The following is a 247,412-nucleotide window of genomic DNA, read 5'->3' as shown; positions in this document are numbered from 1 at the left end:
GTGAATTGGTGATGTTTCAGAGAGGGATTGAACATGGTGATACAAGGCATTTTGTGTGGATCTCATGATATGTCAGGAGCAGCACTTGAAGAAACATTTAATATAATGGAGATATCTATAGTGGTTGAGGCAAAATATGAGGGGTGGAATTGTAGTTGGGATCTACATGGATAGGTCAGAACCAGATACTGGGTCTGAGGAATTTGAGGAAGCTTTGTATACATGGGATTTCACTTGAATAGTCATTCACTTATCTAATCTTAACAATCTTAAATGCTAATCAAGTTTAGAATTAGCATAAGCAACTTAACACACCAACAATAAAAATATTGGTAACTATCTTCAGATTTTTTTGAAATCATCATCTGATTTTGAAGTCTGACCAATGTGTTCAGAATGTGATAAATACTGTAGCTGGAAATGAAATCACTTGCTTATTAGACCTATATCCGACTAAATGCTACTCAGCTGTTCCTTTATTAGATTTTACAATTTAGCACACATTATTACTCTCACCTGGCAGCTGTCTTCTACCAAAGTGCCACATTTAACTTTACACTCTACTTTAATAATGTTATTTGTTTCCTGTAATAGTTCTATTATCTAATTAGAGCAAGATCAAGTTTCAAACAACATGCTTAACCTGCAGTACATTTAGTTTGAAATGGGTGCAATTTTAATAACAATGAAATGTATAATGGAACACAAAATCTTGGATTCTCAGGAAGTCGTGACTCTAGTCTTAGTCAAAATGATGTTAAGACTCTGAATCTAGAAATCCCAGCTCCATTTCCAACAGATCCTATTCACAAGGAGGTGAGAGGAGTGAGGCACAGGGAGTAGGGTATGATTCACACATGGTGAAGCCAAAGCTCAGTGAGGCCATTTGAGCACAATGTAGAGTTCAAAGAGAACTCATTTTTACTATTACGAGGTCTATTTCCTGCAGTACTTAAGATTTTTAAAGATAAACATGAGAGTGTGTAAAAATAATGAGTAAGGTCCGTAGAACTATTAAGTTGTTGAGTTAATTAAATACCCTGCTCTTTAAATTTGATAAAACTCCAGTCTGTTGTGTCACTGAATTGAACAAAGATTTGCACATGTAATTTTATGAGCTGTTTGTTAACATGAGTGATGATTATCATTAAAATCTATTACTGTTTAACTGATTCTACAGCCAAGCACTATCAAAGCGGAGAGGACCCCGTTAATGTTCAGTTTGACAGAGACATCCAAAAGGGCTTTAAAGAAGTAGCTCTCTTTTATGTGGCCTAAGAGTTTAAGTACTTGAAGGGATTTAAAATTACTTAATGAACTTTTATCAATAATTCTGAACAAGAGTCATACCTGACTCAAAATGCTAAATCTGTTTCTCTCCAATGATGCTGCCAGACCCGTTGATTTTCTCCAGCATTCTCTGTGTTTGTAACATATTGCCAGTGGCTACAAGGTCAAGAATCACACAACACCAGGTTTTAGTCCAACAAGTTTATATGAAAACAAAAGCTTTTGGAGCCTGACTCCTTCTTCAGGTGTTAGTTTCAAATAAATCCACTGTGGGACTATAGCCTGGTGTTGTGTGATTTCTGACCTTGTCCACCCCAGTCCAACACCAGCACCTCCACATAATGGCTACAGTGCAGGAGAATCCTGGGAAAGTCAGAGTGCTTGGCATCTAAAATTATGTCACTAAAATGCTATGTCATTCACCTAACATGCCCTCCATGTCCTGGATTCTTGTTGCATTTCTTCCAAATTAGAGGGACTCCTGTAATTGATTTCCTTTGCTGCATCAGTCCATGCCTGATTATTTGGAGAGGTTGTCATCTCCCTCACAACCTTTGGACGGCATTGTGACTCAATGGTTAGCACTGTTGCATCACAGCAGCATGGATTCAACTCCTCAATTCCAACCTTGGGTGACTGTGTAGAGTTTGCATAGGTTTGCGCAGGATTCCTCTGGGTGTTCCAGTTTCCTGCCACAGTTCAAAGAAGTGCAGGCTAGGTGGATTGGCTGCACTAGATTGCCCTGTACTGTCAAGGCTATGTGGTTTAGCTATGGTAAATGTGGGGTTATGGGGCTGGAGGTTGGGATGCTATTAGGAGGGTCAGTGCAGACTTGATGGGCTGATTGGCCTCTATCTGCACTGCAGGGAATCTATTCTATGAAATTCCTCCTTGGGAGACCTCACCTCACTACATTCCTTCAGATCCCACAGCAGTACTTCCAGATGAAAGTGAGAACCCAAGGGCATCATGACATTTTCCCAAGTCTCCTCTCCATTCCTGTGGTTGGTGCAGCTTCCAATCTCTAAATGTTGCTCAGGCCTTGTAATACATGTTGTGGCACCATTTATTAGAAACCCATCCTTTGACAGAATGGATGCATTCCCCTGCCAGACCTCCCTGATATCTGGGGTGCAAATACTGTCAGTCAGTGAAAGAGTCTGAACAAAGACAGAGAATTAGTCAGCTTCCTGACTCTCAAATGCTCTCACTGCCTGGCCATGAATAAGTTAAAAATTCCATCCTGTTTTCCTGCCAGAAGACAATTTTTTCGTCTTAATTGTTTGAAGACTTTGGTATTTCGATACAGTTTATTTCTTTCATACTCCAAGAAGGATTTTGCCAGATTCTTTCGCCTACCTGGTTACCATCAGCCTAACACCAGCGGCATCAGTCGACTGACAAACTCTGCCTGCTGTTCCTAAAGTTAGAATTTAGGCTGTAAATTCAATTGATAATTAATTTGCTTTCTGCCCACCATAGCAGAATAAAATATTCCTGATAGGCAAGTTGGAAAAATAACACATGACAGGGGTTAAAACAGTCAGTTCTCAAACATAGGGATCACAATATGGCACTAACCTGCAGCATTTGAGTGGAATACAGGCAGCATTCCAGCTTTATGCTGCCAGCTAATTATTTCTGCATGCAGCCAATACACCCCACATTATTCATTAGCTCTATACATCAGGACAGGACAAACGCCATTAATATTATGTAGGGTTTAAATGTAGTCTGCACGAGTTAAAGGTGAATGCATTACGGCTGCTGCTGGTGCCAGATGTTGAAACTGAATCTGATCCTGGAAAAATAGAAAAATGCCTTTTTGCGGAAACAAGTGAGTCCTCAGGATTTCAGGAGCTGCACTAAGGGCCTTGACAGCAGGGAGGAAAAGGAATTAATAGAGTCATACAAACTGGAAAAACTCCTTTTGGCTAACTTGAGATATAAGCAATGCTAAATACACAACACCATGGTGGCATAGTGTATGTCACAGGACTAATACTCCAGAAGCCCAGACTAGCACTCGGGATAAGGATTCAAAGCTTATCATGTCAGCTCAGAAATTTGAATTTGGTAAATATCAGTAATTAAAAGCTAATCTAATGTAACCTATATTGAAGGGTTTTCGTAGCACAGTGGAAATGAGAGAAACTGAGGTACTACAGAACAAACATCCTGGATTGTTTCATGAATGTGTTGTGACTAGATCTCAAGCTCATAGAATTAAACAGTAAAAAGACGAGCCTTTGATAATGGGAAATTCAATTAACTGACATGATAAATGAAAGGACAACGATGCTGACATCTTTACCCATCTTTCTCAATAGAATTGTAGAGATAGATCCTAAATTGAGGGAACTATATCCTTCAGCCTACTCATATTGAATAGGAACCAATATCTTATTATTTAAAAGGCAAAATGATAATGAAGAAATGAAGCTCACCTCAACCATCAACTGATTATGAATTGACAATAGCCCATCAAGTGGCAGTTCTAGCTGAGTATTGTAATGAGATTTTATAAATGTTTCATAAAATTCCCAGGTATTTAAGACAGAAGACAGAATCAAGATAGATTCTTGATCGATAGGGGCATCAAGGGTTATGAGGTGAAGGCAGATAATGGGTTTGAAAAATATGTCAGCCGTGGTCAAATAGCAGAGCAGATTCAATGGGCCAAATGGCCTATTTCTGTCACATATCTTATGTCTTATGATGTCTACACTTTGCCCGTGTCTGACGTACAAAGTAGATCACATTGATACAGATCAGCCTGCTTGGAAATCGTATAGCACATCAGGATATCCTCAGTCTGCAGTAGCTGGAGTCTTTTACTCAAGATGCTAGTGAAGGCCATCCCAGTGAAGGTAAGTAATGTGATGCCCCCTACTTAATTCTCTGAGAACTGCTTCCTTCCTTGTCTCTGTATCAGTGTAATGTACTATTTCATTGCCTGTGTATTACTCTGTATGAAAGACTCTGTAGCAACGAGAGAAGCTGGTCTAGAGCTATGAGATAGTGGAACATGGTGCAATGAGGAAGGAATATTTATGGTTCCATGTATAAGTGAATGCTGCCCATATGATCCTGCCTATGATTGGACAAAGATTGCATAATTGTGGAGTAAAATAATGTACATGGACCATTCTAATTGGTAATCTCAGAGAAGTCAGCTGAGGAGTTGCCAGCACAAGGACAGCCTTTTCCTTTTGTTGGTGTTGCACTCTCCTTGGTAGGGGTAGTTGGTGGTGGATTGATGGAGTTTTTTTTTAAACAGAGGTCCCAAGGGACTTGGTACTTTGGAGATAGAATGAAGAATCAAGAAAAAAGTAACAAGCAAGGAAGTTGAAAATTATACAAGAAAACCAAATGTTATGAGAAAAGAAATGCACGTTAACATTCAAAGATAACAGAGGATGTGAATGTTTTGCACTTCTGCAAATCGGTGCCTGTTCTTTACCTTTAGTGTAAAACTTTTTATGGTCTTTCCCTTAATAAAGCTGTTCTGTGACAATGTTATGAACATAATGGATGCTCTGTAAAGGGCTCAATCCCAAAGCTTTATCTTCTCTTAGCCTTTGTTTTTGTGTCAGTTTTTGCATTGTGCATCCATTGTGAAGTAAATCTTATCTCCTGACAGAGAATAAGAACAGATGAAGGTGTGCCAATAAATGATAACAATGAATTATAATACCGAATTACTTGTGAGTATATTGAACTTTTAAGTACATATAAAAGCCAAAAGAACGACGGATGCTGTAAATCAGGAACAGAAACAGAAGTTGCTGGAAAAGCTCAGCAGGTCTGGCAGCATTTGTGAAGAAAAAAATCAAAGTTAACGTTTTGGGTATGATGGCCTAACCTCAGAATGTACATGTTGCTGTTTAATTAAAAATCCATATAAGCCAAAAGATTATTTGATTTTATTTGATTTATTATTGTCACATGTACCTAGGTACAGTGAAAGTTTTGTTTTGTGTGCAATACAGACAGGTCATACTATACAAAGTTCATTGAGTAATAGAACATAATGAAGAATACAATGTTACAGCTACAGAGAAGGTGCACAAACAGTGAGATTCACACTAAATTTGAAATTTGAGAGGTCTATTTGGAGGTCTAATGACAGTATGGAAGAAGCTGTTCTTGAACTTGGTGGTATGTGTGTTTAAGCTTTTGTACCTTCTGCCTGAAAAGAAGAGGTTGGAAGAGATTATATCTGGAGTGGGAGAGACTGTGAGTATTTGGCTGCCTTTCTGAGGGAAGTATAGATGGAGTCAATAGATGAAAGGTTGGCTTGTGTGATAGACTGGGCTGTGTTCACAACTGTCTGTAGTTTTTTTTACAGTCCTGGGCAGAGCAGTCGCCATGTTATTCAAATAGAATGCTTTCTATGGTACACCTATAAAAATTGGTAGCAGTCCTTATGGACGTATCGAATTTCCTTAGCGTCCAAGGAAGCAGAGGCATTGTTGTACTTACTTGGCAGTCACATCAACGTGGATGGGCCTGGACAGATTATTGGTGATCATCACTCCTAGGAACTTGACGCTCTCAATCATCTTCATTTTAAGGCGCCATCCACCTTACTTCCTTAAGTCAATGACCAGCTCTTTCCTTTTGCCATCAAGGACTCTATCTCTTTACTGTCTCCTGTCTCGTCATTGTTTGAGATCCAGCCTGCAATGGTGGCATCGTTAACAAACTTGGAAATGGAATTAGCATGAAATTTGGCCACACAGTTATGATCTGATTATAACGTCTAAACAGAATACCGTCTCTTGTGGGTTTTGATAACACTGCAGATATGATGAATCAAAATAGAGGCAGTGTTTTATTCTCTATAACAAAAGAAAGACAGACAAAGAGAAAAAAGATAACTGCAACCCTATTTTCTAGCTCTACAATGCTGATAGGTTGGTGTAACAGCTTGCAGTTTGAGTTCCATTTTGCTAAAGTGTGCTGTAAGGAGCACAGCTGAGAAATTCCTTTAGATAACTTTGCATGTGTAAGTAAAAAGGAATGAAGTCCATCTTTCTGGTTATTTAAAACAAGTCGTCAACAAATTGACTGTTGAAAGAAGCTGGAAAAAACTCATTTTACCGAACTGCAGAACCAAAAATCTCTGGACAAGCACTCAATGGTCAAAACTAGTGCCATGAGAATCACCCATCTTAACTGAGCCAATGGAAGCCAAAGACAGATTCATTTTTTTTGTACTTTTACTTTTGGACTTGCTTCTCATATCTAAACTATGTATATTTAGCTGCATTTTAGTACCCAATAACCCTAAATGAAGAAAGGATGGTTAAATTATGTTAAAACATAAATATATTGGGGCCAGGAAATAGCATCTACAAAGGAAGTGATCCTTTTTAAATTAATTTCGTTATGGAGTCATTTCATCCCTTCGCATGTGGAAGAACAATCTATTTTGGGTTATCCCACCCAGAATCCCTGTGGGAACTCTGTTTTCCTCTGTACTTTCATATTTCTTCAGCAACTAATTTTAGGTTTTGGTCAGTCCAAGCTTACTCTTGATTCAATATCATATTCCCATTATCAGAGACAGTCTGAATTTTGTGACATAGCTTCAGCCAATGTTTGATTATGCAGTAACTCCCAGACTTTTTTCATGATTGTTTCGGTTACTTTCAAGTCATGTCGTGTATTCTAGTTGTTAGGTTTATCTTAATACGTCAGGTTCACCCACAATGACAGATTATTCTTGCTGAATAAGTGTTAAACTAATCTTTGCTGCAGATTCCTTCATGACTATATGTTGCTGCTGTTGTGTCATAAATGATTTGTCACTTCAATATCCTCACTAGTATTTCATGGTAAACCTTTAAGAGATAGCAGTTCCCTGAGCACTGAAGCAAAATGCTGGCATTTGCATCATTCCTCCTACAGGGATGTTGATCCATACTTAGAACAGTGAAGCTTTCACACTCTGAGAGTAGCCAGTGTTGCAATCTGCACAGTAGTATGGTCTTGTCTGGTGCCCAGGCTGATGGGCATTTTACATCTTCTGACAACAAATAGAGCAGGTAGGTGGCAAGGGCCAGAAGAGGGAGCAAGATAAAAGAAGGAGCACGCTTCTAAAGACACAGAGATACCAGAGGGCATATGTACCCAATGTTAAACATAAGTTGAAGACGATCATATAAAAGCGTCAGATGAACAAGGATGGCATAATCTTTGTATATATTTAAGGCTGAAGTTCTTGGTCAGTAAGAGAATCATGTATTATGGAGAAAATGCAGGAAAGGGGCGTTGAGGAATGCTGGATCATCCATGATCCTATTGAACAGCACAGCAGGCTTGAGGGGCAAAATGGCCTACTTCTGTTCCTATCTCTTATGGTCTTATGGTTCCAGGGATGAGGAGCTTCAATTATGTGGACAGATGAGAGAAACTAGGGCTGCTGGCAGAAGAGATAATAATCAGCAGACTCTGATTTAAAGTGACTGATCAAAGAACCAAAGGCATTATCATGAGAAACATTTCATAACAGTAAGTGGTTCCAATTTGAAATATGCCACATAGTAAAGGTAGATTCAATCATGATTTTCAAAGGCAAAGTGGATGACAGCCTAAAGGGAAAAAAAGGGAAGGCTAGAGGAGTAGCACTGGATAAATTGTTCTTGCAGTGAAACAACCAATGCTCCATCAGCTGAATGCCCCTCTGTGCTGTGACCATTCAATGATTATGAACACCTTGTTGATCAGTAACCATCCTTTTGTTTCCCATAGCAATTACAATACAATTGGCACGGGTCCACCATAGAATGAATGCATTGTGGCTCAGAAATTGCAGGGTGAAACTATGTGTTCACTTGTATGTTGCAGAGTATATAATCGCACATCAGCTAGATGTCTTACACCTCAGTCACATGGCACATTTGAGATGCAACCAAAACAACAGCAAGTGGTCAACCATGAGGAAGCTTAAAATCCTGGTAAGCCCTTGGGGCTCATTCTGCCTTCTTCTCTCATGCCAGACTGATCTCTCTGCACTCAGGGACTCCTGTGCAGTCCTATCCTGGAAACCCAAAATATTGTTAAAATCACCAGCGTAAGCCTAGAAGGGGCAGGTAAATAAAAATTTCTAACTACAATTACCTCAACAACCACCAGAGATACCCTGTTGTGAGGTTGCAATATTTGATAGATTTAAGGGACGCCTCCTTAAGCACTGTGGCTCAGTGGTTACCACTGCTGCCTCACAGGGTCAGGCACCTGAGTCCAATTCCACCCTTAGGCAACTGTCTGTGTGGAATTTGCACAATCTACCAGGCTCTGTGTGAGTTTCTGCTGGGTGCTCCGGTTTGTCCCATAGTCCAAAGATATGGAGGTTAGGTAGGTTGGCCATACTAAGTTGCCTAGAGTATCCAGCAATGTGTATGCTAGGTGGATTAGCCATGGGGAATACAGGGTTATAGGGGTAGGGTAGGGGGGTGAGTCTGGCTGGAATGCTCTTCGGAGAGTCAGTGTGGATTTGTTGGGCCAAATGGCCTGTTTCCATACCGTAGAGATTCTATGGAAGTACTGTTATCAGGCATAGAACAGAACTATCTGTGGAAGTATGTACATTAGGTATGGGACAGGAAGGGATTTATAAATGTTGGAGTAAGTCACATGACCTAACAATACTTCCTGTGATGTCATCAGCTAGTCAATTACTAGCTTCTGCCTTGTATTACAGCAATAGCACATGTGGACTTACTGAAGTTGAGGTAAGTTCACTAAATTACTTCCAAAGTACATTATAGACACCAAAAAGCCCTACTCTCACTTTTCCAACAGCTTCTTCTGTTTTGCAAGGTCTCTGCTCATTCTTCCAGTTATTTTCTAGATTTTTGAGAGGAATGGCTTAGTCCACTCATGAAGCAACCAGCATGAGCAAAAGCCTTGAAGTTGGCAGAGAAGTACTTCAGTGGCCAATGAAAATAATCACATCCAAAATGAGTTGTAGCAAAATCCAGAGGAAATAAATCAATAACTAACTTATAGAATTTGACGATAGCAGGTTCCCCTCATGCCTTTGACCACCTGCTCAACAATGAGAAATTAAGAGAATGCACAGAGTGGTGTGCAGAGTTCAAAATTGTAGTCCAGCATAAAAGCAGCACTTCATTGTGCACTGGTTGTGTATGTGTGCATGCATGTTGCAAATACTATTTTGGAGCATTAGGTGGCCTCATGAAGACCATGAAGTATCTTAGGAGTCTGCATTGGGTTAAAAACTCTATTCGGCATTTGTTTTTGCAGTTTATTTGTTTTACAGTCTAACAACAACAGAAATTGGGTCCAAAGATCAGAGAATCTAAGTCTAGGTTTGGCATGAAAACATGAGTTCCAATGAAAGCAATTTGCACTTAAAATCCCACAGTCTTTTACACCAGATAAACAAATATCAGAGTAATTACGCTGAATGAAAACAATGTCATTGGGTGAAAACTCCAGGCTACAGTGCTTTGGGGATCAATTTCATTATGAACAGAATTGGTGCATGGGAGGTTAAACTGAAGCAAGGATTATAATGGTGAAATTTCATCTAACTGTTCAAAATCCATCTCCCACATAAAGATGGAAAGGCAGATGCTGGAATTGGGTGAAGCCAAATGCTACCAGAGCTGCAGGAAAGCCAGTCAAGAAGTAAGTGCTGAGGTGGGGCAGATCGAGATGACTGGGAGGTTTTTTTAACAACTGACATTGACTGGGCCAGAAGAGACCCCAAGGACTCCTTGTGTAGGCAGAAAGTCACGCATGTTCTCCCTGGTTTAAAAGGATTCCATGGGATAGTTGAATCATTTAACTTACCACAGTCTCCTGACAAAATGGCAATGTCAGACATTAGCTTCAGAAATCCTCAACTAAAATGTGACGGCATCAATATCTTGATCTGTCTTCAGCGCAATAGACTTTAAAATAGGTGAAGTTAAAAAATGCTGATACACCTGCTGAGTTTCTCTGGCAGTTTGTTTTGTTTTAGATCTGCAACATTGCCAGGAATTTTCATTCACTTTACAAAATAAGGTAAATATGGCCAAGAATGAAATGACTTTAAAAACAAAACCAGAAATTGCTGGAAAATCTCAGCAGGTCTGGCAGCATCTGTGGAGAGAAATCGGAGTTAAGGTTTTGGGTCCCGTAACCCTTCTTCATAACTGCGATTCCCAGCATCAGCAGTTCTTTCAGTTTTTTAGTTTAGTAAAATGACCTCAGACCGGAAAAATTGACTAGGATGATTTAAATTTCTCCTGCCAAACGTAAGTCAAAATCTAATCTTTTGACATTACTTTTGATATACAGTAAAAAAGCATTTTGGTGCTTAAAGTAAAATGTGTTGGTGCAGCACCCAAAATTTGATGAGTTTTTCTGTTCACCAAATCACGCCTTCTAACAATATGTAAACAGTAGAAAGATGAAACTACAGTGAATTTAAATTTCTACAACATCCACAGTTATCTTCGTCATACAGATACTGTCAGGTGCCTCTGTCAGATTTGGTACTGCTGTAGGGGAATTGACAGAATGTGGCCCAGGGCCAGGCATAGAGAGGGTCAGAAGACCAACCAGGCACGCTAGCTTGAGGGTCAGAAATCAAATACACCTTGTAAAATGTTGGCACATGTGATGAACCTGATTTGCCTCCTTCAGTGCTGTTTTGTTGTGTAACGCTGGCAAACAGGGACTAGTGCAACATTTGACCATCAGCATAGATTTGAATATACTGTAGGCAGTGTAGCTACCTGCAAATGTTAGGCTCACAATATCTGAGGTAACTGACAATATCATGCATTTCTGTCCCCTAAGTGATCTCACATAGTAAATGGGTGATGAATTTGCAAGCAGTGAGATAGAGGAGCCAAATGCCACAACAGATTAGAAAAAAGATGAAGCTGGTGTTCATGAGGGAGTGGATGAGGTGGAAATGATTATATGATGGGGCAAAGTTCATTGATGAAGCATCTGATGATGCTTAGGCCTACGTCAGTACCTCTAATCACAACCGTCTTCCATTGTGCTAGCCATGACTTCAACTAGTGGAAAACTATGCCCCCAATTGTCATTGACTCCAGTTTTTTTTTGAAGCTCCTGGATGTTTCACTTAGTCAAGTGCTGCCTTGATATGAAGGGCAGTCGCTTTCACTTTACCTCTTGGGTTCAGCTCATTTTGTTCATGTTTGGACCAAGGCTACAATAAGGTCAGGAGCTGACCGACCCCGGTAGAATCCAACCGAATGTCAGCGAGCAGTTTATTGCTAAACAAGGTGCTGTTTGCTAGCTCTATTGATAAGAACATAATATAATAACTTGGTACAGGAGTAGGCAATTCAACACCTTGAGACTGCTCCACCATTTAATAAGATCATGGCTCATCTCATCTCAGCCTAAACTCCACTTTCCTGCCCAGTCCCCATAATGCTTTAACATATTATTAATGTAAAAACTATTTATCTCCTCCTTACATTTATTCAGTATGCGCCATCCAGCACATTCTGGGGAAGTGAATTCCACAGATTCATAACACTTTGACAGAAGTAATTTCTCCCCATCTCTGTTTTAAACCTGTTATCCCTGATCCTAAGACTATGATTTCTAATTCCAGATTGCTTCCTACTGGGAAACATCCACTCTATGTATTTTGCCAATCCCCTTTACCATCTGACACACCTCAATTGGATCTCTTCTCATGATGCCAAACTCTAGTGAGTCCGGGCCCAAACTATTCAAAAACAAAAATAGAAGTTGCTGGAAAAGCTCAGCAGTTCTGGCAGCATCTGTGCAGAAAAAAAAATCAGAGTTAACATTTCTGGTCCAGTGACCCTTACTTAGAATGTTCCGGAACCAAAATGTTAACTCTGATTTTTTCTACACCAATGCTGCCAGAACTGCTGAGCTTTTCCAGAAACTTCTGTTTTTGTTCCTGATTTACAGCATCCACAGTTCTTTCAGTTTTTATTTAGCCCAAACTATTCAATCTCTCCTCATTAAAAAAAACGTCTTTTATCTCTGGAAGTAATCTAGTGAACCTTTTCCGTACTGTCTCCAATGCAATTACAGCCTTCCTCAAGTAAGGGGACCGAAACTGAATATAGTAGAGACTAGATATTATCTCATTAATGCCTTGTATACTTGCAACAACACTTCACTACCTTTATATGCCATTCCTTTAGCAATAAGTGGCAAACATCCATTTGCTCTCCTTATTACCTGTTGTACCTGCAGGTTAGTTTTAGGGGATTCATGCACAAGGACACCCAGATTCTTCTGTACTGTATCATTCTGAAGTTCTTCTCCATTTAGTTAAAGGTTGTCATTTTATTCTTCCAATCAAAATGGATAACCTCACACTTATCCACATTAAACTCCATTTGTCCAGCTTTTTTTTTTCATTCGCCATACTTCAAGGCAGTCTATTCCTTAATTGTATCAAAATGAAGACTTTTCATATTGCATATGCTTTTGTAAATTACTTTAAATCAATGACCTCTCAAACTTGATCATTTTGAGTCGGAACTTTTCCTGTCTATCTACTCTGTGCAGACCCCTCATGACTTTGAAACTTTTATCAGATCTCCTCTCCAAGGAAAACAATTTAACTTCTCCAACTCATCTTCATCACTCGAGCTTCTCGTCTTGAGAACCGTTGTGCTAAAACTTTTTGGCACTGTCTCCAATGTTTTCACATCCTTTCCAAGTGTTATGTCTCAAACTTGACATAGTTCTAAAGCTGAGATCTGACTAGACTTATGTAAGCCCAACATAGCTGCCTTGCTTTTGTGTTCTATGCCACTATTAATAAAACCTAGCTTACAGTGTACTTTATTAACCCTCCCTCCAGCTGTCCTGCCACCTTTAATGGCTTAGGCAGATAGGCACCCCGGTGCCCCTGCTCATGTACACCCTTTAGAATGATACCCTTTGTTTTATAATGTCTTTCTGTCCTTTGTATCTGTATTACCTCATATTTCTCAATACTTACCTTCAGCTACTACATATCTGCCCACTCCACCAACTAGTCAACATTGTGTTGAAATTCTACATTGTTTCCCTCACATCTTACAATGCTTCCAAACTTTGAATTGTCTGCAAACTTTGAAATTATTCCTGTACAAGGCTAATGAATTAATATATATCAGGAAAAGTCCATGGAATTCTATTACAAACCTTCTCCCAGGCTACAAAGTATTCATCAGCTGTTGTTTCATTTCTGTCCACTTAACCAATTTTGTATCCACATTACTACTGTCACTTTTATCCCTTGAACTCCAACTTTGCTCACAAATCTGATGCATGGCATTGTATCAAACACCTTTTAGAAGTCAATGTACATCAATCTAATCTACCATTTAATGAGACTATGATTCATCTCTGACCTATGCCCTACTCTTGACAAAAATTTTCATCTTTTGACTCCTTACCAACACTTATTCCTTCCCTACAAGCATTGTCTGCAGTTTTAAGCTTTGTCCATGAGATTATGATGCTAGCATTTCTTGTCCAAACTTAATATTCCTGGATAAGGTGTGATGAGCTTCCTTGTTGAACTGCTGCAGTGGACTGTTGGCTGCTCTCTCATTAGAGAAAAACGATTTGTGGTACTTTAACCTGAGGATCATCATGCCATGGGTGAGGAGGGAGGTTAAGAGGGTGGGACCTTCATGGTAACCTCACCGGTGCAGGAATTGACCTTGTGCTGTTGGCATCACTCCACATTGCAAAACACTTGTCCAGGTAACTGTAGGAGTGAAGGGATGTTTACACTTCAGATAGGAAGGAAGTTTGGGGCCCTGATTTAGAGACAGTTAAAGGAATATTTCCAAGTCAGGATGGTGAGTGCCTTGGAGGAGATCTTAAAGGTGGTGGTATTCCCATGCGTCTGCCATTGTTGTCCTTCTCGATGTAAGAATTTATGGGTTTGGATCATGCTGTCGGAACAGCCTTAGTGATATCATTACATTCAGAAATAATAGAGATTGTGACTAATTTTCTATTAGCTATAATAATGGCATTTTCTGTTAAGTTGCTACCACTATGGTTTCCATCAGTGATACTATACAATGTGCCCCTCCAGTTGCAAAACCTGTAAATTTATCCAAGTACTCCAAGACTGAAGGAACAAGTTTTTTTTATTGGACCTGTAATAAAATTAGTTTTGCCTTACTTGCTTGTTGAATACAGTATGGTAGCAAAATATCTTTTCTTACAACCTTGCAATAGCAGAATCATTAATTTGTCATTAGTAAATTCAAGGGAGCAATAAAAATAGGCAATTAAAATTTTACAATGGGCTTACTATTCAAAACTTTGGTGCTCTCGGGTATAGCTGAAAACAGCTATATGAGGAAACTTAATAACTGAATTGTCATTTATTAGTTGATAAAATTGAAATTCTGTACTACAAAACAAATTTCAAATGCTCTCGTGTGCACAAAAAGCCCTATGAGGATGGAAGTATATTTGGAAATTTAGCTGGAAGCAAGATAATCACATTTAACACTGCTATTTTCTTCCAGTAATAAGTCTGAAGCACCACATCATGCATTTTCGATGCTGATGCTTATTAATTTAAGGACCTGTGCAAGTCACTTTTATATTGAGCATTTTTAACCTGGCATTTAAGAAAGATTGCATTTATATAACATCTCTCAGTATGAATCAAATCATTTTAGAGACAAATAATTTTGAAGTAATAACGGAAAATGCTGGAAATACTCAGCAAGCCTGGCAACATTTGTGGAGAGAGACAAAGTTTTGAGTCAATTTTCTTTCATCAGATATGTTGGCTGAGTTCAAATTTGATTGACTGGGATTTCATCCATTGGTTGGAGAACAAGTGGAAGCCCTCATTCTTTCTCTATTTCCACTATTTAATGCCAGTTGGGTACTTACTAGTCAGCATTGGGCCTGGCATTCATTTAAACTCAAGTAAATCTTGTCCTCAAAGAGCTGCCAGTAGATCCATAGTATCAGTGATGTCACCAGGCATGATGCCAACCACCTGTGCTCCAAAGAGGCCTACAGAATTAATGGATGATAGATTCCTGGTTGGAGATGAATGTGGCATGATGGCATAATGGTTAGCGTTGATGACATGCACAGCCAGGGTCTTGGGTTCAGTTCCAGCCTCAGGTGATAATCTGTGTGGAGTTTTCATGTTTTCCCCATGTTTGTATGGGTTTCCTCTCACAGTTCAAAGATGTGCAGGTTAGTTGCTTAAAAATTGCCCTGTAGTGTCCAGGTTAAAAAAAAATTATATGGTATCGGATGGGGATGTTCTTTAGAAGGTCAATGCAGACTCGATGGGCCAAATTGCCTCTTTCTACACTATAGGGAATTAATGATTCTATGAAGTTTGAAGAGAAAGGGTCATCAGTGGTTGCTTGGGGATGTTCAAAGGAAAGGGCTTTGTGACCTTTATACTCGATGCTGGGTCCAATCATATGACACAAGAGTGTCTATGAATGAAAGATACAACACGCCATCTGGTAGATCTGCTGGCTGCATGCCCTGCCCCTGGGTAGCCACAAACCACCTTGACTGTTATTCAGCTTTCAAATACCTCCAGGTAAAATCTGCCTTTAGCCCTTCCAACCCTAGACTTAATTGGATGGAAGTAGAAGGCAGCAGGCTCCCTCCACTTGATCAGATGTTCCCCACCTATTGACTTGCTTTGGGGTGATTTACAGGGTGTATTAAATCCTAACTATTAATTCTTTGCTTTTCCACAAATGCTGCTAGACCTGTAGCTTCTGCTTTTGGTTTACATTTCCAGTCAGTTCAGTGAAAATTAATTGAAAAGCGCCTGAAGTTGATTTTTAAAATTTGGTTTTGCTATTTCCAAGGATTGGTCTTTCTCACTGTCTTAAAATCAGTAAATTGCATCGTAAGCTACCATTATTTACTTTTTAAAAAATAGAACATATGATACCTGAAACATATTTTGGGCCTGAATTATAGAAACCTCAAATGTTTGAAAGCCATAATAAAGACACACAACATTCAGGATGTGTATGTGTTATAAAGCGGATGTCAACCCTTCCACTCCCCACCCCACCACCTCCCACAGTTAAAACTGAAACACCCAGAGGGGGAGCCCAGCCCTATCATCTGTTGAAAGAAGTGTGACAAGTGGCATAACCTGCCTCTCACCCTCAAACTCTTATAAAAGTGAAATTAAATGTAATGAACTCCTGACAGTCTCTGTAACAATCAACAAGTAACAATTTCTTTATCTAAATCTAACAGTGAACAAGTTAACAGAACTATTAATAAATCAAACAATTCCCCCTCAACTGGATGTTGTGGTTGGTTGGCTCGCCAAGCTGGTTTGTTGTTCCGCAGACATTTCATTACCCTCCTGGGTAACATCATCAGTGCAGCCTCCGATGAAGCCATCAACAAACATATATAACTGGACTCCATATGCACTCCATTGCTAAGGAAAACCGAAAGTGAGGTAATCCAGCTCAAGGGACACCAGAGTTTAAATATCAGGTGGGAAAACACAACAACACATCATCAGAGGCTGCACTGATGATGTTACCCAGCAGGGTAATGAAACGCCTGAGGAACAACAAACCAGCTCAGCCAGCCAACCAACCACAACATCCACAACCCAAGCTACAAATCTACTCCAAAACTTAGATTCTTCCTCAACTACTAACTATGCCCAAATGAAACAAAATTCTCATGGTATGCTGTTCCAATAAATACAAATCCTATTTATATAAACCAAATTGATTAAAAAAAACTTAAACCATAGTCTATTGAAATTACTGCCAGAGTTCACCTTGCTGAATGTTCTATACCTTCTTCGGTGTTCTTCAGTTAAGAATGCCTTTCTCACTCAAAGTCTTATGTCAAGAATATTAGCTTAGAGTGTTACTGTTTTGATGGTCAAATGATGGTTTTCTGAGAGCTTAGAGAATTCTGTGAGAGTCACTGATTTTTTTTCTCCAAGTTTGCTGGTTGTTAACTCTAATAGATGATAGAGACCACTAAACTTTGCTTTGAAGGGATGTCCTCCCACTGGTTACAACACCAATACTTTATCCCCACGGGCAAATGTACAAATTTTAGATTTCTTATTTGCTTCTCACTTTGTTAGCTGTTGTGCCACCTTCAAATGTTGTCTAGATAATTCACCCACCCTGATGAATCTTTATCTCACCTCAGATATATAATCCAATCGTGAGCTCTATGACGTTGGACCTATCAATCTTTCATTAATTAAAGCCCCTTTAATTAGATGTCTGAATATTAACTCATATGGAGTAAACTGAGTCAATTCATTTGGAGCATTTCTAATAGCAAATAATATAAATGGGATACCTTTAACCCCAGTCATTTGGGTAATCCTGGCAAAAAGCACTCAACATGGTCTTTAGGGTCTGAAGACGCCTTTCCAATGCTCCCTGGGATTCAGGATGGTACGCTTTTGATTTAAAGTGTTGGATGCCTAAACTACCCATGACTGCCTTAAATAATTTGGCAGTAAAATTGGACCCTTGGTCTGATTGAATCTCCATGTGTAATCCATAACGGGTAAAGAAAACAAGCAATTCTTCCGCAATAACCAAGTGTGAAGCTGGATGAACACAGCAGGCCAAGCAGCATCTCAGGAGCACAAGATGCTGTTGGGCCTGCTGTGTTCATCCAGCTTCACACTTGGTTATCTTGGATTCTCCAGCATCTGCAGTTCCCATTATCTCTGATCACAATTCTTCCACAACATTTTTTTTACCTTGACATTCTGTAATAGAATTGTCTCCAGAAATCTGGTAAACACATCCATTATGGTGAGCAAATACAGGTTCCCCCTTTTGGTTTTAGGGAGGGGACCAGCACAATCAACCATAACCTGTGTGAGAGGTTCTTCAAATGTGGGAATTGGCATCAAAAGTGCTAGCTTTATTATTGCCTGTGGCTTTCCTAACATATATTACATATGACAGGTGCGGCAAAATTCAACCACATTTTTATGCAATCCAGACCAATAGAAATGCTTCTGATTCTTAGCCTGAGTCTTCCTCACTCCTAGATGACCCCCTGAGGTAGTTTGTGTGCTGCCTGCATTACTTTATGCCTGTAAGCTACTGGCAACACAATCTGCTGAACTTCTGCCTATTTCTTCTCTACAATAACCTGCCACGGTCTCCACTTCTGCCTTAGGAATTTATCCTTAAAGTAATAACATTCTGGAATACATTCTGATTCCTTTTCCAATAGGCTTTATGATATAAATCTTTCATTGTCTCATCTTTTTCCCGTAACTCCATTAGTCTTTCAGAACTAAATGCCTCAGCCTGATCCTCTACCTGCTTCGGTTTTCCTTTCACCATTTCATCAAAAATGGGTGTCAGCTAACTGGACCTCAACTCGTTCATCTTTCTCTTTGGCTTTGCCTTCTTGCTTTATCTTATGACTGTGCAATCTTGTCACCACTACTTCTGGAAAATTCCAGGGTACTTTTCTTTTAACTTTTCACTTCCCTGGTTTCCTTTTACCTTTTCCACTACAATGGGCATCACTCCCGCCTTTGATCCTGTTTGATCATTTCCAAGAACAAACTGTATTCCTGGAACAGACACTCTTTCAATCACTCCCACTGTCACTTCCCCAGTCTTGATCAGACTTTCCAGCCTTATCTTACACAGGGGAATGATCAATCTCTCCCCATTTAATCCACAGACTATCGCTCACTCAGGTAATATTTCAGAAGGAGTGTAAATACTTTCATCTCTTACTATTAGAGCCTGGCCAACTCCTGTATCTCTCAATATTTTAACTTCTCTACCTTCTCTCTCTGTTCTTCCTGAGTAAATCTTACCCCCAGAGGTAAAGGCTTGGAGAGATCGGGCACAATCTTACTATCCAGCCCGTGACTATCTCAACTAATTCCACTAGTTTAGCCTCTTTAACCACATCCTTTTTCCCAGTGCTTCACTTAATCCACCAGAACTGTGACTTTGACACTTATTGCAGTGAAAACACCTGAGGCTTTTCACCTCTTTCCCACCCTCTTGGGCTTTTTTTCTTCATATGTGGTAAACTGTGATCTACTTTTTGTTTTTCATTGAAGGATCTCCCACTTTCCCATTTTCTATCCCTCACGAATGAAATTGCTGTTGGAAGCTAGATTTCGAGTTATCCACTAATGCGTACTCATCCACCATCTTTGCAGCTCTTCATACTGTTTTAACTTTCTGTTCCTCAACATGAGTTCTTATCACTTCTAGAAGTGAGTTTTTGAACTCCCCCAGCAGAATAATCTCTCTACAATCCTCATATGTCTTTTCTATCTTTAATGCCGTCACCCATCTGTAAAAATTGCTATGTTTAATTCTTTCAAACTCAACATAAATCTGAATTGGTTCCTTCCTTACATTTCTGAACCATTGTCTATATGCTTCTGGTACCAATTCATAGGCACTGAAAATAGTCTATCTTACATCTTCATATTCTGTTGATACCTTCATCTGACAGCACTGCTAGCACCTCACTAGCCCTGCCTACTAACCTGGCATGAATTAATATTGCCTACACAATCTCTGGCCAGTTCATCTGGCTAGCCAATTTCTCAATGGAAATGAAAAAGGCTTCTACATAATTTTCATCAAATTTTAGTTATGCTTTGACATATTTGTATATATCCCTACAAGGTCTTTGGCTATGATAGGTTTGCTCATCATTACTCTCCTCCTCACTAAGCCTATCTTCTAACTTCATCTCCATCCTTTTAAATTGACTTTCCTGTCTCATCGTTAACTTCCGAAGTTCAAACCCCCCCTCTCTTTCTCTTTTTCATGTTCAAGGTGTTTTATCTTTTCCAATTTGAACATTCTTTCTCCTTCTTTATCTTCTAACTTCAATCATCTAACCTGAAATTTAATTTTTTCTTACTCTACTGCACACCTAAATGCTTGGTTAACTCCGTTACAATTTCAGCTTTCCTTTTACCCCTAGTTAAACCCAATTGTAGTCTGTTTGCTAAATCTAAAAGTATATCCTTACTCTGTCTTTCTAAACTTTCTTGGAAAATTTGGAAAGCATCCTCAAACCTCAGAACCTCTTCAGCAATGTTAATAGCCATTTCCCTCACTTTTGATTTAACCAACCACAAGTAACCGAATTAAATAGATTTTCCACTTCTTGCCTAAGTTTTATTTAAAGATCTAGGGTACTAGTCTCCAGGACTGTTTAAATTTGCTAGGGCCTTTCATATCCAAGATCTGTTCAAATCTATCCAAATCCATTCAGATCCCGTACACAAACTGGCCAGATTCTGTACTCGAGCCCCCAATCTGTTATAAAACAGAAGTTGACCCCACTATGATAACAAAATCCGAAATACCCAGAGAGGCTCAGCCTACCCTATATCTTGTTAAAAGAAACATGAAAAGTGGTATAACCTGCCTCTCACCCTCAAGCTGTTATAAAGGGGGGAGTTAAGTGAAATGAACTTCATCCTATAATCAACAGGTAACAATGTAGTTATCTAACTCTAACAGTGAACAAAATAACAGAAATACTAACAAACCAAACAATTCTCCCTCAAGTACTAACTATTCCCAAATAAAACAAAATTCTAATGGTATGCTGTTCCATTTGCTACAGGTCCCACTTATATAAACAAAATTAATTTAAAAAACTTAAAATTTAGTCTCTCAAAATTACAGCGAGGAGATGTCTTTCAGAATTTCTGTGCCTCTTCTGCTATTCTTCAGTCAGGAACACCTTACTATGTAAAGTCTTGTGTCAGGAATATTAGGTAAGAGTGCCACTGTACCTTTAGACAGATGATGATTTCTGAAATGTTAAAAAAATTCTGTGAGAGCCAGTGATTTTCTCTTTAGGGCCACAGGTTGTTAACTCTGACTGATGGAAATTGCTCTTACACTAATTTTCAAATACCCTCTTCTTATGTACCCTCAAAGACCTATCAATTTCTTACAATAACATTGATCCTAGCCTGTGAAATCCATCAAATTCAAATTTAATTGGTTTTTAGTCTCTAAGTGTTTGGTTTAAATTAATTGGCTGATTCAAACTGGTTGCCTCAATAACAAAACAAGACTATTACCTGGGTTGCTAACTACATAGCCTTTTGACACAATTGTTTCAACTTTGGGAATCTCTGTGCCTGCTACTGTTCGCAAACATTTTTTTAATCTCCAAGCCTAGAAAAAGCACATCATCTTTTAAAGGGACTACGCACTCTTCATCCCTATCATTTTACAAAGAAATTCTAACATCCTGCCTTCCAATCCACAAGTTCTCTACCCAACTTTGCAACAAAAGCACTCAGCGTCTGAAAGGATAAATAAAGACAGATTGCTTTTTCATGGGAGATCTTTCATCTTAGTATCTTTTGTGTTCAATTTTATAGAAGAAAATGCACAGTTTTTTTTAAACGCTTAGACAATTAAACTAGAATTACTTATTTTGAGAAACACAGAGCTCGGGTTTGATTCTCTAGTCTGTGTAAGGTAAGCTGATTTTTAGTTGGACACTCAATAGGCCACCCAAAAGAAAATGATCAAAACCTCATAAGTATATGAGAACTAGCCCAATTCACATCAATTTTCATTTTCCTGGAAATTAACACCTCAAACTGTCGGTGGAAAAATTTCCTCAATAAACCAATTTTGTGCACAGTTTTACAATTTAGAGATACATTTAATGAAATTTTAATAAACGGTTGTAAGGCAGCATGATGCCAAATTCGCTTAGTGCTCTGCTTCACAAGTTGATGATGAGAATATATTCCTTAGCTCCCCAGAGGAAATATTCTCCAGACTGTTGATTTAATAAGGTTATAATTGTAAAATTGGGAAAATTGTGAGCAAAATGAAATAATTTGCTGTTAGATAACATTTTCAAATTAAAATAATCCTAGGTACTGTGAAGATAACAGGACTGAGGGCAATGTAACAATTGTTTGATCACCAATAGCCTGTGAGTCATGATTCCACAGTTCATAAAATTACACCTCTAATGTAGGTATTGAGACTGCCAAGTTAAGCACATTGCCATTTGGATGAGCTGTCAAAACAATATTCTCCACTTTATTGATTTTCCAGGTCAAGGTGGAGTCTCCTGATAAAATGGATAATAATAAAATAACGATTTCAGCGCAGTAGACTGGTGTTCAAATCTTGAAATTGTTTATATTTATTTGGAACCTTACTAATCCAAACATATAAGATTACAAAAACAACAGTAATGCTGCACTGAAAGTATTCATAACTCATAATTTCAAACTTGCATTTGGGAAAAAAATCTCTACACCATTTTTTTCATCTCAAGAGACCTCCTTTTTGGTTTATTGGCAGAAGCCTTGATAGTTGACTGCAATTCAAATCAATAACGTGTGTCAAATGCACAACCAAACTGTAATTTAGTTAGGAAGTTTGCATAAAGATTATTGTCAGGAATTTGTTCAAGTTTGTGTACAATAGCTGGTGTATGAAACACTAGTATAACAAAGTATAAAAACAAAACCAAAACGTTTAAAAAAAATTTAAACCACAAAAGCCTTCAAGTTTTATGTGCCTTGCAACACCAGAGACTCAGGTTTGATTCCATTCTCAGGTCTTCTCTGCCATTTGATCATGGCTGATATGTTTCTCCTCCCAACCCCTCTACACTCTCTCTAAACCTTCCACACCATGTCCCCAAATAAATTACATCCCAACTTTCCTAATGCCTGGACTTGATAGCCCCACCACCCCACAATTTCATGCCCACCCATCCCTTGCCAGAGTTGATCCTTGGGATTGAGTATTTAGTTTTTCATGTTTGATCCTCTATCGTATCTGTTACCAACCCCAGACCAAACAATCCTCCACCCTGACTTGCAAACCCTGACCCCATAGTGCTTGATACTTTCTACCTCCACCCCAGACCACTGACCTGACTTTATCCAAGTCAACACAACAGCATCTGGACCTGTTCCGATGTTGGCCATTTAACTGGCACTTCCCACCCATTGTTCATCTGACCTCTATCCACTGCTGACACCTATCTGGCATTTCTAACACCGAACAGCAATCTGACACTGTACCATTAATTCTCCTGACAGATTATGGGGTGGCACGGTGGCTCAGTGGTTAGCACTGCAGCCTCGCAGTACCAGGGATCCAGATTCGATTCCAACCTCGGGTGACTTTGTGTGAAGTTTGCACATTCTCCCCTTGTCTGCGTGGGTTTCCTCCAGGTGCTCCGGTTTCCTCCCACAGTCCAAAGATGTGTAGGCTAGGTGGATTGGCCGCGCTAAATTGCCCGTGGTGTTCAGGGATGTGTACATTGGATGGGTGCTCCAAGGGTCGGTGTGCATTTGTTGGGCCAGAGGACCTATTTCCACAGTGTAGGGATCCTATGATGATCTATGATGATGAACTGTCTGTGTGGAGTTTGCACATTCTCCCCATATCTGTATGGGCTTTGTCCGGGTACTCCAATTTCCTTCCACAGTCTGAAGATGTGCAGTTTAGGTGGATTAGCTGTGCTAAATTGCCCACAGTGTCCAGGGATGTGCAGTGTAGTTAGATTAGTCATGGGAAATGCATTGTTACAGGGATATGGTTGGAGATTAGGTCTGGATGGGATACTCTTCGAAGGGTTGGTGCAGACTTGATGGGCTAAATGGTTTCTTTCCTCACTATCAGGATTCTGTGGTTCTAAATATCTTCCACACACCTAATATCTATACTCACGAATGACCCCTTGGATCAAATGAGTAAATGGCTACAGTGCCATTGTACTGCATGTACAAAATATGTCACTGTTTTCAGGGAATAGAAAATTGGGATAAAAAGATTTTTTTAACGATTTTTGGCAACTTGTTTTGCAACAAACTGGAACAAAATGAATAATCTGTTAAAATATGACATAGCTTGTCCAATAGCATGGACCTGCACTGTAGGCAAATAGGATCTTGGATTCAAATCAGTGGCTTGGTCCAGATTACTTGGCTAATACAAGTAGTTCTCCTATAACGTGATAGTTGCGTTCTTGTGTGACCTCGCACTATAGAAAGTCATGTTGTAGGGAAAGCACTGCATCTGTACAGCAGAAAGTTCGTGTTATCCAAACAAGATCCATTATTCATCAATTATGTTATAGCCAATTTGTGTTAATGAAACACGCATTATAGCAGAACTATCTGTAAGCAGCAATTAGTAAAATATGGATTTAATTTTGACCAAATAAAAACGAAAAGAACTGTAGATGCTGTGAATCAGGAACAAAAACAGAAGTTGCTGGAAAAGCTCAGCAGGTCAGGCAGCCCCTGTGAAGGGAAAAAAGAATCAGAGTTAACATTTTGGGTCTGGTAATGGATTTATTTTCTTTTTGTCGCTTGATTTGCTTTCAAAAAAAGACCATATAACAGTTGGCTGAATTTATCTGACTGGTTCTATGCTATTATAGTTGGTGATAGGCTGGAAAAGGAGGAAACAGAATATTATTTAAATGGAGAGACTGCAGAATGCTGTGGTACAGATGGATCTGAGTTCACTTGTACATTAAAGGGTTTAAATCAGTTTCAGTTAGTTAACGGAGAAATTTAGTGATAACACACATAGTGCAATTCCTACAATCTGAACCTGCCTGGGCACATCAGGTATGAGGAGTTAAGTGACTACTCCGTATCTGTCTTTACCTACAAGGCAGATGCTGCAGAGGTCAAGATGACAGTGGAGGAAACTCAATGTGTTTAAAATTGATAAGGATGTGGTGTTGAATAATTTGTCGATACTTAAAAGTTATAAAATCATAAGAAATAGGAACAGAAATAGATTTTCAGCCCCTTGACCCTGCTCCACCATTCAATAGGACCATGGCTGATCCAACATTCCTCATGTCCCTTTCTGCCCTTTCTCCAAAACTCTTGATTCCCCTACTGATCAAAAAACTATCTATCTCAGTCTTAGATGATGTGAACTGCAGATGCTGGAGAATCCAAGATAACAAAGTGTGAAGCTGGATGAACACAGCAGGCCTCTCTGATGAAGGGTCTAGGCCCGAAACGTCAGCTTTTGTGCTCTTGAGATGCTGCTTGGCCTGGTGTGTTCATCCAGCTTCACACTTTGTTATCTCAGTCTTAAATACATAGCTGTCTGTGGCAAGGAGGTCCAAAGACTCTCAACCTCTGAGAGAAGAAATTCCTCATTTCAGTCTTAATTTGGTGTCTGTCTATTCAGAGACAATACCCTCTGGTCATAGAGTCTCCCATAAGGGGAAATATCCTCTCAGTATTTATCCTGTCAAGCACCTTCAGAATCCTATATTTCAATGAGTTCACGTCTCAATCCTCCAAACTTCAATGAGTAGAGTCTCAAACTGTTCACCCTTTGCTCATAAAATAATCCCTCCATTCCAGGGATCAGCCTTGTGAACCTTTTCTGAACTGCCTTCAATGAAACAATATCTTTTCTCAAATAAGGGATCTAACTGCTCACAGTACTCCAAATGTGGTCTTACCAGCATCTCGTACAGTTGCAGTAAGATTTCACTACTTTTATATTCTAATTCCCTTGAAATAGGGGATAACAATCCATTTGCCTACCGGATTGCCTACTGCATCTATGTGTTGCTCTCTCTGTTCCATTCATGAGATACATCCAAGGATATTAAAGAAAGTGAGAGTGGAAATTGCAGAGACACTGCAAAGACATCTTTTACTCCTCCCTGGATTCATTGGTGGTGGTATAGGATGGAGACTTCAGAAAAGATTCCAAATATCATCCCAGAAATTATGGAGCAGTCAATTTCATTTGATAGTGGAGAAACTATAGAAACTATTATTCAGAATAGAATTAACAGTCACATGGAAATATGTGGATTGATTCTGAAGAGTTAGCATGGACTTATTCAGGGAAAAGAGTAACTTGAGTTTTTGAAGAGTCGACAGAAAAGATTGATGGGGGGAATGCTGCTGATGTAGGATATGTGGACTTCCAAAAAGCATTTGATACAGTTCCTCACAACAGACTTGAGGAAAGTTACACGCCATTGAATATAAAGGACAGTAACACATGGTGACAAAATTCAGTGAGAGGTAGGGAGTAGAAATTAATGAAAATTTTTTTTTGAGCTGGAAGAAAGTTTGCACTAGAGTTATTCACAAGTTGGTATTAAGATGCTTGCTTTTCCTGATACATATAAATTATTGAGATCTTAGCACATAGGGGACAATTTAAGATTGTGGAAAACACAAAACAGGTGAATTGTAAACACTGAGGTCAGTCTAGAACTTAAAAAAGACATCAATAGGTGGCAGACGAAGTTCAATACAAAGTAATGTGAGGCAAAGCACTTTGGTACAAAAAACAGAAACAGTATAAACTAAAGGATATACTTCAGGATGCACAAGAGAAGAAAAACTAGATGTTTTTGAACACATCATTAAAGATGGCAGGGCAGGTAGAGAAAGCTGTTAATACAGTATAACTTTTTCTAGTGTTAACTAATTGGGGCATAAAGTACAAGCGTAGGGAAGTTATGAAGAATTCTGTAATAAATTGGCTAGACCTCAGCTAGAGTTTACAGTTCTGGGTACTACATTTCAGGAAGGAAGAATTGGAGTGAGTGCAAAAAAAATCATTCTAGGGATGAGACACTTCTGTTATGAGAAAAGATTTGATAAATTGGGGCTGTTTTACTTGGACAGAAAACTTAAGAGGAGATTTGATAGAAACTTTCAAAATCACGAGTGGTCTGGACTCTGGATATGGAGCAACTGTTCCTGCTTGTAAAAAAGACCAAGATGTAGAGAGCACAGGTTAAGGGTGTTGTAAAAGAAGCTAGTGAGAAAAACATTATTTCACTTAATTAGTTATGGCATTGAATGCACAGTTTGAAAGTGTATGAAATCAGTTGGAAGTGAGGCATTCAAGAGGACATTAGATGATTTCTACATAATGTGCAGGGCTATTTGGTTTGATTTGATTTAGTCATGTGTACCTAAGTACAGTGAAAAGCTTTGTTTACAAGCAGTCCAGGCAGATTAGAGAAAGCAAGGACATACAGATCATAGGGTGAAAAAATTAACTCAGGCAGAGGCATACAGGTTATGTCGCACAGGGCATATACCAGGCAATATCAACATTAACTTCAAATAGTGCTAATATTGCTAGATTATTCATCAGTCTAGTAACGGCCAGGAAGGTGCTGTTCCTGAACCTGCTGGTGCATCTGTTCAAGCTTCTGTATCTTCTGCTAGATGGAAGAGGTTGTAAGAGAACATTACTGGGGTGCAATGGGTCTTTGATGATGTTCGCCACTGTTTCATGGTAATGAGCCGTGTATTTGAAGTCCATGGATAGAAGGTTGGCTTCCAAGACGGTCTGTGCTGTGGACACAACCTTCTGTAGTTTCTAATGGTGCTGGGCAGAGCAGTTGCCATGCCAGGTCAAAACGCACCTGGGCTGTGTGCTTTCAATAGTGTAAAAGACAGGAGATTGGCACTAAGTTAGAACATTTAGTGCAGACATGGTGAACCAAATTGTCTCCTTCCACACTGCAATAATTCTGTGATTTTAATTACAAGTATATTATTCAGAGGGAATGATGGGAGAGATACTCAGAGGATGGTTCCCTTGTAAGGAAGCCTAAAGCAGGGACGGAGTTTGACTATATGCACAACTTTTGACCTATAATGGAGTTGAAGCCGGAAATCAGAATTAAAAACACATCAGATTGGTCACAAGTTTATTGAATGGCAGAGAAGCCTTGATGGGTGAATGGTTTACTCCAGCTCCTATTACAAATAATTGCTATAATTTTGTTTGCCAGTTGCATTTTATATATCCAGAAAATAAACTCAATTTGTTTCTCTCTAAATAATACATGATGGCATTTGTCAGTAGATAGTAAACAACAACACAGCCAGACAGTTCTAGTAATGGATACATTTATGGTCATTACTGCTTAAACACAATACAGTTTTTAATAATTTAGTTCAGTTTACAGATGAATTGTGTAGAGGAATTACAATATGTCATATGATCCTGATTCAAAACTATTTTTAATCAACCAATGGTGGAACTTCAGGATTGTCCTGGAAGTCATCACTGTTTCTTTCTGGTAACTTCGGTTGATGGAATTTGATGGGACCTTGAGCAATTAATTTCCGCTCTGTCACTATGTTGGTCAAATCAACACACTGGTGCTTGCTTGGATCCACTTCTAACTTCTCACTGTGTTCAGCTGTTCTATAGAGTAATAAAACAAGACATTCAATAAGATTATTGCACACTTTAAAGCTCTCCACTGGTTTAATACAATTAAGTAGGTTTTGCTGCACTATTCCAAGCTCTTCCATTGGGATCATGTTACACTTTGAATGCATTATAACTGAAAATTGATTTAAAACACTTGCATTTTCAAGAAGTGTTACGTATAAAAACACCAAAACACACAAGGTACAGGGGAGTCCAAGTGGATCAGTTGACAGCACTTCTACCTCTGAACCAGAAGTCCCCTGCTGTTTTGGTGTCAATTCCCAGCCTGGATAAATGCTGAGGGTTAGTGGAAGGAAGGACGCTTGCAAAATCCAAAATATTATTGTTGATAGGCAATGATGGCTCAGTGCTTCACAGCACCAGGAGCCTGGGTTCAATTCCATCCTCAGGCGGCTGTCTGTGTGGAGTTTGCACATTCTCTCTGTGTCTGCGTGGGTTTCCTCCAGGTACTCTGGTTTCCTACCACAGTCCAAAGATGTGCAAGTTAGGTGGATTGGCCAAGCTAAATTGCCCATAGTGTTCATGGATGTGTAGGCTAGGTGGGTTATAAGGGGATGGGTCTGGGTGGGATGCTCCAAGGATCTGTGTGGACTTGTAGGGCCAAACGGCCTGTTTCCACACTGTTAGGGATTCTATGTGAATGATATGAAGGGTGATTAACCGTAATTGTGCTGATCCCATGTAACATGGGAACAGCCAAGAAAGATATATTCAGAGCTGCATAGTAGCAAAGTTTTTAGCACATTCTCTGGGCATATTTCTTTCAACCTAGTCTGTCAAGTGTACAGTGCTTCCATATTATGTACAATCAGACCTGAACTGGAGGAGGGATCAAGCGCTGTTATCCACTGACCACTTTTTTGGAGGCCTCTGAAATCTTTGGCTGAGCCTTGGAAAAAGCGAAGAACCTACAAAGACTTCACCAAGACAATGGGCTAGTATCTATCCAGGTTTAAATTTCTTCTCAATAAGATGTAGAAACCAATATCATATACTTATTATCTTAAATGGTATCAAGGTCATCAGTTAGGAACAGTGGTGTAGTATTTATCATTAACAAACTGCTGAAAAGGTCATGAAGTTGAGCGTCAATAAGTCATGGCAACCAATTACATAAAAATTCTTCCCTCTCATTACTACTTGTAAATACTAACGTGTCAACTTACCACCTGGAAGTTTCATTTTGTTAGCCTGACATAATATTGGTCGAGTCCCAGTTCTTTCAGAAACATAACCTGAGCCAAAATAGTACTGTCATACTCCAGTCATTAAAATAGAAGTGGAAGATTGATGTATCAAAAACTTGTTACTAAGCTCGATTACCAATACGTAGATTACCCTTACGCTAGATAGAGTGATTATAGGCAAATCAAGAATTGTGCTAATATATTTCATGCTATTTATGCCTAAAAATAGTTTGTTTTAACACCAAAATAAAATTGATCTGAAATTTCAAAATCTTGCAGAGCCAATTCCTCGTGATTACAGTTTAATAAGTTTCCATAGACAGTCACTAGCATCATGCAAGATATGGCAAATCTCTCATGCCTCCTGATCTCCCCAGGACATCATCTTACATTTAGTGTCATGTGGAAGTACGAACATCAGTAATTGGATTTTTTTTAAAGAAGACAACGTAAGTTTATTAATAACTTTCCAATAGATACTTCACTTGATGTCTTCAGTCAGTTAAATGCTGTGCTGAACTGGTTGTTGGTATTAAGAGTGACAACTTATAGCTGACATTTTTAAGGATCTTCCAATTTTGCGAAACCCTTAGACTAACTTTCCATGCAGTCAGTTTCTCAGTGATATTGATTATAATGTTTCTGCTGCTTTTTCACATCACAAATATTCTTTACACGAAACCCAGGAAAATCATACTGAATATTGGAGCATTAACTTTGGTATATTTTAGCTATATAGTTTAAGCAAATTAATTTAGGATTTATAATCATCTAGAAAAGAATAAATTGATTAGGGATAGTCAGCACGGTTTTGTGAGGGGAGGTCATGCCTCACAAACCTTATTAAGTTCTTTGAGAAGGTGACCAAACAGGTAGATGAGTGTAAACCGGTTGATGTGGTGTATATGGATTTCAGCAAGGCGTTCGATAAGGATCCCCACAGTAGGTTATTGTATAAAATGCGGAGGAATGGAATTGTGGGAGATATAACAGTTTGGATCGGAAACTGGCTTGCTGAAAGAAGACAGAGGGTGGTAGTTGATGGGAAGTGTTCATCCTGGAGACCAGTTACTACTGGTGTACCACAAGGGTCGGTGTTGGGTCCACTGCTGTTTGTCATTTTTATAAATGACCTGGATGAGGGTGTAGAAGGATGGGTTAGTAAATTTGCAGATGACACTAAGGTCGGTGGAGTTGTGGATAGTGATGAAGGATGCTGTAGGTTGCAGAAACATAGATAAGCTGCAGAGTTGGGCTGAGAGGTGGCAAATGGAGTTTAATGCAGACAAGTGTGAGGTAATGCACTTTGGTAGGAGTAACCGGAACACAAAGTACTGGGCTAATGGTAAGATTCTTAGTAGTGTAGATGAGCAGAGAGATCTCGGTGTCCATGTACACAGATCCTTGAAAGTTGCCACCCAGGTTGACAGGGCTGTTAAGAAGGCATACTGTGTTTTAGCTTTTATTAATAGAGGGATCGAATTCCGGAACCAAGAGGTTATGCTACAGCTGTACAATACTCTGGTGCGGCTGCACTTGGATTATTGCGTACAGTTCGGGTCACCGCATTATAAGAAGGATGTGGAAGCTTTGGAAAGGGTGCAGAGGAGATTTATTAGGATGTTGCCTGGTATGGAGGGAAGGTCTTACGAGGAAAGGCTGAGGGACTTGAGGCTGTTTTCATTAGAGAGAAGGTGGTTGAGAGGTGACTTAATTGAAACATATAAAATAATCAGAGGGTTAGATAGGGTGGATTGGGAGAGCCTTTTTCCTAGGATGGTGATGGCAAGCACGAGGGGGCATAGCTTTAAATTGAGGGGTGAAAGATATAGGACAGATGTCAGAGGTAGTTTCTTTACTCAGAGTGGTAAGGAAATGGAACGCTTTGCCTGCAACGGTAGTAGATTCGCCAACTTTAGGTACATTTAAGTTGTCATTGGATAAGCATATGGACGTACATGGAATCGTATAGGTTAGATGGGCTTCAGATCGGTATGACAGGTCGGCACAACATCGAGGGCCGAAGGGCCAGTACTGTGCTGTAATGTTCTATGTTCTAATTCATAAAAGATTAAAGCAAAATAAGAAAATTGATATTAAAGCTTCAACATTAAAAAATCTTGCAATAGTTTTCTACCATCCATTTAAAATTGGTATGTCAAGTAGTTTTTTCTACACTACCTGTTTCTATATAAAACAATCTTAGTGTCATTTGGCCTGAATATTATTCATCAAAATCGCCTCAGCAAAAGCGTATATCAGCACATTCTTCAAAATAGGCAGAACTAGTGAATATTAAAGCCTTAGAAGAAATCACTACCAGAAATAGTTCGGCTGGCTGGTTAGCATGGTATCAGTGAATTGCCGGGGTAGGCCATGGAAGCAGATAGGAGTGGAAGAAAACAATATCAACTGAGTTTGTAGTGGGAAATGCTTCAGAAGCACCAAGCAACAGTGACAGGTCACATATTTAATCCTGTCTAGAGTTCGAAATTAAAATTGACTATTAAAAAAAAGTACCATTTTTCATGGCACTTTACTTCAGGAACACTGTTTTACATGTACACTTGGTATCAGGATAATTTCATTTCAGGTGTAAATCCTAAAACAAGCAATTGGCCACTTATCAGCACATTCAAGAAGCTTGACATAGGAATAGTAGTAAGCCACTTGCCTTTACATCCTCTCCCATTATTAAATGAGATCATGGCCTATTGTCTGTAAATTATCCCAAGTTACCTTAAATTTGGCTACTTAGTACGAAGTCTCTCAGACAATCAAATACTGAAATAATGACAAACTTTATTGCATGTATCAATCAAAATAAGTCAAGTATACAAGTATACAAACTGAGCCTCACGGCCAAACCTAGCTATTATCCTATTAATGGTGAAATTTAACTATGATTCCAAACAACAGTCTGTCTCTGGATATGTCCAGTGTTTGATCATTGTGCAGTGTGCTTCTCCAATGTTCTGCTGCTGCAGAATCTCAAAGGTGAATTCTTAGAGGACTTTTTGTCTTGTGAAGTCTGCGGTGTGAGATTATTAATGATCCTTTAGAGCAGTTCATCCACAACATGGATTAGATTTTTGAAGTCATCAAGTATGTAGCTTCTCTGTTCCTTTTTACATTTGGTGTTAGCTGTTGGTTCAAAACACAGCCTACGTTGCCATTACCTCCTTAAATTCTGGGCAACTTGTATGTGGCATAAGGCAGCCAGTTATCAAGGAGTCATTAAAAATATGTTATATAACTACAACTCCTTCTTTTCCTGGGTATGGTTAATTGGCATATGCTTTTAATTTCTGTCATGTTATCTCAAGAAAATGTTTATTCCAGAAAAGGGATCTGCTGTTCAATCCTTGAACAGACAAAGTTCAGAAGGTTACACAATTGCAGGCTTATCTGCGATCTATCGCCATTAACTCGCCTTTGTTCCACACCCTTAATACTTCTGTTTAACAAGAACCTACTCATTTCAGTTTCAACTTTAATAATTGATTTAGAATCAATTATCATTTGCAAAATGAGAGCTCCAGTGTCTACCATCATTTCTACCTAAAATTTATTTCTTAAACACTGTGCAGAGAACTTATATGTGGAACCCACATCCTAAATCAACCTTTTGCCCTAGCATTTACTCTAGCATTTCTTATTTCTCTCTACTAGTATCATCAATGTCTGTTTCAGGCATTCACTAAGATCACCTTTACAGCATTCAAATTAATAAATGTGCCATTGGAATTGTTTGTGATGCTATGGAGTATTCTTAATAATATTGCTGAATTCAGCATTCAATTTCATAAATTTAGCTCCCTCATTTTTCATGATCTGATACAAAGTGGGACAAACAGTTCTTTGGCTTAGTTCAAAATACATGAATTGTAGTGCTAAGCCTTTGTGACAGGAACTGAATTGTGCCATAAACTAATAATAAATGTCCAGAATTATGTGATGATTTCCTTACTATCAATGCAAAGTTCCTTGGTGTTCCATTTAGAACTTATTATATGCAGCATAGAAACAGGCTATTTAGAGCAACAGGTCCATTCAGTTCTGAAGAAGAGTCACTGGACCTGAAACGTTAACTCTACTTCCTCTGCTCCAATGCTGTCAAACTTGCTGAATTTTTCCAGCAATTTCTGTTCTTGTTGTCTATGCCAGTGTTTGTACACTATATGAGCATCATCAAACCCTATCAACATATCCTTGTATAAAATTGTCCCTCGGGTGCTAATCTATCTTAACCTTGAATGCATCTATGTTTGCCACTTCATTTATCCTTTATTCAAGTGAATATCATCCTAGTCATTCTGAGTAAGGATCCTGAGTTCCCTCTTCAATTTGTTCACGGTAACATACAAAAGTAGCATTTAGCTTTGATACTTCTCCAGCATTTGACAGAATTATAGTTTGGTAATGGGCTCAGCTTCTCTTCCTCTGCAAAAACCTTCCTGGTCTATGAAATATCTAATTCAGCCTTGAATAAATTTAATGATCTAACTTCCATTTCTTTCCAGGAAAAAGAATTCCAGATTGTTTACCTTTTGAGGGAAAAATAATTGTTCTCAACCAGTCTCAAAAAAGGACACCTTCACCCTAGTTCTATTTTCCCTGATAAGAAGAAAGAACTGCCCAAAATCTAACCGATAAAGTCTGTCAGGATCTTGTATGTCTTAATAAGAAACTTCTCTGAGACGGTAGTGAATCTGTGGAATTCTTTATTGTAGAGAGCAGTCAAAGCTGGGTCATCATTCAAATTCATAACAGAGAGACAGATTTTTAATCAGTAAGGAAATCAAGGAGTATGGAAAGAAAAGACAGGAAAGTGCAATTGATTATCAGATCAGCCATGATCTCACTGGATAATGGAGTGGACTCAATGGACCTACTTCTACTCCAACAGCTTATTGTTTGATGGTCTAAGATCATTTATCATTCTTCTAAGCTCAAATAGATATTGGCCCAAACTAATTAACTTATCTTTATCGAATATGCCCTCATCCCAGGAAGGAGTTGGGTGAGCATTCTGTGAACTGCTTCCAATAGTATTATATTCTTTTTCAAATAAGGAGGCTAAATCTGTACAAAGTACTTCAGAGGTGGTCTCATCAGGGCTCTGTACAGCTGCAATAAACTTAACTAAATTTATACTCAATCACCTTGCAATAAACAACAACTTCCATTTGCTGTACCTGCATTAATGTTGAGAGTTTTGTACCAGGATATTCAGATCCTTCTATATTGTAGAGTTGTGTAATCACTCTCCATTTATGAAAGATGAAGGGGTCCAATGGGGAGATAGAGGTTGCATTAGTATAAATTGTAGTAGTGGATTGGAAATTCTGGTGCAATGATACAAGAATTGCTGGGGAGTTGAAATTTCACTAGGGAAATTACCCAGCCTATGGAACCCTCCGATCAAGTCTTGCCTATGAAAGGATTACAACAGACAAGCATAATAGTTGGCTAAGAAAAGTTATAGAATTAACACCTGTTCTAATCCATGGGTAGCAATGAAACAGAACCTGCATCTCAGCAATAATTTATTTGTCCACCTCAACAACAACTCTCCTGACTCAACCCTGCCTGACCTGATATCCACCACACCAACACTGGTGGACCTGACATTCCTGTCTAATCTGACACCTCATCCACAAACCCAATCCAATACCTGTCCCATTGAACAATCCTAACTTACCTCACCTTGCCTGACTCACCTGGTGTTGCACCCCTATATGACAATACATATATGAGCAGAAATTGGGTTACCTAGCCCACCAAATCTGCTCTGCCTTTCAATCATGCTGATAAGTTTCTCAACCCCATTCTCTTGCCTACTGCCCATAATGCTTGATCCTATTAATAATCAAAAACCTCTCTCTGTCTTAAAGACACTCAGTGACTTGGCCTTTAGTAGCAATGACACAGATTCACCATTCTCTGAAGAAATTCTTCCTCATTTCAGTTCTAAAGGGTCATCCCTTTACTCTGAGACCATGCCCTTGTATCTTCTGGTCTCTTCTGGTGTGGAAACATCTTCTCCACATCCACTATATGCTCCTCTCAATATGCTGTAATTTTCAGTGAGAACCCCCTCATCCTCCTGAACTGTGTTAAAGTCTCCATATGACAAGCCCTTCATTCCCAGGGTCATTCTTGTGAGCGTCACTGGACCCCTCTAATGGCAGTACATCCTTCCATAGAAAGGGGGCCCAAAACTGCTCACAATATTCCAAATGCAGTCTGACCAACACATTATGCAGCCTCACAGTACATCCCCGTTCTTATATTCTAGTCCTCTCATATTGAAGCAAACATTGCATTTGCTTTCCTATCTGCCAACTAAACCTGCACGTTAACCTTAAGAGAATGTTAACTAGGACCATATAGATCCATGTCCACTGCTTTACCCTCATCAATCCTCTTTGTTACTTCTTCAAAACTTCCATCACGTTTGTGAGACATGATTTCCCATGCACAAAACCATGTTGACTATCTCTAATATGTCCTTGTCTTTCAAAGTACATGTAAATCCTGTCCCTCAGGATTCCCTCCAACAACTTGCCCACCACTGTTGTCAGGCTCACTAGTCTATAGTTCCCTGGATTTTCCTTGCCACCTTTCTTAAATAGTGGCACCATATTAGCCGGTCTCCAATCTTCCAACACCTCACCTGTGGCTATCAATGCTACAAATATCTCAGCAAGGGGCTCAGCAATCACTTCCCTAGCTTCCCACAGAGTTCTAGGGCATATCTGATTAGGTCCTGGTGATTTATGTGTTTTAAGACATCCAGCACTATATTTGGATTTTTTTTTTGTAATAAACTTCTGTTTTATTGTTAAAACAAACTCTGCAGTCTTGTGTGCTTATGTTTCAGTGACAGATTACTGTGCTATGTTAAATTTTAAAAAGAAATCCATCAAGTCAGATTTCAATCTGGGATCTGACTTGTCTAATAGTATCTGCAGCAGGATTATAACACTGATCATTGGTCTCAATGCCTCCAACTCCATATCCATTGATGTAATTTATCTCCAAAAGCCTATCAATTCATGACTTGAAAATGCTCAAATGTTCAAGAATCTGCCATGGGATCTGTCCAACCGTTCTTCTCTCTCTTTGGGCTCCATCTCCACCTTTCTTTTACTCTTTACACCCTTTCCCCCAACCCTATCCTTTGTATTAAAAAACACAATGTTTTCCTAGCAACCATTAGTCTGAAGAAGAGTCACTCAACCCAAAACATTAACTCTGCTTTCTCTCCACAGATGCTGCTGGACATCCTAAGTTTTTGCAGCAATCTTTGCTTTTTATTGTTGATAAGACCTTTACTGACTCTACAGTTGTTAAAGTCTTTGATTTGATCAAAGTATGACTGAAATAAAGTAACTTCCTGTATTACCTTCTCCGATAAAAAAGCAAAGTATGTGTGAAATCTGATAAAAATACTTCCATTAGGTCATCCACTTGAGTCGTTACGTTGTTTTTCTCTCTTCACAGATGGTGCTTCAGAGGATAAAGATTTTCAGCATTTTCTGCTTTTATTTGTTTTCCAATATACATTTGTCTGTTCTGATAATAGCTTTTTTCATTTACGGTTGACATTAGCATCTATTTCAGTTTTACTAAAATAATAAGTTGATGCATTTCTTTCTCTGATTTGGCTTCTCTTTTACCATCAAGCTGCTTTTTTACATAACTTTAGGAACACTTAGGAACATATATGGCTTCCCTTTGCTCAAGGACATTAAAGATGCACGTGGGGGAGAGGGAATGAGCAAAGAATGCACTCTAATAATTACAAATGAAAATGAAATAGTCTGCAGGAGTTAAGGAAAATTTCACTTTTGTAAAAGATGGTGCTTTGAGAATGAAAAGTATCTAATCAACAAAAAAATTGAGAAGGATGCTCGTAATATATAGGACATTACAAAAATACTATACAACTTTAACAGCTGTACCAGCAAATATGTCTCTTAACTCTCAAGTGTTATTTATTATTTGGATGACATAGTTTTCATGTTGCACTAACTTTCCTTAAAATATCCTCAAACTGCAATGCAGTAAATCAAGAAATAAAACTGAATTCTACGTCAGAAGTAGGAAAATTGGCAATATATTAATTATATTTTTAAACAAGTATTAATATTGAAATAAAACTTTCCATATTGATATTAATATTCTAGCCAAATTAGGAGATAGAAGATGATTGCCACAGACTGTAGTTTCCTAAAATATTTTATAGATGGCAGAGTCAGTAGCCTTTAATAGATTACTGATTGATGTCAGTAATTGTAGATACAGTATAATTTTGCTGGTAGAAGCAAAATAAAAGTGAAAGTATATTTCTTATTCATGCAATTTTATTAAAAAACTAATTCAGTTGAAATGCTGAGCAATATAAATGAACTGTAAAATGAATATTAACAGTTCCAGTAACTGATTACTGCCTGTGCTATACCTGGAAATGTTAAGCTTGATTCTATTAATTTTTGTATTAGACAATGTCTCACAATGCACCCATAAATGATAACCTATTTTTCAACAAAACTAACTTACTTCTCTATTACACTCACATGGAGGAATCTCAAATTGATAGCCAAGAATATTGAATTGTGAAACACAGGTCAGAAGGTTTGATACTGAAACTATACTTGTAATTAGTCCTTTGTAAATGGGGGTCTTCACTGCTGTGAATCCTGCAATGACCATCATGACAACAACAGCCTGCTCCTTATATATATAGGTCATCATACACTACCAATTGAAAATATGTAATTGACTCCTTCCTGTATTTCTAGAGTAATGCACACTTTTGCAATTGCCTTCTCCAATTTCTTCTTGTTTCTATATTCTTGAAAGTTTCACTCCATTCATTACAAATCTTGCATGGCATTCCTTTCTTCACCCCAACTTCGCATATATGCCATGAAGCTAGCTAAGTAACAATATTTTTATGCTTGACATTTATTTTCAAATCAACTCCTCCTAAAGTGTCTTAATGGTCTTAACTCTGAAAGGATGTTTCTCCTTGCAGGATAAACTTTGTCTCTGAGTTCTAGTCTAAGAATAAGAGGTCCACTCTTAAGATGGAGATGAGGGCAAAATGTTTGTCTCAGATGGTTATTAGCCTGAGGTGAAGGTAACCAAATTTATTCAAGGCTGAGTTTGATAGATTTTAGATGTATGATCAAGTTAAGGGCTATGAGGACAGGGGAGCCAGACAGAGAAATAAAGTTGAGCTCACAACTACAGAATTTGCCTAAATATAATGGAACATTGAGATATGTTTCTATGATGTCACTACTGCCAGAAACTCCATTTTCCTACAGATCAAGGATACAGCAACATGGAAGCTCACAGCAGAAATTACTACTGAGCTGGATTAATGGCTTAGGCTGCTGTCTCCCAGATTGGCAGCACTTTTCCACAAAACTTTATACCTCTCATCCCACAATTATTCAGGCAGTTGGGTGTGTTCTTGTTGATCAGCAGTGAGCATCTGACTGTGCATCCTACAATACGACTGGTTAAAATATCTGCATAATAATACCTTGAAGTAACAGCAAACACAGTAATCCAAATAATAGTAGAAATGATTGAAAAGCTTGGAATTTATTCTGGCAGATTCATTTCACAGAGATGGTCCTTAATAAAAACTAATCAAAGTTATAGAGGTGTGAAGAAGAAATCAGGTAGTTGTGTTCACTGGTGAAATGGTTGTAATGAATGAAGTGGTTTTTTACTTGTACAAAGAAGTTACAAAGAATGGAGCACTAAGGAACGGATGCTAATCTCAGTTATTTATGAGTTTCCATGTTAATCCAGGGGGAAAGACCAGAGCTATGTGTGGTCTTGCACCAGTTTGACAGGAATGATATGGACCCTGTGGGCAAGAGCAGGGGAGGGTTGCTGGGAAAGGTGTAACACAGCTTACAAAGCAAAACAATTTGATGGCATTGTAGGACAACTGTTTTGATGATGTTATCCAGAAGAGAGGGTGTACAAACTTAGAAAAAAATACAACAAATAGGGTCAGGAGGAGAAAAAGTTTAAAAGCAAAATTAATGACTCTTTTTACTTATCAAGACAAGAGAACAATAGAGAACAAAGAACAATACTGCACAGGAACAGCCCCTTCAGCTTCCAAGCCTGCGCCAACACAATTTACCCTTCTAAGCTAAAACTGTCTTCACTTACAGGAAAAATATCCCTCTATTCCCTTCCTGTTCATATATTAATTCAGGTGCTTCTTGAATGCTGCTATTGTGTCTGCTTCCACCATCTCCTCTGGCAGTAGGGTCCAGGCACTCACCATACTTGGTGTGAAAATTTGCGTCACACATGCCTTTTAAACTTTCCCCACCTGGACCTGTGGCCTCCAGTAACTGCCCCTTCTACCCTGGGAAAAAGCCTCATACTCTCCACTCTATCCATGCCAGTCACAATCTTATAAACTTCTATCAGGTTTCCCCTCAACCTCCTGCGATTTAGTGCAAACTAACCCAGTGTATCCAACCTTTCTTCATAGCTAAAATCCCCCAATGCAGGCAATATCCTGGTAAATATTTTTGTACTCTCTCCAAAGCATCCACATTCTTCTGGTAGTGTGCTGACCAGAACTGTAGCAATATTCCAAGGTAGGCCTAATTAAAGTTCTATAAAGCTGCAATGTAATATGTTTATCATTATACTCAATGCCCCTTTCAATGAAGGCAAGAATGCCACAGGCCTTTTGTACTACCTTATCTATCTGTGGACCTGCACATGTAGATCACACTGCATATCAATATTCATGAGTGTTCTGCCATTCACTGTATCATTTCCACCTGTACTTGACCTTCCAAAATGCACTACCTCACATTTACCTGGATTAAACTCCATCTGCCATTTTCCTGCCCAGGCCTCCAACAGATCTATATCCAGCTGTATCCTCTGACAATCCTCCTCACTATCCGCAACTGCACCAAACTTTGTATTGTCTGCGAAGTTACGAATTAGACCAACCTCATTTTCCTACAAATTATTTATGTAGACCATGAACAGCAGAGGTCCTAGGGCTGATCCCTGTGGAACACCACTAGTCACAACCCTCCATTCCGAAAAGCATCCTTCCACTGCTACACTCTGTCTTTATGACTAAGCCAGTTCTGTATCCAGAGATTAATGGGAATGATCTTATTTCCTGACTGCACGTCCTAAATTTAACCAGGTTCATTCTGGTAATATTAGCCACCATATTTGTTCTACAATAGCATGCAAGTTTAGCTGTTCCATTGAGATGAAGGAGGGAGAAACCTTTTTAAAAAAAGTGATGGTGTTATCAACAATTTAGTTTATGTATATAGAGTGGCTGCTAAAAATGTTTTAAATAGAACAATAGAATCAAGATTGTGTTTGCTACTGTGGAGGTTTTACAACTATAGTTTCAAATTGCCAGCTGCCTCGCTTTTGGCTATCCATCATCACAATTTTTAAGCAGTTTGACACCCTTGTCCGCAGATCAAATATTATGCTCTCCCACAACTGCCCAAACGGCTTACATCTTTGTTTCCTCAAGTCCAAAAAATGAAGAGTTGACCATATTTAGTATTCAACTGGGATATTTTAGCATGACTAGTTGGATGAGCAAGTATCATAGGCTCATCTTTCTCTCCTATAATCAGCTAATACTCCAGGATCATCCTGGAGAACAAATTCTTTTCTTTATTTTAACATCACCACCACTCTCCTCAAATCTCTCTAGAATGCTTCTTACGACAGTGTCAGGAGCTTATGGATTTCTTTCTTACTTGGATTTAAATGTCACATTCAGTAGCCTCTTCCCTCTCTCCTCATAATGAAATTTCTCAGCTAAAATGCTCAGCATATTCTATTATTTTCCATCTATTCTCATGCACTGAGTTCATATCATCTTGAAGATTCACTCTTCAAAATCTTTCTAAGTGAACTACTGCTTCACTACTTGCTGGTATCAGAAGTGGTTTCTCCTCCTTGAGTCCTGTTGTCCCCATTTCCAGAAGCTCTATGGGTCTCTTTTTGTGAGGAAAAAAATTCTGGAGCCTCTTCTGTACTTGAAAACTATTATCCTGTCTGCTGCTAATATACAAGCATTTGTCATCTTCATACATGTGTTACGACTATTAAAGGAGGAGTGAGCCAATAATCAAGACCCACAAACTGTACCAAAAGTGTAGACAATTTATTTAATGTTTCTAATTGTTACTGTTATCTAGAATAAAACAGACTTTTACCAGGTTTGTTCAGTAAACTCAAAATGACTCTTGTTTAAGATTAAGTTGTTCTGAAGAAATGTGACAAAATGTATTATTATGCTGCTATCCAGACTTAAACCAATATCCCTTTAATTTAAAACACTCATTCCTATACAGTAGCAATGTCACTGGGCTGGTAATCCAGAATCCCAAGCTTGTTTGCAAAGGACATAGGTTTGAATCCAACCAAGGCAGGTGGGGAAATGTGAACCAAAAACAAAACTACAAGCTAGCCTACTGGTGATCATGTAAATACTACCAGTTGTTCTTAAAAAAATCATCTGGTTCACTGATATCCTTTAGGGAAGGCAATCTGCATGTGGTCTGGTCTATAAGGAACTCCAGATTCACCACAATATGTGGTTAATTCTTAACTACTGCCTGGGCAATTAGGGATTGAGATTAAAAGATGGCCTAGCCAGTGTCATCCACACTTCATGAATGAATAAAAATGTGAAAAACCACAGTTCTGTTGAGAGATTATAGGATTGAAAAATAAGCAGAAAATGCACACCACTCCCGTAGTTCAAGTTCAAATGAAGATAGAATAGGTTGTCTTCTCACAGTTCCTTTGATTTTCTGTTGATAAAATCAGATTGCTATCAGTTGCAGAATGACGCAAAACCTTCACACCAGATATCAGATTCAGATGGGAAAGGGGTTGGAAATCCTGATAATTTTATCAAGTATTTCAAACTACTTCACCAAGAAAGTAAGAACATTTTAACCTGGTTTGCTTTAAGACTTATTCTCTGACAGAGGGCGAGACACACAACACTGCCTTTCCTATAAATCCTTCCCAACAGCCACTGCTCTAGTTGCATAGTGAAGAAACAATTTACTTCAGAAGTAGTAGACAAGCAACCTTTAGAACAGATCCAAGGGTTTTCTACACTTGTTTGTTCTGTATTTAAGCAGTCAAATCCATCTGCTATCTTTACTTAAAAGATTTGGAGGATTAACACCTTCTCTTTGACCTTTAACTTTTTGTTAGCAAGAAATCACTTGATAAATCCCTCTTCAAATGTATGATGTCCGAACAGTTTCACATTCCAGTTTCTCAAAGTAGTTGTATATGCATTTCGAACATTTGATTATTCTATTGGTCTTTTGATCGGCATCACATCATCCATCCTGCATAATCTTCCACTCATTTAAAACTATGGTGCATCTACATAATCCAGTAAGTAGTCCAGGTCAAGTTCCCACTTTAACCTATTCCTGAATTCTTCAACCATCTGACTTCAGTATCTTATGAATCCCTCCTCACTTTGTCCCACAGTTTACCCAAGACACTGTGTGCAAGTTATTACTGAAAAAGAAGAAACATTTAGTTCGATATTACACATTAAATACCTTGTTATGTGGGTATGTGACTTTGGGCAGGTTGAAGATTGAGTGCTAGATGTGCTCTGTGGTTTTGGCTTAACCACTGCTTGCACCTAAATAAAATATTTCAGATTAAAAATTGTGATTAAATATAACTATAAAAATGCACAAAAAGCAAAAACTACAAGCTATTAAAATCAAAGTCAAACTGACAATATTTGAGGAAAAGAAACAAAAAACAGCTGGGAAAATAAGACTGTGAAGCAGAATTATTTTGCTTAAAGTAAATTCTATTGAAGATGAAACTGGACAGTTAAATATTACATTACTGTCCCAATGTTTAGCTTCATTCACTCCAATATAGCTGAACATGTCCTATTACAAGAGGCAAAAATATTTTCCTGTTGTGTCCAGTTTCATCCACATTATGTATTTTTGGGTTAGAAATTTGTTCTAACAAACATTTAGCTTGATATTACACAATAAATACCTTGTTACATGGGTATGTGACTTTGGGCAGGTTGCAGATTGAGTTCTAGATGTAGCCTAACAAAGCTATAATTTTAAAATATTAATTCTTACTGTTATGCTTTACATATCTGTGGAGCTCCTCACATTCAGAGAGACTTCAGAAAGGCATTACAAGATGAGAGAAAATATTGAAACTAAGAAGATGGAAAATTATTACAGGCAAAGTAATATCTCCATGGAGGTTTTGGAAGCAAGCAGAGAGATTGAGGGTTTTGGGATGGACCTCCAAGAGGCCAGGGTATAGGATAACTTTTCCCCCTGAATTATGGATTCCTGCACCATTTCTAATTGCTTCCAGTGCTCCACCTTTGCCAGTCAGATAGTCTATCGCTCATTCACTGCTGCTTAGTCTGCAGATATTGAGAAAATACTAACCTAACCCTATGTCACACAGTCTGGCTGGATACACTTAACACTAGGCTGAAATCTACTTGTTGTGAGAAAAAGGTTTCAGTATATCTTCATTATTGCTTAAATATGTCCCAAAATAATTCTGTAGCAAAATGGAAACTAATTATTTTTCACTATTCACATTTTTTGGGTAAGGGGTAGAAGATGGTTCTAAGGATTCATTATCATCTTTCATATCATTATCATCCATTAACAGAACTAACAATTCATTCACAAAGGGGAACAAACAACTAAATTTATACTGCACCTTTAAAATAACAAACCATCTCAAGACTCTTTACAGAAGTGCATTAAAGAAACATTTGACACTTAACCATATATGGAGATATTAAGGCAGTTGTCCAAAAGCTTGGTCAGAGAGAGATTGGTCATAAAAGCAAAAAGTGAAGAAGTTGAGAAGCAGTGAGATTTAAGGAGAGCTCAGGATCTGGGCAGCTGAAGACGTAGCAGCCAATGTTGGAGCAGTTAAGATTGGGGACATTCAAGGAGGACAGATTTAGAAGAATGCACAAGTCTCAAGATTGTGGGGCTGGAGGGGATTGCAGTGAAAGTAAGGGGTGGATGTAAAGTAAGGATGAGAATTTTTAAATCATGCATGGCTTGGGAAGGAGCCAATGGGAATCATTGAGCACAGAGGTAATAGATGATGAACAGGACATGGTTCAAGAAAGGACATCAACAAAATTTTGGATAACATCAAGTCTCCGGAATGTGGCATGTTGGAGCCTAGCCAGGAGTACACTAGAATAGTAAAGTCTGGAGGGACCAAAAGAATGAATGAAGGTTTAGCAGCAGATGAACTGAGGTAGTAGCAGAGACAGGCAATAGTATACAGGTCAAAAATAGGCAGTATTGGTAACTGTGCAGGTATATAGTGTGAATTATGACAGCAAATATGAGATTGAGAGTTGCAAGCAATCTGAATCAGCCTCACAAGAATGGAGTCAGTAGGTAGCGATTGGAGTTCATGTAGGTGCCAAAGACAATAGCTTCAATCTTTGTAATACCTGGATAAGTACAGTTCCAACAAACTCAAGAAACTTGATACCACCCAGGACAAAGCAGCCCGCATGATTGGGACCTCAACCACAAACATCTACATTACCCCCATCACTGATGCTCAGTAGCAGCAGTGCGCACTATCTACTAGATGAACTGCAGAGATTCATCAAAGATCTTAAGACAGCATCCTCTAAACCCACAACCACTAGAATCTAGTAGGACAAGGACAGCAGATAAATGAGAACACCATCACCTGCAAGTTCCATAAGCCACTCACTATCTTGACTTGGTAATGTGTCGATGTTCCTTCAATGTCATTGAGTCAAAATCTATGAACTTCCCCCAAGAGAATACAGCGACTACTTACAACAGATTGTAGCAGTTCAAGAAGGCAGCTAACTACAACCTTCTCAAGGGCAACTAAAGGCACGCAATAAATGCTGGCTAGTGATTCCAATGTCTTGTGAGTGAATAAAAAGAATTATATTAGAGCAAACCTCTGCCCATCAAATGCTAGATGTTGTGTTGCGGCAGGCATACATCTGTTATTGCCCCAATAAAGATATGCAAATGAGACTAAATTATCAACATATTTTCAACACATCACAATTTGGTCATTTAAAGTTAACATAAAAGTGAAGTTACCAGAGATAAAATGCCATCGAACCTACATGCCTGTACCTTGGGCATGGTGACAAGCAGATGTCCTGTGGTTTGGGATCTTTTGGCAGAACTGCTGTCAGGTTTCACTTCTTCTGGAAGCACCAGTTGAAACACCTAAAATTAACATTTGAAAACAATGTAATAGAACGTAGAACGTAGAACGTAGAACAATACAGCACAGAACAGACCTTTCGGCCCTCGATGTTGCGCCGACCTGTGAACTAATCTAAGACCCTCGCCCTACACTATCCCACCATTATCCATATGCTTATCCAAGGACTGTTTAAATGCCCCTAAAGTGGCTGAGTCACCTACACTGGCAGGCAGGGCGTTAAAGTCGGTGGAGTGGTGGACAGTGTGGAAGAATGTTCCAGGTTGCAGGGAGACTTGGATAAACTGCAGAATTGGGCTGGAAGGTGGCAAATGGAGTTTAATATGGATTAAATGTGAGGTATACCACGTCAATTATTTGCTGTCATTGTTTCCATTGAAATAAATTACAAACTAAGTTGCTTCATTAGACAATATGATTTGTTCCCAAACAAAGCTAATTAATAAGTACAGAATTGAATACGGATGCCAATACTTACTTTTTAAACAGTATCAATTATTTTCCTTTGGTGGAAAAGTAGAGATGATTTCCCATCACAGAGACAAACTACAAAGTGATATAATTTGATCTAACAAGAATCTTTGTGCATCAGTGTTACTGGATTACAATACCTGAACTAATACTCCGAGACAGGCATCCAAATCCCACCAAGACAGCCAGAGGAGTTTAAATTTGATTAAAATAAATCAGGAATTTTAAGAAGTGTTTGTCTTAATAATGATAATTATGGAACTACCGGATTGTCATAAAAGCCCATGTAGTCTCATATTCACTAATGTCTTACTTAGTCTAGTTAACATATGACTCCAGACCCACAACAATATGGTTAGTTCATCAATATCATGTGAAGTGGTCTAACAACTCAAAGAACTGCATCAATCTACTGCGAAACGCAGATGAAATTAAACAGATGAACCAGCATTGACATAAGCATCTGATATAATAAAGTTGCATGCTGACCAACTCACCTTCCAAAGTGATAATGGGAACTGCAGATGCTGGAGAATCCAAGATAATGAAATGTGAGGCTGGATGAACACAGCAGGCCCAGCAGCATCTCAGGAGCACAAAAGCTGACGTTTCGGGCCTAGACCCTTCATCAGAGAGGGGGATGGGGTGAGGGTTCTGGAATAAATAGGGAGAGAGGGGGAGGCAGACCGAAGATGGAGAGAAAAGAAGATAGGTGGAGAGGAGAGTATGGGTGGGGAGGTAGGGAGGGGATAGGTCAGTCCAGGGAAGACGGGCAGATCAAGGAGGTGGGATGAGGTTAGTAGGTCGGAGATGGAGGTGCGGCTTGAGGTGGGAGGAAGGGATGGGTGAGAGGAAGAACAGGTTAGGGAGGCAGAGACAGGTTGGACTGGTTTTGGGATGCAGTGGGTGGAGGGGAAGAGCTGGGATGTTGTGTGGTGCAGTGGGGGGAGGGGGCGAACTGGGCTGGTTTTGGGATGCGGTGGGGGAAGGGGAGATTTTGAAGCTGGTGAAGTCCACATTGATACCATTGGGCTGCAGGGTTCCCAAGCGGAATATGAGTTGCTGTTCCTGCAACCTTCGGGTGGCATCATGATGGCACTGCAGGAGGCCCATGATGGACATGTCATCTAAAGAATGGGAGGGGGAGTGGAAATGGTTTGCGACTGGGACGTGCAGTTGCTTACTGTGAACCGAGCGGAGGTGTTCTGCAAAGCGGTCCCCAAGCCTCCGCTCGGTTTCCCCAATGTAGAGGGAGCCACATCGGGTACAGTGGATGCAGTATACCACATTGGCAGATGTGCAGGTGAACCTCTGCTTAATGTGGAAAGTCATCTTGGGGCCGGGGATAGGAGTGAGGGAGGAGGTGTGGGGGCAAGTGTAGCATTTCCTGCGGTTGCAGGGGAAGGTGCCGGGTGTGGTGGGGTTGGAGGGCAGTGTGGAGCGAACAAGGGAGTCACGGAGAGAGAGGTCTCTCTGGAAAGCAGACAAGGGTGGGGATGGAAAAATGTCTTGGGTGGTGGAGTCGGATTGTAGGTGTCGGAGAATGATGCGTTGTATCCGGAGGTTGGTGGGGTGGTGTGTGAGAACGAGGGGGATCCTCTTTGGGCGGTTGTGGCGGGGGCGGGGTGTGAGGGATGTGTTGCGGGAAATGTGGGAGACGAGGTCAAGGGCATTCTCGCCCACTGCGGGGGGAAAAGTTGCAGTCCTTGAAGAACTTGGACATCTGGGATGTGCGGGAGTGGAATGCCTCGTCGTGGGAGCAGATGCGGCGGAGGCGGAGGAATTGGGAATAGGGGATGGAATTTTTGCAGGAGGGTGGGTGGGAGGAGGTGTATTCTAGGTAGCTGTGGGAGTCGGTGGGCTTGAAATGGACATCAGTTACAAGCTAGTTGCCTGAGATGGAGACTGAGAGATCCAGGAAGGTGAGGGATGTGCTGGAGATGGCCCAGGTGAACTGAAGGTTGGGGTGGAAGGTGTTGGTGAAGTGGATGAACTGTTCGAGCTCCTCTGGGGAGCAGGAGGCGGCGCCGATACAGTCATCAATGTGACGGAGGAAGAGGTGGGGTTTGGGGCCTGTGTAGGTGCGGAAGAGGGACTGTTCCACGTAACCTACAAAGAGGCAGGCATAGCTGGGGCCCATGCGGGTGCCCATGGCCACCCACTTAGTCTGTAGGAAGTGGGAGGAATCGAAAGAGAAGTTGTTGAGGGTGAGTCATCACCATTAAAATTTAGGGACTTGTAACAAAAAAAAGGGAGCTGGCCTCAAGATTATTCGAGCAACAGCTTGACAAAGACATACTCATGGAATGATATCTTTTTGATAGATTCATTAGAATATTGTATAATTATTGCACTACTGTCAGGTCAGAATGGTCCTGCGAGTTCTAATTATGGATTCTGGACCCCATACAGTCTCTTGGCATTAGCACAGAAAGAAAACCTCTTGCTGTGAGCACATACCAATCCCTCACCATTTCAACTTATTAATCAACGCTCCTTCATATTGAACACCACCTGAAAGAAGCACTGATAATCACGACTTAGAGCACATAACTTATTTTAGGAGTGGGATTTCCCAGAAGGGAAAAACAGTAAAAAAAGTAATATTTGGAAATGAATTTAACTAGGCATACTGGAAGTCCACTTTGAAGCAAACAAGCTGAGTTGGATCAGTATGTGTCATTTGCAAATTTTACTGGTTTTTACTTTTGGACCATCAATCAAAAGGCAATACCATTACTGGCCTCACAGGTTGATCCTGAAGGATGTGTGTCAAGGGCAATTAGGGATAAATAAAATCTGGTCTTGCCAGCGATACTCACACCTATGAGCACATTTTAAAAATCTGTCAATCTGACCACATGGCAGATGTAAGACAGCTAAAATGGCTTGACCTAATTCTCACCAAGCTACCTACAGCAAATGCATTTATATTATACAGCACAAATAGGGACAAAGCTTCATCTTTACATTGAGGACACTCGCCATTGTGTTGCATGACATTTAGACTGTGCAAAAATAAGATTTATTCATAGTACATTGAGCAGCTCAAAACTGAGCATCCACGACATGCTGTGGATTATTGGTTTTAGCAGACTGTATTCAACCACATTCTATACCCTCATTGGCCAACATATCAAAAATGTGGAATTATGGAAGGGGTGTTGGGTGTCTTGAAAATCACTGAGATGGATAAGTTCCTAGGACCTGATAGCACCTATCTCAGGATACTGAGGGAGGGATGTGAGGAGATTGCTGGAGCCTTGACAGAAATCTTTAATCCTCTTTAATCCAAAGGCAAGGTTGCAGATGAATGGAGAATAGCCAGTGTGGCTCCTTCGTTCAAGAGGGGCAATAGGAATAATCCAGGAAATTATAGGTCAGTGAGTCTTATATCAGTGATAAAGAAATTATTTGCAAACTTTCTTAGGGACAGGATTTACTTGCATTTGGAAAAGAATGGATTTATTAGGGATAGTCAGTACAGCTTTGTGTGGGTAAGGTCTTGTCTTACAAATTTAATTTGAGTTTTTTGAGGAAGTGAAGATGATGATGATGAGCGTGAGCACTGGGTGTTGTCTGTCTAATGCTGCTGAATGCCTACACCATTTGAACTGCAGGATTTCAAGAAGGCAGCTCACCACCTTCAAGAGCAATTAGGGATGGGAATTTCTCACGAATAGATTAAAATAAACTTAAGCTTGTTCATTGTCTATTAAGACACAGAAATTAGTACAAATGTCACCACCTTGAGGATCTCGATGACAAAGTTTGATGACTCATGCAATTGACCAAGGTCAGTATATTCACTGTTCAAACACATATCCTCCCAAATGAATCATTAGCCTCAGACATTGCCCACATATTTAGCACTGCTACAAATCTCACCCACATCTCTTACATTACCAGTTATTTAACCATGCTAACCATATCACTCCAAATGACTGTAACATTTTAATCAACATCCTTTCCCCTCTCTGGCAGGACAGGGTATGATGTAAGCATTGGCAGTACCACTTAATCAACAGGACAGGAATAAAAGTACTGTCTTAGCACTCTATAAATATGTCTAATGCACGTTCTCACATTCCACTTCCTTCTCAGATGGTATAAATTGCACGTCTCATTTACCAGCGTCCTGCGAAGCACAACACATGATTAGAACATAGAACATAGAACAGTACAGCACAGAACAGGCCCTTCAGCCCACAATGTTGTGCCGACCATTGATCCTCATGTATGCACCCTCAAATTTCTGTGACCATATGCATGTCCAGCAGTCTCTTAAATGACCCCAATGACCTTGCTTCCACAACTGCTGCTGGCAACGCATTCCATGCTCTCACAACTCTCTGTGTAAAGAGCCCGCCTCTGACATCCCCTCTATACTTTCCTCCAAACAGCTTAAAACTATGACCCCTCGTGCTAGCCATTTCTGCCCTGGGAAAGAGTCTCTGGCTATCAACTCTATCTATGCCTCTCATTATCTTGTATACCTCAATTAGGTCCCCTCTCCTCCTCCTTTTCTCCAATGAAAAGAGACCGAGCTCAGTCAACCTCTCTTCATAAGATAAGCCCTCCAGTCCAGGCAGCATCCTGGTAAACCTCCTCTGAACCCTCTCCAAAGCATCCACATCTTTCCTATAATAGGGCGACCAGAACTGGACGCAGTATTCCAAGTGCAGTCTAACCAAAGTTTTATAGAGCTGCAACAAGATCTCATGACTCTTAAACTCAATCCCCCTGTTAATGAAAGCTAAAACACCATATGCTTTCTTAACAACCCTCTCCACTTGGGTGGCCATTTTAAGGGATCTATGTATCTGCACACCAAGATCCCTCTGTTCCTCCACACTGCCAAGAATCCTATCCTTAATCCTGTACTCAGCTTTCAAATTCGACCTTCCAAAATGCATCACCTCACATTTATCCAGGTTGAACTCCATCTGCCACCTCTCAGCCCATCTCTGCATCCTGTCAATGTCCCGCTGCAGCCTACAACAGCCCTCTCTCCTGTCAACGACACCTCCGACCTTTGTGTCGTCTGCAGACTTGCTGACCTATCCTTCAATCCCCTCATCCAAGTCATTAATAAAAATTACAAACAGTAGAGGCCCAAGGACAGAGCCCTGTGGAACCCCACTCACCACTGACTTCCAGGCAGAATATTTTCCTTCTACTACCACTCACTGTCTTCTGTTGGGCAGCCAATTCTGTATCCAGGCAGCTAAGTTCCCCTGTATCCCATTCCTCCTGACCTTCTGAATGAGCCTACCATGGGGAACCTTATCAAATGCCTGACTGAAGTCCATATACACCACATCCACAGCTCGACCCTCATCAACTTTTCTAGTCACATCCTCAAAAAACTCAATAAGGTTTTGAGGCATGACCTACCCCTCACAAAGCCGTGTTGACTGTATTTGATCAAGCCATGCTCTTCCAGATGGTCATAAATCCTATCCCTCAGAATCCTTTCGAACACCATGCAGACGACAGACGTGAGACTTACTGGTCTGTAATTGCCGGGGATTTCCCTATTTCCTTTCTTGAAGAGAGGAATTACATTTGCCTCTCTCCAGTCCTCAGGTACAACTCCAGTGGAGAGCGAGGATGCAAAGATCTTCGCAACTGGCGAAGCAATTGCATTTCTCGCTTCCCAAAGCAGCCGAGGACAAATCTGGTCCGGGCCTGGCGACTTGTCAATCTTAATGTTTGACAAAATTTTCAGCACATCACCTTCCTCTATCTCTATCCATTCCAGCATGCAAACCTACTCTTCAAAGGTTTCATTCACTACAAAGTTCATTTCTTTCGTAAAGACAGAAGCAAAAAACTCATTTAGGGCTTCCCCTACCTCCTCAGACTCCACACACAAGTTCCCTATGCTATCCCTGATCAGCCCTACTCTTTCTTTGACCATTCTCTTATTCCTCACATAAGTGTAAAATGCCTTTGTGTTTTCCCTAATTCGTTCTGCCAAGCCTTTCTCGTGCCCCCTCCTGGCTCTCCTCAGACCATTTTTGAGCTCCTTCCATGCCTGCGTGTAATCCTCTCTCGCTGAACTTGACCCTCGCTTCCTCCACCTTATGTAAGCTACCTTCTTCCTTTTCACAAGAAGCTCCACTGCTCTCGTCATCCAAGGTTCCTTTATCTTACCCCTTCTTGCCTGTCTCAGAGGGACATATTTATTCATCACTCGCAACAACTGTTCCTTAAACAGTCTCCACATGTCTATAGTTCCCTTACCATGGAACAATTGCTCCCAGTCCATGCTTCCTAACTCATGTCTAATCGCGTCATAGTTTCCTCTTCCCCAATTAAATATCCTCCCATTTTCCCTAATCCTCTCCTTCTCCATAGCTATGTAGAATGTGAGGCAGTTATGGTCACTATCACCAAAATGCTCTCCCACCACAAGATCTGATACCTGCCCCGGCTCGTTTCCGAGCACCAAGTCTAGAATGGCCTCTCCCCTCGTCGGCCTGTCAACGTACTGCGTTAGGAAACCCTCCTGAACACACCTTACAAAAACAGCTCCATTCAAATCTTCTGCTCGAAGGAGGTTCCAATCAATATTAGGAAAGTTAAAGTCACCCATTACAACAACCCTACTGCGTCCACACTTTTCCAAAATCTGTCGACCTGTGCTTTCTTCAATCTCCCTGCTGCTACTGGGGGGCCTGTAGTAAACTCCTAACGAGGTGACTACTCTCTTGCTGTTCCTAATTTCCACCCATACTGACTCAGTAGACAGATCTTCCTCAACAATGGAAGCTTCTGTAGCTGTGATACCCTCTCCGATTAGTAGTGCTACACCCCCTCCTCTTTTTCCCCCCTCCCTATTCTTTTTAAATGCTCTAAGCCCTGGAACATCCAGCAACCATTCCTTCCCATGAGAAACCCATGTCTCTGTTATGGCCACAACATCATAGCACCAGGTACTGATCATGCTCTAAGTTCATCACTTTTATTCCTGATACTCCTTGCATTAAAGCAAACACACTTTAACCGATCCCTTGGTTCCTTCCCACTAGCTGGTCTACCTCTTGCTACTGCCTCACCTGCATCAACTCTCACCTCCGGTATACAGCTCAGGTTCCCACCCCCCTGCCACACTAGTTTAAACCCTCTCAAACTACTCGAGCAAACATTCCACCCAGGACATTGGTCCCCTTCCAGTTCAGATACAACCCGTCCTTCTTGTACAGGTCCCACCTTCCCCAGAAGGCATCCCAATTATCTACATATCTGAAGCCCTCCCTCCTACACCAGCTGCGTAGCCACGTGTTAAGCTGTGCCCGCTCCCTGTTCCTCGCCTCGCTATCTCGTGGCACCGGTAGTAAACCAGAGAACACTACTCTGTTCGTCCTGCTCTGCAGCTTCCATCCTAACTCCCTGAAATCACTTTTTATATCCTCAATCCTATTTCTGGCTATATCATTAGTGCCAATATGTAACACGATTTCTGGCTGTTCGCCCTCCCCTTTTAGAACCTTATACACCCGATCGGAGACGTCCCGGACCCTGGCACCAGGGAGGCAACATACCTTCCGGGAATCCCGATCCTGACCACAAAATCTCCTGTCAATTCCCCTAACTATCGAGTCCCCTACCACAAGTACTTTTCTATTCTGCCCCCTTCCCTTCTTTGCCACAGTGTCAGGCTCAGTGCCAGAGAACTGACTAGTATGGCTTTCCTCTGGTAGGTCATCACCCCCAGCAGTATCCAAAACGGTATACTTATTGCTGAGGGGAATGCCCACAGGGGATCTCTGCACTGTCTGTCTGTCCCCTTTCCTCCCCCTAACTGTAACCCATCTATCCTTGTCCTGGGCCTTAGGAGTGACCAACTCCCGGTATCTCCTCTCAATTACCCCCTTTGCCTCCTGAATGATCCGTAGTTCATCCAGCTCCAGCTCCATTTCCCTAACACGGTTTTCAAGGAGCTGTAGTTGGGTGCACTTCCCGCAGATGTAGCCAGCGGAGACGTGTGCCACGTCTCCCAACTGCCACATTCTGCAGGAGGAGCAAGCAACTGCCCTAGCATCCATACCCGACTTATCTGAACACCTGCTCAGTACTAAAGTAGAAAGCTTACTTCAAGTAATAATAACAAATTAATAACAAACTTATATTCAACAGAGAAAGTTTAGAATGAACCTTACCTTATTAACTAGGTTAGAGGAGGAGGGCGGGTGGGAGACACTACAGTTGTAGAGTCTCTGGTTTAGCCGCCTTGTTGATATATATGGTCACTGCTTTTCTTCCCGGCTGCCCCTCTGGTCCTCGTCACTTAATTAGATCAGATTAGATTACCTAGAGTGTGGAAACAGGCCGTTCGGCCCAACAAGTCCACATTGCCCTTTTGCAGCATCCCCCCATAACCCACACACCCCTGAACATTATGGGCAATTTAGCATGGCCAATCCACATAGCCTGCACATCTTTGGACTGTGGGGAGGAAACCAGAACACCTGGAGGAAACCCACAGACATGGGGAGAATGTGCAAACTCCGCACAGACAGTCACCCAAGGCTGGAACTGAACCCGGGTCCCAGGCACTGTGAGGCTGCAGTGCTAACCCCTGAGCCACCGTGCCACCCCAAATCATGCTGTATTATGTTGCAAGGCTGCAGGACCCGATGATGGTACCAGAATTTCCACACAGGCTTCCAGTGGCTGCACGACCAAGATCATATAGAGGACAACCAAGTAACTTAGAAATGGTGAAAGGCTAATCCAAATAACCATTAGAAGCTGGAAATGAGATACTAATGGCAGCACCAAATGACTGCATGGTAGGTGTTGACACAGCATATTTAAATTGCTGCCAGCTTGGAATTCCTGGCTGCCTAGTTTGAAAGACTGCTGTGCTGACTAATCTGATGACTGCTCTTATGCTTAACTGTCTCAGTGACCCCTTAATATCTGAGAGTAGCCTACATGCAAGCAACTGATCAGGGATTGCAGCAACCATGGCAGAAGGAAGACCCCAGTAGCCCCACAGTGATACTTCCCTGTAGGTAGTCTTATAGGCTACAAGACAAAGTGAGTCACTTACAAAGGTACTGGAAGAAACTGGCCCACCTGACAAAGTAAGCCTGGATGGAAACTAAAGAGGAGATCACTAACTGTGGACTCAATCTCCAAACCTAGATGCAGTTTTGTAAATGCATCAAAACTCTGCCAAGTGAGATCTTCATATCACAGTGATGGTGGCATGGTGGCACAGTGGCTAGCACTGCTGTTTTACAGCTCCAGGGACCCAAGTTCTATTCCAGCCGTGAGTGACAGTCTGTGTGGCAGCCTGCATTCTCCATATGTCTGTATAGGTTTCCTCCTGACGTCCAAAGATGTGCAAATTAGGTGGATTGGCCATGCTAAATTGCCCTTCAGTGTCCAGGGATGTGCAGGCTGGGTTGATTAGCCATGATAAAGTTCGGGTTACAGGGGTGGGGTGGGTCTGAATGGGATGCTCTTTGGAGGGTCGGTGTAGACTCGATGGGCTGAATTGCCTCTTTTTGCACTGTAGGGCCTCTGTGATTCACTTTCTTCTCTAAAGCTTACATGTGGCATTGAATGAAGATGCCTGACAAGGTGTGACCACTAATCTGTACACATTAGGAACCACTATATCTCATTGGAAGCATAACTGAATTTCAATGCAAGGCAACCTGCACAAGTGACAAGAGAGTTGCATTACGGAGAAGGCATTTCATTATAGACCAATCAGCTGCGACTAGTATTGGTGTTCATCGAAGATGATTGCAATTTTTTTTAAGCACGTTTTGCACGTCTCCAGGCGCTGAAGCTTTCCATAGGTAGCAAGACCAGGACAACATCCGGGGCTGAGCTGATAAATGGCAACTAACATTCACATCACATAAATGCTAAGTAATGGTCTAAGAAGAGAGAACCTGACCATGTCACCTTGATTCAATAACATTACCATTGCTGAATTCCCCACTATCAACATCCTGGGAGTTAGCATTGACCAGAAACTGAACTGGACCAGCCACAGAAATACTGTAGCCATAATAGCAAGTCAGAGTTTAACATTTCTACGGTGAATAACCCACCACCTGGCTCTACAAAGATGATCCACATTCTGAAAAAAGCTCAAGTAGGAATGGTATAGAATACTACACACTGGCCTGGATGAGTACAGCTCCTACAGCACTTGAAAAGCTTGATACTATCCAGGACAAACAGTCTGCATGATTGACACCTCGACTAACCCCTTAACTTCACACCCTGCTACTACTGTTACAGCAGTGTGTGCCACTTACAAGATGCAGTGCAACAATTACCCAGGCTCCTTAGACAGCACCTTCAAACCTTCAACCTTTATCACCTAGTAGAATAAGAGTGCTAGATACGTGGGTACATCACAGCTTGCAAATTTCCTTGCAAGACACATCCTGACTTTGAAGTATATTAGCATTCCTTTACTGTCATTGGGTCAAAATTCTGGAAGTCCCTAACTCCCTCTCCAGCAGGGCACATGGATCATAGTGGTTCAAGGCAGAGCACCACCATCTTGCCAAGGGCAATTAGAGATGGGCAATAAATAGAGATGGCAGAATTCCAGCTCAACAAAATACTAACATTAAAAAAAGCACATCAGACTGTAATATTAGAAATTCCACACATCTGTGAGAAGAACATTCTGTGTGTATTATTTGAAGCATGCATATTGTGGTTGGTTCGCTCGCCAAGCTGGTTTGTTGTTCCTCAGGCGTTTCATTACCCTGCTGGATAACATCATCAGTGCAGCCTCTGATGAAGTGCTGTTGTATTTTCCCATCTAGTTTTTAAACTCTGGTGACTGTTGAGCTGGGTTACCTCACTTCTGGTTGTCCTTCACAGTGAAGTGTATATAGGGTCTAGCTCTATGTGTTTGTTGATGGCCTTCTTAGTGGAGAACCAGGCGTCTAGGAATTCCTGTGCTTGTCTCTGCTTGGCCTGTCCCAGGATCCTGGCGTTGTCCCAAACAAACTGGTGGTATTCTTTATTCATGTGGATGGAGATGAGTGAGTATCGGTCGTGTCTTTTTGTTGCTAGTTGATGTTTGTGTACTCTGGTGACTCATTTTCTTCCTGTCTGTTCAATGTACTGTTTGTTTCAGTTATTGCAGGGAATCTTGTATATGATGTTGGAAATGAAGAAAATGAGTCACCAGAGTACACGAACATCAACTAGCAACAAAAAGGCATAGCCAATACTCACTCATGTCCACCTACATGAATAAGGAAAACCACCAGTTTGATTGGGACAACACCAGGATCCTGGGACAGGCCAAGCAGAGACAAGCACGGGAATTCCTAGTTCTCCACTAAGAAGGCCATCAACAACACATAGAGCTAGACTCTATATATACATTACAGTGAAGGAAAACCAGAAGTGAGGTAACCCAGCACAAAGGACACCAGAGTTTAGATACCTGGTGAGAAAACACAACAGCACTTCATCAGACGCTACGCTGATGATGTTACACAACGAACCTGCTCGGCCAGCCAACCAACCACAACCCGAGCTACAAATCTACTGAAAAGCCTTAAAGCATGCATATTTTTATTTCAGCTTTACTGATTATGTAACGGTGCAAAGTGGGGAAATGTAACCAGAACTATCCACTTAAACAAGAAGATGAAACAGACTGATTTATGGAGTCTTTGGATCTCAAGGCTTTTATATTTCAGATGTATAATTGTAGTATTGATTCCATTTTGTCTGTATGTGAGAAATGTACATATTGCATACTGACCTTTCCTTTCACCATTACACAGACATATGTAGGTTGAACATCGATATCAAGTAGAGATGTGTCCATATGTCTGCAAGTTAATTTTTTAAAAATTGATCAATACTAGCAATTCAATAAAGTGTGAATCCCACTTTTGCAAATAGTTCACGTAAGAGGATTACCTTGGCGATCAGCTAATTGAATGATATGCATTATACTGGTTTTGGAAAGAAAAAGGTAAATATTTCTAATACACAAGTAAAACAAAGCATTTCTTTTGAAGAGAGTACTAACCTCTAGCTTTGTATTACTGTATGTTTTGAAGTTTGCTGAGAACCTGTTTTATGACACTTGTGAGCAGATAATAGAACAATGTTGTCAATGCCACCTGTTGACATTAACCTTGCTGTTTTCATATATTCTAAAATATTTTCCCAATATTGTGTAACAGAGGAGAAAAAACATAGGGCATTAAAAAACTATTTTCTTTTGTCATTGTCTCTTCACCAGACTTCAAAATATTGCAAATGGGAAAAAAACGCTATCTGACTGAAGGTCAAATATCATCCAATTGGTTAATGATTATACAAGTTTTCCAATTGGTGTAGGAAAGCAGGGCATCACAAGTAGGGACACGTTTGCCAATAAATGGCTGATTGTGATGGCAAGTCATGTAATGAAGCCTTCATGAATATATTTAAATCACAGTTGACAACTCTACTCAGTACACTGAATAGAGAAGGCACTGAGGTGAACGGGGAGCAAAATTGTCAAGAACGTGCATTGATATGCTTTTAGTTGTGATACCTTACTTGCATCCACAACTAAGCAAAATAGTGAAAATAAAACTGATAATTCCCCCCAATTAACCTGTGACCCATTTTAAGCATTTATGAATTGTTGTTTGACTACTGATAGAGTGGCACTTGTGGAAACCGATAACAACCTTAAAGTATGGATGTTAAAAGAAAGTGGCAGGCTAGTGCCTGTGGTGCATTTAGGTGGTAGCTTATGCTTTCAGGATGTGAAACAAATCAGTGATGACTTTCTTTTTCCTTCCTCAATTCCATGCGGATATCTCTCTGTTCCTATATATATTTTGGAGTGGCTAAATACCAGTGCAGCCTCACCAGGCTGGCAATCATGTGTTACCCCTCCTCTTCTTTCTCCAAAAGCAAAATTATTTGACAGTGAGAGCCACCCTGCCCTGTCTGAAAATATGAGAATGTGGGATGGTTCAAATGAACAAATAGTGTTTTATTACGATGACAAATATTGTTTTTTGGCACTTGAAATTTTCCCATCTCTTCACCACAGCACCTAGCAGTTTCGAATGTTAGCTTTCTATTGTCATGAATTTGACATGATTCACTACAAACAAGACAGAAGGAATTAGGCGGAGGCAGATGACCTCATGTCAGTACCACCTTTTGGCAGTGTAAAGGGAACAGGCATCAAATAGTTAGAGATCCAAGTAATAGATACCCATTCCTTTCTGTACTTCCAACACTTCATTAACACCCCAATACCAGGCATTTACAATCAGGAAATATCAGCCACTACCACAAAACAATGTAAAATTAGCATTCTAAAAATGGCCCCACAAAATTCAACTTTAGATGGTTAGGTTCTGACATTGTGAGTTAGATGTATAGTTGTATGTTGCAAGGATAACCTGTATACAGCAAGATCCAAGATGAGCTGATTATTTTCTTCATCATCGGTCAATTTGAAATCAATCCTGTAAAGAAAAAGAAAAATTTCAACCTTTAATTTCTTAGCATACCACTTCTTTCAACTCTTGAGAAAGATTTAATGGTTGAGGCAGGCCATGGTTCACTGAGCCAAACTTATACTTCTGATTATAGTAATACTCCAGACTTGCAGTTAAAAGATGCTATCCGCATCACTGATGAAGCGAAAATTAGAAAGTAACTTCCAGTGACCACACGTGTAGTTAAGTGCAGAATCAAGTAATTACTATTTAAGTTGACCTGCTCTTCTGAAGCTTCAGTAACTCATTCAGACAGCTGATATTTAAATACATGGGCTGGAAGGTCAGTCTTTTTCCCCGTTGATGGTAAGAAAAGGCCACCCTACCAGATCCAGGTAGTTTAGGGAGAGATAACAGTATGGGTCAGCGCTGTCTTGACTATGAAAAGGAAAAGCTAGCAGTACTGCAAGAAGGTTAATGATTTGCTGCATGCCACAATGCAGAGTGGGACTACTTATCTCTTCTGTGTCACACTCGCAAAATCATCACTCCATCAGACTCTGCCACTACACTTGCTTCTCACCAAGGATGATGGATTACAATCTTCAACATTCCAAGCACTTTGTCAACTCAAGAGCTCACACCCAACTCATCCTCTATAAGCTGTCTGACCCCAGCTGTACAAGGCGGAGTAGGAAGAGAGGGAAAACAACAGTGGTAGAAGATTCAATTGTGAGCAGTTCAGGTGTTTCGATGATCACAGACATGACTCCAGGATGGTGTGTTCCTCCTTGAGGCCAGGGATCAGGAAACATTACTGAACAGCTGCAGGGTATTCTGAAGCAGGAGAGCAAATAATCAGAGACCGTGGCTCATTTTGGACCCAATGACACAGGTAGAAAGAGAGACAAGATGCTATAACACAAATTTAGGGAGATAGATAGCAGATTAAAAAGCAGGACCTCAAAGATTGTAATCCCTGGATTACTCCCAGTGCCACAAACTAGTGCATATCGGAATTGGCAGGTAGAACAGTTGATTGTGTGGAGTTGGAGCAGGAGGGAGGACTTTGGATTCCTGGATTGCTGGTCCTTTTCTGAGGAAGGTTAGACTTGGGGACACAATCTGGTGAGCCTATGACTGACAAATCTCTATAGCTGGTGGATGAAATGCTTAAATTCTCTAGCATTCAAGAACTCCAGGCAACTCCAGCTACTCAGCCTCATGCAAAGAATGCAAATATTCTCTATTCTCACCATAAGTGATACTCTAAACCTGCAAAGACAGGCATGGCAGTGTCAGATAAAAATGCGAGGCACTCACTAGGGCAGATTCAAAAATGGAAACAGCATTTTCACTACTGAAGTGGCTCTGGATTGTGAGTGCTTCTCTGTATTCAAGGAAGAAGTGGTGGATGCCTTGGGGGCTTAAGTCCAGTAGTGGCTGTAGGATGCACACTCAGAATTGCACCCTTTCACTTTTGCCATAGGTACACAGCATTTGTGGCAAGGTGACAGAGGGTCAAGGAACTTTCCACCAGGAGCCCCTTCCTTTCAGGGAGACAGAGTGGTACCAAAATGCATTTACAGGGAGGAGAAGTGATATACAGACACCTTAGAAACTTCTTCCCAGGCTAGTTCAAAGATGCTCTGCCCTTCTACTTCTTCCACTTCCCGTGACCTCAGAACTGCAGCAGGGGGAAAATTAAGCCTGGATCAGGCCCGGAGACTGAGCAGCATGGGCACTACAAACACCTGAAAACACACTGTAAACACCAGTACAACTGCCTAAGTCTTCCAAGCCAACAGGATTAGCCACACAGAAGATTCCCACACATCAGCTACAGAAGGCAGGCATGTACCTGGAAGTACCTGGATGGACTGGATAAGGAAAACCTACTGAGCTACATAGGTGGCAGTGGTGCTACTTCAGTATAAATAGGTCACCACCTTTGTCACTATATTTTCACTTGCATTGTTATAATATCTGCTGTAATATTACTGTCATCATACAACCCTGTGTAAGTCACACCCATCTCAGAGATGAGGAGCCTCCTCATATATCTCAAGATTGAAAGAAGTTGTATTTGCTAAGCACTGCTCATTTCTCAGAAGAAATCAAGTCTTTGACTGCTGATAGTTTGATTTGCCAGGTATCCCTGAACACTAATTTAGAGAAGGCATTTCACCTTAATTTGCAAAACACTGAGCTGAAAGGCAACATACAGAGAAAATGGGAAGACCACAGCTGTACATACACATCCCTCTTCAGCACTTACATTCATTTCATGAAAGACCGATGATTTCATATATCTCAGTAGGGAAATGTTGTTCTTATATCTGAGCTTCTCAAGGCGGCCCACTGACGGTTGTGAGAAGTGAAATCTACAATTTAAATTGTGCAGTTCCCAGCCAATTGCCAGCAGGGTTTTATCAAGGCTTCCGATGAAAGTTCATCTTAATTAAGAATCAGCTGAAACTGGATTATCATTATGTGAATCAGACAGGGTTCTGTCTTGGGAGCATAGGCAACTAACCAGCTTAACAGAGAAGAATATTAGACACAACAAAAACAGTTGAAAAGTGACTAAAAGTTAATAAAAGAAGAAAAGCTAAATGAGAGGAAGCTAGTTAAAAAAAAAATCACTGATTGTAAGGGTTTCTATACTTAGTTAGTTAACAAAGTGGTTTTTCGTTCCTTTGAAGGTGAGATTAGAGGATTAATAACGAAATACACAGAAGTGGCAGATGAATTGAACAGGTATTTTCCATCAGTCTTTACTATAGAGGGTACAAGTAATAATACAGCAATAAACCAGAAATAGGAAATGGAAGGGAAAACTCAGGAAAATCATCATTAAGAAGTGGCACTGATTAAACTGTTGGGTCTGTGGGCTAACAGGAATCCAGACCCTGATGAAATTCTACGGTCTTAAAAGAAGTGGCCACACCACAACACTATGGGTGACTTACTTGTATGCGGTTGGTGAGGAGCAGTAGGAATGTTAGAACAGCAATGGTGGTGGGAAATTCAATAGCTATGAGAATGCACAAGCATTTCTGCAGATTCAATTGCATGATGGCCTATTACCTTCCTGATGCCAGTCAAGAATATCACTGAGAGTCTGCAGAACTATCTGAGGGGAGGGGATGACTAACAAGACATTGTAATCCATGTCATTGCCAGTGACATAACTGAAAGTGAGGTTAAGTTCTTAAGGTAAATTTGAGAAAATTAGAGAAGACATTAGTATACAATAGGTAGTAGTCTCTGGGACATTCTGAGTGCAATGCATTATTGGGTACAGGTAAATTAGTGGATGGTATGGATGAATGTGGAGCTGAAGAAATGGTGCAAGATAGAGGCTGTTAGACTTGTTAGGCATTGGGACCTACTTTGGGGAGAGATGGGACCTATCCTGTTCAACATGGCCAGGACAAATATTGTTACAAGGAACTTCACTGTTTTGTTGGTAGGATTTAAAATAACTTGGTAGAGGAACTACAACATACAGTCAGAAGAAAAAGAAGCAAGGCTCAAAGCAGATGGCAGCAGATTAACGAGTTAGTGTGGAAGCCAGAAGAAACAAAGATCATAAATAAACAACAAAGGAAATTCATAGACCTGAAAAGGTATAGATTTCAGAGACAGGAGCCTAATGAATAAACTGTGTGGGCTGATGGTACAGAAAGGTTCCTAGGAGTATGTTAACGAAGCTATTACTAAAACATAGGTTAAAGGGGAGAAATAGCCACTTTGTATTCCTTATTACTGAGGTTTTTGATGAGTAGAGAAGGGGATAAAAAGTATGTGGGTAGTATAGTATTATATAGCTGCAAATCCAGTTGTGGCCACTGCTCCCAATGGCTCTGCTCAAACTGAATATCTGCCAGTTCTCCCATCAGCCAGCAGCTCTTGGGAATAGGCTCTCACTTTTCTTCCACACAGAAGCTCTTCATGCCCATGCTGAAAAATGTGGCCAGAGTTGTGCAAACAGATAAACCAAGATTGCCTTGACTGGCTTAATGTCAGGCCCTCAGTGTGCCATGTCTTAATTTAGCCATGCATTAAAATTGGAATGTTAAGCAAATAAAGGAGTAGGAAAACAGATGGAATTAGTAGAGGTAGTAGGAACTGCAGATGCTGGAAAATCTGAGATAACAAGCTGTAGAGCTGGATGAACACAGCAGGCTAAGCAGCATCATAGGAGCAGGATTTCTGAAGAAGGGTCTAGGCCCGAAACATCATTTTCCTGCTCCTGTGATGCTGCTTGGCCTGCTTTGTTCATTCAGCTCTACACTTTGTTATCTCAGGTGGAATTAGTAAATGAATATGTGGCAACTTTTGTAATTGACAAATTAAATCAATGGGTTAAATCAAACTCTGTAGGCATTGCCATTTTCAGAGACTGTAAGCAAAAATGTCCAAAGCAACAATAGTGTGGAAATAATCAGACAAGCGAAACTCTCACTGAAGCCCTGACTAGTGAGGTGCCACACAATATGCGTTGGGGTATGACCATTACTTGTAGTCACTTGGAGATCACACTTCAAATACTTCCATTGCCTTATCGTTCTCTGCTCTAAGAAGAGCAACGCTGGCTTTTTCTGTTAATCCACATAACTGTAACCCCTCATTCCTGGAACAACACTAGTAAATCTCCTTTTTAAAGCTTTCACATCTTTCCTAAAGCATACTATCCAGAACTGCCATTCTATTCCGACCGAGGCCAAACTTGTATTTTACAAGTTTAACTGCCTGGATTTTATATTCATACCTCAATTTATAAAGCACATAAATCTCATTTGCTTAATGAATTGCTGTGTTAACTTGATCCAGCAACTTCAGAAATTCATGGACACTACCTGGTCTGTCTTGCATTGCGTTTAATATTGTGCCATATTCTGTATACTGTTTCTCTTCATTTTCCCACTTAAAAAAAAATTCTTGAGGTCTATTAACACTATTGTGTTGACTGTATTTCCAAATACTGTCACTGGCAAATTTCAAAATAGTGCCTTAAATTGTGCCCACAATTCTAAATGATTAACATATACCAAAACAGCAAGCTTAATTATGGTGCCTTGAAGAGCTTCACTGTAAAACTCCCTCCAATCCAAAAACAGCCTTTCATCACAAGTGTTTTCTATCTCTCTTCTGCACCTATGTTGCTACGGTTCCTTTTATTCCATGAGCTTTAATTCTGAGAACCAGTTGTTTATCTCTCATACATCACTATATTGTGAAGAATTGCTAAAAACTCTTGAACCAACAAAGATAAGACAATTATTAGATATTAAAAAAAACTTTGGCTTTTAAAATCTGAAACTTTCCTAGCACAAAGTAAGAGGAGAATGTTTCCATTCACAATGCTATCTACCATGGGAGATCAATGCATGTCTGCCTAAGAGTGCAAACAAACCGATACGTGGTCAATTCCTGGAATGGCGGGACTATCATATGTTGAAAGATTGGAGCGACTGGGCTTGTATACACTTGAGTTTAGGAGAATGAGAGGGGATCTGATTGAGACGTATAAGATTATTAAGGGATTGGACAATCTGGAGGCAGGAAGTATGTTCCCGTTGATGGGGGGAGTCCAGAACCAGAGGACACAGTTTAAAAATAAGGGGTAGGCCATTTAGAACAGAGTTGAGGAGAAACTTCTTCACCCAGAGAGTGGTGGATATATGGAATGCTCTGCCCCAGAAGACAGTGGAGGCCAACTCTCTGGATACTTTCAAGAAAGAGATAGATAGAGCTCTTAAAGATAGTGGTATCAAGGGTTATGGGGATAAGGCAGGAACAGGATACTGATTGTGGATGATTAGCCATGATCATAATGAATGGTGGTGCTGGCTCGAAGGGCTGAATGGCCTACTCCTGCACCTACTGTCTATTGATTACCCTCTTGAGGCTCCAAGGTATTTTCCCAGCAGGTTAAAACGTAAGTTGAATTACAACAAAAGATTTGTAGAATGATTTTCTGATGTATACATGATTTTAAAATTGCTTTTAATTATGCCAGATATAAACTCTGTATTGTGACAGGAAAATAATCAAATTACATACTTAGGTTCATTAACATTCAGGACTCGTCCCTCAGAGGTGATGAGTATTCGCTGTGGCTTTGGTTTACCTTGATTTCTGCAATGAAAATTATAAATTCAAAGGAAGTATTTACATATCAAGCAGAAGTTCAAAATTTATTTTTAAAATCCCAGAACGTAGGTTTTAGTCACTGATTTCTTTTCCTCTTTTTGGCAAATGTGCACTATTACACAGGAACCGATAGTCTGTACCTCTTGAAAATATTAATTCCTTTCCAGGAAAAATACACAACAAGTGTTGGTAAACAATTTAGTAAATTTTATCAATACTCAAATGATTATACAAATGCACTTCCAAAAAAGATATTTCGGCAGGAATTAACAACATTAAGCCTGAGGTTTGTGACTTGCTCGCCAAACTGGCTTGTTCTCATTCAGACATTTCGTCACCATGAGTCTCTGATGAAGCGGTGTTATTCTATTCCGCTTGCATTTTATACTGTCTGTTCCATTACTGTAAGTAGTGTCATTTCTGGTTTTGATCTGTATGGGTTTGTACATGGGGTCCAATTTGTTGTGTTTGGTGATTGCATTGTGGGTGGAGAGCCATGCCTCTAGGAATTCCCATGTGTGTCTGTATTTGGCTTGGGCTACTGTGGTTACCTTGTCCCAGTTAAACTGATGGCCTTCATTGTCTGAATGTACCAATATTAAGGAGAATTTGTCGTGCCATTTTGCTAGTTGATGTTCATATACTCTGATGGCTAGATTCCTTTCTGTCTGTCTGATATAATGTTTATGGCAGTCGTTGCATGGTATTTTGTAAACCATGTTGGTTCAGCAGGTTGTGGGAATGGGATCTTTAATCCTTGTAAGTGTTTGTCGTAGAGTGACTGCGGACTTGTGGGCCACTGTGATTCCTAGTGGTCTTATGAGTCTTGTTATCAGTTCCAATATGTTCTTGATGTATGGCAGTGTAGCCAGTGTGTTAGGGCATACAGTGTCCTCCTGTTGTTGTCTGTTTAGCAGGCATCTGCGGATGAAGTGGCAGAGATATCTGGTCATAGCAAAGATTTTGTATAGGTGCACTTCCTCTTTCCTTCGTAGTTCCGGGGTGTTGCACTGCGTTCTGGCCAAGAATAAGAACATCATGATCCTACCAGCAGACAAAGGGCGCATGACTGCCATGAACAAACAAGACCATGTTAAGAAAGTGCAGGCATTGCCTGCAGATACAACCACTTACCAACAGGTAGCGATAGGTCTTGAGTTTATCTCCTGCTTTTCTCTCTGATGTATTCAGGTTGTCCCCTTTGTTCTTTCTGTGTAGTGTGGGGATTATAGTTTGTCGGATGGCTTGTTGTGATTAGTCCGTGAGTCTGTTGTCTTTTAATGTAGCCTCCAGAGTGGCCATGAAGTCTGTTCTGTTCGCACCTTTCTGGTTAGTTCTGTCCACATAATGGGACAGCTTTCTCAGTTTCTAAGAGTTGTCTGCTGGATAGATTTCTTAGCCACGTGTCTGGTTTGTTTCTGACCTTGTCTTTACTTGTTGTCTTTATGAACAGGTGGCAATAGACCCAACACTGCAGCTAGGTAATACGATTACCCAGACACTGAAGATCCTAAAGGAAGCAGGGCATATAACCAAGATGGGCTACATGAGAATGAAAACAGAAGGTACAAACACCCCTCACTTCTTTGGACTTCCTAAAGTACATTAACCAGACAACCCCGTCAGACTCAGTGCTTCCCTACAAGGCACACCTTCACACAAAATAGCCAAGGACCACCACAGAGATTGAAACACCTAGTTGTTGGATCACCCCATTCCATCCACTCAACCCAAGATATCCTCAATACCCTCAACAACACAAAAAAATCAGCGACAACGGGATTATGATATCCTTTAATGTCGCAGCTTTATTAACATCAATTGACATCCCACTAGCCAAAGAAACAGTGGCCACATTACTAGATGAAGCAGCAACACCTGCAGGTCAATCAGCAATGACAACATATTTAAACTACTAGACCTCTGTCTCACCACACACTTCGTCTTCAATGGTCAAGTATACAAACAGATCAACGATACACCAATAGGGTCACACATCTCGGGACTCATTGCAGAAGCAGTCATGAAAAGACAAGAACACACCACCCTGCCCTACATGCAATCTAAATTGTGGATCCAGTATGTAGACAACACATTTGTCATTATTAAACCAACAAATTAGAAGAGACCCACCACTTCATCAACAGCGTATTTGCAGGGATTAAATTCACAAGGGAAGAAGAACACTACAATCAACTTTCGTTTCTGGATGTTAAAGTTGAGTGTATGAACAACGGGGAGTTACAAATTTCAGTTTACAGAAAAGCAACCCATACTGATCAAATCCTCAACTTCCAGAGCAGCCACCCCAACGTCCACGAACAAAGCTGCATTAGGTCACTATTTAAAAAGGCCAGGACACACTGCAACTCTCCGAAACTACGCAGGAAAGAGGAAGAGCGCCCATACAAAATCTTTGCTATAAATGGATATCCCTGCAACTTCATCCGCTGATGCCTACAAAATGGACAACAACAGGACGACACAGTACAGTCTAACACACTGGCCACACTGCCATATATCAAGACCATATTGGAACTGACAACAAGACTCATAAGGCCACTATGAATCACAGTGGCCCACAAGTCCAAAGCCACTCTACAACAGACACTTACAAGGATTAATGACCCCATTCCCACAACATGCAGAACCATTGTGGTTTACAAAATACCATGCAACGACTGCCACAAACATTACATCGGACAGACAGGAAGGAATCTAGCCATCAGAGTACACAAACATTAACTAGCAGCAAAACGACATGATGAAAAGTCCTTAATATTGGTACATGCAGACAATGAAAGCCACCAGTTTAACTGGGATAAAGTAACAATAGTAGCTCACGCCAAACAAAGTCATGCATGAGCATTCCTGGAGGCATGGTTCTCCACCCATAATGTAATCAACAAAAACATAGAATTGGACACCATATACAAACCCATACAGACCAAAACAAGAAATGACAATACTCACCATAATGGACCGGACAGTATAAATTCCAAGCAGAGAAGAATAACAGCACTTCATCGGAGCTCCACTCATGTTGTCACCTAGCATAGTGACGAAATGCCTGAACGAAAGCAAGCCAGCTTGGCAAGCAAGACAACAACCTCACCCACAACCCAAGCTACAGGTCTTTGCCAAAACTTTAAACATAAGGCTTGGCTGATTGTTTTTCTTAAACATCCAAGAATGAGACCAATAATAATTTCTACATTATCAACTAATGTTACATTGATCACATGTCACAACATGGGAAATAACTGACTTGGAGGTTCACTACTCTATCGTCCCCAAGCGGAGGCTTGGGGACCGCTTTGCAGAACACCTCCGCTCAGTCCGCAACAAACAACTGCACCTCCCAGTCGCAAACCATTTCCACTCCCCCTCCCATTCTTTAGATGACATGTCCATCATGGGCCTCCTGCAGTGCCACAATGATGCCACCCGAAGGTTGCAGGAACAGCAACTCACATTCCGCCTGGGAACCCTGCAGCCTAATGGTATCAATGTGGACTTCACCAGTTTCAAAATCTCCCCTTCCCCCACCGCATCCCTAAGCGAGCCCAGTTCGTCCCCTCCCCCCACTGCACCACACAACCAGCCCAGATCTTCCCCTCCACCCACTGCATCCCAAAACCAATCCAACCTGTCACTGCCTCCCTAACCTGTTCTTCCTCTCACCCATCCCTTCCTCCCACCCCAAGCCGCACCCCCATCTACCTACTAACCTCATCCCACCTCCTTGACCTGTCCGTCTTCCCTGGACTGACCTATCCCCTCCCTACCTCCCCACCCATACTCTCTCCACCTATCTTCTTTTCTCTCCATCTTCGGTCCGCCTCCCCCTCTCTCCCTATTTATGCCAGAACCCTCACCCCATCCCCTCTCTGATGAAGGGTCTAGGCCCGAAACGTCAGCTTTTGTGCTCCTGAGATGCTGCTTGGCCTGCTGTGTTCATCCAGCCTCACATTTTATTATCTTACATTTTCATCCAAGTTGTTTATTTGATTTGATTTGATTTGATTGTCACGTGTGCCAAAATACAATGAAAAGCTTTGTTTATGAGCAGTACAGGCAGATCACAGCAAGCAAAGGATTACAGGTCACAAAAGACTTAGAAGCATTCAGGTTACATTGCTCCGTTCAACAATCTGAAAACGGCTGGAAAGAAGCTGTTCCTGATCCTGTTTATGGGTGTGCTCAGGCTTCTGTATCTTCTGCCTGACGGAAGAGGTTGTAGGGGGTTATTACCAGGGTGCAATGAGTCTTTGATGATGTTGACTGCCTTTCTGTAGCAGCAAGCTATGTAAATAGAGTCTACGGATGGAAGGTTGGCTTCCCTGATGGTCTGGGCTGTGTACACCACCTTCTATAGTTTCTTACAGTCCAGGGCAGAGCAGTTGCCTTACCAAGCCGTTATGCACCCGGTCAGTATGCTATCAGTGCTGCATCTGTAAAAGTTGGTGAAATACATCAATGCAGATGAAGTAGACAGGATCACGAGCATCAGGTTTCTGGGAGTGACGATTTCAAACTGTCCCGATTCTCCCACAAACATACGACGGTCATGAAGGCAAAACAATATCTCTTCTTCCTCAGAAGGCTAAGAAAATTCAGCATATCCATTGGAATCCTCAACAATGTTTAGAGTGCTTTCAATGGTGCATCTGCCTGGATGTATCACGGTTTGGTGCAACAACTGCTCTGACCAAGACAGTAAGAAAGTACGGAAAGTTGTGATCACAGCCCACACCATCACAGAAGCAAATTTCCTATCCATGGATTCTACTTACACTTCTCATTGCCTCAGAAAGGCAGCCATCATCGAAGACCCTTTCCACCCCAGTTACTCTCTTCCAACCTCTTCTGTCAGGCAGAAGATACAGAAGCTTAAACTCATGTAACAACAGGTTCAAGAGCAGCTTCATCCCCGCAGTTATTAATCTGCTGAAGGAACTTCTCTAATTTCAAATCTAATGTGTTTTTGTGCACCTTCTGCACAGAAATAACCTTGTATGCCTTGCTCTGTCTAAACCCCCTATGATTCATTTGACCTTATTCATTATGATCTGTCTATATTACACGCAAAATAAAACTTTTCACTGTACTTAGGCACATATGCTAACAATAAATCAAATTAACCTCCAAATCCTTCTCCTGGGTGAATACCGATGCAAAGTACTCATTTGAACCTTACCCACATCCTCTGTCTCCAAGCACAAGTTTTCTCCTTTATCTTTGAGTAGTCCTGCCTTCACCCTAATTATCATCTTGTTTTTAATGCATGCGTAGAACGCCTTGAAATTCTCTTTAACCCTACTTGCAAAGGTCATTTCATAGCCCCTTCTTGCTCTCCTAATTCCCTGCTTGGGTTCTTTCCTGCTTTCTTTATATTCCTCAAGGGCCCTGTCTGATTTTAGCTTCCTAAACCTTACATGTGCTTCTTTTCTCTTTTTGACTAAATTCACAAGCTCCCTCATTTTCCAAAGGTCCCTTACCCTGCTATTCTTGTCCTTCTTTCTTTCTGGAACATGCTGGTCCCGAACTTTGATCAGTAGATCTTCAAACAATTCCACATGTGAAATGTGGACTTGCCCAATAGCAGATCCTCCAAATTAAGTCTAGGTCCTGCCTAATGGTGATGTAATTTGCCCTCTCCTAATTTAGTACTTTCCCACAAGGTTATAACTTATCCTTATTCATAGTGAGCTATGATCAAATTGTGATCACTCTTTCTAAAATACTCTCCCACTGAAAGGTCAGTCACCTGGCCAGGCTCATTAACCAATACAAGGTCCACTATGGCCCAACATCTCATTTGACTATCCACATACCATTTCAAGATAATTGTAACACTTAACAGAAAATTAAAAATTGGCTTCACAATCTAATTTTCTGACCTTTACATCGTCCCTGTTCCCTAGTGAGCTGACTTTATTCCAGTTAATGAAAGACAATTGCGCTCTAACCTTTCAGATCAGGTAGACATATGGAAATTATAAAATACATTTTAGTTATTTTTGAGATAGCAGACTTCACAAAAAAAAATTATCTAACCTATTTCTAGAATCTTGGACAAAGCACCATAAATCAGAGAATTAAATATCCATTTGAAATACAAATATGTTTATTAATTATATAGTTACCCATCCTTGTCTTTCAATTTCCGCATCTTCTCAATGTGTCTGTGGACCTCCAATCTAGATTCTGGAGTGTACTCTGTACGTTCCTCCCAAAATTTCTTGTTCATTTCAGCTTCATCTTCTGTATTCTTTTTTCCTTTATTCCCTTCCTCAGTAGTGTTATTTTTCTTATTCTCCGTTTTCTGCCCAGGGTCAGGTCTAACCAAAAGGAAAATGGGAGACAATGAAACAACACGAAAAGTGACTTCAAAAATAAGAAGAGTTGAAACCATCAATTTATATATTGTCTTGTTGATAAAATATAGACACTTGACAATAGTCTAATAATCTGGCATTTGAACAGAAAACATACTGGTGATAAAGGTCAACCAGAAATTTAAAGCACTGTTGATTGGCAGGAGTCATGGATTGGTTTTGAAAATCATTTTCTTATTTGGAGGAAAAGAATCTCATGTGGATGGGTATTACAGAGATGGGAAGAGGGAGGGAGTGGATTGCTTGCTCATCCCGCACCCTGACTCCCCCATCATTCTGGGGATTGCTATTAACCTGAAACTTACCGTGCCTCACTGTGACAACAAGAGCTGGTCAGAGGCTGCAAATTTTGCCGGAAGTAACTCATGTAATTACTTCTCCATGGCTGTCAACAGTAAGTAGGCACACATCCAAAACAAAATAGTCCTCTTAACACCCCATCCACTATATTAAAGAGTCATTCCATCCACCAGCAGCACATTGTTGTCAGCACTGTGCACCATCTACAAGATGCACTGCAGCAACTCACTAACACTGCTACCAAAGTACCTTCTAAACTCAGGACATCCATCACTTAGAAACAAAGGACAAAACCTTATAGGGGTATGAACAAAGTGGGCTATGACAATAAATCTGGGAGAATCATACGAAAAGTTGGACAAGACCTTTCTTGATGACAGGAGTAATGGATTTACAGGATTCGAGGCAAAAGTCTTGCTTGGCTATGTATTAATGAGGGTTATCGCTTGTTGTCAGCCTCATTAACTGCAAATCTTTCTTAATTAATATCAATTTCCAATCCTACCACTCACCATATGGAAAACAGATGTCAGCAATTCCTGATATGAAATTCAGAGCAGGGATCTGGCAACTTCATTTCTCTGCCTGCTCATTTGCACTGTAATCTTGGAAACCTGGCAACAACACTACAAGGCACGCTCCAAGACACTATATCCAAGGATGCTAGCATACACTATCAGCAGTCTCTCATGATCCTCATGGCACTTTTCTGCTCAACAGGATGCCTCTCACTTTAAAGCTGCATTTCAGGGTGTACCCAGCAACAAGCATCGCAATGTTGCTAAAGTGGTAAATGTATGGCTCAAAGTTTAGTGTGGGAGAAACAGGTTCAAATTCGTGGGACACTGGCATCAATACTGGGGAAGGAGGGAGCTGTTCTGATGGGAAAGACTCTACCCTGAATCATGCTAAGGCCAGAGTCCTGGTGAATTACATAACTAGGGCTATGGATAAGGCTTTAAACTAAATAGTGAGGGGGGTAGGTTCAGTTGCATGAAAAAATATGGAAAAAGTTAAACAGGAGGGCTCAGCTGAACTTGAAGTTTCCAGAAGAAGTAATTGGACAGAGTGCATGGAAAAGATCAGGAATCTAAGTTCAAACAAAGACAACAGGATAAAGCAGTCAGGGAGGGTCCCAGATGACCGGAAAATAGCAAATATGACATATTGTTTAAGGAGGAAAGAAGGCAGAGACAGGAAACTATAGGTTGGTTAGCCTGACCTCAGTTTTAAGTAATATTTTAAAGTCTAACGTTCAGGAAGAAATTGCAGCGCACTTAGAAGTGCGCAGTAAAATAGGGTGGAGTCAGCACAGCTTTGTCAATTGGCAGAGATGGTCATGCCTGACATATCTTTTAGAATTCTTTGAAGAGATAACAAGCAAGTTCAACAAAGGATTGGCAGTGAACATGATCTACTTGGATTTCAAATTTGCCTTTGGCAAGATGCTGCACAGGAAGCTGCTAATAAGAGCGCGTGGTGTTAAGGACAAAATACTGGCATGGATAGAGGGTTGACTGACTGGCAGAAAGCAGAAATTAGAGATAAAGGGGTGGGGTTAGTGTTGGGACAAAACTGTTCACATTGTACAATAACAATCTGGACAAAGGAATTGAGGACATTGTGTTATCTACAAACTTAACAGCAAAGATAGGTGGAGGGATAGGTGGTATTAAGAATGTGGGGAGGCTGCAGAAGGACTTGGGACATGCTAGGCAAGTGAGCAACAAAGCGGCCGATGGAAGTACAATGTGAGAAACTGTGGTTACCACTTTGGTAGGAAGAATAGAGGTGTATATTATTTTCTAAATGGGGAAAGGCACAAAGGGACCTGGATTAACATGTGAGCTCAGTTGACAGCAGTTATGAAGGCAAATGCAACTGGACTTCATTTCAAGAGGGCAGGAATACCAGAGCAGGGATGTACTGGTCCAACCACATTTAGAATATTGTAAGCAGTTTTGTGCCCCGAAAGAAGAATACAGTGGCATTGAAGGGGGTCCAGAAGAGTTTACAAGAATAATTCCAGAGATAAAGGGCTTGACATATGGGCACGCTGGGTCTGTACGCAATGGAGTTTAGAAGGATGAGGTGGGAACCTGATTGGAACTTACAGAATACTGAGAGGCCTGGATGTATACAAGATGTTTAGACTTGTAAGAGAGATTAGGAGCTGAAGACATAGCCCCAGAATGAAGGGATGACCCTTCAGAACTGTAATTAACAGGAATTTCTTCAGCCAGAGGGTGGTTAATCTGTGGAACTCATTGCCCCAAAGACACGAGGCCAAGTCATTGAGTGTATTTAAAGAGATAGATAGGTCCTTGTTTAGTTGAGGGGATCAAGAGTTATGGGGAAAAAGCACGAGAATGGGATTGAGAAACGTATCAGCCACAATTGAGTGTCGGAACAGATTTGATGGGTCGAATGGCTTAATTTTGCTCCTATATCTTTCGGTCTGCTGCAAGCACACTTTGTGCACGGGAACAGGCAACCATCTCAGAAATCAGAATACGCTGCATTTCAAAACTGTTCCAACTTGCTCTATTTGTGCTTATTCACCTCGAGCTTATCTGGATGCTCAAATATCCCTGCCTTTTCCATACATTGCTTTTTAACACTTGGCTACCTAGCTCAAGCTCACATTATTTCAATCTTGCTCTGTTCCTGTATTTGAGTACTCGTGGCAATAAAATGTAAATCTATTTTATTGCCTCTTTGCTAGATGATTCTATGATACCGTATTAGTATTATACTTTCGATTAAACAAAAACAAAACACACCTCTTTCATAAAATTGCTGTCACAGTAGTGTTTCATACATATGATCCTATTGTTATCAGTACAGGACCAAAGTAAGAACTTTTCTTTCCCCAACTTACTTGTTATTCTCTTTATCTTCTAGGTTCTTCTGCACTGTTTCTTTCTTCTTGGTACGTTTCAGGATATAAACCTCCTGTTGCTCCACAACTCGTTGTCGTACTATCGGATAATCCTGCAGTGCCTGAATCTGTTCGGAACGAATGATTTCTTTTCCATCTAACCACTATAGGCCAAGTAGAAACAAGAGCAAAATGATCATAGACCACAATTTGAATTAAGATTCATGCTTCTATAATATATTAGATCAACAGGATTCAAATTATGTCAAATAAAAATAACACTATTTTCTATATGGTAAAGTAGCTCTCTCTATTTGCTAAAAAACCTGAAAGAAACAGCAGATGCTATAAGCCAGACACAAAAACAGAAGTTTCTAGAAAAGCTCAGCAGGTCTGGCAGCATCTGTGAACAGGAATCAGAAACGTTTTGGGTCTGGTGACCCTTCCTCAGAAGTGCCTCTGACTCAGAATCACCTAACATGGATTCCAGTTGAAGTTTCAGCCTTCCATGTCTGGCAGTTCTGAGGAAATGTCACCAGACACAAAATGTTAACTCTGATTTCTCATCACAGATGCAGCCAAACCTGCTGAGCTTTTCCAGACCCTTCTGGTTTTTTTGTCTTTCTTTGATGCTTGATATCCACAGACAAAAGGATATTTGAAACAAAAACAGAATTGCTGGAGAAACTCAGCTGGTCTGGCAGCATCTGTGGAGAGAGAAGTTGAGTTAACATTTGATTTACTGTGACAGCAATTTTATGAAAGAGGTGTGTTTTGTTTTTGTTTAATCGAAAGTATAATACTAATACGGTATCATAAAGGCCCTTATTCAGAAATGATATCATCGAGGAAAGAGTGGTATTTATCGTGACGTTAGGGGGTGGGGAGTATAACCCAGGAAGGAAGACAAGAAATGAAGAAAAGCTGGCTATCGGATAATGGAGAGTATGAGGGGTGAAAATGGTTTAGTTTGGTTGACAAAAAATCAGACCTGGGCTTTAGGGGTGGGTAAAAGACACGGAAGGATGAAACTTCAACTGGAATCCATGTGCGGTGATTCTGCATCAGAGGAATTCACTAGTGAATGAGATATGGCTGAGGAAATACGAGTTTTGGCAGATGCCTTGTCAAACACCAGGAGCAAAAATGAAAGTAAGTTTGGATGGTGAAGCAAAAGAAAGATAGGAATGAAAATCTTGTCTGAGGCAAGAGGAGAACTTCAAGGTGGTCATACCTGGAAAAGATGTAAAGTTAAATGCAAAAATATAATAAAGAAACGTGGATGCTGGAGATCTGAAACAAAAACAGTTTATTGGTTACATGGCGGGGTGAGGAGTATCACTTTGGACACTAACTCTATCACATAACAATGCCTGATCTCCATTATATGCCAAGCAATAGTCTGATACACATTCAGTTCTTTGTTCAGAGCAAGCAGATAGAAGCTTGAGGCGAGGGGTGTACTGACATAATTAAAAATAAAATCACCAGTTTTTTAAAAAAAGGAGTTACATATGCTCTCTAATGGGATCTTCCTCTCAGATCAACCATTTTGCTAAACAGATCTTTCAAGGGCCTAGGATGAAATCCAGGCAGTTGTCAACATATAACTCCAACAAATGACCAAGCAGCATCTCAGGAGCACAAAAGCTGACATTTCGGGCCTAGACCCTTCATCAGAGAGGGGGCTGGGGTGAGGGTTCTGAAATAAATAGGGAGAGAGGGGGAGGTGGACCGAAGATGGATAGAGGAGAAGATAGGTGGAGAGCAGAGTATAGGTGGGGAGGGGATATGTCAGTCCGGGGAGAACGGACAGGTCAAGGAGACAGGATGAGGTTGGCAGGTGGGAAATGGAGATGCGGCTTGAGGTGGGAGGAGGGGATAGGTGAGAGGAAGAACAGGTTAGGGAGGATGGTCGAGTTGGGCTGGTTTTGTGATGCAGTGGTGGGGGGGGACGAGCTGGGCTGGTTTTGGGATGCAGTGGGGGAGGGGGAGATTTTGAAGCTTGTGAAGTCCACATGGGAACCCTGCAGCCCAATGGTATCAATGTGGACTTCACAAGCTTCAAAATCTCCCCCTCCCCCACTGCATCCCAAAACCAGCCCAGCTCGTCCCCGCAGGAGAGTTCTTTTTTTAAAACTTGAAGATCTAGTGGGATTGTCTGATATACACTTCAGCCAGACAAGACTAGATGTAGCATTGTCCCAGGCCCTAAACGATGTGGGCTAAGGCATGAAATTTGCAAAAATCAAATGAGATGCCCAGTGAGACCCTTTGCAATGTTAAGACTAAAAGGCTGCATTTTCCAACCGAGTGCATGATTTGAAGATGAGTTTCTCATTGGCAATTGGCAAGAGATGTGTTATCATTCATTACCACCCTCATTATTACTGAATTTCACCTCATTAATATGCAGTTTCCATTCTCTCACCCGGTGGATAGAAAACAGACACTAAGGATCCCTTTCATGGAAGTCGGAATAGGTACAAAGCCAGTTCACCATTTGTTCCAACATCTCAGGGCCCAGTCTGCTGATAGTGATCACACGAGCCCAAATCCACAGATGTTGGCATCTGACATGCACCACTCTCTCTGCATCATCATGAACATCTCTAATCCATTTACAGTACACTTCTGTACTTTAAAACTGCACTGTGGAGCACACTGGAACCTCTTCTTGTAAATGCTGCTGCAATGACACTTTGAAAGCATGGACTAGCACCCAGAACTGTATGGATCAGGCTGCATCTCAGAGCTTCCTTAACTTCCTGTCCCTCTGGCATCCTTTACCTGCTACTCTAGTTCCATTTTAACAGGCACAATTTACCACTCACTGAATATCCACCAAAAGGGAAATTGTGAGCTTAGTCAAAAAAAGGAATGTATGCGAGGTTCAGGAAACAGACGATAGGTAGAGCTCTTAAGAAAGCAAGAAAAAACATAAGCAAGGAGTTAGGAGACCAAAAAGGGGGCATGGAATGTCCTTGGCAAACAGGATTAAGGAAAATCTTAAGGTGTTTTATACGTACATATAGAGTAAGATGGTAGCTAGGGAAAGGGTAGGTCCACTCAAGGACAAAGGAAAGGATTTATGCATGGAGTTGGAGGAAGTGGCTGAGGTCTTTAATGAATACTTTGCATCAAGTTTGGTAAGTCTAGAGAGGGGTAGGTTGACATCTTAGGACATGTCAATATAAAAAAGCTGTTGGGAGTTTTGAAAAGCATTTAGGTCGATAAATTTCCAGGACCTGATGTGATCTATCACAGAATACTGAGGGAAATAAGCGACCTTGTATGCAATCTTGGTATCCTCTATGGTCACGGGAGAGGACCCAGCAAACTGGAGAATAGCCAATGTTGCTCCTTTGCTCAAGAAGGGCAACTGGTATAGTCCAGAAAATTACAGGCTGGTGAACCTTACATCGGCATGGAATTTATCAAAGACACTTAGGGCCTGGATTTACTCACATTTGGAAAAATATGGATTTATTAGTGATAGGTAGCATGGCTTTGTGCAGGGCAGTTTGTGTCTCACAAACTTGATTGAGACTTCTTTTGAGAAATTGACAAAGATGATTGATGAAGGTGGGCAGTGGATGTCATCTACACAGGCTTTAGCAAGGCCTTTGACAAGGTCCCTCGTGGCAAAGTGACACAGAAAGCAAAGTCACATGGGATCCATGGTGAACAGGTAAGATGGATCCAGAGCTGGCTTAGTCACAGAAGACAGTGCAAGGAAGTTTTTCTGACTGGAGATCCATGACCAGTGGAGTTCCATAGGGATCAGTGCCGGGACTCCGGCTGTTTGTCACATGTATAAATGATTCGGAGGAGAATGTAGGTGGTCTGATTAATAATGCGGATGATACAAAGATCAGGGGAGTGTGGATAGTGAAGAGAATTGCCAGAGGATATAGCAGGATATAGATAGGTTGGACACTTTGGTGAAGAAATTATGGATGAAATTTAATCTAGACAAATGTGAATTGACGTATTTTGTAAGATTTAATACAGGTTGCAAGCATACAGTAAAAGGCAGAACTCCTTAGTAACATTAACATACAGAGGGATCTTGGTGTACAAGTCCATAGTTCTCTGAAAATGAAGAAGTGGTCAGGAAGATATATGGCATACTTGCCTTCATTGATTGGGGCACAGAGTATAAAAATTGGCAAACCATGTTGCAGGTCTGTAGAACTTTAACTAGGCCACACTTGGAATATTGCAAATAATTCGAGTCACCTCACCACCAGAAGGATATGGAGGTTTTGATGAGAGTTCAGAAAACCTTTACCAGGATGTTGCCAGGTTTGTCGGGTATTAGCAATGAGGAGAGATTGAGCAAACTTGGTTTGTTTTCCATTTAATGTCTGATGTTGAGGGGTGACGACTGAAGTTGACAAAAATATGAAAGGCATGGAAAGAATGGATTGTTCGAGTCTTTTTCCCAGGGTTAAAATGTCAGTTATATGGGACAAAGGTTTAAGGTTAAAAGGGAGAAGTATAAAGAAGATTTGAGAGGCAGGGCTTTTTTTTCTATACATAGTTTGTTAAGTACCTGGAATGCACTGCAGGAGGTGATGGTGGAGGCAGAGCTAGATACAACAGCAATGTTTAAGAGGTAGCTTGATAGATATGGTTTGGCAGGAAAGAGTCAGCAAAAAAATTTTAAGTTTGGAAAGGGATCACGTAACCAACAGTGTTCCACAGGGATCAGCGCTGGGGCCTCTTTTGTTTGTCATCTACATAAATGATTTTGATGAGAATATTGCAGACATGGTTAATAGGTTTGTGGGCAATACCCTAAATTGGTGGCATACTAGATAGTGAACAAAGTTCTTAAGATTAGAAGGGGATCTTGATCAAATGGGTCAATGGGCTGAAAAATGGTAGATGGAGTTCAATCTGGATAAATATGAGGTATTGCATTTTGATACAACAAACAAGAGTAAGGCCTATACAATTAATGGTAGGTCCTTAGATAGTATGGTGGAACAGAGGAACACAAGGGTGTCAGTATATAATTTTTTGAAGTTTACATCACATATAGACAGAGTGGTTAAAAAGAGAGGTGGCATGCTTGCCTTCATTGTTCAGTCTTTTGGGTATAGCTGTTGGGAAGTCATGTTGAGGTTGTACAGGAGATTGGTGAGGCCTCTTCTGAAATACTGTGTCCAGTTCTGGTCACCCAGTTATAGGAAGGATGTTATTAAGCTGGAGACGGTTCAGAAGAGATTTACCAGGATGTTGTCTGGTATGGAAGGTTTGAGTTATAAAGAAAGACTGGATAGGTTGGGACTTTTCCACTCGAGCTTAGGAGGTTGACAGGTGGCCTGATAGAATTTTATGAAATAATGAGAGGTATATTAGTTGTCTTTTCCCTAGGATGGGGGATTTCAAGACTAGGGGACACATTTTTAAGATGAGAGGAGAAAGATTTAAAAAAAGACATGAGGCAATTTTTTTTACACAGAGGGTGGCTTGCATGTGAAATGGCCCTTCAGCCCACTAAGCTTGTGCTGACACATAGAGTCATAGGGTCATACAGCAAAGAAAAAGACCCTTCGGTCCAGCCAGTTCATGCCAAACATAATTCCAAACTAAAGTAGTCCCACCTGCCTGTTCCTGGCCCATATCCCTCCAAACCTTTCCTATTCAGGTACTTCTCCAAATGTCTTTTAAACACTGTAATTGTACTGGCATCCACCATTTCCTCAGGAAATTCATTTCATATCCCATCCTAGGGAAAAGACAACTACCATTAACCCTATCTATACCTCAACAGCATGATCCTCTCAGCAAGGATATCGGATCAATTCTAATTCAGATACACCCTATTCAGCTTGTACTGGACAACTACTCCAGAAGGTGTCTCATTGATCCAGAAATCTGAAGATCTCCCTCCCACACTATCCCATTAGCCACGTGTTCATCTGACCTCTTTTCCTATTCCTATATGCATCCTACTCAGTAGCACAAGGCACTGGAAGTAATCCAGATTGTAACCTTAGTTGTCTTGCTCTTTTAATCTCCTACCTAATTTTCTAAATTCCTGTTGCAGAACCCTCATTTTCACCCATGTTGTGGTATTGACATGTACCACAACCACTGCTGTTCAATCTCCCACGTCAGAATGCCCTGCAACTGCTGAGACATCCCTGACCCTGGCATCAGGGAGGCAACATACATTCAAGAGTGTTATTTTCTGCACAGAAATATCTCTCAATTCCCCTTATAATCAAGTCTCTTATCACTAAAGCTCTTCCAGTCTTTTTTCTCCCCTGCGTTTGCAGCAGAGCCAACTATCGTGCCTCAAACTTGGTTGTTGCCACTTTACCCCTGCGAAGCCATATCTCCAACAGTATCAACACTGTATTTGAGACTGGATGGCCAAAGGGGTCTCCTGTGCCTTATGCCCATATTTACTAATCTTCCTCATGGTCATCCAACATTTTTCTCTCTGTGTAGCCCTTACTTGTAGTGTGACCAGTTACTAAACATGCTATCCACAATGTCTTCAGCATTGTGGATTATCCAGTGAGTTCATCTGCAGCTGCATGCAGTCAATTAGAAGTTGCAGCTGATCACACCCCCTGCAGACGTGGTTCACATGGACATTGGAAGTGTCCCTGATTTCCCATATATTGCAAGAGGAGAATTCCACATGACTGAGCTTCCCTCCCATCATGATCCTTACCAACTCAGTAAGCTAGGAACAAATTACTCAATCTTATTCACTTCTCACTAAATTAGATTTCTCGCTCTCTCTCTCTCTCTCTCTCAAGAAACCACACATAAAGGACTTCACACTCTGTCCTAAAGCCAGTTCCTAAGCAGCCAATACCTTTGCCCTTCATCACTCTTTGAACCCTGATGTCACCTCAGGAGCTCTGCCTCTGGCTTCAGTAAAAGTTCACTCCATTATGCTCTCCTCATGCTGCTGGTCAACTAGGCTTGACCTGGGCCTTGACCCTCAGGCTTTCACCCGGAAGTTCTACTGGTACCATTTGTCCCAGGTTCACTTCGCTCCTCTCCTGCTGCTGGTTCAAATTTTGTCATGCAGTTATAGACAGCATGTCCACCACCACTGCAGAGAAATGGTCAGCTTCCCTAGAAGTCAGGTTCTTGACCTTCTAGGACTGGTGAACTGATGCCTCACTCTCACTAGTTCTGATGCTGACACCTCAGTGGGAATGTTAGCATCAGAAAGTGTGGGGGAACCTTCTGGTGAGCACCTTAACTGCAGTAACTCCGCAGCCCACCAAGGAAGAAAATCGCCAGGCAATCAGGGGCTTTATCTGAATTCAAAGGGAGGAATAGGACTGGCAGTCAGGCATGTGGAACACAATGGCCCGCACCTGAGCTGTGCAGTGACTCATGCTAGCATCTAGCCACCTCCATGGAGACTTTGGCTGCAGCCAAAGAAGGCCAAATCTAGCACTCTCAGAGTTTGCTGGAGACACACATACACCCACATTCCATCACCCAACCACAGGCCCTCAGCGCCAAAATGACAGTAACAAGGCAACTGGGATCCTGGTGCACAATCTAGGCACCACTTCCTCATGAGGAGATAGGGTAGTGAGGCAGGCAGCTGGAGGAGCTATAACAGTATTTCATTTTCTACTTGGGAACCCTGCAACCTTCTGGACTCAATATGAAATTCAATAATTTTAGGGCCTGAGCACCTTCTCCTTTGCCCTATCCCAATCACAACACAATAGGCCTTGTCATCACATGTTATGGCAAATGACCCATTGTCAGCTACCAACAGCCTCCATTAGCAGCTTTTCATTCTCAGGTTAATCTTTACACACCACTTTGACTGCCCAACTGTGTTTTTCTCTTTCTGGGCTCCATCTCCACTATTGTTTACTCCTCAACCCTCCCCCCACCCCTTCTCAGGCAGATACATCTACCTTTTCCTAGCTATAATCAGTTCTGAACATGGGTCACTGGACCCAAAACACTAACTCTGATTTCTCTCCATAGATGCTGGCAGACCTGCTGAGTTTTCTCAGCAATTTCTGAATTTATTAGCTCAATGATGAGAGTTTATTTGACTTGCAGTGTATTCCTTTGACAGGTTCAAAGTTGTTCTCTCTCCTTTCAAGCCTCTTCCTTTTCCCTTAGGCACATTTGCAGCCTTTCTTTCCTCCTGATCCTCTCTTGCATGTTCCGACTCCCCTAAACCCCTCCTATGGCCTCCTTCTCCCCCACAAACGCTCTTAGACCATAAGAAACACAAAAATGAGTAGGTCATGCAGCTACTTGAGCTTGCTCATGGCTGATCCAACAGTCTTCACATCCACTTTCCTGCCCTTTCCCCCTATCCCTTGATTGCTCCACTGATCATGAATTTATCTCAGCCTTAAATATACACAAGGTTTCTGACCTCATAGCTTTGTGGAAAAGAGGCCCAAAGTCTCTCAACCCTCTGAGAGAAGAAATTCCTCCTAATCTCAGTCTTAAATTAATACCTCTTTATTGAGGCCACGCCCACTGATCCTAGACTCTCCCATCAAGGAAACATTCTCTCAGCATTTCGGATTCTAAAGGGGCTTGACAGGGTATGTTTCAATGAGACCACCTCTCATTCTTTTAAACTCCCATCAGTATGCAAAATTTTTCTCTGCTCCAACCACTTCCAACACTCTTGCAGTCTCCTTCTTTGACCAACTTCAGTGGAGATTCTTGCTCCACCAGCTCCCTCCTCCTCTAAACATGCATCCAACCACCGCCAGTCCAATCAAAAGTCACTACTTCAGTCCAAAGACGCTGTTTCAGCAAATGGCATGGCCTCAGCCTAAAACATATCAAAAGACTTGGCCAGGGGTGAGGCTCAGCAAAAATTACAGCTACTGCAAAATGATAATGCTGTAAACTGGTTCACCACCATCTCTGTTCCAACTTCTCACTAACTTGATTGAGTCATTCTGAAGAAATGACAAAGAAGATTGAAGAAGGCAGAGCAGTAGACATTGTCTACATGACTTCTGCGAAGAGTTAACAAGGTTCCACATGGTAGACTGATTAGCATGGTTAGAACACGTGGAATCGAGGGAGAGCTAGCCTTCAGGATACAAAATTGACTGGAAGGCAGGAGACAGAGGGTAATGGTGGAGGTTATTTTTTGGATTGGAGACCCGTAACCAGTCGAGGGCCAAAAGGATCACTGCCAGGTTCACTGCTTTTTGTCATTTATATAAATGATTTGGTTATGAAAATAGGAGGATTAGAAAGTTTGTAGATGACACCAAAATTGGTGGGGTAGTGGACAGTGAAGAAAGTTATCTCAGAGTAAAACAGAGCCTTGGTTAGATGGGTTGACGGGCCTAGGATAATTTAGATTAATTAATTTAGATAAATGTGAGGTGTTGGATTTTGGTAAGGCAAATCAGGGCAAGATACTTAATACTTGACAGTAGGGTCCTGGGGAGTGTCACCTAACAAAAAGACCAGGGGTACAGGTTCATAGTTCCTTGAAGGGAGAGTCACAGGTAGACAAGGTAGTGAAGAAAGAGTTTGGTATGCTTGCCTGTTTTGATCAGTGCATTGAGTAACGGTGTTGGGATGTCATGTTGCAGCTTTATAGGATATTGGTTTGGCCACTTTTGGAATACTGCATTCAGTTCTGGTCTCCCAACTATCAGAAAGATGCTGTTGAACTTGAAAGGATTCAGAAAAGATTTACAAGATGTTGCCGGGGTTGGAGAGTTTGAGGTATGGAGTGAAGCTGAATAGGCTGGGGCTATTCTTCCTGAGTGAGGCTGGGGAGGTGACCTTATAGAGATTTATAAAATCAAGGATATGGATAGGGTCAATAGCAAAGGTCTTTTTCCCAGGGGTAGGTTAGTCCAAAACTAAAGGGCATAGGTTTAATGTAAGAAGGAAAACATATACAAGGGACATAATGGGCAACTAGTTTCACACAAAGAGTGGAGTGTGTATGGATTGAGCTGCCAGAGAAAGTGATGGAGACTGGTACAATTACAACATTTAAAAGGCATCTGAATGGGTACATAAATATGAAGGGTTTAGAGGGATATGGGCCAAATGCTGGCATGGGGACAATACTGATTGATGACATCTGATTGGCATGGACAAGGAGATCTGTTCCCTACTGTACAGATCTATGACTATAACTGCTTGCTGCTCCACTAATCCCAGGCTGCTTCTTTTCAGTATTTGTTGATGATAGGCTCAGTGAACCTATCAGCAGCATATCAAGCAAGAAAACCAGCCTGTGATTGAAGGAACAACTCCACACTGATTCTGAGATAACAAGGTGTAGAGCTGGATGAACACAGCACGCCAAGCAGCATCAGAAGAGCAGGAAGGCTGATGTTTCGGGCCTAGACCCTTCTTCAGAAAAGGGGAGGGGAAGGGGGTTCTGAAATAAATAGGGAGGGGGAGGCGGATACAAGATGGATAGAGGAGAAAATGGGTGGAGTCTGTCTCCCCTCCACCCATCTTCTCCTCTATCCATCTTCTATCCGCCTCCCCCTCTCGCCCTATTTATTTCAGAACCCCCTTCCCCTCCTCCTTTTCTGAAGAAGGGTCTAGGCCCAAAACGTCAGCCTTCCTGCTCTTCTGATGCTACTTGGCCTGCTGTGTTCATCCAGCTCTACACTTTGTTATCTCAGATTCTCCAGCATCTGCAGTTCTTATTATCTCTCCACACTGATTCTGTCATTTTTATTTTCAGCGGTGACTTTCCTCTACTTTATCACTCCAGTGACAACTTTCCCAGATGTTTTGGGGCTTTTGAGAGGGAAAAAGCCCTGCCACGCCCTCTGTATTTTGAGTGCTGACCTCCAGCCACTTTCAGTCCTGAAACACACAAAATAATCTTGATCCTTTGCACAGATCATAAGTAGCAATCAAATTGTTACACACAAAAACTTAAAACACAAAAATGTCTTGTCAGAAAGACAATGACCTTCTAACCTTCAGCTGTGGTAGAGTAGCAATCACAAACTTCCTGTAACCAGCAAAATCACAGCAGGGGTTTCCAACCAGATAAAGCTCCTGTAGATGAACATTATGTTTGAGTGACTCCACACTAGTTAGTTCCCCAACAAAGTTAACTGTTAGGTCAAGTTTCTGCAGAAACTCACAACCTGTCAAGGAAAATGAAATAATATCACATTTGCAGAATATAACAGGTTTTCAGTTTTATAAAATTGAAGCTTGATATAAATATTAAAAGAATATATATTTGAAGTATTGACAAAGATCTGTAGCTCATGTTATGGATGAGGTTGTTGACTTGCTTGCCGAGCTGACTTGTTTTTGACTTCATCCATGGATGCCTACATAACAGACAACAACAGGACACATTATGAGCCAACACACTTACCACACTTCCCTACATTAGGAACATATTGAAACTGACAAGACGCCGATGACCTCTGGGAATCATGGTGGCTCACATGCCCACAGCCACTCTACGACAAACACTTACAAGGATTAAAGACACCATTCCCACAACATGCAGAACCAACATGGTTTACAAAATACCATGCAATGACTGTCACAAATATTACATCAGACAGACAGGAAGGAAACTAGCCATTGGAATACACGAACATCAGCTAGCAGCAAAAATGGCACGATGCACTTTCTTTAATAACTGTACGTTTAGACAATGAAGGCCATCAATTTAACTGGAACAAAGTTACCATAGTAACCCAAGCCAAACACTGACACACATGGGAATTCCTAGAGGCATGGTTCTCCACCCATACTTCAAACAACAAACGTTTAGAATTGGACCCCAAACAGATCAAAACCGGAAATGACAGTGCTCACCACAACAGGCCGGATAGTATACATTCCAAGTGAAGTAGAATAACATCGCTTCATCGGAGGCTCCACTGATGATGTCACCCAGCACGGTGACGAACTGTCTGAACAAAAACGAGCCAGCTCGGCAAGCAAGTAACACACACACTGAAAGTAAAATGCACTATGGGATCAAAATCCAAGAACTACCTCCCGAACAGCACTTTATGTACACCTGCCCTGTATAAATGTAAGCAGTTCAATAAAGTGGCTCCTCAAAACTTCAAGGACAATCAAGGAAATCCCATTAACGAATAAAAAACATTGATTCTTTTTATATACATTCATGATCTGAACCACAATATGCAGGGAGTTGTTCCAAATTTTGAAAATTACATGTAATTTGAAAACACAATGGTGAGGATAGTGAAAGACTTCACATGAGGACAAAGATTAATGGAGTAGGCAGACCCATGACAGATGGAAATTAAAACAGAAAAACAAGAGGTGATTCAACTAAGTAGAACAACAAGAAGGAAAATTTTAATACTAAATTGTACAACTTTAAAGGGGATTCACTAGAATGTGGGAACACCATCATCTGCAAGACCCCCTCCAACCCATTCATCCTGACTTGGAAATATATCACCATTCCTTCACTACTGCTGAGTCAAAATCTTGGAATTCCCTCCCTAATGGCGGTATGGGTTTACCCATAGCACATGGAGTGCAGTGACTCAAGAAAGCAGCTCACCAGCACCTTCTCAACTGCAAGTGAGAATGTACAATAAATACTGGCTGGCCAAAGTCCACATCCTATGCATGAATTTAAAAAATTGAAATTGCATTGATACTGATATTCAATTATACATGCACACACAGTTGTTGCTTTAATCAGCACTTCTTATGTGTTTTCTGGCCAGTTCCTCCTATTTTAAAATTTGTTTAGACATATGCCAAAGTTCACGGACAGCTGAATTTCTGTAGATCTGATATCATTTCTCACAGTCGTGCACAAAACATCCCTTTTCTCCTTCACAAGCTTTTCTTTCATCATCTAATTTTATTTCTCCTACTACATTTGTTTTTCTCCCACTGATTTTATCACTTCCTCTTATCTTGTATATTTTGTCTTTATCTTATTTGTTGCTACATTAGGATTCCAAGCATGAAAATAGATGAATGTCTGAAAATCTCCAGTAAGGAAGAGGAAAGATTGCTGTACATCAGAAAATGTGGGAAGAAATAGAATTTGGGACCACCACTTTGAAGTATAGATCGGCTAGATCCCAGTATTGGAACAGACGAGGGAGGATTTTTTTAAAGTGAGATTGCTAGAACGTTAGACTTCAGCTGTGTAGAGATATTAGAGAAACTCAGATTGTCGTCTTAGAACGGAAAAAGGAGAAAATGGCTACTGACATTCTTAATCTTAAAATGTTTTGATAAGAATAGATAAGCTGTTCGCACTGACAGTTAGGGACAGGAGACAAAGGACACAAATTTAATGTGACTGGTATTAAAAACTTAAAGCTAGAATTTTTAAGTTTTTGGGTATGAAATTTCTACATGAGTACAAGAATTTATGATCAATTTACCTTCTAAATTTTCAATGCATTCAATGTTGTTCAAAGCTAGATTAAGGTATTCCAGTTTTTTCAGTCTTCCGACATTTTCTGTAAAAAAATTAAAATCTTATCAAACAAAAAATGCAGTCAATTCGGCCAAAAATCAAACTTCAAATTGTAACATATTTTAAAAGACTCAGCAAATGATAGTCATTATGGTCTTGATTTTGAAGAGCAGTGAAACTGATCAGTGCTCACTGTTATTAAGGAGTAAATCAAACAGCAACTTCTGGCATCTGTGCATATCAGTTTAATATGGAAATCAGAACATGTAGCTCTGCTCAAGATATTTTACTCTAATAATTTTACACTAATAATATTTTACTCAGCTAAGGCTGGGGGAAGAAGTGGAGAAGCAGGTTCCACAACACCTCCCCACCTCTATCCAGACACAGGAGAAGAAAGTTAAGCCCTTTGAGAGATTCATTAAAGTATTCACCTAATACTGTAGGGATTTCCAACCAATGTATAGTACATTGATTGGGCCAGGGAGTCCAGCAATAGGCCAGGTAGCTACTGAAGCTGGATGCTTCATTCAGTAGGCAAGATGTTATGTTAATAAATAACTGTAACTCCATCTCTGTTGAGTGCTTTTACCCTCGTGGCCTTTCTTATATTCCCCATTTGTAGCCAACCGCCTGGAATATGGAAAGGTAAAGAATGCTCCAATTAAGGTTTTTAGACTATAGAACGATTTTGAAAGGGTTGAGAGAGATGATTTCTTCATTGGTAGGGGTAGTAGATCCAAAATCCAAAGAACTTTACCAGAGTCAGGCATTCAGGAGAGAAATTAGGAAACTGTTCTTCACACAAAGGTTGGGAGAAGTGTGAAACCACAAAAAATTCTGGATGCTATTTTAGCAGTTTTAAACTTAAGATTAACAAATTTATGCTAACAATGGGTATTAAAGTATATGGAGCTAAGGCAGATGAAAGAAGTTAAGATACAGATCAACCATTATCTAATGGAATGATGAATAAGACCCAAGTGGCTGATGGTGAACCATTGTTTATACACCACGAGAATTTATTCTTTTAAATACTGCTCAGCTTTTTGACATTGAACAATGCAATTTTTTGGAAGCTTACAATTTCTGCTTTTAAACATCAATTTTTAGAAAGTCATTTCAATATGCATTCAAATAATTTTAAAGTGCCTGGGAGTGATAGGTAGTTATTTTCTCTCCAGAAAAATTACTACTCTTAACTTTGGAGTTTTAACATTGGTAAAGATCAATAAAACAAACATTTCAGCAAACAATTGTCACCTAATGTGGGGCTTGAAACCATGATTAGGTGATTAAGCTTCCCATTATCTACCAATTGAGCTGACCAGGCTGTAACGGAACTCCCTGAACATGTCTTTTACTTGAGTAATTGTTGAAATATAGGTGGATTAGCCACGCTAAGTTGCCCGTGGTGTTCAGGGGTGTGTAAATTAGGTGGGTTGTTGGGGGATGGGTCTGGGTGGGATGCTTTGACGGGTGGTGTGGACTTGTTGGGTTGAAGGGCTGTTTCCACACTGTAGGGATTCTATTGATTTATAAAACTTATAATGTTTAAACATATTATGTTTATGTTTTGCAGTGATAAGCAGGCCTGAGAGCAGGAAGACATGAATCTGAGTGAGATGCCACAACAGCTCGCGGTATTGAGCACAATGTACTAATATAGAGTGAGGATTGCTTAACACATGGAATATAGGCAGTCAGAATGATAGATCTTTTCAGGTGGGAAAGATGCAACTAGTGGCATGCCAGAAGGGCTTAGGGCCTCAATTACTTAATTTTATTATTAACTTAGCAAAGGGCTTGCAGAGTGTAATGTCCCTAGGTTTTCTAATAATTACCTGTACACTGCTACGTAGATGTAAGAATTCTGTAAGGGGATACAAAAAGGTGGACAGAGTGGGCAAAAACTTGGCAAATGGAGTTTAATGTCCGGAAATGTGAGGTCATGGACTTTGGTAGCAGCGATCAAAAGCCAGACGTTAAATTGGAAAGATGCTCCAAAGAAGTGCAGCACAGAAGGATCTGCACACACCAAGCATAAAATATTAGCATGTGGATGCAGCACATAATTAAGAAGGCAAATGAATTGGGATCTTTATTGCCAGGAGTTGGAATTTAAAAATAAGGAAGACTTGTTACATCTGGACAGGCTGTTAATAAGGCCACATCTGGAGTACTGTGTACAGTTTTGGTCCCCGTACTTAAGGAAGAACATGCTGACATTCGTGGCTGTTCAACAGAGATTCACTAGGCTGATTTCTGAGATGAAAGGGTTGCCTTATCATGAACAGCTACATAAGTTAGGCCATTATTTATTTAAGAGGTTATCTTAATGAAACATACAAGATTCTGAGGAGACTTAACAGGGTAGATGTGAGATGATGTTTCCACTAGTAGTGGAACCTCAAACTTGGGACACAGTTAAAGTGTCAACAAGGTTGTTTTTGCCTTGTCTTTTCCTGTGATTAGGTCGATGCCAGGTAGTCTTTCCAGGTTCATTTAGAGTCATAGGGATGTACAGCACGGAAACAGAACCTACAGTGCAACTAGTCTCACTGCCAGCATTTGGCCCATAGCTTTATAAAACCTTCCTATTCATTTATCCATCCCGATTTTAACTGTTGTAATTGTACCAGCATCCATCACTTCCTCTGGTACTCATTCCAGTCACACATCACCCTCTGCGTGAAAAGTTGCCCCTTAGGTCCCTTTTAAATCTTTTCCCTTAAACCTATGCCCTCTAGTTTTGAACTCCCCAACCCCAGGGAAAAGACCTTGGCTATTTACCCTATCCATGCTCCTCATGATTTTATAAATCTCTAGAAATCACCCGTCAGCTTCCAATGCTGCAGGGAAAATAGCCCCAGCCTATTCAGACTCTCCATATAGGTCGAACCCTCCAAATGCATCAAAACCTTGTAATTCTTTTCTGAACCCTTTCAAGTTTCATGGCATCCTTCCTACAGCAGGAAGGCTGGAATTAAACACAGTATTTCAAAAGTGGCAAACCAAAGCTGCAAATGACCTCCCAACTCCTATACTCAAAGCACTGATCAATAAAGTCAAGCATACCAAATGTTTTCTTCTCTACATGATCTACCTACGACTTCACTTTCTTTGAACTATGAACCTGCACTCCAAGGTCTCTATGTTCAGCATCACTGCCCAGGACCTAACTATGGGTCTGGGTGGGATGCTTCAACAGGCGGTGCGGGCTTGTTGGGCCGAAGGGCCTGTTTCCACACTGTAGGGAATCTAATCTAATCTAAACCCTGAGGTGGACACTTTCAGAAATTAACAACCCTCAATGAAAAAAAAATCCTCCTCCTCAGTCCAAAATGATTGGTTTCTTGTCCTGAGATTGTTGCTCTGTACTTGAGTCCCCCCAACCAGGGAAACAACCTATCAGTTTGCAATACAGGCCAGCATGCCACTTGCTTTCATAATTGCTTGCTGTAACTGTATGCCAACTTTCTGTGTGCCCTATACAAGTACATCAAGTCCATCTGAACATCAATAATCAGAAGGTATACTCATTTTAAAAACAATCTGCTTTTTCAATTTAACAATCCAAGAAGATAATCTTCCACTTATCAATTTTGTTGCTCACTCACTTAATCTCCAAAACCATTCTCTTTGTATCCTCCTTACAGCTTAAACCTGGTTGCATTGCCATCAAATTTACAGTCTGTTTCTTCATCTAAGCCTTTAAAAGATTATAAATAGTTGAGGTCCCAGTACTGATTCTTAGGGCACACCACCAGTCACAGACTGCCAACTTAAAATGGACTGTTTATCCCTACTTGTTCCTTCATAACTGTTTTCCAAATCTCTTGCCATGCCCCACTGCAGGAACTCTTATTTTGTGTATTAGCCTTCGTGTAATACATTTTTAAATCCTTTTTGCTGGTAAATGACGGTAAATGATGTTCAATGATAAGGAAGTGCTGAACCTACTATTTTGCTGTGAACAAATACAACAGGTCAACTTTTTCTTTGCATTGCACGAGCCAGGTAACTGATTACTTTTTAAGTGGTCACCAGTTCAAGTATTGAAAAAAATCCATTCAACAGTTCATGCTTTAGTCTGTAATTTTTACGAAGGGAAGAGTGATCGTAAAGATATGGACACAACAACTACCAGATAATTGGTGCATCAATGTAACATTAGCAATGATAGTCTACACCAAGTTTAAAAGTAGGCATTGCTAATCAAGACATTGATTTGGAACACAGATTCAAGCAGTTTGATGTAAATATATAGCTCAGGTGGGAGAGTGTTAGACTAAAAATTTAAAGGTCCATGGTTTAATCCCAGATTTCAGTGGTTTCAATGACAGAGACTTCATGTGCCAAGCAATTTCTTTTTGTACTGTAAATTTGAGCTTCTAGTCAGTTGACTGGAAAACTAGTTTGCAATGCCGTGTTGCCAGTAACAAGGGTTCAAATCTTCCACCAGCTGAGTCGCTCTTGTTCTCAACTTCTCCCCTCACCTGAGATACGGTGATCCTCAGGTTAAACCACCACCAGTCATCGCTCTCTAATTAGAGGGCAGCCTTTTGGGTTGGGACTCTTGAGGCACATGATAGTGTTCCTAACTCTGAGCTATGTTTCTGGGTTCAACGTCCAAGTGCTCCAGAAATGTTTAATGATTGAAGGTCGTGGTAGAGGGATACTTTTCAGACCAGAAGCCTATGACCAGTGGTGTGCCACAGGGATCAGTGATGGGTCACACTTTTTGTCATTTGTATAACTGATTTAGATGTGAATATAGGAGGCATGTTTATTAGGTTTGCACATGACACTAAAATAGGTGGCGTAGTGGACAGAGAAGAAGATTATCTCGAGGACAAGGCGACCTTGATCAGATGGGCCAATGGGTCGAGGAGTGGCAGATGGAGTTTAATTTAGGAAAACGTAAGGTGATGCATTTTGGTTTGGCAAACCACAGTAGGACTTAAATGCTTAGTGGCAGAGCCCTGGGCAGTGTTGCTGAACAAAATGATTTTGGAGTGCAGGTTCGTAGTTCCTTGAAAGTGGAATCGCAGGTAGACAGAGTGGTGAAGAACATGATTGGCATGCTTGCCTTCATCGGTCAGAACATTAAGTACACGTTGGGATGTCGGCTGTGGCCATATAGGACATTAAGCGAAGCCATTTTTAGAATACTGCATACAATTTTGGTTGGCCTTCTACAAGAAGGATAATGTTAAAATTAGACAGCGTACAAAAAATATTTACAAGAATGTTGTCGGGATTGGAGGATCTGAGTTATAGCGAGAGGCTGAATAGACTTTTTCCCTGCAGAGTCGGACATTGAGGGACGATCTTATAGATGTTTAAGAAATTATGAAGGCCGTGGATAGGATAAATCAGTAAGGTCTTTCACTTAGGGTAGGGGAATCAAAAATTAGAGGGCGTAATTTTAAGGTGAGAGGGGAAACTTTTAAAAAGCACCTGAGGCATTACTTCTTTCACCGCAGAAGTTGGTGCAAGTATGGTACAAGCTGACAGAGGAAATGGTGTAGACTGGTACAATTACAACACTTAAAAGGCATCTGGATGGGTATATGAATAGAAAGGGTTTAGAGAGGGATATGTGCCAAATGCTGGCAAATGAGGCCATGTCAGATTGGGATGTCTGGTCTGCACGGACAAGTCAGATTGAAGGGTCTGTTTCCGTGCCGTATGATTCTATTACATCCCTGGACAGGTCGACTGTAAAAATATCTACAATAGAAATTGGCAGAGAGTTGAACAAAAAAACATGATCACCCTCTAGTGGCAAAAATGGCAAATATTAGAATAAATTAACAAAAAATTCGACGGAGCGATTAAACAATTATGTAATACTTCAGCCTATCTCCTTTAAGGAGAAACATACATATATTTCAGAATTCAAATTGAATACTTTTTTGTGAAATAGGCATAAAAAACCGCATTTAGCCATGAGCAAAATCCTGAACCTAAGACAGTCACGGTAGACACATATAAAATAACACCAAACATAACTAATACAAACCAGAATAAATCATGGAGAAACCAACACAGTCAGCAAATTTTCTTCAAATTCCTTCAAATCAATTCCAAAAAGACTCTCACTAAATTGTCAATTTGCATATAACTGATTATTCTATGATGACAAATAAAAAAACTTTCATCGGTCTCTGTTCATAGAATCCCTACAGTGTGGAAACAGGCCATTCAGCCCAAAAAGCCCACCCAGACCCATTCCGCTAGTCTAACCCACCTAACCTAAACATTCCTGGGCACTATGGGCAATTTAGCACAGTCAATTCACCTACCCTGCACATCTTTGGGCTGTGGGAGGAAACCTGAGCATCTGGAGGAAACCCACGCAGACAGGGGGAGAATGCGCAAACTCCACACAGACAGTCGCCCAAGGCTGGAATCAAACCCGGGTCCCTGGCACTGTGAGACAGCAGTGCTAACCACTGAGCCACCGTGCCGCCATGCTATGTTGCCATGAGGAATTGCAGCCAAGTATGAACCAGGCCTGACTTTGTTATTGTCTAGGGTCAGACACATTCAGGATAGTGATAATACAGTAGCAACAACTATTATTTAGCATAACATAAGTCTCAAGGTGCTTCTCTGGAGTGTTATAAAATTCAGGGTTTGAAAAGGTCTAGCTGGTGAATTCAATAAATCTGGAATTTAAAAAAAAGTCCAATGATGAGCATGAACCCATTGTTGTAAACAGTAATCTAGACCATGTTCGTTCTTTAGGTCTAAAGTGTATCTCCAGACTTGCAACAATGGGATGAACCCTAAATGCTGTCTGAAATGACCTAGTAAGTCAATTAATTGTCTCTAAACACTACAAAGCATAAGAAAAGGAATGAATCTTGTTGGCACTAGGGACTGAAAACAAGAATAACAAATGTAGCTCTTCAACCTTTCCTTGTTAACACTTGGGGGTTTGTTCCAAAAGTGCATGCATTGTCCAATGGACTAGTCAAATAACAACCCAAACAGTCATATTCGTAGAATATCTTACAGATACTGCCTTAAACATCACCATCATCACTTGTGTATGTGCTGTTCTATCAGTAGGACAGACCCACTGGAGTTGGCAATGAAGTGGCATACAGACATAAAGACACTGCCCCCGAGAATCCTTTCATCATTGTCTCTGGACTCTGGAGGTCTAACTGACCAAACATGAGCCCAAAACTTCTTAGTGATTATCACCCACAGCCTCTTCCCAACTGATAAATTTGTACTACTCCATGTTTGACACCATTTGGGAGAAGAACTGAGGGCAGCAAGGATACAAAATGTATTTTGAGTGGTGGATTTCAATATCTATTAGCAAGAGTGCCTTGATGGCACAATTAAGGACCTTCCCCATCAAAACTATAGGTAAATCAAACATACGTTTTCCACAGATAATCTTCCCACTTCCTACAGACAAAGGGGGTGGCCATGGGCACACGCATGGGCCCCAGCTATGCTTGCCTCTTTGTAGGTTACGTGGAACAGTCCCTCTTCCGCACCTACACAGGCCCCAAACCCCACCTCTTCCTCCGTTACATTGATGACTGTATCAGCGCCGCCTCTTGCTCCCCAGAGGAGCTCGAACAGTTCATCCACTTCACCAACACGTTCCACCCCAACCTCAAGTTCACCTGGGCCATCTCCAACACATCCCTCAACTTCCTGGACCTCTCAGTCTCCATCTCAGGCATCCAGCTAGAAACTGATGTCCATTACAAACCCACCGACTCCCATGGCTACCTAGAATACACCTCCTCCCACCCACCCTCCTGCAAAAATTCCATCCCCTATTCCCAATTCCTCTGCCGCATCTGCTCCCAGGATGAGGCATTCCACTCCCGCACATCCCAGATGTCCACATTCTTCAAGGACTGCAACTTTCGCCCCGCAGTGGTTGAGAACGCCCTTGACCGTGTCTCCCGCAACACATCCCTCACACCCTGCCCCCGCAATAACCGCCCAAAGAGAATCCCCCTCATTCTCACATACCACATCACCAACCTCCGGATACAACACATCATCCTCTGACACTTCTGCCATCTACAATCTGACCCCACCACCCAAGACATTTTTCCATCCCCACCCTTGTCTGCTTTCCGGAGAGGCCATTCTCTCTGTGACTCCCTTGTCCACTCCACACTCCCCTCCAACCCCACCACACCCGACATCTTCCCCTGCAACCGCAGGAAGTGCTACACTTGTCCCCACACCTCCTCCCTCACCCCTATCCCGGGCCCCAAGATGACTTTCCATATTAAGCAGATGTTCACCAGCACATCTGCCAATGTGGTATACTGTATCCACTGTACCCGGTGCGGCTTCCTCTACATTGGGGAAAACAAGCGGAGGCTTGGGGACCGCTTTGCAGAACACCTTCGCTCCGTTCGCAATAAACAATTGCACCTCCCAGTCGCGAACCATTTTAACTCCCCCTCCCATTCCTTAGTAGACTTGTCCATCATGGACCTCCTGCAGTGCCACAACGATGCCACCCGAAGGTTGCAGGAACAGCAACTCATATTCCGCTTGGGAACCCTGCAGCCCAATGGTATCAATGTGGACTTCACAAGCTTCAAAATCTCCCCTTCTCCCACTGCATCCCAAAACCAGCCCAGCTTGTCTCCACCTCCCTAACCTGTTCTTCCTCTCACCTATCCCCTCCTCCCACCTCAAGCTGCACCTCCATTTCCTACCTATTAACCTCATCCCGCCTCCTTCACCAGTCCGTCTTCCCTGGACTGACCTATCCCCTCCCTACCTCCCCACCTATACTCTCCTCTCCACCTATCTTCTTTTCTCTCCATCTTCGGTCCGCCTCCCCCTCTCTCCCTATTTATTCCAGAACCCTCTCTCCAGTCCCCACTCTGATGAAGGGTCTAGGCCCAAAACGTCAGCTTTTGTGCTCCTGAGATGCTGCTTGGCCTGCTGTGTTCATCCAGCTTCATATTTTGTTATACTTTTTCCAGATCCTGTCCTTTTCAATACCATTTCTATGCTACACAAACAATAATAACATATTGATATTAAATATACAATGAGTTTCATAGCAATCATCTTTCACAAGTTCATTTGTATCACAGCACACAGTTTTCCTACTGTGTGCTCCTGATAAAACATTCACTGTATCATTTTCTTTTTCAGCAACATGAGTAATTTTTAAAATTGTATGGCTGGAGATTTAAGCTCAACCGAAACAACCATCTGTTCTTGTCCCAAACATTTCCAAAAAAATTCAGAGAATTATGATCCATATAAATTTTTTTCTTCCATATTGTTGGTGATATGTGTTTCAAAGTGATACAGAGACAAAACAAAACTCAATACCTCCATCTCAACCACCAAATATCTGTTGACATGCAACTTTACTGAAAAATAACTGTCTGGCCATTTGATTTCTATCCTCTCATCTTGCAATAAAATGGTAACCAAACCAATGTCACTGGCATCAAAAGCTAGTTAAAATAACTTTTCATAATTTGGCGTTGCTAAAATGGATGTGGTTGTCAACACAGCTTTCAAGTTGTATCCATTCTACACAATCACAAGATGCCTGGACTAACTGCCCAAAGAACAAATTCAAATCCCACCATGCTGTTTGAAATTTTGAATTTATTTTCTGTTATTTAAGACTGAAATGTTGGTTTTAGTAATGGTAACTACAGCACAATGGCTTGTTCAATCTCTGGTTCACTAAAATCATTTACAGAAGTTAACCTGATGTCCTCCAATCTGGTTTATATCTGACAATTACACTCCTATGTTGCAGACCTGTAACTGTCTTCTGACAAGATCAACATGGCAGAATTAGTATAAAATTAGCAATCAACTTAAGGGAAGGGAGGTCAAGGGAAACAATTACTCACACTCTTTCCACCTAAAGACTAATAGTCAGACTTAGCATGAACTGCTGATGCTGCAATCAGAGTCAACACAGTGTGGAGCTGGAGGAACACAGCAGGTCAGGCAGCATCAGCGAAGCAGCAAAGTCAACATTTTGGGTCGGGACCCTTCATCAGAACTGGTTGATGAAGGGTCTTGACCTGAAACATCAACTTTCCTGCTCCTCTGATGCTGCCTGACCTGCTGTGTTCCTCCAGCTCTGCACTGTGTTGACCCTGACTTCAGCATTTGTAGTTCTTGCTATCTCTGAGTGACTTAAAACTCTACTGTGAAGCCTCTTCCAAGGATGCCCACCTTGAAGAAGTCATCCTCTGCCCTCCAGAAAGACCTCAGTGAATATCTCTCCCACTGCAACTCACTGGTGATCTCCTCCGCCCTAGCACTCTTTGACCACATACTAAGACAAACAGTCCACTCTGACTGTCCTATTGTCATTTAAAATATCACGATGAGCTAGGTCCCTGGATTTCTTCATCAAGGCCATTTTCCTCACTCTTTGGACATGTTCCTTCCTTACTGAGAAATGATATTCTGGCTAAGGAGGAACAGCAATCAAAGTTTACTAGACTGATTCTTGGGAATAGCAGGACCAACACAAGAACAGAGAATGGATTGGTTAGTGCTATATTCACTGGAGTTAGAAGAATGGGGATGGGGGGGAAATCTCATAGAAACGCATAAAATCCTAACAGGGCTAGGGTAAACGCAGAAAGGATGTTCCCAATAACCCGGAAGTCCAGAACCAGAGATTACAGACTAAGGATATCGGTAGGCTGTTTTGGACTGAGTTGAGGAGAAATTTCTTCACTCAGAGAGTGGTGAGACTGTGGAATTCTCTGCCACAGAAAACAATTGAAGCCAAAATATTGTATGTTTTCAAGGAGTTAGTTGAAGTTACTCGGGCTAAAAGGATCGAAGGGTATGGGAGAAGCAAGATACTGAATTGAATGATCAGACATGAGCATATTGAATGGTGGAGCAGGCTTGAGGGCTGAATGAAGTACTCCTGCTCCTATTTTCTAAACCTCTTATCATTAACCCTTGTCATCCCAACTACTCCAGCCAGGAAGCCTCATTGTAAGGTTTTGGAGTAGATTTGTAGCTCGGGATGTGGATGTTGAGATTGGTTGGCTTGCTTGCTGAGCTGGTTTGTCGTTGTTCTGCAGACATTTCAATACCTTGCTGGGTAACATCATCAGTGCAGTCTCTGATGAAGCGCCACTGTGTTTTCCCGTCTGGTTTTTAAACTCTGGAGTCCGTTGAGCTGCTTTACCTCACTTCCAGTTTTCCTTCACAATGGAGTGCGCATATGCGTTCAAGTTCTGTGTGTTTGTTGATGGTTTTCTTTGTGGAGTACCAGGCTTCCAAGAACTCCCGCGCCAGTCTCTGCTTTGTGTGTTGCAGGATGTTGGTGTTGTCCCAGTTTGATTGGGGCAACACCAAGATCCTGAGATAAGCAAAGCAGAGACAGGGATGGGAGTTCCTAGAACCCTGGTACTCCACAAATAAAGCCATCAACAAACACATTGATCTCAAACCCAAATACACTAAGGAATTGCTAAGGAATGTTAAGGTAGTGAGCAAGTGAGGTAATCCAGCCCAACAGACTCCAGAGTTTAATAACCAGGTGGGAAAACACAACTGTGCTTCATTGGAGGCTGCACTGAAGATGTTACCCAGCAAGGTATTGAAATATCTGCAGAAGAACAACGAACCAGCTCGGCAAGCCAACCAACCTCAAACAGCCTCAGTGTATTGAGGTGTCTCCCCACATCGCTCTACCTCCACTAACTGTACGTCTTCTGTCAGGTGTCTTGCGCACCTTTCTACTGCACCCACCCACTTAACTATCTTCTTGTTCCATCTGCTCTTTGACAAAGTCACAATTTGGTCATGCATTTAACCTTTGCAAAACTGTTATGACAATCTATTCTGGAAATAGAAAAATACTCAACTTACATTTCTTCATTCTTTTCTAGGGAAGCAGGCACTACTGGCAACAATCCCCAATTGCTCTTGGACTGAATGCCTTGCCTGCCAATTTCAGAGGACAGTTAAGAGCCAGCCGCATCACTGTAGGTCTGGAGATACACAGGGTTCAGACTATGTAAAGATGGCAGAGTTTCTGCTATAAAGGCCATTAGTGAACTGCTAAGATAACTAACGACCTTTTCGTGGTCACTATTAATAATTTCAATTTCTGATTTCCTAACTGCTCTGAGGTCTGAAAATGGGCTTTGACTGGGCCTCTGCATTATTTACTCAGTGGCATTACAATTAAGCCATCCTCTTCCATCCATCCAATTACCAAAACTAAACAAAAATGATTTGAAAGTCTGTGTATCTCAACCTGTCATTTTACACTACAGAATTTTAAGATTTGAAGTACAAGAATTAAAGTCAAATAAAATAGAGAATTAAAAACAGAAACCAACTGCATAGTCAAAACACCTTGTCTGAAAATAGGTGTTCTTAATAAAATAGATGTTACAGCCATTACTTATTAGCTTTAGAATCTGTATGCTTTAGAAAGCTGTTCTTCCAAAGGAACTTTGTCCACTCCAGTCCAACACCAGCACCTCCAAATCATGGCTTCCAAAGGAAGACCAGGTGAATTCATCATCTTAATTTAAAATGGTAATTAAAATACCTTACATCTGACAAGTTTACTTCAAAAGAATAAAAATAAGGTTGTGACTAACTCCATTCTACATTCTCAGCAAATCTCACTACTTACCTATCTTAGGAATCAAATTATTTTGCAAGTAGACTATTCTCAAATCCCTGCACCATTTATCAATGTATTCGATTCTCTCTATTTCTTGCTGATGTAAGGAAATTTCTTCCAGTGAAAATATTTCGCCGTTATTATGTTCTGCTCGTTGCCGTATCAAATTTTCAGTAACTGTAAAATGGCAAATAGGCAAACAGTTAAGAGCGGACTGTTTACAAAAAAAACGTATTTTTAAAAAACCTACCAGTTGACTGTTTCAGCAAAGAAAAATACGTGTATTAGATAACACACCGAATTGAGAAAGTTCAGCACCACCTAACCATCATCTTGCTATCATTTAAGAATATAACACTTGGAGATTTTTTTCTTTTCCCAACAGGGCATTCTAATACCGAGTTCGTGGCAAAGGTGATTGTACATTTGGCAATGACTTTTCTGCGCTCAGAGGGAGTATTGGTCGGTTATAATCCTGATTCAAACGCCCTTTGCTAGGTTCAACAGCCAGAGCTACATCCTGCCACTTCCCGACATCGAGCACTATCACCGACAGGAGAGCTCACTCAGCCAGCCCCAGGGAGCGGAGCTGTAACTCGGCACTGAAGTGGCGGATAAACAAGGCAGGCAGCCTCGGAAATTTAATTACTGAGTAGTGAGTCTCTGCTCGTTTTACTCTCACTCACTTCGCACCATGGCGGCCTATCCTTGTAACCTAACAAAACCAAAGCTGCATGCGTAACCACGGAGACCAGAAGCCCCGCCTAGTACTTTCGACGTCATCATCGGCCTCACCCTGTGCTGTAACCGGGGAAACCGCCAGCTCATCCCCTGCTGTAACCAGAGAAACTCCTAGCCACTATAACCAGATTGCATTTCTGAAGGAGGGTCCCGACCCAAGATGTCTGCTTTCCTGTTCCTCTGATGCTGCCTGGCCAGCTCTGCACCTTGTTATCTCTGCATTTTTGTTTATCTGGTTCAGGTTGCAGGGAACAATATCAGAAATTACAGGAAAAGCGCAGCAGATCTAGCAGCATTTGTGAAGAGAAGTCAGAGTTAACGTTTCGGGGATAGTTGGTACTGTCGATGCTGGCGAATCTGAGATAACATGGTGTGAAGCAAGGTCTCGACCCGAAACGTCAAACTTTCCGGCTCCTCTGATGCTGCTGGGCCTGCTGTGTTCATCCAGCTTCACACCGTGTTATCGCTTAACGTTTCGGGTCCGGTTATTATTTAACTTTCTTCACAGCTGCTGTCAGACCTGCTGAGCTTTTCCGGCAATTTCTGTTTTAGTTTCTGATTTACAGCATCCGCAGTTCTTTAGGTTTTTATTTAGTGCAGTTCTAAGGAAGGATCCGAAACGTTAACTCTAATTTTTCTTCATAGGTGCTGCTAGACTCGCTGAGCTTTTCCAGCAACGTATTTTTGCTACGGTTTTGTCATGTTCAGATTGAAATCCACTTGTTCTTCTGCTGGGGTTAATTCTTCGAATACACTTTGTTATCTGCAAAGTTCAAGGACAGTGGGACTTGACCACACTTGCCAGAATATCAGAACTTCAGATGCTGGAACATTCTATACTTTTTCTTTCAAGAATAGACCAAAATGTTTCACCTTTCAGAAGGCCCATTTCGAAAGAAAAATCCATTCATTTCCTTTTCCTGAAGAGTGCATGGATGATTGTGAGAATTTTGGGGCTATTTGGACAGGTAAGCATTAATGTTTCTATATTACTGACTGGTTAATATTTAATAAAGATACAATAATTTTGTTTAAATTATGCTTGAGATAATAAATTGTTGAGTTTACTCAAAAAACCTGTTTGAAGTCTGATTGGGATAAAATGTTTTGTTTGTCATCTTGATAGCCAGGAAAACAAAACGGCATTCTGTACTTGGACTAGGGCAATGTGCACACTTCCAGTCCCTGTTGTAGCTTTGTTAAAATAATTGTCTGTTAAGATTGTAATTGATTGACTTATTGTTGTTACATACACAAAGATACAGTGAAAATATTTTGTGTACTATGCAGGCAGATCATACTACACAAAGGGCATCAGGGTAGCTGAAGAGAGTGCAGAATACAACGGTACAGCAGCAGAGAAGGTACAGAGAGAGAGAGAGAGAGAGAGAGAGAGAGAGAGAGAGAGAGAGAGAGAGAGATCGAGAGAGAGATCAACATTAACATTCCAGCCCCCACCCACAACTCTTTCTCCAATACATCAATTATATTGTCGGTGCTGCTTCCCTCTCTCATCTGGAATTGGAAAACTTCATCAATTAAACATCTACATTCTACTCGCAAAAAAGACCCTGAACGACCTGTTGCCTGCCACTTCAATGCACCACCCTACTCCCTGGCCAACATCTGTCTCCGGCTTGCTGCAGTGTTCCAGTGAAGCCCAACGCAAGCTGGAGAAAAAGCACCTCGTTTTCCGCTTATGGACCCTACAGCCCTCTGGACTCAATATTGAGTTCAATAATAGTTCAATAAACTCTTCCACGTCCCAGCCCCCCACACACCATGCTTTGTTACCACATAGCCTGCCATTACACACCCCCTGTTGTTAGTCACTAACAGTTCCTATTAACAACTATTCACCCTCCCAGCCTGATCCTTAGCAACTCCTTTGTCTGTCTAACTGTCTCTCTCTCTCTCTCTCTCTCTCTCTCTCTTTGGGCTCTATCCTATTGTTTACTCCCTACCCCACCTACCTCCCTATTTTCTGCATATAAACTGACATTTTCCCAGCCACCATCAGTTATGAGGATGGGTCACCGAACCTGAAACGTTAACTCTGTTTTCTCCTTCACAGATGCTGCAAGACCTGCTGAGCTTTTCAAGCAACTTTGTATTTGTTCCTGTGTTAACACTTGAGAGATCCATTCAAAAGTATGATAACAGCAGGAGAGAAGCTGTTCTTGAATCTATTTATACACTTAGTCAAGCTTTTATATCTTCTGTCTCATGGAAGAGTATAGAAAGACTGCGTATCAGGTTTTGGCTTGAAACATTGATTTCCCTGTTCCCTGGATGCTGTCAGACCTGCTGTGCTTTTCCAGCCTCACACCTAAAACACAGGTCTTCGATTATGTTAGTTGCTTTCCCAAGGCAACAGGAAGTATAGATGGAGTTAACAGTGAAAGGCTGATTTTGCATGATGGACTGGGCTTTGCTCACAACTCTGTAGTTGCCTGCAATCTTGTGGGTATGCCAAATCTTCTTAGCCTCCTAAGGAACTCAAGACAGCTTTGAACTTTGTTGACAGTCATGAGTGGTCCAGAACAGATTTTTGGTGATCATCACTGCCAAGAACTTGATGCTCTCCACCATCTCCACTATTGACGGACACAGCATTTCCTCCATTCTACTTCCTGAAGTCAATAACCAGTTCTTTTGTTTCACAGTCATCATTAAGACTCTTAATTCCAGATATTTATTGAATTTGCAATCTGCCATGGTGGGATTTGAATCTGGCTCCCAGAACATTACCTGGGTTTCTGAAGTAACAGTTCAGCAATAACAACACTAGGCCATCACCTCCCCCTCAGAGGAGGAGGCATGGAATCCTACAGCACTGAGGATACCCTTCAGCCCATCAAGTCTGTACTGCCAAAGCGACACTAAATCGACATTAGTTCCATCGCCTTGAATGTTATGGTATTTCAAATGCTAATCCAAGTACTTTTTAAAAAGGTTGTGAAGTTACCAGCCACAACCTAGACAGGCATTCCAGATCCTCACCACTTTCTGGCTGAAAACATTTTTCCTCGAATCCACTCTAAACCTCTTGCCTTTCAACTTGAAATTATGCCCCCTTGTTATTGACCCTTCAATTAAGTGGAACAGCTGCTTTGTATTCACCCTTTACATGCCCATCATAATCTTTTATACCTCTATCAGGTTCCCCTCAACCTTCTCTGCTCCAAAAGAAACAATCCAAGCTTATTTAGCCTCTCTTCACACCTGAAGTTCTCAACTCGGGCAACATCTGGGTGAATGAGCTCTTCATCGCCTTTAATACAATCTCGTCTTTCCTGTAGTATGGAGACCAGAACTGCACAGACTACTTCAGATGTGGCTTAACCAAAGTTCCATTAACCTAACATCTATTGTTGGAAAAGCACTGGAATCAATTATTTTTAAAAAGTATTAGCACAACCTTTGGAAAAACACATTCTAATCAAGCAGAGTCAGCATGTTCTTATGAAAGGTAAAAACAAGTATGACTAATTACAGTTTTCTTAGGAATTCTTTACCAGGATGGAAAGGGAGAGGGGGGGGGGGGGAAAAACCAGTAGATTTATTATATTTCCCTTTATTCATTAACAGGATGAAGGCATTGCTGGCTAGGCGGCATTTATTGCACGTCCCTAATTGCCCAGAGGACAGTTTAACGTGACTCCAGACCCACAGCAATAAGTAGGCCAGGCCAGGTGAGAATGACAGTTTATATCCCTAAAGGATATTAGTGAACCAGATGGTTTTATTCTGACAATTGACAATGGATTCATGGTCATCATTAGGTTCTTAATTCCCGGATATTATTGTTACTGAATCCAAATGCAACCATCTGACTTAGCGGGATTCAAACCCTCGTCCCCAGAACATTATCTGGGTCTCTGAACTAACAGTCCAGTGATAATACAACTAGGCCATTGCCTCCCCTATTGCATTTCCAGAAGGCTTGTTCAACAAGGTATCTCACAAAAGGTTAAGTCATAAGATAAGAGCCCATGGTGTTGGGTGTAGTTTTATTGGTGTGGATAGAGAATGCACTAATAGGCAGGAAACAATGAGTGGGGATACTTTTCAGGATAATAAAACGTGAGGCTGGATGAACACAGCAGGCCAAGCAGCATCTCAGGAGCACAAAAGCTGACGTTTCGGGCCTAGACCCTTCATCAGAGAGGGGGATGGGCTGGCAGCCTGTAGAGTGAAGTTCCAACAAGGATTAGTGCTGAGACTGCAACTAGTTACAGTAATTATTAATGACTCAGAGGAGGCAGGTATATATACTGTAGCTAAACTTGCAGAAGAGACAAACCTACGTGAAAAGGCAGGTTTCAAACAATTTACCAAGAGTTAAAGATAGGCTAAGTAAATGGACACACATTGTACTCTCATTATATGCCAATGTGGGAAAGTGCAAAGTTGTTTAATGTTAAGTGACAACAAAAGAAACACTACTGAAAAGGAGGAAAAACTGCAGAAGGTTGAAACACAAAGGTCTTGTGCACAAAACAAAAAGTTAACACAATGCAGCAGGTAAATCAGGAAGGCTAATAGTGTTGGCCCTTATTTCAAGGGGGTTTGAGCATACCAGTAGTATTACTGTATCTACAAGCTGCTGGTGAAGCCACATATTTGATCGCTTTAGTAAATAAAATATATTATTTCAGTGGAGGCAATTAAAAGATCATTCACTGGGATGATCCCAGAGGTGATGAGGTCATGGATAGTGTTGGAGATGATGGTTTGGTGCTTGGGGGTGGGGTCATGAGCAAGGGGGCAGTAGGAGGTGGTGTCGGAGAGTTGGCGTTTGGCCTCGGCAATGTAGAGGTCAGTGCGCCATACTACCACTGCGCCTCCCTTGTCTGCGGTTTTGATGGTGAGGTTGTCTTATGAGCAAAGGCTAACAGGTTGCAACTCTACTCAATGGAATGTAGAAAAATGAGAGGTGATTTCATTTTACCATACAGGATTCTTAAGGAGTTTGAGAAGGTAAAGGCTGGAGATTATATCCCCTAATGGGAGGGTTTAGAACCAGAGGGCATAGTCTCTGAACTAAAATGGTTCCAATTTAAGATTGAGATGAGGAGTTGTTTCTTCTCTCAGAAGGTTGAGTGTCTTTAGAACTCATTATCATAGTGAGTTGTGGGTGAAGAATCCTTGTGTATATTTAAGGCTGAGATAGATTCTTGATCAGTGAGGGAATTAAGGGTTACAGGGAAACATCAAGAAAATGGAATTGAGGAATGTTGGATCAGCCATAAACTTATTAAATGGTAAAGTCGGCTTGAACAGCCTAATTCTGTTCTTCTTTATGTTCCTAAGGTCTATACAGTTCTGACTTAAACTTAACCTCCCTGCTGTTATAATCAATGCTCACTGATAAGACAAGTGTTCCATAGGCCTCCTTAACCATCCTATTAACCTGCCCTGTATTCTATAAGTTCCCTCTGTTCCTGAGCCTCCTAATTTCCTTCCATTCATTGAGGACACTGTCTTATTACTTATTCTGAAGTGCATCATCTCGCGCTTAGTGTCAAATTCTGTCACTGATCTGCCCACCTGACCAATTTGACTGCATTATCCTGAATGCCAAGATCTTCTTCCTCACTGTAAACTCTGACCAATCTTTGTGTTGTCTCAAACTTACTTATTATCTACCCCAAGCTCTCTTCTACATAGTTTATATATTCCTCCACACTAACCCCTGTGATGTACCACTGGACACCAACTTCCAATCACACAGACAATCTTCTGTCACCACTGTCTCCTGTCACTAAGCCAATTTGGATCCAACCCCGCCCACAGTCGATGCCGACGGAACCCCGCCCACAGCTGAGGACCACATCGCTCCGCCCACAGCCTCCACAGCCAGCAACCTCAGAGAAGACAGCCACACTGACACCTGCCGAATCTTCGCCATCCCCGCAGACCTCCCACTGACTGAGGACGAGCGGTCAGTCCTAAGCAAGGGGCTCACCTTTGTCCCCCTCCACCCACAGATCAACGAATACCAGTTACGTTTGGACATCGAGCAGTTTTTCCACCACCTTCGCCTCCACGCTTACTTCTTTAACCGGGAGCCTAACCCTCCCTCCACTGACCCCTTCACCCGCCTCCAACACAAGGCCTCTTCCTGGACACCACTCCCTTGACCTCTTTATTTCCAACTGCTGTCGAGACATGAACCGCCTCAACCTCTCCACCCCTCTCACCCACTCCAACCTCTCCCCCACAGAATGGGCAGCCCTCCGCTCCCACCCAACCTCACCATCAAACCCGCAGTCAAGGGTGGCGCAGTGGTAGTATGGCGCACTGACCTCTACATTGCCGAGGCCAAATGCCAACTCTCTGACACCACCTCCTACCGCCCCCCTTGCTCATGACCCCACCCCCAAGCACCAAACCATCATCTCCAACACTATCCATTACTTCATCACCTCAGGGGACCTCCCACCCACAGCCTCCAACCTCATTGTTCCCCAACCTTGCATGGCCCGTTTCTATCTCCTTCCCAAAATCCACAAACCTGCCTGCCCTGGTCGACCCACTGTCTCAGCCTGTTCCTGCCCCACCGAACTCATCTCCACCTATCTGGACTCCATTTTCTCCCCTTTGGTCCAGGAACTCCCTACCTACGTCCGTGACACCACCCACGCCCTCCACCTCCTCCAGGACTTCCTCATTTTCACCATGGACGTCCAGTCCCTATGCACCTGTATTCCTCATGCAGATGGCCTCAAGGCCCTCCGCTTTTTCCTGTCCTGCAGGCCCGACCAATCCCCCTCCACCGACACCCTCATCCGCCTAGCCGAACTCGTCCTCGCCCTCAACATCTTCTCTTTAGATTCCTCCCACTTCCTACACAGGGGGTGGCCATGGGTACCCACATGGGCCCAACCTAGGCCTGTGTCTTTGTAGGTTACTTGGAACAGTCCCTCTTCCGCACCTACACAAGCCCCAAACCCCACCTCTTCCTCCGTTACATTGACGACTGTATCAGCGCCACCTCTTGCTCCCCAGAGGAGCTTGAACAGTTCATCCACTTCAACACCTTCCACCCCAACCTCAAGTTCACCTGGGCCATCTCCAACACATCCCTCAACTTCCTGGACTTCTCAGTCTCCATCTCAGGTAACCAGCTAGAAAGTGATGTCCATTTCAAGCCCACTGACTCCCACAGCTACCTAGAATACACCTCCTCCCACCCTCCTGCAAAAATTCCATCCCCTATTCCCAATTCCTCCGCCTCCGTCGAATCTGCCCCCAGGATGAGGCATTCCACTCCCGCACATCCCAGATGTCCACGTTCTTCCAGGACCGCAACTTTCCCACCCACAGTGGTTGAGAACGCCCTTGACCGCGTCGCCGACAACACATCCCTCACATCCCGCCCCCGCCACAACCACCCCCAGAGGATCACCCTCATTCTCACACACCACCCCACCAACCTCCGGATACAACGCATCATCCTCCGACACTTCCACCATCTACAATCCGACCCCACCACCCAAGCCATTTTTCCATCCCCATCCTTGTCTGCCTTCCGGAGAGACCACTCTCTCCATGACTCCCTTGTCCGCTCCACACTCCCCTCCAACCCCATCACATCCGGCACCTTCCACTGCAACCGCAGGAAGTGCTACACTTACCCCCACACCTCCTCCCTCAACGCTATCCCAGGCCCCAAGATGATTTTCCATATCAAGGAGATGTTCACCTGCACATCTGCCAATGTGGTATATTGTATCCATTGTACCCGGTGTGGCATCCTCTACATTGGGGAAACCAAGTGGAGGCTTGGGGACTGCTTTGCAGAACACCTCCGCTTGGTTCGCAATAAACAACTGCACCTCCCAGTCGCGAACCATTTTAACACCCCCTCCCATTCCTCAGACTACATGTCCATTATGGACCTCCTGCAGTGCCACAATGATGCCACCCGAAGGTTGCAAGAACAGCAACTCATATTCCGCTTGGGAACCCTGCAGCCCAATGGTATCAATGTGGACTTCACAAGCTTCAAAATCTCCCCTTCCCCCACTGCATCCCAAAACCACCCCAGTTCTTCCCCTCCCCCCACTGCATCACAAAACCAGCCCAGCCTGTCTCTGCTTCCCTAACCTGTTCCTCCTCTCATCCATCCCTTCCTCCCACCTCAAGCCGCACCTCCATTTCCTACCTTCCACCTCATCCTGCCTCCTTGACCTGTCCGTCTTCCCTGGACTGACCTATCCCCTCCCTACCTCCTCACCTATACTGTCCTCTCTACCTATCTTCTTTTCTCTCCATCTTTGGTCCGCCTCCCCCTCGCTCCCTATTTATTCCAGTTCCCGCTCCCCATCCCCCTCTCTGATGAAGGGTCTAGGCCCGAAACATCAGCTTTTGTGCTCCTGAGATGTTGCTTGGCCTGCTGTGTTCATCCAGCACCACACTTTGTTATCTTGGATCCAGCCTGCCAAGTTTCCCTGGATCCCATGCGCTTTTAACTCCTTTATCAGTCTCCAATGCTGAAATCCGTATAAAACTATATCAACTGCATTACCCCTCATCTACACAACTGGTCCTGAATATTTCTAGATATCCAGCATTCCCTGGGCCTGTTACTTCTCCATTTCAGCTTAAAGTAACTTGGAGAAAAATGTCGCTGCTGGCCTGGAGTAGATGGGCCTGTTCCTTTTTGAGCACCTCCTACTGTCCTGCGGCAGATTTACCCTACTTTTGCCAGATTCTGCCTTATTTAAAATTCTGCCTTCCTCCAATTCAAATCACTTCTTTGCAGACCTGCTTTTTACATTTCCATAGCAAACTTAAAATAAATGGTGTTGTGGTCACTGTCACTAAAATACTCACCCCCACTGCCACCTCCAACATCTGTCTGGTTTTATTCCCCACCATTAAATCCAGGACTGCGCTCTCCCTTCTATTAATATAAAAAGTTCTTCTACAGATAACAAATCTGTGCCTTCATACTAAGATTATACCATTTATTGTTGGGGAAGTTGAAACCTAATTACTCTACTGTTATGTTTGCACACCTCAATGACTACATATCTGTTCAACTGCTCACTGACTGTTTGGGGCAGCCTATAATCATTAACAGTGTGACTGCCCACTTTTTAACTCCTAAACTCCATCCACAAAGCTTCCTTTTTCATTTGCTTCCAAACCTCCCTCCTTACTGCAATTACTAACCTCTTCATTAATAATACATCATCTCTTCTTTACTCTGTCCATTCCTGCTTGAAGATCCTGCACCCTGGAATGTTAAGTTGCCAGTTTCACCCCTTCTTCAACCGTGCCTTGGTTATCATATCATAATTCCACATGTCAAACCATGACCTTAACTTATTTGTCTCACCCGTTCCTAGCATTAGAGGTCACCCAGCCTCGCCTTATTCCCTCAAGGTCCAACATGTTCAAACTCCCTTGGCCTAGATTCCTTTTCTAAGGTTTTTTTTTAAAATTCATTTTTTGTGGAATGTTTTGTTGCCTGCCCCTAGTTGCCCTCAGGAAGGTGGTAGTAGGCTGCCTTCTTGAACTGCTGCAGCTTACTTGCTGTGGGTTGAATGGCTCATTGCCTTGGAGGGGAACTTGAAGGCAGTGGTGTTCCTATGAAGCTGCTATCCTTGTCCTTCAGATGGAAGTGGTCGTGGTTGTGGAGGATACTGTCTGAGGATCTTTGGTGAATTTCTGGAGTCCATCTTGTAGATAGCACACACAACTACTGTGCCACTATTGTCCTTTCACACTGTGTCCCCTGCCCCTGCTGAACTAGTTTAAATTCCTCCCAACAGCACTAAAACTTTCCCACAAGTAGGTTGGTCTCATTCTGGTTCAGGTGCAGACCAACTGCTTCGAGGTCCCACCTTCCTCAGAAATGGTCCCAATGGTCCAAGAATCTAAAACCCTCTCTGCTGCACCAATTCTTGAGCCACACATATGGATGTCACAAGATGGTGCCAAAGTCAGAAGTCACACAACACTAGGTTACAGTCCAACTGGTTTATTTGAAATCGCAAGCCTCTTTGTCAGGTGAAGTGCCAAGATGGTGCCTGTAGTAGAAACAAAGAATACAGAAGCATTGTCTGCCACTAGCTTAAAAATAAGCTATTTTAGCCATTATCCAAGATAGCATTGGCACAGTAGCTAGTCGGAGCCCATCTACTCTAGGCTGGCAGCCATCATTTTCTCCAAGTTACTTTTAGTCTTTTTTTTTTCTCCTTTCTTCATCATCTTTGGGGCCAGAACGGTGTCGACAGGATGGTGCTTGCAGCGTCAGTGACGTGGACCAGAACTCCTGGCAGCGGCAGTGGTAGTGGTGTCTGTAACCTGGAATGTCAGCAACAGTAGGCCTAAAGCCTAGACATCATCAGTACTGCCCAGAGGAGGGATTCCTGCAGGCGGTATGCCCAGAGCACGGTTGCTTGGCGGCTGCGGTTCCTGGGGTGGGGACTCCTGGCAGCACTAAGCCTGGAGCCTGGCCTCTTGATGGGCCAGTGCCTGGGGCAAAGACTCCTGATGGGGTTAGGCTTGGAGCCTGGACTCTTGGCAGTGACAGCAAGGCAGCTACAGCAGCAGAGCCAGGGTCTCCTGGAGCATCGTGTCGTCATGACTGTTTCCAGAAGAGGACTCACTGAGGACCAGAACGTCATGCAAAAGCCCTGAAGCCGTGCTTGAGACCCCAATTTGAACTGAAGATGAACTCTCATTGAAGTAATTTCTTTTTACCCTCATTGTACCTCAAAAAACTGCCAGATCATGGTGACAAAACACTTCTCGCTGTATTTTCAAGATACATGTGACAATAAATAAATAAACCATTCAAAAGGGACCAGCAGCAGCCAGAGTTCAAAACTAAAGGGGTAAGCCAGACTAAGAAACCTCAGAATGGGTTGACCACAGTAGCATGCAAAAATGGCAATGCTCTAGACACTGAACTGTGGAGAAAGACCTTCAGTCATCCACATTAACGATCCTCCATTAGCAGCGGAAGGTACCCAATAGCAATCTGAACACTGGACTGAACAACATGCTCCAGGTGAGCCACATAATGTGTTTTAATCCACCTACAATTTTTACAGATACTCAAGGTTCCAAGTTGAGCTTGCCATTGGTGGAGCTGCCTTATCGGGTACAGAAATTAAAGGACAACAGCAGAAACCAGTTCACCACATTAAAAAGTGCCAGCCAACACTTTACAAGTTCACTCAATTTGACAGGATATGGAGATGCTGGTGTTGGGCTGGGGTGGACAAATTCAGAAGTCACATAACACAAAGTTATAGTCCAACAGATTTATTTAAAATCACAAGCTTTCAGAGCCCTGGTCCTTTCTAGGTGAAGTGGCAAAGCAGCAGATCACCTGACAGAGTAGCAGAACTCCAAAACCTTGTGATTTTAAATAAACCCTTTAGACTATAATCTGATGCTGAGAGACTTCTCGATTTGACAGGAAGGCGGCTCTACCCTGGAAAGTTACACCTACAATTATGGTGCTCCTTGTTCATGTGAATACTAGGAAATAAACAAGATACACTGTTTAAAAGGCATATCTTCGTACAGAAATCTGACTTATCGGTGAAATTAACAACTAGGATCACCAACGCTGGAATACAGAAATTGCCACCGCATCCAGCACACATCCTAAGTTATACACAGGGGCTGCTGCCACTGTTTTGTCAGATAGCCTTACATGGCTAAGAGAGGCTACCCTTCCAGGTAATTATCCAGCCAAGTAAAAGGCCAGTTTTAGGAAATGTAATCACAACTAGGTATATTCGCCACTTAACAGGATATTCCGGACAACTTCCAAACTCATCTTTAAGGCATTTGTAGTTTTCAGCCAGCCAGCTTGAGTGAATTTGGACAACACTTCCCCTGTCTATTTAGAGGCATAGGAAAACCCAGTATTGTGTATCATATCACGCTCAAAGCAGATGCCAAATTCATCTGTTTCTTCATGCCCGGAAAGTCCCACATTCACGTAGGATCAAGTTAATAGCAGTAACAGCACATTTTTCATTGAACGTAACATCTGTTTGCTGCAAACTCCAAATTGTTGACAATGCTCATAACAAGGGAGATGATGGCCTAGTGGCATTGCCACTGGACTAGTAATCCGGGAATCTGTCCGTGACATGATAGAAGTTGGATTCAATAAAAACCTGGAACCAGAAGTCTAATGATGACCATGAAATTGCAGTTGATAACTATGAAAACTGATCTGGTTCACTAACGCCCTTTAGAGAAGGAAAATCAGCCTATATGTACAGTTCATTCTTAACTTTCCCCTGAAATGTCCTACCAAACTACTCTGTTGCAGCAACTGCTAGAAAGGAAATTATTAACAGAACCAAGAAATTCTCCCCACACCTATCTACCTTCTGTAGGGACCACTCTCTCCACAACTCCCTTGTCTGCTCCACACCAGCCCTACCACCCCCAACACCTTTCTCTGCAACCACAGGAAGTGCTACACCTGTGCCTAAACACCCCCCCCCCCCCCCCCCCCCCACCTCCATCCAAGGCACCAAACAAACCTGTCATATAAAGCAAGAGGGTCACCTGCATAACCGTCAATGTGGCCTATTGTATCTGCTACTCCCGATGTGGCCCCGGTGAGACCAAGCGGAGGCTCGGAGATCGCTTTGTAGAGCGCATGCGCTCTGTTTGTGACAAACGATTACACCTTCCAGTCACAAACCATTTCAACTCCTCCTCCCACTCCCTGGGCCTCCTCCAGTATTACAATGAAGCCACGCGAAACTGGAGGAGCAGCACCTAATATTCCACCTTGGGAGCCTACAGCCCAATGGCCTAAACTTAGATTCCACCAGTTTCAAAATCTCCCCACCCCCCAGCCTCATCCCACAACCAACCCTTCCTTTCAACCCCGCCTCCTTGATCTGACATGACCTGTCCATCTTGTCTCCCACCTATCTGCACCTCCCACCTCACTGACCAATCCCCACCACAGCCTACCTGCATTCATCTATCACCATCCCACCTATTTTCCCCAGCCCCAACCCCTCCCCCTATTTTGGAGCTCCCTTCCCCTATTTCTGAACTAGGGTCCCGACCCGAAATGTCAACTTTCCTACTGCTCTGATGCTGCCTGGCCTGCTGTGTACCTCCAGCTCCACACTATGTTTGCTCTGACTCCACCTTCGGCAGTTTTTACTATTTCTAAGTGAACCATAACTGGTAGGTGAGCTTAAGCAGAGGTGGCAGCACAATGGCACTTATTCAAGTAGAAGCTGCACAAAGAGTCCTCGCGCTTTACTCCAGATTCACAAATTCTCATGGGTCCAGGTCAAATACGAACAAGGAAATCTCTTGCTCAATACCATGTAACACCCCCATGAGCAGCCCCACCTATACCTAAAAATGAGGTATCAACCTGCTGAAGCTATAATGTGCCAAATAACACAAGCAAACAGAGCTAAGCAATTCCATAATGAATGGATCAGAGCTAAGCTCTGAAGTCTTGCTGCATTTGGTTGTGAATGGTGGTGACACTCCACAAATATCCTCATCGTCTCAAATGGAGGAGCCCAGCACATCAATGCAATGTAACTATTGATTGAAAACAGCAAATGGAAAGTACCAAATTACTTCTACCATTGTCTGTTAAAAGAAATAGGTAAATTGCTGACGCCCTTACTATAATCTTTCAATTATGAACAAAATCAGGAATTGTAGCTTTGTAATGCAAAAAATGCAAATAAAAGCAAGAACAGGCTATTCAGCCTATTGCACTAGATCAGATAGAAGGGAGGAAGTATGTGACCTACAGATCTGTAGTTTCAACAGTTATGGGAAATTACTGGAATACATTATGAGATATAGAAGGTAAGACACGAGGTAAACATATGGTAGGAACTTCCAATGCTGGAGAATCTGAGATAACACGGTGTGAAGCTAGATGAACATAGCAGGTCAAGCAGCAGAGGAGCAGGAAAACTTGATGTTTCGGGTCGGGACCCTTCTTCTGACTCCACCTTCGGCAGTTTTTACTATCTCTAAGTGAACCATCACTGATAAGTGAGTTTAAGCAGAGGTGGCAGCACAATGGCACTTATTCAAGTAGAAGCTGCACAAAGAGTCCTCATGCTTGACTCCAAATTCACGAACTCTCATGGGTCAAGGTCAAATAGGAACAAGGACCCTTCTGAAGAAGAGTCCCGACGCAAAACGTAAAGCTTTCCTGCTTCTCTGATGCTGCTTGGCCTGCTTTGTTCATCCAGCTTCATACAGTGTTATCTCAGGTAAATATATGGGTTTGGTTGGGATAAGAAGTAAAAATATAAATCTAAAACACAAACACAATCTGCCTTAAACTCTCCCGTTTCCATTATTAATGGAGGTGGAATAACATCATGACCAACCTGTATTCATGCTAGCTTGATCAGTGAGATCTTTTACAAAGATAGTGTGTCCATTTTTACATGTTTACATTTATTGGATACTCCATGGATTGGGAAAAGGGGGAATGATGGGACTGTGTGCATAAGGAATGCAGCACAAGGGTTTACTCCAGGTCCAAAAAGCTTAGAATGGAGCCAAAACGCACACAACCCCAACCACAAACAATTTCTTATATTATCCTCATCTCATTTCAGAATCAACCTCCCTCAACCCCAGCCTGTCAGCTGTGCAACCGAAAAACCTACCAGAAAAGCTGTAGCATCTTCTGTGGCCTTGCTCATCGTACAGGCAGACAACCATAGCAATCAGGCTGGCTTCCAGACAGGAATTCTACTGAAAATATCTTCATGTCCATTCTAGGAACAGTCCGCAAATGAATATATTCTATGACCAATGACTCCCATAGCCTTGGATACACCACTTCCCATCCTGCTACATGAAACAACTCTCTTCCATTTGACATAACTCTTCTTCAACCAATGATTTGCTGTACGTCCATCACATTTTCTGTTACTTGTTAGCATTTTAGTTGAACATGAAACAAATATCAATATTTCATTCTCACAATTTAATAAGCAGAAATCAAATAAATGCTTACTTATGGTGATACCACTGAACAACTTTTACAATGTTATTCATTTCATTAAATGTCTCTCAATTATGCTATTCAAACCACTGGATAACCTGTCTACGACTATTTATTAACAGGATACTCAATATTTAAATTACTAAATCATTAAGTTAGTATGCAGGTACAGCAAGTGACTGAGAAAGCAAGGAACGGGGGCATATTTTGCAACTGTTCTACTTGTAGAAGGCAAGGTAGCTGTACAAGGTTATGGGATACAGTATCGGTATCCTTATTTAGGAAAGAGCATATCGCACTAGCAACAATGCATAAAAGCTTCATTCAACTGATTCTGGGATGGGGACATTATGAGGAAAGATTACACAGTGGCTTGGTTTGTTACAATGCTTTGTATCCACTGGCATTTAGTAGGAATAGGGAGTGATACCCCTGAAACATAAAGGTATGAGGGAATTTGACTGTGTTGATGTAGAAAGGATACTCCCAATGTGCGACAGAATGGAAAAACAAGAGACACAATTTCAAAATAAGTCGTCTCCCATATGGTGGAAATGAGGAGACATTCCCCTCCCCCCCCCACCCCGAGTGTCATGTCTCTGGAATTCACGTAGTCAGAGAATAGTGAAGGTACAAGCACTGAATATTTTTAAGGCAGAGATAGACTTTTGACTAGCAAGGGAAATCGAAGGGATATCAAAGGGATATGAGGCCACAATTGGATTAACCACAATCTTACTGAAAGGTGCTGCAGACTCATGGAGCTGAAAGGCTAACTCCTGCTCCTAAATTTATATCTCTGAAAATGGTTGGTCATTCTGGAATTGCAGTCATACTCACTGATTTGGCAAATTAATTTGTTCAGTAGCTTATGTACAACTGAGAGTTAGAAATGGGACTTCATAATCAATCCAATCTGAAGAATGTTGAGTTCGAAGAGCTAAGGACTCTTTTGCTTTCTATGAGGAGATTTAACTGTACACATCTGAAAGAAACCATACCAGTTTACTCAAAGAGCTTTCAGCTCAAATATAACCAAGAAAAACAAGGGTGGTCAACTTGACATAAAAAGAAGTACATGTATTACATAATCAACTACAAAAACAGAAATTGCTAGGGAAACTTGGCAGGTCTGGCAGCATCTGCTGAGAGAAAGCAGGCTTTTTTTGTTTTGCTTTTAACTTTTAAAATGCCTTGCCATGTCTCACAAACCACTTGACAACCACTTATAGAGGCAGTTTTGGACAAAGATCAAGTTCCAGTGAAATCCTTGATTGGGCAAATATCATGCAGGAAGTCAAATGGGTGAAACTTAGTCTTTGTGTATCCATTTTGTCTGTAAAATAAAGCTCCTGTCAGCTATGGCTCATTTGGTAACACATTGTTCTAATCAGGTGATGTGGATTCTAGACCTACTCTCCCGACCTTAGCACACAAAAAAATCTAAGCTGACATCAGTGTGATACTGAGGGAGTGGTGAACCTTCAAGTAAGATGTTAAACCAAGACCCTATGTAGATGTCAAAAATCCCACACCATTATTTTAAGAAACAGCGGAGTTCTCCCAATACCCTATCCTAGATTTACACCATGGCCAAAATCATTTAAAAAATTGCTTGTTAATTACTGGAAATGCTGAAATACACAAGAGGTTTAGCAGCATGTGAAGAGGACAGAACAATATTAACTCTGCTTCTCTCTTCACCTGCTGTCAGTTTTGCTAGTATTCCCATCATTTTCCGTCTTTTTTAAAAAAAACAGTTTTCTAGCGTCATTATTTTGCTTTTAAACCATTTGTTCATTATCTGGTTGCTGTTTGTAGGCTGTAAGATCAGAAGAAATAAGATTGGCAGGCACTTCGGCCCTTTAAGGTACTTGCGAAGATTTATAGCTTGGGTTGGGGGTGAGGTTAATGACTTGCCTGCTGGGCTAGCTGGTTACAGTTTAGATATTTTGTCACCATGCTAGGTAACATCATCAGTGAGGCCTCTGATGAAGCTATATTGTTATACTCCTCTTAGTATTTATATGATTTGGTCTGTTGGGATGTTTTGTGTCACTTCTGGTTCTTTTTTGCAAGGGTAGCGAGATCTAATTCCCATGTTTATTAATTGCATTACAGGTAGAGAACCAGGCCTCTAGGAATTCCTGTGTGTGTCTCTGGTTGGCTTGAGCCAGGATGGTCATGTTATCCCAGTTAAGTTGATGGCCTTCACTGTCCAAGTCTAATGAAATGAGGGAAATTTAACGTGTCATTTCGCGGAGAGCTAGTGGTCGTGTATTCTAATGGTTACTTTCCTTCCTGTCTGGCAGTTGTAATGTTTTTGGCAGTCATTGCACGGTATTTTGTACATTACGTTGCTCCTGCATGTTATGGGTTCTTTGGTCGTTGTAAGTGTTGTTGTAGTGTGGCTGTGGATTTGTGTGCTATCCCAATTCCTAATGGTGGTAAAAGTCTCGTTGTCAGTTCCAGTATGTTCTTGAAATATGGTAGTGTGGCCAGCATATTAGGTCCTTTTGGCGTTGTCTATCTAGTAGGCATGAAATTGGTGGGGTATCCATTGATCGCAAAGACCTTGTACAGGCGCTGTTCCTCCTTCTTGCGAAGTTCAGGTGTGTTGCAGTGGGTTGTGGCCCATTAAAATTTGTGGACGTTGGGGTTACTGCTTTGGAAATGGAGGATTTAGTCACTGTCGGTTGCCTTCCTATGTACTGTGGCTTGGAATTCCCCATTCATCATTCATTCTACCCCTGATGTCTAGGAATGGAAGTTGATTGTTGTTTTCCTCTTCTCTTTTGAATTTGATCCCGGTGAATATGTTATTGACGGAGTGGTGTGTTGAATTTCTAGAGGCCTGGTTCTCCACCATAATACAGTCAATAAACATGTGGAATTAGACCCCATACACAAACCCTTGCAAAAGAGATCCAGAAATGACACAAAGCACCTTACAGACCAGATCATTATAAATACTAAGCAAAGTTGAATAACATCATTTCATTCGAGGCTGCACTGATGATGTTACCTAGCATGGTGACAAAACATGTAAACTATAACCAGCCAGCTCGGTACACAAGTCAACAACCTCAGGCATTCAGCGTCTTTGGCTTCTATCGTTCAATATGTCTGTTGCCGTGTTTCCTTTGGGATATCCTCAGCTATACGTAATTGAAAGTCTTTATTTTCTTAATGTTAGTTATTATCGTGCTAATTTTAGTTTTGAAAATTGCTGGCAAGAGCACAATTAAACATGACAACATCTGAAGGAAGAAATTAATTTCTTCAGCAATATCATGAACTGAACTTAACAGCCTTGCTCGGAATCTTGTGAAGCTATGATACATTCATACAGATATACTTTATTCCTGGAGAACACAATTTTCAGCCACTTGAATAGTATTACTTTGGAAGATAAGGCAGAACATTTCTCAACTACTTTGGACTAGCAAATTTAGGACATAGTTGAACGAGGATTCAGTTAACATGGACTGATGCACTGAATGATTGGTAACACAAGTCTTTTTGCTGGGAAAATATATTTAGCAAGTCTTTTTCATCAACTCTATCTGAAGATATCTACACTCGCTAGTCAGGTATGAAACAGAAAAAAGTTTTAACAGAGACTCGAGCATTTCTGACAAAAGCAGTAAATCTCATGACACCTTTCAGGCCTTTTAGTTCAGTCTGAAATGGGTTTATTATATTAAATGTTGTTTCTGTTATAATTCAGTTTGTTCAGCTTACTTGTTTCAAGATCAACTCAAAAACCTAGGTATTTTTATTAATCTACATACATATGTGCCCAGCAAGAACCTATAACCAGTAGTAAAAACAAGTGCCACCATCATTTTATATATCAATTAAGAAAATGCAACATTAATACAGTAGCTAAGCAGTAGGCTAGACCCATAACAGTACAGTTAAATAGCAATTCTGTATGTCAAAAATCTGAACCAGAAGACTTTTTGATCAGGAATCTAGCACTTAGTACAGTATTATCTTCTACATTAGGTACAATTTTATGAACTTGAGAAACAACCAATTTACTTCCATTTTTTAATAATTCAAACAGTTAATGATGGGTGATTAGCACACAAGGCACACTTCCAGCAAGGTTTCTTTTGTCATAGGATGTCAGTTTAATCAACATAGAAAAACTAGATTTCGTACCTTTACAAGCAAACTATTCAGAGACACAGCACTGATTTGACACAGTCCAAAAGTGATGGCTACTTAGTGCAAAACAATAAATGTTGAGGTCAGATCCTCTACATTTATGCTTTTTGAATCACAGCACTACATCTTGGGTCGCCAGCCACTGATGAACTGCAAAAGCTTCTTAATTTGGAGTTTGCTAAGCTTAAAGTCTTCAGACAAGATTTCCTCTGTCAGCTGTACAAGTAAATTTCCATCAATTTTTTCCATCACAAAGAGTGACACAATCTCTTCAGGGAGACCAATAAATTGCAGGCACTTTGACACCTCTTCAATAGACAGTCCACTAAGGTCAGATGGCGGCTGCCAGGGGGATCCATCACCACATGAACGTGCTAATTGCAGATAAGGAGAAGGAGGAGGAGGAGGAATAGAAAATAAACCCAGTGTACCTTTGTTACCAAAATTTACATCAGGTAGATCTGTTGAGCAAATCCATGGCTTGTCCTCAGCCCCATCTATAGTTGATGGCAGAAACCGTGATTCTAGGCCAACTAATTCCTCAGTGAGCTTTAATGGACGTGGTGGTAAGGTGGGGCATGACTGACTTTGTTGGACGATATCTGCTAAAGGTTTTTCTCCATAGCCATCTGAGGAATAGCTTGTAGATCTTGGGCAGCCAGTCAGAGTAAAATGGAATTTTCCATTCTTGGATTGTTGCTGCTTATTAATTGGAAACTCTTCACAGCCCCCAGCACACTCAATGCTACCATACTGAAACAGTACTGGGACTATGTTCTTTGGAGTACTTGGCATTTTGTGACGTGGATAACTGTAGTAACTTCTGTGTTCACATAAAAAATCACAACCATCTTGGTCAACATCCCCGTAACGTTGGTTTGGCCACGATGAACGATTTGAAGGGCAGTCCAACAAGGGGCTTCTGAGGGGGAGTTTAGCTCCACTCTCCAAAGCATTAGAGTCGATCCAGTTACAAGGGTAACAGGAAACTGAGGAATGCTTCTCATTAGGCGGAGGTGCATCATTTTCTGTGGCACCACTGTAAACAAAGTAAATCATTTTAAGAACTTCAAAATCCAGTATTACCCTCCTGTAGCAGACTCTTTCCTCTAAACTGAAGTTATCCAGGTGACAGCCAAACTCAAATTAACACATTCAAGCAATGTAAGAACTGTAAAAGGTGAACATTAAGCTTCAAGTGCAATGTTGAAACAATTTATCACATTTAATGACAGATGACAGAAGACTACAGTTAGAATGAAATATTAGAAGAAACAATAAAACATGATTTTAGAAACATAAAAATCAGTAGAAGCCCCTAAGCATAAAACACAATTTGTGACTAACTAACACACATTTCAATTACAGCGAAACAACGTTGAACAATTCAGCTCTGTTTCACTAATGAAGTTGTTATCTAGTCTAATCAGGTTGTTCACTTACATACAGGCTTTGGGAAAATTGGGAAATGTCGGGATGGATCAGAAAGACAGTGCAAAATATTTGGACTTAGGCACAGTGAGTAAGATATCAAAATTGCATGATAATACATAATTGTCAAAAAACTCTGTAGTAGACTGAAGAATAAACAGATTAGCTGAATAAATGAACTGGTAACAGAGCGACGTATTGCAGAAAATTACAATGGTGCATTTGGTTTAAGAGAAAAATAAACTCAGTGGAAAGATTTTGAAAAAATGTAATAAATGATGAACTGGTGTTTCAAATATTTCCTTGAAATCATGCACAAGGTAAAATCATTAAAATGTACATTTGATCATTTTTAAGTAGGAAAATGAAGAGGCGGTAATAAATTTGCTTAAAGCGCCAATATTCATGACAGTTAGAATGTTGTGTGTGGTTTAGCGTGTCTGTTTACAGTGCATACAAGTTAAACTCATGAAAAAGTTGAGAGAATAACAAAGTTAGAGCCTGGAAACATTGCTGAGATGGACTAACTGAGGCAGAGGATATTGTTCTGTTTTTGGAGATAAAAAAGAGAAAGGTAGATAAACATTTGAAACTTATTATTAATATTCACTTCAGTTATTTTTGGGGAAGTACTTCTGCACCTGTCTATTCTAAATTGGAGTCTTCAAAAATAGTCTAACTCAGATTTCACAGATAGTGAGAAGAATAGTAAAAATACTGTAACAATACAAATTGCTGGAGAAAGTCAGCAGGTCTGGCATCCGTACAGAGAAAACAAACAGCTAACTTTTTGGGTCTGGTGACGCTTCATTTTTCCACAGATGCTGTCAGACCTGCTGAGTGTCTCCAGCAACTTCTATTTTTGTTTCAGATCTCATGCATCTTTGGTTCATGAAATCATAGCATGCGTACAGTGTGAAATCAGGCCATTTGGCCTATCGTATCCACAACAACCCTCTGAAAAGCATCCTACCCAGACTCACCTCTCACCATATCCCCGGATACTACGGGCGATTTTGCATGGCCAATCCACCTAGCGCGCACATCCTTGTAAAGTGGGAAGAAACCAGAGCACCCAGAAAAAACCCAAGCAAGACACGGGGAGAATGTGCAAACTTCACCCAGACAGTTACCCAAAGGTGGAATTGAACCTGTGTCCCTGGTGCTGAGAGACAGCAGTGCTAACCACTGGGTCACTATGCCTTTGCTCTAGTTTTGTTTTATTTTAGGAAGTAAAATACTGTTATGGTCTAGTGTAGCACAGCAAATGTGCTATTCTCTACTTTTATAAAATAATTCATTGGATATGGGCAGTGCTGGACAGACCAACTTACATTGCCCACTCATAGCTGCCTTCAAAATGTGGTGGTGAGCTGCCTTCTTGAACTGCTGTCAGTTTTGTATTGGTTCACCTATAATGCAATTAGGGAGGGAGTTCCAGGATTTGGAAGCAGCATTGTTAAAAGGCCAGCGACATATTTCCAAGTCAGGATGGCAAGCAAATAGCTTTTGCTTTGCCCTGGATGGTGTCAGACTTTGAGTGTTGTTGGAGCTGCACACATCCAGGACATGGGCCTTGTACACGATGGACAGGCTTTGCAGAGTCAGGTGGGGATTCACTTACTGCAGGATTCTGACCTGTTCTTGCAGTCAAAGCATTTATATGGCCAGTCCAGTTCTGATTCTTACTAGTGACAATGTAGCGTAAATGCTACGATAAAATCTAGCATGTCAACTACTCACTTGAGCTTTATCTACCAAACAAATGTATTAAGCAATAAAATAAGTCACAGTCTAGTACAGCATTATTTCTTTGCCTTCCAATGAGAAAGCTAAAGTGAGAGCACCAGACGAACCTGGCACTTGAAACAAAGTGGATAAGTTATCTGCCTGGGTACATTATAAACTAAGATACATATTGAAATAAGGCAGAGGAATCTCTGGGGCACTGAAATGGGGACTCACTTGAGGACAGTCTAACAAGTTGGAAACCACCAAGGTATTCAAAATAAGCCTCAAAAATGTAATAGGCATATTATTTGTAGATAATTGTATAAAAATATTTTATTTCTACTAGAATTGCAATTGATTTTTTTTAAGGGACATACCTTTAATGGCATGTTTACAAATATAAACTGAAAAACAGTATTAACAATTTGTAACTTCATTACTTCCACATGGGCCCTCAGGTACTAACATTTGGTTGGCTCACAGTTTAGCAGTGCTGATTCTCAACAGATGTGGCATTGGGGAAATAATTTCCCAAACTTTAAATTCTTAACAGGGAGACATTCACTAAGATAAAAAGCAAACTGACCCGGGGACGGTTCTCACACAACCACTGAAAGCGTGTAAAGATTCCCCAGGGAAGAGAAAAAAATTACATTAAAATGTCAACTTTGAACAGCACAGTGTTATATTAACTCCTGCCTCGATAAAAAAGGAAAATGCCTTGGTAGAGTAGTCAGAGAATTTGAAACCAGTAATTTTAAACCTGTTTCGTTTAAGATGTTTCATTGTGTTTCATAAGGGCCACCACGTGCAACATGATGATACATCAGAATTAAGAATAACTGAATCAAAAGGAGGATGTGCACCCTCCTTGTTGAAACAAATGTGCAAAGATTTCACAGTTGCATGTTATGCTGAACAGTACCTATTTTCCCTAACAAAATACAGCCAGAAAAGGGTCAATTTTGCACAACCATTATATAGGGGTCCAAATTTATTTTACAGATCTTTAGTTTAAAGCCTTCAAACAGGACAATCCCCAACAGGGAGCATGCCATAACTCATTTCATGATCCATAATTTAAATTATTTGTACATTTTTCCAGTCTTTCTTAATCCAAAGCTCAAAGCTGAAGTCAGATCAAGCTGCCACTTTATATAAAGCACTTCGTAATAATTTCTTACATGTTGTGCAATCCAGAAGAATAGTAAGATAGTGTAGGGCTCGGAGATCGTGCCTGTTGGCGTATTTGTCGAGGAGGAATTGATGGACTCTGAGAGGATGGCTTGGAATTCCGTGGTGGGATTGGTGGAGCATTCAGAAGTCTGCATTCTTCTTTTACCTGACAATGGAAACAATACAAGTAACTGCCAAAAATTTGCAAAATAGAAGCTTTAAGAATTTAATATATTAGAAGCAGAGTTACTTTGTATTGGATGTGAGTTTGCAAACTCACATCCAGAACCTCAACCTGAGCTACAAATCTTCTCAAAACTCACTAGTTACTTTGTATAGTTGAAAATTATATAGAATCCTAATTCCAATGCTAGCATTGAAGAGGTAACAGATGCAATTTATATTGAATTTAGGATATTCATAAATCAATTTGTAAGTTGTACTGGCACATCAGTTTAACACGGTTAATGCTCAAATTTCTGCTTACTTTATTGTTTGTGCAGCTGACTAAACCAAAAATCATTACAGTTGTTTAATAAAATGGAACATGAAATGTTGAATTTAATGCTGAATTAGGTTTATTGTCACATGTACTCATGAATACAGTGAGAAGTTTACAAGTTGCCACTCACAAATGTCATCTTAGGTACAAAGGTACCTCGGTACAAGGTAGAAAAATAAAAAGAAGTTATAAAGTTAGACAGTTAAACATTACAGTTCTTCTTACAAAAAAGTAGACAAGCAAAAAAACACAGTTCAACACCACAGTCCATAATTGCTTGGCTCTCACTCTTTATGAGGGTTCAACCTTGCCACTGCCTTGGGCTGCCTGCTCTTGCTGTCACCGCCAGCCACCCCGGGCTACCTGCTGTCGTTGCCAGTCACCCCGGGCTAACTCTCCCGCTCTCTCTGCCGGCTGCCCCGGGCTGTACGTTCCTGCCCTCGCCACCACTTGGGATGACTGCCAATGGCAGTAACCTCTACTGCAGCCACGATAGGCTCGCCCTCCCACTGCTGCACAAGCTCATACCTCACGTAAAATTAGAGATTAAACTAAGAAGAAAAAAGTGAAAGAAGAAAAAAAATGAAAGAAAAATAAAGTAAAAGTGACAAAAATAAAAAAAAATGACAAAAAAAAAGCAGTAAAAATCCTGAAAAGGGACCCGCATGCTGCACTGCTACTCCACTGGCCATCTTGAAGAGTGGAATTGATGAGATAGTTTTTGCATCCACAGTTTTCTGCACTAAGTACCCAACCTTAGCCACAAGTCAGAATAAATAAAGCAGTGTCTTACTCCTTTTCACACCGCAGCAAGAGGAAAATCAACTGGCTCATTTTCATTTCAGTGGCGTGAACAGGAATGAAGTGATTCACCTGGTAGTAAAAATGCATGTGCAGACTTAGCAGGGAAAGAAAATAACTTTGAACTAATAAATGCAATTACTCTCCATGAATTAAATCATGGGTACAAACAGAATAGTCATCAGGGGAGTGAACGTAATAGCTCAAGGTCTTGCAAATTATTCAGTTTAGTTGAAATGTGATGTCTTTAATTCCTAGATTTGAGGTAAAATCTCTGCTTAGTTCATTGAATTGAGTCAAGATAATAGACATGGAATCAAAATTACAAAACACGGAATGCCGTTGGCCCATTACAGGAAAAGAGTACAGACTCTTTTCTCATTAAATATATATTCCCTTGAACTTAAATAGAGTCTCCACAGGAAAAGTATCATGCCAAGAGTAGCAAACTGGAGGATTTGAGGAGTTTTAGAATCAAAAGATGACATATCACATTAAAAAAGCAGGAAAAAAATCATATGGCCCATCAAGCCTACTCTGCCACTTAACAAGCTCTTGGTTGATCTTGGTTTCAACTCTATTTTCTAATCAATTTTGATAGCCAGGATTTTTAGAGGACAACAATGGTTTCTCATATCAATGAAGAAATGTTCACAAACGCAGGAGGTACAGAATTTCAAACACCCAATCCTTTGAATGAAGAAATTCTCAGTCTAAAGCAAATGGGTGGATTAATGGAAGGACTCAAGTGATCTACTCTAAATTTTGTCCATTAACAAACTTGAGTGATTTGGTTTCTAAAGATGCAGCAGTGATGGGGAGGAGAGGCAGATTTCCTTACAGGGAAAAAATTGCAAGTTGTGTATTTATTACAAAATGCCATGGGTATTTTGCTAGTCTTCAAGTCACAGAGTTGTTAGAAATGTCAGGTTTTATAATTTGTTTATTTTAAACTGTTTTCATCGTTTCACGGATGTGGACATCATTGACTAGACCAGTATTTATTCCCATTCTAACTGCCCAGAGGCCAGTTAAGAATCAACTGTATTGCTGCAGGCCTGGGGTCACACCTATGTCAGGCCAAATAAGGATGATACCTGCCTGCTTGAAAGGACATTAATGAACAAGATAAGTTTTACTACAATTGACAGTGAGTACTTTTTATCATTAGACTAGATTTTTACTGAATTCAAATTTCACCATCTTCCACAGTGGCATTGGAAATCATGTCCACAGAACATTAGACTGGGGTTCTAGTTTACTAGTCCAATGAAATTACCACTTCACCACCACCCCAGCCCTGATTCAAAGACAGAACGAAGCTGTGGTCTACAGGACTGCTTATCAGCATTTCTAACTGGGTAGAAGGCCAAAGTGATTCACACTGACAAGGAATCTGGCTTTGAGAGAGGAAGAGTCCATAGACTCCACTGTAGGATCAAGTTGCAGGTTTTCTGAAAACATAAAATGACTCAGGATCAGTCTACAAGAATCCAAGAGGGCGAGTGTCAGGTGAGGGGATGAAATGGGAAGCGACCTGGGTGGGGGTTGCAAAGCTCACAACAGTATCACAGTACTGAGTTCTTGTGACACACTGGAAGTGTCCCCACCTTTAATCTGAGAGAGCTAGGTTCAAATCCCATCTGCTCCGCATTAATATCCTGTACAACCTCAACATAACAGCCCAACTCCTACATTCAAAGGTCTGAGCAATGAAAGTGATGCCTAATACCTTCTTATCCACAGTAACTATACGTGATGGAAACTTCAAACAATTATGTACCTGAACTCTAGGTCTTTGATTTGCAACACCACACAAGGCCCACACTTTTGATTACACTAGGGTGGCACAGTGGTTCAGTGGGTAGTACTGCTGCCTCACATCACCAGGGACCCGGGTTCGATTCAATTTTCAGGCGACTGCCTGTGTGGAGTTTGCATGTTCTCCTTGTGTCTGCGTGGATTTCCTCCAGGTGCTCTGGTTTCTTCCCATAGTCCGAAAGACATGCAGACTAGGTGGATTGGCCAGGCTAAATTGCCTGTAGTGTTCAGGGACGTGTAGATTAGGTGGTTTATAGGTGGTGACGGGTCTGAGTGGGATGCTCTGAGGGTCGGTGTGGACTTGTTGGGCCTAAGGACCTGAGTCCATACATAGATTCTGTGAATCTATGAAAGTCTTGCCTTTGCATTACTGAAATGCAGTGCATCATATATATATTCAAATTAAACTCCTTCTGCCACTGTTTAGCCCATTGACCCAACTGATCAAGATCTCTCTGTAATCTTAGATAACATTTTTCACTGTCCACTATACCACCAATATTGGTGTCCTCCGCAAGCTTACTAACGATGCTTCTATACTCTCATTGAAATATTTATATAAACGACAAACAAAAGTCGACACAGCACTGACTCCTGTGGAACACTGCTGGTTACAGGGCTCCCGTCTGAAAAACCCCTCCCCCATCACTCACTCTCTCTTGTTGTTAAGCCAATTTTGTATCCAATCGGCAAGCTCACACGTGTCACGTGATCTAACTTTAATAGTTAGACTACCTTGTCAAAGGCTTTACTAAAAGTCCAAGTAAACAACATTTATTGCTCTGTCCTCAATCTTCTTGGTTGGCTTTTTTTGAAGAAATAAAGTTTGAGAGATGATTTCCCTCACACGAAAGCATGCTGACTATCCCTAAATCAGCCCTTGCCTCTCAAAATGCATATAAATCCTATCTTTCAGAATCACTTGCAATGACTTTCCCACCACTGAAATCAGACTCTCAGGTCTATAATTCACAGGCTGCTTCTTACATTCCTCTTAAAGGCACAACATTAACCACTCTCCAATAATTCGGCACATCACCCATATTTATAGATGTTACAAATATGTCAAAGTGCCCTGCAATTTCCTCCCCAAGTTTGTACAAAGTCCTGGGATACACTTGATCAAGTCCCAGAGTTTTATCCACCTTTGTATTTTCTAAGGCCTTAAGCACTTCTTCCTCTGTAATGTGAACTGTATTCAAAACATCAATATTTGCATCTGAGTTTTCTAGCCTCTATTTCTTTTTCCATAGTAAAAACTGATGCAAAATATTAAACTAACATCTCTCCCATCTGCTGAGGTTCAACACAAAGATGACTTTGTAAGGTAGATTTGTAAAGTGTCTGATAACATGATTAGAAAATATTTCCAACATTAGATGTAATTTCACAAAGGGACAGCTTTTGTTAGACATTCCTGAATGTGTGAAAAATTACACTAATGATCAATTTAGGACTATGAGTTGCTCTCAGCATGATAACTTTGTCATTGCAGGGTTTTCCACAGCACAGAAAGAGGCCCTCCGGGCCTGCTGAATCTGTGCCAGTTAAAAACATTATAACCCCATTTTCCAGCATTTGGCCCATAGTCTTGAATGCCTTAACATTGCAAGTGCACATCTGAAGTACTTAAAACGTTAAGGGTTTCTGCCTGTACAAACCTTACAGCCAGTTTGGTCTAGATTCTCAACACTCTAGGTGAAAAATATATTTCTCACAATCCCTCTAAACCTCCTTAACCTTATATCTATGCCCCCAGTTAATTATCCCTCCACCAAGGGAAAGAGTTCCTTCCTGTCCATACCCCTCAGTTTTGACCATGTCCTCTCGCAGTCTACTCTGTTCAAAGAAAACAATCGTCAGGTGACTGTTTGGAGTTTGCACATTCTCCCCATGTCTGCGTGGGTTCTCTTGAGGGACTTTGGTTTCCTCCCACAGTCCAAAGATGTGCAAGATAAGTGGAGTGGCCAAGGTAAACTGCCCAGGGGCGTATGGGTTACAGAGGTAGGGAGGCGGGTGGGTCTGGGTGGCATGCTCTTTGGAGGGGTGGTGTGGAGTCAACGGGCCAAATGGCCTACTTCAACACTGTGAGGATTCTATGATTCACACCCTTCCTGTCACTAGTAAACATCAACCCAAAATAATCATTTAAACCTCTACCTGCATCCTCCAGCTCCAAGCACAAATTACTACTGTGGTTCTTAATGGGCCCTACTCATTCCCAAGTTTTTTTTAAAATCTATTTGTAAAATAACTTAAGATTTTCCTTCATCTTAGCTGCTATTATTTTTTCATGGCCCCCCTTTCTGCTTCCTGATTTCCTTTTTAAGTTTTCTTTAGCATATTCTGTACAAGGGCTTCCGTTGTTTTGAACCCTTGGCCTCCCTTTTCCTCTTTATTCAATCCTGTGTATCCTATACGATATCTAGGGTTCACTGGATTTGTTGGTCCCATCTTTTATCTATTGGAACATACTGGCCTTGTACTCTCCCTCTTACCTTCTTCAATGCATCTCACTGCTCTGATACAGATTCACCTTAAATTATCTACTCCCATTCCACTTTGGCAAATCATACCCGATCTTATTAAAATTGATCTTCCCCCAACTTTTTGATTTCAGCCCCCTCTATGACCTTTTCCATAACAATCTTGGATCTAAAAAAAAAGAGTAATGACTGCTTTCTCCCCTCACTGATATTCCAATCGCTTGTCCAACTTCTTATCTAAAATTACATTCAGGCTACCTCCTTTCTTGCATGGCCCTCTATGTATTGGTTTAAAAACATATTCACCTGGATGCATTTTAAGAACTCTGTTCCCTCTGAACCTTTCACATTGTGACCCCAGTTAATGTTGGGCAGGTTGAAATCCTTTATCATTATGCTATTACTGTTGCAAAATCTGAAATTGGTTACATGTCTGCTCTGCTATTTCTCACAGACTGTCATGGGTCTGATAGTACATGCCCAAAATTTGATTGCTCCCTTTTGGTTCTTGAGTTCTATCCATATGGCTTCATTTGAGAAGCCTTCTAAAATATCATGCCTCCTTACTGCTGAAATTAATTCCCTTATCAATAACCATTTCTTATCAATACAACACCCATTATTCTTTTTTTAAAAAAACTTCATTCCTGTTTGCCCAAAGACCCTGCATTCTGGAATACTGAGCTGCCAATCCTGCCCCCCCTCTGTCTCAGTCACTGCAATGACATCTATCTTACTCTGTGCCCCTAATTCAAGGGCCTTGTTAGGTTCTTGCCCTTTCCCTAACCATGCCAAACTCCCTACAATGTCTCATACAATTGACTTGTAGAATCCTTACAATGTGGAAGCAAGTCATTCGACCCATCAATTCCACACCAACCCTCTAAAGAGCATTTCACCCAGACCCACCCCATTTACCCTATCTCTGTAACCCTGCAATCCCCAGGGACAATCTACTTAACCTACACATTTTTGGGCTGTGGGAGGAAACCACAGCACCTACAGGAAATCCATGAGACACCTGGAGAATGTGCAAACTCCACAGACAGTCGACTGAGGATGGAATTGAACCCAGGTTCCTGGCACCGAGAGGCAGCAGTGCTAACTACTGAGCCACTGTGCCTCCTTAATGTCTATGCCTTCTTGACTCCTTTCTGTCTCTGCTAATTTTGGCAAATACTGTTTAACATTTTCTCTGGATCATAGCCCTTAGCACGTTGGTTTAAACTTGCTCAATAGCACTAACAAATCTGTCCACAAAGATGCTGGTCCCATTTCTGGCTCAGATGCAACCCACCTATTTTTAATGAGTATCATCATTCCCAAAAATGGTCCCAGTGCCCCAGAAACCTGAAGCCCTCTCTCCTGCACCATCTCTCCATTTACTTGGGCTAACCTCCTTGATCAATACTTATTGGCACTTGTGTGTATATTAGCTGCATATAATCAATATCCAGGGTGTGATTCTTTGCTGTCAGTAAGGACGTGTACACACCTTTTACCTGTTTCTACTTAACACAACAGATTGACAGCTATTCTGATTCATTTCTCAGGGCAATCTGTTGACTAATCAGAATCAATCTGTTTGGTTTAAACCTTTGAAACAAAGTTTAGCAGTTACTGTCAACTTGCATATTCTGTGTCAACACCTCTACAATCAAGGTCCACTTACTATCCAATCAGCACACTCCTCTTTTACAGTGTAAATACTGTTTTTCCTTGACACAAGTAGCTGTTGCAAAACATCCTGCTGTTTGCAAGATGAAACACCTTGACAAAACTCATCTTTCAGTTATACCACCAAATGAATATCCCAATAGGGCAGATAAATGAAGGGCAAATTTTTTTTATGCTCTCTTCATAAAACTTGTTGACCAGCTGTATAATTACAATGCTGTATTTGTTTTTTTTTGTAGAGATCATCTAAAGATACAAACAAAGTAGTGTGAGCTGTGAAATGCATAAATTTGACACCTTTGCTATTTTATTTCAGGAAACACCTCATCCTTCTGACAAAAGTTTTGTGTGCCCATTATTCAATTTTTTTGAGCATCTACTCATTGATGATTGGAAGTACTTCTAAATTAGTTAACAGTGTATAGAAACTTTTAATAAGTCTTAAGTTTAGACCAATTTAGTTAGAGTTTAAAATAATAATGCCTAATGAGTGCAAACCAAAACCCATGAAACTCATTATATCAGTGATAATGGGAACTGCAGATGCTGGAGAATCCAAGATAATAAAGTGTGAGGCTGGATGAACACAGCAGGCCCAGCAGCATCTCAGGAGCACAAAAGCTGACGTTTCGGGCCTAGACCCCTTCATCACAGAGGGGGATGGAGTGAGGGTTCTGAAATAAATAGGGAGAGAGGGGGAGATGGACCGAAGATGGAGAGAAAAGATGATAGGTGGAGAGGACAGTATAGGTGCGGAGGTAGGGAGGGGACAGGTCAGTCCAGGGAAGACGGACAGGTCAAGGAGGTGGGATGAGGTTAGTAGGTAGGAAATGGAGGTGTGGCTTGGGGTGGGAGGAAGGGATGGGTGAGAGGAAGAACAGGTTAGGGAGGCAGAGACAGGTTGGACTGGGATGCAGTGGGGGAAGGGGATGAACTGGGCTGGTTTTGGATTGAGTGTTTACTGTTTAAAAAGAGAAGAATGCTGAAGTATCTCACAGAGGTATAATCAAAACATGAACCCCAGCTGACTGCACAGCCATCAACAATTAGGTGAATTGGGTATAAAACACGCCACAGTTCGGAAATAAATTATATGTCTATACAGCATCTTCCATGATCACCATGTTTTTATAGGCAATTGGCACTTTTTGAAGTATAACTACCAATTTTATTAATCACTTTGCAGAATGTGGGCATCACTGGGACTGCATTTATTGCCAGCTCCTAGTTGCCCTTGTGAAGGTGGTGGGTAGTTGCCTTCTTGAACTATTGCAGTCCGTGTGCTGTAGGTAGGCACACAATGCCATTATGGAGGATTTCCAGGATGTGACATAATAACAATGAAGGAACAGTAATAAATTTCCAAGTCAGGATGGTGAATGACTTGAAGGGGAACTTGTAGGTAATGGTGTTCCCACACATCTGCTACCTTTGTCCTTCTAGACAGAAGTGGCCAAGGGTTTAGAAGGTGCTCCTTAAGGATCTTTGGCAAACTTCTGCAGTACATCTTATAGATGCTGTTACTGAACATTGGTGGTAGAGGGATTGGATGCTTTGACCTAGGTGGTATCAAACTTTGAGTGTTGTTGGAGCTGCAGTCATCCAGTCAAGTGGGTGGTATTCCATCACACTCCTGACTTGTGCCTTGTATGTAGTAGATAAACTTTAGTGAGTTAGGATTAAGATGCATAGCAGCCATTTCATGCATAGAAAACTCCCATGAATAGCAGTGATAATTACCAGATAATGTATCAATTTGTGTGATGTGGGCTACAGGGGGAACTCATAGCAAGGATGTCAGCAGTAGATCCTCCGCTCCTTAAATTAATTCCATACATGTTTTACATCCATCTGAGCACAGATGGGAACACAGCTTAACATTTTATCCAAAAGTAGTATCGATACAATGCAATACTCCTTCAAGATTGCAATGGAACGGTCAGCAGAGATTCCCACCTTAAAATTTGAACCCAGAACCATTGTGATTCAGAGGTGATTGTGTTTCACATGACACAGCTAACACAGTGAAGCCATTCCCCACCTTCCTAACCTGTTCTTCTCACCTATCCCCTTCTCCCACCTCAAGCCGCACCTCCATTTCCTACCTAACCTCATCCCGCCCCCTTGACCTGTTCATCCTCCCCAGGCTGACCTATCCCCTCCCTACCTCTCCACCCATCTTCTCCTCTATCCATCTTTGATCCGCTTCCCCCCCTCCCTATTTATTTCAAAACCTTCTCCCCAACCCCCTTTTCTGATGAAGGGTGTAGGACCAAAATGTCAGCTTTTGTGCTCCCAAGATGCTGCTTGGCCTGCTATGTTCATCCAGCTCCACACTTTGTTATAACAGTGAAGCCATTGCAAGGATGTGGAAGGTTGTACATTTATAGATAAAGCACTCACATCAACATCAGAATACAGGCATTGTAGAAGGTTGCAGAAAAGGAGGGATAATGCATCACAGTCACATAACATCTCAGATCAGTTTGGTTGTGGCAGAGTAGAAATTCAGAAAGGAAAAACATGAATTTGGTTTCCAGTACCATTTAATAAGAGGAGCTTGGACATGGACTGCAAGGACTGAAGGGTTAAATATGGATTTTGACCGGAACGCCGACTGTAGGAAAGGGGCACTATGGTAGTAACTGAAAAACAACAAAACATTTACAAAATCAGCAGTTCAGGGATGACAATCAGCAGTTTTGCGAGAATAGATAATCCCAGCAATCAACTCAGAAGACACAACAGTAAGAGGAAGAGTAATGAAAAAATGGCTGAAGATACAGATCCTGAATGAAGGTTTTTCTTCATGATCAGGCAGGAGGGTAGAGGAGGGCAGAAAGAAGTGGCAGTTTAAACAGATGACCCACCATTCTGGTAGGAGAAAAGTAGTCCATGGATTCCTTCCATTATCAGAGGCAAAGGTGGAAGGAACAGGTGACAGACCCTTGAGAAGTTGAGATAGTAGAGAAAGAAAATCAGTCTTTGTAAACTACATGACTCTGGGTTTATTTCACTTAACTGCCACTTTCAAGTAACACTATGCTATCTGTAGACCAGGTGACAGCAGGAAATACAGCTCCTGTTGGACACCAACTCTGGACAGTGTCTGGTTACCAAGATACCCCCCACAAAGCCTCCATATCCCTTTTACTTCATACTATCCTGTCAGACCAATTCTGCCCCACCCTTCTTTGGAAACCAACCACATTGAACTTCAACTCCAATTGTTCTCCCTGTCCCCAAAATTCTTGGGTTATATTCTAGTGATACCTGGTGTACTCTCCTCGGTGCTCCCATTGTTAAGGTCACAGGGGTGGTTACTGCCACTAATTCACCGCCCGCCAACCGTCACATGGCCCACCATGACCTCTAGTGCAGTTCCAAACGGTCCCATACATCTGGAGATCAAGTCCTCAAATTTTGAATATTTTCTCAACAACATTTGAGTGTGTATTTTGGAATAGATTTACGGCATACAAATTACAACATCAATTAAATATTGTCACAAAATCATTCAGCCAAAGCAACATATTTAGAAATGCTGTGAAAATTACAGCAATCGGGTCTATTTACAAGTGTAAGGAGATTATACAGATAAACATAGTTTAAACACATTACAAGATTGGATAAAACAATTTAACCCTCTTTTCGGTACCAACAATAAACAAAGTTGCGATATCAAGTTGCTTGTCAAGAAAACAGACATTTCAAGATGCCTACTGATATTTGATTTCAAGCGTTCGACTTTTAAGCTGACATCTTCCTCATTCTCAGGAAAGTGGGGGCTCATCTGAAATGCCTGCTGCCCTTGAATTGCTAACAAGTACCTAATCACCATGCGATTTGGGACAGTGAAATTGGCAAGATATTTAAACATTGTGGTAGAGAGAAATAACAACAGCCATACAATAAAATCAAGCAGGAAACACATCAATGCTCAGAGTGTTTGATGGATAAGGAACTTTGTTAACATTTCCTCCCAAGCAGGAACATTATCATCCTGATGCTTTTCAATTAGAAGACTTAGTAAAGCTAAAGTTGCCATAGTCTTGGGAAACTATGGGGTTGGTCTCCATTGAGAGAAAAAGATGGGGGCGGGGGGGGGGAAACAAATGGTGGTGGTTTAACCTGAGGGTCAGTACACCTCAGGCGAGGGGAGACGGGAGAGGTTGAGAAGCAAAGTCCTTCATGGTAACCTCAGCCACTTGAGGAATTGAACACACGCTGTTGGTATCTCACTGCATTGCAAATGCCAGCTGTCCAGCCAATTGAACTAACATACCCCTTGAAGAATCAATATACTCAATACTGATCAGTGATTATTCCACTTTGATTTGATTCTGAAGCAGTGCTGTCATGTAAATGTGAATGAAAAATAACATAACACTAAATCTTATTTTCCAAGCTTCCAATAATGATTTAGCAAACGTTTCATATTTATTAAAACCAGAGATCTGTTATCTGCTATATTTTAGAAACACTGCATTCACCAGCCAAATTCGAAGAAGCATTTTGTATAAAATCAATCACTGGCAAAGGAAAAATCAGGTCTAGGTAGCACTGCAGGAAAATTAATATTTTGCAACTCATGGTAGTAAAATAATGAGTCACAATTAATTATTTCTTAGTTTTGAATTCATACACTCTTACCACTTTCTAAAACTGGTTCAGCATTAAGTTTGCTAAATATTGTGCAGTCGGTCTCTAAGATCAGGACTTACAGCTTCAGACTTTGGAGGCACTGGAGGTGGAGGTAGACAAACATCAGATGATGGTTTAATTGAAGACAAAGGACCTGAAGAAGAAAGGGTGGCAGCAGCTGGACATTTAGAGTGGCCAGAGCCCCTCTGATCAGATTTCAATCTCTCACCCAAACAGCAAAGATCTTGTCCACCCTGTCTCCCAGTCCTTTGGTTTAACCAGAGCTCTTCATAGGGAAGGTCTGACCACGACTGGATTCCAGCAGATTCTTCAGTCACTTCAGGTAACAGATAATCACTCCCACTGTCTCCAGAATCTTGAGATGGGATGGTTTCATGAGAGAAGAGAGTCCACTCATTATTTGGATCTTTGCAACCATGCAGATTAACTTCACTATTTCCATGCAAATTATTTCCGTAAACACATACTGAAAGTCGATGAAAAGACTGTGTCAATTCTTCACGGGCATAGCTGAGAGAGTTAGGCATGTGACTGTGCCCAGTACACTGCGTCTTCTTCGGACTTTTGCAATCTTCATTCCAGTCAATCTTTACATCCCGAACAGCTCGCGAATATTCTTCAATATCAAACTGCTCCTGACAAACATTGAACGAATGTTGAACTGTACTCTCATACCACATAGCTCCCTTAAGAAGACCTTCAGCTAAGGTAAACTTTGGCACAACTAAATGAAGTGGAAAGTGCATGGGAATCATTTTGTTGTTGCGAAGTACACAGCACACCACAACAGTTTTAGTTTGAATATTAACCAACTTATAGCGATGACCCTCTCGAATGAGGTGCAGATCGTAAGGATTTCGTGGAGGAGCAGATGGCACAGTAACATTGACTGGTAGCCTGGTCTTTTCAACAATGGTGCGAATAGTGTGTTCACCATCTTGCATTTGTATCTCAAGGGGACTACGTGTGCTGAATCGGCCTTTACACTGGAAAGGAAGGCTAATGCTTTCATTTGTCCGGTGATTCATGCAAATAAGGCAAGGCATCTTTCCTCGTCCAAATTTGCCAATAGAGTTCAATTTTCCAATTTTCTTAAAGATATTATTAAGTCTGGACTTTTCTTTTGATGTTTTGGCATAAAGGATTTCAGCTTGTCCCATTAGAGTAAGTTCATCGCCCGTGCTCAAAGTAATGTTGTATACTTCAGTATCTTCATTGCATTCCCCTGCGGCTACCTAAAAAGGACGAACAAATAATTAATCATATTTACAAAGTAATTTCTTTTTTGCAGCTTCAATGATTTAAACTTTTGGCTGATTATTTTTAGAAACACTAATCAAAAATCGAAAAAAAGCAGATTAGCATTCCACTTCATATCATATCATACAACAGGACCTTAATTCCAGATAATAAAGTGTAGAGCTGGACGAACACAGCAGGCCAAACAGCATCTTAGGAGTGGAAAAGCTCACGTTTCAGGCCTAGGACCTTAATTCCATCCATTTTGACATTTCATTGAAAAATAGGCATTAATAATAGCAGTTGCTGGAGATAAGAAATCAAACAAATTGCTGGAGAAACTTAAAAAGGTCTGCAGTATCTGTGGAGAAATCAAGAGACTTACTATTGAGCCCAATGTGACTCTTCAGAAACTGTTCTAAAGATCCTATTAGACATGAAATGTTAACTGTTTCTCTAGTAATTTGTTTTCATATCAGCTATATTGTAAACATAGTTACTCAGCAATTTTTTTATGCCACCATAAATTTACCAAAGCTACAGCATTTAGACAGCTGAAGTTTTACACCAAGAGGCAATTAATATTTTGATTGGTCAAGTGGAGTTTGGTGAGAATAGAGCTAGGTAAATCAACTCATCAGACTGAACTGCAGAGTGAAGAATTCAAAAACAATTTGGTGAGAGCAGTACGCATTGCCAAAGAACATTACCAAACCAAATTTTAACCAGTTTACAGACTTAAAAACTGCAGGGAACACACAAATAATATCCCTGGCTACAGTGTACCACAAAGCATCACAGAAGAAATGTGGGAATGTTACACCAATCGAGAAAGAAAATGATTTACTTGAGTATTCAGAGACAGATTGATACAACAGAAACATAGAAATTAAGTCATTTAGAACTTAGGGTCTGTCATGTCTTTCAACTGATTTGCCACCTAACTCCACAAACCCTTTCAAGTTTCACACTGTCCTTCCTTTAGCGGGGAGACCAGAACTGAATACAGTATTCTAAAAGTGGCCTAACCAATATCCTATACCGCTGCAAAACAACCATTCAAGCCGTATACTCTCTGCACTGACCAATAACCACAAGTATACTAAATGCCCTTTTCACTACCCGGTCTACCTGGGATTCCACTTTGATGAGGCCGCTTCTGGAATACTGTGTCTAGTTCTGGGCGCCCAGCTACAAGAAGGATATTATTAAGCTGGAGAGAGTTCAGAAGAGATTTACCTGGATACTGCCAGGTATGGAAGGGTTGAGTTATAAAGAAAGGCTGGATAGTCTGGAGCTTGAGACATGACCTGACAGAAATTTATAAAATAATGACAGGGATAGATGGCGTTAATGGTAGTTGTTTTTTTCCCTAGGATGGGGCATTTCAAGACGAGGGGGCACATTTTTAAGGCGAGAGGAGAAAGAGTTAGAAAAGACATGAGGCAAATTTTGCACACAGAAGGTGGTTTGCATGTGGAATGAACTTCGAGGAAATGGTGGATGTGGGTACAATTATAATATTTAAAAGACATTTGGATAGATACATGGATAGGAAAGAGTTGAAGGGATATGGGCCAGGAGCAGGCAGGAGAGACTAGTTTAGTTTGGAATTATGGTCAGCACGGACTGGTTCAACTAGAGGGTTTGTTTCCATGCTGTATGAGTCTATAACTATGAACCTGCACTCTAAGGTCTCTTTGTTCAGCAACACTCCTTAGGACCTTACCACTAAATGTATAAGTCCTGCCTTTCCAAAATGCAGCACCTCACATTTATCTAAATTAAACCCCATCTGCCACTTCTCAGCCCACTGACCCATCTGATTAAAGTCCCGTCACATTGAGAAACCTTCTTCACTGTCCACTACACCTACAATTCTGGTGTCATCTGCAAATTTACTAACCATACCTCGTATGTTCACATCCAAATTATTTGTATAAATGACGAGATCCTGTGCCAATCCCTCTGGCACATCACTGATCAAAAGCCTCCAGTCTGTAAAACAACCATCTTCTACCTTTGAGCCAGTTCTCTATCCAAATGGCTAGTTCTCCCTGTATTCCACGTGATCTAACCTTGCGAACCAGTCTATCATGAGGAACCTTTTAAAACTCCTTAATGAGGTCCACATAGATAACATCCACTTCTCTGCCCTCATCAATCCTCTCCGTTACTTCAAAATCTCAATCAAGTTAGTGAGACATGATTTCCAATGCTCAAAGCCATTCTGACAATCCCCAACCAGTCTTTGCCTTTCCAAACACATGTAAATCCTGTCCTTTAGGATTCCCTCCTACAACTTGTCCACCGCTGACGTCAGACTCACTGGTCTATAGTTGCCTGGCTTTTCCTTATCAGCTTTCGTAAATAGTGGCACCATGTTAGTGAACCTCCACCCTTCTTGTACCACACCTGTGGCTATTGGCGATACAAGCATCTTAGCAAGCGGCTCAGCAATCACTTCCCTGGCTTCTCACGGAGTTTTGGGTACACCTTATCAGGTCCCAGGGATTTATCCACCTTTATGCATTTTTAAGACGTCCAGCACCACCTCCTCTGTAACATGAGCATTTTTCAAGATGTCACTATTTATTTTCCCCACATTCTCTCTCTTCCATATCCTTCTCCACAGTAAACACTGATGCAAAATACTCGTTTAGTATCTCCCCGATCTCCTGCAGTCCCACACGTAGGCAGTCTTGCTGATCTTTATTCTCTTCCGTTGCCACTCTTATCCTTAATGTATCTGTAGAGTCTCTTTGGATTCTCCTTAAGCCTATTTGCCAAAGCGCTCTCACGTCCCATTTTTGCTCTCCTGATTTCCCTCTTTTGTACACTCCTACTGCCTTTATTCCTTTCTGGCGACTCACTCAATCCCTGCTGTCTATAACTGACATGTGCTTCCTTCTTTTTCTTGACCAAAACCTCACTTTCTCTAGTCATCCAATACTCTGTGCACCTACCACCTTGCCCTCCACCCTAACAGAAATATACTGTCTCTGGATTCTCATTATCTAATTTTTGAATGCTTCCCATTTTCTAGCCATCCCCTTACTGCGAACATCTTCCCCCAGTCAACTTTTCAAAGCCCTTGCCTAATACTGTCAAAATTGGCTTTCCTGCAATTTAAAACTTTAACTCTTAGATCTGGTCTACCCTTTTCCATCACTATTTTAAAACTAATACAATTACAATCACGGGCCCCAAAGTGCTCCCCCACTGACACCTCAGTCACCTGCCCTGCCGTATTTCCTCAAGAGGTGGTCAAGTTTTGCACCTTCTCTAGTAGGTGCATCCACATATTGAATCAGAAACTTTTCTTGTAAATACAAGTTCTTCTCCATCCAAGCCCTAAACACTATGACAGTCCCAGTCTATGTTTGAACAGTTAAAATTCTGTACAATAACCACCCTCGTATTCTTATAGATAACTGAGATCTCCTTACAAATTTATTTTTCAATTTCCCACTGACTACTGACAGGAATCTTTAGTACAATCCCAGTAAGGTGATCATCCCTTTCTTATTTCCCAGGTCCACTCAAATAACTTGCCTGGAAATATTCTCAGCACTTCCTTAAGCACAGTCTTAGGGTTACCCGGAATCAAAAACACCACTCGCCTTCCTCTCTTGACCTCCTTTCTATCCTTCCCATAACATCTATATCTAGGCCCAGAACGTCAGCCTTCCTGCTCCTCTGATGCTACTTGGCCTGCTGTGTTCATCCAACTCTACTCCTTGTTACCTCAGATTCTCCAGCATCTGCAGTTCCAACTATCTCTATCCATGTGATCCGATAGGATTTGCAACCAAACACACTTCCTGCATACATTATTAAATTATTTTCATTGAATGAGAATTGAAAGTGTAAATGGTGAAAGTCTAATCGTAATTGTAATTTTGAATGAAGATTCAGGCTAAAATCACTCCTGTTCATTTTTCTTCCCTCTCAGCAATTGTTTCGTCTTATAATACCTTCTTGAACAAGGCAACCAAATGGCATACTGTACTTGTGTTTTTGAATGAAATAAAATTTACAACATTACATCAGTCATCCACGTCGAAGCAATTGCTAACCACGTGTTGTGAATTGGCATTGCAGGAGGCAGCATTTATTTCAAAAACAAAAGTTCAAGTGTTAATTTTGAACATCTGGAATGATATTTTACTAGCTGCAATGACAATGGTTTTCAGTGTAACTGAAATAGAAAAATAGATTCACTGCAAATAATGCCTTTCAATTACCATTCCAGTGCTGGCTTGGTGGTGGTGCTCTCACCTGAATCAAAATGTATAAGCTCTATACGTACAAGCATACAAATTATGAGTAGATGCGGGCCCTTCAATACGGCTCGGTCATTCATCAAGGTCATGGTTACTTTGTGCTCTGAACTCTACGTTCCCTTTACTCCTAAACCTTTGATTCCCTTGCCCAGCAAGAATCTGTCTACCTCTATCTTACAAATTTCAGTGAGCCTGTCTCCACAGCCTTGTGGCAGTGTGTTCAAAATCACACAACACTCAGAAAAATATTTCTCATTTGTCCTAAGAGGGTGACTCCCAATTTTGCCAGTTCTAGACTCTCAAGAGAGTGAGCATCTCTTTCATACCCACTTTGTCATGACTATTCAGGATCTTATAAACTTCAACCAAATCATTCCTTGCTGTTCACAACTCCAGTCAAAACAAGCATAGCTTGTTCAATCTTTCCTCATAGTACAACCCAATGATTCCAGAAATCAATCCAGGATACAATTCAGAGGGGGTTTCCAACACATGAATATCCTTCCTTCATTAAAATGACTAAAACTGCACATAACTCTTGAGAGATAATAGGAACTGCAGATGCTGGAGAATCCAAGATAACAAAATGAGAGGCTGGATGAACACAGCAGGCCAAGCAGCATCTCGGGAGCACAAAAGCTGACGTTTCAGGCCTGATGAAGGGTCTAGGCCCGAAACGTCAGCTTTTGTGCTCCTGAGATGCTGCTTGGCCTGCTGTGTTCATCCAGCCTCACATTTTATTACCATAACTCTTAAGATGTGGGCTTACTAATGCTCTGTAAACCTGAAACATAACATCCTTATTATCCTACCACTGAAACAGATACTCCACTTGGAAAACAGTCCAGTACTGGGGTGGGTACTATATTGTTGAAGGTGATCTTTTCGGGAATATAGGAATGTGTCATTCAATTCAGTTTCACAAATGTATGCTACCATTCTGCTGGAATAAAGGAAGTGTTCTTGAGAATCCGGACTATGCTGACAGCTTTTCATCAGATGTTAATAGAGGAATACGTGGCATTTGTACTTCTTTATTCACCTTTACTCTTCAGTGCTTTGTATCTTTAACTATTTGTAAATGTATAGCCACCTCTGATAACTAAATGAGTGCCACATCCAAACTTTATATATAATCTATTCCTTCATTAACATCTCTGGTGAAAAGGTGTCAGTACAGTCTAGATTCCAAGGCACAGAACTTGCAACATCCCTTTAATCAGAGAACATTTCATTTATTCCAACTCTAACTTTGAGCTCCCAATTACCGATCAGTCACAAATTACTTCCAGTTCCATACTTTTTTCTCTTTCAGGGAATCTTTCGCAGCAAAGTTTCATAATTTCCAGTCATACTGATTTCCAACAAGCTTGAGACCAATCAAAAATTAACTAGGTTAATCAAGTATGACGCATCATTCATAGAATATTTAAAATGTTGTAATGCAGATCTATGTTATCATATACACACCAAATTATTTTAATATAAAAATAATTCTACATTTTAAAATGGTCTTACATTTTGTACCTGAAGACAGCAACCCCTGTTTTAAATTCTAGTTGATGAAACTATACAAAATTGAATACAGAAGCTACTTCAAGTCTATAACCATCGAGTCCTTGTTTCCTCAATTAATAGTGTGCCTTCAAATGTGTCAGATGCTGACTTGTACCTTCATTGAAAATCAAATTTTTTCAGCATTTTGCAAACTGTCACTGGAAGATTTCAGGTTCAGATCCGAAGCAGTAGCTGACACACTAAAATTTGCACGACAGCTTGCCTTAAACATGCAGGTATGTTCAAATATTTGCTCCAAACTCTGACCTTAACATTGAATGTTATTTCCTCCATTACATACACTCGCTCTGGGAATGCTTTTGCCACCTCCTCCACACTGCTGAAGTATTGTACGGGTTCCTTGATATCTCGGTCCTGTTCCAATAGCTTAAACTGTCCTGCAAGGAGCACAAACATAATTACAATTCAACAAATAGTTCACCAAACGCTGTTCTTTAATAAAATTTAGTTTTTTTTTAAAACCTTGCCTGAACACACACTGAACCATCAGGCCAGAATGAAAATGAAGACAGCTTGTTTTTTTAAGCAGTAGCAAGGGCTGCCACAGGTAGGAACATTTATAATCAGAACTGGTAATTCAAGCTTCTGAATCAGTAAATTAGACACCATAAAAAGAATCATTTGATTTAACCCATTTTAAAATGACTGAGAAAAATGTAATGTAAGTATAAATCATTCTTGGGCTTCAAATGACCACAATGTAAGTTGAAATATTTTATTCAAAAACACCACTGACCAGATGCTAGACATTCAAATTCATAAAGGACTAATTTCAAAGGAAATGAATGAACATAGGTCTATCCCTTTATTTGAGAAACATGAGAAATACCTTGCGCATAATGCACCCTCAGTCAGGAAGCTCAGACTAAAGAAGGATAACCATAAATCATTAACAAAGTACACAGTAGAGAAGCAGAAAGGCAGCATTGAAACACAGCACCGCAGAGTTGAAACACTACAGAATCTACACAATTCTTAAGCACACTGAAAATCAATTGCAATGAAAAAAGAGAGAATTTTGTAATTCAAACAACGGATGATTTCTATAAAGGGCAGAGAAGGTGCAATCTAAGTCTGAAGCCAAGATATAGAATTAAAAATCTACAACATATCCTTACAGAATTAGTTGCAGTACAAGTTTTACTAAGGCGAATATTAACACGCAGAAACATGTTAAAAATGTTGTCCTGTAGGGTAAAGAGTTCAAGTTTTAAAAAAAAGCAGTGAGAATTAGGTTTCACAGGGTCAAGGAGGAGATATCATATCTGAGTGAGACACAGACTACCCGAGTTCAGGGATTTTGGCACCGTGGAAATAAAACTGGTTAATCTTTCCTTCCCCATTTTGGAAGAGTAAAATTCAGAAGTCTAATTTAAATATTAATAATGTAATTGAAACAAGTTCATTGGATTGTAATAGCTGATAATTTAACCAAAGGTTACTTTCAGATCGAGGTAAATAGGAAGGATGAGCAGACTAACCATGGCACAGGGAGCCAATCAAGAGGTCGAGTCTGGGGTGGGGGTGGTGGTGGTGGGGGTGGGGGAGGCAGGCATTTGAAGGGGAAGAAACAGTTATAATCAGGGTTAGTAGAGTCAGACAATAGAAACTGTTCTTTGTGGCTAGGATCAAGAGTTACAGAGGCTGTGTTGCCTGGATTCAGGATATCTCGTCAGAACTTCAGGGGAAGTTGTTATGAGAGGGCTAAATTCCAGTTGTCATGGTTCATACAATAGAAGTAGGAGGAGGGAAGTGGTTCTGCTGAGGTAATATGAGCAGCTCGGGGCTAAACTAAAATGCAGAACCAAAAAAGGTAAATATCGCCAAATTATCACCCAAGACTCAAGCTAATTGGCACAGGGTCAACAAGATTAAAGAGGAAAATGTGTGGCTCAAAGATTAGTGTGAGAGAAATGAATTTGAATTCATGGGACATTAGCAGGAGTACTGGGGAAGTGCTCCATCTGAATAATGCTGGAACCAGAATTCTGGAATAACTACGGATAGGTGCAGTTGCATGGAAAATTTAAAAAAATTAAAAGGAGACGGTAGGATTGCTGATTTGTGATGCAGTTGATTGTTACTAGAAAATAAAAGGAAGGGATAGGACGTGCAAATGTCATATTGTAACAAGGAACCATAAAAACAGAGGGATAGTTGATAATTGAACAAACTTAAAGGCTTTGTATCTTAATCCACAAAGTATTTGGAATAAGGTAAACAAACTGATGATGCAAACTGAGGTCACAAGGACCTGAAACTAGTTGACAGGCTAAGCAGAAGCTATTAAAGTTTCCAGAACAAGTTAACAGGGGAGAGTACGGAAAAGGTCAGGAATCTAACTTTAGGCATATCAGATAGGCAGGCAACTATGAGAAAGGGGCCGAGTCAACACAGGACTTCGGGTGTTGTACTTAAATGCATGCAGTATACAAAACAAGGTAAACAAGCTTTTGTCACACAAACTGAAATTGATGGGTACAATGTTGTGGACATCACAGAGACATGACTGCAAGGGGATCAGATGTGGGAACTAAATATCCAAGGATATGCCTCCTATTGAAAGAACAAGCTGATGGGCAAAGGGATGGGGTTGCGTTGAAAAAAGAAATGAAAGGAAATCACTACCAAAAAGCGATAAAGGGTTGGAAACAGAGTCTGAGAGGGTAGAGTGAGGAACCGCAAAAGAAAGAAAATTCTGATGGGAGTACTGGCCTCTTAACAATAGTATGGATGTGGTCAGAAATTACAATATTACTACAATAATCGTGGGGAGCCTCAATGCGCAGGTGGACTGAGGAAAATCAGACTGGTAACAAATCATCAGAAAGACAGAGTTCATAGAATGTCTACGACATAGTTTTTGGAGCTGCTTTAAGTGGACCCCACTAGGGAACAGGCAATTTTGGATTTAGTGATGTAAAGTGAAGCAGCCTTGATTAAGGAGTTTAAGATGACAGGACCCCTAAGGGACACTGACCATAATGTGAAATAATTCAGGTATAATGGTATTACAGTTGAGTAAAGCTAACTATAAAGACACGAGGGAAGTTAGCTAGAGTTGATTGTGAGGGGGGCCTAACAGGGAAGATGGTGGAACAGCAACGGTGGGAGTTACAGCAGAGATTCACCTGAAAGAAGAAACAACATACTAAGTGGAGCATGAGGCAACCATGACTGACAAGGGATTCAAGGACAGCATTAAAGCAAACAAAAAACCAAAAATGTGAAGATCAGTGGGATGCCAGAGAATTGGTAAGCCTTTAAAAAACACCAGAGGACAGCTAAAGAAACAATAAGGGAGGAGAAAATAAAATTTTAGGATAAGTGAGTTAGCAAAACAAAAAAAGACTGCAAGAGATTTTTAGACATATAAAAAGGTGCAAGAGAGATGATAATAATGGACATCCAACCGCCGAAAAATGAGAAGCAGTAATGGGGGACAAAGAAATGGCGAAAGGAGCTGAATAGGTAGGTACTTAACATCAGTCTTCTTGGTGGAAGACACTTGTGGAAAATTAGAACTTTATCAGTATAAACAGTCCAGTTAGGCAAAGGCAATGGCCTGGTATCATCGCTGGACTGTTAATCCAGAGAACCAGATAATGTTCTGGGGACCTGGGTTTGAATCCCACCATGGCAAATGGTGGAATTTGAATAATGAAGAAAAATCTGGAATTGAAAATCTAATGATGACCATGAATACACTGTCAATTGTCAGAAAAACCCATCTGGTACACTAATGTCCTTTAGGGAAGGAAACAGCCATCCTTATCTGTTCATGGCCTCGAGATCCACAAGACTCTGAACAGTCTTGAGGGCAGTTAGGGATAGGCAATGAATGTTGCCTAGCCAGTGACACCCTCATTGCGTGAACGAATAATGCAAAGAAATTAAAGGTAGCATAAAGGACTCAAATGAGATAATGTGAACTGCAGATGCTGGAGAATCCAAGATAACAAAGGGTGAAGCTGGATGAACACAGCAGGCCAAGCAGCATCTCAGGAGCACAAAAGCTGACGTTTCAGGCCTAGAAGGGGGATGGGGAGAGGGTTCTAAAATAAATAGGGAGAGGGGGGGAGGCGGACCAAAGATGGATAGAGGAGAAGACAGGTGGAGAGGAGAGGGTAGGTGTGGAGGGGATAGGTCAGTCAGGGGAGGACGGAAAGGTCAAGGAGGCGGGATGAGGTTGGTAGGTGGGAGATGGAGGTGCGGCTTGAGGTGGGGGGAGGGGATAGGTGAGAGGAGGAACAGGTTAGGGAGGCGGGGACGAGCTGGGCTGGTTTTTGAATGCAGTGGGGGGAGGGGACGAGCTGGGCTGGTTTTGGGATGCAGTGGGGGAGGGGGAGATTTTGAAGCTTGTGAAGTCCACATTGATACCATTGGGCTGCAGGGTTCCCAAGCGGAATATGAGTTGCTGTTCCTGCAACCTTTGGGTGGCATCATTGTGGCACTGCAGGAGGTTCATGATGGACATGCCGTCTAAGGAATGGGAGGGGGAGTTAAAATGGTTCGCGACTAGGAGATGCAGTTGTTTATTGTAAACCTAGCAGAGGTGTTCTGCAAAGTGGTCCCCAAGCCTCTGCTTGGTTTCCCCAACATAGAGGATGCCACACTGTGTACAGTGGAAACAGTACACTACATTGACAGATGTGCAGGTGAACATCTGCTTAATATGGAAAGTCATCTTGGGGCCTGGGATGAGGGTGAGGGAGGTGCTGTGGGGGCAAGTGTAGCACTTCCTGCGGTTGTAGGGGAAGGTGCCAGGTGTGGTGGGGTTGGAGGGGAGTGTGGAGTGGACAAGGGAGTCATGGAGAGAGTGGTCTCTCCGGAAGGCAGGCAAGGGTGGGGATAGAAAAATGTCTTGGGTGGTGGGGTCGGACTGTAGATGGCGGAGGTGTCAGAGGATGATGTGTTGTATCCGGAGGTTGATGGGGTGGTATGTGAGGACGAGGCGGATTCTCTTAGGGTGGTTATGGCAGGGCGGGGTGTGAGGGATGTGTTGCGGGAAATGCGGGAGACACGGTCAAGGGCATTCTCGACCACTGCGGGGGGGGGGGGGATCCTTGAAGAACGCGGCCATCTGGGATGTGCGGGAGTGGAATGCCTCATCCTGGGAGCAGATGCGGCGGAGGCGAACGAATTGGGAATAGGGGATGGAATTTTTATAAAAGGACTCAAATATAGTGTGCTTCCAGCCAGCACTGGGCAAAAGAAAATATCAAACCCAGTGTGTTAAATGGGTGCTAATGCTTTCACAGTTCTCATCATCTGGCAAGGAAATTGTGAAATGCCTATTCTGTCATATGACTGAAGACTGATGATTTGCTTTTACATAACATTCTGGGATTTTAAATCCTTTGCTGCCAGACATCTGAATAGAAAGCAGGACTCCAGGCTGAGTATGCAGCCTACCTCAGTTCCTCCACCTCTGTCTCCAAATTGCTGCCTGCAAGGAGGAAAATTAATTAGTGGGTCCGAATCAACCATTCTGAAGGAGGGTCACCGGATCCAAAACATTAACTGTTTTTTTCCTAACAGATGCTGCCAGATCTGCTGAGCTTTTCCAGCAACTTTGTTTTTGAACATGAAAACTGCAGCTAGATTAAAAGCAAAATACTGCAGATATTAGATATCTGAGATTAAAATGCCAAGTGTTGGAGAAACTCAGCAGATCTGGCAGCTTCAATGGAGGGAGAAATACAGTTAACATTTCAAGTTCAATGGCTGTTCTTCAGAACTGATCTAGGTGTTTGAGACAGACTTCATGGAAATGAAGAATTGTGAACGGTTTTTTTTAATATCTCTGGATAACCAAAATTTGTAATTTATAACTTTCTCCACTCCTGGTCAATGCTCATTAATTTCCTGCGTCCTTGTACGTATGAAATAGCGAAAATGAAACAATCTGCCTAGGTTTTCAATGTTTTGTTAACAAACCCTATATTTGATAGGTGTTTGCTGTAGGTTTAGTCCAAAAAATTCGGAATCGAAAAACCAAGACATGGAAAACACCCTATAGCCTATATCAATAAGGAATAGGAGCAAATCTGAGAAAATATTGCTGTCTCTGACCTATGGGGGGCACAAAGCAATCAATTCAAATGCTCCCCCAATCCCCATTTAGCCCAGGACTTTGAATGATTACTCCCGAAAAGAGTACCTGGATGGCATTAATCATACAGAATTTAGTCTAACTAGAAAGAGAGGAACATCATGGATGACGAGGGCACCACTTGGCGGCGGGGGGGGGGGGGGGGGGGGGGTGTTATTAGCAGTCAATCATCTCAACCACAGGACATCACTACAGGAAGATCAGAGGTAGATTTAATTGCCGATGACTGCATTATGTTTAGCACCAACTCTTCAGATAATAAAACAGATCATGTCCAATTTCAGCAAGACAAGTGGCAAGTAACGTTTACTCCATACAAGAATCCCTCACTATTAACATTCCGGGGATTCCTACTGACCATCTACTCAATGGAAACAGCCATATCAAAACCTATACAGCAAGTCACAGGTTGGCAATTCTGCAGTCAGTAACTCACTTCCCGACTCTGCAAAACCTGCCCATCATTTATAAGATGGCACCCTTTAGGGGGTACCAAATAACAGAAACAGCATCAATTGTAGATTTTATTCTAAATCACAGCATCCTGACACTGATTTTTTAAACATTGTTTCTGGTTCAAAATCCTGAATCTCTTCCCCTAGTAGGGTGTGTACCCACACTTGACAAACTGTAGCTCAAGGTGGCAGCTCATCACTGCCTTTCCATGGACAATTGCGTACGAGCAACAATTGAGAGCTTGCAACAATGCTTACATTCAATTAATGAATAGCAAATATATAGATGAGTTTTTGTTTATTAAGGGAAAGGGTATTAAAGGACACAGGAATGGCAGAAAAATGTGGAGCAGAGGCCAACAATCAGGCCTGGTCTTTGTGAAGGACAGAACAGACTAGGGGGTGAAGGAGATACAGTTAATTCCTGCTCCTATTTCATACATTCTTATGAAGCAAATATAAGTTCAAGGAAGAACATTTAATGTTTTGTTTTAACTTGGCATTAATCAGGCTCCCAGACACCACAGCATGCAAAACTTTCAGGTCATAACTTCTGCTGCTCAGACAGGTGATGACCCTCTCATATAGAGTTACAAGTTGCTTAGCCAGCCTATAAATTCTCTACTTTTTCTGAAGGAGGGTCTAGGCCCGAAACATCAGCTTTCCTGCTGCTCCGATGCTGCTTAGCCTGCTGTGTTCATCCAGCTCTACACCTTGTTATCTTAGGTTCTCCAGCATCTGCATTTCCTACTATCTCTGTACAATCTTACCTTTGTTCTTTTCCCTTTCTCCTGATTTTGTGCTTTTAAACTTAGTAGTCTCTAACATTTTTGAGTTATGTTGAAAAATTCTGAGATGTTAACTTACATTCTCTTTCCAACCCAAGTAATGACATATTGTCAGGATGTTCCGTAGTATTATTCTGTTACTCTACTGGCAAGCATCTTACCTTCAACTCTAAAAATTAGAGTTCAACTCACCTAGAAGTAGTACAGCTTTCTTAGTACAACTTTCCAAAAAAACAAATACAGAATTCTGTTTATTAAACCTGATAGTGGATAATGATAATATTTATATATTGTTACACAAAAATATTTACTTCAGCAATGCCATTCTTGGCATTCCTTCACTGAAAAGTTTGCAGATTAAAGTAATAAATCATACAAAAACATGAGTCAGAATAAAATTTGAAATGTTTAAAGTTAAGTGAGATAAACTGAGGAAGTAAATTAAACTATTTAAAGCATATGATGATACACTAGAGTACATAAAAATCTGGATGCGAGTTTGCTCGCTGAGCTGGAAGGTTAGTTTTCAGACATTTCATCACCATTCTAGGTAACATCATCAGTGAGCCTCCGATGAAGCGCTGGTGTTATGTCCCACTTTCTGTTTATCTGTTTAGGTTTCCTTGGGTTGGTGATGTCATTTCCTGCATTAGTGACGACATTTCCTGTTCTTTTTCTCTGTTCTTGTTCTACATAAAAATGCTTTGGCTTTGAATTCAAACATGAATGAAATATGATCTCGATTTTATTACTTTTCATCTTTATCAATAGCAAGAGGCAGAGAAAGCACAAGCTTATGTCTGTTGTCATGGCTAGCTTTTCACAGAACAAGTTGCCAGATTGTCATAGAAGGCTATAGCTCGAGGGGTATTGCTCTGCATCAAGCATGTCCAATTAGGAGACTTTCCCACTCTTAGTGTCTGCCACAGCAAACTGGAAAGATTTACAGGCAAATAATCAACTATTCTGGTCACTTTATGAAGGCATTTTCTGTGGCCAACTAGTTCTGAATTGGACTTGAACCCAGAGGCTTTCACTGAGGAAGGGAGATTACCCAATGTTACAATAATATATAAATGAAATACTGAATTTGAGCATGAATTCTGTTTATTAAACCTGAACCACTGCATGGATCGATTTTCTTTTAAATTACTTACCTAATATGGTTACACTCTTAGTCTGGATTGAGGTGAGTCCATGACACTCATGGAACAAGACAAACAGTCTGCACTAAAATTACTATTTCTGGTCGTCCTCCTGTGGCACAGTGGCAGTATCCCCATCCTTGGGCCAGAAGGCCCAGGTTCAAGTCCGAGCTGTCCAGAGGTGCATAATAACATCTCTGAACTGGTTGATTAGAAAATAATAGGTTAATAAAAAAAAACTTAAATTACCATTTTGTCTGAAGACCCGACAACTTAGCATCAGGAAATTTGCATCTTCTGTTTTAATTTTTTTAAAAATTCATACACAGGCTGCAGGCATGGCCAGCTAGGCCAGCATTTATTGCCCAACTTTAACTGCCCAGACAACATTAAGTGTCAGCCACATCACTGTAGATCTGGGATTATAGGCCAGACCAGGTAAAGATGGCAGTTTCCTTCCCTAAAGGACATGAGTGAACCAGTTGGCTTTTTCTGATAATTAGCATTGGTTTCACAGTCAACAGACACTGAATTCCAGAATTTCTATAGAATACAAATTCCACTACCTGCCATGGCAGGATTCAAACTCGCATCCCCAGAACATTATCTGGTCTCTGGATTAATAGTTCGGCGATAATACCACTAGGTTGTCACCTCCCAATTCATAATTGTGTAATAATTTCACATATTTGGAGATGAAAGGCTTGCCAGCTAGTTAGACTGCTTGGAAAGACAACGAAGCCAGACTCAGTAATCACATCTATAATTCAACAGCTGAATTTATTTGTGCAGCTCAAAAGGGCACAGACTGGTGATAACAGGCTCTTTCTCTTCCCCGCTTCTCATCATCTCAGAAGCCAGTACATGGTGTAGAAATAAACTGGGAAAACAACCACTCCCAAGTTCTCAGAAGTATCAATAAACTTCACCACCTGGAGGATACCAGTCAACAATTAAACAAATGTGGTTTGAGGTTTCAAAAAAAATCACTTCAAGGGTTTGTAACTGCGCAACCTTTATTCGCACACTGTACCACACACTTACACTAATAAACATTACTTGTATTGTGCGCACTGGATATTGCATTTTGATTTTTCTCACAAAATTTTCTTTAATCATAAAAGAATTGATAATTAGGTCATTCATTTTGATCTAGTTAATTATATAATTAAAGTGCGATAGCTGCATGCTTTGACTGAGAAACAAAATTACAAAAAGAGAGAACCAACCTTCAAAACCTGGCTGTGGCAACTGCTCCGCAGGACCTCTCTACTTCTGATGGCAGTAATACTAAAACTATAAAGTGAATTTAAAACCTCACCCCATCCCCCTCTCTGAAGAAGGGTCTAGGCCCGAAACATCAGCTTTTGTGCTCCTGAGATGCTGCTGGGCCTGCTGTGTTCATCCAGCCTCACATTTTATTATCTTGGATTCTCCAGCATCTGCAGTTCCCATTATCACTTAGAAATTCCACAAAGTGCAAATATGTCTTTCTCAATACTATAATAAAGTCATAATTAGTAGAAAAAAAATCAGATTAATCAAGCTATCTGCTTCTGTTCATGAGTTATGCCATGGACAGAAACTGATTTGCTCATTTCAATCAGTTTTTTCTCACTGTGACTCATCTCTTGGACTTTCAACAAGCTCTACCACACGTTCTTGTATGGATTGTGAAACAACAGAGCATCAGATTATCTGTCGACAGCACAGCTTTTGACAAGCAACTTGCAAGGGTTCTATATTTGAATTCAGAAATTAAACCACTTCAGTACAGAAATTAAGACTTGACACAGCTACCACATTCAAGTAAATTACTATAATCTTGGTAAATTGTTCTAAGCTTTGTTAGCAAGGCCAACATTTAATAGCCATCTTCAAATGACCTCAAGAGGGTAGTAGTGAACAACTTTCCTGAGCAACAGCAGCTGTGTATCGCAGTGCCACACACTATGCTGTTCAGAAAGCAATTCTGAATTATGCAGTGATGATTGAGGAATACTGATACAATTCTAAATCAGCAAGGGGGTGACTATGAACTTAGTTTTCCAGGGAACAATTTCATAATATGATATGAACCTTCTAAGAATTATAAACTGCAAATACATTGCAAAATTTCAAAAGGACAAAGACAAGTAGGTGAAACGGACAGACAGGTGGCAGATGGAAGCTCAATGTGGAAAACCGTGATGACTCATTTCAGTAGAGAGATTGTGGAGACACAGTATCAAAGTTGCAACTCTGATGAGGATGCAGGACAGTAGGACTCAGACATATGTGCACAAGTCATTTAAAAGGTTGTAGAATAGGTTGATATAGGCTTCATTGTTAGCCACAGGTAAGGTGCCAGAAGACTAGAGGTTGGCTAACGTGGTGCCACTGTTTAAGATGACAGGGACAGGCCAGGGAACTATAGACTGGTGAACCTGACATCAGTGATGGGCAAGTTGTTGGGGAGAATCCTGAGGGACAAGATTTAACATGTATTTGGAAAGGCAAGGACTGATTAGGGATAGGCAACATAACTTTGAATGTTTGCAATTGTGCCTCACTAACTTGATTGAGTATTTTGAACAAGTAAGAGATTAATGAGGGCAGAGCAGTGGACATGATCTATACGGACTTCAGTAAGGTGTTGAAGAAGGTTCCACATGATAGACTGGTTAGCAAGGTTAGATCACATGGAATATAAGGAAAACCAGCCATTTGGATACAGAACTGGCTCCAAGGTAGAACACAGAGGGTAGTGGGGGAAGGGGATTCCATCCCCTATTCCCAATTCCTCCGCCTCCGCCGCATCTGCTCCCACGATGAGGCATTCCACTCCCGCACATCCCAAATGTCCAAGTTCTTCAAGGACCGCAACTTTTCCCCCCACAGTGGTCGAGAACGCCCTTGACTGCGTCTCCCGCATATCCCGCAACACATCCCTCACACCCCGCCCCCGCCACAACCGCCCAAAGAGGATCTCCCTCGTTCTCTCACACCACCCCACCAACCTCCGGATACAACGCATCATCCTCCAACACTTCTGCCATCTACAATCCGACCCCACCACCCATGACATGTTTCCATCCCCACCCTTGTCTGCTTTCCAGAGAGACCACTCTCTCCGTGACTCCCTTGTTCGCTCCACACTGCCCTCCAACCCCACCACACCCGGCACCTTCCCCTGCAACCGCAGGAAATGCTACACTTGCCCCACACCTCCTCCCTCACCCCTATCCCAGGCCCCAAGATGACTTTCCATATTTAGCAGAGGTTCACCTGCACATCAGCCAATGTGGTATACTGCATCCATTGTACCCGGTGTGGCTTCCTCTACATTGGGGAAACCAAGCGGAGGCTTGGGGACCGCTCTGCAGAACACCTCCGCTCAGTTCGCAATAAACAACTGCACCTCCCAGTAGCAAACCATTTCCACTCCCCCTCCCATTCTTTAGATGGCATGTCCATCATGGGCCTCCTGCAGTGCCACAATGATGCCACCCGAAGGTTGCAGGAACAGTAACTCATATTCCGCTTGGGAACCCTGCAGCCCAATGGTATCAATGTGGACTTCACCAGCTTCAAAATCTCCCCTTCCCCCACCGCATCCCAAAACCAGCCCAGTTCATCCCCTCCCCCCACTGCACCACACAACCAGCCAAGCTCTTCCCCTGCACCCACTGCATCCCAAAACCAGTCCAACCTGTCTCTGCCTCCCTAACCTGTTCTTCCTCTCACCCATCCCTTCCTCCCACCCCAAGCCGCACCTCCATCTCCTACCTATTAACCTCATCCCACCTCCTTGACCTGTCCATCTTCCCTGGAATGACCTATTCCCTCCCTACCTCCCCACCTATCTTCTTTTCTCTCCATCTTCGGTCCGCCTCCCCCTCTCTCCCTATTTATTCCAGAACCCTCACCCCATCCCCCTCTCTGAAGAAGGGTCTAGGCCTGAAACGTCAGCTTTTGTGCTCCTGAGATGCTGCTGGGCCTGCTGTGTTCATCCAGCCTCACATTTTATTATCTTGGGTAGTGGTGGAGGGTTGCTTTTCAGACTGGAGTCCTGTGACCTGTGGTGTGCCACAAGGATTGGTGCTGGGTCCACTGCTTTTCATCATTTAGATAAATGATATGGATGTCAGCATAGGAGGTATGGTTAGTAACTCTGCAGATGATACCAAAATTGGAGGTGCAATGGACAAAAAGAAGGTTACTTCAGAGTACAGTGGGATCTTGACCAGATGGGCCAAGGAGTGGCAGATAGTGTTTAATTTGGATAAATGTGAGGTGCTGCATTTTGGAAAGGCAAATTAGTGCAGGACTTAATGCTAAGCTCCTAGAGAGTATTGCTGAACAGATACATTGAGTGCAGATTCACATGTCCTTGAAAATGGAGTTACAGGTAGACAGGATAGCGAAGGTAGCATTTGTATGCTTGACTTTATTGGTCAGAACATTGAGTAAAGGAGTTGGGAGGTTATGTTGTGGCTGAACATTACATTGGTTAGGCCATTTTTGAACACTATGTGCGATTCTGATCTCCCTTCTATAGGAAGAATGTTGTGAAAATTGAAAGGGTTTGGAAAAGATTTAGAAGAATGTTGCCAGGGTTGGAGATTTTGAGCTATAGGGAGAGACTGAATAGGCTGGGGCTATTTTCCCTGGAGTGTTGGAGGCTGAGGGGTGATCTTAGGTTTAAAGTTAGAGGGGAACTATTTAAAAAGGGATCTAATAGGCAACTTTTTCACACAGAGGGTAGGGCATACATGGAATGAGCTGCCAGAGGAACTTGTGGAGGGTGGTACAATTAGAACATTTAAAAGTCTCTGAATGGCTGTTATGAATAGCAAGGATTTAGAGGGATATGGGCCAAATGCTGGCAAATGGGACTAGGTTTATTAAGGGTATCTGGTCAGCATGGGCAAGTTAGAATGAACGGTGTTTCCATGCTGACAGCTCTACGACTGTATTTCTGAAAGAATCGAGAATAAAATGCACCAAATTTAAAGTAATTGGCAAAAGAAACAAAAGCAATAGGGGAAAAAACCTTTATACTTAAATGGTTAAGGTGTGGAATACACTGCCTGCCAGTTTGGTGGAGGTAGTTAAATAAGGCCTTCAAAAAGGAATTAGAGAGTGTGTTATTTGAAAATGAAAAATATACAGGATTCTGAAAAGGAGGCAGGAGAATGGCACCAAATGAAGTCTCATTCAGAAATCCAATACCGACATGATGAATCAAATAGCCTTCTCCAATGCTGCAAAAATTTTGCTACTCTGAATTGGTGAAAAAAACCTGTGTGTGGTGATGCTCTACATATGATCCTTGCTCATTTGAGCAAAATTAGTTATGGGTTAGTAAGGTTTTGAGATTGGAGTGCATCCTGCAGATTGGATGCACTGCTGCCAGTAAACTGCAGTGGTAGAAAAAGTGAATGCTTAAGTTGATGATCAAACAAGTTGCTTTGCCCTGGAAGACATCAAGCTCCTCAAATATTGTTAGAACTGCACACAGTAAAGCAAATGGAGGTATTCCATCACACTTGTGACTTGTACGTTGTACGATGGAAAAGATCTGGGAAGTTAGGAGCCAAAACTGTTCACCTCAGAATGTACGCCTTCTATGTGCCTCTCCAAATACACTTTTGTGAACCCATGAAGCTATGAGATTTGGAATGGAACTATTCTGGCAGAGCCCAAAAACATTGTCAAGCAGTTACTGGTGAGCACATGTCACTTGATAGGCACTGTTGATGACATCAACCATTAGTTTACTCATGTTTGACGGTGCAGTAATTGGCTGAATGGAGATATTCCTTCATTCTGTAAATAGGATATAATTAGGCAATAACAATACAGCTTAGCTAGAAATAAAGCTAGCCCCGGTGCACAAGCCTTCAATACTACAGTTGTGATCTTGTTGTGGCCTATTGTTTTTTGCTTTATCAAGTACGCTCAGCCATTATTTGTTGAAATTAAATGAAGTGGAATCTAGTTGGCAGAAGCCTGGCACCATTTTGTTGGGGACCTCATGGCCATGACACATCATCCACTCAATACTTCTATAGGGTGTTACAAATGATTCAGTGTGTTTAATCTGTAATTTATTGCTGGACTCTATCACCACAGAGAGTGGGAAGATTCATCAAGCCTCTTTTCTTCTGCTCATTGTTTAATTGTCAATCACCATTAATGATTGACAGGACTGCACAGCTTTCATTTAATCAATTGGTTGTGGGATCATTTAGCTCTACCTAGCTAAGCAGCATTCACTAAGTATGTTTAACTTCACTGGGTTGGCAGCTTTTACTAAAACAAAGCCTGGTCTTGCTCCTGACATTTCTTCCTCTGTTCTACAATACACCAGGTTTATACCCAGTTGATGATTATGGTAAAATGATGTGACATGCCATATTGTTAAAGATTGTATTGGTACATCTTTCTACTTGTGCAGAAAGCCCAGACTGCATCAGATATCTGGTTTCGAGCAAATGAATCCATCTCCTTTAGCATGCTGGTAGTGGAGCATATAATGTCAGAAGCTCTCAGTTAGAAATGGGACTTTATGTTTGCAAAGACCAAGTGGCCACTTCGACAAAAAAAAACTGTCAGATGCATCATGAATAGGAAAGTGTATGTGATGAAGCCCGATAGATGTGTGTGTGTGTTGGTTCGCACTCCAGCAAGTGTATCAGCCAGGAATTAAGTGACTTGGTCAGTGCTGATGCTACCAGCCACTCTTGCTGCCCTTGCTAATCTTAGTGCTTCTTCCAAGTAGTGTTCAACATGGAGGAGTAATTATTCTGGATGTGAGTTTGCTCGCTGAGCTGGAAGGTTAGTTTTCAGACGTTTCGTCACCATTCTAGGTAACATCATCAGTGAGCCTCCGACGAAGCGCTGGTGTTATGTCCCGCTTTCTATTTATCTGGTTAGGTTTCCTTGGGTTGGTGATGTCATTTCCTGTTCTTTTTCTCAGGGGATGGCAGATTGGCTCCAAATCAATGTGTTTGTTGATAGAGTTCTGGTTGGAATGCCATGCTTCTAGGAATTCTCGTGCATGTCTCTGTTTGGCTTGTCCTAGGATGGATGTGTTGTCCCAATCAAAGTGGTGTCCTTCCTTATCTGTACGTAAGGATACGAGTGATAGTGGGTCATGTCGTTTTGTGGCTAGTTGATGTTCATGTATCCTGGTGGTTAGCTTCCTGACAGTTTGTCCAATGTAGATGAGGGCGTAGAAGGATGGGTTAGTAAATTTGCAGACGACACGAAGGTCGGTGGAATTGTGGATAGCGACGAAGGATGCTGTAGGTTACAGAGAGACATTGATAAGCTGCAGAGCTGGGCTGAGACGTGGCAAATAGAGTTTAATGCAGGCAAGTGAGGTGATGCACTTTGGTAGGAGTAACTGGAAGGCAAAATACTGGGCTAATGGTAAGATTCTTAGTAGTGTAGATGAGCAGAGAGATCTCGGTGTCCACGTACACAGATCCTTGAAAGTTGCCACCCAGGTTGACAGGGCTGTTAAGAAGGCATACTGTGTTTTAGCTTTTATTAATAGAGGGATTGAGTTCCGGAACCAAGAGGTTATGGTGAAGCTGTACGAAACTCTGGTGCGGCCGCACTTGGAATATTGCGTACAGTTCTGGTCACCGCATTATAAGGAGGATGTGGAAGCTTTGGAAAGGGTGCAGAGGAGGATGTTGCCTGGTATGGAGGGAAGGTCTTACGAGAAAAGGCTGAGGGACTTGAGGCTGTTTTCATTAGAGAGAAGAAGGTTGAGAGGTGACTTAATTGAAACATAAAATAATCAGAGGTTTAGATAGGGTGGATAGGGAGAGCCTTTTTCCTAGGATGGTGACGGCCAGCACGAGGGGACATAGCTTTAAATTGAGGGGTGAAAGATATAGGACAGATGTCAGAGGTAGTTTCTTTACTCAGAGAGTAGTAAGGAAATGGAACGCTTTGCCTGCAACAGTAGTAGATTCGCCAACTTTAGGTACATTTAAGTCGTCATTGGATAAGCATATGGACGTACATGGAATAGTGTAGGTTAGATGGGCTTCAGATCGGTATGACAGGTCAGCACAACATCGAGGGCCGAAGGGCCTGTACTGTGCTGTAACGTTCTATGATGTTCTAAAACCAAATTGCAAATTTATTATTTCACTTCAGAACACTGGTAATCTTTAATTTAAAACTGCTCAATACCTAGAATGAATCCAAAATGTAATTAACTCATTTAGTCTTGCATACTAGCCCTTTACCTCTGCTCATTCATCCCTATACTGAGCTGTACCCCCAACATCCATTCATACCCACCAACCCAAATACCTCATTTATCAACTCTCAATCTCCATCCACCTAAATCTTCCCACTGTTCAATTCATCCATATAAACCCACATTCATAAAAGCACACCACAATTTATTTGGATATACATATACACACACCCGCACAATGTGCGCTGCATTTGTACAAAATACATACATTTGGGAGTATATGTATATGAACATGCTTATAAACACGCCCACACAATACAAATTCTATCATAGAAATGCACTAAAAGTTAAGACAACTTTTAAGGGTTATGAGCAGAATGCCCACCCACATTTTAGGATTGTGAAATGTTCTCTACACCAGAACAGCTGCAATCTGCTTCCCCACCTTTAGACCACAAAGTTGCACCTTTGTAAAATTAGGTCAACAGCATTTTTTAACAGTTAACTGTGTACGACGAGAAAGAATATTGGTGGTAGCTACATGTAATGATGGAGGTACGTCCATAAGATATAAGAGCAAAACTGGCCATTCAACGCATTAGACGAGACCATGGCCAATCTGATAATCATCTACTTCACCTTCCTGTCTTTTCCTCACAACCATTGATTCCCTTACTGATTAAAAATCTGTCAATAGAACACAAATAGAAAAAAGAACTTTTGTGCACAGAAGCAAAACTTTCAAAGTTAGTTGACCAACCATCATGTTTTCATATCATAGATTAGTTTGACAAAGAAATTATTTAACACCCAGTTCAAGCTTTGAACAATACACTGATTAGGGGGATGGAAGAGGGGAGCTCTACTATTGAAGAGTAAAGCCTTTAAACAAATAAAACTCCTAGTTTCTATACTAAGTACCTAAAAGCTGATGGAAAATATTGGCTAAATATAGTCAAACCTTTTGACAAATGTAAAGCTGCTCAATTTGATACAAGACTAAGATAAAGAATAAAGCTGTGTCTCAAGGTCATTAATGGCAGGTACAAAAGTTAGCTTTTAGACATTGACAGGTCCTCACCTGGAGAAAATCTAGCAGACAAGACAATGCTTCAGTGTGATTTGGACAAAGTGAGTGATGGGCAAATGAAGCAGATAAACAAGATATGCAGGTGAGAGAGATAGTAGGACCTGCCGATATTGGAGAATCTGAGATAACACGGTGTGAAGCTGGATGAACACAGCAAGCCAAGCAGCAGTGGAGCAGGAAAGTTGAAGTTTGGGTCAAGACCTTCTTCAGAAAGAAGGGTCTCAACCCGAAACGTCAAGATATGCACGTGATCTACTTTGGTAGAAAAAAAACAGGAAGAGATTATCTGAATGGCAACAGACTGGGAAAGATGAAAGACGCAATGAGACCTGGTTGGCCTTGTAAACCAATCACAGAAAGTAAGCATACAGGTGCAATAGGCAAAGAAGGAAAGTCGTATCTTGGCTTCACAGCAAGAGGTTTAAAGTACAGAAGTAGATATGTCTAACTGTGATTACACATGACCTTGGCAAGACCACACCCAAAGTAATGTGTGCAGTTTTTATCACCGTATCTGAAGGAGGATGTTCTGGTTATGGTGGGAGTGTAACAAAGGCTTATTAAATCAATTCCTAGTATGGCATGATGACAGACTGTATCAGTAAGGACTATATTCACTGGAGTTAAGGAGAACAAGGTGGGGGATTCTCACAGAAACCTATAAAATTCTAACAACTGGACAGGGTAAATGCAGGAATAATGTTTCCAACGACCAGACCAAGGCTCTGAGACTAAGGATATGGGCTAGGCCATTTAGGATTGAGATAAGAGATTTCTTCACCCAGGGAGTGGTGAACCTCTGGATTTTTCTGTCAGTGAAAGTGGTTGAGGTCAAAACATTGAATGCCTTTGAGGAGGAGTTCCATAAAGGTCTTGGGGCTAAAGGGATCAAAGGGTCTGGTGGAGAAAACAGGAACAGTGTACTGAATGGGTCTTGTGGCACAGTGGTTGAGTCCTTACCACTGGGCCAAAAGACTTGAATACAAGTCCCATCTGCTCCAGATGTATGTTGCAGTATATTTGAAGAAGTTGATGGTTTTGAGGGTTCTTTGTGACAGTGTTGGTGTCCCAACCTCTGAGCTAAGCGGCCCAGTTATAAGACTCACCTGTTGCAGGGGTGTGCAAGAACATCTCTGAACAGATTAATTAGAAAATGATCATACTGAATAGAGGAGCAGTCTCAAAAGGCTTAATGGCCTACTCCTGCTTCCATCTTAATGTTTCAATGTTCACTTTCTCTGTCCTCATTGTATCCTTTCCTTGCCTCCACAGCATTCTTCTTAATCCATCTCTGCTGATTAATATTGAGCTTATTCCCACTTGTTTCTTAAACTACTCTCCCTGTTCCAGCATTTCCTTCCTCTAATTATCTCCTGTTTCCTTCTCCAGTGACTGTATTTTTGGCATCTGCTCAACACCAGTAAAATGTATAAACTAATTTGGGCTATCCACGCTCAAAGTTCATAAAATAAATTGTTCAAAAATTGCATTGATCATTGTTATAACAGGGAAACAAACTTAGTGAAAAATAAAAAGCTTTCTAATTCACTTGAGGCTGGATGGCTAGTCACTGCTACAAGGAATCTTGCAATCAAGTTTAAGGCTGTGGCTGTGTTGTTGACAAGACAGCAACAAGAGTGAAAGGTGCAACAACAAGGGCAGCACATTGGGTCAGTGGTTAGCACTGCTGCCACAGTGCCAGGCACCCGGGATAGAATCTGGCCTCAGTCAACTGTCTGTGCAGAGTTTGTACATCTGCCTTATATGGGTTTCCACTGTGTGGTCCAGTTTCCTCCCACAGTCCAAAAGGTGTGCAGGTTAGGTGGCCTGGCCATGCTAAATTACCAAGTGTTCAGGGACGTGTAAGTTAGGTGCATTAGTTTTAGGAAATGTAGGTTCAGGGGGATGGATGTGGGTGGAATGCTCTTCAGAGGGTCAGTGTGGACTTGTTGGGCCAAACGGCCTGTTTCCACACTGTGCAGTTCTATGTCATGTTCTGTCATGTCAACAGTACTCGTTGTGAATGAAAACTTATTTGCATGTTTTTTTTCAGCCTCAGACTTCTCCAAACTCTAAGAAAGACCAGAAGAAAGAATAAGCCAGATACCGTCAGCAATTAAATTTCAGTTTATGAATATAAAGCAAATTGTCAATGAATTCACTCATTTCATCGATGCAACTTGTGTTGCAGGAAACAAAACAAAAATCCTATACTTTTGCATGCCAATGGGTGATCTTGTCTAGCAACAAAACTAAAATAACTGCCAACTTTTCAAATCTTTCCCAGCTCACAGCAGATGGATATGGGATTTCTCAAATAATGCACAGAAAAGGTGGTTAGCATATTTGTTTCCTCGTCTACAGAAAAACTTCAAAGTGTTGACATTCCAACCACATGACATTTACTTTTGATATTTTCAAATCAACCTGTTGAGATATATATTTTCATTAATACGCTTTGGTTTAAGACTCAGGATTTAAAAACTATTCTCCCCCGTAAAGTTCACTGTGAGAGTTACCAAATCAAATGTACTTTGCGCTTCCTTTGTCTTGCATTAGTACCACACAATCCAGCGCATTCAATCAAAACAACAGAAAATTTTAAAAATTTTTAATCATGCCCTTTCCTCCTATATATTGCAAAATAGCTGCAACATTTCTTCTACCCAAATATCCTACATTTTCCACAATGATTTTCTTCTCTATGGGTATTTAGTAAGTTTGGCAGCACCTATGCCTTAGTTTTAGTCTGCACTTCGGTTCTACATTTATCTTACTCCTGTACTATGGTAAATATGACAGCTTTTGTGTACAGAATCCTTGAATTTACAGATGTTCGGATTTTTTGAAACTTTCATCTTTGACAACACATACAAGTTTAAAATTAATAGCCCAGTACATGTTTAAACATATTTGAGTGAATATAATAAACTTCAGTACTTTGTTTTGATCTGGTAAGAAATACTCAAATCTGTTTGAAAAGTGTTACATTGGTAGTTTTCTAATTTTGCGGGACTTTCTTAAAATCTAAGGATTCTTGGAAGGTTACTACCAGTGCATCCACCATCTCTATAGCTACTTCCTTTAAAATTCTACTGAAATATTAGTGACGCTTATGGCATCTATTTCTTCTCCAATTTGGACCCTTGATTATTTGGTGTTTTTGGAATGCTATTAGTACCTTGATAGTAAAAAGCTTTTACAACCCCTCTTACTTTTCTTGGTTCCCTTTGTTACTTCCCCAGTCTCAAAGGGACTTCGGCCTTTTTTATCCTCTTTAAAGAAGCTCTGACTGTCTACTTTGCATTACTTGTTACTTTGTCCTTAGTTCCTTTTCTTACTTTTCTTTTGATAATCTATTGCTGAACTTTAAAACTTCCCTAATCCTCTGATTTATTGTTAATATTTGCCACATTGAAAGAAAAATCAGACAATTTGACACTACGGTTAATTTTCTTGGTTAACCATGATGGATTTATCCCCTTCCGAACATTCTCCTCCTTTATTATGACATATTTTTGACAGTGTTGAACAATTTTCTTAGATATCTGCCACTGACAGTCAACCATCTTTTCTACTGAAAGTGTTTCCCACTCCACCTCTGCTAATTCTTCCCTTATTGTTATGTAATTACTTTTATACTAAGGTAACACATAGACTGCCCATCCAAATGTCAAACTAAATGATAAACGCCAGCATATTAGGGTTACTATTCCAAAAGATACCTGTTATTGGAATCATTTATTAACCTGCCTTATTACACATTACCAGATCCAAATTAACCTGCTTGAATCTATAACTAACTGCTCTAAGAAACTGTCCAAAACACACTGAATGCTTTTTTGTGGTTATCTTTGCCAATTTGATTTTCTCAACCTATGAGAAGATTAAAGTATGATTAATGACTAATGTATTACCTTTTTTTTTAAAACATGTCCTTATCTCCCAATTTATTCTCAAAATTTAAGAACAGGACTTAATCCATTAATACGTTTAACTGGCTCCACAGAAAACAGATAATTACAAAAGCAGGATAGATACTGAGACTTTTGATATTTTAAAAGCTCTCCATCAAGGAGCATATTGAAATTCTCACTGCTCACCTGGATAGGTCTAGCTGCTACAAAGCTGCAAGCAGCCAAACATAATCCAGAATTGAACACTTACTTTCTTTAACAAAACCATAAATTGCTGGATAAACACAGCAAGTCTGACAGCATGAAAGCAAACAATTTACATTTCTAGTCCAGTGACCAATCTTCAGAACCAGCCTCCTCTAGGAAAAGTGGCATTTATGTTTACGACAGGAAATGGTGACCATCACAGCAGACATTAGAATGATTTTAATGTAAGTCCACCATCAGTGCCTTCAGAGGACAACAAATATGACATCTAAGAACAAAAAGTACACCACAATGGGATATGCATGCTGCGAATATGTAAATTAATGCGAAACTAGATTATGAAAATGTTGAGAAAGGTGACTATCTTCTTCTCTGGCTATCAACAATCCCGTTGTCTGCCCAGCTTCTTTTTTCCTGTCTCTGGTTTCTACCTATCCACACTCTTTCTACCCCCAACCCATCATCAGTCAAAACTACGACCTTTTCCTGGATGATCTTAGCTTTGATGAAAAGACACCGAATCTATACGTTAGCTGTGCTTTCTTCCCATTGATGTTGACAGGCTTGCCGAGTTTTGCCAGCAACTTGTTTTTATTTCAGACCTCCAGAAACTGTAGTTCTTTGTTTTATCACATGGCTGTTCTAGGAGTATTGGGCACAATAGCAATGAATTATTGAGACAGCTAGGCAAGCTAGCCTGGAAGGGGTCAAAGTATATTAGCTGCTGTCTGGTTTGGTAGTGCATTCCATTGCTATGGTGTTAGACAAAATGTAAGGCTCTTTCATTCTACAGTTTACAATTACATAGTCTTTTAATGTGGGGATATTAAAATAGAAAAGATAGAATAAAAATAGAATAGAATAGTATAGAAAATTAAAAAAAGTGGTCTAGTTTGAAATCATATAAGTCGTACATATTTACCAAGATTCTAGTCTACATAAATGGCACATTCAATAATTATTACATAAATATCATTGAGGAAATCCAGCAATCCCCAAAGAAGCATCCATGTGTGATGACAATTGAGGGTGGATGGTTGGTAGGACTACTTTACTTTTTGAAGCTAAAATGTATATATAATACACACACACACACACACACACACACACACACACACACACAGAGACAACAGATATGTTTGACTAAATGAATATTTGCCAGGATTGACCATTTTAACTATGAAGAATTAACTGCTGTATGAATATCATTCTTTAGCTTCCAATCCAAAGATTGGCAAAAGAAAACAAGAAGCAAGCACATAAAACATAGTACTTAGTTTATACTGGTATAAAACGACTCACTGTTCAAATGCAGGAACGGATGCAAGGAACAAGAGTTCACAGTGCCTTTGCTTTGGTTTAATCTAGAAGCAAACGACTGCCAGAAAACGGCAGAATTTACTGCAAATCTGCCTTTCTAAAAATAAAACTGCAAATTTCTCCATTTGTCATCGATTTCATGAAAATTTGGGAAGAAAACAAAAGTGAAAACTCACAAACAAGAAACATTGCACACACAGTTCTCTTGATTTTGGATTAACCAACCGTTCAGGCAGTCACCTTTCAATTTCCATTGTATTTGGGGTGGTACCGGAGGACTGGAGAATTGCAAACATCACACCCTTCTTTGTTTGAAAAAGCTGTAAAGATCACTTTATCTTTAGAGATGGTGGAAACTGCTAGAAAGAGTTAGTCAGGATAGTATTATTAGTCAGATGTATAAATTCAGATTGGCGTAAAGATTCAACATGGGTTTAAGGGAATGTTGTCTTTAACTAACTTGGGATTTTTTTTCTGAAGAGCTAACAGAAACAGTTGATGAGATGGACATGGACTTCCAAAGGCATTTGACAGTGCTTGACAACAGACTTGAGGGGATAATTATAGGTCATGGAATAAAAAGAACTGGAAGAATTGTAGTTATTGAATTGTCTGATGGTTGGGAACTAGAGTAATGAATAATGGGTACTTTTCAGGCTGTTAGAAGATTGGTGTTGAATTTCCCCCAAGGGAATATTGGGACCTTTGATTTTCCTGATATATATGGGCTGGATTTTGATGTACGGGGGACAATTTCAAAGGTTGCAGATGATAAAACCTGGGAGAACTGTAAACTGTGACAGGGATAATATAGAACTTCAAAAGAATCAACTGGGTGAATAGGCTGGGGAGTGGCAGTTGGAGGTTAATTTGGATAAATGCAAGATATTGCATTTTGGTAAAACAAATAAAGGCAGGACTTACATAGTTAATGATAGTGCCCTGGGTAATTTGTAGAACAGAGACACCCAGGGGTTCAGGCGCATATTTATTTGAAATTTGCGTCACAGGTAGACAGGGTGGTTAAGGAGGAGTGTAGCATTATTGCCTTCATTGCTCAGATCTTTGAATGTGGGAGGTGGGACGTCATGTTGAGATCTCTTCTGGAGTACTGTGTGCAGTTCTGTTTGCCCCGTTAGAGGAAGGATATTATTAAATCGAGACAGTTGAGACAAGATTTTACCAGGATGTTGCTAGGAATGGAGTGTTTGAATTATGAAGATAGGCCGAGACATTTTTTACTGGAGCACAGGTTAATGGGTGACCTTATAGAGGTTTATAACATCACGAGGGACGTGGATAAGGTGACTAGCAAAGGTTTTTTTCTCTCCCCTAAGGTGGGGCAGTTCAAAATTAGGGGACATATTTTTAAGGTGAGCGGAGAAAGATTTAAAACGGACATGAAGGGTAACTTTTTTTTAAAAAAGTGTTTAGTGTGTGGAGCAAACTGCCAGAGGAAGTGGTGGATGCAGGTGCAGTTACGGTGTATAAAAGACATTTGGATAAGTACATGTTTAGGAAAGGTTTAGAGGGATACGGGCCAAACACAGGCAGGTGGGATGAGTTCAGTTTGGGATCATGGTCAACATGGAGTAGTTGGACCTAATAGGCTGTTACCATGTTGTATAACATACTGGTGGGGTGGGCATGTCAATGGTGGATGAAGTTTAATGCAGAGAAGTGTTAGATGGTGAACTTTGATGCAAAGAACATAGAGAGACAATATAAAGGAATAAGAGCCTAAAGTGTGTGCAGGAACAAAGAGGCCTGGGTGTACGTGCACCTAAGTCATTCAAGATGGAGGGAAAGATAGAGAAAGCTGTTCATAAAGCCTGCAGTATTCCTGGCATCATAAGTAGGGGCAGCACAATCCACAACAGCAGGTGGTCATGAATCAACTTATTCGGGGCACTGGTTCAACCTCAACTGAGGTAATATGTATAATTCTGACCATAACATTATAGGGAGGTGGTGAATGCATTGGAGAAAGTGCATAAGGAGTTTATGAGAATGGCGCCAGAGATCAGAGCAAGTGGTTAGGGTGTGCAGTGTACTGCTGAAAAGTGTGGTGGAGGCAGGTTCGTTAAAGGCATTCAAGAGGAAACTGGATGATTATGTAAACAGAAATAAGGGTAACGTGCATAAAGCAGAAGACCGGCACAAAGTCACATTAGGCCAAATGGCCTCCATATGTTCCCTATCAATTCTGCAACAAAGCATTTGCATGCTCTCCAATCACGATTGAAAGTGTGTACTTGATATATATCATACTACCATGTAAGATTTCAATGTTACAAGCACTGAAATGGGCCTGTTGGGTAATCAGTTTGTCTCCAAACAATCAAACTAATCGAATCCTATTTTCCTGATTATTCCCCAAATCCTTTGAAACAGGGCATTGCTGTTTGAAATGACTTATTAATTCCTTGTTAAAATAATTTACGGCCTTTGCTTCAAAAATGGTTTAGAATTCCATGTTCTAATCACGTCCAATATTTAAGACAAGCGACTGAGGTGAGGGAGCATTTTCATTGTTTATGGAGTTAAATTTTTCTGAGAAGTGAACTAGACAGCTGCACTTCCATTAATGAAAGTCATCAGCTACAGTTAGAAGACGGAATGAAGCTCTTTTGCATGAAGTCTCGGAAATCAGAGTATCACTGTTTGCACAAAACGTCTTTGTCCAAGCACAGATAAGGCTTTTGTGCACGTGTTAGGTTATTCAGAGCAAAGATTGTGCCCTCTTATGTTGGAGTCTAAGTTTATAGTCAAGTTCATTCACAGAATCTAGAAAGTTTATGACACAATACTACACTAATTGAGCTCCGAGCCAACTAATCCAATTTTCCAACATCTGGTCCATTGCACTGCAGATTATAGCACTTAAGGTGACATCAGGGTTTCTGCCTCTTTTGGGTACTCTGGCAGGCTCGGGGACCGCTTTGCAGAACACCTATGCTCAGTTCACGCTAAACAACTGCACCTCCCAGTTGCGAACGATTTCTACTCCCCCTCCCACTCCTCAGATGACATGTCCATCTTCAGCCTCCTGCAGTGCCACGACAATGCTACCTGAAGGTTGCAGGAACAGCACTTCATATTCCGCCTCATATGCAGCCCAATGGTATCAATGTGGACTTCACAAGCTTCAAAATTTCCCCTCCCTCTACCGCATTCCAAAAATAGCCCAGTTTGTCCCCGCCTCCGTAACCTGTCCTTCCTCCCATCTATCCCCTCCTCCCTCAGACCCCAGCCCCACCTCTTACCTGCTAATCTCATCCCGCCCCCTTGACCTGTCTGTCCTCGCTAACTCCCTACCTACACTCACATTTACTGGCTCCATCGCCGCCTCTTTGACCTATCTGTCTCCTCTCCACCTATCTTCTCCTCTATCTATCTTCTCTCCGCCTCCCCCTCTCTCCCTTTTTCCCCTCCTGGAACCCCCTTCCCCTCCCCCATTTCTGAAGAAGGGTCTAGGCCCGAAATGTCAGCCTTCCTGCTCCTCTGATGCTTCTTGGCCTGCTGTGTTCATCCAGCTCTACGCGTTCATATTTCTGTTAAGGTAAGTATACCCTTTGCATCTACTCTACACAGCCTGCTCCCTACTATGTCCATCTCAATCAAATTTCCCCTGAGCTGCCTTTGCTCCATGGACAGCAACATCAGTCTATTCAATTTTTCCTTGCAGCTCCATTTTTCCAGCCATGACCTCAATAAATAAAGCAAAAGATTGTAAATGTCTTGTTAACCACCTTATTAACATGTTCTACTATCTTCAGGGATTGTGGACTTTCAATCCAAGGTCCCTCACTTCCACTCCTCCTCTCAATTTTCTCTTACTATATATTTCAATGCCTTGCTTGGCTTTCTCAGATACATCACCTCTAGATTAAATTCCATTTGTTACTTTTGTGCCCACCCAACTAGTCCTTTGTTATCTTCCTACGATCTACTGATATTGTCCTTGCTCACAACCATGTGGTCAAATTTTGCATTGGCTACAAACTTCTCATTCATATACCCTACAATTATGTACAAGTTGTTTAGACCATAAGCAGCCAGGGAACTAGAACTAAGCCCTGCAAAACCCTACTGGGAACAGTGTTCCAATCACAAAAGCACCCAACAATTATCCTGTCACCATGCCAATTCTGTGGCCAGCTTACTACATTCTCCTGGATCTCCTTAGGTGTTTTTTCAGTTAGCTCTGAGTGATCCTGTCAAATGTCTTGCTGCGATCCATGTGGACCACCACACTATAAACCCTCCTTGCTACTTTCTCAAAAAAATCCAAAATCAATTTAGTGAGACACTATCTTCCATTAAAAAAATCCATATTGACTCTTCTTTACTAATTCATGCTCTTGTATTTGACAGTTTATCTAGTCTCTCAGAAATTATTCCATTAATTTGTCACTGCTGACATTAGACTGACAGGCATGGAAACCAAGAAACAATAGCTGTAGGCTCTTTCAGCCAGCTTCATCAATTATAATGACCATGACAGATCATCCAACTTAGCAACAGGTTTTTGAACTCAAGAGGCAACTGGAGTCATGTTGGATATCCATGTGGCAGAGACAGACAGGTATTTCTGTGAATATTTAAGTGACTCCAGGATGGCATTGTGCATTCTGGGTACCATGATCAAGGATGTCATATAACATTCTTCGGAGGTCGTGATCCAAGTTAGTAGTGATGACTTAGATAGGAAGGGGAAAAATAGGTCCTAACAGCAAATTTCAAGGATCTAGCAAGGAGATGAAAAGCAGAATTGTGCTCAGTTTCATGTACTAGCAAGCATAGAGGCAGGGGAATTGAGTAATTGAAAATGCAAATTAAAACAGGTGCAGGATGGAGGGCATCAGATTTGAGGCACCAGAATCTATCCAAAATCTTGTAAATTAACAGGATTAGCACTAACATCCTTGCAGGGCGACTTGCTAGAGCTGGTTGGAGAGGTTTAAAGGTAGATTGGCAGGAAAATAGGAATTTAAGATTAAGAAGTTTGGTGGTGGGGGGGGGGGGGGGCGCGCGGTGCGGGGGAAAGAGTGGTGCTGGAGGCCACAAACTATCAAAAGGACAGTAGTAAGCAACAACAGAAGACAGTGTTGGCAGGCATTAAGTCAGACCAAAAATTAAGAATTTTTAAAAAGGCTGAACTGAAGTGTATCTGCACATAAACATCACAAATGTTTGGCAATTTCAGTTATGAAATCCTAATAAACTGAAGTAAATAGATAGGACTTGATTGCAATTAAACAAGACAAGATTAGGAATGCAACATCCAAGGATGCTTCTTTGGGAATTTATAACAATAAAATTACAGAATTTTACAAGAAGAGTGAGTGCAACATAATTTGTATGGAAACTGGATTCTTAAATCTGAGCAAAGGACATTGGGGCACAAGGAGCAAGTTGGCTTCAGTAGCTTGGGAAAATATACCATAAGATTTGACAGTAGAAATGCATTGGGTTGCATTTTTTAAAAAAATGCAGTGTAAAACAGATATATATTCCTGTGGGACAGGCTTTCCAAAGGGGAAAAATCCCCAACTGTGGATACTGTAAATCAGGAGCAAAGACAGAAGCTGCTGGAAAAGCAAGGCATCTGTGAAGAAAACAAATCACAGTTAACATTTTGGGTCCGCTGACTTTTCCTTACAACTGAAAACATCTGTTCATATGCAGAAGATAAGGAGGGGAATGGGATACGGAGGAAATAGTAGGATAAAGGATACAGCCCAAAAAGAGAGAAGGTAGACAAAGGAGTTGACAATGATCTGGCTAGGAGGGTGAATAGCTGTTAATGGAGACTATTAGTGACTAACGATAGGTAGTGTGTAATAGCAGGCTATGCAATAACAAGGCCTGGTGTGTGGGGCAGGAGGTTAGAACATGGGAGTGTTTAGGCCCTAACACCAAGCAGAAAATGAGATGCTGTTCTTCCAGTTTGCACCGAGCTTCAGTGGAACGCAGCAGCAAACCACAGACGATATTGGCCAGGCAACAGGGTGGCGTGTTGAAGTGGCAGGTAACTGGAAGCTCAGGGCCTTTTTTCGCAAGCAGAATGTAGACGTTCTGCAAAGCAAAACAGTCACCAGGTCTACATTTCGTTTCCACGATTTACAGGAGACCACAATGTGAGCAGCGATAGCAGTAGACTAGATTCTGGGAAGTGCATGTGAAGTGCTGCTTCACCTTAAGGTATGTTTGGGCCCTTGGATACTGCAGAGGGACGAGATAAATGGGAAGGCGTTACACCTTTTCCAGTTACAGGGGAAGGTGTCGTGGGGCTGTGGGGGCAGGGGTTTGGGTGTGGGGGTGAAGGAAAAGTGGACCAAGGTGTCCTGGAGGGAACAGGCCCCACGGAAAGTGGACAAGGAAGGGGAGGGGAATACATGTCTGTTGGTGGCAGAAATAATGTCTGATGGTAGGTAAGGACAAGGGGAACCCTATCGTTGTTGTGGGAAAGAAACATTAACTCTGATGCTGCGAAGAAACAAACTTGGAGGTTTTCAAGGATATTTTTTGTAGCATAGACAAAGGAGAACCAGTGGAAGTGGTGTATGAGATTTTCAGATGATGTTTGATAAGGTACCACACAAGGTTAGTAAATAAAATTGCAGCACATGGGATTGGGGGAAATACACTAATATATGTTAAGAATTGATTAAAAATCAATTTTAAAAATTGATTGAAAATCTTTTTAGGGGGAAGCACAGTGGCTCGGAGGTTAACAGTGCAACCTCACAGCGCCAGGGACCTGGGTTCAATTCCAGCCTCGGGCAACTGTCTGTGCGGAGTGTGCGCATTCTCCCCGTGTCTGCGTGGGTTTCCTCCAAGTGCTCCAATTTCCTCTCTCAGTGCAAAGATGTGCAGGCTAGGTAAATTGGCCATGCTAAACTGCCTGTAGTGTTCAGGGGTGTGTGGGTTATAGGGGGAATGGGTCTGGGTGGGATGCTCCAAAGGGCAGTGTGAACTTGTTGGGCTAAAGGGTCTGTTTCCACACTGTAGGGAATCTAATCTAATCTAATCTAACAAAACTGTATGCAATAAACAGGACATTCTCAGAATGATAGGTCATTATTAGTGGGGTACCATTAGAGTCACAGCTGTTCATAATCTATTTAAATGATTTGAATACAGACACTGGGCCTTCTTGTGGCACAGTGGTGGTGTTCCCACCCCTGGACTGGGAGCCCCAGGTTCAAGTCCCACTTGCTCCAGAAGTGTGTAATAACATCTCTGAACAGGTCAATACAGGGATCAATTGTAATATCTCCAAATTTGCTGAGAACATTAAAATGCCTGTGAATGCAAGTTGCAAGGAAGGGTGCACGGAGGCTTTAAGAGGAATTGAACAAGCTAAATGAATGGACTAGAACATGGCAGATGGAAAATAATCTTCGTGTCATGTTATTCATTTTGGTAATTAAAAAGAAAGAAGGCAGAAAACTTTCTAAAACGGTGAAAGTTAGGAAACATGGATGTTTAAAAGTATCTAGGTGTCCTTATTCACAAGACACTAAAATCTAGCTTGTAGGTGCAGGAAACATTTAGAAAGGTGGTCAATATGTCAGTCATTTCAACAGGGATTTGAGTACACATGATATCTTGTTGCAGCTCCACAGAGACTTGACCTGGGTTATTTTGTACAGTTTGGGTTTCCTTGTCTAAGGAAGGACACACTTACCATATAGGGAGTACAGTCGAGGTTCATCAGATTAATCCCTGGGATAGCAGGCTTGTTTTTAAGGTAAAAGATTGAGGAAACACATTATGATGTTTCAAAGAAGGATATGTGATTTCATTGAAAGTCTCAAAATTATTTCAGGGATTGACAGGGTGGGATGACGTAGGATAGCATGAACCCGGCTAGTGACACTAGACCAGGGAACATCTTCAGAAGGGGGATAGGCCACTTAAGACTAAGATGAGAAGGCCTTCTTCACTCAGGTGAATCTTTGGAATTCTGTATCTCAGAGGGCTGTGGAAGATCAGTCATTGAGCATGCACAAGACAGAAATCAATACATTTCCAGAGGCTAATAATATTACAGAATACGGAAGTAATGCAGGAGAACGACTTTGAGACAAACGACCATGATCTAGATTGGCAAAGCAGGCTCAACAGGTTGAATGGACTACATCTGATCCTGTGTTGCTATCTGCCACATTTTAGACTGACTGTATTTATATGCTGTATTCCACTTTACACTGACTGTATTTATATCCTTTTGTAGCTTCGCATCCTCTTCACAACTTATTTTCCTACCCTTGTGCCCTCATCAAACTTAGCAACTAAACCTTGTCCTTTCATCCAAATAATTTTATATAAATTATAAAAAGGTGAGTCTCTGCACTGATCCCTGTGGCACACCTCTCCTTACATCTTACCAAACAGAAAAAGATCTATTTATGCCTAATCTTTGCTTCATGTTGGCCAACAGGCAGCCCAGTGGCTCAGTGGATAGCACTGCTGCCTCAAAACACCAGAAACCCAGGTTCAATTCCACCCTCGGGCGACTGTCTGTCTGGAGTTTGCACATTCTCCCCATGTCTATGCGGGTTTCCTCCAGGTGATCCAGGTGCAGGCTAGGTGGATTGGCCATGCTAAGCAGTCCATAGTGTTCACGGATGTGTAAATTAGGGGGATGGGTCCAAGTGGGATGTTCTGAGGGTTGGTGTGGATTTGCTTCCACACTGTAGGGATTCTATGAGAAACCAATCTTCTATCCATACCAATACAGTATCCCCTATACCATAAAGGTATTATTTTCCACAATAACCTGTGATGTAGCCTTTCAAAAGGGGACATTGGATGCATCCCCAAACTCCTGATCATGTTTGTTTTAAAAACATCATTTGTGGGGTGCAACTTACCTTGCAGGAATGAAACACCCTTGTTTCCAGAGATCAAAAGCTCAAGTTTACCTAGAAAGGGAGTTAGGATATGAAAGTGTTGGGATGGAGGGTGGAGTGAGGTAATGTGGCTTCAAGGTCTTATTGCTTTTGTGCTTCAGATGAGGATCAAATGCCTAATTACCAATGGTGGTCACACTTGCAATCCAAGGTGAGGCTGTTTCATCTACAAACACTCCAAAACAATCTACAGTCTTGAAGAAAGGACATGACCCAAAATGTTAATAGTATCATTGGAGAAGGAAAATAAGTTAAGCTCTTCCAGAATTTTCTGTGTTAGTTCGAAACTGAAATATGACTTGTAAAGATAAAACTAAGACGTAAACATTCCATTTTAAGAGAAAGCACATTGTACATTTTCAAGGCCTCGGTCTCGTTTTTGTCACAGACACTTAAAATAATTCCTGTTTAGTGTATCATTACTCTATACTAAACCAAGCAAATGTGGATACAACTCTTCGCCTCAACTATTTTGTCTTCCACGTGGAATGCTGGCATTTGTAATTCTGTTATAAGGAATGTTCAGAGCAATACCACAAATTCAATAAACTAGGATTCCCACTTTTAGGGTAAAATTGATAGAGAAGGCCTGCTCAGTGCAGCTCACCATCCAGTTCCATAATTAATGGGATGCCAGGGATTTTTGTTTGTGCTCAAACTAAGATTGTGCTAAGATTGGTGGAGTAGCAGATAGCAAAGGGGGCTGTCGGAGAACGCAGCAGAATATAGACAGATTGGAGAGTTGGGCGGAGAAAAGGCAGATGGTGTTCAATCCAGGCAAACTCGAGGTGATGCATTTTGGAAGATCTAATTTAAGAGCGAAGTATATGGTAAATGAAAAAGCCCTGGGGAAAACTGATGCAGGAGAGATCTGGGTGTTCAGATCCATTGTACCCTGAAGGTGGCAATGCAGATTGATAGAGTGCTCAAGGAGGCATACGGCATGTTTTCATTCATTGAACAAGGCACTGAGTACAAGAGTTGGCAAGTCATGTTACAGTTGTATAGGACTTTGGTTTGACCACATTTGGAATACTGCATACAGTTCTGGTCGACATATTGCCAAAAGGATGCGAATGCTTTGGAAAGGGTGCACAGGAGGTTCACCAGGATGTTGCCTGGTATGAAGGGTGCTAGCTATTAAGAGAGATGGAGTAGATTAGGATTATTTATATTAGAAAGACAGGGGTTGAGGGGGGACCTGATTGAAGTCTACAAAATCATCAGAAACATAGACAGGGTGGATAGCAAGAAGCTTCCCACCTCCCCCCCGCCCCTCCCAGAGTGGGGGACTCAATTACTAGGGGTCACAATTTCAAGGTGAGAAGGGAAAAGCTTAAGGGAGAAATGCGTGGAAAGTTCTTTATGCAGAGGGTGGCGGGTGCCTGGAACACGTTGCCAGCAGAGGTGGTAGAGGCAGGCACATAGTGTCATTTAAGGTGTATCTAGACAGATGCATGAATGGGCAGGGAGCAGAGGGATACAGATCCTTGGAAAATAGGCTTAGGTACAGGATCTGGATTGGCACAGGCTTGGAGGGCCAAAGGGCCAGTTCCTGTGATGTAATTTTCTTTGTTCTTTGCTCATTGTTCAAACTGTGGTTTTAATCACTCTCCTGCAAGTGTGGAAAAATCTCTCTCTGGTTTATAACTGTACACCAAATTTCCAAATGTTTTGTGCAAATGTTCCCACATCTCCACTTTCAACATACCCACAAAACCTTCAATGTTTTCCAACTTTGGTTTTCCGCATATTAACCGCACTCCACCCCCCTTTGCTCCCTCAAGCTGAAGAATGCATACCTGAATCTATTTGGTACAGTGCGGTCTGTGTTATCCGGTCAAATATAACCAAAACAAATAGAAGCCTGTTCCTAAAAGAACCATCCTCTTTCACAATTGCGCACTGTAGTCCCTTAAAGTAACAAAATATCCCCAAGTGCTTCAGAGGGACATTTTAAAATATAAATAGATATAACGGAGTTAAGGCAATATTAGGTCAGATCACCAAAAGGTTGCTTAAAGATGAGGAATTTTAGAAGTGGTGCAAAGAAGGAAAAGGTAGCAGAGAGTTTGAGGGGTTTAGGGAGGAAATTCTTAAGCTCAGGGACCACCGAATAAAGATACAGTCACCAATGATGCAGCAATTAAAACTGAGCATGCAGCCAAAATTGGAGGAACCAGGGATCTTGAAGGGTTGTGCGTGGGAAGGAGATTAATAAAGGGAGGACTGGGACCAGAGAGACTTGGGATAGCAGGAAAATAATTTTAAAATGGAAGCGTTTCTTGACCAGTGTCCATTATAGGCTAGTGAGCAATTAACAGAATATGACGAGAGTCAAGCAGAGATTTGAATGATCTCAAGTCCAGAGATGGTAAAACATAAAAGGCATCATCGAAATAGTCAGATCTGAAACTAAGAGCAACATGGATGAGGACTTCAGCAGATGAAATGAGGCGGAAACAAAGTTGGGCAATATGTTGGAAGTGAAATAGGTCACCTTAGCAAAAATGCATGTCTGTGGTCAATAGTTCAATTCAGAGTTTATACCCACTAACATTCCAAAAACCTGGTTCAGCCTCAGGATCAGTTGCTAGGGAGAAGGCTGGAGTCAGTAGCTGGGGAATAGAAATTTGAGATGGAACCAAAAAAAAAATGGCTCGTCACTTCAAAATATAATTGATGAAACATTCTGATCATATAGCATTGAATATCAAACAAGCTACCTGGTCAGATAGCAACAGTGGAGGAAGATTAAAGGCTGTAATGTAGGGCTAGGCATCACCTGTATACACAGGTGAAGTAATGTTGTGCTTTCAGATGATGGCACTGAATTACAGCATATAGATATAAAATAGGAGGACCCGATATTGATTGTCAAAAAATCAAGGTAACAGCGTGGGAGCAGGAACAGAAAATTTCAAGTGATACTCTGAGTAAAGTCACATGGATAAGAACGGGCAAGAACAGTTATACCCAAAAGACAGTTAAGAGGTGATGAAAGAGGACAGACTGTTTCAAAGGTTGAAGATGGGTAAATGTCTCCTCCTAATTCTTCTCACAACCTTTATCAAAATTAAGAAGAATGCAATTTCAGTAGGGTAAGAGCTGTTTCAGTAATGGCATGACCAGAAGCATGATGGAGGATTCAAGCATCAAGATACCATCCATTCATAAGATAATCAATAAATCACAGGAATACCAAGAAAAGAAACTGGGCAGTTGAGAAAAACTGCTAAAGTCAGCAGGTCTGTCAGCATCTGAGGAGACAGAAGTAACATTTCAATCTGACAGCTCTGGAAAAATTTATTTCCAGCTTGAAATATTGACTCAGTTGCTCTCCCCATTGATGATGCCAGACATGCCAAGTTTCTCTAGCACTTTCCATTTTTCTTCCAGATTCCCAACGTATGCATTGTTTGTTTAATTACGTGGTCAGCTATTTTGTTTCAAGGGAGGTCTTCCAGAAAATCTGAGCTAAAGAATTCAAGATGGAGATAGGAGAAATGTCAATGAAATGAGTGTGTTCAGGGCTACATCAGAGCAGATCTTTAAGAGGACATTTAACTGGACAGGCTAACAGGAGGAGGAGGAAAGTACCAAAGGCAATTGGTTAAATGCCCTGATCTTCAAATAAGCTTGCAACACTTATTGTTTAAAGTAAGGATGAGGAGTGAGGGAAAAATTTTGTATGTTTGCAGTAAAGGAGGAATTATCTTGGCTCTCCTGGCACAATGAGCTGCTTTTACAAATGACTATACAACCAAATTATGCTTTATGTGATCCAGCTAGATCTGGCAGTGTTTGGTTAAGCCTGTAACTATTCAGATGTCCATCCCTTGGACTTGAAGTGGAAGTGAAGGCTGAGGTAGGACAACAGCCAATGAGAGAGACATAATGGCCTCATTGGATACTGGGCCATCAAAACAAACTTCTGTCAGTACAGCGCCTTTCAAAGCACAGAAAGTCCTTAAGTGCTTTATAAAAAAAAAAGTCTCGTAAAATATCAACAGTGTGGAGCTAGAGGAACACAGGTCAGGCAGCATCAGAGGGTAGGAAAGTTGATGTTTTCAGTCTGGACCCTTCATCAGAACTGGCTGACGGATCCTGGCCCAAAACCTTGACTTTCCTGCTCCTCTGATACTGTCTGACCTGCTGTGTTGACTCCGATTCCAGCATCTGCAGTCCTTGCTATTTCTGAATTCTTTTAAAGTATAGTCATGTAAAAAATATTGATAATGACCTGTTTTCATTAACAAGATGTCTGTTGCAGCAAAGTTTTTACTGTTGTACTCTTCAGGACAATTTACAAGATTACCAATTCAAGTGGTAAACCCTTGATTAGTTGGTAACTGGACTTTAATCGACTGATGCATTGAGATGGAAATTGCACCAATTAATGATAACTCACAGTTTACTGTCAGACTAATTTTAAAACAGGTAGGTCAACTGTGATTGGTCTGGGCATTATCCTGAGAAACAAAACAGATGACACCCATTTACTGAGTTCAACCAGGCGCAGTGCATACATATATATATATTCATTCAGTCTGAAAAGTCCAGAACTATGTGTGTTAACATATGTAGCTTTCAATACATGTGAGTGTACCACACTGCAAGTCTAACAATACTAAATTGGTTATCAATGTTTCTTTGCATATTCAGGATTACCCAACAAATATTGTCCAATTGCAGAATCGCATCTGACGTCTGATATTTATGAATTTGAGAGCACAGGGTGGTCGAGTGTGGTCAGTACCTTACTTGCTGTGACAGCCAAAGAGATATGCTCCACTACTCTGAGTTACACGGTCCAAATACCTGACATCTTACCAGCACTGAAATGCATATGCCACGCTACTTATTTGTAAGGCAGGTAGAATCATTGGCTTGATAGCACCGTCCTGTTAGTGATATTGATTGAAGGATAACTATTGGTCAGGGCACCAAGTACAACTCTGTGAAATAGTGATTTCAGATTAGTTACACCTGTCAGAGTGTGCAGATAGGGTTTAACATCTTATCCAAAATAAGAATGAGGGTGCAGTTGAATACAGACATTAGTTCCAGAAATGAACAAGGGGTGAAGGTCAGGCAGTTAGGGTGTTTAAAGTTCAATTGTAATTGAACTGGATGATACTTCATTCCAAAGGTGGACCAGAAAAAAGATGCTTTTGAGATGTAGAAGGGGAAAGTGACAGAAGGAAGTGTGATTTTATCTATCACTGATACAAAAAGTAGCAAGGGCAACAAGGTAGTAAGGTCTATACAGTGGTCATGAATTAAGTTACAGCCTTTGTAGGGAGGTAAGTATTAAGGAAGCTAAAGAACAAGCACTGTTGTGGTACAGCAGTAATGCCCCCACCTCTGGTTTCAAGTCCTACCTGAGCCAGATGTGACATAACCAATTAGGAAAAAATTAAATTTCTACCATTACATTTCCACACTGAAACATTGCAAAGTTTCCACTGCAAGGCAAAATATGCAATCTTAGAAGATTTGGTGATCAGTTTGAAATTGGTGCACTAGCATTTGCAGTTTATCTAATTCGCTTTCTATACAAGTTTCTTATAAAACATCTGGCTAACACTTACTGAAAATTCCAATATTTAACCCTTCAAGTCCAAAGCTATGTGAATGTCACATTAGACAGTATACCACTGTCTGTGTAATTATAGAACAGACACTATTGCTATTAACTCCCTTAGTTCATCCCAGCAGGGCAACGTTCATTTAATAGAATAATATGGCTATTGTCTGACAACTTTATTCATACAGCCATCTACAGAACTCTGAGCCCAATCATTCCAATACACTTTAGGAGAAATTAAATTCCAAATGTATTTCTACCACTTTTTCCTTAAATTTAGGAAGTTGGCACACCACTGTTTTAAGTCCTTGGTGATTTTAAAACAAGTTGTGCTTAATACAGCACTGATACCACGTGCTAAACCATCCCGAGACCTTCTCCAAGGTCTTAACATCGTCAAAAAGTGTGATTCTCTGAATAATACAACACAGTCAAACTAAGGCCTAACAAACTATTTGTAAAGTTTTAGCAAGACATCCTTAGGTTTGTAATCAAGGCTGTCATTTACAAAAGATAAACGTCAATATTTAGCTATCTTATAAATTTGCCCTAGTACCATCAGGGTTTTGAGAATGTAACTGTCAGATTACACTGCACTTGCATTTCACTTCCTTTCAACATCAAATTTATCATCTCTCCATGACATTGGTGTTAAAGTGCACCAGTACACAGTTCTTCATACTAAATTGCTCTTTCACAAAGCTTTCCATTTAACCAACATCGATACAAACCTGATAGCCACTAATAGTGCCTTCATTATTTACCATATTTCCAAGGTCTGAATCATTCATAAACTTCAAAGTTGGATATCCTATATCTGTGCTGAAGTAATTTATATCTATCTGAAGTGCTAATCCTAAAACTAATCCCTGGAAAATACAACTTCTTACTTCTTCCTGGTCCCTATTCTCTCCGTCTCATTCCTTAGTCAATTATGCACCTCTATTTTGCCAATGTCCCAGGAGTATGGCAAGAAGCATGCTCCGTGATATTCTATCAGAAATCTTTTATAAGTACATATTTGCATTACTGCCCTACTTTCACCAACTTGCTCTACTAGTTTATATATCTTCAACTAGCTTCATTTGGCCAGACAACTTAATTGCCCCTGAACAACTCATATTAATTATTTTTTTAATATTGTCCTCAGCAATGCACTATTTAGTATTTTCCTCATCACTGATGGCAAATTTGAGTTTTCTATACTTGGCTGCTGGCCATTTCTTTTTGCACAGGTGTGTAGTATCTGCAATTCTCCAATCTTTTCGCATCACCTCCACATCCAAGGCAGGCTGAAAGACTTTAGGCAGAGATTTGTCTAGTAGCATTCTCGCTTTCCTGAGTGCCTTCAAGACAGTCTTATTGAAGCATACAGACTTCACACAGAACTGAACAGAAAAGATGGAAGAAACATGTTTACCCTGGTCTAGAACTAAATGTCAAAAGATTTTCAGCAACTGAAATGACAACTTGTACAAATTTTGTTAAGCCACCCAAATGTTGGCAACAGAATCAGTAAAGTGAGAGAAATTGATCAAATATTGAAGTGCATCAGCGCTGATCCAATTAATTCAACCTTGTAAAGTTAACTATGTGTTATCCTGGGCAACAGTGAAGACGTTGCAAACCTTTGTGGTTGGCTATTTATTCAGTTCAGAACCTTGTTTCAATTAAGTTTATTTACCAAGTAAAATGTTGCATATTTGCATAATATTGTAGAAAATTAATGTGCTTAAATAAGCAACTGGTAACAAGCTACCCACATAACTAAACCAAAATTGTAAATTGTTTAATCAGCATATCCAGCAGCAGCTGTATCATGTCTTTTGTTTTTATAGTTGGAATTTATAACATGATATACCAGTTCAGCAAAGGAGTTTGCCAAGAACCCATTTAGTTAAATCATGACCGTATTGCACACCTGGTAGTTGAAAGGCACATCCAATATCTCACCATTGGTAGAGGAAGGATTACAAGCTGTTGGAACATCATTCACCAACCATTTGGTAACAAATTAATGAACCAACTCAGCATGAATGAACACATAATCTACACTGAGATAGTAAGAACTACAGATGCTGGAGTCAGAGATAACAGTGCAGAGCGAGGGGATTGCAGCAGACTAGACAGCATCAGATGAGCAGGGAAGTCGACATTTCAGGTCGGGACCCTTCCTCAGAAAGGTGTGTTTTAGAGGCTTAGGATTCTTCAAAAAAAACTTCACAATTTACTCTTCTTCCTCACAAAGAACACTGTTGTCTCATCACATTCCTGAAAGTTAGTAATTCATTGCCATTTTCATCTGAAATAACACTTTCAAATCATCCTATAAAGGGGTTCCTAAAATATAATCAGGAAGATCTTCAGGAATCTCAGACAAAGATGCAAGCCAGGAAAAGGCAGTTTTAGAGGTTTAGAGGAGATGGAGACCAAACTAATAACCAGGCAGATAAAAAATTTAACACAAAAGATCAGGTACACACCAAAACACTCTGAATAATGGGAATGAAATACCTGAAAAATTCCTATTCAATAAGAAAATGGTTCTAAAAATAATACCCAAGGAAAAGTATGTTACTGACTTAAAGTTAGCAAAGCAGAGAAAAATAAAAGGAAAAAAAACTAAACCATAGAAGAGGTGTATCTAGGGTGATTAAATGGCTAAGTATATGGACAAAAAGGGCAGGATAAGGTGGTGATAGTTTAGATTAAATTAGAGTCCCTATGGTGTGGAAACAGGCCCTTCAGCCCAACAAGTCCACACCGCCCCTTGGAGCATCCCACGCAGACCCATCCCCCTAAACACTTCGGGCAATTTAGCATGGTCGATCCACCTACCCTGCACATCTTTGGACTGTGGGAGGAAACCGGAGCACCCAGAGGAAACCCACGCAGATACGGGGAGAACGTGCAAACTCCGCAGACAGTTACCCGAGGCTGGAATCGAACCCGGGTCCCTGGCGCTGAGAGGCTGCGGTGCTAACCACTGAGCCACCGTGCCGCCCAAAAATTAAAAAGTTAAAAGAGCATAAAAAGGAAAAAAAGGTTGATGTAGGAGACAGGCACATAATGTGACCATAGCAAAAAAGCTGTAACAAAAAAGGAGACCATTGGCTTATCATGTCCTTGCCAGGTCTCTAAAAGCTAACTCCACTCCCTATCTTTTCACTGTAGCTCTGCAAATTATCTTAAGGTAACTATCGAGTTCTCCTCTGAAAAGTGCAAATTAATTTGCAACAACCACACTCTTAGTTAGAGCTAAATTCTAATCAAATTTTACATAAAACAGCTTCCCACTGTGCCCTGATTTCTTTTATCTCTTATTCCTGACCCTTCCACCAATGAGAACAATTTTTCATTACCTACTCTGTTCAGGTTCTTCAATTTTGTTCAGCTCTATCTTATATTCCCTGAAGACTGCCCCTTTGTGCAGGTGGGGGGGCCTATGCAGCACATCTCATGATCCTCCACACACCTCTCAGCCACAAAGTCTCTGCCTTCTCAACCATCAATCAGTCCTGAGCACACATGCAGCTGCTTCCACAGCACTGGACGTTTGCTGGGGTAGACGGAAGAAATCAGATTGCACGTCTGAAGTTCGAGGAGAGGGAGTTTGTAGTTTACGTTTATGGTCTGCAGCACAGAAGGATTAGCACAAATTCTTAAAAGCATGTGGCTAGTCCAGAACAACATGACGCAAATAGCAAGTTATATTTTCTCTTTGATATTTTAAACCTTATTTCCTTAAGTTTAAAATATGTCTGAAAGTAAAGCAAAGGATTCCAGCTCCTTAAAAATACTCTGCGCATATTTAAAAAAAGTGACATCTTTGTGAGATCATTGAAACTAAAATGGTAACTTCAACACATGAACAGTAGGTACAAATGCATGAGTTTTTCACTTTCCATAAAACTAACGCATATCTAGCGGCATCTGTGGACAGAAATGTGTGTGTTTCAGGCCATTCCTCGGAACACTTGTTCTGTTCTATAGAAGGGTCAGTCACTGGATTTGAAACATTAACTCTGCTTTCTCTCTGCAGATGCTGCCAGACCTGGTGAGTTTTTCCAGCAATTTCTGATTTTATTTCTAACTTCCAGCATCTGCAGTTCTTTAGGCTTTTTTGTGTTCTATACTATTTGTCCTGAAGCAAATTCAGGAATTGAGTTCAGCACTGGGGACAAAAGGCATATAGCTTTAACAAATAGGACTATTTAAAGCAGAATTCAAATCAAAATATACATATGGATTCTGTTGTTAGGCCACAAAACCACAACAAAGGTGACATTTTACGAATGTTATCTGAAATGACAGGAAATCATGAAACAAGGGTGGAGCACACAGCACAAAGACAAATTCCAATATGGTGAAAGTTCTAATTGATAATAAAGTACTTGCAAGTAGGATAAATGTGCCTATGCTTTATCTGGGCAAGATATTCATGATCATGTGGCAAAATATGCAATTAAGAGACGGCACAGCAAGAATCACATCTTTGAATTTGTGGAGCGCATTAACTTAGTCACACAGAAACAGTTCCTGGATGAATTACAAAAAATCATATTTTCATGTATACATAGTAAACTACTGTACAGTCATTTGGCACAAAGAAATTTTGATTTTGCACATCAAGTTTCAACCAGAATCTGAACTTGTTTACAAGACTGTCTTTACAAGAATTTTAAGACTGATTGCTCATGACAGTGCCTTCATTGTAACAGGAATTGAGCAATTATATGTTAACAGTGACCTTGATTTACAGAGGATGTCTGAGCTTCTGTTATACATAGAAGTAAAAATGGTAGCTAAGGTGCTCTAAGTGTATGTTAACCATTTTACAGGCCAGTGGTGTTTCTCAGAGAAAAGCTATAAATAGATGATGCCGGGAGATCTGAAAATATGCATGCTAATGAGACACTTCTAGGTATTTTCTAATCAACTTGTTCAGAAATATGGACAAGGGACTTGAATCCTGGTCTGCTGGTCCAGAGGGAGGGATACAAACACTCTACCACAAGAACCCTGACTTGAAGCAATTCTATGAACAGTGTACAGTGTTCAGCAGGTCATCTTTGAAGAAAGGGCAAATGTAGTAGCATTTTAACCTCAACGAACTTAGGAGGCTAATGTCTTCATCAATCGATGCATTTATTCTTTTGTTCTGTGCAATGATCTAATAACTAAAAATATGGCCTGGAAATGCCCAACAGCCACAATAATACATGGCAATGACCGACCCAAACAATGTTCCAGGTCAACTTGAATCACTGTGCAAATTCTTTTGGCAAAATTGTTTGATGAAATTGAAAGTATGCAATTTGAAAAGGCCAATAAACCGAAGACTCGGCATCTATGTGAACATGTTAATTGAAACAATGAAGTTGCTCTACACAGCAATATTGACATCGCTGCTATCTTTAATTTATTTCACTGCTTTGTGATCATCTGGACAGCAGACTTTCAGACAAGTAATTATTAGGGTGGCATAAATTTGGACAGCTGAAATCATCAAAACAACTGATTATGAATCTGAAAAAAGACAACATTATGCAACTGACATCAACATATTCAACTGATAACCGACTACAAAGAAAGTGTGATCACAACTAAATGTAAACAATACTCCTATTTCAGATTTATGGTTGTGAAAAAAACTTAATAGCGGTTCCATTCAGATAGTCAATGATTTGGTGGAAAATTCCCTAAAACAAAACACATTTCAAGTAAAGTTCATTCTTCATTCATGTCATTCTTGACATTTGTGCAATATTTCAGGCAGCAAATGCTGACGGAAAAGCATGGATTTATCTTAATGAATGTAGAGTCATAAAGTCAGAGTCGTACAGCACAGAAACAGACACTTTGGTCTGATTGTCCATGCCAACCAGGTGGGACAAGATTAATCTAGTCCTATTTGCCAGCATATCCCTGTAAACCCTTGCTATTCATATACCCATCCAGATGCTTTGAAATGTTGTACCAGCCTCCACCACTTCCTCTGGCTGTTCACTCCATATACGCCCCACCCTCTGTGAAGAAGTTGCCTCTCGGGTCCCTTTTAAATCATTCCCCTCTCATCTTAAACCTCTAATCTCTAGTTTTGGATTCCCCTACCCTGGGAAAAAGACGTGATACAATTCACCCTATCCATGATACTCATGATTTTATAAACCTCTAGATGGTCACCCCTCAACCTCCTACACTCCAGGAAAAATAGCCCCAGCTTATACCGCCTCTCCTTATAGCTCAAACTGTGGCAGCATCCTTCTAAATCCTTTTTGAAGCCTTTTAAGTTTAACATCTTTCCGATGGAAGGGAGACCAGAACACAGTATTCCAAAAATGGCCATAGCAAAGTCCAATACAAATGCAGAATGACATCCCAACTCCTATAGTTAATGCACTGACCAATAAAGGCAAGTATATCAAACACCTTCTTCACCATCCTGTCTACTTGTGACTTAAAGGACTGATGAATATGCATCCCAGGTCTCTTTGTTCAACAACACTCCCAGGGCCTGACCATTAAGTAGGCACGTCCTGTCTCAATTTGCCTTACCAAAGCTCAATGCCTCGCATTTATCTAAATTAAACGTCATCTGCCGCTCATTGGCCATCAGGCCATCTATCAAGGTCCTGTTGTACTTGAAGATAATCATCTTCATCATCCACGACACCAACAATTTTGGTGTCATGTACAAACTAACTGGCTATACCTCCTCTATTCACATCCAAATCATTTATATAAAAATGACAAAAAGCAGTGAACGTAGCACTAATCCTTGCAGCACACCACTGGTTAGAAGCCTTCGGTTCAAAGAATGACCTTCTAACATCACCCTCTGTCTCCTACTTTCAAGCCAATTTTGTATCCAAATGGCTAGCTCTCGGTAGATTCCATGTGGTCCAACCTTACTAATTAGTCCATAATGCGGAACCTTGTCGAATGCCTTACTGAACTCTATACAGACACAGCCCCCACTCTGCCTTCAATCTTCTTTGTCACTTCATAAAAATCATAGAATCCCTAGTATGGAAACAGGCCATTCAGCCCAAAAGGTCCACATCGCCCCTCCGAAGAGATTCCCACACAGACCCATTCCCCCCACCCTTTCCCCGTAATCCTACATTTCCCATGTCTAATCCACCTAACTTACACACAACTGGACACTACAGGCAATCTAGCACGGCCAATCCACCTAACCTGCAAATCTTTCGGACTTCTTCAAAAATAAGAACTCAATCAGGTTAGTGAAACACAATTTCCCCACACACAAAGCCATGTTGACTATCCCCGATCAGTCCGCACCTTGTAAAATACACGTAGATCCTTCCCTCAATCTCTACCAACAACTTACCCACTACTGACATCAGGCTCACCAGTCTATAGTTCCCTGGTTATCCTCACCTCCCTTCTTAAATAACGGCATCACTTTAGCCACCCTACACTCTTCCGGTATCTCATCCATGGCTATCAACGATACAACTTGATTAAATCAAAATCTAGAAGTAGATCACTCGGACAAGATGACGCAAATTGTCGAGACGGAATGTATGACTTAAAGTATCAACTTGATCGCAGCATACAATCAACAGGGAGCAAGTAAAGAAATAGATATACAGGCCAAAAGCTGGCAATAAAGCACTGAAGAAATTACTAATGCATTTTTGGTTGTGAGTTACCCATGGTGCACCGAGCAGCACCACTAAACAAATATCCAAACTTCTAAGATGAACAAACACTTTTTTGTTTTAGCAGATAGAATATATTCTAACTGTAAAACATAAAAGTGTACAGTTTCATATTAACAAAGGTACTGCAAGAAATATGACATGACTTCCATTCAATGATTGCTCTAGTTTATGTATAGCACTCAGACAATTCATTGTTCTGCACAGCCACCATAAAACTTTGAGGGAAAACTGCCTCCATCTCCTTTCAATCATTTCTTCTGTAACATTAATTTTGCCATCCTGATGTAGGGCATTTTAAATCAAGGAATTAAAAGACTATTTTCTCCTCTTACGCACAGAGTGAATGAAACAAAAAGAATTATCAGAGGTAGATGCAGGGAATAAACATTTAAAAATTAAGTGACACTAAAACATTTATTGGAATTAAAGACACAAAGCAAAAAAGAAACACAAGAAAAAACCTTGCAAGCAATAACAAAGCTTTAAATCTAAAAGTCCAATTAGCAGTGGATTAAAGTGAATGATAACACTTGTCTTAAGAGGAGAGGTTGACTGAGCTCGGATATTTCTCTCTGGAGAGGAGGAAGAGAAGTGACCTGATCGAGGTGTACAAGGTAACGAGAGGCATGGATAGAGTCGATAGCCAGAGACTTTTCCCCAGGGCAGGATTGACTGCCATGAGGCGTCATAGTTTTAAGGTGTTAGAAAGAAGGTATAGAGGTGATGTCAGAGGGAGGTTCTTCACCCAGAGTTGTGAGCGCATGGAATGGTTTACCAGTGGTAGTCGTGGAAGCAGAGTCACTAGTGACATTTAAGCGACTGCTGGACATGCACATGGACAGCAGTGAATTGAGGGGAATGTAGGTAAAGTTATTTTATTTTTGGATTAGGATTATTCCACGGCACAACATCGTGGGCCGAAGGGCCTGTACTGTGCTGTACTTTTCTATGTTCTATGTTCTATAACAGTGTTATGATCATAGCTGATAATGTCAGATCCCAGACAGGTACCTGGCTTGATAAAACCAAAACAATTCAAAACATGACACAAACTGGTATATTACTTAAGCATATGCATGCAATGTTGCATATTTTGCTTTGACAACAAAGCAATGTCTTTTAACAGAAGAAATGGGGCGGCACAGTGGTTAGCGCTGCAGCCTCACAGCACCAGGGACCCAGGTTCAATTCCCGCCTCGGGCAACTGTCTGTGTGGTGTTTGCACATTCTCCCTGTGTCAGCGTGGATTTCCTCCGGGTGCTCCGGTTTCCTCCCACAGTCCAAACATGTGCAGGTTAGGTGGATTGGCCATGCTAAATTGCCCGTAGTGTTCAGGGGTGTGTGGGTTGTAGGGGGATGGGTCTGGGTGGAATGCTTCAAGGGGCGGTGTGGACTTGTAGAGCCAAAGGGCCTGTTTCCACACTGTAGGGAATCTAATCTAATCTAAAAAAAATGTTAAAATAGAATAAACTAAAGGCACCAAAAACAAATTCAAAGGTTTTTAAAAATGTAGCAAAAGTATAATCCCATTAATTTCAAAATGCTCTTTCATGAACTGAAAATAAGCAATACAACTCATATATAGCACCCAAAGCATACTCAATACACCACCTGGACAATATTTGCACCAGAGTCCCTGTGACTCACACCTGGGCAGGTTTCAGTCAGTTGCCACTTCATCCAAGTAGAACTGCAGGTGACTCCAGGAAGAAGCTATCAGAGATACCTAAATGCACTCAGTTTTACATAACCACTCCAGAGTTTTAACTCAACCTTTGACTGGGGACAAAATATTAACTCTTCACTCCAAGGTAACCTAGTCGACTATATGTTGTTCTCTTCTCAAGACCATTGGTTAATACAGCCATCCTATTCCAAAGACTTCACAGCCTGACACACAAATGTAACTGAAACCCAATGGATAATTCCATTAAGCTTAAAAAAATCTCCAGAAGTCCCCAGCAAACTTTGAGGCCCCATTATTTATCTTGCTGGGTCACAAGTAATCTGAAGTGAAATGAACAAACTCATTCACTCTGATGCCCCTAAAAGAAATTGGCACGGTACAGAAATACTTGAATTCATTATTTAAATTTAGACACGGCAAACTCACCAGTTAATAATCCACATACCAGAAACCCAAACTGACACCAGATGATGCAAAAAATATGCAAATTCCAGGTTATATCACCAAGGGAAATGTGAAATTGTTAAAAGACAGATGCAGAATATTAAGGAAGGGTCACCAGACCCAAAACATTAACTGTGATGTCTCTTGACTGTTGCATGCCAGACTTGCTGAGCTTTTCTAGGAAATTCTCCTTTTGTTGTGGAATAAACGATAGCTGAACTAAGGAAATGATACAGTACAATAAAGAAAGGAAGACATTTAGGAGCAGCACGAGGCACACCTATAATTTGGCAGGGGGAGAGAGAATTGGTGATGGTGGTAAGTACAGCAGTCCAAAAGACAAGGCTGAAGAATTTCCAACACTCTTCAGCGAGAACTGCACAAAATGGATCCATCACTTGCTTCTCCTGACGTCATCAACATCACAGTTGCCACTCTTTAACTGATTCAGGTTACTCCAAGTGAACAGCTGAAGACAGTGGAACTTGACAACATTCTCACAATGGTACTAAACATCGGCATTCCTACCTAAGCTGTCTCAGTACATTCATAAAACTGGCATGTACCTGACAATGTGGAAAATTCCCCAGGTTCAGATTGTCATGATCATCAAACTCAAATGCAGAATTTTATTGAATGAAATTCCACCACCTGCCATGGTGGGAGTCAAACCCAGGTCCCCAAGTTAACTGCCCAGCGAAAATATCATGAGGCCAGTGCCTCCCCTCTACTCGTATACACGTGCTATACAAATACCAGATAAGAATCATCACCCCTTGACACTCAATGGCACTACCATCATTGACTGAATCCCTAACCACCACCATTCTGCAAGTGAACATTTACCAAAAGCTGATCTGGCCCAGACGGATAAATGTGGCTGGTTGAGCAGGTCAGAGGCTGGGAACTCTAGTGTACAACTTGCTTCTTGTCTCCCCGATATCTGTCCAATATCTATAAAGCACAAATCAAATATACCACCATAAATATTCACTCCCTCCAACACATCTGCAGTGGTAGCAATGTGTACCACATACAAGATGCACTGCAGCAAATACAGAAAATAAAGAGTCAGCCAGTAGCTTCAAGGACTTTGCGACAACTCATCAAGGTTTCTTCCACAGCATCTTCTAAACTCTTGATCTCTATTACCAAGAAGGTCACTAACACCTAGCCATATAATATTCTAATTTTATTGCCATTCTGTCACTACCACTGGGTCAAAACCATGGAATGCTCTTTATAACAGCACAATAGATGTATCTGCACAAGATGGCTTGCAGACTGGTTTGCTGCCTATTCTGATGAAATTTGGATGGGCAACAATCTAGGTTTTGCTCAAGACAGACATGTTCCATGAAGAGTTTTTAACAAAAAATATTTTATTTCACCCTTTAAATTTCAGATACAGTACACCCAGCACAAAACGCTGACCATAAAACCTTATAAAAAGAAAAGAACAACTTGCATTAATATTATACTTGCACAAACCTGGGATATCCCAAAGTACTTTAAACGCTGATAACAGTTCAATTGAACTGTTGTCATTTTTGAAATTTAAGGAAATACAGAAGCTAGTTTGCATGCAGAAAGCACGAACAGACAGACAGCAAACAGACATACATGCCCAGATGATCTGTTTTCTGTAATGCCGCTTAAGGAATGACTATTAACACAGAAACAAGAAATCTCTGTTGTTCATTAGAGTGTGCTGGGGATTCTTTGCACCAGCCAAGGGGATACTTCAATCTCTACTGATGCAGCAAACACTCAATACAGCAAAAGATCATTAGCATGAACTTTGAGCTTCAGTTGCTAGAATGAGACTTAAACCACTAAATTGTTCACATAAGATAAATGTGCTACAAGGAACCAAAACTGACACCTATCTGTCTGCAGTAAAGTGTACTCTGTGTTCAGAATTGAATGCTGCAGAACTACAGTGCACAAAATACCCCAAATGTCTGGAATCGGACATGCTGGCTAAATTAACTTCACTGCTACTGTTATCTCACATAATAAAACTGAAGGCGCTGGAGAAAACATGATTAAGATCCTCCAAAAGCTAATTATATTGGTCAGGAGCACTTCAGGGATGCAGAACAGAACATTAAACCATACTTAGCACAATTAATTGAAATTTACCACAATATATCAAAGCCATCTAAATCACAGCATTCAGAAACAATGTTGCTTTTATTATGTCAAGTCAGTTAGTTATGACTCCCACTTAGAGGTATAAAAATTGTGGAATAGTAGAATGTATCTTATATTGTATAAGCGCACACTACAATATTAGTGATAATGGGAACTTCAGATGCTGGAGAATCCAAGATAATAAAATGTGAGGCTGGACGAACACAGCAGGCCCAGCAGCATCTCAGGAGCACAAAAGCTGACGTTTCGGGCAATTTACATATACTCACAACATTGCCCATCTCAGTTCAACAGCAATAAGTCATCTGATCTTCAGTCATAACAGTGACTGGCCTAGCTTCCTAGCTAAAAGGACCTGCTTGACCGGAAGATGTCAATTAAAAACAAAAGCCCTGTCTTAAAACTGTTGACTTTGCAAAATCATTCCAAGTACCCCACAAAAACAGTGTTAATGAACAGAATTGGCAGGTGCAACTGTCCTTTACATTCACACAGACACAGTTCAGGCAGAGGAAGACATCGCTGGGCTCCTTGCTGAGATATTTCTATCATCGATAGCCGTGGATGAGGTGATGGAAAACTGGAGAATGGCTAATATGGTGCCATTATTTAAGAAAGTGGTGAGGAAAACCAGGGAACTATAGGCCAGTGAGCCTGATGCCAGTAATGGCTAAACTGGTGGAAGGAATGCAAAGGGTCAGGATTTACACGTATTTGGAAAGGCAAGGACTAGTTACAGATAGTCCTCACGGTTCTGTGCGTGGGAAATCGCATTTCACTAACTTGATTGAATTTTCTGAAGAAGGAACAAAGAGGACTGATGAAGGCAGAGTGGTGAACATGATCCACATGGACTTTAGTCAGGTGTTCAACAAGATTCCACATGATAGATTGTCTAGCAAAGCTAGATCATGTAGAATCCAGGGAAAGCTAGCCATTTGGATAAAAATTGGCTTGAAGGTAGGAGACAAAAAGTGGTGGTGGATTGTTGCTTTTTGGACTGAAGGCCTGTGACCAGAGGGGTACTACAATGAGTGGTGCTGGGGCAACCGCCTTTTGACATTCATACAAATGATCTGTATGTGAATATAGGGCATATGGTTAGGAAGTTTGCAGATGACACCAAAATTGGCAAGTCAGCGGACAGTAAAAAAGGTTAGAATTTAAGAAGGAATTTAATTTAGATAGTGTGAGGTGCTGCATTTTGGTAAGGCAATTCAGGGCAGTGTTGCTGAACAAACAGACTTTGGGGTACACATTCATAGTTCTTTGAAAGCGGAGTCGCAGGTAGACAGGATAGTGAAGGAAGTGTTTGGTATTCTTGATTTTATTGGTCAGTGCATTGAATACAGGAGTTGGGATGTCATGTTGAGGATGAACAGGGCATTGGTTAGGCCACTTTAGAATACTGCATTCAATTCTGGTGACCCTGCTAAAGGAAAGATGTCGTTAAACTTAAAAAGGCTCACAAAATATTTACAAGGATGTTGCCAGGGTTGGAGAGTTTGACTCCTAAAGTTTTAGCATGAGAGGGCAAAGATTTCAATGGGACCTAAGGGGGCAAGCTTTTCTTGCAGAATATGGTGCATGTTTGGAACAAGCTGCTAAAAGGAAGTGGAGGAGGCCGGTACAATTACAACATTAAAAGGCATTTGGACGGGTACATGAATAGTAAGGCTTTAGAGAGATAGGGGCCAAATGCTGGCAAATGAGGCTACATTTATTGAAGATATCTGGTCAGCATGAACGAGTCAGATTGAAGGGTCTGTTTCCATGCTGTACAGTTCTATGACTCAGCAGAGATTAGGAATAAATCTGGATATCTCATCCATTCGCTGGAAGTGAAATTCCAATAACAAACAAGAACTTTGACATAATAGACAAAGTAGCTTGCTTGATTGGCAGTCCATCCATTGCCTTAACATTTTTCAACTTCTAATGCAGCAAAGCCCCAGAATGCGTACATGCAATTTTTCTATGTTGAGTAAATGTTTCTTATGGGGAGTGCAGCCAAAGTCCTGCTGCACAAGGCTGGGTGAGGGAAATACAGGTAGACAAGCAGTAGCAGCAGACTTGTCCAAGTTCTTTAAATACCGCAACTTTCCCCCTAGAGTGGTCAAGAACACCCTTGAACGCGTCTCCTGCATTTCCCGCAACACATCCCTCACACCCCGCCCCCGCCACAACCGCCCAAAGAGGATCCCCCTCGTTCTCACATACCACCCCACCAACCTCAGGATACAGCGCATCATCCTCCGACACTTCCGCCATCTACAATCCGACCCCACCACCCAAGACATTTTTCCACCCCCACCCTTGTCTGCTTTCCGGAGAGACCACTCTCTCCGTGACTCCCTTGTTCACTCCACACTGCCCTCCAACCTCACCACACCCAGCACCTTCCCCTGCAACTGCAGGAAATGCTACACTTGCCCCCACTCCTCCTCCCTCACCCCTATCCCAGGCCACAAGATGACTTTCCATATTAAGCAGATGTTCACCTGCACATCTGCCAATGTGGTATACCGTATCCATTGTACCCGGTGTGGCTTCCTCTACATTGGGGAAACCCCTCTCTCCCTATTTATTCCAGAACCCTTACCCCATCCCCCTCTCTGATGAAGGGTCTAGGCCCAAAACGTCAGCTTTTGTGCTCCTGAGATGCTGCTTGGCCTGCTGTGTTCATCCAGCTTCACACTTTATTATCTTGGATTCTCCAGCATCTGCAGTTCCCATTATCACAGTAGCAGCAGACTTAATAGTTGGGAGTACAGAGTTGCTGCAGTCATGTTAAAAATGTCACTGAACAGGTGCAAGATTCCCAGTTCACACTGGCATTAGCAATAGAGGTAGAAAGAGGAATGGGTCCTACAACAAGGGAGCAGGTAGGAGATTGAAAAGCAAAAATCTATAAGTTTGCAATCTTTGGATAACTTCTGGTGCCAAGAGCTAGTGAGAGTTTAGGAATAAGCAGATAGAGCAGATGAATGTGTGGCTGATACAGGATAGGACGCTTTAGATTCTAGTGTATCTGTTTCAGGGAAGGTGAGATGTTTGCAGGGTCTGTCAGATTTCACCAAAGCCAAAAAGGGGCCAAAATCCTAGTGAGCAACTTTGCTGGTGGTGTTGACAGGGTTTAAGCTAATTTGGCAGGCTCGGGATACTGAATGGAAGTACAATAAGCAGATAAATATTAAAGAATAAACAACTCAGTCTGGAAGGCTGAACGTATATGGTCAGCTTAAGGCACAGGGGAGCATGGTAAGGCTGGATGGCATTTATTTCGATGCAAAGAGTACAGCGAATAAGGCTGATGTGTTGAGGGTGCTGATCATGGGGGTATCACTGCTATCACAGAGACATAGTTGAGGGAGGTGGAGGCATTGGCAGATCAATATTCCAGGGTATAAAACTTCAGGCAAGAAGGAAGTTTTATAAAAAGGGCAATGTCACTATGCTGAACAATGAATCAGTTACTGCAATAAAGGATGACATATTAGAATGTTCTCGACTTGAGGCCATTATGGTAGAATTTAAAAGCAAAAAAATGGAGGCAATTGTATTGTTGAAAAGTGTACTATATACTTCCAAAAGGAGAGAGTCAGGGAGAAATAGAAGGGCAGACATATAAGCAAAAGGTAATAAGAATGATTTTTAACTTTCCAAATGTTAACTAGCTTAAACAAAGTGTGAAAGGTTTAGAAGGGGTAGAATTCTTAAAATGTAAACATAGATTTTTAAAGTAGCACACAGAAACTCCTAGACAGGATGGTGCTGTCTAGGGATACCACAGGGGTCAGTGCTGGGTCCCTTGCTGCTTATTGTGCACATTAATGATCTAGACATCAGTGCAGGAAGTCCAATCAGCAAGTTTGCAGAAGATGCAAAAACTGATGGAGTGGTAAATAGCGAGGAGGAAAGCTTCAGGTGACATGATGACATACAGAGACTAGTCAGAAGAGCAAACAGTACTAAACAGAATTTATTCCAGAGGCTAGAGGTGATGCAGTTTCTGCTTTTTTTTGGGGGTGGGGTGGCTTTGCATGGGGAAGAATACATGTAGTCATAGAGCTACACAGCACAAAAATTGACCCATCCACATCATTCATGCCAACCAAATATCCTAAATTAATCTAATCCCATTTGGCAGCATTTAGCCAATATCCTTCTAAATTCTTCCTATTCATACATCCATCCTGATGCCTTTTAAATATTGCAAATGTACCAGTTTCCGCCACTTCCTCTGGCAGCTCATTCTACACATGCATCACCTTCTGCAAGAAAAGTTGCCCCCTTAGGTCGATTTTAAATCTTTCCCCTCTCACCTTAAACCTATGGCTTCAAGTTTTGAACTCCCCATCTTGGGGAAAAGACCTTGATATTCAACCTGTCCATGCCCTGCATGATTTTATAAATTTCTACGAGGTCACTCCCCCCACCATGCTCCAGGAAAATAGTCCCAGCCTATTCAGCCTCTCCCTATAGCTCAAACCCTCCAGCACTACCAACATCCTTCTAAATCTTTTCTGAAGAGGGTAGGCCATTTAGAACAGACAGGGTAGGCCATTTAGAACAGAGTTGAGGAAAGACTTCTTCACGCAGAGAGTGGTAGATATATAGAATGCTTTGCCCCAGAAGGCAGTGGAAGCCAACTCTCTGGATACTTTCAAGAAAGAAAGAGATGGATAAAGCTCTTAAACATAGTGGAATCAAGGGTTACGGGGATAAGGCAGGAACGGGATATTGATTGTGGATGATCAGCCATGATCATAATGAATGGTGGTGCTGGCTCGAAGGGCCGAATGGCCTACTCCTGTATGTATTGTCTATTGAACCCTTTCGAGTTTCACAACACCCTTGCTACAGAAGGGAGGCCAGAACTGAACAGAGTATTTCAAAAGTGGCCTAACCAATGTCCTGTACAGCCTCAACATGACCTCCCAACTCTACACTCAATCTACTGACTAATAAAGGCCAGCATACCATATACCTGCTTCATATCCTGTCCACCTGGGAGTCCACAGAATCTTTGGTTTTTGTGTCATATTTTTTCTGAACTCCATTTACTGTTGTTTCGAAACAAATTCTGCTGCTGTTATCCACAGAATCCCTACAGTGTGGAAACAGGCCATTTGGTCCAACAAGTCCACAACATCTCTCCGAAGGCCATTCAACCCAGACTCTCCCCCCCCCCCCGCCGACCATATAACTCTGCAGTTCCCACGGTTAATCCAATTAACCTATACATCCTTGGGCTGAGGAGGAAACCGGAGCACCTGTCAGAAACCCACACAAACACAGAACAACGTGCAAATTCCTCACAAATAGCCACCAAAGGTTGGAATTGAATCCTGGCACTGTGAGGCAGCAGTGCTAACAAGTGAACCACTTTGCCGCCTTCCACTTTCAAGAAACTACGAACGTGCGCTCCAATGTCTCTTTATTCTGCAATGTTCCCCAGGAACTTTCCATTAAGCATGCAAGTTCTGACCCAATTACCTTTATAAAATGCAGCATCTCATGTTTATCATAAATAAACTCCATGATGAATGGTAGGACCCTAGAAAGTAACAGAGGAAGCTGGTGTGCAAGCCAAAAGATTCTTGGTGGCAAAAAAAAGGACAAACAAGGTGATCAAGGTGGCATATGGGGTACTTGCCTTTATTTGCCGAGTCATTTGATGCTGTTAAAGGTCATTGATTATGATGGAGCTGTACAAGAGGTTAGATCAGCCACAGCTGTGCAGTGTGCGCAGTTCTGGTTGCCACATTATAAAAGGAGGATGTGACTACACTAGAGAAAGAGTGCAGGTGAAGATTCATCAGGGTGTTGCCCGAGCTGGGGATTTTAAACTATAAAAAGGGAGGAGATAGGTTGGAGTTGATTTCCTTCAAGCAGAGAATACTGCAGGGGGGTGGGAGGGGCGGATGACTGAGGCATACAAAATTATGACAGGAAAGGATAGGGCATATAGAAAGAAGTTTTAGCCCTTAGGACAAGGATCAATAATCAGGATACTAGATTTAGGTTAACAAATAGGGAGTTTAAACAGAATTTAAGGAAAACTTTTCAGCCATAAAGTGGTTGGCAGTTGGTAGTACTCTGACTAAAATGTAGTAGAAACAGAAGCTATAAAATTTTTTAAGAAGTATTTAGATGAATATTTGAAATGACATCCTACAAAGCTACAGATCAAGTGCCAGAAAAGTGGACTAGATACGGTGACAACTGAAATCACAATGGGCCAAATGGTACCTTTCCATGCTGCAAAACTCTCTCTGCAATACTGGTGACTGACCATATTTTACTAATGATCAAGAGTTAACTGATGTGGTTGTAAATAGTAAAGTTCAATTTGTCCTGCTTTTTGCAGGAAGAATATCCTGGGGCAATTTTACGCTATCAGATAGATGCCATTCTTGTTGCTCTACTGGAGCATGTTGGCTAAAAGCACAAATAGTTCATCAGTATTTTTAATAGCATCAGGGCCTTTGCAATGTCTCCAATCATTTCTAGATATTACAGGATAAAACCAACTCACTGAAGGCTGGCATCTACAATGTTGGGGACCTACAGACAACGCTGCAACAGATCACCCACTTGACACTTCTGGCTGAAGGTGGTTACAAGCTTTTCAGTATTGTTTTATTGTAGTGATGTGCTGTGATCCCCCATACTTGCAGGGAGGTATATTAACAGAACTTCTTTCTTCTTTCCATTAGTTGCTTAATTTTGCATCATTGTTCACAATGGAATAAGGAAGGGCTGCAGACTTTTAATTTAATCCTTTGATTATGGGCTTGCTTAGCTGCATCCCATGATCCTTTTGCTAGGTGGCATGGAAGTAACCTGTCTTTTAACTAAAAATGAGAGTTCAGTTTGAAGTTATGTCCATTGCTGTTTCTGGCATGTTCTTCTGTTTCACAGACTGGGAATGAATACACCTCTGCTGTAAATGGTCCACAGGCTCAATAATTCCCAGCTCAAACTGCTAGCTCTGTTCAAAATCTCTCATCTTGCTTGGTGGTGCCATATTTTACATTAAGGTGCCATTGTTGTCATGTAACTGGGTTAATAATTCAGAAACACAGGCTAATTCCCTGAGAACATGGATTTAATTCCGACTAGAGAACAAGTGGAATTTGAATTCAGAAATTAAAGCTGAAATTGAAAGCTAAACTCAGTAATGACAGCCATGAAATTATCACAACTGCTGTGAAAACCCAAATTGTTAATGAACATCCTTTGAGGGGAAATCTACCATCTTTACCTGGTCTGGCCTAAATGCGACTACAAACCCACAACAACGTGACTGACTCTTTACTACACTCTGAAATGGATTAGCAACCCATTCTCTTCAAGGGAATTAGGGTAGGCATTGAATGCTGGCCTTCCCAAGTTCCCGGAAGGAATTAAAAAAAAATAAGGTTACCCTCAATGTGACCACAGAATTTGTCTCTAAGGACTGTGCTGTGGTTGCTCCTACAAATACAACATGTATGTAACAAGGCAGATTGTTTGAAATGACGTTAGGTTGGTCTTGCCCTCTTGTTGGGTCTCCTCAACACCTTGTGCAGACACAGTCTTGCAGCTATGTGCTTCAGGCCTGACCACCAGTGGTGGTCCCATCTAATCTTGGTAAAGAACACAGACTTCTGTCACTCTAAGTGCATTCTGCATGCTTGTTGCTCTCCTAATTGGTATTTCAAATAGAGCAGTTCTGATGTATCAGTCAACAGCTGAGAGAGATGGGGATTGATGGTAAATGGTAATTGGAAGGAGGAAGGAGGAAACTTCCTTCCTAGTAGATGTAACAAAGAGGTGGACCACTCCAGCTGCATGATGGTCTGGCCCAGGATTCCAATGGTCCTGCATTCAGCAGCTTTGATGTTGGCTTTCTGTAGCAATGACTAATATGGAAAAGACAGGATCCTCGAAGATGAACTTTGTCTTAAATTTTTTTAAAAAATCTTATACCTGTTATTGATGTAAATATATGCCAATACTTTTCACTGGATTTTTTGTAAAAATACAAGAGACAATTAGGATTCTATTTTAAAATGTTACGGGGGTGGGGGGGGGGGGGAAACTATGCATGATCAGTGAAAGTATGTCATTGGTCAATTCTGGTGCCAAGAACATTGTGATATTTTCCATGCAGTTTCAATCCTTTTAGACTTGGTAGCAATTTGATTCAAATGAGTGCCTTGCTAAACCTTTAAGGGATTGCTGGGGATCTGGAGTCACACGTAGAACAAATCAGATTTCCAACGAACCAGACACATTTCTTACATCAACAATGGTTTTATGATCACCATTGCAGGGAATAGCTTTTAATTCCAGATTTAGGACATGAATTTGGAGTCTACTAGCTGCCATAATAGTACTTGAGTTGATGTCACCTGGGCCTCAAGATTATTGGTTCAGAGATTTTACCACAATGATGCCACCTCTCCTATTCTAAATGGACCAGCCCTCCTACTCCGAATGACAGTGACAAATGGAAAATGATTTTGGCAAAACAGCATGAGATCGTGAGTTTAGAATCAGGACACATAAACAGAGACAGTAATGTATTGAAAAAAGTGCAATTGATTGTTTGAAAATGATATTAAAACAACCATTTCAAATGTTTCTCATTTGCTGCAAATGTTGTCCTACAATACCACCACAGAACTGAACTCTGCCACCCACACATTAAAAAGCCACACCCATGAAGTTAGCTCTTATTCTTGCTGCCAGAAGTTGCAAGTTTGACAGGTACTAGCAGGAGTGCTGCAACTCCACCCTTGTAGCTTGATGCAACACATTACAGAGCATTCAAACAAGTATTTTTCAACAAAGTTCATCTGTTTTTGACTTAAAGTACTTGATAAACAATGCCACCTCTGCACAGCAAGCTTTTAAAAACATTTGCTTCTTCCCAACTTTCCAGCATCAGCACTATTTACTTTTGTACAGTCCTCAATGCCTCTTATTTAAAGTAGGTTTCCACATGTTAGAAACCACACAATTTAGACAAGAATTTAGTCACAATATCCACTTGCAAATTACCCTTGGAAAAGAAACTATCTTGGCTGCTCACAGAACTAAAGTGAAACTCTCAGCTCTTCTTAAAAATCCAAGCGTTGTCTAACAAGATGCAGTTATAGCCACAGAAATGTTCCATTTTGCAAGTTCCATCAATACTTTTTTCAAATTCATGTGATTCAAAACAAAACTATAGAATGAAGGTACTCAGCCGATCACAACTGAAATGGCTCTTCAATCAAACTTTTACTTTATTACTTGCAAAATACTCCCCCACTTCTCTTGTCTCATTTAATTCCTGAAGGACAAACCAAATCTTCCTAGCTAATTGGGGTAGAAATGTGGTAGAAATGGAAATTCTCTGTTACACATCTCAGGAATACCTCATTTTCATCCGCTACCACATTGTCCTTTACGTGTATTATCAAGGCTCATAAACACTGGGGTAGTAGGCAGAGATAACAAGGTATAGAGCTGGATGAACACAGCAGGCCAAGCAGCATCAGAGGAGCAGGAAGGCTGGCGTTTCGGGGCCTAGACCCTTCACAAGCTTCAATATCTCCCCTCCCCCACATTTGGTCCTAAGACCCATCAAATGCCCAAGAAAATTCAAATTCACAAGTGACCATGAAAAATTCTACTTTTGGAGGCGGGGGTGAGGGGTGTGAACCGTGAGAATCAGCAAGGAACTGCTCCAAGTTCATTCTCTGCCATTCTAGCTGCTGATAGGCTTGTTCTGAGTGACCCTGATATTGGAGGAGAAGCTGGGGAAGTGATTGGCTGCCGTTTGCATGTCGCTGAGGTTACAGGTGGTTGAATGCGGGCCTTGAAGGGAGTTGCCTTTGGACAAAGAGGGGGTGCAGGACAAGAAGGGACTACAAAGCATATGAGGCAGTTGAGAGAGACTGCAAGGCCAGGAAGGAAAGGGACGACCCAGGGTTGGGAGAGTGGGGGTTTTAAGTGCAAGACAGAGAGATGGTGATAACAAGGGCAGGGTGCAGGAGGGAAATACTGAATACATAGGAAACAAAATAGCTTTAAAACTGTCAAAGTAATACACAGCTAATCTGAAGCCAGGTAGATTTCATATGCTGAAGAAATGAATTTCTTGAAAATGAATATGGAACTTCCAACTTGTGGCTTACATTCCTTTTCTTGTGACAATTTAAATAGTATGGTTTCTAGCTATAATTTCCATGATCAGGAAGGAATGATCACATCTGGAGGGAGGCACAGACCAAGTGAGTGCGTTTTTCAGGGATTGGAGCAGGGTAGAAATTCAGTGCAGAGATGTAAAGGCATTTTTCTTCTTTTGGCTGAGTTTGTAAGATATTTTTAACAGGATAAATTGAAGTCCAAAATAGGGTGCTGAGCACAAAGAGCGACATCACAGGAAAACCAAGTTCATTGGTTGGTAATAGCTGCTAACCTGGCTATTATAAAGATATTATCTAATATTCAGACAAACCAAGGTGGCTTAAGGCAGATATGTCTTGTGGTCCTGATGGTTGCCTTCTAGAATATGAAAAAACTAGCTACACAGGTACAGCATGCATTAATGGTAATTTTCCAAAAATAATTGGATCCTGGAGAAGTATCAGAGGACTGGAAAACTGTCAAGATGACATGCTATTCAAAAAGGAAGGCATGCAAAAATCAGTAACCTATGTACCAATCAGGCTAATATCTATTGCTGGAAAAATATTTGGAATCAATTATTAGGGAAGTTAAGAACCAAGCATTTGAAAAATCATAATATAATCATGCAGAATTTACATGGTTTCATGAAACGGAAATCATGTCTGATTAATTTATTAACTTTTTTTGAGAATGTCTCAAGCAGAGTGGACAGAGGGGAACCAGTCAGTGTGTTCTATTTGGGCTTTCAGAAGGCATTCAACAAGGCACCTCACAAAAGGTAAACTCAAATTAAGAGCCTATGGTGTTGTTAGTAGCATATTGACAGAGAATTGGCTCATGAGCCAAGGGGGGGATAAGGAGATCTTTTGCAAGTTGATGATCTATGACCAGTGAGATTCCACAAGGATGTACAGGTTAAGTCACCTGGCTGTGCTAAAAAGATTGCCCTGCAGTGTCTAGGAAGGGGATTGTTTCATTGGAGGCAGATCAGAAAAGGTTTATTCAGAGGATACCTGGTATGGAGGGACTGTTGTATGAGCATGCCCAAACAGGTTGGAATCCTATTCATTGGGGTTAAGAAGAATAACTGGTCATCTCATTGATACGTATGGAATTCTTAAGGGGCTTAACAGAGGAAATGCCAAGAGGATGTTTATCCTCAAGAGACAGACTAGGACCAGAGGGCATAGTCACAGGATAAAGAGGCACGAATTTAATACTGAGAGGAGGAAGAATTTCTTCTGAGAGTTGGAACTCTCTGCCACAGAATTGTGGGCAGAGTCCTTGTGCATTTTGAAGGCCAAGATAGACAATCTTGATCGGCAGGAGAATTTAGGGTCATGGTGAAAATTCAGATCAGTCATGCTCTTATTCAATGGTGAAGCAGAATCAAGGATCAAAATAACCTGATTCTGCTGTTATTCTTTATGGTCTTCTGGTATATGACGTTTTCTGATGTTTTTCCCTTTAAGCTTAGTGGAATTTAGAAGAAGTCAACAATATCCTCAATCAGCAAGTTCTCATTCTTCAAGTGTCCATAAACTCTGCACATCAACACAAATTTTGAAAGTATTCATACAGTGATAGAAATCTAGAGTACAGAAGGCGCTACCACCCATCAAACTGCACCAATCAAAAACAAGCATCGTACCAGCCTAAACAAGTAAACACTTGCAGATGCTAGGAATCAGAAACTGCTGAGAAAAACTCAGCAGGTCTGGCAGCATCTGAAGAGTGGAAATAGAGTTAATGTTTCAGGCCCAGTGACCCTTCTTCAGGGAGAGTCATAGGTCCTAAAGAAGGATCACTAGACCTGAAGTGTTACCTCTGCTTTCTCTCCACAGACGCTGCCAGACCTACTGTGTTTTGTTAGCAATTTCTGATTTTGTACCTAACGATTCAAACCCCATTTTCCCCACACTTGGTCGACATCCTTGCATGCCTTGGCATTGCAAGTATCCATCTGAATATTTAAATGTTGAGGGTTTCTGTCTCCATTTTCCTTTCTAACAGTGAATTCCCATTAAGAATTCCTACCACCCTCAGGATGAAAAAGAAATTTCCTCTCATCCCCTCTAAACCTCCTGCTCTTTACTTTAAATCTATGCCCCTGGTCATAGATTCCTCCAAAGGGAAAAGTTCTTTCTTGCCTACGTTAATTTATGTCAACCATGTCCATTTCAGTTTCCACTGCTCTAAGGAAAACCACCCCATTCGTCATTGTGCAAAACTCTCCAGCTCAAGCAACATCCTGATAAATCTCCTCTGCACCCTCTCACGTGGAATCACATCCCTCATACACATGGCTGCCGCCACACCCCCCCGCAATCCCCAAATTGCTTAACTCTATTTGACAACATCATTAACGTCACACCCCAACACCAACTCCCAAAGACAAGTCTGGAAGATAAAGAATACATGGTGCAAAGAGAAAGCCTGAAATAGCCAATATTATTTTGGCCATTATGACTTGTACAGGCCTTTTGAAGTCACCAGGCCTGTCTAAAGACCAAGGTCAAATGGACTCCATGCTATCATAATATTGATCAAAGAAGAAAAAGAACACCACTCTCTAATTTCAGGAATGTGACACTTACACCTAGTTCCAAGAAGGGAGATAATTTTTAGAACTCTTTTTATCTCCGTATTTCACGTCTGTCCAAAGCAGGGAAATAGCAAGCACATACTCCTGAATTATTGACTTTGTGTCTCTCTGGGAAGATCCCCTCTGCCAAAGTGTGGATTTAAGCCTTTTAAAAGGAATCGCTAACATGGTTCTTTGTTGTAAAGAAAATATTAAACTCATTTATCAATGCAAGCAAATCAGAGGACCTTTGTGGATTGAGTTCTTAAGGTTTTGACACCCAAGAAATTTCTTCATAATGGTGCAACAGCGTTATGACAACATGACTGCAACTGTCTTGAATGGGGGGCCTGAAACAGATGCCTTCAAAATTCAGACTATGGTCAAGCATGTCTGTAGGTAGCCTATAACATTTAAAATCTGAGTGACTATTTAATTCAAAGACCAAATGGTTTCTGGCTCCAAATTAAGTGCTAATTGTAAAATCTGATTTCAGTTGTCTCTGTGCCAAACTGGCCACCACAGGTATTCATGATCTAAATCCACAAAGATGGCCTCAACCGTGATCATGTTGTGCTACATGTGACTCTACCACACAATTCTATATCTGTAAAATCTTCCTTAGTCCTTTTTTGATACCACTATCTTGATAAATTGTTAAGATTTCTCTACCTTAATTAGTTTGTACAGTTTTGGACTACTTGTTACTCTGGTTAGATCCTTCGCATGCAACTCTTACACCTATCATGTTATTCCAGTCATTTGGTTTGTCTCCAACACAACATTATTTTAAATTATTTCTCTGCCTCATTTAATCGGATTGTTGTTCATTCCTTCACTTGTTATTCAGCTGTTGACACCTTATTCACACCATGAAACATTCTTGATCACCTGCAGTGACCCATTATTTGGCCTGACCACTCTCACTATTAGTAAGATCTTTTGATCCCTCTGCCTATAAATTCTGTGCCTGCATGCTCCTCTCTTACTTTATCTCATGAAGGCGCAACACTCCGAAAGCTTGGTGATTTCAAATAAAACTGTTGGACAATAACCTGATGCTGTCTGACTTCTGACTTTGTACAGCACTGCAGTGTCATTGACCACTCCGTTGCAGATAAGCGCGCTCTTGGTGATCCCTTCAATTCTGCATGCAAGAACAACTTAGCCTGACCCTGAATTCTGCCAAAAGAAGTCATATCAACTTACATGATCTGTCAAATATTCCACCTCCCATACACGTCAAAGACAACATTCTAGAACATACTGTTCACTTCTCATACGTGAACAGTCAGCTCTCTCAAAAGGCTACTATTGGTGAAGAGATCAAACACCAGATCAAATGTGTCAGTAAGTGTTTTGACAAAGACCTCTATCAGTCATCAAACATCCAATTGTACAGAGCGGTTGCCATCCCAATACTCCTATAGCACAGCAAAAATTGGGCTGTGTCAGCAACACATAAGAGAGGTTGAGAATTTCCAAAGGGATTGCCTCCACTGGGATCAACAGGAAGGTTGTTGAACAAACATTAGTGTACCTCTAAAAGCTGGATCCACAGGTTTGAGGCAAAATTCTTACAAGATCAACTTTGATGGACCAGAGGCTGTCCGAAAGTCCAAAAAAATTCAACACAGCAAAGTCTTGTTTTGTTAACTCTCAGGTGATCAATGTCTCAGGAGGACAAAGAAAATGCTTCAAATTAAACTCCAAAAGAAGTGGTAAAATTGACATTAATGATGGGAGGAGCTTGCTACCAATATTTCAAAGTGGCATCCAACACAGCCCTCAAGCTGTATCACATTTTGAATCACATATCATTATATCTTAACTGTAATGCAAAGCGTGGCCAAGAAAGAAAGGAAGTAAACCCTGTATGCTGGATCTCATACTCTGTGAGACATCCTGTCCTGTGTGCTCAAAAGTGTATGTCAAGAATTAGCCTGTTCAGTCACATGAATGCCCATGGCAGGGACCCACAAGAGTAGAAGCATCCTCAAATCAAAAGAAGGCAGCAAATAGATATCTTAAAACAAAACCATTAGTTAGCAATGTACAGGATTACATTTAAAATATCCACAGTGAGAATAACTCATAAAGACATAGTTCTGAAATATTAATTTGACTCCGAGCAGCATGTTTAGTCCTCCAAACAAATTTGTTATTTACCAATTCTCAGAATAAAGCTGGGGATGATGTCAACAGGTGTTGTAATACAGATCAAGTTTGCAACATTGAAAGATTTTCAGTAAGACAAATCATATTACTCATAGATCAAATAATGTTTTCATCTCATTTTTAAAGCACAATGTTTTTCTTACTAATTTATTCACAGGGTATAAGCAGTGCTGGCATAGTCAGTATTTAATGCCCATCCCTAGAGATACTACCAAGATGGCATGGCAATTCAGTCAATTCATTTGACCGTTAGGAGCTGACCACATTGCTGCGGGCCTGGAGTCACATAGTCCAAGTAAGGATAGGTATATTTCCTTCTCAAAAGGCCATGGGTGAATCAAATTTCTTTATCATGGTCAGTATCAACAACATTAGCTTTATTCAGTGATCTACATTTAAATATCCCAGCTGTTCTGGTGGAAATGTGAGTCTTTGAATCATAAGTCTAAACGCCTGCATTACTTACTAGTCCAGTAAAATAAATTCATCACTGCCATAACCTTGTTAACTGTTGGCAGCTTTTAATTATCCCAGAACAGGATACAAAACAATTTATTATCACAATAGCACAACACTGTACACAACTGTGATATTTTAATTACTGTCACGGCAGTTCCAAATAATCGAGGAAACAAATGCTCCTATAAAATAAGATATTCCAATAAAAGAGTTCATTAAAATTTAATACATATGTAACCACAAGGCAACAGGCCAATCTGTAAGGTGCAACAAACATAATTCAACAAATACAGTATTCACCACTGTCCTAGAACTCAGCAGATAATCTTAGTAGCAAATATCATAACGTTAAAATCAATGCTACAATGCATTAACTCTCAAAATAACTTGCACCCTAATTTGATTGCTGTAGGAAATACAGAAGTTGCATTAATGCATTCAGAACTGCTCACTAGCAGGGGTGGGTAGGTATGTGTGCACCTGCGTGTGAAAGGGAGAGGGGGAAATCTAATGCAGAAAAAAAAATAACAAAGTACTCAACAATACCACGATGGGTGACAGCAATAGAAATGTACAATTTCCAAGAAGTTGTATTTCTCACCTTCAAGAACACAAATTATACTAACTTTCTTTAAAAAGTTTTAAGGAAATGAATAAGGTAACTACAATGCTGGCTCTAGGAACTTAGTTTACAATTCAAAATTTCTTTTTTAGGCAACATCTTGACAGCCCATACACAAGCACAGCAATAAATCTAAGATTTTGATTTTGCTCATTTAAAGAAATAAGCCTGATCTTTTCATCATCAACATTAAAAACACATGCTCCTATTTATGATATTATAGCCAAAAAGATTAGCCTTTCTGGTGAAAGTAATGTATTTATCCAAGTCTTACCACCATAATGAACAGGAATCTCTATTTTTGGTCCTATCACATAGTGACCTTCTTCCAAACTGTGCGCAGTAATAGTTGTCCATTGTCGGCAGGAATGAAGTAAAACCAAATCATTTTCACGAATCCCTTCCACAGTTTCCCCTATAAGAAAAATGTATTATTATAGGTACCAAATAAACTGCATGAGCTTGTTTGTAATGGAAGATTCTTTAAATGACATCATCCATCCTAGTGAATAAACCAACAATTTGAACTAAGAAAAACTGAAAGAATTTACCACAGAAATAGACCAGTCTAAACTATTTATGCCATGTGTATGTTCTACAAGAGCTCCCTGCCACTACTCTCCATCTAGTTCATTTGTATAATCTTTCTGCTCCCTTTAACCCCTCTTGCACTTGTTCAGCTGTTCCATAAATATATCCTTCTAATTTCCTCAAATACACCTTGTTCCACATTCAAGTATTTTTAGAAACTGCTTGACCATATCACCTATTGACTTTTTTTGGTGACTCTTGCATTTAAGTCCGAGTTTATTTGAATTATATGTATTCATACATCATTCATTCTATAATCTCATTTTAACAAGAGGAAACTGAAATTCATAAGTAATGATTTTAAAACTCTCAAGTTGAGATTTGCATCAGAAATTTACAACTAAATCTCCATTTGCCCTGGAGGACTCAGGCAAGAATTGCAAAAGAAAAATCAGCTAAAGGTGTGCCCATTCTAGTCTGAGTAAATATGTGTCAAAATCAGGTCAATATATTTAAATATACAAGTCTCTTATTGTAATTACATTTACACTTGATATTTCCATCCCGGTTACTCAATAAACATGCATTATTCAGACTAACTCCTTCAGATAAAACTATTCATTACGCTGCCACTTTGAACAAATTCTTTGTTTCTAAACAACGTTCCATGACATCTTTGTCATTTCATTTCTCCCACCTTTTACTCTATTCCCGACCTTCCTTTATGTTCTTCAATGCTTCCTATTTCAAACGCCATAAAGCACATTACATAACAAGAAAAGGGTCACTGGACTCAAATGCTTTGCTTTCTCTCCATAGATGCTGCTGACATGCTGAATTTCTCCAGTGATTTATGTTTTTGTTACATCTCTACGTTCCTTCAGTTCTGAACAGTCATTCTGGATGGGAAACATTAATTGTTTTTCACTCCCAGAAGACACTAGATCAGTTGAGTATTTCAACTATTTCTATATTCTAGCTTTCCAGTACCTTCCGTATACTTGTGTAAAAACTTTCCCACAAATTTAGAAGTTTAAGGAGTTATCTAATGCAAGTTTATAAAAATCATACAAAGATTCAACAGTAGATATTGAGAAGCTGGAACAGATTTGGGGAAACGACAATCACAAGCAGACTGCCATACAGTGCAAAAGTACTGCAATATTTCCGACAGGGGATTTTAATCAGGGCTCCTTCAGAAACGCAGAGCCTTGCTTTCATTCTGACAGTTCTTACAGAGTGCAGAACGGCCAGGTGAAGGCAAACCGCAATGCCATTTTAGCGGTCAATAAAACATGGAGATGGAGGACCACAGCAGGTCAGACAGCATTCGAGGACTGCTGTCTAAAATTTGAAATTTCGAGTTTGGATCCACATCAGTCAGTTGCTATAATTTGTAATTTAAAGGTCAGCCATTTTCACAGCTTCTGTGAAAGAGTAAACACTCATTCTAAACGTGGAGGTTAGGATGCCAGGTAAGTAGCGTGTCATGGGTAGGGTACATAGTGCCAGGGCATAAGGCAGCAAAAGGACAATGTAAATGATGGTGTGTTTAGCGTAAATTGGGATGGATTGGAAATATCAGGACTGACAGGAGCTGGTTTGGGGCCTGGAAATGGCCAGGGTGGGGGTGACGTAAAAAAATTGAATGTATGCTCCTATATCTTATCATGTTATTGTATGTCACAAGTTGTGGGGGGAGGGGGTCAGTTAAATAACCACTCAAAAGTTAGACTAGGTATTTAGTAATCTAAACTGAGTAACTTCCTAACTCTAGCTGAACCCTCTGAATTCTCCAATACTAATTCACCTTTTTGAAACGTTCCAGGTGCAGGAAAATTGTCTACTTGAAGATAAATTCCCAGGCAATTCCTTCACAGTCTGTTACTTTGGAGATTCTGTGGGGTTCCCACATGCCCCTCCTATCTATGCTTCAGAAATAATTATCTGGCCATTGAAAAATTTGGGCCGCTGTTGCCTTGATGGAAAATTCTCAAACAAAAAGTGGGGAACACTGGATATTTCAAGGTTAAAAACACGTTCATTAGGAGCAGTGGAAATTTAGAACACTTTGTTTGGAGTTTCTGGACATTTTTTAATCCATTCTTAGGATATGGGCACATCTGACTGAGCCAGGATTTATTAGCCATCACTAGTTGCTCTTGACAAAGTAGCAATGAGCTGCTTTCTTGAACTGCTGTAGTACATTTGCTGCAGGTAAACCCACAATGCAATTGAGAATGAAGTACCAGGATTCTGCCCCAGCAAGATTGGAGGAAAGGCAATATATTTCCAACAGATAGTAGGAACTGCTGATGCTGGAGAATCTGAGATAACAGGGTGTGAAGCTGGATGAACACAGCAGGCCAAGCAGCATTAGGGGAGCAGGAAAGCTTTGACGTTTCGGGTTGGGACCATCCAGCTTCACGCCCTGTTATCTTAATATGTTTCCAAGTCAGGATTGTGGCTCAACTGAAATTTTCATCAGCTAAATAGGTCAAAGATATGCAATCAAAACTAATGCATTCACTTGCCATAATCTAAGTAAATAGCAGAAGAAGTCAACAGACTTAATGGCCTAGCTCCATTCCTACATAACGTTCAATTTGCAAAACTTATTACATATTGTGCAATGCAATATTAAACAGCCAAGATGATGCTCTGACTGAATAGAATTCAAATAGATATGGACACTATTTTTAACAAGTGCTTGCTATCATTCAAGTTATTTGACGAACACAAAATTAAACACTAAATACAATAGCTCATATCAGCACTTCTTAGAAGTATATAACCAACATTGTTACCATTATCTTTATAATCCAGTAACATGTTGAAATGATATGTTTTCTTACATTATAGTGACCAACATAAAAAAATTAATTCATCTTAGCTGTGAATTTTTAAAATTCTTTCACTAGATGTGGGCATCATTGGTTGGGCCAACATTTAGTGTCCATTCCTAATTGCCCTAAAGAAGGATTGCACCACATAGGGATAATGTACAAATATTCCAAATAACTGCAGTTAATTAATTTTATATTGTTTATTAAGGCCCACAGTGATTGCTACTGACTAATCACAAAGGCCTAACACACTTAATATACCTTCTAATCAACTTGCTCCAAGATATTATTTACACACCTCTAGTACAGAAGGGACTTGAATCAAGATCCATCTCAGAGGCAGGGTTACTACCTCTGCCCAATCTACCCCAAAACATGCTTTTAATGCAGTTCACTTCAGGGCTACACTAGTTGTTTTGTCATCATCTAATTCTGTGCAAAAGCAAGCAGAAGTCCTAAATCATTTCAAACATCTTTCATATTACCAAAACAACTAAGTGCCTTCCAAACAAACATTTGAATCATCTTGAATATTAATTGCGCAACCCAAGTCCAAGGCACATGAAGTGAAGTGCTCAAATTTTCTTAATGAATTCCATTTGAAGCTTTTCATGAAAGATTTTGGCAACTTTGAATAATGATATTCTCTGCAAATATTTGATAACTCACAAAATAAAGCATGACCAAACACATTTAAACATGATTAGATCAACCTATGACCAGCTACTGAGTTAACCTCAGACTTAAAACAAGTTCTAACTACTGAACTATGCAAATTGGCTTAGACATATTTAACCAAGAGTATTAAAAAATTTCAAATAAACATACTACTTTGCTCAATGGTTTAGCAAAGAAGAAAGTTACTAACTAACACAGGTATTCTATGAAAGATATGCACAACTACAGGGGCCTTCCCTGTAAATTACTGTAGCACAGTTTATCATGGAAGTTGGAATTTACTCCTAGAAAAAAGATGCTAGCAATTTCAGCGAAGAGGTTAAATCGCATAATCGAACCAATTCAATGCAAGTCATTGATTTGTTTTCTATTTTTCTATTATTTCTATTTAGAGAAATCATCCTCCTTTTGGGTCCTGGCTCAAGCAAAAAAAAACAAGTACTTGAAAACTATTTTTCTTTTGAAAATACACTTTCCTCTATACTTTATCGTATCAATACTCAAGACTCCGTCAAACATCAAACTATATTTAATAATACTACACAATATTGACATCTGTATAATGACAATACTGCAGTCTTGATCATTATTCCAAATCTGCAATCCCCAGATCTTGAGCTCATCACTCCAACAATAATTCTAAATCTCATGTAACTATTACTCCTGTACAGTTACACATTTATCTATTCATTTTTATAGAATTGGAAAAGATGAATGTCCCACAAAATCAAGTCAGTTCATCAACAATACTTTGTATTAGTCTATATAAAACTACAGAGCTGGTGTCAGAAACAACCAAGACAATACTTTTCCAGATCAAAAACTGGACTCGGATGCAAACTATAACATTTAGAGAAACACCCACAAGATTCACAGAAATCACTGATTCGGTTCTAAAAACATTCTGAATGGACTGCCAAAATATAAAAACATCCCCCTATATAAACTATTCAAAATAAGTTTAAATTGATTACAAAACATACGTATACCTAAAATCATTAATTATTCTAGTTTTATGCTGCCCGGCTTATTAATTTTTGGCTTCAAATCAGAGATCAATCTTTTTGCAGATAGTGAGCTGGTTGCTACACTTTTTGAAAATACATTTGTCAAAAAATGTTTTTAAAAATCCATTAGGCCTTAAAAAGGCTGCATAGAAATTCTAGTACAAATGCCCTCATTGTTTTTGCACCAAGAAAAGCTTTCAGCAAGTTGAGCTACTTGAATTACATTTCTCGATTTTTTTTAATAACCTTTGGTTTACAAGAATACTTATACGCTTTTCCAGCTCATCTTGCTGAAACAAGAGTCATCAAAAGCAACTAGTTCACTTCTGGGGTAAATTATCCATAATCCTTTTTGCAATGAAAAGTATTCTAAAAATATGACAAGGAGTTGGGGATTGTGTTTCATATTTAAGGCTGAATTGAGATATCTAGTTAACAAACAAAGTGCTGGAGAAACTCAGCAGACCTGGCAGCATCTGAGAAGAATTTCAAATCCAATAAAACACAAGAGCAGGCATTCAGCCCACTTTGTCCTTCAGAACACGATGCCATTCTAAACTAATCCATTCCACTTACACAGTCACGTATAACTCCAAGCCTGTGAGATTTATTATCTGCATACCTTACTTAGGCCACTAACTAATACAAACCGAATAAGTGAACTTCCATTGCTATTATGCGATTCTAGGAACTTTAACACATTAATACAGTATCGCATATTTAAGATAACTATAATGTCAGAAATAATATTGTCTGTTCAACTCTCTCCACAGATGCTGTTCAACTTAAATTTCTCCAGAACTCTATTTCACATCTATATCATCCACAATACTCTATTGTTTCTACTTGCTAAGAATATCAAATGCAAAACTATCAAAATGTATTTACATCACTGTCATTGTTTCTCAGATTTTAGTCACAAGTTAGGATTGAGTTTTAGTTTTGAGTATTTTTAACCCTTCTTTAGAATTTTAGACTTTTGGCTCAAGTGGAACAGAAAATCATTCACTCTCAGAGTCAAAGATGGAATAAATAAAAATAAATAATAAATTTAACACTAAAACATGTTAATGGCTAATATAATTTTGATGTTCGTTGATTCTAGCACAGTAACAGCACTTGACAAGATAATTGTTTCCTACATAATACACTGATTTTACTCTCAATTAAGAGACATAGAGAAACGCCTTACTACTCCAATCTTCAAATTTCCTGAACTTGGATTGACTCAAGGGATAAAGCCCTATCAACTATCACACTGTTTATTCAAGAGGATTCCTTTATAACCAAATTCACTTTAGAACTGCAGAGTTAGGTGGGACGTGTTATAATATTGTATATCATCCACAAACAATACGGCAGAGAGCAAAAAAAAATCTACAGAATACGGAAACAACGTCTACTTCCGGCACACTGTCTTTCACCTTTGGACTGCAGTACACTGATTTATTAGAAAACTAGTATTTGGTTCAGTTACCAAATATCCTGCGGGTTATATCTTGCTCAGGCCATTCGGCAGACCAACTGCGGCTACAAAATTTACAACTTTTAAAGTATTTGTATATATGACCGTAGTTTGACAACATTCTACAAAACTTTCTCATGACTTCCAGGAACACACAGCTGACCACAAAGCCTACTAAAAGATAAATTATGTCTCTACACAGAATTTTAAAACGAAACACGTAAATACGCTGCCTTCTAAACTAAATCAGCTCAAATCCTCCCTATCGTGTATCAACCTTTACAACTACAGTACGATGTTTCCAGACACAAATTCGAACAAATATAAAAGTTTAGATATCGATCCAACTTTCACGTAAATAGACTTTGAAATTGCTGCTTCTATTTATTATTCTCAATACTGGCCATTTGAAAACTGCGCAACGAGCGCTGAGAAGATCTACACAAATCCCATTCCCGATCTTTTTGCAGATATTTGATATAAGTTTTAATGACTGTGCTTGACGTTTCGAGACCGTGGCCTCAGGGACTGATCCAACCGGCCCCTGACCTCGGCTGGGGACTCAGCCTTCCCCTTTACCCAGACCCCGGCCCGGACGCTGAGCTTCCTCACCGCTCTCCAGCCTGACGAGCTGCGGTAACCGGTAGGTGCTGACCAGCAGGTCCAGCGGCCTCGACACGCCGCTCCACTCAATCTCCTTGGTGCCGCTCAGTGTCTCCATGGCGCCCGGCCCCGGTGCTCGATCCCGGCCGGGGGCGGGGGCGGAGGCGGGTGGCGCTCAGCCGCAGGTTTTCCCGGGGGTTGGGCTGCGGCCGCTTGCACTGCTGTCGAGCTGGGCTTGCCGCCGGGCTCCCGCAGCGCCATTACCAGGAGTCACACGCTTCACTCCGGGAAGCGGCCGACCTGCCACTCGCACCAAACGACAGGACACAGCAGCGACAGCGGCCCATCCCGGCTCCGCTCCCAAGCGGGGCCCCTCCCCCGAGGCTCTCCACCAGCCCCGAACCAGCCCCTCACCACACAAACCGCCCCCTTCGTCTGCAAGTCCCCTTCCTACCGCAACGCTCCAAACTACAGCCCGTCACCCAATACCACCTCCCCATTCCGCCCGGTTCAACCCCACCCCATTCCTTCTCAGCTAAAAGATTTTTAATTGATAATGTTATGTTGAATGCGAGGATTTCTACGTTTGTAATTTGGTAGAGAGGTCATTATTTATCAATTTCTTCTTGTCTTGGTTTTCTGGTCTGTTTTTCCCAAATTCCTTTACGTCGATTTTAATAGTTGTTGCGTCTAATCAAAATCTAGGTTATAAGTAATAGTTTTAATTTGCTGTTTATTCTTGCCGTATGTGCTTTCTGAATAGCCCCAGATGTGCTGTTAAGTGGATGGCTAAATTAATTTCCATAATTGCGGATGTTAGTGATTCTTTTTCAAATGTTCTAATTTCATTCCAGCAGGATTTAAGTCGTCTCTCCACATCAAGGGTGGAGTCAGTGAGTCAGCTTTTATTTGTACGGCAAACAATCAGACTTGTTCTGATTGACCCAGACTTAAGGTGCAATTTGAAAAGAAATAAATAGTTCCACTGTTTAACTAATGATGGTTCAATTCTGCACAGAATTAAGTGAGAGCTCACCTCGCTACTGGTCATTACACTCAACACTGCAACTTTTGGAAATGTGGCTATTTCTTGTTAGCTGTAGATCACTCTATTTATCTATATATAATTATTTTTCCATTTATTGAAATGTTGGGTCAATTTGAAAATGAACGGCCATTTCTCAAATTATTGTGTGGGAAATTTTAGCATATCTATATTTTATATAGCAACATATACATTCTTGCTAAATCAAAATGATCAAATAAGAACAATAAAGAAATGCAAATGAAACAAAAATATAAAGTGTTATAACCATCTGATGTTTTGAATTTTTTAAAATTGAGCTCATGATGCCCGTTGTAAAAGCTTGTGCACACAGGATGAGTCAAATCTCCCCTTCAATGCAGCAACAGTTCTGAGATTTTAATGCGTGTGTTTCACTTTTTTTTGGATAGTTTTTGTATTGCAAATCTAAATAATGTGGGCCAGTGCTAGTTGACTCATTCATAATCTGCATTGATTTTTCCTTTATTTTAAAATTCACCAATATGTACATTATTTGCAGGTTACAGACACTAGATGCAGAGGTGCAAATGGCCAGCTTTTGTTTGTACTCGCTTATGGGAGGAAAGCATCATTGGCTAGGCCAGCATTTATTGTCCAACCTTAGTTGCCCTTGAAAGTCATGATTGGCTGCCTTATTGAACCACTGCAGTCCATGTGCTGTGGGTAAACCCACAAAACCATTGGGGAGAGAATTCCAGAAGTTTAACCCAGTGACAGTGAAGGTACAGCAGTATCTCTCTGACAAGATGGTGAGTTGCAACATATTTGCAGCTGTTGTCCTTCTCGATGGTTGTGTTCATGCCTCTGTAAGGTGCTGTCTAAGGATTTTTGGTGGATTTCTGCAGTGTGCCTTTTAGATAGTATACATTGTTGCTACTGAGTGTTATTGGTGGGGAATATGGATGTTTGTGGTTATGGTGCCAATCAAGTGGACTGCTTTGCCCTGGGTGGTATTAATCTTCTTGTGTGTTGTTGGAGCCACACTCAAGGCAAATGGGGAGTATTGCATCACGCTCTTCACGTATGCCTTATAGAACACCTCCCACTGACACAGTAGCTGCTCCCAATCCACTTCAGTCAAATCATATGTTTGTCTAAAAATAACCTTTTTCCAGTTTAGCACTTTTATTCCTTGCTCAGCCTTCCCCTATTCCTAAATGATCCTAAATCTAATTGAGCTTGGTCACAGTTATGCCTATTCTTTGTTCCCTGTTAGCTAACCAATCCTCAATCTATGCTTGCATGACTTTTAAGATTTTGTAAGTGCCCTGTTATAGCATCCATAATTATAAATTCAAACATGTTCCATACAACAGAAGGCAAATAGCATAGTGGTAATACACTAGTAATCCAGACGCCCAGGCTAATGTGGTGAAATTTGAATTCAGTTCACATATCTGGAATTAAACACTAGTCTCATAGTGATCACAAATACTGTAAAAACTCATACAGTTTACTAAAGCCCTTTAGGGAAGGAAATCTGCCATCCTCACTTACTCTGACCTACATGCAGCCTCATAGAAATGTATTTGATTCTTAAATGTCTTCTAAAGTGGAAGTTATATCAAACCTCTCAAGTTTAAGAAAATAAATGCTATGAGATGAATCATGCAACATTGACTTAGGTACTGGAAATAACACTGCAGATTCCTCCTTACTAATATATTGAGTTAGTGCCAAACTTGGGAGAACTGTCAAAGACTTGTCAAACATAGCCAATATAGTCATACCGTGGAATTAATCATCCCTTGCAGACAATGTCGCAGACTCCATAATCACCATCTTTGGCAATGGCCTAGCCCACTACCAGTGATATGCATTTGGCTGGGAATTACACTGGTATTATCTCTGGACCACAGAAGTCTCATGGCATTGGTCGAACATGGATAAAGAAACCTCGTGCTGATTACCGCCTCCTGTCTTGCTCAGCTTGGGATAAATCAGACTTCTTTCACATTAGAAGTATGGAGGGTGGCAGAAGCACTAAATGTACACCTACTGGCAGGCTTCAGTGTCCATTGGGAAGAGTGACTCAACAGCAAGAACAGTGACGAAGTTGGTCGAGTTAGAAAGGATAGTGCTGCTGACAGGTGGTGAGGAAACTAATGAGAAGAAATCTGCTGTGGATGCATAAGTCTATTGTAGTTGTGTAGGAGTGACCACCGTTGAGTCCTTGTGGAGATGAAGCCATATCTTCACGTTGAGGACGCCCTTTATCGTGTGGCACTACCACTGTGATAAATGGTATGGCATTTTAAATGACCTAATAACTCAAAAATGGCTCAAAGTACCTCATGGATACCCACCAGCAGTAGAAGAAGAATTGTATTCAGCTACAATCTGTCATCTCAGGGCAAATACCCCAGTCCATCATTGTCATAAACTCAGGAATTCAGTGAGAGCATGCCAGGAGCAGCATCAGATATGTGCCATTTTTGAATTATTAGGTCATTTAAAATGCCATACCATTTATCACAGTGGTAGTGCCACACGATAAAGGGCGTCCTCAATGTGAAGATACGGCTTCATCTCCACAAGGACTCAACGGTGGTCACTCCTACACAACTACAATAGACTTATGCATCCGCAGCAGATTTCTTCTCATTAGTTTCCTCACCACCTGTCAGCAGCAGTATCCTTTTTAACTCGGCCAACTTTGTCACTGTTCTTGGTTGTGGTTAATGGAGGTTGTGTTCTCAGGTCTGAGACATCTCTGCTTGAATTCCTGCAGGTAGTATCCAACATTCAGGCATCTTCAGCTGCTTCATCAATGACCTTCCCTCCAGCACAAGGCCAGAAGTGGGTATTTGTGTGTAGATAATTACACAATTTTTTAGCACTTTTCACAACTCCTCAGATATTGAAGTAGAGCATGCCAGTATGATGATATCCTGGCTTGGGCTATTAGTTGCCAAGTAACATTCAAAATATAAATTTGGTTAATGACCATCTCCAAGAAGAGAGAATCTAACTATTGAACCTTGTTGCTTAATGGCATTACTTTTGCTGAATCCCCATGGTTACAATTGACCAAAAACTGAACTGAACCAGCCACATGAATATGGTGGCTACTAGAACAGGTCAGAGACTAGGAATTTTGAGGTCAGTAGCTCATATTCTCTCCACAATGTCATTCTACCATTTATAAATCACAAGCAACAAAATCTCTGCAATTCAAGAAATAGGCAAAATAGAAAAAAAAGTGAACATTTTTTAATGGAAATCCAAGATTAAAAAAGAACAGATATTGTGGTCAGTTACAAAGTAGTAGTGAAATATTTCAAAAGAAAAAATAGATGCTGGCATGGATATTACAATCTTAGCAGACCACTTACAATGGCTCAAAGAAATTGACATCCAATCATCCAGAATTAATCTACAAAGTTCTAAAAGAAGGTTTAGAATGTGCCCAGATCAGGAATGCTGCCTTGAAGTTTTTTTTTCAAAACGTAATCTAAATAATTAGTTCTTACAGAAGCATCATGAACAAAGGGAGAATTTAACAATAATTGCTTTTAATCACAGGCTAATAATACTGAAGGGTATAAAGCAAGATATACTTCATAGAATCCATGGAGTTATTTGAAAATAACCAAGACGAGAATTCACACACAACAGTCTGTATGGTGGCCAGGAATTTCAAAACAAGTTGGTAATTTTATATTGTCCTGCCAATGTCACTTGGCTGCTCTTGGGATCTTTCCGTATACAAATTAGCTGCAGCATTTCCAACATAATAGCAGTGGCAACAGACCAAAGAGGTTTCAATAACTACAGAACACTTCAGCCCATTTTAAGGCTGTGCAAAGCACTAAGAGATACACATGTTCTGGTTTTGATTATCGTAAGAGACAGGTGACAAACTAGTCAGAATTTATATGAACTCCATTCATTATCTATTCTGTTAAATTCAGGTGATGAGAAACCTGATGCGCGGTCAGACTGAAACTACAGTGTGGAGGCATAGTAGAGGTAAACCATGTGAGTGGGAAATGTGATGTAATTGTCCCTCTGAAGGGAAGGCAGACGTGCACATATACACAAGCCTGTGTGCATGTTATGTATCATGCTTAACCTTCGCTCCTGCCACATCCAGTTTGCAATCCCACAAATCAGTTCATCGTAACTTTGTCACTCACCTCACAGAACAGAGCATCGTAAATCATCCACAGATCAAACAGTGACATGTTTGCAAAGGGAGTTCCAGTGTTTTTAGCGAGTGTCTTCAGGAAGTCCTGCATCAGCAACCAGTAAACAGAACACATCACATCAAAACATCCACATTAATGGGCACAAGAGTGGTGTTGATATTGGAGGAAGAGCACGAGCGAGTGAGAGAATCTCTGCGATAATCATCTTATAGTCCCATGGATCATCATTACTGCTCATCAGAGAAGGATCTCTACAATAGTCACTGTTGCAGTTCCAGAAGGACCATCTCCATGATAATCACAATAAACTTTCATTAATAGAGGGATTGAGTTCAAAAGCCATGAAGTTATGCTCCAGCTATACAAAAGCCTGGTTCGGCTACATCTGGAGTATTGTATCCAGTTCTGGTCACCTCATTACAGGAAAGATGTGGAAGTGTTGGAAAAGGTGCAGAGGAGATTTACCAGGATGTTGCCTGGAATGGAGGGAAGGTCTTATGAGGAAAGGTTGAGAGAGCTAGGGCTTTTCTCTTTACAATGACAAAGGATGAGAGGTGACTTGATACAGATGTACAAAATGATGAGAGGTACAGATACAGTAGACAGCCAGAGACATTTTCCTAGCGTGGAGGTAGCTTTTACGAGGGAACATAGTTTTAAAGTGAAAGGAGGTAGATATCAGGGAGACGTCAGAGATAGGTTCTTTACTCAGAAAGTGGTAGGGGCATGGAATGCATTGCTGGAGAGGGTAATGGAGTCGGCCATTTAAGCCGCTAGTAGATGCACGTGAGGATGATAGTATAAGGTAGCGGTAGAGGTTAGATAGACCTTAGGTTTCAGGTCAAAGTTTGGCACAACATGGTGGGCCAAGGGGCCTGTACTGTGCTGTACTGTTCTATGTTCTAACAGTTCCATCAGGAGATCTCTGCAATAACCAATATACAGTCCCAGAGGGAGGGTCTCTGTGATACTCACTGTTCATAGAATCCCTACAGGGTGAAAGCAGGCCATTCGAGCACACTGACCCTGTGAAAAACATCCTACCCAAACCCACCCCTTACTCTATCCCTATCCCCCCACATTCCCCATGGCTAATCCACTTCTGTGGGAGGAAACCAGAGCACCTTGGAGGAAAGCCACGCAGACATGGTAAGAATGTGCAAACTCACACAGACAATCACCCAAAAATCAAACTTGGATCCCAAGCACTGTAAAGCAGCAGCGCCAGCCACTGAATCACCATGCCACCCCACTGTTATGGTCTGTGATGGAGGATCTCTGCAGGAATCACCAATACACAGTCCCAGTGAAGGATCTCTGTGGCATTCTCCTTTACAGTCCTGTCAGAGGGAGGGTCTCTCTGATACTCACTTATAATTCCACAGGCAGGGTCTCCGGAAGTTATTACTCTTACTACCTGCTCAGAGGGTATGTTACATGCATAGAGTGAATGTCTCTGTGGTAATCACCATGGCATTCACATAAGTAGAGTGTCTGCGACAATCACTGTTACAGTGTCCCCTGTTAGCGCTGCAGCCTCACAGGGCCAGGGACCTGGATTCGATTCCACCCTTGGGTGACTGTCTGTGTGGAGTTTGCAGATTCCTCCAGTGTCTAAGTGGGTTTCCTCCAGGTGCTCAGTTTTCATCCCACAGTCCAAAGATGTGTAGGTGAGGTGGATTAGCCATGGGAAATGCAGGGTTACAGGAACAGGGGTGATGGGTCTGGGTAGGATGCTCTCTGGAGGGGTGGTACATCCTTGATAGGCCAAATAGCATCTTTCTACACTAAAGGGATTGTGAGATTCTTTAAACCCAGAGGGGTTGTCACAGAGGGAATGACTCTGCAAAATCTGTTACAATCCCCTCAGAGGGAGAGTTAATGTGATAATCACCACGGCAGCCCCCAGAGGGGGGGGTGCCTCTGATTATCATCAAAGAAGAAAAACAGGAAGTACTGTAAATAATTAACACATTTAAGAGCATCTGCAGAAAGAGATGCAAGAGGTACAAGTCTTGAAAGTGTGAGTTAAGACAGAAGGAGGAATGAAGCACAGAAAAGAGGAGAGATATTCTGGGAGAGAGGGAGCATGTGACCAGGTGGTTGGTATTACAGAGATTAGACAGACACGTCCACTATCTGTGCTTGACACTCACCTGGTTATCCTGCATGGTGTTCTTGTATTCCCAGCAATTCTTCGTCTCATTCTGCAACTGCTCAAAGCGAGGACAGTTTTTCAATGGGTACAGCAACAACTGAAATGATTCACATTGATTCAGTTCCTCCGTCAGGCTCAATATCTGACCTTTCCCTCCTATAGACTCAGTGCCAGGGTCATCAACCTCCCCCTCTTTGATCACAGGCCCAGGGACTCCCAACCCCAGGGTCCAGCTCACCACCCCCTTCTCATCCCCAGCCCTCCCTTGATAGGCTGCGTAGTGAGAGGGCCAACTCTCTATCCCCCCCTTCACCCCAGCCCTCTCCACAGGGACACTGTTGCCCTTCAGCCATGGAATATGGCATACTTGCCCTGTCATCTGTTGTTGGTACTGTATGCACAGGGATTGGCTGCCAATTAAGATTGGTAAGGAAGACCTGTTGTCCATGTGGAGGGTAGAGACCAGCCAAATCTGCCTCAGCACTCATCAGAGTCCGGTCAATATCTGTACTCCGAATGTAAATCTACAGCAGACAGAAAGCATTCTATTTATAGGAACATAAAAGAGCTTCTAAGCCCATCAAGGCTGTTCATTGTTGGTGTACTAACTAACCATTGCAACTCACCTTCTTACCCAATCCAAGTGGGATTTTTGCAGCTGAATGACACCTGATTATTTCCAGGCCTGATTTATTTCTTCCAATTTACTGCCAAACCAAGAAATGTATTCCACAACTTCACTATAGTCAGATAGCAACACTTGACTCAGCCTCTTGTTCCTAAGGTCACAAACTTTTGCAGCATGGAGAGAGGCCATTCAGCCCATTGTGTCAGCATTGGTAATCAAGTACCTATGTACTTAATCCCAGTTTCCAACATTTAGCTCATCCTCTTGGATGCTATGATGCTTTAAGTAATTACCTAAAAAGCTCTTAAGTATTGCGAGGGTGCCTGTCCCTAACGCCCTTTCAGGAGAAGAATTTGTAACGTTTTCCAAAACGCAGAATTAGACTGACTGACACTTTCGTGAGTGGATTGCTCGATATGGATTCTTCGCACAGGAAAAATTACAACTGGTTAGCGTCCTCGCATGGAGATTTGCCAAAGTGACCAATAGACACCATTAAATGACAGTGTAATAACAGATGTTGGAGCCATTAAACACAAATTACCCGTGGAACACAAACAAGAAAAAACTCATCATGTGCCCTCTCTGGCAATCAATGTTGAGTTGTGACCTCAGTTGACAGTGAATCGTTTAGCCCTCACTGAGCTCCTCACTCATTCAGTTGCTCACGTAACGTCGCACACACCCAGCCCCCTCATCACTCATACTTCAAACACACCATCACTCAATCTGTCATCCTTTTTCTCCTCCACAAAACTCCTCACCTCTTGCCGGTCGTACGAGGAGTTGAGGAAATCTTTATAACGTTCTCGCAGGAACTGGCCCAGCTCATACTGCTGCCTCATCCCAACCTACAAAAAAGCAGCAGGAATCCCTGGTCGTTACTGAAGTAGATCAGTCAACACCAGATGTTAGTTTACAATCACAAGGGTGGGATTCACACCTGCAACTTTCTCCATCTCCAGATTCAGTCTAGCACACTGAGGACCTGCTCCCTTCACAAGTCAGTGAAACCCAGAGTTGGGGATAAATACTAGGTCCCAAGGTTCCCTTGTGGGAACTGCAAAACAGAATTAGCCTCGGTGTCCTTGAGACAAAGCAAAGGAGGCCAGTTAGGGTTGTCCAGGCAGTGTTGTCTAGATATCGGGGGTTTGTCTTGTGCTGGGGTAAGGACTCCACCTCAAATGGTATATCGGACTGGTGGCGAAATCGGTTTGGGGGGGGTGCGGCAGAGCACCGTTATCTTTGTGACTATATTCCCTATAAAATGTCAGCACCGTCAGAGGAGAAAGAGACACGGACATGAGCTATTGGGGTTCCCAGCTCAGTGTGGCACGTACCTGTCCACCCTAATATCAAACTGAAGACACTTTTATAGGAGCAAAGACAGAGAGCTCACCGATGTCAACTAATAGCTCAGTTAACTATATTGAGAACAGCAATAAACACATCATGCTGATACAGCATCGGTTAGACGCCCATGTGAGTTCCTCTGTACTGAGCCACCATACCACTACAAGTAGCATCCAGGTTCCCCTGATCAAACACACAGCTTCAGTGATCAGCAACCCTGTCTCAGAGTAGATAGGAGAGACTGCAAGGGGAAGCGTGTGACAGAGACCACTGACCTGTGTAAGCTGTCCAAAGCCTTGCGGCCAATCCTTCGGTTTATACGGATCTGTTTTGAATGTATGGATTGGTGATCGGTCTCCATGGCGATACACCAGGTTGACAAAATGCAGCCTCCTTCCCTCCGCCGCCCACACCAAGCCGAGCACCGCCAGAACGAGCAGCAGGTCCCAGAAACGGACACTCGGCGCCTCGGAGCCAGCAGCCATCATATATTTGGCCTTGATTGCAAGAAGTTTTGAGTTCAGGAGCCAAAAATCACACTGTGGCTATACAGAATCATAGAATCCCGACAGTGTGGAAGGAGTTCATTCGGCCCCTTGAGTTCGCACCAACCCTTTGAAGAGCATCCCACTCAGACCTGCCCTATGTTTGTAACCCCACATTTCGCACGGCTAATCCACCTAGCCTGCATATCTTTAGACTGTGGGAGGAAACCAGAGCACCTGGGGGAAACTCATGCAGAGTCAGGGAGAATGTGCAAACTCCACACAGACAGTCTCTGAGGCTGGAATCAAACCCAGGTCCCTGGTACTGTGAGGCAACAATGCTAATCACTGACCCACCGTGCCACTCTCACAGGGCCTTGGTGAGATCACATCTGCAGTATTGCGCACAATTTTAGTCTCGCTTAACTAAGAAAAGATATTCTTTCCAAAGGTGTGCAGTGAACATCCTGGACTGTTTGCTGGGGTGGCATGTTTATCATATGTGGATAGGCTGATTGTTTGGACCTGTATTCACTTTAATTTCGAAGAATTAATGATGATCTCATTGAAACATTTGAAATTCTGGTAAGGTTGGACAGACTGGATGCAGGGATGATGTTTCCCTGATTGGGGTGTCCAGAACAGAGGGCCGTGGTCTCAGGATATGTTTTGAAATGAAGCGAAGTGAAATTTCTTTACTCAGAGGGTGGTGAACCAGTAGCATCCTCTCCCATAGAATGCTGCACAGTCACTGAATATATTTTAGAAAGAAATTGTTTTCTGCAGGTTAAAGCATCAACAGGTTTGGAGGGTGCAGCTGTATGAAATACAGAATCAGTCATGATCATATGGAATAGCAGAGCAGGCTTGAGGGACTGAATGGCCTATTGCTGTACTTATTTCCTGTGTGTCTATGTCGTGAATAGCTCTCCTCAACTCTAAAGGGAAAGCACGTTTAATCAGAATACTTTTCTGAGTAAATAGAAGTTACCAGACTTCACACAATGACAGTTCAGATCGTGATCAAATCACTGAAGAAAATCTTCCCACACGTTTCCAGACAATTATTTTGGACAACGGGTCACAATTCATGAATGAATACTTTAAACAGATTTATAACAGATCTGGATCATAATCACATCACTAGTTCTCCTCTTCATCCACAAGCCAATGGAGAATTTTAGAGGGTGGTGAAAACCGTTAAGCTGCTAATGGCTATAACTGCTGCTTGTGCTTCAGCATTACTAAATTACAGCCCAACACCTTCAGGTAATGGATATTCACTGGCAGAGTTATTTATGAGCCAAAAGCTGAAAACTGAAAAATTCCATTACAACAGTGAAATCTCAGACCAAATATCTTAATTTAAAACCATGACAGAGTAAGAACAATTGAAAATGACCAAAAGAGAAAACAGAAGAACTGATATGATTCGCTCGAGCAAAGATTTTATCAATTTTATAACAGTACAGAAGGTATAGATCAGAAATCGGAAGTCAGAGGCAAAATCTTCAAACAGACAAAGCAAGTATGTTTTTATATTGTTCAAACGTAAGTAGGAATATGCAGAAGGAATATGAAAGTATTAATACTTCTCAAGGCCCCAAATTAATATGATTAACACAAACTTTGGGATAATGAGTGAAGAACAGCGCCAATTATCTTGCAGAATAATAAGCCTGTTACAGAAATCATCCAAAGGTTCTTGGTGGGAGAACATCTCACACTTCACAGTGTCCAAGGATGTACAACTCATGATTATTTCTAGAATAACAGGCGCATACCTGCATAAATCTCTGACAATTGTCACACACAAGTTGCACACTGATAAAATGGAACACTTTTTTGTTTTACAAATGCCAGTAGCTGTCCCAATAAAGATTTGATGGTCACATTCATGCAATTGATGACATCCTGCGCCTTAGAGAATCCAGAAATGCTGCAATGCCTCTGGCTTGGCCTGACCAGTAATATTTGTGCTGAATGAAATCATGTGCTAGCTTGAAAATTGCATAATAGCACTGACAATACAGTGGTGTACAGAAGCTTGTGAGATGTCACAAAGGTCTCTGACTGATGCCTGGAATGATCCCCATTTGCACAAAATCTCAAAGCTACTGTTAGCCAATACAGTGTGGAGCTGGAGAAACACAGCAGGTCAGGCTGCATCGGAGGAGTAGGAAAGTCGACATTTCGGGTTTACACCCTTGATCAGGACTGGCGCATGGCTGTGAACATGAAGCTGAGGATACACAGAGAAAACTGCTTCTGGAAGCTCAGGACGTACCAGTTGTCATGGTTTGGTCCAAATTGGGATGGTCTGAACATTGTTTGGAGTCCATGGAGTATGATCTGGTTTCAGAGGCAGGCACTGAGAAAGGAGCCGTGGCTGTAGTAATGGCTTTGTTTCAGTACGTGGTTGAAGAGCTTCAGGGCGGAGGTGATCATCAGTGGGTTGCAGTGGGAGAGAGATCCACTGAAGTCTTTTGGGAGAGAGGAGGACAATTTCTTCAAGGTGGGCGTCCTTGGAAGAGGCTTTGTATTAAGATTTCAGTCACTCGGAGATAGCAAGAATTCTAGATGCTGGTGTCAAAGTCAATACAGTGTGGAGCTGGAGGAACACATCAGGTCAGGCAGCATCAGAAGAGCTACATTGACTATATTGACTCTGACTCCAGCATCTGCAGTTCTTGCTCTGTCCTATTATTTGAGAGCAACTCGCATAGGGTGGCCACAAATGCAATTTGAACTAATCTTCATTGAGGGATGTCACTGAAGAACTGCACTTTGTAAAGGTGCTGGCACTCTGCTAGGAGATATATAAACTTTTGCCTTGCAGTCTCTACATGGGATAATATCTCCTCCTCCCTCAGCCTGTCTGCTGATTTTTGGTCTTCTCAACAAACCATTGCACAGCAATCCCTTAACTGCTTGTAACTCAGTGCTCATTTACCTCTGGTCAGCTGATCTTCGTTGTCTTCTGGAATAGTGAAAGTCAAGGCCATTACAATAAAGTGCTATAAGTAAGGAAAGTAGAGTAAAATTAACACAAAGGAAGTAGTTTTAAGACTAAGAATGTAAGTAAGAAAGACTGTAAATTTAAGACAGGGCATAACGGTGGCACAATGGTTAGCATCGCTGCCTCACAGTGCCAGGGACCCAGGCTCGATTCCACCCTCAGGTGACTGTATGAATTTTGCACATTACCCCCATGTCTGCGTGAGTTTCCACCAGGCGCTCCCCCAGACCAAAGGATGTGCAGGTTAGTGGATTGGCCATACAAAATTGTCTCGTAGTGTCCAGGGATGTGCAAATTAAATGGATTATCTATGGTAAATACAGGGTTATGGGGATAGGGTGGGATGTTTTTCAGAAAGTCAATGGAGTCTCAATGGGCTAAATGGTCTCTAACTGTATTGTAAGGATCTATCACTAGGTGGCACAGTTCAGTTGAGTGTTATGTGTGGCCTATGTAATACAGGAAATCACGGACCCATTCCACGTGCAGGAAGAGCTTCCAGTCACAGAAATTTGAGCCCTGGACTTTGGAGCTTGAGTGGCAGTTGGATACACTGTGGCACGTCCGTGAGGCTGAGAATAATGTGAATAAATCATTCAGAAAGATGGTCAACCAAAGCTTAAGGGTCTGAAGGAAGAAAAGTAACAGGTGACCAAGAGAAATTGACAAGTAATGTGGGAATCCACTGCAGTCTTCAAAGTGATTTTTCATTTTGGAAACTGATGACTGCATTGGATCCCCAGAGCCATGTGTGTGGCACCACAGGCAACTTCGCTGTAGAGGAGCGGAGGAAGAAGAAAGGGGAATTGATGATGATAGAGAATTCATTAGTTAGCGGAACAGATAGTTGTTTCTTTGGTCACAGACTTGTCTCAAAGATGGTACGTTGTGTTCCATGTTGATACCAATGACTTAGCTTGGAGGGGGATGTGGTCCTACAATCAGAGTTTAAGAAGATAGGCAGAAAGTTAGCAAGTGGGACCTCAAATGATATATCCCTGATTACTCCAGTGCTACATGTAAGTAAGTAAAGAAATAGGAGGATAAGCTATATGAATGTGTAGCTGGAAAGATGGTGCAAGTGGCACCTGGGAAAGAAAAAGAATGTGATGCAAGAAAAAACTTTTTCACGAAGTGAGTAGTTAGGGTATGGTCTGCTCTACCTGGAAGTATGTTGGAGAGAATTTCAATTGAGGTATTCAACAGGGTATTGGATGATTATTTGGCTGGAAATAATGTGCAAGGACATTGAAAAAAGCAGGAAATTAGCAGTAGGTACAGAAATAATAGGCCAAATGTTCTCATTCTGTGCTTCAACACTTCTGCCTTCTTCCTCCTGCTCCAAAGTACACAATCCATAGAATCACTACAGTGTGAAAACAGGCCCTTCAATCCAACAAGTCCACACCGACCCTCAGAGCATTCCACCCAAACCCATCCCCCTATAACCCAGCTAATCCACAAATCCCAGAACACTATGGGCAATTTAGCATGGCCAATCCACCTAGCCTGCACATCTTTGAATCGTAGGAGGAAGCTGGCGCACCCAGAGAAAACCTACGCAGACACGGGGAGAATGTGCGAACTCCACACAATCGCCGAAGGTTGGAATCAAACCTGGGTTCCAGGCACTGTTCCTAGCCACTGAGCCACTGTGCCGCCCATGGGGCAATCAATGGGGAACAATAAGCTCTGGTTCCCATGCTCAACTCCTCAACCTTCAGAATATCCCTGTCCGTAGGTCTCTTTCATCTGATGCTGTCTTTCTTTGCTTTGCATCTTAAATATAGGGCATAAAGTTCAATTAGATATAAATGTCATCTTTACCAGAAGAGACTGTTGCTAAATGCAGCCACTGTTATTCTGTCAGGCCTTTCATTCATGCTTTCCCCAGCTTTTCATACGGAGATAGAAAATTTTCGACATGACTCACTCACAACAATTTCCAATATACCTAACAAAAAACTGAATGGGCAACATAAGTTTAAAATTGATTGGGTGTTTACCGAGCTCCACTATTCCTTTTTTTAAAAAAAATGCTTGTTCTGGCCCTTGTCCATCTTCAATATTATTGTAGACTGGCACGATGACATTACTTACTGTGTTGAGTTCTATGTAAGTATTGGGGTGGAGGGGGAGAGTGGCATAACAATTTGTAGCCAAATCCAGCCTGGTGTTTTTTTTTATCATGGTCAAACCCACAACTAGGGTGCACAGTTTCAGAATACTAGACCACCATGTATGAACAATTTAAAGGATTGATAATCTGTGGATTTCTCTAGAAATAGATGGGAGTGAAAGTCATAAATATATTCAACGTTAAATTGTGTAGGTTTTGATTTACTAGGGATTCAAACATTTTCGGAACAGGAAGGAAAGTGGAGTTAGGCCACAATCAAGTGCGTCACGATCTTATTAAAATAGCAAAGCTGGCTCAAGGGGCTAAATGGCTTACCTCTGCCCCAATTAATTATTCTGAATATTTGTGTTATGCCTCTGTTACTGAAAGGAGAAGTTAGCAGGCTTCCCGAACTTCGATTAAAATTGATCTGTGCATTGATCAATCAGTTCAGATTCGCCACTTTTTCTGTGATGTACTCTGAAAGGCTTAGAGAAAAATATCTGCATTTCATCCTTAGGACCAATCTGACATTACCAATACAAAACACATGTTGTATCTGATGTGATGTGCATGTCTTATTCAGCAAATGGGATGTGCCCTCATATGCCTTAACTGCCTGTGAAATGCGACTCAAGGACAGTTAGCAGCCAGTCAAGCTCATATACAGAAAAGAACAATGATCAAGTTACAAATCTGGACTACAGCAAGTCATGATGACCTCAGGATTTTAAATAGCATTTTGTTCAGTTCAATTGAATGCCGATAGCCATGTTCACTTACAGAGACATTTTTAGGTCAGGACCTACAATCAGCTGCCACAGCCAACATAGCATTACTTGCTGTAAGCCAAGGTCATTGCAGGTTCATTTTTCTTTGCCTCCATCTCCTTCCAGGCTGTTGCAAGGGATGTCAGAAACATTAACTAGTCTACAGTTTATATTTACATTAAACAGATAACTGCTATTTTCTTTTCTCATTAAGCAATTATAAATTACAGTAACTCATTACATTGTCTATCCAGTGTAGATCAAAAGAAGTTAACATATTCCTGGGCCTCATTGTTTGCACCCATATTGCCCCTTGGGCTCATGTAGATGTCTTCACTGAATTGACCAGCAAATGATCTATGATCAACACCAGTGGCCTGAAGTTTTCTGCTTGTTTTTCTTGCAGCTACAATGGTGCTTTTATATTGTATTTTGAAGGGCGCCTAAACTGATTAATCTTTGCTTCCCTGGATTAACAGTTACACCCAATACTTCCTCCAGCCTTTCAATTCCCAAATGAACTAAATTTGCTCAAAGGCCAACATTGATTTGTGTTAATACTCCAGAGTCATCAGCTATGACATAAAAAAACTTCTTTTCAGCATTAAATAAGTGCTTATTTACAACCACAGTGTGTTTGTTTTAACGGTGTGTTTGTTTTAATTGTTCTCTTACTATGTCTAGTGCTGTTAAGCACTTTGGGAGATGGCAGGCTGCTGTAGTGCAATAAAAGCTGATCAGATGCTGGTACCTCAAGCTTAGATTATGTCTAGCTATAGAATATAACAACTTAGTGTCTACTGGTACAGTCTGGTCCAGTTTATGACACCAGCACAAGTTCAGGGTATGGGGATGGTGCTGGTTTCCTTGTTTCCTTTCCATGTTTCCTTTCCTTAACACTGCCATTCATATTATCAGATTTTGCAACCCCTTAGAAACGCACGATAGAAAACTATACGACATCCAGTCAATCAAATTAATCTTTTATCAATTTTTATCCAGGCAATGTTATACAAATTAACATATCTGTCACAAATAATGTACTGTTGTGTAAAAAATATGTTTTCCAGCCTTGACATAGTAACTTATTATTACAATGGAAATTTGCTGAACACAGTTAGCGATCTGTTAAGTTGGCTAGTATGTTTGCTGTGCTTCTATATATTTTTGCTGGCATGAAAAATTTACTGGAGTCCATTTAACAGGAGAACATTTAGTTTAAATTGTGTTGAATGGATGCTACAGTATTTCTTTTTAGATTTACAGATGACAAACATGACAGAGAAAAACCTGCAATCAGTTAAATTCACAAAACTTCACATAGATGGGGGAAAATCATACTGACAGAGGTATCCACAAGGAAGAGTTCATAAACTCTACTCAGGATAGTTTCCTGGGGCAATACATTATGGATCTAACCAGGAATCAAGCTATCTTGAATCTATTAATGTGCAACCTGACTTCAGACACACAGAAATGTGGTCGAATCTCAACTGCCCTCTGGGCAACTTAAGGATACAGTCATAAAGTCGTACAACACGGAAAGGACCCATCAGTCCAAGTCGTCCATGCCGATCAGACATCCCAATCTGACTTAGTCCCATTTTCCAGCATTTGACCAATTTCCATTCTTCCTATTCATATACCCATCCTGATGCCTTTTAAATGTTTTAGTTGTACCTGCCTCCACCACTTCCGGCAGGTCAGGCAACATCCTCTATGTCAAGAAGTTATCCATCAGGTGCTTTTTAAATCTTTCCCCTTTCACCTTAAACCTTGCTATCGAGTTTTGGACTCACCCATCTTGGAAACAAAACCTTGGTTATTCACACCATCCATGCCCGTCATGATTTTATAGCCCTCTCTAAAGTCACCCCTCAGCCTCTGATGCTCCAGGGAATAAAACCCCAGCCTATTCAGCCTCCCAATAACTCAAACCCTCCAGCCCTGGCAACATCTTTGTAAATCTTTTCTGCACCCTCTCACGTTTAACGTATCCTTCCTGTAGAAAGGCAACACCCAGATTTATTCACAGTATGTTTTAAAAGTGACCTCACTTGTGTCCTGTGCAACTGCAACATGATGTCCTAACTCCTACATTCAATGTTCTGACCAATGAAGGCAAGGGTGCCAAATGCCTTATTCACCAACTTGTTTACCTGCAACTCCATTTTCAAAGAACTATGCACCTGCACCCCGAGATCTCTTAGCTCAGCAACACTCCCCAAGACCCTACCATTAACTGCTTAAGTCCTGTTTTGTTTCAGCAACAACCTCACATTTATCGAAATTAAACTCCATCTCACTCCTCACCCCATTAGCCCATGTGATCATGGTCCCATTTTACTCTGAGATAACCTTATTCATTACACCATCTATTCTGGTGTCACCTGCAGTCTTATTAACTACACCTGCTATATTCACACCGAAATCATTTACATAAATGAAGAAAATCAGTAGACTCTGCGCTGATCCCTATAGCACACAGTTGGTCACAAGCCTGAAATCCAAAGAGCAACACTCTACAGTCACACTTGTCTCCTACCTTCAAGACAAATTTGTATCCAATTGACTAACTCCCCCTGGATCCCATGTGATCTAACCTTACCTGCCAGTCTACCATGCAGATAACGAAGTGTGAAGCTGGATGAACACAGCAGGCCAAGCAGCATCTCAGGAGCACAAAAGCTGACACTTCGGGCCAAGACCCTCTGATGAAGGGTCTAGGCCCGAAACATCAGCTTTTGTGCTCCTGAGATGCTGTTTGGCTTGCTGTGTTCATCCAGCTTCACACTTTGTTGTCTTGGATTCTCCAGCATCTGCAGTTCCCATTATCGCTGATCACAGTCTACGATGCAGAACCTTGTTGAACGCTTTGCTGATGTTCATGTAGACAATATTAATCGCTTTGCCTTTATCAATCTTCTTTGTCACTTCTTCAAAAACTCAATCAAGTTACTGTGACAGAATTTCCCACACACACAGCCATGTTGACTACCTCTAATCAATCGTTGCCTTTCCAAATATATGTAAATCCTGTTCCTCAGAATTCCCCCTAACAACTTACCCACAACTGACATTAGGCTCACCAATCTATAGTTCCTTTGCTTTTCCTCACAGCCTTTCACAAATAATGGCACCACATTAGTCAACCTACAGTCTTCCAGCAATTCACCCTTGGCTGTTGATACAAATGTTTCAGCAAGGTGCCGAGCAATCTCTTCCCTAGATTCCCACAAAGTTCTGAGAGAGGCCTGATTAGGTCCAGGGGTTTATCTACCTTTATGTATGTTTATACCTCAAGCATTTCTTCTTCTGTAATATAAGCTCTTTTCAAGACATCACTATTTCCTCAAATTCTTTAGCTTCCATGTCCTTCTCCACAGTAAATACTGATGTAAAATATTTGATTAATATCTTACTCACCTGTTGTGGTTCCACACATAGACGGTCACAGTGATCTTTAAGGGGCCCAATTCTCTTCCTAGTTACTCTTTTGCCTCTAATGTACTTACAGTTGTTTTGGATTGTCCTTAACTCAACTTGCCAAAGCTATCTCATGTTATCTTTTTGTCCTCCCAATTTCCATCTTAATTGCGCTCCTACTGCTGTAGGCGTTGACTCAATCTAAGCTGTCTATATCTGGCATATACTCCTTTTTTTCCTCACCCCAGCCTCAATTTCTCTCATCATCCAGCATTCCCTCCACCTACAAAACATACTGGCCTAGCCAGTGATGTCCATATCCTGTACTTTAATAATAACAATAATAATAATAACAACAGCAACAACAATGGGGCAAGTTTAATAAATTATCTCAGAATAAAAGATTTCCAGTGAATAACGACATAGTATAGCAGAATTTAGCATTGAGTTTGAGAGTGCGAAACCTGGGTTGGAAACAGTTGTGCTAAACTTAAATAAAGGTAATTACATGGGAATGAGTGCAGAGTTGGCTGCAATGGACTGGAAAAGGAGTTTAGCAGAAAAGGCTGTGGATAAATAATGGCAAACTTTTAAGAAAGTAGTTCATGACATATAGCAAGGATCTATCCCAATGAAGAAAGATGCTAGGAAGGGGATAAATCAATTATGGTTGACCAAGGAAGTTAAGGACAGTATCTAACTGAAAGAAAAAGAACTCTAAGTTGTAAAGGTTAGTGGTATATCGGAGCATTGGGAAAGTTTTAAAAGTGAACAAAAATAATAAAGAGGGAGAAAATAAACTATGAAGACAAACTAGCATATAAAATAGAGATGGACTTTAAGAACTTCTCTAAATGTACAGAAAGAAAGAGAGCAGCAACAGTGAATATAGGCTCCTCAGAGAATGAGGCTAGTGGAATAATAACTGGGACTCAGGGAATGGCAGAAGAGTTGACAAATACATTGTATCAATCTTCAAGGCAGAGGTTAGCAATAATATTCTAAAAATACTAATTAATCAAAGGGCTAAAGCCGGTGAGAAAATAAATACAATAACTATCACTAGAAGAAAAGTATAAAGGAAACCGGTGGGACTTAATCCTGGACCTGTTGGGTTGCATCCTGAAATTTTAATGAAATTAATTGCAGAGAAAATGGATGCACTGGTAATAATCTTCTATGAAATCTTAGATTCCAAAAGTGACCCAGAGGATTTGAAAACTGGCAATGTAATACCCTATTCAAAATCACAGGAGATAAAAACTACAGGCCAGTTAGCTTAATATCCATCATTAGGAAAATATTAGAGTCTGTTACAAAGGATGTAATGGAAAGTTTTTGGTAACATATAATCGAGCAGACTGAGCATGGTGTCATGAAGGGTAAATCATGTCTGACAAATGTATTTCTATTCTTTAAATAGTATATGCAATATATTTAGATTTCCAAAAGATATTTGGTGAGGTACCACGCAAGAGACTACTTAATAAGAGCTGGAAGTAACATATTAGCATGGATAGAGGATTAGCTAATAGAAGACAGAGAATTGGGATAAAGGGCTAAAATTTAGAATGGCAACATGGAACAAGTAAAGTGTCACTAGGATCACTGCTAAAGCCTCAATTATTTACAATATATATGAATGACTTTGATGACAGAAGTGATTGTAATGATTCCAAATTTGCCGATTACATTGAAGAAAGTGGAGATTACTCCAGGGTCTACAGTGGGATGTAGACAGGCTAAGTTAGTGGGGAAAGAAAAATTAGCAGTTGGAATATCAAGCAATGGAAACGTGAAGTGATGACAGAAGAGCTGAATATTATTTAAATGAAATGAGGCTGACAAAAGCTACTGCAGAGAGCGATTAGAAGGGCCTTTGCATAAATCACAAACAGCTAACATCCGAGTTCAGTGGGTAATAGGGAAGACAACTAGACTGTTGGTCTTTATTTCAAAGATACACAAACCCATATATAAGCAAATTCAATATTCCTTCGAACTTGGCCTGCCATTCCAGTCTTCCAATCAGTGCATGATTAAGCATGATGATTCCCCACCAGCTCTCCCGCCTGCTGTTCTGAGGGTTGATTAAGGATTTGGAGATCCAATATTTTGTTCAAAGGTGTAAGGGTCTGATAGGGTTAATGCGGAGAAGTTCCTTAAGTACTGTCCACTATGATAGAGTGAGACCCACCATCTGGTTCTCTGAAATACCAGCTATTGTCTTCACAATCCAATGAAGAGCACAGGAGGATATGCTAAGATTAGCGCTGGGCTAACCTAAAATGAGGTTTCAACCTGATGTGGCTACAACATTGGACTACCTACATGCGAAACAGCAGCAGCAACATGCAACAAAAAGGGCTCAGCATTTCCACAACCTACAGATTGGATGTAAGCTCTGCAGCATTGTCACATTCTATTATCAATGTTGGTGGACAATAACTAACAGGAGGTGGAGACTCCACAAATAACCCCATGTTCAATGGTGGAGGGACCCCAACATATCACTGTAAAAGACAAGGCTAAAGTATTTGCATCCGTCTTTATCCAGAAGACACGAATGGATGATCCATCTCAGCCTCCTCCTGAGTTTCCCAGCATCATATTTGTCAGTCTTCAATCAATTCAATTAATCTCACTCAGCATTAAGAAACAACTGAAGATATTGAATACTACTGTAACAGCATTCCAGCAAAAGTACCAAAGAGAGTGCTCCAGAAAAAAAACTGTGCCTCTAGGCAAGCTATTCCAACACAGTTATGACACTCAATAATGCGGAAAATCGCCCAGGTATGTCCTGTGCTCAAAAGGAAGGAAAAATACGATCCAGCCAATTATTGCCTGATCAGAATACTCTCATATATCATGAAACTGATGAACAAGATTGTTGACAGTGTTCCCAAACTGCAATTGCAAAGGAATATCTTCTCAGAGAAAGTCACTTTGGATTCTGCGAGTATCACTCAGGTTCTCACCTCTTTACGGCTTTGGCACAAACATCAAGAAGACAGCTGGACTCTAGAGTTGAAGTCCGAGTGACTGCTCTTGAGACCAAGGCAGCAAATGACTCATTGCGGCATCAAGGAGCCCTAGTAAACCTGAAATTAATGGAATCGGGGGAATTTGCTCCATTGGTAGGACTACTGGCATAGAGAAAGCTGGTTGAGGCTGTGAGACATATATCTTCTCATCCCCAGGATATTATGAGTTCATTAGCATAGAGTACTGTCCCAACAATTTTCAGTTGTTTCATAAATGATCTTCCCTCCATCATAAGGTCAGAACTGGGAGGATATGGCTCAGTGTATTATTAGAGTATTAATCCAGAAATTCAACTAATGTTCTGGAGACCGAGGCCCAAAGCCCACATGGCAGATGACAGATTTTAAGCTCAAGAGACAAACTGAAATTAAGAGTCTAATGATGACTATGTTGATGGTTGGTAAACAAAACGCCTTGTTTACTAACTGAAAACAAAACTGTTGGATATCACAATGAGTTAGGCAGCATCCATGGAGAGAGAGCAAACTATTGTTTCAAGTCAAGATGACTCTTCACCAGAGAGTAATGTGTGGAGGCGGCAGCATTTATGCAGTGGTGAGGGGGTGTTGTTACAGTGCTGGGGGAGCAAGGATGTTGATAGTTCAGATTAAGTGTTAGGAATGTGAACAAGGCCAAACAATAGTGTGTCTAGCTTCCAGACTTGAAAAAATAGACAGTCTCACTGGGCTGGGAGGAGGGGACAGAGAGTGACAGGTAATATAACAAGCAAAGCTAAAAGACAGGGAAGGAATGGGTTCACAGTATGAAGGTGCTGAACCAATATTGATCCAAGAAGGCTGCAAAGTGCCTAGTTTGAAGATGGGATGTTGCTCCTCCAGGTTTTACTGTGATTTGCTGGAGCATTTTTGCATTCTGGGGACAGACAAGTGGGTATGTGAGCAAGGTCCTGGCTTCACTAATGTCCCTTGGGGAAAGAAACTGCCTGGTCTGGCCTGTATGTGACTCCAGACCCACAACAATGTGGTTAACTCTTAACTGCCCTCTGGGCAAGAGGTGCTGGCCCAGCAAGCAACATCTACATCCCTTAATGAATCAAAAATAAGGTGTGTGATTGTACAACAAAATGTTCAGCACTATTCACCACTCTTCAATATTGAAGTAGTCTGTAACCATATGCAGCTGGACAGTATCCAAGCTTGGGCTGACAAGTGACAAGTAACATTCATGCCACACAAATACCAGACAATTACCATCTCTGATAAAGGAGAATCTAAGCAACACCCTTGATATTCAATAGCATTACCATCACTGAATCCCTTACTGGTGGTTACTGTTGCCCAGCAACTGATTTGGACCAACCGTAAAAATACTATGGCTATGAGGAATCCTACCATCTTCAATGCACAAGTCAGGAGGGCCTATTTGTCTGGATAAGTGGATCTCCAATAATACTCGAGAACCTTGTCATCATCCAAGACAAAGCATCCACATGTTTGGCCCCTATCCTCCATATCCAACTTTCACAATTTTCATCAGTAATGCACAGTGGCAGGAGTTGGTACTAACTACAAGATGCATTACAGTAAGTTGCCAAGTATCTTCTGGCAGCACCTTCAAAACACAAGAACTGTACCACCTTAGAGCAAAAAGGCAGCTGGTGCTTGGGAATGCCATAAGCTGAAAGTTACCGCCCCCCCCCCCCCCCCCCCCCCCCCACCGCCAAGCCACACACCATCCTAACTTGGAACCATATCACTATTACTAGACTGTCACTCAATCAAAATCCTGGAACTTCCTTCCTACAGTGTTATGGGAATCCTTACAGTGATTCAAGAAGGCAACTTACCATCACCTTTACAAAGGCGTATATAAATGGGCAATAAATACTGGCCTATCTAGTGTTGTCCTTGTCGTTGGATGAACAAAAACTGTTTATCGTATCAGTGCAATTTGTACATATTTGCTATCACACAATGAACTTCTTACTGTTTGATACAAGAGCTCCTTCTCATTAGACTATCAATGGATTTTCCTCTACTACATTAGATCAAGCAGGCTGTTTCATACTTTACCTAAAAAAAAGGATTGTGGCAGCAAATCTAGTGAGCAATAACATAATAGCTCATACAACATTATGAACAGTGGTAGGCACTGCTGCCTCACAACACCTGGGACCCGGCTTTGATTCCAGCCTGGGGCGACTGTCTATGTGGAGTTTCCTCCCACAATCCAAAGATGTACAGGCTCGGTGAATTGCCCATGCTAAATTGCCCCTAGTGTTCAGGGATGTGTAGATTGGAGGATGGGTCTAGGTGGGATGCTTTGAGGGTCAGTGTGGACTTGAGGGGCTGAAGGACCTGTTTCCACACTGTAGGGATTCTATGGGTTACTCATACAACACAGCACCATTCACCAGTCTGGAATATCTCTTTTGTTTATTGTGGACCAGCTTCTCCTATTGTGAGAGATACAGAAGATTTAATATGATGGAAAAGAATGCATAAGCATTTACAGTCATAGAGTCATACAGCAAGAAATAGACCATTCAGCCCAACCAGTCCTTGCCAAACATAATCCCAAACTAAACTAGTCCCACCTGCCCACTCCTGGCCCATATCCTTCTAAACCTTTCCTATTCATGTCCTTACCTAAACATTGTAACTGTGCCCACATCCATCACTTCCTCAGGACGTTCATTCTACATGAGAACCACCTTCTGTGTAAAAAAATTGCCCCTGTGTCTCTTTTAAATCTCTCTCCTCTCACCTTAAAAATATACCCTCATTCTTGAAATCACGCATCTGAGGGAAAAGACACCTACCAATATCCCTCATGATTTTATAAACATCTATAGGGTCACCTTTAACTTCCTACACTAGCTAAGCTGGTGAGGTCCTGAGTGAGTGCACTGCCTGCAAAGTTCCTGGAATATAAACAGTATAGGTCAGGTATGACACCTTGGTGTATATAATACATGCAATGCTAAGGCTTACAAGCACTCGCCCTACATGACAGGACTGTGCAATTACAGAGTTAGATTGAGTGATGTGCCTCTAAGCGTGAGCTTGTAATGAGAAGATGGTTCCACTTATCTTTGAAGACTGTGGGAAACTGTTAATTCTTGACCTGTGCTCACCCATATTCTTTGACATCGAACATCATTTCTGATCTTCTCTGTAATCTTTGCACAGGCTGCTTGAGTCAATTGGAAAGACTTTCTGGTGCCATCACTGGGTTCGAACACCTCCCATCTTTTCCAGTCAGTTCTGCAAAATCTTCAGAGAGTGGTGTGCAACCCATCGACTCCTGAGAAGCTCCTGGAATGCACTGTGGTGAAGGATTGCCCAGGTGGCTTTTTAATATGGTGCCTAAATCTTAACTCTAGGAAGCCATTGGCTTCTCCAGTGTGCTTGCATATGAAACTAGCTTAAAAGTCTATAATTATACAAGTAAACTTACTATGGGCCATGGCAGAAGTGACACCCTCTGAGACATCTGATACCATATTTCAACTCCAAAATAGAAAATCCCAGTGAATGTCTTTCAAAATCTCTACGTCTTGTGTGGGGCTTTACACAAAATTAAGTGTTGTAACTGGTGTAATGTCTGAACAAGAAACAGCCAATTTCCAATCAGTGAAGTCCCAAAAATAACAATGAGACAAATAAGCAAATCTATAGCTTCAGCAGTGTTAGTAAAAGAATGGCACTGGCCAGGCCATCAAGAGAATACATCTGTTCTTCTTTAAAAAGTGTAGACATATTTCATGTTCATTTGACAGGACAGATGACATTTAATTTCAGCTTAACTTCTCTGCTAAAAGATAACACCTTTGACCATGCAGCACTCCTTTAATACAGCATGGAAGTGTCAGCACAGATGACATTCTTCAGACCCTGGAGTAGACTCTGAATATACAATCTTCTGACAGACAAGAATATGATAACTGAGCTGATTCTAAACTAAGTTTAATATTGTTATGTACTTGAAATAAAAGGCATATGAATGATTCTGTTTCACCAGTAGTATATACACAATGTAGAAACCTAGTGGCTCAGTGGTTAGCACTGCAAGCCTCACAGCACCAGGGACCCAGGTTCAATTCCAGTTTCTGGCAACTGTGGAGTTTGCACATTCTCCCTGTGTCTGCGTGGGTTTTCTCTGGGTGTTCCGGTTTCCTCCCACAGTCCAAAGATGTGCCGACTAGGTGGACTGGCCATGCTAAATTGCCCATAGTGTTCACGGGTGTGTGGGTTATAGGGGGTTGGGTCTGGGTGGGATGCTTCAAGGGGGTGGTGTGGACTTGTAGGGCCGAAGGGCCTGTTTCCACACTGCAGGGAATCTAATCTAAACCCAAAATCTTAAAAAACATACATAAATTTCCAAGTGACTGCTGCAAAGAAGCTTCAAATTTTAGTACTTTTACTGTATCAAATAAACGAAAGGCAACACTGACTAAACATTTTTGCGTGGGTATCGAATGCCTTAACCTATAGAAAAGGTACTTTCCACAACTGAAATTAATTAAGTTGAAAACCCCACACCACATTTACACTAATGCTATATCCTCAACAACCATGTGGCCCTCTGATTCAGTTCAAAATCCTCACGTCATATAACAAATCTATTCTCCTTGACCATCAAGGTGAATGTTCAAATGTCTTTCTAAAAGTCCTTTCCCTAGATCCGGAGTATAATTAAATTGATTTTCAGCAGCAAGGCAATGCTGACAATTTATATCTTCACAGGTCCTATTTGTTCAAAAAATAAAATCTGTGTCACCAATATTCTACTTGGTGGTTAGCATAAAATTGCCGTCTCCGACAGGACATAACAACAATCAGTTTCAGTCTCCCTTTTCAGATCTCTCTGTCTGACTGAGACTAGAGTTTGTACAGGAGTTCCTTTTGTATTTTGTGCATCTAGCATTTCTGTCTATGCTTCTCAATGTGGGATTCTGTCTCCATGGCAACTAGATGACACAGGCTTGACTCTGAGCAGATTTCAGTATAATTTCACATTACTGTTTGTTCTCATATATTATGTTTTATTTTAAATCAAAACAACATTTCAAAAATAACCAGCCTATAAAGTTTTGCATGTGAAGCAACTGCTAGCATTGTTTATTGCTGCTCTGACCTTGGTTCTAATTTTCCTCCTGTAATTAACACAATTCACACTATGTGGCTATTTCTGATTAATTACGCAATGTAACGTGATGAAAATTCTCGAAAAAGATATCAAATGAATAAATGGAATATACGATTCTTGATTATATGTACAAATCTTCCACAATTGGTAGAAATATACGTTTTGACACATTAGAATTGGATTAATTCTATTTTGATAAAAACATACCTGCAGTAACAAGTAAATGCATGGTGATTATTGCAATAGACTGAATACAGTTTGAGTATTGCTGAAAAAAGATGCAAAGAAACATGACTGATTCAGCACAACATGAACTGGCCAAATCGTGGGTGAATTGTGACAACCAGTTTGATCAAGTTGTTTACTTACACAATCAAGGATTCCTTCACATTTGTGAAGGCCATGCAGGATTTGCATATGAATAGCAAAACTGTGTCCATGTGTTCATTTGACGATGCTAACCTATCTACCAATGTACCCCTCAAAGAAGCCAGAGATACCTGTGTTGTAGTGCTATATAATGACTAATTGGACCAGCTATCATTGTGTATATTATTTCTCATTGAACTTATTAACTCAATAATTCAGGCAGTTGAAATCAGAGATAATGGGAACAGCAGAAGCTGGAGAATCCAAGATAACAAAGTGTGAAGCTGGATGAATGGTCTAGGCCCGAAACGTCAGCTTTTGTGCTCCTGAGATTCTGCCTGGCCTGCTGTGTTCATCCAGCTCCACACTTTGTTATCTTTAATTCAGGCAGTTGAGTTCAGCTTCAAATACCACATATACCCAAACAAACGGTGGTCCCAAGGATTTCAACTGGGACTAGCATTTACAAATTACATTGTTAGATTCAATCTCAAATGTGTCTTTGATGACACCTAAACTCCAACCCATTGCAAATTTCTGATATACAGATATGTATACCATATTTCAAGTCACAGTTGAAGTAAGAATTTCCTAACATGTCCAAATGGGCTCCATTCTGTAATAAAATTCACATTTGAAAAGAAACAAATTTAAACAAAAAGAGCACCTTTTCCTCATTATCCTAGTTGAGAAATCAACAAGGTAGTTCTTCTTTAATGTCTACCACAAACCTACCTTCAATGTTCAATATATATATGCTAGGATGGCTATTGTCAGTGATATTCTGTAAGATTGGCCTTTTAGGCAACCTTACAATTAGCAATTTGTTCAAACCTGGTGATGAAATTGGGTGCACCAATGTCCCCCTGTGGCATAATGGCTACCTGATCAGATCACTTTTTGCTAGGGCTGCAAATTAACAAATAACATTCATGCCACTTAAATGCCATTTTCAATAAAAGTCAATCTAACTGTCACCCCTTGAGAGGTGTTACCATCACTGAATTCTCCCACTATCAACTTTCTGGGGTTGTCATTGACCAGAAACTGAATTGGACTGGCCATTTGAAGTGGCTTTAAGAGCAGGTCTGAGGTGTGGAATCCTGCAAAAATCAACTCACTTCCCGATTTCCCCAAATCCTGTCCACAAGGAATGTGATGGACAATTTGTCTGGACGACTGCAGGTCCAACAACACTTAAGAACCTTGACACCATTTAAGACTTGCTTGTTTGGCACTGCATCTACAAACATCCACTCCTAACATCACTGATGCTGTAGCAGCAGTGTGTAATATCTACAAGATGCACTGCAGAAATTCACTCAACTCCCGAGACAGCATCTACCAAACTCATGATTACTTCTATCGAGAAGGACAAGAGCAGAAGATATATACACTCATGTATATACAGCATGGAAACAGACCCGTCGGTCGAACTATTCCACACCAACAATGCTCCCAAACTAAACCAGTTCCACTTGGGTGCATTTGGCTGATATCCCTCCAAACCTTTCCTATTCATATGAAAATTATATTCATCATATCATCTCTTCATATACCAATCTATTTCATCCCTTCATTCTACAGCAATGTATTTATGGCCACTCCCATGACATTGTCATTGCACACCCATCCACATCACGGTTACTGTTCGTCTTTTCCATGCCATTATCCCCAATCC

The 247,412-nt window shown here is 41.1% G+C and overlaps 3 protein-coding genes across 6 annotated transcripts; all 3 read right to left on the bottom strand.

Moving 5' to 3' along the window:
- Nucleotides 1–28,020: 28,020 nt before the first annotated feature.
- Nucleotides 28,021–117,322, bottom strand: dnaaf11 (dynein axonemal assembly factor 11). Of its 3 annotated transcripts, none has more exons than XM_048528702.2 (12): nucleotides 117,236–117,322; nucleotides 101,838–102,005; nucleotides 89,139–89,216; nucleotides 86,704–86,876; nucleotides 75,754–75,917; nucleotides 72,321–72,515; nucleotides 66,082–66,156; nucleotides 59,971–60,036; nucleotides 58,317–58,386; nucleotides 45,946–46,077; nucleotides 43,384–43,469; nucleotides 28,021–28,526 (listed from the first exon to the last, which is right to left on the bottom strand). In XM_048528702.2, exons 1-12 carry the CDS (start codon nucleotides 117,288–117,290, stop codon nucleotides 28,340–28,342), a joined length of 1,449 nt encoding a protein of 482 aa, XP_048384659.1. In that variant the 5' UTR covers nucleotides 117,291–117,322; the 3' UTR covers nucleotides 28,021–28,339. The 3 variants fall into 3 exon arrangements, with proteins under 3 accessions (XP_048384659.1, XP_048384661.1, XP_048384660.1); XM_048528704.2 differs by lacking the exon at nucleotides 117,236–117,322 and adding an exon at nucleotides 102,515–102,618; XM_048528703.2 differs by lacking the exon at nucleotides 117,236–117,322 and adding an exon at nucleotides 102,227–102,500.
- An 860-nt stretch (nucleotides 117,323–118,182) lies between these two features.
- On the bottom strand, nucleotides 118,183–218,440 carry garem (GRB2 associated, regulator of MAPK1). 2 transcript variants are annotated; one of them, XM_048528701.2, is made up of 7 exons: nucleotides 218,037–218,440; nucleotides 211,172–211,312; nucleotides 145,392–145,522; nucleotides 138,102–139,277; nucleotides 126,099–126,256; nucleotides 122,184–122,791; nucleotides 118,183–118,561 (listed from the first exon to the last, which is right to left on the bottom strand). In XM_048528701.2, the coding sequence occupies exons 1-7, from the start codon at nucleotides 218,143–218,145 to the stop codon at nucleotides 118,548–118,550; spliced, it is 2,337 nt and encodes a 778-aa protein (XP_048384658.1). In that variant the 5' UTR covers nucleotides 218,146–218,440; the 3' UTR covers nucleotides 118,183–118,547. The 2 variants fall into 2 exon arrangements, with proteins under 2 accessions (XP_048384658.1, XP_048384656.1); XM_048528699.2 differs by lacking the exon at nucleotides 118,183–118,561 and having other exon boundaries at nucleotides 120,677–122,791.
- A 4,082-nt stretch (nucleotides 218,441–222,522) lies between these two features.
- LOC132209621 (lysosomal acid phosphatase-like) lies at nucleotides 222,523–227,868 on the bottom strand. Its single transcript, XM_059646351.1, has 5 exons — nucleotides 227,659–227,868; nucleotides 226,795–226,881; nucleotides 225,774–225,926; nucleotides 225,401–225,457; nucleotides 222,523–223,328 (listed from the first exon to the last, which is right to left on the bottom strand). The coding sequence occupies exons 1-5, from the start codon at nucleotides 227,866–227,868 to the stop codon at nucleotides 223,206–223,208; spliced, it is 630 nt and encodes a 209-aa protein (XP_059502334.1). The 3' UTR covers nucleotides 222,523–223,205.
- Between the last annotated feature and the right edge of the window lie 19,544 nt (nucleotides 227,869–247,412).

This window comes from Stegostoma tigrinum, chromosome 5, assembly GCF_030684315.1.
Source record: "Stegostoma tigrinum isolate sSteTig4 chromosome 5, sSteTig4.hap1, whole genome shotgun sequence".
NCBI classification, from domain to species: domain Eukaryota; kingdom Metazoa; phylum Chordata; class Chondrichthyes; order Orectolobiformes; family Stegostomatidae; genus Stegostoma; species Stegostoma tigrinum.
This window is presented reverse-complemented; position numbering and strand designations above follow the sequence as displayed.

What these genes read in the sequence shown, in the direction of transcription:
- dnaaf11 (XM_048528702.2), bottom strand. Translation starts at nt 117,290, where the DNA reads ATGGTTGTCTGCCTGTACGATGAGCAAGGCCACAGAAGATGCTACAGC. An exon ending in AAGATGCTACAGCTTTTCTG is followed by an intron (nt 102,006 to 117,235) that starts GTAGGTTTTTCG and finishes GCCATTTTACAG; the next exon opens with TTACTGAAAATTTGATACGG. An exon ending in AAATTGAAAGACAAGGATGG is followed by an intron (nt 66,157 to 72,320) that starts GTAACTATATAA and finishes TTTTCATTGCAG; the next exon opens with AAATCAAGGTAAACCAAAGC.
- LOC132209621 (XM_059646351.1), bottom strand. Translation starts at nt 227,868, where the DNA reads ATGGCTGCTGGCTCCGAGGCGCCGAGTGTCCGTTTCTGGGACCTGCTG. An exon ending in TACCAACAACAGATGACAGG is followed by an intron (nt 225,458 to 225,773) that starts GCAAGTATGCCA and finishes CGCTTTGAGCAG; the next exon opens with TTGCAGAATGAGACGAAGAA. An exon ending in ACACCATGCAGGATAACCAG is followed by an intron (nt 223,329 to 225,400) that starts GTGAGTGTCAAG and finishes TTGCTGATGCAG; the next exon opens with GACTTCCTGAAGACACTCGC.
- garem (XM_048528699.2), bottom strand. Translation starts at nt 218,145, where the DNA reads ATGGAGACACTGAGCGGCACCAAGGAGATTGAGTGGAGCGGCGTGTCG. An exon ending in TGCCTCCAAAGTCTGAAGCT is followed by an intron (nt 126,257 to 138,101) that starts GTAAGTCCTGAT and finishes TTCCATTGTCAG; the next exon opens with GTAAAAGAAGAATGCAGACT. An exon ending in TCTTCTGGATTGCACAACAT is followed by an intron (nt 122,792 to 126,098) that starts GTAAGAAATTAT and finishes CTTTGTTTACAG; the next exon opens with TGGTGCCACAGAAAATGATG.